The sequence below is a fragment of the Cheilinus undulatus genome, linkage group 2 (genome assembly GCF_018320785.1).
Source record: "Cheilinus undulatus linkage group 2, ASM1832078v1, whole genome shotgun sequence".
NCBI classification, from domain to species: Eukaryota; Metazoa; Chordata; class Actinopteri; order Labriformes; family Labridae; genus Cheilinus; species Cheilinus undulatus.
In genome coordinates, this window is record NC_054866.1 from 17,610,157 (window position 1) to 17,870,373 (window position 260,217).

General features: G+C 39.1%; 2 protein-coding genes across 20 annotated transcripts; one reads left to right on the forward strand and one right to left on the reverse strand.

Moving 5' to 3' along the window:
* Nucleotides 1-7,904: 7,904 nt before the first annotated feature.
* Nucleotides 7,905-160,689, forward strand: phldb1b (pleckstrin homology-like domain, family B, member 1b). 19 transcript variants are annotated; one of them, XM_041799904.1, is made up of 27 exons: nucleotides 7,905-8,140; nucleotides 37,924-38,028; nucleotides 48,871-48,994; nucleotides 50,255-50,425; nucleotides 79,693-79,818; nucleotides 94,267-95,756; nucleotides 119,843-120,160; nucleotides 122,873-123,019; nucleotides 123,174-123,311; nucleotides 126,333-126,461; nucleotides 129,434-129,589; nucleotides 129,938-130,048; nucleotides 130,464-130,553; nucleotides 132,108-132,242; nucleotides 134,023-134,139; nucleotides 137,344-137,505; nucleotides 138,347-138,487; nucleotides 141,217-141,333; nucleotides 141,435-141,537; nucleotides 142,248-142,292; nucleotides 143,721-144,063; nucleotides 145,806-145,896; nucleotides 149,474-149,620; nucleotides 150,007-150,226; nucleotides 152,863-152,948; nucleotides 153,118-153,144; nucleotides 155,569-160,689. In XM_041799904.1, exons 2-27 carry the CDS (start codon nucleotides 37,966-37,968, stop codon nucleotides 155,707-155,709), a joined length of 4,938 nt encoding a protein of 1,645 aa, XP_041655838.1. In that variant the 5' UTR covers nucleotides 7,905-8,140; nucleotides 37,924-37,965; the 3' UTR covers nucleotides 155,710-160,689. The 19 variants fall into 19 exon arrangements, with proteins under 19 accessions (XP_041655838.1, XP_041655793.1, XP_041655823.1 ...); XM_041799859.1 differs by lacking the exon at nucleotides 7,905-8,140 and adding an exon at nucleotides 16,269-16,365; XM_041799889.1 differs by lacking the exon at nucleotides 7,905-8,140 and adding an exon at nucleotides 16,269-16,365 and having other exon boundaries at nucleotides 119,843-120,103.
* On the reverse strand, nucleotides 160,555-217,898 carry LOC121522431 (alpha-2-macroglobulin-like protein 1). The gene is made up of 36 exons (XM_041806801.1): nucleotides 217,548-217,898; nucleotides 216,042-216,207; nucleotides 213,713-213,765; nucleotides 212,210-212,230; nucleotides 210,701-210,869; nucleotides 210,528-210,612; nucleotides 206,191-206,320; nucleotides 205,971-206,082; nucleotides 205,774-205,883; nucleotides 202,309-202,461; nucleotides 201,784-202,017; nucleotides 195,844-195,907; nucleotides 193,416-193,561; nucleotides 193,098-193,247; nucleotides 189,857-190,009; nucleotides 185,834-185,960; nucleotides 185,503-185,728; nucleotides 182,507-182,735; nucleotides 182,236-182,362; nucleotides 178,603-178,724; nucleotides 177,793-177,844; nucleotides 176,737-176,826; nucleotides 176,426-176,602; nucleotides 175,926-176,007; nucleotides 171,828-171,984; nucleotides 171,355-171,429; nucleotides 170,940-171,105; nucleotides 169,113-169,297; nucleotides 168,802-169,014; nucleotides 166,644-166,762; nucleotides 165,859-165,949; nucleotides 165,675-165,740; nucleotides 165,150-165,255; nucleotides 163,445-163,486; nucleotides 161,111-161,260; nucleotides 160,555-161,078 (listed from the first exon to the last, which is right to left on the reverse strand). The coding sequence occupies exons 1-36, from the start codon at nucleotides 217,713-217,715 to the stop codon at nucleotides 160,555-160,557; spliced, it is 5,040 nt and encodes a 1,679-aa protein (XP_041662735.1). The 5' UTR covers nucleotides 217,716-217,898.
* Between the last annotated feature and the right edge of the window lie 42,319 nt (nucleotides 217,899-260,217).

Consider the following 260,217-nt stretch of genomic DNA (forward strand, 5'->3'; position numbering starts at 1 on the left):
TCCGCCAAGAAGGTTATGTGATCGGGTGGGTTTTTTCATTTGTTCATTTGTTAGTTTGTCAGTTTGTTCATTTTTTAGCAACATAACTCAAAAAGTCATGGATGGATTTCCATGAAATTTTCAGGAAATGTCAGAAATGGCATAAGGAAGAACTGACTAGATTTTGGGACTGATCCGTCTGGATCCAGGAATTTTTAAAGGATTCTTTACTATTGGGAGATAGGGCTAATGGCAGAGGTCTGCGCTGTTACTACTTTACACCAGGAGATGACTGACATGAGTAACTTCAATCCCAGCAGCATTTTGGGTGTGTTTCTATTCAAAGTTTTGGAGTTTATAGAGTTTGAAAGACGCACGCCTGGTTGAGGAGACGAGTCGCAGCGTAACAGAGAGAAAGACAGCAAACTGTAGTGAGAATACTCACAATGCTGGGAGGAATAGAGGAATATTCACCCTCTGCCATGACTTTCAGTCATCCGGTGAGACCATGGGTGCTTCCCCATGACCAATGCTTTGCCTCACCATGTCTCCACCCCACCAGGGAGGGAGTAATTGGCTAATTAGATTTTGGGAGTGGTCCGGATCACCGTCTGGATCCAGGAATGTTTTTAAAGGATTCTTCACTATTGGGAGATAGGGCTAATGGTGGAGGTCTGCACTCTCTGAGTGCTTTTGTAGTTTTTTCTTTCAGCGAAGACATGTCATCAAGTTCTGATGAAACTGGCACTTTAGCAGCATCCACGCTAATCTCTTCAGCCATAATTGCACTGGTCTCTTGTTGCTGCTTGAATACGTCACGACTCCGCCACGCTAGAAAGTACTGCCCCTCGACGCTGATTGGTCCTGTCACTTTCTAACTGGGCACAAATGTGACTGAAGCCAGATAAAGTTCCTGCAAGTTGGCATTCCGGTGGTTGAGAAAAACGGATACAAAGACGTTTTCTTCAAAATGATAATTTTTCGTTTTTTCTCATTTTATGCAAGTCCAACATTTAAACTACTCATTCAATGAAAAAAGTAACACAAATGTGATATTTTAAAGCATTAATTTTGTGTTTTAAAATGCCCTATTCTTGCAGTTGCTGCAAGGAGATTGAGGGGAGGGGAAAGCGAACTGCGGGGTAATAATTGGCCGCTCAGCCTGCCATTATTCCCAGTTTCGCCCATTGAGATGGACAATAACAAACACCGCATGGCTCAAACTCCACCCCCCTCGGCACGTAATTACAGCTGTTTCTAGTTATCACCTTTAACAACAAGCCTCAAGATGCACCCTGCAGTGAAGAAAACTAGAAGAGACGATGAAGAAGCAGCAAGAATTATCAACAAACTCCGGACAACTTCAAGATCACTCGACAGTGAAAGTTTGATGAAGGCAGATTTCCTGTGGGAATATTTTGATGAGCGTCACCAGTCTGATTCAGAAGCTTGGTTTGGGTGGACTTTATATAAATGTGGCCCTGTTGTTCACGCCCATCTCTCGGCCTGTCTGAAGGTAGGAGAAGTCTTGAAACTTTGAGCCTGGTTTTCTCTGAACAAACAGGAACTAGAAGTTAACATTCAAATGAGCATATCTTTGTAAAAATATGCTCAGATTAAGGTGTATGATAGACCATTTGAAAGCTTGGAATCTACACTTTCATAATGTGTAAAAAACTCAAAAATGACCTCGGACGACTTGCAGGAGTTTTTACCAGCTTTGGTCACAAATGGTTCAGGCGACGCTTTGCAAGATTCGCCAGTGAGAAACACAGAAACGGGCGTATTCATCTGCTATGCAAGGTTACCTTTCCATCCCATTAGTGTTTATTTGTTGTGTACAATCAATTAAGTCTTGCTCTTAGTGATGAGAAATCTGTCTCTTTTTAGAGAGCCAGATCATTTGGCTCAGCTCAGTAGAGCTGGTTGTTTGGCTCCCAAACTGCTCTTCTTTTTAAATGTTGATTAAATAACGACAAATGATAGAGGAAAGAAAACTGGCACTCAGATGGGAGCATTATAGAGCCATGTTGTAGAACAGGCTTGATTGTGGACAGCATACCATTACCTCCTATGTACACATACACCGGCTGCGATGTAATCGTCTCACAAAGCACTTTTGGGCAAATTTTCCCATTCATAGTCAATCTTTGCAGTTTTCCTGCCGGTGCTTTGGTCCATCTTCTGCAAGTTCTACAAGCATCTCTCCACTCTAGCTTTGCTGGAAATACACAACAGGTCTGTTTTTAGCATCTGGCACCTTCAAACTGCCAACGTACAGCAGATGAGTCAAAAAAAACATGTAAAATATCTGGTTAACATCAAAGTACTACACAAAGCAAAGATTCCTGATTATATAATCACTATATCAACATTACATCTCAACTTGTGGCACAAGCAACACTTCAATGGTCGGTCAGTGGGTCACAGAGCTACTACCTCACCATTGACAAGGAAAAGTTAACTTTGAGTCAGAAACCACAGAATTATACATAAAATCACAGATCCTCTGAAGAAAACATAGACCTTACCTTCCAATATACTCACCCACAACTGAAGCAATGAAATCATAGAATCATGTCAAAATGAATGGCAAAGCATCCCCAGGAAGGAAAGTAATCTTCTAGTCACAAACTCTGACTGCAAACAACCTATACCTAACTACTGAATCAGTTAAGAGATATTATAGCGGGCAGAGGAAGACACATGCTAGACAAATTCTGATCTGTTTTCATGGTCAAACCTGAGAAAAATAACAATACCGTGGGAGTGTTACACCAAAAGAAGTTATAAAAAGCATTGGTATTGACCCAAATTTTCTCGCTTGTGTATCTCTACCATAACAGCCCAATGTCCAAAACCATGATTATTATTCCCAAACAATTAACAATTAGATTAATGAAGACCAGGCAACAGCTGACAACCTTCACTGACGAGTAAAACTTCAGAAAACACAGCAATGTCTTAAAACGAAACAAAAGCTGTGTTTAAAAATTAAGCTTTACAGAAATTTGGGAAATAAAGGCATGCAATCAATCTTGAGATAAGCTAGGCCTTGAAAGATGCTCTGGATCCATCCTTTATTGAGTGGGAACACATTTGTTGGCTGCATTAAGGAGCTTTTGTGATGTTATTGGCCTAGAAATGTGCATTTTGAAGGCTGCAGCTAATGAAATGTGATGAACTCATAGACCATGTGACAGGTGCAATCTCTGCACACATGATGAAACTGCTAAAATAATGTTTTATGTTCGCCAGTACATTCTTCTCTACTCTTGTGTTGATGGTGTGATCCTGTAGAAACAAACATGGCATCAATCAAAGGGCAAACATGCTTATAATGTGCTTCGTCTGCTACTTCCATGTCAGTCTTTTCACATCATATAACAGAAAAAAGTAGTACATCATGTGCTCCATACAAGGCCAGGATGTCCACAATGCATATAGAATTGGTAATTTTCAGTTGTAGCCAAACCAGGACATTGTCCTGCTTTGTGCATCTTTCTCCTGTATTGCTTCTGCACAGAGCTGAGACCTGAGAGAACACATTTTATCCACATAAGACTGATGAGGTAGGGGAAAGTTTTTAGGACTCTATAAAAAGAAGATATTTCAATGTTTAAAACAAAGAGAAGGCGCACTCTTATCCTTATTAAGTGTAATGGCTCCAGACGTCCCCATACATGTGGATGAAGTGTGGAGCTGCTAAAAGTCCTGGACTGATTCAATGTATGGTTATTCTGTATTGTGTACTCTATTTACAGATTATTACTTTTAAATTCGTTCAGAGGAAGAATTATTTTCCTGATCACTGGAAAGTTTGAGTGACATCACTTACTGTGCCTAATTCCACTTTGTGTGCTACTATCACTGCTGGTGTTCGGGAAACAGACACGGTTTGCAATGACTCTTACTTGTCTAGAAGATGGTCAGTTTTTCCCCAGTTGAATGTGGCTCAGTTTAACATGCACAAACAACACTGGCACACAGGGACACTGTTTATCAGGACTTTAGTGAACAGGCCCCGAGACTCTTGACTTTGATAAAGTACATGCATTTTTACTTCTTCTGCCAAATTACCACAGGCTTTAACACTGAGAACAGCACTGCTGTTGCATTGCTAAGCAGTTTAAAATGTGAGTAGGTGTTCATGCTGGGAGGTAGGGGTTGTTTCCAAAACTAAGAATGAGCAAAAGAGGGTGTAAAAGCCAGAAATCTCAGTAGTGATTATCAACCCACACTGATGTATGACAGCAGCTTTCCTCTCTGACTCTTCTTGCATCTGCAGAGATTTCCCACCAGTTGCCGCAGAATCTCACATGGTTAAATATGTCGCTCCTCGGCCTGTTTTTCTCCGCAGCAGTCCAGCTGTGTGATTTAAACTGACAGGAGAGTCTACTTCATATAAATCAGGATAAATCCCACCCAGCCGTACAGGAATCTGAGGCATGTGCAGAGTGTCATATAATTCAACATGAAGTTTCTCTAGATCAGGAGGTTCCAAACAGTGCAGACGCACTCGTGTGCATGCTGTGTTTTCAGCTGGGTTCAGTGGTATCACTGTGGAGAGAGGTTAGACACAAATAACACATTTAGAGTTTGTCAGTTTTTTTTTCTCTGCACACATAGAAAAACACAACTTATCTTTTTGTTTTTTTAATTTATCCTTAATTTGAGGAGACAGATCTCACTTAATCTGAAGTGGTGTGGGGGTAGCCTACAGAAAAATGATGACAGACAGAAAAGAAAAGTGCCGATAAAATAATTACAAATACAGTCCTGGTTAACAAGTCACAGTTTAAAGCAGCTCCAATCAGTTTCCTGAAATAGTTCATTGACTAGTTCTTTAAAAACACTGACTGATATCAGGGAGGGCAGCTTAGCCATAATTTGGAAGTTATTCAACTTAATAGGTGCAGCAGCAATTTAAACACTCTTATGTCATTCCCAAGCAGTTGCATGTGTATAGAGAGGGTCTCCAATGATCCAAAACGGGCACTTTGGTAACTTGAACCATGTATTTTAGTTTCTCATCCTGTAACAAGACTATTTGCTGTAAAGAAACCCTAGCTGATGCTGTATTTTCCAATTAAATCTCAATTGAGACACCCAGACAAACTGACATCAGTGAGTTCAAAGTTCTGTCCTGAGAAACCCTGTACAGTATTTGGATTTTGTGGGTTTCAGTATTCGTTTTAGACTAACCAGAGATCAAACATAATGATGATGTGAAATTATGCTTCAACCGTGAGAGAACTTTAATGTATAAAGGCACTTAAGCTTATAAAACTGTATCATTGGCATAAAGATTTTCTGTTGATCCAGTAATGTCATTAATATACAGTGGAAATAGAAGGGGTTCAAGGTGTTAATTACCATAAAGGAAGACTTCACATTATGAGTCCTGTTGGTTAAAGAGTGTTAATACCTCAGGGAAACTTGACAACATTTAAGCCTTAAATACAGTAGGTTCTGAGCATGTTGGTTTCTTAGGATGGAGGATTTAAAGGACTGAACCCAGACCCTTCCAGGTGCTATACAACTCAATACAACAACATCTTCATTTAATTGTTCTTGAATCTTTTTCTATGTGTAACAAATGTAGGTATGATGCTTAAATGTACATTTTTCCTCTTAAATGCACTTAATCCTTAGAGATCAGGTGATCTTTTGTGTAAATTGTTCCAGTATTAAAGGGGAAAATGCTGATATTCATCCAAAGAGAGCCCAGTTTAAAACCAGGCCTTTGCAAGTTGTATACTGAATCCAGGGGATGGTTATGGCTACCCTAAAATCTGACTGGCCACCCCAAAAGTCTAAACTGTGCTGTATCAATTTGTGCAGTGTGAAAGGCTAACCTTACACATTAATCCGTTTTTCACAGTGTGTTACATGGTGCTTGTAGATCTCTTTGCATGGCACATTTAATTTTGTTGGTGCTTGAAATTGTGAATTCTGACATCTTCCATTAAAAATGAAACTAAGAGAACGTACAGCATATGTTGACATTTTATTGTGCCAATTTTAAAGTTATCTATTGACTGACTTAGTTATTTTAGAGGGCAGTGCACATTAATGAACTTGTCAATGAGCATGTCAATGTGCTAGATTGGCTAATTTCCATCTGTAGTCCCCAGCAGGTTGATGGTGTGCATATAGAGGTGTACATCAGTCATGTACATAATAAAATAAAAGAATATACATAAAATCAGAAACCCTGCAGAGAACAAACAAGATAAACAGTGCAATATTATACAAAGATCTGCATATAATAATACAGAAGGTGAGTATGCTTAAGACTGACCATATAAACCTCCTGGTAGAGAAATGTTATTCATGTGAACATGTGAGTTATTCCAGGCCATCCCTGCATAAGTCACTGCCACAGTGGGGCCAACTCAGAACAGCTCTGGGTCTTTGCAGTCATGAGGCCTACCCACAGATTTGGCCAGACCCCCGACAAACCCAGACAATCGGCCCTCCTCAGTTGTGATTTATTAATAGTATTAATGCAGATGCATTGGATCAGTAGCAGTAGCATTGGCGCTAGCGTCCTGACTTACAGTTTCCTCATTTTGGAGGTGAAAAGTGTGCAAAACTTTTGGGTTCTGATGTTGAAATTATTCATTTGTGCCACTCTTTATCCACATTTAACAACGTTCAAGCCCGTTTATGCCTGTATCATTTCCCACTTTTTATCCACTTTGTGCAATTTTCAACAATTTTTGCCACTTTTTACCCATTTCCACCACTTTATATAAATCATTTGCAACTTTTTAACCTGTTTTCATCACTTTCTTTCTGCCAATTTTCACCACTATTTTTCTTACCCATTTTCTAACTATTAAAATCCATGATCACCACCTTTTCCACTCCTTTTTGCCACTTTAAAGCACATGCCCACTTTTTCATGCCATTTCACCGCCTTTTCTGCAAATTCTAGCAATTTTTTAGCAATTTTATCCTTTTGTACTCGCATTTCAACATCCTCTCTGCCCATTTTTGCCACTTTTTTACACTTTCTGCTTTTTGTTGATGGCGATGACCCATTTTTTTTTTGCCACTTTTTACCCGCCTTTGCTACTTGTAATCCTGTTTCACAATTTTTTTCTGCCATTTTCAGCCCCTTTAACTCCTTTTTACCACTTTAAACATGTTTAAACATGTACTTTTACATTCTCATTTCACCACCTTTTCTGCCCATTTTGCCACTTTAACCCATTCTAATCTTTTTTTTTTTTTTAAGAAGTGGGGGGTATATATTACTACATAAAAAATAGAAAGAAATTATTGCGTCTTTGATAAGAGTGGTTATTATTTAGGTAAAAATAAATAGGGTTATCACAGCTATGGAGCATGATTTTGCTGACCTCTATGGGCCCCAATAAAACTGGACACTAGAACCTCTCCCCTTTGGCCTTCCTCGTGGGCTGCCTTGGCAGTAGCCAGAAGTTTTAGAAAGTCTGGGGGGGATACTGAACATTCAGGTAGGGCTGTCTTCAGAATCTGTCTCATCAAGCTGTAACCAAGCTGTAAGACATGATAATCACTAAATGAAATATTTTCCAGTGTCTGAGCTGCTCACACGCCTTCTCAGAGCAGAGGTTGAACACATGGGAGCACAGTAACAGTAGCTCCAGTGTAAGAGTGAAAATCGTTCCCTTCGTTCACCTCCTTGTTTACCTATGAGTCCCCTGAAAGGTGGACGTTTCTGCAGCTTTTCATGAACAACACAGCATTTCTTCCCCTTAAAGAATGAGAGCCTTGTATCCGAGTGTTGGGGCGAGGCCGACCGGACAGGAGAGCCAGAGAAAGAGGGAGAGAGAGAGGGAGAGAGAGAGGGAAGGGGGTGAGCCAGGGGAGAGTGAGAGGGAGGGGAGCAGCAGCAGCAGCCAGACAGTGTGTCAGCAGCCACATGGCTTTAGCCCAGAGTGTGTAATGACAGCCAGGGACTAACAGTGTTGGACACCCTGATGATATATGCGGGATAGAGGACACACAAAGAGGAGCCTCCTGTTTGGATTCCTGCTTTTTGTCATTTTTGGTGTTTTGGACTTTTTTTTTTTTAACCTTGTGGGCAGGAGAAGGGTGTGTTTAGTCCTGTGGTGTAACTGGAGCATCCCAGCGAACAGTCACAGACACCAAACCCTCACCACATCAGGTAAAGTGAGCATCCTTATCTGAACATTAAAGGCTGATTGTTGTAGAAGCTTCTCTAATGTCTTCTTCTCTGTTTTGTGGTTAATTTAAATGCAGGAAAAGACCTGCCTTTCATGTTACAGTTTGAAATCAGAATATTTTAAAATGCAGACTTTAATTTAACTCCTTGTTGTCATGATAAACACACTTTTAAAAGAGTGAGAACAACACACAGTAAAAATCGCTTGATTTTAACCCTACTTGGAAGTTTTGATGTGGCGTTACAATATGCTGATGGTAATGCAGCAAATCAAAATACAACTTGATTTACTGTTTCATTGTCAAAAACAGATGAGCAAAAGTTTACAAAAAGGCTTGATTTTCATCTTTTTTTTTAAAAGAAGACACTTGTTCCACTCGTTATTGGCTTGATCTAACAGCACAGAAATGGTGGATGCTGAGTAGCAAGGAAGAACTGAATGACAAAGTTTTTGAGATTATGGAGGCTCCAGAGACTTTCTAATCTGTTTTGGAAGTATTGTGGCTTCCTGGTGTCACAAAATGAGAAAAGAGAAATGGCAAAGTCAAACAAAAACAAAATATGCAAAAGCTGCTACACTGTAATGATGAAGAACTCACACTTGATGAAGAATAGGAGTAACATAAGGAGCCACTTGGCAAATCCTCACCCTAAAGAACACAAATTTTTTAACATGTTGTAATATTTGAAATGCAGTTGTTGTTCAATAAATGCAGATGTCTTTTTTCCCCCCGAGTCTTTATTTAATGTTTTTTTTCTGATACCATATTAAATAGCTTGCTAGTGGCTACGTCACGTGTTTAGTTGCTCTGATTGGCCTGTAGAGATGTGATAGACTGAACGTTCAACCAATCATACTCCGAGGATTTTTCAAAGCCTCTGCCTTTTCTCAAACGTTTCCTATTAAAGCTTTCCCAGATGGATGTGACACACATCCATCTGGCGTGTCAGGTTATTTTATATCCATATGAGGAATAATAAAGAAATAATAAAGCAAAAATAATGACAATAACAACAAAAAAATAATAATCATAATAATGATAACAACAACAGTAATAATAATAATGAAAAAAATGAAATTAAAATAGAATTCATAAAAAAAGAATAAAGATAAGACAATAAAAAAATAAGAATAAAAAATGAATAGACCTAAATAAACAGCAACCATCATGTTCATCACTTTATGCATTTAGCAAAATCATAAACTTTTTATTTTATTTTAACCCTGTAACGTCCTCATTGGCTCCTCCTAATAACTTACAAAATGTGCTGCAATGTGACACATTATTAAAGTTCAAAACAAAACAACTAAACTGTACATTTGCTTGAGGGCCTGGAGCATTTTGCTGAAGGAGATTTGCAGCATTTTTCTCCTGCATAGGTTTCCTGTGTTTGTTCTTTTGACCTTGCATCGTTTGAGTGTTCACAGTGCACTAACTGTTTAGTTGGTTGACCAATCAGTGGCTTTGTTACACATCTACACCCACCAAAGGCTCTCTTACACATATATATCACTTCTGATCTCACAGAGCATTAGAATAGGGACATACTAAAGCCTGAGATATATATCTGCTGTTTTATCAGCATCCTGAGCATAATTAACAGGGATACCTCTAGAGCAGTGCTTCTCAGTTAGTCTAGCCTCAGGACCCAGCACCACCTCCTGAATGAATCTGTGACCCAGATTTCTGAAAATGTTCCACAACTCAAATTATTTTCTCATCAAGCCCCAGAGCAAACATTACATGGCTAATCAGAGTTTATGCATTATATTAGCACACTTAAGCTTTACTTTGTGCAGACTCCTTGAACATGATTACATTATAAATTAAACATGACTATACCTGCATTTCTATATAGCTCCTCCATTGCACCTCTGTGCATACTTTGTTCATTACCTCCACCAAGGAGGTTATGTGATCAGCAATGTTAGTTTGTTAGCAACATAAGTCAAAAAGTTGGGGACTGATTTTGATGACATTTTCAGGAAATGTCAGAAATGGCATAAGGAAGAACTGATAAGATTTTGGGAGTGATCTGGAGCACGGTCTGATCCAGGGATTTTTTGCTATTGGGAGATAAGGCTAATGGCGGAGGTCTGCACTCTCCGAGTGCTTTTCTAGTTATATGATGTATTTTATCCTTATATTAAATTTACATTATATCATGTGAGATTTATTTATGCTTTAATGTAAGTAAAACTTGTGAAAAATATGAATTTGTACACGATGCTTTGTGCAAAATCATTCACTTTAAATCGTCCTGGGATGGTGGGGGTCCCAGTCTTTAACAGGTTGAAAGGTTTGGGAACCCCTGGTTTAAATAGTGCATAATTTTAGAAGAGAACATGCATACATACATGTTAAACTCCATTTTCTCATACTAATCATGATTTCATGACAATAAATAAATCAAGAACTGGAGAAAAAAAACAAAATGTCCTCGTTATCATGACAAAGCTGAGTAAAGGAAAATGTATGGATCCATGTCGTCTTTGGGCTTCCATACATCATAGACTGTGAGACCCTGAAAACAGTTCCTGAACCCATTTTGGGTCCTGGCCCACCAACTCAGACTCATTGCTCTAGAGGGCACCCCAGAGAGCTCAGGCCTAAAACAGCCACCTGATGTATGAGATGTAAACTACAAGCATGATCATATAGGAGGTTGCTTTAATGTTAACTCTCATATCAGAATAGAGTGGTGCAGTCGTGACGTAATTTTGTAGGTAAACCCAGAAGTTCACATCGCATGGATTCCCTCGGCGTCGAGCCTATGGGATTTTTGAATGTGTTTTTATACTATTGCTGAAACTAAGCTCTGTCTCCAATAAAAGTTTATGAAACTCACACATTTTGTTCATAAAGATAATCTTCACAAATTGATAATATAAGCACCATATCTGGTTCATTAATCTAACTGACGAAAGTAAAAAGCTAACGTCATGCTATGCTGAACTACAACACAGTCAGCTGAATTTTACATCATCACCCGCAGATACAAGTGAACAGCAGGCTCAGTTGCTGCGCTTCAGATGATGACGTACAGTCTTCCCAACAGACGCTGTAGTCCTTGTTAGCTATCTTTTAGCAACTCCTTTATTAAGACGTGAACAGATACACAATTCAAAGGTGGGGCATGTTTCAGATGTATTTTATGTTGTAGGATAAAACGTTAAACTCTCTTGAGCTTGTGTTCACCACAGACTTTATTTCAGGCATTTAACCAAAAACTCTTTCAAAAATCCCATAGACTTTCAGACGAGGGAACGAGGGAAGTGCTAAAATGCTAACTCACTTCCGCATTTTAGGACTCATTCATGCACCACTCTATTAATTTAGCGGCAACATCAGTAATCAGATGTCAGCAGCTGTTGAACAAACACAGCAAGCACTTTTTATATTTGATATTTCACCATAATACTAAAATAAACTCTTCAGATATTAAGTAGAAAAACTAAAATGCTACAAACACAAAGTCACTAATTAACATGGTTACTCATTGAACTGATACACCATCCCATTTTTACATCAACCTATGAAACAGAACTTATCTGTCCCTGCTAGTTCAACAGACACGTTTGTGGCTGTGCAGTGACAAAGTCATATGTCACAGATATGTATATTTGTGGTCTGTCAGCTCTTCACAACTTTTTGTTTGTGTTCTCCTGCTATCACTCTGCCACAAACATCCTCTCTGCCTCTACCATTCATGTGCACACTGCAACACTATACTATCAAGTACACTCTCCAGCATCAACCCTCTGTCTCATATCAATGGTTTCATAACAGTGGAGCACACAAAATAACAAGTGGAGCACAAAATCTAAGAAATTCTGTGCGTTGTCATTTTTCACACAACTGTAAGGCATGAGGAGCTGCCTTACAAGATAAATGGCGATTTAATCTAATTTTAGGTTTTTTCTTGACATCTTGGCATGGAAATTCACTTGAAATGATGTCACTGGATGAGGTAATATACATAGGGAAACGAGAGGAAAAGCAACCAGACTCCTGGAGGGACTGGATATGACGTCAGTGATTATGAAAAGAGAGAGGTGGCATTCACTGCGTTACAACAAACCTCTCATTTCTCAGAATAACAGCTGACTCGTTACACAAGACATTTTATCCAGTTTGTATCTCATCTTTTTGGGATATGTAGAGGTTCTACTTTTGACTGACTTCCTTGGAAAGCTTTGAAAAGACTGAAAGTTTTTCCATACCTTTTCATTCAGCCTGAGAGAATCAATTTTTGTCAGTCTGGCTATCTTGCAGTGCCACTACAATGATCTTCAATATTGTATATTATAGTTTTAGAATAATGAGGACCCTTTGAGAATAGTGGCCTTTAAAATGAATGATGCAGCCTGTAAAGATTCCTTTTAATTTAAGATGGATGCATATTTATTTTGTTGCCTTTTGTATTAATGTAAAAGATATTAATCCACAGTAGCATGAATCTGATTCTGATGGCGCATCGAACTTTATGCTATAAAGGAGGAGGCTGGGGTGGAGGAGGTTAAGCTTTGTCAGCAGCAGCAGCAGCTGTGTGGTGCATCTGCATTAATACAAGCAGGGGAAGTCTTTGAATACATCGCTGTTTTGAGACAAAAATCTGTGGGAGCTGGGAGGTAGTAACTGGGATCAGCAACAGCTCTGCCATTAGCCTCCCAGTCCTCCCATTATGATGAAACACTTGCTGTTTTATTGACAGAGAGAGAGAGAGGAGAGAGAGACTCATACATGGTGTGTAGTCGTTGTTTGAACCTCCCGACCAAAGTGGAGCTAGGCCACATTTTTCGGTCGCTGGGCAGCGTCCTACAAAGTTCCCAGACTGCAGCAACTCTCCAGCTACTGATAATAAATCCTTTGTTTGGCTCATTCTGTTCAGGGTGTAATCAGGTCAGCACAGAGGCACTCTATCTACCCCCATCCTCCTCCTCTTCCCTTGACCCCAACACCAAACACTCATCTAGTCCTATTCTCTCCCATTATGAGTTTTTAAACCTTCCCTTGGTGCTGCACTTTGGATGTTGAGGAAACTGCTCGGCTTCTGGCACTTCTGCAACCGGCTTTGAAGAACTGCAGTTTCAGAAACTGATTCATCGCTGTCTTTAGAACCGATGGATTGTGTACTATTTGTGACAGGTGTGTTCAAAGGGGTGACGGGGGGGGGACATGGTTCCTTACGGAATTCTGATTGGCTGGCCAAAATCCTACACTATGATTAGCTGTTTTGACGTCTCAAAATCAACTATTTAGGTTGTGTTGCTATGGGTTTCTAGTTATGTTAAACTTAATGAAAGAAACAAAAACATCAGCATAACAAATTGTAAGTTCAAGAGCCCATGATTGTTTTTATGGTATGTCTCTGCATAATTCTCTCTTTTTGAAGGTAATAAAGAGCTGTATTTATCCTATCATGTCGGTTACACCTGGCATTTGGCTGCAGGGTGGTAGATTTTGGGCTATTATACACAGGGATGGGTGGTATAATCTGGAATAAGAGGATAAGATGTTTTATTTCCCAGCATATATACTGGACTAGCCCAGACTTAACTGTGGGTGTAAAGCAGGATTGCTCATTATAACCCCCAGTATAGTCTGGCTATGCTTTGGGTTGCAACATTGGACATCAGGGCAGCAGAGGTTATTGTAGGTCATATTAAAGCTCTCTCTCTCTGCTTTGTTATTCATACAAACAGCTGTACAGTCTTCAGCCTCTCCAACAGCTGCATATACAGCTCACACACATTGCAAGCTGGGCTATGACCTCTGCAGATCTCTCTCCCTTTCTTTCCTCCTGCCATCATTTCCTCTCTTCATTGTCTTTTGTCTATGCTGAGCTTCAAGGTCATCCCATACCAACAAAAATAATCCCTCTCAGACTCATTTCACCTCCATTATCTTGATAAAATTCCATCCTAATACTTACATTTTAAATAATAAAGTCTATCTGAAGTAATGCTGGCTTATTAAACTACAAAATAAAATAAACAAGCCACAGAAGGGACACAAGGAATCACAACAAACAAGAATGCTGTAAGCTGTGCTCTCCCTGAGGGGTAGCATAGTAACAAAGAATTTGGCACAGCAGCGGTGTGGTAGAGGATGATCTCATGGTGTTTTGGCTCACCTGGCCTATTTAGGCACAAACACTCTGGCTCTGTCTGGCTGTTTCAGTGGAAAAACTAGGAGCATGCTTACAGGGTGTGTCACTAACTGAACACAAACTTCAATTATTTAGAGAGGGGTGCTGCAAAGAAAGCAAGATACACCCAACTAAAAGAGGGATATAAATGGAGAACTTGGATGCTTTTATTGGGTAACAAAAGCCAGTGTGAAAGCATAGTGCCTCTAACTATTACTCCAGGAAGAAATGCATATGAGACAGAGAAGTCTTAAAGGTAAAGCTTGATATTTTGAAGCAGGGTTGTATGAGATATCCATCAAATATCAGTCAGTCAGTCACTCTATTTAGCTTTCAGCAAATCCTGCATACATTACAGCTAGTCCAATATCAACAGCCAGACTCCTCACCAAAACAAGAAAGAAAGACGATATCACTGCTATTTTAATTTGCTCCAAGTTGGAATTGGATGTATTGTGTAAAGCACTTTGTGCTACATTACATTGTATGAAAAGTGCTATATAAATAAAGATTGGTTGATTGATTGATTGATTTTGAATTTTCAATTATCAGTTTTAAAGCACTTAGTGGTCTTGCTCCCACATACACTCCTGGTCGTACCATGAGGTTCTTAGTCCAAGGGTCTCCTTAAAACTCCATTATCAAGGTTGAAGACCAAGGGAGACCGGGCCTTTACAGTCTGGGCCACCACTCTGTCGAATGATCCGTCTGAGGAGATCAGACTGGCACGCTGCCTGTCCTCTTTGAAATCTCTTTTAAAAACATATTTCTACAAGTGTGCATTCACTGGGTCTGAGTTTTACTCAAGTTTGTAGCTTTTTATTTTTTTCCATTTTTGGTAGGTTTAAGTTACAACTGAGTTTTACCTACAGTAGGTCTAACTAGTTGTAAACTTAGTTTTGATGTATTTTATTTAGGGCTGTCAAAAAATAAAACTTTTTAATCACAATTAATCCCAGGATTTCTGTAGTTAATCGTAATCAATCGCACCCTTTTTATCACATTCTAACATTAGACTATTTTGTGTTTAAAACTGTTTTTGTGTTATTTTTGATTTTTCACTGTCTTAGACTAATTCAATTCAATTCAGCTTTAATTATATGCTGATTTTAAACAACCACAAATGACCAAAATGCTTCACAGTATAAAAGCAGAACATGACACAAGAATACATCACAAATAGTAAAATAAATCAAAATAGTACTTCATACAATAATGGTAAGAGTAATAGTCAAACCTAAAATCTGTTGGGGTACAGAGTCCTTATATTAAACCAAGTAAACCAGCTTACCAAATACTAATGTTTGATTTGTCGCTAAAAAATCTTCTAAAAATGACCAAAAGGTGAAAGACTACAATGTTTAAATGTAACCTTTATCCTTACTGTAGAGTTTATATTGTTGATGGTAACATTATAAAATACTTTTACCTATATAAAATATGTCAAAGTGCATGTATTGTTGTCACAAACGCTTGAGTGTCAACCATGTACTTTCCTAATGAGAGAAGCTGCTGTGACACTATAGGACTGTGGGAACAGTAGTTTATTTTGACTGGGAATGCTAATTAGTCGTGTGTTCCAGTGGCTACTGAAAAATGCTTCATACAGCCTAATTTCAAAAATACAGAAATGTCCCTTTAAGAAGAAAATGATGTGACTGTCATAGTTAAGAGTGGTGATTGCAAACAATGTGAGCATTCATTGGTGATATTAAGCGTGTTTTCCACAGATTGAGCCATAAGGAAGCACAGTAAGTGTTTCCAGAGGCTGAATGTCTTCAGTGTGTAAAAAGGCTGAATGACAGGACAATACAAAGACACACAGAGGCCTGTTTAGTTGTCTGTGAACATGTCTGCTTCTTGGATCAGTTTCCATGACTCAAAGGGATGTCCCACGCTGCCCCCTTCAGTTTCCCTTCCTCCCAGAAACTCCCTTCATTCTTTCAAACTCTGACACCACAAGTGTCTATTCCTTAAACCTTGGTGTTTGGATGTACAAAAACATGGACTGAATGGAGTTTAAAGCCTGTTTTTTAATGAAAAGAGAGTCAAGGGTGAGTGAAACTGTACATATCTGTTTCCATGAGTAGATTTGTAGGCTAAAGTTAAAGCTCCTCCTTCAGGCTGGAGGAAACACGCTGTCATGTTTGTTTTGGTTACTAATATGAGCATGTTGGTCAGTTAGGAAAACTCTACCATGATTTACTCTCATCTTCTAGTTTTGAGTATGTAAACACCTTTTTCGTGTTATGCAGCTCAGGCTTTGTCTGATATGATTTAGTTTCATTATTTTGAATATGATGTTGAACTGCTCAGTGCTAGAATTAGCGGTGAAAACTAACTCTTGTAGTGTGTCCCCCACACTACAAGATAATCTGGCAGATTACCCACTTTCATTAAAGGAGGTCCTAATTTTTGATGCTTTTGAGATGATCTCTGATTTTCCTGTGGTTAAAGAGTGGCCAGATTGGCTTCAAAGGACATGGAGGAAAAATCTTATCATGTTGTGTCATATTTAATGCTGTCCTTTGGGACCATATGTCTGTCATGTGTTGTATATTGTTTCAAATTGTTTTGTATAGTCATTTGCCATGTCATGTTGTTCATTTGGTCACTGTATATGGAATCAACTAGGATCTCAATATGTTATATCATATTGTATTGTGCTGTGTTAGGTCATTTCATGTAGTCATACAGTGTTGTGTTAAATCATTGTGTCATATGTCTCAGATAATACTGTATTGTGAAATCTTATCGAGGTTAAGTGCTGACTAAAAATATGACAAAAACATCAACAGCCTTTTGAGGGAGAGGGGACTATGAAAAATAAAAAGCTAAGATGTCATCTTTGATAATACAAAAGTAAGTTCAGTTTTTGTTAAAGAGATGAAAGAGACCAAAATATCTTTGCTGGACTGCCAGACAATTAAAATCATTTGCATTCCTCCACTGTAGATATAATGTCTATCAATAAAGCATTGTGCTATACTGAAGGTTAGCTTGGGGACTTCTAGGTGAAGGAAAATAAAATATCATTATTATGTGCTAAAAACTCACATGAAGAAAATTATAATTCAGGTTTTGGAAAGAAGCTTTAATAAATGTTCATTTGGAAAGGATTTTTTACTATTTAAAAAGCATTTAGGAGTTTTTGAAAAACATTTTTTATCTCATCTTTCCACCACATTATAGAAAAACATGCATAGTATCGATAAAGACTTGGATCATTTAGGAGTATCAATACTTCTTAAAATGAACGATCCACCCCTGCTGTGAAAGTCCTTCATTAAAGGCCTGTCACTATTTTCATCAGTTTATTTGTATTTATATAGAATTTATGTAAGTGTTTGGATTCCAACTCTTTGGAATAATATACCTGAAGACTCAGACTTGAAGTTTCTCTTTCTTTTTTAAATACAGCTCTAAAAACATGTTTTTAGATTAGCCTTCACTTAACAATTTCTCTGCTTCTTAAAAGTTCTTTTCCTCATTTAAACTAATATTTTGATGTTTTTAGATTTTAATTTTATTTCAGCATGTTTTTTATTTATACTGTTTTTAATTATTTATATTTGAATATATGTATCTTTATTTCCTTAGTTGGACTTCTTGTGAAGCACTTTGTAACTGGAATTTTAAAATGATAATAATAATAATAATAATAATAATAATAATAAATGATGATGATGATTATTATATAACATAAGTAACATAGCTAATGTAGCTAATGTAGCTAATGTAGCTGAAGCTAACAAAGCTACACTCGCTGCATTATCTTATGCTAGATTTGCTAAAGCTCACTTAGCTACATTACCTATGTAGCTGATGTAGTTACCTTTGCTTTAGCTATGTTTGATAAATCTCAAGTTGAAGCTAAAGCCAACATAGCTTACCTATGTAGCTAATGTAGCTACCCCTGTAGCTATGTTTGATACATCTCAAGTTGAAGCCAAAGCCAACGTAGCTTACCTATGTAACTAATGTAGCTACCCCTGTAGCTATGTTTGATACATCTCAAGTTGAGGCCAAAGCCAACGTAGCTTACCTATGTAACTAATGTAGCTTCCCCTGTAGCTATGTTTGATAAAGCTCAGGTTAAAGCTAAAGCGAACATAGCTTACCTTTGTAGCTAATGTAGCTACCCCTGTAGCTATGTTTGATAAAGCTCAGGTTGAAGCCAAAGCCAACGTAGCTTACCTATGTAGCTAATGTAGCTACCCCTGTAGCTATGTTTGATAAAGCTCAGGTTGAAGCCAAAGCCAACGTAGCTTACCTATGTAGCTAATGTAGCTACCCCTGTAGCTATGTTTGATACATCTCAAGTTGAGGCCAAAGCCAACGTAGCTTACCTATGTAACTAATGTAGCTTCCCCTGTAGCTATGTTTGATACATCTCAGGTTGAAGCCAAAGCCAACGTAGCTTACCTATGTAGCTAATGTAGCTACCCCTGTAGCTATGTTTGATAAAGCTCAGGTTGAAGCTAAAGCGAACATAGCTTACCTTTGTAGCTAATGTAGCTACCCCTGTAGCTATGTTTGATAAAGCTCAGGTTGAAGCCAAAGCCAACGTAGCTTACCTATGTAGCTAATGTAGCTACCCCTGTAGCTATGTTTGATAAAGCTCAGGTTGAAGCCAAAGCCAACGTAGCTTACCTATGTAGCTAATGTAGCTACCCCTGTAGCTATGTTTGATAAAGCTCAGGTTAAAGCTAAAGCAAATGTAGCTGCTGGCTTCAGAGTAACATTGACTGCTAACAAAGCTAAAGCAAGCCACTGTTTGCCCAACTACTTCTAAATCTGGTTGATATATCACTTTATTCTTAAGCTTTTGAGTTTTTTCTGTTTATTTATAAAATTATTCTTGGTCTGTAATGTTTTGGTAATTTCATGAAGGTAAATGCCAGGCATTGTTTACGAAGTTGAACTAAAAAATGTATAAAATGTTGCATTGGAAAATTCTGTCACTTCCAGTCTGACAGAGGCAGCATCTCACAGGAGTGGTCAGTGAAAGGGGGTGTCTAAAATCTAGTCTGCAGCCAGACCCCTCTCTATTCTATCGAGTAGTGTCATGTTATATGAGTTAGTATCATATTATGTCATATTTTATTGTGTCATGCTGTATCATATTATGTTGTGTCATGTTAAACTGTGGGGTGTCATGTCTTACTGTATTGCGCTTTGTCCAGTATAGTATCACATCATCTCTTGTTGTGTTGTGCCATGTCTTGTTGTACTATGCCGTACAGCATTGTGTGTTCTCATTTGGTATTGTGTTGTGTCATTTGGCATCATATTGTGCATTGTATATGTTTGGGTAGCTTGAGGTATTTTGATATGATGTCAGCCCTCAGTTATTTGATGCAGCTCTAGTTTTTCTCTTTCCTGTGTTTAAGCTTTTTGAAGTTTGACATTCTGCATCAGATCTCTTTCGAAGAGCTTTCATCATCATCACATGGTCAGGTGTATGTAATATGATCAGGTGTGATCTGCCAACATGACAGTATAAAGCTGATATTTTCTCTCTCATCAGGATAGAAATATAACATAAGAAGCTACACATCTGAAATATACTCATAGTAATAGTCATTAGGACCCACATGTTCTGACTCCTGCATCTCTCTTGCTGTTGTCATGCAGTGTGAGTGAATCTGAGTGTGGGTGCTGTAGTCCAGTATGTGTAGTGTTCTCACTCCTCCTGCAGAGGATTACTGCTGTTGAAAGAGCCCCTTTGTCCCCGCAGGGCTGGAATGCCTGTCCAGCTCCACATCTTTGGGAAACACTGAACCAAAAGTCAACGAAACCAGTATGTAAAGAAATCCCAGTGGAATACCACAATCCCAGTGACCCACACCCAAAATGGTTGCCTTGTTCAATAATCCCACTGAAGGTGGATTTAACATGCCAGAGTTCTCCTCACTTCTCTATCCAGGTGATTTAACTTCATTTCTTTTATGACGTGCAAAGCAAAGTATTCATGCAATGGTTCCTGCTCTCTTTATAACACGTACATACTGAGAGAAAACATTTCTAAGCTGGTTCTGTTTCCAATCGCCTTCACTCTTATCATTTTACTATTGGTTCCTGGCTCTGAGCGAGTGTTGGCACAACAGCACACTCACCATTATTGTTAGTCTTGGACTGAGGCTTGGATTTTTCTTGTTGGATGGAGGGGCTTGAACACATTTAAGTTTGAGGAATGCACTCCTAGAAATCTTTAGTACAAAATACTGAGCCGCTTGAACATAAAAACTCAAAGTTTTGACTCAGAGTTAAATCTGGTTTTACACACACCTACTAAAAAGGTATGCCCTCTGCTTAGTATTTCACTTAGTTGTTATAATTAATAACTATAAAATGTGGAGGTCTTATTTGAACCAGAGTGTTAAAATGATGGTAGCATGTGAAGAAAAAGGGAAGCAGTGTTGGGTGCTGCAGGAAAACGATGCAAATTATGTAGAATAAGACAGGTGAAACGAGGTACTCTGAGCATGAGAATCATAAAAATGAAGAAGAAAATGCTCAAAACACCTTTAACTATCATGGCCAAATTCTTAATAAGCAAACTCACAAACTGAGGCTTGCATGCAGCAGCTCAGTTATGGAAACCCATTCCATGAAGCTTCCATTGCGCAGTTTCTGTGCATGCATCGATGCAGGTAGAAGGCCAGAACTCTTCAGCTATAGAGTCAGCAGAACCCTGTGATTTTACAAATTCGTCCGCTGGGTGGCTGATTTGCTGTTGTTCCTAAACGCTTCCACTTTTTGATAATATCACTTACAGTTGATTGTAGAATATCCAGCAGGGATGAAATTTCATAAACCTTCTTATTGCAAAGGTGGCATGCATCACGGTACCACACTTGAAGTCACTGAGCTCTTCAGAACAACTCAGTTTGTATCACAAATGTTTAAAAATGGGAACTGCATGGCTAGGTGCTTGATTTTATGCCTATGGCAGGGGGTCTGATTGAAAACACCTGAATTTAATCGTTAACAGGTGTGGCCAAATACTTTTGTCCATATAGTGTACATTGAGACAAATACTTAGGGATGCCTATCCTTTGCATTTGTGAGGCCCTATTTACATTTTGAGACTTTAGCTACTACTGTGTCTGTACGTTGCATCAACAATACATCCTCCGTGAAGATCTGATGTTAGAACTTAGCTGCCCACCTGTTATACAAACAGCAACCTATCTTACTGTGACTTTTTATTTCTACTGTGTGTGGTAAAGCCACTGATTACAAATGAAAGGGGTTGAATTACTCACAAGCTAAGAGGTTGGTGGTGTCTTTTTAACAGTTTTTCTCCCTCATGTTGTCATAAACATGTTTTTAAAGGACAAGGGCATTTAGCAAAGACATTCTGTAAGCTAATGGTTAAACTGAAATAGGAACTCAATTCAACATGTTATGACTGAGTTGAATGTGTCATTCATGGATGAATCCACTTGGTATCTAAATGCCCAAATTGTATTTGAATCCCAGATAAGTGAACTGTCAAAACAGGATATAAGATGAAGATGCCAGGACATTACTTTTCTCACCTTTGAATAAGAACCTGTTGGAAATGTATAGCCAACACTTGAAAAATATCCAAAGCTTTTCATCAAATAGAAAACATACCATTACACAAGGATGCACTGTAGCCCTGCATTGGCTTATAATTTGAGTATTTTTAGTGGGTAGAGCTTTTGCTGTCCAGTAGAAGCAACACAAATGGAAATGTTGAGCTAATGTGAAAAATGCGCTGCCCGTGTTTGCAGGGGCATGGCTATGAATCACGTGTTTTACTTGTTACTGTAACAAGCCGAGTTTTCCTTTTCAAAAAGTGAAAAAAAAAAAAAAAAAAGATTTATAACTGCTGGTACCTCAGAGTAAAAGCGGTCCAGAGAAACATTGAGTCATCTCTGCCTGTGGCTCAGTCTTAGTCAAAGTTACTGTTGAGCGTGTTGGATAACAGTGGTTTGGATACTGACAACACATATTCTTTCATACAGGCTTTGAGGTATAATTTCCAGTGTCACTGGAGACAACAATCAGATAATAACACTCCCTGATCCTCTGAAGCACTGAGCTACAATTTCACACATCATGTGTCTTTGGGTGATGATTTCACAGCTTTGAACATTTAGTCAGCCATGTTTTGTATTGTGTTATTTACTCAGTGTTACTATAAGCTGTAAAAAGTATCAGCAGTAACAGTCAGTGAGTGAGATGACAGGTATCGATTTACTTCTTTTCCTTACCGTGTCCAGGGCTTCACCAGTCATCTCTAGTGTTTACAGTTATAGTTAGATATAAACGCCTGTATTTTAAACACTTTATTGTCAGCACAGGACACACTGACAGTGCAGATGGTGTGTTTAGCTGCCGACTGATAATGGCCTCTCTCCAGTGCTCAGTGTTTGATGCCAGAATAATAAATCTGTGTTTACTTGTGCTATCAGGCTGTGAGGGATGCACTGGTATCTCACTGTGCATAGATTTACATTTTAATGAGCCATGCTTGGCTTATAGTCTTATCTGTGAAAAAATACAACACTGCATTGAGGCAGTCATTCAAAACAAACATGATTCATCATTCAAACCAACAGATTTCAATGACCTGTCTTTGGTTTAAATTCTGGCTTCATTCTTTATTTATGGGCCTTGAAGCATTTTTTCCACACATTTGATGTTAAAACAAAAGCCATTCACAGACCCACTGACTATATAAACATGGATGTAGACTCAGTGACATCAACCCTTATTATCTGAAGAGGTGCTCTGACACCAAACAATGGTGGCTGCCATACTGAAAATGTTGTGTCCAGAGAGGTGGAACCTATGAGAGCCTTAGGCCTGCCTGCAAACAGCCACAATGTTCCAGCCTGTCAGTCTGCTCTCTTACTATGCAAATGTATGCAGAACTCTGCCTTAATTTCATCAAAACAGATTAATTATAAAGAAGTTCAACCCAAATACTCAAATATGTTTTTGAGCCAGGTTGTAAACATGTTTATTTCTGCTATAAAATTAACATTTTCATCAGGATTCCTTGACTTCTGCTGCCCCCTCAAGTGAGCACTTCATCTACAGCAGTTTGTTTATCACACACTGGCTTCATTTGCAACATTAAAAACTGCCATTTGATAGGATGATTCTTTACAATACAAGATGATTCTATACAATACAACACCAAGGGCAATGACCTGCCTGTCTTTGTCTCAATTTAGCTAGGGGTTATTATTGACTTCATTGTTTGGTTGGGAAAATCAGTGTAAACCAATCAAGGTTAATATAGTTAACTAAAACTGACTAAACAACTAAAACTGAAAATCAAAAATCATTTTAGTTAACTGAAACTAAATAAAAACTAAACTAAACTAAACTCGTTAAACAAATAAAATGAAAAGTAAAGAGCAGCCTGTTTGAATATGTTTTAAAAATGTGTGATGTTCCCTCAGCCCTGACATCAATCCGAAAAAACTAAAACTAGAACTAATGAAAACGAAACTGAAACAAAGCAGTTTTGCAAAATAAATACAAAATAATAAATACAAAAGGACATTTTTTAAGGTTAACTAGATAGACAGTCATTTATTGTCATTGCATTGTAAAAACGCAACAAAATTACGTTTGGCAGTCCCCTCTGTAGCAGCAAACACAGTGGTCTAAGCGGTGGTTAGAAATCCACAGCCTCACGTCATCCATCCTGCTGGTGAGAGCGGGCATCCCGAGAAAGATGCTCAGCGCGACAGGTTTGTGTGGGGCTGCTCTTAGCCTAACCTGCAGTCTGGCTTGTTTGCCCTGCTTTTGCTTTCTCGCACAAGGCTGTCACTGCCTCCTCCCCACTGGTTGTAGGTCATGCTGCTCTTCTTCCTCCTCCTGTTGGTCTCTGAGCGCCCCGTTCTCCGGTTAATCTCCACAGGCACGCTGTCAGTTCTGGTGTAAGAGGAGGTCTGGTGTAAGAGGGGCCGCTGCGTTCATATGCGCCGCCCCATGCTACTTCAGTAGGTAGCATTGAATGGTCTCCTGTTGATCAGGCAGTGTTCCATGGCAGTTTCTGGCAGTTGTTGTTAGCTTTTAAGCCAGCCAGGAGTTGTAGTTCAGACTGAGGTCTTCTTTTCACTTTCTTTGAGTTTTCTTGATGGAAATTTCCTGCTCTTTCTCTCAAAGGTGTCCTGGACTGGACTGGTCTTCTTTGTTTTCACAGGTTTCAACAGTTGTCAACTAAATATGCAAGGAAAGTTTTCAACCCAGGTTATTTTCCCTTTGCTGGATATTTTGCAAAGAACAGAAATATTTAGGATATTTGGACTACAATGATGCACATGTTTTGCTGCACCTACAGCAGGATCAATAAAAAGAAACAATAAAAAAACACAATCAAAAGAACAGAGAAGAACAAATGTATATTTGAAACTTGACTGGAGCTGTTCCTGAGGCTCATGCCCCGCCATGAGAAAAAAAAGGAGAGTTTTTGGAGCAGCAAGAGGAAGTGTGTGACAGACAGAGGAAGAAGAAGACATGCAGTCTCATCCAGAAGTCGAGTGTCACTAAATGTAGATTTCCTGCACAGCCAGTCGAGCCGAGGAACATTTCCTGTTAGCTCCAGAGGCCGAGGTCAGGGCGAGGGAAAAACCTCAACTATGAACACAGCTGTTATTTTTAAAACTGCTCAGACGCCAAATTTTGGACTTTGTTGTTGTGATCGCAGCAAAGGTGAAATCTTGTATATCATAGAAATATACTGCCCAGAGACACGTCTCCAGATGTGGTGGTAATACTGCACGGTAGTTACATGATTGCAAAGACTCTCATTATGAGCTCATCTTTTCTTCTTTTTTAGTCATTCTGTTTTGGTTTGGGCATTCATTATGTAAATAATTTATATTTATATTAGAAAATAATGTAAGAAAGATAACTGTGCAATCTTTAAACATGAAGATGCAGGAATTATTTTGTTACATAGAGGACTCTTGTCACAGTCTTTTGAAAAACTATCTGTCAAAGCTCACAGTCAAGAAAGCTGCTGCTGGGGTTTTTGTCAAAGTCGTTTCACTTGAGATGAAATAATTCCTACAACCAACCAAAAGCATCCAGGATCAGCCGCTAACACTTGTAAATGCTATGTTTAGGTTTGAACGCCACCACTGGAATGAGGCTTTGCTGCAGTCTGATGTATATTATGTGGTGGAGTTGAAGGACTTTTTTTGCATGTTGGAACTTTTAAATTGAATTGTTACTTCTCCCATAAAAACATTACTGCCTCAAAGATGTTTATATCCAGTACAGACTTCACTACAAAAACCATAAAAAATACAAAAAACATAGGAAGGAGTGCTTCTTGGACTCAATAAAAGGTTTGTTTGGGATGCTCTTTGGAAAAGGTATTCATGGAGTTGTTGAATAAATAAGAAAAAATTCTAAAGCACTCTCTTCAAGCATTAAAATGCCTTTATTATCACGGCATGGTCATATGTAGACCTAAAAACATCCTGATGAAGATGATTATGACCTATAATAAGCACTATTAGCTAAGATTTTAAGGGAAATAAATAATTATTCTGTGACAAAAAAATCTTCAAAATATTCACATATTTACACAAAAAAGTCCTCCGCTTCTTTGTATTGGCTTTATTTTTGCCATTATTCAAAGCAGATCCTGTCTGCAGTGACACAGAGGGCCACGCCAGGAGCCCCCTGTCTCTCGTTCTCTCAATTATGAGCTATTCAGGCCGTTTCCACCAGGATCTGCACAGTCAGACATGTGCAGTTTTGACAAAGCGTGACACAATGATAGCACAGGCTGCCATTGGTTACCCAGGCCCGTTGCAAAGCTTGGTGGGAGAGGAAATGGCAGCTAGTATTAGCCACTAGCAGAGACGATCGAGAGTGGATTTAAAATGAATAACAAGACGTTCAGTGTCTGAATTTACTGGTGTGTATTTAATCTTTTGATACCCTGGAAAATAACTCAAGTTAGGCTCACTAGAGAAGCTTCTGTTAGGGCTAGGAAGGTACGTAGCATTGTTCAAACAGCACATAAGCCAGCTTTAAGAGGAACAAAGTAAATGGCTGTGACTAATGGTTCAAAAGTTAGTCAACTTTTAATAACCTGTGTTACTTCTTGTTGTATATGACAGTATTGCTCTCAAAGGGTAAACAGAAAGCACTTTATTAACAGCTGATTTATTAGTATGTTCTGAAGTCAGTCTTTGATTGATCTTAGTTGAGAGAAGTCATTCAATCAAACTCTCTGCTGTGCAAATCATTCACTTATCAATTCATCTGAGCATTATTCTTACAGTGAGTCATTATGTTACACTGTAATGATAGCTGTCCTCTGTTTGGTATGTCTACCCATAGATCTACACCAACAACCACTGGAGAGCACAGTTATTTCAGTTGCATTTAAAGAGACATGCACCAAAATCCAGAGGCTGTTTAGAGGTGGTTTACACAGGGTCAAAAATCTTCTCTGGTGCTTGATTCATATTATATTCTGACCATTGCATGGTCCAGAAATTTCATTTAGACCCCTGGGGACTGCTTTAAAAGGAGGGCAAGGGATGAGACGTATCACCTTTAAAAGCAGTCCCCATTCAAACAGACGACAAACTTTACTAACTTAAATGAATACACGCTTTAGATAACAACACATTCTGTTTTGAAACTGTGAGCATATTTCTTTATGCAGAAATGTTTTGGTGTCACTTACAGAAATATTTGTGACTTGATTTTGACAAGCCCAGCTATCCCACTGTAGACAGTGGAGGATTCAGTCCCCTGGCTGTAAGAGGATGAGGATGTTCTCGTTGTGAGTAGATGAAGATCCTCTGCTGGGTGTTGTCAGATTATGGTTTCACACAGACGTGTTGTCTGCGAGCCGCTCTGCCTCCTCAATGTGCCATAAATTCACTTTCAGCTTTGAACTTCATGTGTGTTCCCTTTGCAGACATGTTTAATTTATTTTGTGGAGTTTTAATGATCTTGCTGTTGTTGTGAAGTTGTGGAACACAAATCAGTTACATTACTTAACCACTTATCTCAGAGATTTTGCAGCTGGAATCAAGCTGTTTCTTCATCTCTCGGTTCATTTTCAGCATCACTTTAGATTTTTTCACTGTTAGGACTTACAGATTCATACACAGCATATTTTCAGATGGTTGTCTTGCCTGGAAAAGAGCATGAAGTGAATCCACCCTTCTTCCTACACAAATTTTTAGCATTTTTGTGGTTTTCATCTAAAATCAGAATGTGTTATTTAGCTTGGCTGCATTCAACAGAGAAAAACAAAGCCAAAAAGACACACAAAACAAACAAACACCAAAAAAACAAAAAACAAAATGAGAGACTTGTGTTGGAAACTTAAACTTTGGCAAATCTTCTTAAGTGTCTTTAACGACCCCTGTGAATGCTACTGACATCAAGACACATGCTGTAAACATTTCTGCGTTTATAATAGGCTGCAGAGAGTTTTGAGGTGTTCCTCAGCTTTTGGCGCCAGCCTCAAGTGGAAAAGGAACTGCAGGTTTATGCACGTCCATGTCGCCTTCAACTTTAAACACAGAAGGTTGCAGCTTGCTTGAGAAATGTCTCCATGCAAAATTCAATATTTTCAATTTCTCATCTTTTTGTGTAGCTACTATGCTCACGTTAGAGCAAAGAGTGAATTTGCAGCTGTGCATGCAGAGTAGAGGTCCGTATCTTGTAAAATGTGAATGGGAATGTGACTCAGTTTTCATAGATCCACCGGTGATACCCTCAAGGCAGGCTCCCAGTAACCCAAGGAGGATTTGGAGTGACTGAGACCCCTTGTTTCTGCTCAGAAGGCAGTAAGATATACATAAAACAGATAAAATAATAACATTAAAAATAAATTAAAAGAACATAAATAACACATCAGGTGTTAAAACTCAGATATTTTACCATTTCATAAAACAATTAGCTTGCTTTGAATTTGATGGATCTAACATGTCAATAAAGTAGGTACAGGGCCATGTTTACTGTTGTGTTGCATCCCCTTATCTCTTAATGACCAGTGTTGTGAGTGATGTGACCAGTTTCTAGATTTTTGGGGGATGAATGTTGTCCCATTTTTGTCTGATGTAGGATTGTAGCTGCTCAACATTTCTGGGTCTTCTTTGCTGGATTCTTTGTTTTATGATGCTCCAAATGGACTGGACTGGAAGCAGGCCAGTTCAGCACCTGGATTCTTCTACAGCAAAGCCATGCTGTTGTGGTGGAGGCGGTATGGTTTAGCATTGTCTTGCAGAAAAATGCAAGGCCTTCCCTGAAAGAGACGTCTTGATTGAAGCCGTTGCTTTGAAACCACTATATACTTTTCAGCATCGATAGTGCCTTTCCAGATGGCTACGCCGCCCACACCATAGGCACTAATGCAACCTCATACCACCAGAGATGAAGGCTGTGCACTGATACCAAGCTTGATGGTCCCTCTCCTCTTTAGTCCACAGGCGTCCAAGGTTTCCAAAATGGTCAGTAGTCAATCCTGCATTGGACTGGATATGAATGCATGAACCAGTTTTTCAGAATCAGATTGAGACATGAATGACCTGAGTTTAGAAATGTTTTTTAGGTGGTAAAAGGCTGTTTTGGTAATGGCGGTTATATGATCTTGGAAGTTTAGATTTTTGTCAATGATAACACCAAGAATTCTGACATACTCACTGGGCTTAAAAGGAAGTGACCCACAATCAGGATTTCTCTTTTGTCGTTAGGTTGGAGAAAGTTCTGGGACATCCAGTGGTTTCTTTCATCAAACCATTTAACAAGATTATTCATGGGAGTAAGATTATCAGGGAAAATTGAGACATACAGTTGAGTATCATCAGCATGTGAGTGGTAAGAGAGACATTGTGTTTTTGGATTATGGAACCAAAGGGGAAGCATGTAAAGACTGAATAAAATATGATCTCCTCTTTGCATGATTCAGCTTTAACTTTCATTTGTGGATGGTAAAGGGAACTGCATTGACAGAAGATGATTTCTGGAAGTTATCCTGAAGCCATGCAGGGATTTCCAGTACAAAATCATGCCTGTTTTTACTGCAGGGTTGCCTGAGGGCATGAAGATCGCAAGCATCCAATATTGACCTTTAACCTTGTCCCTTGCCCAGAGAGATCTTCAGATTCTCTTCATCTTTTGATGATGTTATGCACTGTAGATGGTGGGATATTTAATGTCTTTGCAATTTTAAATTGAGGAACATTTTCTGGAACTATTCTATAAATGTCAGATACAGCTCTTCCAAGATTGGTAAACCTCTTCTGATTCTGAGAGACTTTGCCTCTAAAATTCTCTTTTCATGACCAGTCATGTTACTGACCTGTTGCAAATTATCTAATTAGTTGCAAAACGGTCCTCCATTTTTTTTTTATTCTTACCGCTTACTTTTTCATCTTTTGTTGCCCTGTCCCTCCTTTTTTTTTAAATGCCTCCAGGCTTTATCAGAAGAATAAGCCAACATACAAAAACTAGGCTACATGTAGTATCTGGTTTAGTTTCAGACTCCAGAGCTCAGTGGTTATAAAGAGAGTTTCTTACCGGATAAAGACCAGACTGTTATTTCATGTTTCAGGCACTGTCTTTACTTGTCCCGTTGTGTGCTTTAACATTATTTGCTCACAAACCCTTGTCCGGTGGAGCTCCATAAAGCAGCCAGGTGTTTTTGCAAGGAGCTTTATGGCACACCTGAAAAGCCTCAATGCCTCTTTTTCCTATTTTACTTCTTTATAGGAGTTATCCTTACTTTAAGAAATAGAGACGGGAAAAAGCAGCTCTAGAATCTCTTTTGTAATATATGAAATAAATAAATTAGTGTAATAATATCCATGCCTATTGAGCCGAGTGAATCATAGTTGATAATCTGGTGAATATTTTCCTTTAAATGACCAGGTTCTCTGTGTCAGAGATGAGACTCATGGATATTAAACACTCTGGTGTTGAGCAACATATCTGCCTTTGGACTGAGTGTTTAGATGACTCTGCTGAGTTTTAATTTAAAGCTACTGTTTGTCCTTAATCCAAACTCCAGCTCATATTTCAACAACTGTTGTGTAAAAGTATGATCCCCAGAGGATTAGTCTTTAATGTTTTTGTAATGCTTCCATCCAGGCCATTTATTCCTCCAATAAACTCTCCAAAAATGTTGGGACATGGCCTAAAAGAATTCATTTTTGCTTTCAGGAAGATGAGCTGGTATTTCATCACTCCGTATTTATTCTTGATATTTAATCTTTAATCGCAAAGTTTTGACTTTACAAAAAAGTTTTGGTAACACTTCAGAATAACTGCACACTTTTAGCATGAATGAAGCGTTATTATTAATCTATATGTCATTTGACACTGAGCCATAAAATCTTTATTGATGCACTAGCGCCTTGGTCCTGGGATTTCGGGATTTCGGGGGGGGGGGGGCAAGGACCTGTCTGTTCTGAGGTTGTTAAAAGTTGGTTCACTCAAGCTATCTAAAATCATTATAAACTATATGAAAGATTCATACAGTGATCTGTTGGTAATAAGACTAGTGTTTTGGGCTCTTTTGGTCGGCTTTAAATGGTGAAAACAATTCAAATAGGGGTGTATTTTTGATAGCAATTTGTCACTTTTTTTCCGTGCGGGTCCTGGTGGGCCACAGCTATTCCTGGATATGTGAAAGGGGGGGCTCCATTGAAAAGGCTGGGAACCACTGTGCTAGTTTATCCATAGTAACCCCAACCCCTTTAATAATACCTAACTAATAATTCACTAATGAACCCAAAAAGCATTTTTAGCTTGGTTTGCAAGTGATACATGAATTTGTTGAAAATGTTTTATAAATGAAAAGTCAAGGATTTACTTGGGCTGTTTACATTAATTGGCAAAATTGAAGTTAATCAGCGAACTTTAGGAGCTGCAGATGGAAAATATGATGTGTTCAGGTAACCTTAGTAAATTAGACAACTGTATTCTGTGTTATGATGTGTTACATAAAAATGGGAAAATTTATTTTTTGATGAGAAACTTCAATAAATACAGTTTGAATATGTGTTTATATTGAGGGATATACAATTGATGTGACAGACTGAATCATAGCTTTTAACTCAAGCACTACTCAGCTAAGACCACTTGTAGTTTAAATATTTGCCCTTATTTTGTCTTTCCATCATATACAATAGCTTTCCAACTTAAACCTACTGTTAAAGTTCAGGGGTGTAGGTGGAAATAATTCACTCATGGCAGTATTTCATACTGTTTTCTGGTAAGTTAATACAACTTTTCTGAAATCATAGAAAGATCTTTTTACATTATTTTTACAGCAGATGCTACAACATGACCACAGTGGAAAAACAACCAGCCTACAGCTGCACTTCACCTTTTTCTAATATTTCTACCTTTGTTTTGTTCTGTTCCCATCCACATTTTTATGTACCATCTAGTTGGCAGCCTGTCCACATTTCTGCATTCCAGCTAAATGGAGGAGCCTCCCTCCCTCCTCTCATATCCCCATCAAAAATTCCCTCGTGTGATGAGATGCCTGCTCTGCAGGAAACAATGCCAGCCTTTCTGCCCTGGCATGAGAGGGAGAGAGAGAGACAGAGAGAGAGGGAGAGACAGAGAGAGAGGGAGAGACAGAAAGATTGAGAGCTCTTTGTGTGTTGAATTCAAGTTTCTGCTTCTGAGAGAAAAAAATATGCTGATGTCCTGAGAGAGGGAGCTTTGATGTTGTGGGAACCAACCATGGACTGTATAAAACATGGACATGGTCACAGTGATGTCACCTGTAGGCTTCTGTAGAAGCGTTTTGAAGCCTGGCCCAGATGGTCACCATATTGAAAATGCCATTACTATAACAGGTAAAGATGCAGGGCTGAGGGGCGTCATAAGTCCCCCGACTATCAGCCACAATATGTCTTAGACTAAACATCAACTGATTTATTATAAGACTCACCCCTTTACACTTGTACAAATAGATAAATAGATAAGCTCTTAAGACCAAAACTACCATTTTAACTAGGCTGTAAACTTTTTTTATTTCTGCAGTATAAACGACATATCAGAATGAGACCTAAAAAATATATAATGAAACGATAATATATCATACTGTTTTCTTAAACAGGGCACTAGCTGTGTAACTGTTACATTGCCCCATCTCCCTCCGTCTCTCTCTCTCTCTCTCTCTCTCTCTCTCTTCCTGATATCCTGTTTTTCCACTGTCGTCCCTTTCCATATTAAGGCAAAAAGTCCTAAAATAAATGAAAATTCATATTCTACATTCTTCAATATTTAAAGGGAAGGGAACTAAACTCCAGAGTTTTGGCTGAGATGCATCAACTTCGAAAGTCAGTGTATCAGCATATACAGGGTTTGGAGGGCAGCAACATCACGTCAAGATGAGAAGTTAGAAAAGTTCAGTTGTTTGCTGTTTTGTGGGAAGAACTTAAAAGCTGTGGTTTCTTCCTGTCATTTTTGCTCCAGTTGTATCAATCGCTGTCAAAATACCTTTTCTTGAAAGCCTCCTCTTTACTCAGGAAAAATTGCTCATGCTGTCCTCGATGCTGCAGATGCTTCAGTTTTTATCTAATTTGTTTATTTTGCAGCTTTCATTACTGAACACCTTCTCACAGAAGTCTCACTGAGGCCTCCTCTCTGTTTTGTCATAATCTCAAGTGGACACAATTGTTGGTAACCTTCTGTTAAAGAAAGAAAACCCACAATGGTCACTAAAATAACTTGAAACTTACAGAAGTAATAATAAATAAAAATGTAATGAAAATTAACTAATGAAAATCAGACATTGCTTTTAAATTGTGGTTTAACAGAATCAGTGTAAACACAAACTAATGAAATGGGCTAAAAAAGGCTATAAGACCATCTCCAAGCAGCTTGATGTCCCTGTGACTACAGTTGCACATGTTATTCAGAAGTTTAAGGTCCACGGGACTGTAGCCAATAGACTTGGCCTCAACAGGAAAATTGATAACAAATCCAAGAGACGAATGGAACCAAAGAGCCCAGGAAAACTTTTAAAGAGATTAGAGGTGAACTCCAAGGAGTCAGAACACACCAACCATCGGATTTAATGGAAGACGCCCAAGGCAGACTCCACTGTTGAAAGCAAATCATAAAAAAGCCAGACTGAAATTTGCCAAAATGCATATTGACAAGCCACAAAGCTTCTGGAAGAATGTCCTTTAGACTAGTAGTTCTCAAGTGGTCCAGCATCAGTACCCACAAGTCTGTCTTGCAACAAATAGCGACCCAAGTTTCCAAAACATTTTCAGCAGGGCATGTTTATTCAATTGAATATGTTGAAGTTTGTAGTATGATTGGACCAAAATGCATGACATGAGAAAGTGGCAGAATTGAAAAATTTTATACCCTCTTTCCCCATTATTATGTGATTTTTTTTTTTTTTTTTTTTTTTGCCAATTTTCCAGATATCTTGAGAAAAGTAGCTTTACAAAGTAGCTTTTTTTTGTTGCAAAAAGTAAGATAAATTAATTGAAATAATTATCAAACATTTAAATTTACCCTATTTCAAAGTGAAACAGGGTAAAATAAAAGGTATCAGTGCATGCCTAATAAGGGCTTCAGGACTTTTGCCACTATTTTTTTATAGACCCTCTGAAAACTGCCCTGTGACCCACTTTTGGGTCCTGATCCACCAGTTGAGAACTGCTGCTTTAGAGTGACTAGACAAAGCTGGAGCTTTCTGGCAAGTCACATATGCTCTATGTTCACGGCCACAAAAATGAAACACAGAAAGAAAAGATCACCGTACCTACTATGAAATGTTATGCACTAGGACTGCTTTGCTGCATCTGGCACAAGGTGTCTTGAATCTGTGCAGGGTACAACTAAGCGCCCTGATCTAAGTCCTATTGAACATCTGTGGAAGGAGCTGAAACATGCCGTCTGGAAGGCATATTTTATCAACAGCTAATTGTGGTGATCTGAACTGTGCAGAAACTTTTCTTCTTCTTCTTATCTGTATTTCTCACCTGTATGTTAATAAACCGCTGTAGTCATCACTCTGTCAGCCTCCTCTTCTCTTTATTCCTCCTCCTCTCTTTTGATCACAGCTTACACACTGAACCGCACACACACTGGCTTACACGCATGTCTCCCTGTTATCTGGGACTTCAGGGCAGCCTGCCAGTCAGGAATGTAGGTCTTAGTTTAGTGAAGCAAGCAGCAACAGGTCCAGACCGTGAGTGCTGGTTTGTTGAGGAAACTGCACCGCTGAGTTTGGACAAAAGATCAGGACAAAGACACAATCTGTGTTTGATGGAGAGACGCAGTGTGGAAGACAGAAATCAGTGATAGAGGTGTCCTCTTCAATCAGATTCACACTCAGCAGTCTGGAGCATTTACCTTCACCATGGAGGCTGTGCATTTACTGGACAACTGGAGAAAGGTAATGAAGACATTCAGAGACACGTAAACATTGAATTAAACTCACTTTGCATGAGGAAGGAAAAAGCCTGTAGTCATCTGCCTCCAAAAGAGCTTCTAATTGCAACATTTATGTTTATTTTCTGTTTAATTTACAGTTTGAGGCTACCTTTAGGGCCGATTCTGTCGGAAGTGTAAATATAATGATCTCTCAGCGGTGTTTTGTTATCCTGAGGCAGACTACATCAGAACCTGTGCTCAAAAACACTGAAAGCATGCAAATGAATCTGGGTGCACCTCTGATTCTCTGTAATGATGTGTTTTCTAACTTTACCCGGCGTTTTCCTCACAACCAACAGCTTCTCATGTCTCGTTTAATGACTCTAAAATCGTTTTCTCACTTATGCTGTTAAACACAACACCGTTATAGACAGGGAATATATTTATAGCTCTTTGTTCAATGCTGAGTCGGTGGAAAAACCCAAAAATAACTGAGTAAGAAGGCAGGAATTTTTTGTTTTCATAGACTGAGAGACAACAGTGCAGCCAAGGTGGATGACTTCCAGATAATGCGTCAACTACCAAGAGATTTAAACGTGTGCGTGTCAGTCTGTGTGTTACTTTCTCAGAGTGTGTGTCTAAAAGTTGATTACCATCTGCTGTGTGCTGACTGCATGAATCACACCTTTACATGTTGATGTCTAAGATTACTGAATAGGAGAATCCCGCCAAATATGTGGCAGTTTCACTGAGAATATTATTAAAAAGTTTGGAACATTTTATTGCTCTTACTCTTCATTGGTGTGTGTTTTTGGATCATTAAAGGGGGGACATGAATGTTACCTATAGAGGAAGTCTGTTTAAATGAAGCCAGAAGCAGCTGTGACATTACTCTCTTAACCTCCTTAGACCTCAACTTTTGTTTGGAATGCATTTTAAGTTTTTCCAATTATTTTGGATCAGTAGGACCTGAAAAGCCCTGGATCAGTTTTAGAGAATCTGTGTCGGCTAGGCTAACAGTTACTGGGGGTCAACCAGTCAAAAATGTTGTCTGTCAATGAAAGAGGGAAGGTGGAGTCTTTTTGATGATTGCCACAAGGTCTAGTTCAGGCCAAGCATCAACAAAATCAACAAAGAAAGCTCTGAATTTATTGGAAACTTTCCTTTTACAAAATCCACACAAATTCCCTAAAATTCTAAGAAATTAACTCAAATATTTGTGAAAATTCATACATAAATTTGTAAAATATCCTATAAAACTTTACCCTAATTTTATTAAAATATTCCCAAAATGTTTCAGTGAAACTTTATCATAGAGCCCAAACCCAGCCTTAAAAAAACTTCAGATTCTATGTGCATTCCCGATAATTTTCAAATACATTCCCTGATATTTTAAAGCAGATTTTTCCTCAGATTCCCATTAAACTCCCCAATTTTACAAATTCCTCTCAATTCTGTGGAAGTCATAGAAATGTCCTCTAGACTTCCAAATTTCCCCCAAAATGTCTGACGAAACTCAAAATATGCGAATATATCCTCAAAATTTGCACGTCATACTTTCCAAGCAAATTCCCCAAAATAGCTAAACAAATTCCGTAAAATTTCCATGAACTTCCTGAAATTTTCATAGTAAATTCCCTCAACATTTTCTACAAATTACTTAATCCCTACTGAACATTCTGGACAATTATCTAAAAAATCTAGTAGCAAAAGTTATAACTGTGTTGTACAAACACCAAGATGTAATGTCCTCATAAATTTAGGGTCTTAGGAAGTTAAGGCTACTGCAGCACAATAAAAAGCAGTAACTTCAGTCCAGAAAACAGCTTTTCTTTAATGACCTTGATCATTACGCTGTATTTTTGGTTCTTAATTCTTTTCTCTCTGATTGCTTTCCCTTGAAATTACAGTCAAAAATGCCCAAAGATGCATTTTGAAATAATATAATCTCCATAAAATAAAGCATCCATGTCTGCAGCAGCATCATATGTTTGTGCTGAAAGCATGAATCAAGCAGAGTACAGAGGCAGCGTGAGGGGAGTCCAGAATTATATGGTGACAATTTTCTCAAAAATACTGCCTAAAGAAAAAATGTATATATATACATTTTGTACAGCTTCTCTACTTTTATTCATTTTTCACGACTCACACAAGCAGAACATCAAATCAGAGCAGCAGAAGACTAGCAACCACTGTTTGCATTCTGGTCAAATCAAAAGTTTTATTATGTCAAAGGTCAGATATTTCCATGAAAGATCATGAATAGGCATGAAAACGTTTCCTACGGAACAACACCTTTTTGTCTAACAAACATAAGCCAGTGTTGAGTTGCTCTATTCGTAGCCACAAGACTGCACTGATGACAAAACAATGATTTCACCTTAAAAAAAACAGAGGTTGTTGGTCTGCCTCTACCTTAACCGGCCCATTTGTTTGTATTGCTGTACGGTTTTATTTATTCTGCTTGTCTGCTTTATTCTGCTACAAAAATATTGTTTTTGTAGCAACAACAGAGGGCAGACCAGTGATTCCTGTGCTCTTTGGGGTAAAAATTTTGTAATGAGTTTGAGCTAAATAAAGCTCTTATCAGTTTTCATGTTCGAAATACAAATTTACCTCAAAGAAAACAGGTTGTTGATTTGCCTCTTCCCTAAAAAGACAGTCTGTATTATTTTGTTTAATCTATTAGCATTAAATTATGATTTTGTAGCATGCAATAACCCAAACAGACCAAACCAGTTGGTCTGTAGCAGACCAGCAGCTCCTGTGCTCTTTAGGGTTAATAATGCTTGTCATTGGAGTCTGGTGGCTTTGGAGACAGTGACGTAATGACTATTTTTAATGTTTAATGAAAGATTGTAACCTTTAGAAAGGGTAATCTTGGCAGTCCTATGTAACTGCTGACACAAAACAATGAAGACACTGATGTAATCATTGTTTCTGGTCTACTTCTGTTGCAATCTTGAGCATTTGTGCTGACAGTATGAATAAATCTTAACAGTAGAGTACCAGCAGATTGTTTTTGGGGAAATCCCACTCACATTATGAAATTTTATTAGAAGTTATTGCAAAAATGTGTAGGCTTGAATCATGTTTATACCTCTAAAGTTATTCAGATGTATCCATATTAGACCATGAGAGGACAACAGACTGATGAAGTCACCAATGACGACTGTTGTTACTCATTTTGTGGCTGATAGCGATGTCCTCATTTCCTCCCTCAGGATCTTCATGTGTCTCAGACAGCTTTGGACAGCTCAGTGGACATGGACCGCCTAAACAGAAACATCATGCCAGAGTGTGGACGGCAAACACACCAGGTGTTACAGGTGAGTGTGTGTTTTTTCAGGTTTAGGGGATTTAAAAGCAGATGAAGAGGGAGGAAAAGGATTGAGAGGCCGATCTTTCTCTGCAGGAACTTTCCTTTGGAGTTTATTTCCATATCGAAGGAGCAGAGTGTAAATGAAGTTTCTGTCCTTGACTAAGAGAAAGCAGCTAGTAGAGTGTGGCTCACTCTGTTTTAACTTCCCTTCAGAGTATTTGCTTCAGCAAATTAAGGATACCTGTAAGAGAAGTGTTGCAGCTAAACTGCACGAAAGATACAGATAAGGCTTACTACACTGAAGCTGATAAATCACATTCCAACTGCAGCCATGTTCCTTTTACATCACACAATGTTATTATTTGAGCATGACGCAAAAACTTGTTTTCAAAGACAACAACTACGGAAAATTTCAGGAAAGTCTGACTAAAGACCACATATCTAAAACCACTCTTCAGGTAAAATACATGCTAAAACTTTCAAAATAGCATCAAATTAAACTTCAGGTAAGGTTTAAGGTAAGGGTTAGGATACCAAAAGTTAAAACACCTGACCTCAAAAACCTATTTACAAAACATTCCCTTGAGATTATCTATCTATCTATCTATCTATCTATCTATCTATCTATCTATCTATCTATCTAAGGCTACATTGCTATGTTTGCTATGTTACCTACATAGTTAATGTAGCAATGTAGTATGAGCTAAATTAGTTAAAACTCTTGTTGCTAAAGCTAAAGCTAATGCATTTAGCTACTGCATTTGTAGTTATGCCAACTGGGTTGCTAGCGTACACACGTTGGCTTTAGTTAAAGCTAACATAGCTAAGGTGAGCCACAGTTCTCTTAACTACTTCTAAACAACTCTATACATGATTTAATCCTGTATTAGACTTCTAACCTTTTCCACATTTTATTCATGAAATGTTGTTTAGTCTTTAATATTAGAAATGTGGTTATTTCATGACTGTAACTGCAAGACTTTATGAATGAAGTAATAGAAAAGGGACATATGTTGCACAAGCAAGTTATATCCCTGAGTCTGAGAGCTGCGGTGTGTAGCTAGACCCCTCTCAAAAATCCAGAGAGAGATTGGACCACATTTCAGGTTAAAAACATGCTTGATAATCCGTTAGCTACCATCAGATTCAAGCTAATATTAGCACTCATCCATTTCCAGGGTAATATTTTTAATTGAATATCATAGACATGCTTACTTTGCCCAAACAACCCATTGACGGTGTTTGAGAGAAACAAAACATGTCGTATTAGGCATTCATCCCCCTGGGGAATAAACTAGGTACCGTAAGCTCAACAGATATTGTTAGTTGTTTACTGTCAGTGGATTCAGTTGGTAAATTAAACTTTTACAGCATCAGGTGAAGAGCAAAAACATCTTTTCAACCAAAAAAGCTTCCAGCGCTGGTCATTTCTCTTCTTTTAATGAAAAAAATGTTGTTCAGTTATGATAAAACCACCACTATAGCTGCATCCATGCGACGGCTGCCATTGTTTAAAGGCTTGCAGCAGGTACCGTTTCTTTCTCCTCAAAGACGCAAAGTGGTCTGGTCACTAGTGATGCATCAGCTTGAAACTTTACAAGACGAGCTGCCTGCTCCATCAGCTTTTCAAGGTTAGAAGGGAAAAATCAGGAGACAGAGAGTAAGAAAAAACATGGACCAAACCAAATTTGTGACTGGTATGACTGGCAGAAACATGTAACTGTGGGAACACAGTCTAATGTTTTAACATGCTTTGATGGAATATGTTTAAATAGTGCACTCCAATTTAGTAGTCTGTTTGAATGAGTTTGTCTTTAACTGTAATTTTATTAGAGATAATATCTGAGATAAAGATCACCAAATCCTAGGTGTATAGGTTTATTTTTATTATTTTTGTTGTCCTGGTATTAAGACAGATGTTGATATAAATCATTGATTTTTACTGGTATCATAATGAAGTTCAAAATTCTGGCTTAATGACAGTCTTACTAAAGAGAGTCAGATGCCTCATTGTTCTTGACTTGGCAGCCACAACAGAAAACCAGAGTCATTAGCTGCGCCTGGGTGTATGTCAGTTTTGTTGCATGTTTCCAGCGGGGACCTTTTCACAAACAGAGAGCGCTCTCTTCTCCTGATAACTGTATCCACTGATGTTAAATGTCACCACTGCGGCTGCTCCGACACATTCTTGGCCCTGAAACTCTCCACAGATGATGGACGCAGGGTTTGAAGCTGAGCCGGTCAGGTCAGGACGCACAGCTGGGACACATCCTGACAGCATATGTTAGCATGCTGTAAAGCAGGAATCTTCACCAGAGTCAGTAATTAGACAGAGCTGGAGATTGGATGTCTGCAAGTCCCACCTGCTGGCTCTGACAATCCTATCAGGCATTAAAGGGAGGGTGTGTGTGTGTGCTGTTCTTTTTCCTTGTGCATGTTTGGGAGTTAAAAAGAACAAGAAATGGAGTCTAAAGAATGATGAGATTAAACTTTAATGGATCCTGTAGGGAAAAATGGGACAATGCTGCAAGTGCTGTGAGGAAATGGGAATATGAATGAGGAAAGAGCACATTTGAGGTTTTTAATGCAATTTATTCTTATTTTTAGAAATAATAAGAATATGTTTTACAAGGTTAAGACGGGAGAACAACAACTACAGCAAACCACATTTTATTTAATTCCAGCTCAAGCAACATGTATAACCAATGTTCGGGCTGTCTCCACAATTTATAACTATGGATTTTTTTTCCCAATTTGCAGTTAAAGGTCCAAAAATTATCACCAGTTCTTCCCTTCCCCTTATCCAACATGTTCATTTACAATACAGCTGCATTTGACTGCAAGAGATTTAGTCAGATCTCCAGTTCGAAATTCCACACATGGTAACAAATAATGACAAATATGTTGTGTGTGGTTTGCAAAAAGATTACAGTACACTCTTACAGTTGAATTTACCAACAACCTGAGCCTGGACTCTCAAAACAACACCTCAGATCAAGCCATAATCGCAAGGCACACCATATTTGTATCCATACAAAATAGACTTAAATATGTGGCAGTATCTTTAGTTGTTGTTGTTTAGTTGTTAGGTGTTTTACCAGCTTCATAAATGTGGATGTTTGCAATGCTCAGGGCTGGAAAGTAACTAATCACGTTTACTCAGATTACTTTAGCTGAGAAGCTTTATTGGCCACTTGTACTTCTTAAATATATTTTTTAATCAGTAATTTACTTCTTCTCGAGTATGTTTTAGCCAGAGTTACTGTACTTTTACATGAGTACAAAACTCAGAGGAGCACATATTTCAGGATTAAACATTTTGGGGTAGATGTAAACTCCCAAATTGTAATTTGAACTACATTCTGAGTGAAAGTTACAGTACATTCTAAAACCATCTTGTTGCATCGTGAATCTTTTCTCTGAACTGGGCTTTATAGAGGTTTGACTTTACCTTGTTGGAGATCTGGTCTCTTGTTGTTCTTGTCAATAGAAGAGGTCATATTTTACTGTATAACTCATCAGCTACTCAATACTTACAGTAAAGTTTTTTTGTGATCAATTTTTTTTATTATTATTTCAAGAAATTTCTCCACAAGAATCTATCTATCATCTGCTATCATTGAGCAGAAGGACATTTGGTGAGAATGGAATGGGTTTGACCAAAATGCGTGCTAAAATATTGCAAACTCCCCTGGGCACTCCCAAACCATATGTAGAAAAGTGCCAATAGATTTATCAGGACATTAACTGCAATTAGGAAATGAGTGCTTTCATTTTATAGAAAGTGTGAGGTGTGTAATATGTGTGATGAATAAAATCAAAGTGAATAACTTGGAGGTTAGGATTCCTGGAAGATAGGAAAGTGTTTTACCAATCGAATTCCAGTTAAGATTACAAATAGTAGATGGTAGGTCCCTCATCCAGAGGAAGCATTGAGTTTTAAAAATGTATTCGTGGGAGTACACTAATTTTAATTACAGCGAGAATTAAAAGAATAAGGACAATTATTCTACCTTTGTAGGTCCTTTTCAACCTCTAAAAATACTTTTGAGTATTCAAAAGACTGTATGAAAAACAGAGGAGCTGACAGTGATCCCCAAATATTTAAAGTTTTCAATGAATGAAATGTTTGGGTATGTTGGGTAGCGAGCCGTCTGTCAAGGGTGTTTAAAGGCAGTTGTGCTGATGTTTCCCAGTTGATTTTATATCCAGAGATCTGACTGAAATTATTGAAAATATTTAACAGGTGGGGAACAGGCTGAGATTTGTTTTGAATAAACAGCAAAATGTCACGGTGTTGTTTATAACAACAGGGTCATGGGAAACCGATTGTCAGATTGCCTGGGGCCATAGGCACTAAAGAAAGAGCGAAAAGCAGGGGGGGGGGAGTGGACAGCCCTGCCGGGAACTTCAAGAAACTTGAAAGTGTTTGGAGTAGGTGTTTCCTGTAAAAACTATGGTACCGTAAGCTCAACTTACAGCTGAAAATATTATAGAAGCCCATGACACATACAGCCCACAGGTAATACCGCTCAAGGCAATCAAATGCCTTCTTTGCAAAGACAGACTGGCATTAGATGAGTTTGTAATATTAGAAAATTCCATGATGTGGACAAGGCGATGAAACTTGTCATGTGCAAGGTGATTTCAATGAGTACTTGAAGTAAACTTTGAATTACTACACCAGTAATTTTACTTCTAAAGTAGATTTTAACCAGAGAAAGAGTACTTTTTTTTTTTACTTGAGTACAAGTTGTGTACTTTTCCACTTCTGGCAATGATGTTTGTGATCAAGACACTTTTTGGGATGAAGCTGATTTGTGTAGAAAGGTGTTAACTCACCCTGAAGTTCCTGCTTCATTGAATATGTACAAATAGTATCAGCACACTGAGACCCTGCTTGCTCTGTAGAACAGTTAGGGGAGCATTTATCAGAGCTCTTTGCATGTGCTTTAAGAGATAGAGTCTAACTTTTGAGTCCTTTTAGCAGGCACAAAAGCTGCACCATTCTTTAGTGATGTGTCTTTCTAACTTTGTTTAACCCAAGGCACACCTAATGTCAAGCCAAACCACAAGTCACATTATATTCATATACATGCAAAAGAGCCCCTTTAACATGTTTAACAGCAGCTTTAGTTGTTTTGTAGTTGTATGTGTAGGCTGTCGTTCATCCAGGTCATCCAAATCTTCATCAAGGGGGTCTGGACTTGATTGAGGTTCTCTGAGATATTTCACCTCTCCTCCAAAAGGCCTCTTTATTTCTTGATGATTTGGATAACCTTGAGCAGGACGAATGTGAACCTACACAGACATCCTGTCTTGCAAAGATACCCTTCGACTGGTACTTCATTCTTCTGCTTCCTGATTGGCTATCGCCCCATTAGTATGCTCAGCTGTCCTCAGTGACCAGAGACCCTGTGAGGGAAACTGGACTGAAACAGGATTTCTTATCTTAAATCATGAATGTTGAACATGTGTAATACATGATACAATACAATTTGAATTTAAATAGTCAATTTAATTTGAAGTGGGATGGCTCTTAGGTCTACGGAGCAGATCAGGGAGGGTAAAATCACTCTCAACACACCTCAACAGGAAAATCTGGTAAGATAATCTTTAGAACAGTCAGATAATCAGGCTTTACTTACTTTGGTGGAAAGGGGGAATTAGGTCCAAAATCTGCTAATTATCTTGTAGTGTGTCCCCTGCTGTAGTGGTTGGTATTCTGCTCTCTATATACTAAAGGGACAAAACTGTTAAAGCTCATTCCTAACTGTCATGTATGGGGTCTTACATTTTCAACAACTGTTAAGATTATCAAAATCTTTTAGTATGGGTCAGGCTTAAGTAAGAGCTGAAAAGATCAGTAACAGTAACGTACATGATGCAAAGCTATGATAATTCTCTAATAAGTAAAATGTGTAATGGAAACAAACAAAAAGGAGGACTTAGAGTAAGGTCAGAGCAGGATTACACTTAAAAATAACGAGAAACTATTTTGAATACACACAAAAGGCACACATAATCACCATGCATGCAGATTAATATGCATGCATGACATTACACTGCAGACACCACATGAGAGCAGCAGCAGCGCAGCAGAGAAAGCTGCCTGAATCTTGCAGTGTTTCATCGCTGGCCCCTCCCCTATTCTCCCAACACTCCCAGTTAACCTCCCAGCCGGTCTCTGTCTTTGAAATCCTCTTAGGCCTGACCCCACTCCACCGACAACGCCATCACAATCACATAATCCTATTAGCACACACACGGATAGCTAACTATCCAAGAGGCTGAGTCAATGAAGGCACACAGGATGTAAAAAAGATGGGCTCAAAAGTGGGGCAAAAAGATGCAGAGTGGCAGTGTATGTTAAGAAGCTAATTCATGCCAATTCATGTTTCAGCTTGCTTGGAGTCAGATGCAATTGATTTCATATTAGTCAAAAATACTTGTCAGTGTTTGCCAATCTAAGAAAACATGAGTAAGTCACAACCGTAACAACCCACAGACAGCACACATCCAGTAATAGTTCTTGCATCAGGCATCAAACTTATATGTGAACATTTACCAAAACATACCTTAACTCTGAATTTTAATACTCACTATGCTTAAGTTCAGAGGTATAAATCTCAGCAAGTGCAAATAAATGAGCAGTACAAACCACTTCAGAGACAGAGATTCATCCAGCTACTGTAATCTAGTTGCACTGGCAGCTATTTTCACCAATAAGTAACCCAGGCCTTTATTTTGCATTTAATACCCAAATCAAAATGTTGATCTGGACTTTTCAAGCAGCTTATAATTGTTATGATATATTTTTGACACAAAATTAGACAATAACTTTAAATTATGAGGTTTTTGCTGTGTTACAGTCTTTCTGGTCCCCCCAAATTAAAAAATGCTATTTTAGCATAAATGTTAATAGTAACACTTTATTTTAGTAAGATTTCTACCTAGTAATTTTATAGTAATAAGGCAGTCATTACCTTGTAAGAATTGTTTTTAACCCAGCAGTAAGATTTACCTAGTCATAATGCTTTAATTAAAAAGTAATTTCTTGTAACATTGGGGCAGTTCTCTGGTGATTAGGTGTTATTGTACCCTAACCTTAAATGCTACTTCAAAATTATTGAGGAAGGACTCACTTTAATTTAGAAATTACCTGGGAATTTTAAAGCAACTTTCATAGAATATCATCATCTTATTTCCAAAAAAATTACTTGGAAAATGCCACCTTAGATTAGGGGAAGAGAGTTAGGGTGAGAGTTAGGGTAAATTATCACCTAATTAGCTGAGAATTGTTATATTACAAGGGTTAGAAGATAGGGTAAGGGGGTTAGGGTAAAATACCACCTATTTGCCTGGGAATTGCCTCAATATTACAAGGAATTACTTGATAATGAATCAGTTATTACTGAATAAATACTTCCTTAATCTTATCAAGTTATTACATGGTAAATGCCCACTTAATACTTAATTTCTTATTACGTAATACATAATACCTGCCTCATTGTTGAGAAATTACTCATTAACACATTTTACTACATAATTACTAGGTCATTAGAGCCCACTAAAATGAAGTTACCAAGTTCTAAGTACCAATTATTTGTTGGTGCTTCGGTTCATATGTCCTCTCACTAACTTATATATGAGATATGATCATAACATAACTACAACTGACAGAAATGTTTTAGCATTATCCTCTCTGGTGCTGAACTGTAAAGTTAGCTGTGTTGAATTAAGTTCATTGTGTGTGTTGGAAAGAAATGTAGAAGCATAGGCTGTTGGAAATAAAAAACAAAAGTGCATTCAAAAGCTGCTATTCTATCTTGGTCACTTGATGATATAACCATTGCATCCTGATTCCTTTATGGTGAAGCTCTTGGACTCATAATACAGAAAAATGTATCATGTAGTGTTTACTAATGTCCCATTTATTTGTCATGGCCTTTGTAGCAGCTAAGTAGGATTTACTGATTGTTTTTGTATTGTTTAATAAGCTTGCCTACTGTGTTTTGTCAGATGTTTTGTCCTTGCAGTGTGAGGTTTCCTTCTATGTCTTGTTTCAGTTTTATATGGGCTACAGATAGAAATTAAGGACTCTAAATCTGGTGCATCCTTTTTAAAAATTTTTTTTCTCATGTATGAATGATCAATGCCATTGCACTTGATTAATAACCTGAAAATATAAAAAAGTGCTAATGTTAGCATTACCAGCAACTGTGGCATGACAGTCAGCAGCAGCTAGCTACTCCATGACCAATCCAAGATCACTGACATCCCCATCAGTAACTGTTTTCCAACACCAGGAGACTGAGATATTCCCCCCACATCCAAACATCCACTGCACGTGCTACCTTTGCTTCTTCAGATGAGATTAGCTTTATTAAGACAGATAAGCTCAAGGGAACATCTGAATCTGTCAAACTCAATATGTTCCCTCCTAGATTCAAGCTCAGTGCCAACTTCTGTAGTCTTTATATGGGTGAGATCACTACGCTGATTTTCTCTCCCTCCCACTCTGATCATAAATTAAGCAGGAAAACATAAAAGATCAAGGTGTCCTAAGACTAATGGAAGGGTAATTGAGGGGCTCTTGTTTTCTTCATTTAAAATAAAAAACACTGAAGCAGTACTTTGTTTTAGATTTCTGAACCATTTGTCTAATGAATTAAATCTTACTACCATGACAGCTAGACAAACACAGTGAGTTTAACAATGCCACAATATTACTTACTTCTTTTCTTTTAAATTGTTACCCAACATCACATCCTTGTGTTGAAAGAAAACTAAGAACTTGAACCATAACACCTGAAAAGCAGACTTGTCTCTGCACTGTGCTGAAACGTGCTCATCGCTTGTAATCTCACTGAACGCCCTCCAGGAGGTTCTTGTGTTTTTATTGCTGCCTTCTTTTTGCTGAGCGGAGGAGAGCACATGACGGGGCTTCAGGCAGAGCCTACGGAGGGGTTGGGGGGGTTGTAAAATACACAACACAGTTCTCTTGTTGTGTAGGGGAATATGAGCCACAGTGTTCATCTTCTCTTCTCACCTTTTTTAGGTCTGAAGCATTGGTGATGCTGATAAACAAAAACAACAACAACAAAAAAAAAAAAAAACTGGTGTCACCCCCCTGCTCTGATGCTACATTTTACACATTGTATGTGTCGCACACAACCACTTAGTTCAGCTAATGAACAGGAAGTGATTGCTGATTAGATCCTTTTTATCTGGTCCAGACATAGTTGTGCAGTGCATGTGACCGCTTTAAAAGCACTAGGGTAGATAGTTTTGAGTTAGGTTGTTTAGTTTGCTGCAAGTCTACAAACCTATGACTGACATTGTGGAGAATTTCATGTTTCATGTTACAATACAATACAATCTGGTTAACGCTGTTACGAGACAGTATGATTCAGTCGATACCAGTTGTTACAACGCTATATGATTTGTTATAATACAATTCAATTCGTTCCGATACGACACAATACAGTACACTATATGATACAATAAAATATGATATAGTACGGTACAATACAATACGGTATGATTCGATACGGTGCAATATGACAGCACAACCATCACAACACAGCAGGGCACAGCACAACACATGAAACAATATGATAAAATTGGTAAATGGACTCCAACCTGTGTGACACTTTTCTTGTCATCTGACTATTCAAAGCGCTTTCACAAAGCAGGTCACACCCTTTCACTTCACTGATGGTGGAGGTTGCCATGGAGAATTGGCCAGCAATATTAGCTAATCCCATTCATTCTCATCCATCCCTATTTACACACCATCAATGAAGTAGTAGGAGCAAACTGGGGTTTAAATATCTTTCCCAATGACACATCAACATGTCACTGCAGAAGCTGGGGATCAAACCCACAACCCTCCAATTGCTTCTGACCAACTCTACCTACTGAGCCACACTTGCCACGGGTCGCAACAAATTCAATTTTTTATGATTCAATACAAAACTATACGATACAATACCATACCATACAGCAAGGCGCCACATGACATGACCCAATACAATACGATACGGTACAATACGGTACAATACGATACAATACGATATGATATGATACAATACAGGCGGGATGCAATATGGTTTGGCACGTACGATATGTACAAATGATACCTCATGACATGGTGGGATTTGATACAATTAGATGTGGTATTATACAGTACCGCACCACACTGCACGCTACATATGATACATTAGGATAGGTTATATGTTACCATACTTTACGATATGTTTTGATATGTTACAAATAACGACACTCCGTGTCATGACAGGCTGTGTAACGATAGGCTGTGTTGCGATACGCTGTGTTGCGATACGTTGTGTTGTGATATGCTGTGTTACGATAAACTGTGTTATGATACGCTGTGTTAGGATACGCTGTGTTACAATAGGCTGTTACGATACGCTGTTACGATATGCTGTTACGATACGCTGTTTTATGATACACTGGGCTGTGTTACGCTGTGTTAGGATACGCTGTTACGATACGCTGTTACGATATGCTGTGTCACGATACAATACCCTGTGTTACAAAATGCTGTTACGATACGACACAATGCGATATAATTCAATATGTTATGATTTGATCGTACATACAAAGAGATACCATAAAATGGGATTCAGAATGAAAAATTTGATATGCTACAATACTATAAGATAGGACACAATTAAATACAACAGTCCAGTCCATGATATGATGGCATAGGATAGGAAACAATACATCACAATACAATATACTGTAATAAGATTTGATAAAATACTAGTAGATATGATTCAGTACAATACAATATTATATCAATCTTTGACCTCCATTTCAGAGCACGCCATTGGACCTGATTGAGACTGGAAAAGGGCTGAAGTTCCAGGCAGAGCGCCCTCACCTGGTCAGCCTTGGAAGTGGACGATTGAGTACAGCCATCACCTTGCTTCCACTATCTGAAGGTGAGACATCAGATGTTACACCAACACAGAAAATAAGAAGTTTATTCACTTGTTGTAAAATACATCTGTTTCTGTTGTGTCATTTCTGGTGTAGATTCTCCCTACTGACTGAATAGTTGCTTATCTATTGTTATTTAACTGTCTATTTTAATGGCTCTTATTACACTGATAACCACTTACAACCAGCAACATGATATCCCTGTTGACATGACCCTGTTAAACCTCCTTTACATCAGTGTTTCGTCCTTGTCTGTGATTTTGTGCAAGCTGCAGGCACTTCATGGTGTTTCTGTCTGGTGACCTTTGTACTGTCAGTCTGTCTGTCTGGCTTTCCTGTCTGTCTGTGCTTCTGCATGCTGGTATGCAGGGGGGTTCCTATCAGAGGTTGTGTCTTGTTAAGGGCAGAGTTAGTGACTCAGTTTGTGTGAATGTGCTTGTTTGTTACCACTGTCAGTGAGAGTTTGGCCCTGGCTAGGATAACCCCCACTCCTGTTAAGGAACAATAAAGGATAAACTTTATTGCCCCCTGAGGGAAATATGTCATTGACAACAGTGCTACATAGAGCTGCAATCAGAATCTGTACATCCTCTAAACAAGTAAGACAACTATCAAAAGGATACAAAGAAAAACACGAGATGAAGAGATGAAGACGACCACTTCCATGTTACAGCTTTTTTGCTGGCTAATAGTATCTTTATTCGATATTCATCCTGCACTGAAAAGCTGGATTGTTGCTCATATAAATTGTTGAGAAAGAAAATTCAATCCTAAGGCCAAAAATGTTTTGTTCTGCCTGTGTTACCTCCTGCCAGCACGGCTGAGTTCCTGGACAGTTCCAGAAAATGTAACATGAAATATGAAAAATGATCTACTGGCTGTTCTCCACATTCCTTCGAAAAAATAGAGCCCTTCTAGCCTCAACTGACAATTTACATTTAACTTGAGGAGTTAAAAAATATCTCATCCAGTGAAGCCAACAGAATTTCTTCTAAAGACCCAAGTCCACATTCTTTTTCCTATTTCAGTTTAACCTTGTTAGTTTCATGTGTCTTACTGGATTTAATTCTCAAGCGAGAGATGCCTGAAGTCCTTTCTTTTTTACTGATCAAATAAGATGATAACAGTGGAATACTTCTGATCAAATCCATCTTTTGTACTGTTTGTTATCAAGTAGATATCATCTTACATCTACATTAGAAAGGGTGACCCACACTTACTGCACCCTATCAGATATTTTCATTCCTCTTCTTTCTCCTCAGGCCGGACCACTCTGGGTCACGGTAACATGGACATCAACATCCAAGGCCCTGGGGTTGCTGCGCAGCACTGTTACATAGAGAACAAGTCAGGGATGATCACGCTGCACCCCTGTGGGAATCTCTGCTCAGTTGATGGGCTCCAGGTCACAAAGCCAGTCCGACTGTCACAAGGTAGGAACCAACTAAAAACCCATATCTACACTGCATTGGGGGATTCAGTAACACTTAGCATGAACATTGCCTCTAATTTGTTTAGAGTCCACTTTTCTTAGCTGTAGACCAAACATTACAGGAAACCAATAACCAGACGTGAAAGGATCTGTGCTTTCTGTATTACTCAGCTGTAATTTCACCTGTCGACTCGTGTTCTTTAAATCCATCAACTCTTAGGTCAATAAACGCAGCAAGGAGCCAGGAGGTGCATTGAATAAAATGCACAGTCTGTGCTTTCAGATGGCCATCGATTGTAGAACAGCCTGAGGTTTCTGGGTTAATGAGTTAACAGAGTGAGGTCTGCATTGCTCAGGCATGTAGGTATTGAAATCAGACGGAGAGAGGAATTGATTTTCAAACTGATGCAGCCTGGGCAGATCTTACATTAAATGCTGAGTGTTTTACTAAAATTACCTCTAGGGATTTTGTTTAAAGGTAAGGTAGTTTTTACAGGGAGCAAGTAGACAGACTCATTTGTCCACAAAGACCCCAAGGAGTAGGCCAGAAAATCCACTGAAAGTATGATCTTGTGATGCAAGGTGGTCTTTTGGTAAGATTGTTCTCATTTCTGTTAGTGTTATGAGTAGTTTTATGTACTTCAATTTAGTGGAATTTTATTTATTCTAAAAAATATTTTGAAGAGGCAAAGGGGGTTCAATATACACTGCTTTTATGCAATCCTGGTGCATAAGTGCAGCTAATAATCCCCTTTAAGATGTTGTAAGTCCTTTATTACTGACCATTAGCCACAGTGACAGCTATGAAAAGCTGACTGTCACTCAAAGAGGGTCCATCATGGTCACCCACTTGTCAATGGTGCTGTAGTAGCTCTGTGACCCACTAAGCGATAAGACCTGTTGATGACCTGTAGCTAATGCTACAGGATGGGATGTAATGTTGATATTAAGATATTTACTATTGGGAGTCTGTGCACTGTGTTGTATTTTGAAGTTGACCAGATGCTTTGCATGTTTTTCCTGCTGGATCAATGTGGTCTATGTGGATTGACCGCTGTGCACTTTGCAGGTGGATTGCTGTGTAGGTGTAGTATGTGGAATTTTAGGGTAACACTGCATATCAAGGGGTGCAGATGGCCTGGATGTTGGGTGACACCCCATTTATGGAGGCTGCCCTGGTCAGGGTCCAGCCTGTCGCTCTTTTACGGCATGTCCTTACCCATTTTCTCATCTTGGATTCCAGCTCGATCCACTGTCCGGTCTCTCAAATAAAGGCATAAAAGCCCAAAAAGTAAGTCTTAAAAAAAAACAAAAAACAAAAAACACTGCTAAACAAAACGTATTCTAATGTTGGGTTACATAATGTAAAACTATGTTACATTATACAAAGGGTGTCAAACTCATATTGAGTGTGGGGCCAGATTTGCTCTTATGAGAAGTCCTGAGAGCCAGACTGTTTAGGCCAAGATTAAGAAAGTCAATTGCAGATTCTGCAACATTTAAACATAAACTGTCAACTTCATTTTAACCATTAGTAAAATATGAAAATAGATAAATAACACTAATAATAAATCTAATAATAAATCATTCTGAGATTTAAAAAATTAAAAATTATAAGTTAAAAGTCAAAGTTATTAGTTCAAAAGGTCGAAACGTGAAATTTAAAGGGAAAAAAATGTTTTTAAAAGGCAAATAAATGAGATAGAAAGTCAAAATCACAAGTTTCAAAGGTAAAAATATGACTTAGAATTTCGAATGATGAATCTTGAAGTCCAAAACATGAAATAAGTCAAAATCATGAGTTTAAGTCAGAACTGTGAGATGACAAATTCAAAATATGAAATGACAAAATTAATTTATTTTTCCACCTCCCACTTTTTATCTAACTTTGTTTACTCTTTACTTTTTCAGATATTTTATAATTTAACAAAGATAATTTAAATCATCAAGGTTACGTTTACATGTTTATACTGGAAATCTACAGACTTCATACTGGTGGGCCAGTTATAATAGAGAGATCTTATGATCTTGTGGGTGCGATACAACTGCACAAAGGGAAGGATTTGGCACCCAGGCCTTGTGTTTGACACCTTTGCATTATGCCATGTTAGATAGTGCTACAAAATGTAATAGTATTAATGATCATACTTTGTATTTTAAGAAATGTTGTGTTATGTAACATATAACACAATGTAATGCAAGTTAAAGTTACATCGCATCATGTAACCCTCATACAATCTTATCTACGGACCAAAGGTTTTTATCTGAACACCAAACTTTATCCAACCATTTATGGCATTTTCTCTGAATATGTAATATACTGTGTGTTAAAACTTCAGATTCTCTATAACACCAACACTGACATCATAGCCGGTTAATATCAGCTTTATAACTTGAGGACAAATCAACAGTGAAAAATCAGTAAAATCCCACAGAAATGTCCATTTCTTTTGAGTGGAAATGTGCAAAAGTGGAATACAGAGGTGTGCAGATATGTAATAGCAGAGCAAGAAAGGGTATCAGATTATTATTTGCACTCAGTGTTGCATAAAGTGGCATGAAAATAGAAACTTTGCTGTTGCTATGTGCCTGTTGATGCCAGGACCACATTTTTTCTGAACATGAAGCAGGACCTTTTCCTGATTAATTCTTTCCAAACTTTGATGTTCAAAAACTTACTGATTTTATCATCAACCAGATCTTTGCACCACATTGTTTCTGTGTTGCTTGCAATTAAATTCATCCTTGTGAGTTTATAAAGCTGTCTTAGCTTAAGTTATTTGGGTTGCATCATGCTGCTTTTGGCCCGACGGAGATGTTTAATTTTGTGTCTTATTCTTGCACAGTGCTTTTTATAGTCAAGAAGTAAAACTGTAAAGCATGATTATTTTTAGTTAAATCATGGAAATTCATAAAAGTTGACATCAGAGCCTCAGAGGGACGCTTCTCATCATTACTCATAGTGCTCACTTCCCTCCACCTTACACACTCATCGTGGCAGTTTCCCCTAAATGCCAGTGATGTTTTTCCAAATGCTCTTTGCAGTCAGAATCCAGCGTCCTGCATGACTTTGTGATGCATGAATGTGTAGAGGAACATGTCACTCTGTCTCCATGTCTTTTGGTATTTCAACCTGGGTAACCTGAGCGGGGACACAGGGCTATTTTTACTGCCCTCTCTGCCCCAGACAGATCCGACTTTAGCCCCAGAGAGGGTCTCAGGTTGAAGAATGAGTGCAAGGGTAAACCGGAGTTCACTGTCAGGGTCCTGAAGAGCTGTCATGAACAGTGAGAAGCAGCTGATGTTGCCTCCTTTGGTGATAACATTGGCTGAACTCGTTTTACAGCAGGAAATGGATCAGACGCTGTCCATTGCACAACATTTACTCACCACTCCCTGCAGTTATGTACATAAAATGAGTAATACCACGTAGTATATGGGTGACTATTAAAGGGTCCAGAGAATGCATAAAGAACTAAAAGCTTTTTCATTTACTTCTGTATATAAATTGTCCAGTAAGCATTGCAGTTACCGGAAAATCAAGCAGCAACAAGCCAGCGTTGTCACAAAATGCAGAAGTGCTCAACAAGCGTTTAGAAGTAATCCGCTGGGATTTTAAATCAGGGGAGTCAGTAGAGGGAAATCCAGACAATAAAAGGGCATGCAGAAACTAAGCCAGTTTGTTCAAAGAGGCGAGATGAGCTGCTGTTTTAGAGGGATAAAGGTTTGTCCGCTCAATTCAGCCTATCAGAGGGAACATGAGGGGGAAAAAGGGGGTACGGATGTAAACCTCAATGTTAACAAAGACAGACACTAAGAAGAGCCAGTTTGTGGCTAAACATCTAAAGAGCTTCACTCTGTAAGAAGAGTAACAACTGATGATAGGGTTTAGTGTGTGGATCCTTAGGGCTGAAACTGGTGGGTTTGATAAAGTAGACACAAAAGGGTACCTTAATAGAGACCCAAAATGCTAACTCTAAACAAATACTGTTTGGGTGCTTTTGATAAGTAATGAAAGCTTAACTTAAAAGAACTGCTACAGAGAACTTACAGGAAAACTTAATGGGTATTAAAGGATAGACACTTTATTGCACCTTAAAACTGCTGCTAAAGTTACCTCTAAAGACCAAGTTAGTTAAGGTAACCTTTTTTACCTTGGACAAGGCATAAAAGATGAAATCAAATACTTTTAATAGAGCCACGAATGTTAACTCACAACGGACACTGTTTGGTAGTATTGTTACGCGAAGCGCGTCTTGAGTAATATAGGAAGTGTTTCCGTGAAGTGCGTACGGAGGCTTGTATCGTTTCAGGTGAGTGACGTCATTGGTGATGTCCGAAGCCTCGCTGCCCAACTGTACCACGTGACCAGTTTGGCAAATGGTTCAGATCTTTGCGCGAGGTTTGACAGCAGTATAAACCCCATGTGTTCCATTCAAAATGTGTGGTTATGACAGAGGAGATTTTTGCTTAGTTTTGAGTTTGTATATTTTGGATAGTTTGGAGAGTAAGACAGTTAAACCAATGCCATTTTCCAAAAGTGACACAGGACACGAATATTACCCCCACTGCCTTCAGTATATATTATATGATGCCACCCATGTTTATCATGATACATGCATATGATATAGCATAGTCATAATAAACTCACTAGAAAATACACTTTATTGATCCAAAAAAAATATGGTAATACATTTTTTCCGTTATTCAAAGTAATTCCCAAACAGCTGATACTGACATATAATACAGTGTATCACAGGACACGTGGTGAAGATCACAGCTGCCTGTTGAAATATACTACATGGACAAAAGTATTGGGTCAAACCTGTTAATTATTGAATCGAGGTGTTTCAATGAGACCTGTTCAAGTGGATAAAATCAAGCACCAAACCAGGCAGTCTCCGTTTTTCAAACATTTGTGATACAAAAAGGGGACACTGTAGAACTCAGTGGCGTCAAGCATGGTACCCTGAAGTGTGCCCCCTTTGCAAAGACGGTTCACGAAATTTCCTCACTGCTGGATAAGCCACAGTCAAGTGTAAGCAGCATTGGTAGAAAGTGGAGGAGTTTAGGAACAACAGCAACTCTGCCATGAAGCAGAGGTCTGTAAAATCAGAAAAAAGGGTCAACGACTGCTAAGGAGCATGAACTTCCACTGGTAATTAGAGTATAAAAACTGGGCTAAAGCTTAATGGAACAAGTTTCCACAGCTAAGCTTTACATCACCAAGTCCAATGCCAAGTGTCAGATGGAGCGCTGTGATGTCCTCTTTTCTCCAGTAAAAGGCAGTGCTTCAACATACCAAGGCATTTTGTACAATGCTATGCTTCCAACTGTGTGGCAAGTTTCGAGAAGGCCCTTATCATGCCCCAGTGCACAGAGCAAAGACTATAAAGACATGGTTTAGCAGATACTGAAATTTATGTAGCATACCTTTTAAATAATAAAACTTTATACAAGACAGAAAAAACAAACCTGTCAAGCATTTTTAAGACAGGAGAGAAATTTCAATAAAAATATCAAAAAAAGCAAATAGCCTAAATTGATGCCTTACACATTATACTGACCTATCTTGATTACTAACTTAGATGTGCACTTACAATGCTGCCTACTGCTTGGTAATGTTTATGATTTTACCTTTGATCTCTTAAGTGATAAAAATAGTCAAGAAACACGCATTGGCATGCTCTCTGCCAGTATCTTCAGTAATATGAAACACTCATTGATGTTGCCAAAACCGTGTAGAATTAATTCAGATCACAGAACATAATCAATAACTGAAGTGTAATGGATCGGTGAAGTAGCTTAGTTCAGCTACAGTCTTTGGAGACACTCCCATCCCTCTCTCTCTCTCTCTCTAGCTCGGGATCTCCACCTCCTACCTCCTCGTCGCTCCCTGACAGTCCCCCTCCCTCTCTCTCTCTCTCTCTCTCTCTGACTGTGTGAGCCAGCTGTTTTCCTCCAGCAGTATGAGATAGCGTCTTTCCTGCGTGAATAGCGGGGTGGTGGTGGTGGCACGGAGAGACAACAATGGACAACAATGACTGTAAACTCCCGCACTGGTTTGAATGAACCGGGATAGCCTATACCAAGCGACGCATGAGTCCGGGGGATGAAGCCGTGTTTTAACAAGTGGACAAGCTTCTCATTGTGAATATTCAAATATCAGCAGCATATATCAGAGACTATGGACTTTTAAGATTATCATAACAAAAGAGCGCCGAGACAAAAAAGCTATAAACGCTCCTGTTGTTCCTCCATAAGACTCAGAAAGGGAGAAAAACACGTGGTTTTATTTAAAGGAGCAGAGGCGATGAAAACAGCGGAGGAAGGGGAGAGGAGTTTCATTCATTGGAGTTAAAGTAAGTTGGTTTATCTTTCTGTTAAAGTAAGTAAAGTTGTTGGTTGTGGTCTTTAAAAGTGTGAGCCTGGAGGCTGTCATAAAAGTTGGGCAATCGTTGGAAACCAAGCATGCTAACTGCACCTAAGTGTTTCTGGTGAGATTTATTTTTTTTACCAGAGCTACCATGTTATTGACACAAGTTGCTAATGTGGAAAATACACACCCTTTTAGTGGTTTTCGTCGTTCTTTTCGGATTTCTTGGGCCGGGAAGCTCACCCCTACCAAACTCCCTTTCAAAATAAGGAAAATAAAACGTCACGCTTTCACTTACGTGAACTACAATTGATAGAACATTATCAACAACTTTAAACTAATCACTATGAAACTGTATGCAATTCGGCATACATTTAATAAATATTACTCTTAATCCTTTCTAATAAAAACTACTCCTGTCGTCTAGCTAACATTGTAACGTCTGCCCGTAGTTAGGTTATGCTAGCAGTGTTAACATTTCACCAAAGTTCTAATTTCTTTCGCATACTTAAGTTGTTTATGTTATTTTGTACGCCGAGTTATCTATAATAGTATTATTATATGATTAAGTTGATTCAGTAACACCAAACTAAAGTATATTTACTTAAACCTGAAATGTTTTTAACTGGTTAAGTTTTAAACGGGGTTTGGTTCGTCGCTCAGCCGTTACAACATGAACACCTGCTCTAACGTTGCTGTCTCCAGTAGCCACTCAGTTCTCTGTCCAAACTTTGCCCTGCCTCCATGTGAGCGCTGTTTATAGACTACAAACATATACAAGTCTGCCAGAACTGCAGATACCCCCATGCAAGCGGACATGACCAGACCCCTGCTGTTTCTGTCTACTGTTACACTGCTATTCCTGGATGCCAATGTGACCTAACCAGGACTGCTAACTGGAATAGAATAGAGCTCATGCTTATTCAGAGGCCTCTGGGTCCATCAGAAATCCACCTTACCACCGGGACCCTCCTCTCTTTATTTCAGAGCAAATTACAGGTCATTTTTTTCCTCTCCTTCACCCTTTCCCCTCTACATCAGTCATTTCTGACACATTGAGTTGACCTCTTGGTAAAGAAAAGGATGTGTGCAGCCCCCCTGCAAACAATCATCAAGGCTTCTGTGGATGTGAGGTGGGGTCCCAGTGGGCCCGGAGCGACAGGTCAGACATGTGTGAGGGGTGATGAGGGAAGTCTCGGTTCAGAGAGGGAGGAAAGAGGCTGGCAGCAGCTGGTGTGCATGCAGCAGCTCTGTGGGTTTTTTCTTGATGCTGTTGTTGACACAGTCTTTGACCGAACATCCTCTGACTACAGCGGGGTCAAGGCAGGGTGTCCAAATGAGACGTGGTTAAATAATGCAGATGTACCAGATTTGTGTTCACATTGCTGGACTTTGTATGCCTGTGTGGATCTATTGGCTCTTTTATCTCACACCTTAGTGTAAAAGGCCTTGAATTGTTCTTATTTTTAAAAGAAATACAAATACTCTGCTTTTTTTTGGTAAAATTTTCTTAAATTGACCAAAACATGAGCAGTTTTCCCATTTTTTAGGCAGTACTGATATTTTCACAAAAACGGATGCACTGATTCCTCTTAAAATCTTAAACTAAAGCAGCACTGTAAAACTGAACAATTTTAAAATCAAAATATTTGTCTTAACTGATTAATTGTCAGTTTTTAAACTAGTGGAAATAGATTTCTTGAGTGTGACTAAAGTTGAAATATTTACGTGTCTCATCAACTGCAATTTTTCCCTATCTTTCACAAAATTTAATCAAAATTCAGCTGATTTGACTGACAAGTAACAATTAACTAAGACTGAAAGCTATACTCTGACCCAGAAAGTGCTTTTCGACAGAGTTCAGTGCTTCATCCTTGCAATGCCGAAGTTGCTCCCTACAGGCAGGACTTCACTCATGGTGCAAAAGTGCAAAATGCCCAAGGGCATTCTGGGAAAGTATGGAGATTAAGGGATGATTGTCAAATAATTTGAGCACAATGACAAAATATACTTAGAGTGAAGCACTGTGTGTTTCAAACAAACAAAAAAAGTTCAATCAACTCATAAAGATAGAGCTAAAATAGCTGTTTTGGAGGTGAAAAGTACTGAGTAGTTCTTTAACACATCCCCCAAGGAATCCCATCAGACAGGAGGTAATTGGTCTCAGGAGGCAGGAAATAATATTAAAAAGCTGCAGGAAAATTTATTGTGTTTAGTTTACAATGTAAAAAGCAGTTTGGATGTCTGAACGTTTTCAGAAAAGTATCCATATTGGTTGTTCGTATGTGCACCTCACAGCGTGAGACCAGCCCTGTAAGACAGGAGTGGTCTGTGAACACAGCACATAAAGTAAACAGGACGCTGCAGAAGTGGAGGAAACAGCAGAGTCAGCTGTGCTATGATGAGACTTTTTTGCCTCTGTATCGATGCCACATGTAGCCTGACACAGCAACAATATCAACAGAAGAGCAGAGAGGAGTGTAGCGGAGCGGCTTCACAGACATCATTCTGGTCCAGTGCTACACTCTATGGTCTTGTGCCATGAAATAAACATCCTCATCCCCTCCTGCTAACCCATGGTGATTTTTCCAGAATATATCCTGCTGTTTCCACAAACCAGTTCACCCCAACTTCTTGCCAGAAATCTAGTAGGGAGCTTGTAGGAAAGCTCTTTGAAAAGTTTTGCCGAATAGTTGGCTGTTTGCAGTCAATTTACCCCAAATGTTTCAGGATATTTTCAGGATAGGTCATTCTGGTCTAATATGTTGTCACACGGGAGCTACTCCTTTATGGCGGTAAATATGAATTATGAAATTTATGCACTGTTATGTATCAATGTTTCCTTTCATTTCGCCTGATCAAGCATCTATTCTTGTACTGAAGGTAGGTTTTGAGCCCTTAAATGTAGGGTATATATATATATATATTTTGGATTCTAGAGGGACATGTTGCAAATATAGATCTGTACAAAATGAAAAAGCAGTGGTAGAGATGCACTGATTATGAAAATCAGGGCTGCTATACCTGCTACTGACATCAGTCTATGCTCAGGATTTTGCAGGTGGCTGATGTCTGACAAAAAAGCTGATACAGGCCAATACTGATGTTGCACTGATGCATTGGTGCATCCCTAACAGACAACAGTCAAAGAAAGCATGGGTTATGGCACTCTTTGATATTTGTTTTATTTATTACCATTCATGCATGACTGCTGGATTAAAAAATGTGAGCACGCCTGGTTTACATTTTGCACATCTTGCAACCAATTTCTGATTGTTAAATTTATGTTCTGAAAACAAACCACAAAAATTCCCAAAAGGGGGGCAAACAGTCTCAGCACCACAGTCCCACAGTGTAATTCATCTATTTTTATTCATGAAGGAATTGCAGTTTTCTTTACTGTGGTTGATGAAGGAAAATGATCCAAAATGTGTCTAAAAATCACAAGGAATCATGTGGGAGAAAACACACAAACCTTACTGCACAGAGACACTGACAGACCTGGAAAGAATCTGCTTGTTGTCACATGTAAAGGGGTAAAAAGTGCAACACGTCATCTCTGACCCACGTGTTGATCACACAGTTTAGTTTAATATTGATGGCTCCTCAGGCCTGCAGCCATCTGCCTCTGGGAGCGTGTTTAACAGCAGGAGAGTGGCTTCAGTTGTTCTTACAAAAGGAGGAAGGGGGAGAGAGAGGGAGGAGGGGGAAGTAACATCTGTTCAGAGTAGCGGTGACCAGCCTCTGACACGTTACTGTGATGAGCGGTTGACAGCCTGTGGGACGCTGCTTCAGGTCTGTGTGACGGTGATGCAAGGAGATGATGCTGACAGTGTTCTTAAAGGGAGAGTCTGCGATTTTTCTTTAAAGTTCAGGGGAAGCACTACTCAGACTGAAAACAGCTGTACAATGACTCCTGGGTCTCTGGAGGGAGCTTATTAAAAAATCCAGCCTGTTGCTTTACAGGAAATGTAGGATTGAGGGGGTTGAAAGCTTTAGCTGTACTGGGGGATGTTTCCCACATCAAAGTGAAGAGAGTTAGATGGTATTTTAAGGATATATTGCTTTCACTATGATCATTTCTTTTAAAACTCTTTCTTTTGTATGACTTAATGGAAGTACATTACAAAACTGCTGGAGTAGCAGTTTTACATTAAGAATTCTTCATCTGATTCCTAAAGAGGTGAGTAATATAAACAAATGTCACTCTATTTAGGTTCCAGCACTTTCAGTGCTTTCACACTTGTACAAAACTGATGCAAAATGCTGACATGTTTAGGGTGAGTGGCAAAAGGACATCTTTCTCTATGTGATTTTACTTGGACTTGCTCCTGCCAGCCCATCAAACTACATGCTGTATTGAAATAAAGGCGAGATTCTCATAACTTTTAATTCTGTTTCATTTGAGTAATTTTGTCTAAGGGCAGTATGATTTCACAAAACACCTATTCAGCTATCAGCCCAATAAGATGAAGAAAGCATGCTTTTATTTTGCATCATTCTGACATTTTCCAAAAGTTGTGTTAAATAACTTTTATCCTGAACTTCTTTGACCCACAATGACTTAAATTATCAACACAAAATAATTTCTAAATCATGAGCTTCTCAGGAGAAACCACCGCCTCCGTCATATTTGCCATCAAGGCTTTTCCCTGACGTCAGCCCCGGTCTGAACACATGATCACTCCTTCCAAATGTTTTTTTGTTCCCACATGACGGGACCCCCCTACCCCCCACCTCTTCAGTCTCATATCTTTGGTATGTGCGTGTGCGTTTGACGGCTTGCTGAAAGGCAGTCATTGATTAACTTGAGGGGTTTTGACTTCTTGGCCTTTGCGGAGGCTGTAAACCATCAGGTTTCCATGGCAGCCGTCAGCCATAGTTTTGGGCATCCTTTTGTCTGTTTTAGTGACGTATCCCGGCTGATTTCATGGCTATGTCTTTGTTTCTAAAGAAAAACAGTAAAAATAAAGTTCTTCCTCCTAGTTAAACACCTTGGCTTTCACTCATAGTATCTATTACTGCTTTCACACTTGCACAAACTCCTAAAAAACATCCTGAATTTTCGGGGTGAGATGTGTGTGTGAATGCAAACAGGTGAATTTTCTACTCTTTCTTACCTGGACTTTTCCTTCCTCCCCCCTGGCAATTAGGCTATTTCTTGTGAAGTTGTGGTGAGTTGATGTGTGGACATAGCAGAAAATATCAGGAAAATTCACAATAGGAGGGCGTGGTGATGTTTATATCCTGTGATTGGTGCATGACTACAGACTGCCTTGACTGGTCAGTCTTTATGTACATAATGAAACATGTTTTCTGTTTGCCTGCATGCTCTTCTCCTTTGGTTGATATTTTGACTCTGTCAAATTATACATAGAACTGATACAAAGGCAGATATCCCCACTCTAGCATTGCATTGTCAACTCTGTAGCTTTGTCTGCTTTTACATCATTCTTTTTACGTCACACCTCGTCTCCTGAGACCCCCCCCACCATCCCTCTTGGTAGCAGGGATACACTCCCAATGTGGGGTGCAAATTCCTGGAGTACATACTGTATGTAAATAGCTTATTTTTCCTGCCCTGTCATGAAAATTATTCTTTATCCTACCCACAAAGCTCTAATTGAGTGTTTTGTTATGCAATCATAGAAAACCGATATCAGTAAGGGCAACACCAGACCTGTCTGCTGAACCAAACAGAGACGAGGTTAGGAACCAACAACATTGCAATGATTTCTGCAGGCAGCTTTCCACGTTTGTGCTGGTGTTAAAAAAGCATGTAAATAGTAATCAAAAGAAAAATCAGACAATGATAATACTTTGCCAGTATATTAATAATGAAACTGACAGTGATTGCCAAAACTTGTGGCAAGCTGTTCCACAGTTGCTGACATACAAAGGTAACAGTCATCTTTTGTCTTGTGCCTTGACCGTGGAACAACTAACAGTATTTACCAGAGGACCTTAGAACCGGCTCATAAAAAGTTAATAGGTCAGCAGTGTAGCCAGGGGCAGGACCATTTTGTGCCTTAAAAGCAATCAGTAAAAGACAGAATGGAGATCTCTGAAGCAGGTATACAGTGAGTTGCAGTCATGTAAAGGACAAAATAAACACTTGAAAGACCTTTTGCAGATCGGTGTAGGAAGAAGGGACTTTATTCTTGTAATTATTTAGAACTGATCAAATGAACACCCCTCACCTGCTCATCCAAGGCCAGAGAACTGCTGGCACTACATTTGGCAACAAATCACCTTGCTCATGCTGGATTTAGACAATTCTATTTTTTTGTTATACTAGAAAAAGTGTTTTGACATTTAATGGCCTTCAGACATTTTTATTATGTCTTGGGACGATCCTGTTTGTACATCTGTGTGTCATCAGCATAGCTATTAAAAAGACATCATAACGTTGGCTTATGCTATCAAGAGTGGCTGCATGGTGGAACAGTGGTTAGATCTGTTGCCTCAGAGCAACAAGGTTCCTGGTTCAAAGCCCCACTCAGACGGGGACTTTCTGTGTAAAGTCTAAAGTTCTCCATGTGCAAGTGTGTATATATCCTACCTTCTTCCCACTTCTAAAGACATGCCTGTGAAATTAATTGGTGACTCTTGTCCATGGGTGTGACTGCTTGTTTATCTCTGTATGTCAGCCCTGTGATTGTCTGGTGACCAGTTTAGGATGTACCCCATCTCCTGCACTGGGATTGGCTCCAACCACCTATGATCCCAAAAATAGTAGAGGTAATGGATGGATGAATGGGGAGCCTGTATAATGAGCAGATAAGAGGACCAAGATTCAAGTCTAGGACTATCCCACAAGTTATTAGTTGTGGACGGTGATGAAATGTATTTACAGACAAGCAGAATTTTTCTTCTAGTGTTCCTCCTCAGAAATCAACAGTTTCATCATTTTTTAGGTGAAAGTTTTTAATAGCCTTTCTTGTTGCTAAAGTTTACTGTTTTTGAGATTGACAGCTGCCGTGACACAGTTAATACATTTGAGCTGAGTTACAAAATATCAAAGACAGCATTTTACAGACGTGTGCGCCAGAAATGTTTGTCAGATTTAAGAACCAAATTCATCAGGAGTTGTCATGTGCAAAGTGAACGTCAGCTGATGCCTGAATATCAGTTGTTGCCAATTCATAAATGATAATGACAGAAAAATGATAAAAGCAGAAAATCTGTGCCCTTTTATTCTCATTGACATCATAAGAGGATGGCTTTGCACTCCTGTCTATGCAAACTCACATCATGATAAGTGTATGAAACCCAGTGTACGAGTGAACTCAGACTGTAAGTATGTGAAGCTCCTCCGCTCTGACCACTTCTTCTCCGTCTGATCTAATCTTCTGGGAAATGTACTCGAGGTTAAGCCGACACACTGGAAAGATTTAATGTGGTCTGATGGGGAAAAAACACAGATGTTATTAGAGAAATGATGGAAGATTTCAGAGAGGTTGAGCACACTGCTAACCACTTCTCCTCTTAATGCCACAGCACCCCTGAGGGAATGTTTGGCCTTAGCGCGGTTTGTCCTGAGTGTTCCCAGAGGAGCTCACACATCACTTTACACTCATTTTGCTTGTCTCCTTTGGTATTAAGTATGGACTTTTAATAGATTTACCTAGATTTAAGCTCACTGTTTTATTGTACTGTACACATTATTGAGCACTGAGAACCTTAGATCTTTAGATACCCAAACCAGATGGAAGTTGACACTTTTAAGAGGTTTACGTTTTTAAAAGAAACCCAAATTACATAGCTGAAAAAATGCACTCTTCCAAATTGACTGAATTTTAAGTAGAATTCTTTTTTTTTTGTAAAATCATCCTTTCTTGCATTAAAAGGAACAAATATATGAATTTTTCTTTTTAAAAAATCTTTATTATATTAAAAGTTTTATTATATAGTGCTTAACAAATTTATTAGACCACCACCCAAAGTAAGGTTTATGCCACAGCTGCCCTAAATTAACAGCATTGGTAATTACCAAAATCTTTTTTTTATGTTTCTGCAATGGTTAATACACCAATATGTAGAAGCTCTTTAACCCAAATGATATTTTAATGCTAAAATATAATTATTATTGTTATCCATGAATTTTCAAATTTAATGATTTACAAAAAACCTGAAAAAATTGTAAAGCACATTATTATTTCTTGATTAATATGTCAAATTATAGTTATTTACTTGCATTCCTGAACAGGAAAATGAGTTTTAGTGGTTGAATGTTATGCTTGATTCATTTCTGACTTCTCAAAGAAGCCCAGTGAGCCGGCTCAAATTTGAGTATAAAAAGGTGAATTCTGTTTGAAATTCCTCATTCCTGTTCAAAATGGTAAAAAGTGGAGAGCTCAGTGAAAATGAAAGAGTCCGCATTAAAGCACTTAATGATGCTGGATGGTCTCTGAGACAAATATGACAGGTGGTCTAATAAATTTGTTAAGCACTGTAGTTGATTAAAATGTGTGCAGAAATTAAGCATGAAATGAATGAATACAATGTAGGTGATTTCTGGTATCAGAAAAAAAAACAGAAAAGATAAATGAGGTTCAATATTCAGGTGTAGTTTTGATGCATTTGAGCTAAAACCATCAGTCTGTTTATTGATTGGTTGATTGAAAGCTAATTAACCTCCAACAAACTGAAAATCATTCAATTCATTCATCAAGTGGAAAAGTGAAAGCTCCAATACCTGAATCTCTCATCTGTGTATGGATCAATAAATCAGTCAGTCACGATGCTGTAAATGGAACCTTATCAGGTTTTTTTGATGGTTGGTTATAGAAATCATCAGCATTGATTTGAAAAAACAAAAATGGACCTTTAAGGAAATGACTGTCTGACCAATAATGATGCAGCTCTTAGACCATGTTACCACAAAATGATGCCCTGAAAACAGAGTTGTTCTTCATTCAGTTGATATCATTTTGAGAACTGCCATGCACACAGATCAGGCATACATACTAGGCCAGTTTGCACAGTGACTTTGTAATTAACAATATGCACATGTATTAGTGTGAATGGATGATAAGGTGGGTTTGCTACTCCACCTGACCCTAGACAGCTAAGCCAGCAAATTTCAAGAAAATGTCAAGTGGTAGTGAGCAGCACAGACAGAACCAGGAGTCTGATTTTGTTGTCATCCACCAGCTATTGACTGGAACTGTAATGTGTACGTCAAGTTCAAATTAATTGCATATTGGCATTTTACATGCATTTACAATTATTTTACATTAATTTCAACTGACAGAGGAGTTGATCGTTTTCTCCTCAGTTTAATCGAAATGAATGAAATTCAGGGGCTTAATGTAAGAAAAAGCGTGAAACTATTTGGATGATTTTAATGAGTATGATTTCTAAAGCTGTACTACATGGATAAAGGTCTTGATACTTCTTAGTACTCCATGTTTTTAAATGATACCATCTCAGGCTCCGGTTTGGCTCAGTTAACTATTATCGTAATGATAGAGAGCATCAAAAGTGCCACCATCTGTTTCATAAGACAGCTGTATTGGAGAAGAAAGAATTCATCTCAAATTAAAAGCTGTGTAATTGCAAATCTATTAAGTTACCACATTTTTCAACATGTTTGTGCAATTTAGATGGTGTGCTGGAGTTTGCCTGCAAGTTTCTAACATTGAAAACAAGAATTGATCCACTATTTGGTGCATAGGGCTTCTTCTTTGTTGCTGTGTTATTGAAATAGGTATTGATACTGTTTGATTTATTACAAAGTTACAAAGTTTCAAATTCTGACAATTTTTTTATTCCTATGACTTAATTATTCTGTTTTTTGCTGTTCTTAAGTTCTTTGGCTGACAGGCAAGAAGCATCTATAGATTTTCACCTTGGCTTAATCTGTGTCAGTCTTTGTTTGCATTAAAGTGCATGCTTTTTAATCCACTTACTGCACTTCTATACTAGAATGGGGTTACACTGTCCTTGTAGAGATACTGTGATGACCTTAGAGCGCCCGTAGTGCTGAAGTGATACATGCAGAAAAAAGGATGAAAAGCCTGGCATGAAAGCAAGCCATGAGGCCTTAAATGAGCCCTTTTTGGGGAAGATTCCTGCGTTAAATTTGGTCGATTTTTAGTCAAAGTGGAGCATGGAGGCTGAAAGCTGCTGTTGTTGCAGTAATTCTCTGAGAGCACTCTGTGTGATTGGAGCTCTCATTCCTGCTGCGTTCAGGGGAAATTGTTCTCTCTGACAGCGGTCACAGTATCAATCTAACTGATTAACTGCAGTGATTTCACCTTCACTCGTCCTCCTCGTCCTCATGAAGCCAATCCCCCCCTCCCCAGCATTGCTGTGCTGTCCCGTGTGACTTCACTGTAATCATGAAAATGGCAGTGTGTCATATTTTCCTGTAGCAGAGCTGTCAGTTGAACAGATCTTTAGTTTTTGCTGAGCTCAGCCTCACAGAGAAATGATCCTGAACCGCTGCTGCTTCTTGGAAGAATCCTGAGGATTTTCTTAAAATCCTAGGTCAGTGGGTTCTTATGAAGAAAGGAAAAAGAGGAGAAGAAGAAGAAATAGTGGTTTGTTTTAAAAATCTATGTCTTCATTTCTCATCAAGCTGACTGAGAGAGAAATAAAAGGCATGCATATCTATGTAACCACAGAGACCTAAATTGTCATTTTAGTGTTGCATTGTCAAATAAAAAATATTTTGAAATCTGATTTTAATCTGCAGAAAACCCTGGAGAGAAATCCTGCAGAATCTTCAACATTTGTCCTTCATTACCCCAAAGCAGATTGATCACCTTCCCTCACTGATACCATTGTTCACAGGAAGCTGAATGTTTGGAAACCTATTTTCCCAAAGTCAGAGAGACCACCCTCCCTGCTGCTGGGAAAGTGATCCTAGAGTGCTTAACCTCCAGCACCCTAAGGTTCACCTCTCCTGACACCTCAGCAGATCAGCTCCAACGATGACTCCTTTTTGTAGAACTGTGACCCCTTGTTGACAAGGCTTCACATGTTTGACCCAGAGTTCATCCAGACCACCTACCTGGTTGATTTGTAAGGGTACAGGAGAGACTGTACATTTGTAGTTTTTGTATGGCATTCTCCCATCACTAAAACTTCCTGCTGATTAGTAAGGATTTGAATCATTAGAGCCTAACAATCCAACACGACCACAACATTCTGAACTCTGTTTTGACTGAAAATGTAAAAATTTTGCAACCTAATCAGCATGACTGGGGCAAAATATCAACACTGCAACATACCATAGTCCTGACGGTAACGGAATAGCTGCTGCCAAAGTGTTGGGAACTACATGTGGGAAAGTAGCCTAAGGCAGGATTGGAACCCCGGGTCACTTGCTGTAGGGCCAGCAGCCTCTGTATGGGGCACACTGACATAATCATGAGACTACTGGCTCTCCATTCCATATTTTAATAGGGAGAACAACGCTGCTCTAAATAGATTTTCTCACCAGTTTGACTCACTGCATCACTACTTCATGACTCATGAAGAATGGAAAAAGAAGGCAATGAGATAATATCTGACTGCAGGGTGAAGAAATTAGAAGACAAATGATAAGACCTGAAACTGACACTATATTTTAATGAATAATTGCTTTAATGCTATTGCTGTTATGGCAGCTTTGCTGTATTGTGATATGATCATTAATGTGCTGCATAACATATCATGAGATAATCTGCCATTTCCACCTCATTGCTGGGCCTTCCAATCTTGTATATAAAGCAGGTTATGTCCCCACAAGACCTTTCACACCATGTTTTTATCTAGTCTCAGATAGGATGACACGGACACTTTGCAAAAGGAGCGCACTCACTGTATGTTGCTGTTATTACACCATTGAACTTTGAGAGGAAAATATGCACATTTTACCTGATTATTGTGCTTCACTTTAATAACTCTAAAAAATTTTTTACAAATGCGGATGAGCAAGATCTCTAAACAACAGACGTGACTTTTGAGGACACTGCCCCCTAGCTTTTAGGAGATTATCGGTTCATGGGGAGGAGGAAGTTGGTGCTAGGTTTAAATATACCAGGTGTTTTGGCGTCATGATTCCACATATGCACTACCCTATTATGCATGCATTTAAACCAGAGATGAAAGTGTTATTAAGGTGGCTTTCACACTAGGGGCCTGTCCCGGATCCAAGTGTACTTGAGCCAGAAGTTCGGTTTGTTTTGGTTAGTGTGAATGCAAACAAAACGCACCCAGGCACCAGGCCCAGACCCACTCGGGGAGGTGGTCTCAGGCACGATTCCAGTGGACTCTGGCACGGTTCGGATGAGATGTGAATGCAACCGCACCAGGATATGGGACAGAGCGTCATATCAGCTATATGACGTCATCTTAAAAAATAAAGTTCTTTCCATGGTGCAGCAGTTTGTTCACATTTTTCCTCAATAAAAGGCAGAAATAGAATCAAGTCAGTAAACAGTCTGTGTGACTCACCTTATGGATGAGCACAAGTCTGAGTTAGTGAGTCTACATGCAAAGGCAATAAAAGTCTCCTGTCACCTCACAAACCACTGTATCTGCACAGTGCGAGCCCATTTAATCCTCTGAGCTGCACGTAGATGTGCAGATACGAAGAGCGAAGTTGCTGGCGTCTTAAAAAGTGATTTAAAATCCTCTGTTGCTGCTGGATGGACTTTTTTGCTGGGTTAAAACAAAAACAAACTTCACTCAGGTCATGACCTGAGTGGTTGCCATGGTAGCTTCTTCTTCTTTCTCCTCCTTGGCAGCTTTGTGAACCAGCTACTTGCATACTGCCACCTGTTGTTTCAGATTGAGTACATACGCAAGTGGGTCTGGGCACAGATCAATGATGCTAGTGTGAAAGCAAGCCAGTGGGGTAAGGGGGAGGGGGAGGAATCGTGCTGCGCTGCGGTTCAAAACAACTGGGCCTAATGTGAAAGCACCCTAAAATTCATCATGTGGCAGAAATTTTTACCAGTGGTGGCCTTCATACCAGTTCACTGTCTACCGCTACTAATGGTGGTGGTCATAACCAAGCTTACTCAAAATATTCACCAACTAACAGCTACAGTATTACTGGCAGAGTGAGCTCTGACGAATGTTGAGAGTACTACCAGAAAACCACACTTAATTCTAAAAATGCTTTATAATTTTTTTTTTTTTTTTTGCTTATGAAGTTGAAAAAATGGGTGCAAATTGCTGCACAGTACACAGAAAAATATTTTTTGATTTAAAATCACTTCCCTGGCTCAAATATCTAGTTGTGTTTTGTTTTACAGCCATAAATGAGTTGAGCAACATTCAGACCTGGCAGAAAAACATACTCATCCCAAAAATCTTTCACTTTAATCCCTTCCAGTCTAAATAAAAGTCTTTGTGGTTCGAGGTGCGGCTGATTTTCCTGCGTGGTTAAAGGTTCGACATCTTTTTAGGCTCATTAACCGCCCACACCCAGCAGTCTGATGAAGACAGCATGTCTGCTGCTATCTGTTTAGTGCTGGAGATAAGGTGGGAAAGACCCTCGTTGTTTGGGTGGAGATGGTCCTTTAAGATCAAAACCAGACGCTGTTTCTATAAACTGACAGTTAAGATAAGCTCTGATGAGCTTCTGTTCTCCCTTTTCTCCCAAGATCCTTTTACTTTGGGATCTGAAAACTGACAGACACTTGTTAAACATTTATTCAACCATTAAACCTCAAAAATGATTTAATTATTGTCATAATACAAAAATGCACAATCCGGAAAATATGAAACGAGGATTCACAAAGTGGTGGTCTTAAATCGTCCTATAGAGTAGTGTCGGTCTTGAGAGTGTGTTGTGAATTATTTCTTTTTTATCAGAAGCTAAATGTGGATTTTCCAAGTTCAGAGTAAACCCATATGACTTGAAGTATAAGGCAGTCAGTAAAGCAGAAATCCATTCATGATAAGCGAGACAGTCCTGCTCACCCTGTCAGGGCTCCTTCTTGCGATCGCAACCTGCTGACTATACACTATATCTAGAAGACCAACCAATTACTCTAATCAGTATTAAAGGTTTTTTTGAGCCTAGGTTTTGAGACTTAAATCAGCAGATCATATCACCATTAGTTAGGACAGACTAAAAACTGCTTCAACTGCACTTTTCCTACAATTAGGAGGGAAGTTTGAGCTGTTTCTGCAAATAGAGCTGAGTTTGTGCCAAAGTTTGCTATTGAGATATTTTAAGCTGTGGCATTTCAATGCGTCTGCCAACAAATCAGCGTCTCTGGCCTCGGACAGATTGTGACTTTTCTAATACAAGTTTATCGAGTTGCTTTTGAGTCAGCAGAAGAACAGGCTTGAATTTACAATAACCTTCAATTGATGCAAGTTTTTAACCCATTTCTGCTACTTTAAAAATCCGCTTTCAACACCTTTTCCACCCCTTTACCATAGCAAAATAAATAAAAATGTATTTGTCACTTCAGTAAGAGAGGTTACTATTTAGGTAAAAAAAAATCAACTATAGTTATCACAGCTTAATGCTTCAATGAACAGTGACCCCCCCCCCCATGGGTGGTCTTGATGGTAGGTGTCTTAAAACATTAGAAATGAGGTTGCTGTTCACTCATGAGTGTTTAAAATGAGACCTTAACTTTCTAGTTACTTTAATGTGGTTATGCAGGACACATCTTTTCATGCATCCAGCAAATCCACTCTATTGATGTAGCAGAACATCCATTAAATTACACTTCATTACCATAAATGCAACATGAAGCACAGCAATTTCTCTGTGTCAACACTGTGTGGGTGCTCTGTAATGACAAAATAAGATTAACGACTCTTCTTCCCTCCATCACTAAATATGATTCATGGTCGTTTTAGAGAATCTCCGTATTGCACTTGGATAAATCCTCCACGTCTCCCAGACTATAAATCTACACTTAGTTTGTGAGGATGTATTGTCAGACGCTCCCTGAAGTCTGTCTCCTTGCTGTAGGAGGATCCATCATAATAAGTAGCTGTGTGGGGTTGTAGAAGCTAAATTGATGAGTGCTAATTGGCATCGAGAGACTGCCAGTAATGGACTTTAACGACAGCGTCTTACTGAAAGATTAAACCAGATGGATGTGTTCTGCTACAGAGCATTTACTGATGACGGTAACATCTATTCACTCAATGATTTTGTAATAAATGAGATTTTTTGGGGGTAAAAAGAAAATCCGTAAAAGGTCACTTTCTCTGAATTTACAGCACGTTTACCTTGAAAATGTCACACGAGTTATTGTATAGTTCAAGGTAAAGGGTAAGCTTGTAAATGTTGATATAGCTAATAGACCATGTCAAAATAAGAAAATTAGGTACAATATCAAAAAATCAAAAACAAATACAATGCTTAATAATAGGGACGGGACCTGGTTTTGAATATTCACTGCTGTGAAGAAATGCATGATACATCTTTTTTCTTTTTTCAAAGATTTGTTTTTGGGTCTTTTTGTGCCTTTATTGGATAGACTCAGAAACAGGGACGAGAGTAGGGGAGAGACATGCGGCAAAGGGCCTTAGGCTGGATTCAAACCCGGGCTGCCCGCGTACATAGTGCGTGCCTTAACCACTCGACTACCAGCATGCCCCGATGCATCTTTTTTCTTTACATTACTGTGATGCAATTCCAAAACTGTTTGCCCATAAATGTCAATTTCTATTACAAAACATTCATCCAACTGTGAGAAATTCTAATATTCTTGCTATAATTGCCAGTGACTTTTGGAATTGTCATTTCCTTTTAAATGCTTTTCCCAAGTAAATAATCCTCAAGGTTTCAGTCTTGGCTGAATGCTTTTAATGAGAGGCAGCAGCACAATTGTCATTTTGCACTGGCTGCATATAGAGCACTTTCCTTTACCCAGTTGAGAATCACAGTATTTCAATGAATGCATGAATTTAATGGAAATGTGCATAGAATAACTCACCAATGTGATAATTTGAGAATTTTTATTTGACTTTATATTTCTGCATCTGTTTTGCCGACTCGTCATGTATTGCTCCTGTAGCTGAACCCACACTCGGGGCCCACAAGCTGCTGAGGTGGAGGCCCGGGCTCCCCAGGGGGACTTGCAGGGGACTTGGTCAGATTGAGTGTCAGCTGCCAGCAGCAGTTTGTGCTGAGAGAGCAGAGCGAGGAGGAGGAGGAGAAATGTCTTCTCTCATCCATCAGCCTGTAGCAGCCTCTGCACCGCTGCGGCCTGCGTGTCCAAACACCACATCACCACACAGAACAATGCTGTCTGTGCTGGGTGTGATTTACTCACAGCATACTCAGTGTCTGGTATCTGTTATTCAGTCTCTACATGAACCCACAAGAGCAACAATCACAGTGAGGTTCTCAGCTTGTAAGGCACGCTCCTGCATACACTGACATGTTATAAAGAAATGTGAATAAAAATAGAACCCATGAGGGAGACAGTCACAGCAGAATTTACAACTTGAAGCTTCTTAAACAAGATGTTTGAAATACAGTAAAATCAAAAAATCAAATTGAGCCCATTCAGTTTTTCAGTCTCAAAAATGGGATGTTATTTTGTCCTTTTAGGTGCACTGTAGTAAGGCTAATGAAGGGCAGCAGTTGGTCGCTGCTCACTGTAGCATTGTTCACCTCCCACAGTGATGGAAGAGAGCTGACCATTTGCAAAATAATGAAATTGCATTTTTTTTCCAATATTGCCATTGTGATTTAATATTTAATATTTAATATTCAATATTTAATAGTATGCATTATTCACCAAACACATGCAAGCCAGTCTATAGTATAACCAGTACAATATTAGATAAACTAAACTAGGGATGAACATTTTTGAAAACAGAATATAATTTCCATTGTTTTGGCTCATAGTGCAAATTTGATATGATTTGCTATATTGAAGGGGATGATCATTTTTTGTCTTTCATGTTCTGATTAAGAAAAAACAATAATAAAGACACTGAAATGTTTGCATAATATACAGAGCAGAAAATCTCTGCTGCTTTTTTAAATGGTATTTTGACACATTTCAGATTAAAGATTTGTTGCACTGTCTGTGATTTAGAATTTGCACCAGGCGTTATTATGATTTAATCCAATTTTCTTTAAATTGCCCTTCCCTAATGGAAAATAAGGACACAGCAATGTATTTGAATGTCTCATTATAGTTTTAAAAACTCCCATGGCAGTGGATTGGTCAAATCTTCACCTTGTGATGTCAAACTTTCCACTTTTTTCTGTTACCATTAGCTTTTAGTAGTTGACTTTTCTATTCGTAGTCAGTCCCTCTTACCATTGTCAAGCAAATGTTGGCTTGCGATCTCCCCAAAGTTTCTCATTTTCTTTCAAAATAAAACAATGTTTTTATTTAAAGAGGGTATAAAAACTCCTGTAGCTTAATGTAGTTCATGTTACAGAGTAAAAGCACAACAAAGAAGAGTTTCTTGCAAAACATCTGTTAGCTCGAGTGTTGGCCTTATCTGAGTAAGCAACTAAACTGGAACTCCTGAAATGTGCTAGTACTGTCGCTGGCCTTCATTGAGTGGTTTTGTACATGCCCTCCTACATGTTTCTTAATATGCAGCACTGTTGAACACTGTATTTCACAAAATAAGCACTTTGAAGCTGTCTTCTACCTCTACGTTTTGAGTTTCATGTCACGCTGATGTAGTACTTATTTAAACAAATCTACAAGTCAAGATCATAAAATACATCTCCATGCATTCATCTGATTCCCAAATCAAGGCATAGGCAAGAATTGCTTCACATCACAAATATGGACTTAAAAATTTGTTTGTTCAAAGCAAAACAGTTGAATTTCAAATGTAATGGAAAAATATTAATTGTGTTTGAAGATAGAAATTCAGCAAAACTGTAAAATCTAATGGATATAATTGAAACTAGTTGGATCAAGTATGATCCCGAAGACAGGCCCAAAACACCCCATTTTGTTGCAAAGTTTTTAAAATGGCTGATTTTCTGTTAAAGATAGAAACATGGTCTCAAAGCTGCACCTACACATCAAATGTCATAAATCTAGGTAAAATAAGTTTTTGACAGTGTTCCTTTAAAGCAGAAAGTTTTTGGTATGTGTCTATTTTCAGGCAAAACTGTGTGTGCCCAGAAAATGGGTGATGTACCTACCATTCCCCATAACTAAGCATTAAAGCAGTATGCAAGCATGCTTACAAGAACAATATTTACATGCTGGTCATGGTGAACAGTGTTCATTGGTTCATTAACCTAGAGTTCTGTCAGTTCTTCTTATGGTTTTCTTCAATCCCCCTAAAAAAGTCATTTTTGTGGGACAGAACTGCTGAGTAAAAATGACACAGTGTGCCACTGAGCCGTCACAAACCCCTCCAGATCTCAGAGTGAGAGAAGAGCTCGTCATGACACATACACGGCGCTTGAAGCTATGTTCTTTTAAGAGGCATTTTCATTGGAAGTGACTGAATTGATCTTAGCTGAGGAGATCATGTTAGTGCAAGTCTGTGTGCTGTGAATCAGGGAGGTGGAGGGGGCTGCTGACAGAATCCAGAAACAGGAGCTAGGTGAGGGAGTCGGATGACTGCTGAAGACATGGTGGCTGAGCTGACGTGGCTCTGCAGACCACAGTATTAACATCTTAATGAAGGCTTTCAAATATCCTATTCAGCATCTTTTTATTTTTCCCTTTCATGACCAAACTCATGGTTCCAGATATCTACAGGAACAACTTCAACTGTGGAAAAAGCTAACCAAAATTATGTTAAGGATGATGGTGTCGTAACCACCGAAGGGAACGCTGATGGAAATTTAAAAAAAAGCTGGCCTTTTAAATCCCACACAGATTCTGACAGTGAAAAAGAAATACTTATGCAAATAAGCACAGTGGTGCGCTCGGACAGCTTACGTCGGCTTGTGGCATTTATTGTACCAATATAAAGTATCAACTTAACTGGTATTTAGCACCACCACTGTTCCAGTCAGCAGTTCTTCACAAGCTGATGAAGTATGCAGAAACACTACTGCATGTGCAAATCAATTCAAGTGACTTTTATTACAGCAGCATAAATCATCGAATGCAATGTCTATGTACATTATAAATACAACAAACATAAAAGACAATTAAATATAAAATCAGGAGCACAGTTTTAAACTACAACAACCGTGACTCAATCCATACAACACACAGGTCAAAGAGGATGTGGAAAAACGAGTGAAAAGAGTGTAGATATCTATCAAAGATATTCATGAGGGGAGCATTAAGACCATGAATGTTAAATACCTACCAAGTGTTTGCTATTATACAGACATAAAGGAGACATATTTACTGTATTAAAGAAACAATCCAAAAAATCACTGACATATAAAATACATTATGTCTTCAGTGCGCTGGTCCTTATCCACTTAAAAATCAGGAATTAGGATAATGCGAAAAGGCAGAAAAAACTGCAGACTTGGCAAAGGCCAAAAATCCCTGTAGATTCTCATGTCAAACATGCTTAACTAGGCAGAAACAACCATTTTTAATAGCCAGGTATTAAAGTGATTCTGATCTCCGCATTGATTAACTATTTAATAGCAGCTAACAAAGGCTTTGATTTTATATAACTTCACAATAAGAGCAAACTGATGCTTTAAGTAACAGAACTTTGATCCAAAGATTGATCCAAAGAAGGCCACTTGACTTGGTTAAAGTTCTTGAAGACATTTTGCTTCTACTCCAAAGGCTTATTTGGTTCAGTTTAGCTCGGGACTGAAGACGTCTTTTGGAGGTGAGGCAAAGTCTAGTTAACCTCTTTGGATTAGGCTTTGAATAACCATGACCTGGATGAATAAGAATTTATAGAGACAACAGATTAGTTGTGATAGCTGCCTGTTAAATTGGCCACACAGTTCATGATTTTAATAGGGTTGTCCCGGTAAGTATTTTTGGCCTCCAATCCGATCCTAGTTTTTAAAGACCCTGAAAAGTGAAAATAAATCTGTATTTAGGTTAGTTGTATTACAGGTCACTGTGTTATGAACCCCTAAATCAAAGTTCAGTCAAATAAAACATCTCTAAGTTTATAAAATTAAGCTTCAAAATCATGAAAAAGGAGGCAGTAAAATCTGCTCCAGGATGGTGTGGGCGTGGCTTTTAAATGAGATGAAGCCACGCCCACTCAGGAGAAATAGGAATCTCACAAATTTAAAAAATACTGCAATCTGAATGGAGGATAACACTCACACCATTATCCTGCCCCCTTGACCTTTTGTTGACCTCAAAAGAAGAGACAAATCTTGTTTTCTGTCTCAAATCTCTGTTATGATGCTTTAAATTGTCCATACCACTGGGGGCTGATAGATTTGACAAATGTACCTCTCAATGAACCAAAAAACAGAATTTAACAGTTACCTTTCAGTAAAAACCGGTGACATCAGCTAACAACGGACTGCACTGTGATTAACTGCTCTGTGATTTTATATTGTAGTGTTAGAGGGGCGGGGTCATTCCCACTGAGGGCTAGTGACATCGTGAGCCCACATATTGGCCCTGCCCACAGTAAACCAAGGCAGGAAAGAGGTAAAAAACTTTCTTACATTCAGAATTTAGTCACATGCATATCTCAGTGTTTTCACATGTTTACAGCAACCATATTCCAACATATGTAGAGTGTTAAGACAAAAACTTTTGATTTCACTTTACAGGGTCTTTAATATTGTATCTTAATATTGAGTATCTACAGATTCCGTGTCACAATCCAATACTGATAGTTTTCCTAGATTAGAGTGAAGTCAATGACTTTTGTTTACAGAAACAACTTAAGTAAAAAGAATGACTACTTGATGTCTCAAGCTTATTCTATTGAACTTAGTACAGCTAACATTGTTGTAAAGTACTTAAAATCACATTTCTTCTCAGAATGATAAAAAGCTGTTTCACTTTAATAATTAGTGAAAGAATGCATTCATATTCACACAGTGCAGTGTTTGAATTAAATCAGACACTGTGAAATCATTAGAAGGCAGATGTGTGGTGGCACGGTCAAGACTCATCTAGAGTGTGTGTTTGAAGGATTTTAAGATGAAGAATTGTTTGAAACTGCCCTCATGTCTGCAGTCTCCCACGTTTCAGCAACCATTTATGATCTGAAAATCCTTTAGCGTGGCCAGCCTTAGGGTACATTTCTGTGACTTTAAATCACCAAACTACAGCTTTTTCTACACCCCTGCTCTTCAGGCTCTAAAAATCATATATTTAAAAACATGATGTAAAAGGTTTGTCAAAAATGTGTCAGATAGTCTTCATCTTACCAAACATCAGCTGGGATGGGCTTGAGAATTTGAAGGTATATATAATAGAAACTAGCGCTGAATGGTTTTGGAAAATAACCCAATTGCGATTTTTTTACCCCCAATATTGCGGTTGCGATTTCATATGCGATTATTCCTCAACTTTCTTTTATTCCTAAACAAGGACTGAACAATTCTATAAAAATACTGAATTCTGATTATTTTGACTTGTATTGCAAATTGGATATTAATTGTTGCATTGACGGGTTTGTTTCACTCAAATTTAAAAAGGAAAAAATTTTCAAAAAATAATAAAGTAGGTTTTAGGTAGTAGGTAGTCTATTCTTTAAAAAATAGCACTTGAATGATTGAATGATATGTCATGCATAACATCTCTTCTGCAAAAAAAGTTTAAAACTGGTATTTTGACACAAATTTCAGGTGAAAGAAATATTGCACTTCTGATTTGAAAATTGCAGCAGGCCACATTGTGATTTAAACTAATTTTCGAATTGCCCAGCCCTAATAGAAACACTATGTTAAGGTGTTTTAGAAATGTTATTATATTCATATTGATATAAAAGCTAAAATAGAAAACAAAGCTGTCTGAAAGGCTTTGTCACAGCTCCTGTCTTACTTAGGCTATTTTTCATTTTTCACCCCTCAGTTGTGTCCTTCCCTGCAGCTCCAGATTAAACTGGATGGTTTCTTTCCAGCCTGGCAGTGTGTATCTCCAAAACAAAAGCTTGTCTGGCTTTGATACACAACGTCACAGCTTGTTGTGTAATGGAGAACTTTCCATATATACACCTTAGTCATAGAGTTCTCGCCTGATGACAGACACAGGATCTTATCTCCGCTCAGGCTGGAAGATCTGTCCCTCGTAATCTCAGCAGGACAATGGTTCAATATTGAGAAAGCAATAAACACCAGATTGCTTATCTGTTACCTGGCTTGTGGCACAGAAAGGGGCTGAATTAGCAACGTCCATGATGTGCTTTGACATTTCAAACCAGGATGATAAGTGGATGTGACTGATAGCACCATGGAGACGCAGTGTTTGGATCACCTCAGACATATAAAGAGTTATGGGCTCTATTTGACGGCTAAATTTACCCACATGAACATCTAACAAACTGAAGATTAAAGTGCGCCATATTTTTGTTTACTGTGCAGATTAAATACTAGCAAAAAAAGCTTTTTAGAGCATCTTATCTCTGTAATGAGATGTGCTTCCTGTAAAGGATGTGAGGGCAAGGCACGTTAGATGGTTTGATATCCAAACCTGTGGGATTTCATTCAGGGAAACAAGACAGACTTTTGATGTAGAGGGCATTTTATAAATTAAATTTTAATTAACACTTCAGATGAAGCCTCCTGCCTCCTAGTATGAAAAAAGAAACTGGATCTTGAAATGCAAATGTGTGTTTTTGTGGAAATTATAAATATTCCATGACAGTAAAAGGATTTTCTTCATCTTTGTTTATCAGCTGAGAATGTCACTCTTTTTACTTTTTTAGTGAAGTAGGCTGAAAGAGCATATTTAACTATTTTAGAATGGATACTGGGCAAATTTAACTAGTGCACCACCAATGAATCTCATAAATGTGCTTAACTTCTTCAATGTCTGTGTTCCACAAAGCTCATTAACACATTTTTTCGGTCTGTTTTCCAGGCTGCATGCTGTGTTTTGGCCAGTCAGCCTTCTTTCGCTTTAACCACCCTGAAGAAGCCATCAGGATGAAGAGCATGATGCCGCATGGAGGAAGCATCTCCACCGGGGACTACAGACTTTGTGCAGGTAATGTCAGATGTGTTTAGTGTTGTTATTGTATTTTCAGCTTTTTTTCACACAGCAGTGAAACCCTGAACACCACATCAGGATTTTTCTCTGCCACAAATGTGGCTTCAGTGTGAATAAAAACACTCTGACCTTTTGTTCCATGAATAGTAAAAACCCCCAAAAAGACTATTTCCCCTCTAGAGTTACAGCTACACCTCAGTTTGTGTGAATGAAAGGGCTGGATTGTTACAGACCAGTAGTGAGGTGAAACAGCAGGTCGTCTGTTTTACAGGTGGATGTTTACACAGCAGTAAATCCACGACATTCTTGCCTCTTTTTACTGCCTGGCAGGGGTAGAGGACTGTTGTGGTAAACCTAGAACAGTGTATTATTGTGATGTACAATACTGGGCTGTAAAATTATCTGATTGTCTTGGTGTCTTTTATTTTCTTCCTAATCTTGCTTTATAGTCTTTAGCTATTTTAACTATAGTGTTGCCAACCCACCAAAAGTATGCTTAAATTTATGGCTTGTTAACTTTGACAAAGGAAAACTTTGTGGAAGAATTGACGTTTAAGGCAACAGAATGCAGGGCTGTATCTGGACATTTTTGCCCTGGGTATTCCTGACTCATACAGGGGGTCGCTTCAAAGTACCGGAAAAAAAAACCTTGATGAAGCATCAAATTTGACATCAATTCAAGACAAATAACATATTCTCAAGTTTTGAGTAGAGATGTTTTAAATGAGGAAATCTGTCACCGAAAAAGGTTAAACTAAATGAACAAAAGTGTTCAGCCACTTGACCACTACTTCAACAGGTACTGTAATGATATTTTATTCAAATTAGGGCTTTCAAATTGACGCGTTAATGGGGATTAATCCATCATCATGATTAATCTGATTAAAAATTGTATTTTATTTTATTTATTTATTTATTTTTTCTAATTTATTGAGTGATGCCAAAAAAAAAGAACATAACAAGTGAGGGACAACATATTTGCAATTTAAACAATACAAACAGTTTAAACTGATTAAGAATTTTAACACAATTAACCCATCTACAAAATGATTCAAAATCCCTGAAACCTTTCTGGCAATGCATTTCGGGCAGTTTGTCCAAGTAGGGTTACCGTCGAGCATGCCGCCGCGCATGTGCAAATGGGCCGTTGATCCAGTAGTGACCAACCAACTCGATATGGAAGACACTAAACAGCACGTTGGCTCTCTCAATGGGAAATTTGAGTACAAAAAAACAAGACGGAACAGTTGACTGACATAAACTATTATGCACATTCTGCAGGAAAGAGTTTTTTTTTTTTTCACCGAAGCACTTCCAGCTTAAAATACCACATTAACGCGAAGCATACGTTCATTGGGGATTCTGCTAGTACTTTGGCTAATGCGTCGCCAAGCTTGCAACAAACCACCCTCATGGAACGCCGGGGTCTCAGTAAGATTAAAATAGATTAAAAATGAATGATTTTTAATCATGATTAATTGAAATTAATCCACAGCAACCCTGTGATTAATCTGATTAAAAATTTTAATTGTTTGACAGCACTAATTAAAATACATAAATAGAGTTGGGCCCTCTGCAGCTATAACAGTTTCCACTCTTCTACGAAGGCTTTCCACAAGATTTTGGAGTGTTTTTAAGGTGAATTTGTGCCCATTCATTCTGTAGAGCAATGTTGAGGAGAGGTTTTAATATTGGACAAGAAGGCCTACCTCAGAGTTTCCATACTAAGGTGCTCCGTTGGGTTGAGGTCAGGGCTCTGTTCAGGTCAGTCAAGTTCTTCCAAACCAGACTCATCAAACCATGTCTTAATAGTCCTTGCTTTGTGCACTGGGGCACAACCATGTTGGGAAAAAAAAGGGCCTCCCCCAAAGTGTTGCCACAGAGTTGGAAGCGTTGTCCATAATGTCCATAAAGATTGATCTTCACTGGAGATAAGGGACCTAGCCTCTGCATTGTGCCAAACTGCACAGTTGGCACAATGCAGTCAGGCAGGTAACGTTTTCCCGCCATCCGCCAAAACCAGAATTGCCCATCTGACTGCAAAACTGAGAATCGCAATTTGTCACTCCACAGAACACATTTCCACTGCTCCACAGTCCAGCGTCGCACCACTTCATCTGACGCTTGGCATTGTACTGGGTGATGTGAGGCTTGCATGTAGATGCTTGGCCATGGAAATCCACTCCATGAAGCTCCTGCTGCACAGGTTTTGTGCTTACATTAATGCCAGTGGGGGTTCAGAACTCTTCAGTTATCAAATCAGAAGAGTGTTGTCAACTCTTACACACAATGTACCTTTGCAGTCATTGACCCCGCTCTGTGATTTTACATGGTCTTCTGCTTTGTGGCTGACTGGCTGTTGTACCTAAACACTTCGGTTTCTATTAATATCACTTACAGTTGAATGTGGAATATCCAGCAGGGAAGAAATTTCATGAACCGTCTTATTGCAAAGGTGGCATCCATCACAGTACCACACCTGAAGTCACTGAGCTCTTCAGAACGACCTTTTTTGTATCAAAAATGTTTGCAAATGGAGACTGCAAGGCTAGGTGTCCTTGTAGTGTATGTTAAGTAATGTCTACATTGGTTTCATTTTTTAGCTCCAGAGTTTGCTGCTTGGTCGCAACATTGCAGCAAAAAGTTGTTCCCACCTCTAAACAGGTAAACGGTCAATCATAGTTTGTTTGCCACCCATGCTGGAATGCTTATATATCACCATAACAACATGAAATAAAAGAATACAGTCTCTTTATTCCTGTTTACAGCTCAATTACAGACTTTTGTTGACGGTAGCAGCCTTTAAAATGCAGCACCCGTTGAACCCTGCAGCCTGAATAGGGCCCAGCTGGGACCTGGTGCTGGAGTTCACACCATGCATGTTTTATGAGCATCTCATTCCTCTGCGTCTCCAGGCAAAGTTTTCAGCTGCTTGTGTACGTGTGAGTTTATATGTGTGTGTTCTGCTCCTGGCAACCACACAACTGTAAGCGTACCTCTTCTTGGCTGTCTCTACGACCATGAATGTGTCATAGCATCTTGTTATTTCCCTCCTCTTACTGTTGACGCTGGTCTGCCTACTTTGCCTGCCCGCCTCTGAGGGATAAGTTTAGCACACGGGCACGCTGGCTACTGTTGACTTCCTGATCCAGTAATGAAAGCTTTCCGTTGTTTAGAAACATGCCATTTTCCTCAATTATGCATTCCTGGGTTGAATTCAAATAAAACCTCATTATACCACTCCCATGATAATCTGTGTGTTTCTATCAGCTCGGAAACACTTTACATTACATTTGTTATCTGTTTATGCATTCAAAGCCTGGAGCTATCATGAAGGGGAAACCCAGCAATTGACCTACTTCTTTTTAATGAGGGTACACATTTTGGACATGTTCCCCTAAATAAAGCAATAGTATCTTTTATACATCATGGCAGATATTTGCTGAAATATTATGTTCTAACTGTATTTTGTTTTAAGAAAATAAAATCTAATTACCCTCTTGAGTTGGCTGAGCTAAGAGTTGCATTTTTCAAGTGTGAGTCTCTAACTATTACCAGAGTTTGGGCTGAATTATATTCAATTATTCTCTCCTGACAGTCAGAGGAGAGGTGTTGGACCTTGGTGTGGGGGTCTTACAGTCCAGAATTAAACCAGAAAGGTTTGCACACTCTCTCAGGCCACTAATCAGCCCAGTCTGATTCGATTTGGTTTGATTCTGAGAAAGTCGAAACTGAGAAACAAGGGGGATGGAGGCGCGACTTAAAAGTTGTCTTTGATTTTATCTATAAGAGACGAAATCTCAGGCCAGACAATTAGTTGGGGGAAGGAATATTTAAACAAGTTTTCACTGACAGATACATCTATGCTCTTCTCTACTTTTAATCTCGCTGGTTTTATTGATCATGGTAACAGTAAAAAAATATATTTAATTAAATTTGCTGAAGAAGCACAAATTAAAGCCGTTTTAACAATCAGAAGAGATTTGGATAGACGGTGACAGAGTTTTCTGTGTCTGCTATGCTTGAGGAAAGTAATGAGCTAAAGATAATAATAAGAAAAGGTAAAACAAAATACATACATTTTCCTTTCTTCAAAAACCAATGGATGATAGTTATATCTCTGCTCTGAAGGAGAGGTGTTTTTATCTCAGTTTAGTAAATACTGAGGGGTTAATAACCCTGAACCACTGACATCAGTAACTTCACCTGATTGAATGTTGATTGTTTCTTCTATAATCAAGACAAATATTCTACCTCTGATGACTGAAATTTCTGTTAAAAATCCTGAAATATTCTGGAGCAATGATGATGACAGGATGGAATGGTTGTTTACTTTTAATATTTATAAGTTAGCCCCTTTTGTTGCAAAAGCCTGGAAGAAGCGTCAGGATGGTTTGTTTAACTAGTCTACTATATTATTATTGCGCATCTACTAGAGCCCAACCGATTGATCAGCAGGCCGATAAATTGGGCCGATTATAGCATATCACATTAATCAACATCGGCCAATATGTTATCCCTTAGTGCTCATGTGGCATGGATACTTGTGGCAGGCACATTCCTTTAAAAATCACTGTCAGTCGTTGACGGCACCAACATTTTCTAGTGAGCCTGGAACTTGGCTGACTTTCTGGAGTCTCTGAGGACAGTGTTGTCCTATACAACAAGACGTGACACAGTTTATAAAAACATTGATCAATTTTGAAACATTGATAACTTTTGAACCCTAAGTCATAGAAACTTACTCTTTTTTTCCTCTGAAAGCTGACCATTTTGCCTAGGGTTTACTACTATTGATGTCTCTGTAGCTCTAAAGGACGCTGTTGTAGTGAGCCCGGAACTTTGGTGACTTTTCAGGGTCTTTGGAGATTAAATCCACATTGTTACATCCGATAATAAGCGTCTTTTTAATCCATTTTCAATCCATTTTCGATCATGTACTTTGACTTTCTTCACTGGGCGGCCATATTTGTTTGACATGCAAAGCATTGTGGGAGTCGTAGTTGACCAGTTGCATCTCTACTGCTTAGAGGAGTAGATGAAGGAGTAGAGAATAAACAATGATAAATGCAACTGTTAATTCCCATGTCCACCATTATCTAATATAAGACTATTATACAGCGTTTTAACGTTGTATAAGTTGCATCTTTGTGAAATAAACAAAGATGATATAAAAATAAGAACTTGTGTTCATATACAGTATATATCCTGTGTATATCAATGTTCTTATTTCATATATTGGCTGATACATCGGATATATATTGGATATCAGTATTGGCATTGGCCCCAAAAATCCCTTATCGGTCAGGCTCTAGCATCTACTTTTGGTTTCTGGTCTAATTGTAAAGATAGTGGTGTCTTGTAAGCCTATTTGGGCTGGACATATTGTTTATGCATGACACAATAATAAAATTTAATCAATCAGTCAAAAAAATCTATTTTTTGTGGATTATAAAGTTAGGCTTTTTAAGCACCAGCATACAACACATACCATATTTATATAAGCAGCAGGCTGCAGTGTCAGTGTCAAAAAGAAACGCAACTATTGATCAGCTAAACTTGTATCATCAATACCTTGAATCAACCTAAATGTGTTCACTTCTGCAGTTATAATCTACGTTCATTTCGAAACAGGCCTTCCTGTACAATAAATGTCCAAATATCTTAATAATTATGAGTAACTTTTTCAGATACTTCAGGCTAAAATGTCAAACATTTGTCTGTCTTAGAATTTTAGATAAAAAATTGAGCTTTCTTTTGTCTTTTTGTACATTTTAATGTGTTTGAGTAGTCAACTGTTTGCCAAAATAAGCAATTTGAAGGCATGATTTTGGTCACTAGGCTATTTTCATTCACAGTTTTCTGATATTTTATAGACTGAAAACATTAATTAAACTATTGGAAGAATTATCAGTAGATTATTCAAAACCAAATGTAATGAAACCTTGCAGTACTGCTGTGTCATTGTGATGCGAGTCACATTCACTGTTCTGTTCAGTTCTTAATTTCGGGGTTGGTCCACTGACCAGCTGTCTTCAGCCAGCACTCTGTCAGCTCACTCCTCTTCACCGATTGGATATTTCCTGTTCCTCTCTGCCCGGCCAGCAGACGGCTTTGTGGCTCCGAGCTGCTAACTCAAAGCAGCCGCTGGCTGGAGTTACAGTATCTTTTTCAGAGACTATTTATAAAGCTCTGGTTCCATTCTGCTGTCTGCCACCTCTGCACCCTCCCTCTCTCTGTGTGGGCTTCCCCTCCTGGTCCCATCCTGCACCCACCGACCCACTGTCCTCTGTGCTCAATGAAAGGCCTTTATCTGCCTGTGATTTGGCTGCTCTGTCCATCACTGGCTGTCTGACAGTCTGTAAAAAGCCAAACCATTTGCAGGGCTGAGTGCTTAGGATACAGTTGTTATCTTGGTTGCAGCTTGACAGCACCACATGTTGATTCTCTGATGATCAAAATGTTTAATATCATTTAACGATCAAACTAAGCTTCCACCAATACAGAGAAATCTTTTAACCATTGTACACAGTCAGCACCTTTTTTCTTTCCATGTCTATGCTATTAAAAACCCACATTTCCATTCCTGTGGAAAAGCCCTTTCCCCCTTTAATATCACATCAATGAGGCCTTCAGTCAGCAGGGCTCCAGATTCATCTTTTCACCCCACAATCCCGCAACCATCACAGCAAACAATGTTAACTGTCCTCAAACCAATCTGTTGTTTCTTCTGCATATAATATCCAACTATGACATTGTTTGTGACATAACAGAAACACTATGAAAGTACTGAGGAATTCAGAGTCAGACTATACTTGAGTTTAAAACTATTTATTTAAATGTAGAAAAACAGAAGATAAAACAACAGCTCCTGTGTGCTCCCAGTGCAGGGGTTTAAGTCTATGAGGTGGGTGAGTCAGGGTCCTGCCTGTCCTAGCAGATTATAAAATGCAAAGATTTGATTGGTCTTTGTGCATTGATTAATCAGCACAGCCTCAGTTGACATGCATATTATCAGTAAACCACAGCCTTTAGCAGAAATAACGACCATGTTGCTCTTGTGAACAGACCTAGTCACAAAAAGCTACGTAAAAACAGTCAGTATCCATTAAAATGAAGCCACAAAATAATTCCCAACGCATAAAGCCACAAATACTCAGCCATTTGTTTAGTTTTTCACTCCTCAGTCAAGTCTAAAAACTCACAAAATCCACATAAAAGTGACAATAAGAACGACAGACCATGAAATTAACTGCTTTGACTCTTTAAAATTGCGGTGAAATCTCGCAGTGGTTCACATCACCCCGGAAAGGGAGAGCTACGTCAAGTTAGCTCACGCACTGGAAGTTAACAGGACTGGCTATCAAAATTAAATAAGATTTACATTCAGTGTATGAAAAATGATCAAAACACATCTACTAAAACATAGCAGTTGGGTTATATCCTGAATGTATGCATTTTATATCATTGTTTTGACGTTTTTATGATTTGAATTTAGCAAGCAGCGGCTTTCTCTCAGGGGTTAAAGTTAAATGAGTTTTTTATTCTGAAAGTCTTGACCGGAAAAGCACAGTTATAGTTGCACTAACTTGACACCAGTGGTATGGTAGGCAGCAGCGGTGCCTAGCACCCCAACCCCCGGCTGAAATATCACCTCGGCGGTGAATCTCCATATCTCCCTTGGTTTGTGAGGAGCCAGGCGCTGGAGGGCTCCGTCACACCCGGTCGGTAGCCGGTGTCCGAAGGATGTGGGCTCCAGTGTATGACACATAGCAGGTGAAACTGACCGGGTCGCAGTTTTATTCCTTCATGTGAGTAACATCTGCTGCTGAACGCCTGGGCTTTGGGCGAGAAGTGTCACACGCCAAACCCCATTTGAAAAAACGTCGTTTTAAAGATGTTTTGCATTTTTTGTGAAATTGGATAAGTGGAGGCGTTTATTAAATACTTGACACGATTTGTCGTAATGTAGTTTCACATTCCGCCAAAAAATACTCAACAAATAAGCCACATATATGTAGAAATGACACATTTTTGTGCTTTCAGTCGTGAGTATCAGCTCTGAGATGAGAGGAAATTTAGGCAATGACAGATGGACCGAGCTTATGTTTAAGCAACAAGACCTTATTGACGCTTGAATCGATGCCGAATAGAAAACTCCACACGTGCAATTAAATGACTGAGGTCGTATCATGTCATTGAAGCAGATTTACCGGCAGCCAAGTCAACACTAAATAGCTAGATTTTTAACTGAAGTTTGGCATAGCGTATCCAAGGCTAGGGGATAGTCTTCATCCAATGACATCATTGCATGGGCTTTCTCTCAGCAAACGGGTGCTTTTATTTTTGTCACCCCACCCCCCTCGATTTTGACTCTGCACATCGCAATCAAACTGGTGTGCTTCTATGGAGATACGATGTGACATTGACTTTAAGGAGGTGCTATAAGGATATCATGCATTATAGTGACGGTTTGGAGGCTTACACGCATGGAAATGGTTCAAGATTTGATTGTGGCCAGACTGTCATGAAGGCAGAGTCTTTACAGGGGAGCAGGCAGGAAGCTGCTCCCATCTCTGTTGAACAAGCTAATGCATTATTTGTGAAGCTTCTATATTTTAGTGCAGTTTTGCTAGTGGGACATCTCTCCGACAACATCCTTCAGTTATTTTTCATGACCCCTAATGTTATTACATCACCCATGTACATTACAGCTCCATTTCTCTGTTGTTTTCAATTTCCTCTCAAAGATGATGATGCCTCCTTGTTTCCATTCAGACACAAACTCCATTTAAACAGGTTTAATTCAGCATTTGTAGCCTCTGATCTATGCTCTGATCCCTGCCTCAGGGCCATGCTGGTGACTCTCCCACGTGGCCCAGTGTTTCGGTTGTAATAATCTACTATGCTGCTGACAGTAGAGAGAGACGGTTAGGATTAGATTACCAGGCTTGTGTCCTCTGTTGCTTTCGGGCCACACAGTAATTGGGTTATGTAGGCACATTTTCTCCTGATCCCTATCCAAAGCATAGGCCTGCTTGTCTCTCTGTTCATCTCCTCGGCTGTATCCTTCCTTGTAGGGCTGGGTGATATGGCCTACAAAATAAAATTGTCTTTTTTTTTTTTTTTTTCACCAAAGTCAAATGTAATATTTGACTTTTTTTCCTTCTAAAAAATTCTTGCATTTTATCCAGGAATACACTTTTTTTCCTGGTATGTTATTGGTAGCAGCAGATGTTAGCTTAAAAGGTGAATCATCAGTACCAGTGGATATGGAAATTTCTGCTGATATTTACAGCAGATATTTTGGCAATTAAAAAATCTGGAAATATTGGCAGAACTACTTTATGCAGTCTTTTTCTCTATTCACCATCATTTCTTAAACTTTAAAGTGTGTATTAAGGGCTGAAAATTGTTAATATGTTCATCCTTAGACTTTAGATTGTGTGTTTTAAGGACTGAAGTTTTAAGTCTTAATATCACTATCGATATCAGTATTGGATTAAATTATTTTGTATAGATATCTGCAAAAATCCATGATTGTGCATCCTTTATTTTATAAATGTAATGAGCCAATGGAATTTACCTTTTGTTGGTTGTAAACTTGTAAACTCTGTAAAAGTGCACAATGTAGTTCCAAGGGCGGGGTGTTGATATTATTAACAGGGTATAACTCAGGGTATAAATTCTTTACATAGGGAGATTTTTTAATGAAGGGGAATATTTTGGGACACTTAGACATTTTACATTTCTGTCTGGTTATGAAACAGATTGAAATTAACATCGATTTGTCTGTGTGACCAATAAATCAAACAAGATCATCTGGGAAATATTGTTACCTCCGCCAAGGAGGTTACGTGATCGGGTGGGTTTGTTTGTTTGTTCGTTTGTTTGTTAGCAACATAACTCAAAAAAGTCATGGACAGATTTTGCTGAAATTTTCAGGAAATGTCAGAAGTGGCATAAGGAAGAACTGATTAGATTTTGGGACAGCTCCAGATCACATCTGGATCCAGGAATTTTTTAAAGGATTCTTTACTATTGGGAGATAGGGCGGAGATGGCGGACATGAGTAACTTATTCAAAGTTTTGGAGTTTGTAGAGTTTGAAAGACACACCCCGGTTGAGGAGACGAGTCGGAGTGAACAGAGAGAAAGACAGTGAATTGTAGCGAGAATACTCACAATGCTGGGAGGAATAGAGGAATATTCACCCTCAACCACAATATGACTTTCAGTCGTCCGGTGAGACCATTGCTGCTTCCGCCACGACAGTCCACATGTAGCAAAGCCAATGCTTTGCCTCACCGTGTCTCCATCCCACCGGGGAGGGCGTAATCAGCAAATTAGATTTTCGGAGTCATCGGGATCACCGTCTGGATCCAGGAATGTTTTTAAAGGATTCTTCACTATTGGGAGATAGGGTTGATGGCAGAGGTCTGTGCTCTCTGAGTGCTTTTCTAGTTTATTTTTGTATTTGTACTCAAATGTTTGTCATCAATGCCACTGGGTCAATCTTGGACAAAGAATGTATGGACTTTAAGCCAAGGGAGCATTCAATTTCTGTCAAAATAGTTAGAAGTGAGTGATGTTATTGAAGTGATTGGCTATTATAAGTTAGCAAGTTGTTTAGAATGTTTATTTTTCAGCCTGAGAAAACTGGTAGGTTAAAAGATGAATAATTTTGTTCATAGGGGTTGTCAGAATAAACACAAGCTTCTAACAGTAGCTGTTTTTTGTTGTATTATCAGTCAACTAACCCCTCCACCTTCATTTTTCTCTCTTCTCCAAACTAGCATCATAGATTACCTGTACTCTATGTATATCTAATTTCTGGTTCAGTCAGTCTGATGCTTTCTGTTCACTAAGGCTACATTCATAATGCAGTTAAGAGTTTTAGATTGACTGGAGACATTCTGCTATGCTACTCATTTCCCAATTTTGAGAGTTTACCACCGTCTTCGGAGACATTAGAGTTTGTTGGGCCACAAAGTACATTTACAGAGATGAATAATAGAAAAGAAAATTTAAGTGACTTTTCAGATGCCTTATCAAAAGAAATGGCAGTGGCTTATTAATTGTACTTTGTGACCTCACAGACTTTTTCTGAGTAACCTTAATGTATCTGAAAGCCAAGCATTTGTTCAAATTCCGTGTTATGAAATAGAAATATTGGAAATAAAAGGCAAATATTTGAGTCTCATGCTATGGTTATGCAGGGGTTTTTAGTGAGCCCCAGACTGTTTTCTTTCAAAAATCACAGAAAAATTGGTATCTGATCAACTCCTCAAGTATGTGGAAAAGTATAACATTTTTGACAAATTTTGGTCTGGTTTTCATAAAAAGCATAGCACAGAGTTAGCTTTGCTATGAGTAACCAATGATATTTTAATGCAGGCAGACAATGGCCAATATTCAGTTTGAATTCTTTTAGACTTAACAGCAGCATTTGACACCATTGATCATGCTACCCTGTTGGACAGGTTAAACAAGTGGGTTGGTATATCTGGCACGGCCTTAAACTGGTTTCATTCTTATTTGAATAATAGATATTTCAAAGTCTGTATAGGTCATAATGTTTCTTCCTTGGCTCCTCTGTTATGTGGAGTTCCCCGGGGTTCGGTCCTTGGACCAATCCTGTTCTCCCTCTATATGTTGCCGTTGGGCAGTCTCTTTAGCCAGTTTGAGGATGTGTCTTATTGCTATGCTGATGATACTCAGATTTACTTTTCTGTTAATCCACATTCCCTCAATCATCTCTCCTCTCTCCATAACTGCTTGGCCGCTATCAAAAACTGGATGTCCTTAAATTTCCTCAATCTCAACCCCGACAAATCTGGAATATTTGTGATTGGACCCGATCACTTCACGGCATCAGTTGAACAGTCTATTGGCCCGTATCATGCTAACATTAAATCCATAGCTAAAAACCTTTGAATCACCTTTGATCAACACCTGTCATTTGGACACCATATTACGAAGCTTGTACAGACCTGTTTTTTACATTTACATAACATTGCAAAGATCAGACAAATGCTCTCCCCTTCAGACTTGGAACTTCTCATACACACCTTCATTTTTTCCCGCATTGACTACTGTAATTGTCTATACTCATGCCTGATGCAGTCTTCCATAAACCGCTGCAAAACCAAAATGCTGCAGCCAGACTTCTAACCAGATCCAGCCACTGGTCCCACATCACATCCATTCTTCCATCTCTCCATTGGCTTCCAGTAAAATTCAGAATCAACTACAAAATCCTGTTACTCACATATAAAACACTGCATGGCCTTTCTCCTAGTTACATTTCTGACCTCCTTGTCCCATACATCCCCCCTCGCCTGCTCAGATCATCTAACCTCGGCCTTCTTTACATCCCTTCTTCCAATTTCCAAACTAAAGGTGATCGAGCCTTCTCTGTGCTAGCTTCCACCCTGTGGAATAAACTCCTGCACTCTGTCAGATCAGCAGTCGCTGGAATGTTTCAGGAATTTAAAAACTCACTTGTTTAGACAGGCTTTCTTTTGATCTGTAATTTGAAGCTTCTCCTAATTGTTGTGTATAATTACTATGTTTTGTTTGATTATGTACGATATGATGTGATTTATTTTTGTCCTTGTTGGATTATCAGTTTTATTTATTTTTTTTCCTTTTGTGAAGCACTTTGCGACTGAATGTTTTAAAAGTGCTATATAAATAAAGTTTTACTTACTTACTTTTCAGTACTTGAATTGAGCTGTAGAATACTTAAGTTTGGGAAGGGCTGGTATAGCATGTTAGAAATATCCAAAAACATAGTTGGATGCAAGGCACTTGTGTCAGGGAATACTGCAATGTTCACGCAAAAAGTAAAAAGAAGAATAGATTTTCCACTAGTTTATCAATCCCAAAGGTGATCTTATGTGGATAGATGGTTGGGTTGCCCAAGAAAAGTCTGTGAGTGAAACAGTTCTTTGTCAGGGAATCACCACGTTCTTCACTGCACAGCTGCTCAAGTGCATGCATGTATTTACTCGTAGGATGGGGAGCAGGAGAAAAAGCAAGCTGGTGCACACAACATCCAATGTAGCTCTTTCTGACAAGGCACTTCTGACCAGTCTGGACTGTTAGAAACTGTGCCACTCTTGAGGGAGGTAGTGCAGGAAGTTCAAGAGAAATTTTAGATTTTTATTTATTAAAATCAACCACAAATATGAATGTATCGATAAGTGATCAGTAGGAATGCATAATGTTATTGGTCTGGTATCGGCAGATATTAGCTTACAAAGGCAAATGTCAGTATCGGCAGATATCCAAATTTCTGCCAGTATTTACATCTGGTATTTCGCCTGTGTAATTCAGCATACATTGACTGTAAATTTTGTCCATATATACCAATAAATTAGTGGAGTTTTAGGCTAAACCAACAGACCTATGTCAGTTGAAGTCTTTTTCTTTAATTATCCTCATTCTTTAAACTTTAAAGTGTTTTTTAAGGACTAAAGTTTGTTTACTTGGCCATCCTCAAACCTTAAAGCCTGTCCAAAAGGACTGACATTTCTTGTTCATAAAGCATTTTTAAATACTGGTATCGATATGAGTATTGGCTTAAATTAATCTGTAAATATCGTATATCGGATATCAGCGAAAATTAAGTATTGTGATCAGTAATTGATTCAACCCTCACTCCTACTTCCTTCTTTATCACTAATTTTTTCTTTGCTCCTGTGCTTCTTCCTCTTACACTGCTTCATAGGGATATAAGACATGAAGTTGATTGTTTTTATCATCCATTATTTACTAGTGACAAGGTTATAAATAGATAGTTGATAATATGGAAATGGGTAATTATGCTTGAGGGACTATGGATTTTTTAGTTTCATCACAAAAACGAGAGCTATCGTTTGGTTTGACCCCTCAAATGTGACCTTTTAATTAAGGAAAGAAAGAAAACTTGCTCTCACAAAAACATGTAAAATGTGGTAAAATATCCTGATAATAAAGGCAAAAATACTTCTGTAGACAATATGAAAAGGAACCGATATGGAATAGAAACTTTTAATGGACAAGGGCTTAAAAGTAATCACAATTCTATCATAGCACATAATGTACCAATCTGGCTTCCCAATCACAGGAGACTGAGTTTTTGCTAACCACAAATTGTGTCAGATAGATGCTGTTGTGCAACTGAGATGTCTTGGCCCACACATCACTTTCTTCAGACTTATTAAGAACAAATCTCAGCCCTAAGCAGATCCCTGCAAAACCACACAACATCCTTAAAATACATCTCAAAATATATTTATATAAAAACACATATCAGAAATTGTCTGCCAATAAAGCAATATTTTTGACCTTCCCATATACTGATCTTCAAATCAACACAATGATCAAACTGTATTTTGCGTTTTTTGTATTTTGTTTCTTAAGTCAAACCTTTACAATGATGGTCTTTTTTTGTCTGCAGACACGGAGAGCTTGGTCAATGGGAATCACCAGGCTGGTCCAGCCCAGTCTCCCCCAGCTCATGGAGAAAAGGTCCAGTCTGAGCACAGCGCCATTGTCAGCTCCATTGAGAAGGACCTCCAGGATATCATGGACTCTCTAGTCATGGACGACCCACAGCCGTCCTCCTCAGAGGGCAAAAAGCCTCAAGGAGGACAACCAGTCCCCCACTCCCCCCTCTCCCCCATGGTAAATGGAGGGGGCCGCTATCTTCTCTCCCCTCCAACCAGCCCGGGAGCCATGTCTGTGGGGTCCAGCTATGAGAATACCTCCCCTCCTTTCTCCCCCCTTTCCTCCCCCTCAGCGGCCAGCAGTGGGAGCTTCACCAGCCCCTCTCCGAGTGGACCCCAGGACCAGAGTTCCTCTCTGCCACCAGTGCCTGTCCGCTCATCTAGCTACAACTTCACCACCCAGCCTCCACCCATACCGCAGCCACGGACCATACTGCCCAACTTCAGCGGTGGTGGGTTGAAGGTTCAGGAAAGCCCCCGGCTACAGAGGAAAGTCCTGACAGAGGCTCCTCCGAGCCCCAAGCCAAGCCGCCGAGGATTAAGCCAAGATGGGTCAGAGAGCCCCAGACAAACCCCTCTCCTGTCCTCCAGTGAATCTCTCAGTGGAAGAAACGCCGTGCCAAGTAGTCCCAGGCTCACTCCCAAATTCCCCTCCTGTCCTTCTCCATCCCCTTCCAGTCCCAGGACCAAGACCACCACAGTGCTCCAGGAGAGACCTGCCAGCCCATTCAGGGAGCAGACCGGCCTAGCTGATTGCCTGCTGTCCTCCAGCCCATCCAGGCAGCTGTCCCAGCCCACCAGAGCCTTCCAGCCCCCCCTTGACCCCATCGTCCACATTATCCAAGGGTCCCCGCTCCAACAGCATCCACGGTCTCTTCAGCCCCCTGAGAGCCCTCGCCTGGCCAGGAGGAATCTGGAACTAAACGGCAGCAATGGAGGGGGCAGCAGTATGAGAGAACTGCCTCCTCTTAGCCCCTCCCTGGCACGGAGGGGGGTCCCAGTACTACCAGGTGCTCTCCCAGGGACAATACCCACCTTGAGGACACCTGATAGCCCCTCAGGTTTGAGCAAGTTTGTTCCAGAGAGTCCAAGGCTTAGGCGCAAGTCTGGATCCACATCTGAGGAGCCGATGTGCAGCAGGGGGATCCGGGCCCGCAGCCCCTCGCCAACCTCCATGCTGATGGAGGGTGGGAGCAGTAGTGCAGGGGTCAGAAAGGCTAGCTTTGGGAATGCTTTATCACCTGCTTACAGTCTGGGCTCCTTGCCCGGCTCCTCCCCAGTGTCCAGTCCCAGAACTCACAGGAAGATGTCGGCAGGGAGACCCCAGATGAGGGAGAGGAAGAACAGCATCTCAGAAATCAGTGACAATGAGGACGAACTGCTGGAGTACCACAGGCGGCAGAGAGAGGAGCGGCTCCGAGAGCAGGAGATGGAGAGACTGGTGAGTCAGACCCTCATTTCATCCATCCTTGTATCTGAGCATTTCCAATATTGCGACCATCATTGTTGAGCTTCATAATGTTACATAATGTTAGGGGTTTGCATCTCAAGTGAAAGTCTTATTCAAAGAAAAGCCAAATGATCTTAGGTGGAGTTAACTAACACTTGAGGTAAGTCTCCAGTAAATGACAAAATAAGCTGAGCTGAAAGAGGAGCATAGAAGTAGACAGTCTGGCAGGCATTTTACATTTGGAGGTATACTTAAAAATTTTCAGGGATCACAGTGGGCCCTCTTGATTTACCATTTTATTGATTATATAAATGAATCAATATCATTTGTCTTTTTTGACAAAAAATGCTTTTATGTCAAAGTTAAAACAGATTTCTACAAGATAATGTAAATTAAATTAAAAGGTGTAAGGAGAAATAAATGACTGCATAAATATTCACCCCCTTTAAAGTGACTGACCTAATTCAACAGAGGTCTAGCCAACTGGTGCAAGTAGTCTCACAATTAGGGAAATGGGGATCACCTGAATGCAGTGAATGTGTGTGAAGTGATTGTAGTATAAAGACACCTTTGACTGGAAGGTCCAGTCACTTTATAATCAGTATTCCTTGCTACCATTACACCATGAAGACAAAACAACACTCCAAGCAACTCAGTGAAAATGTTATTGAAAGTCAGGGAATTTATATTAAAAATGTCCAAGGCACTGAACAGCCCCCAAGTTCATTTAAATCCATCATCAAGAAATGGAAGGAATATGGCACATGTGCCATATTGCCCTCCCAACTGAGTGACTATCCAATAAGGAGACTAGTGAAAAAGGCCACGAAGACACCTCTGGCTACTCTGAAAGGGTTACAATCTTCAGCAGCTGAGATGGGAGAGACTCTGCATACAACAAGTGTTGCCCAGGTTCTCCATCATTCAAAGCTTTATGGAGGAGTAGCAAAGAGAAAGCCACCGTTGAAGAAAACTCATCAACTTCGACTGGAGTTCACCAAAAGGAATGTGGGAGACCCCATGGTCAAATGGAAGAAAGTTCTTTGGTCTGATGAGACCAAAATGGTACTTTTTGGCTATCAGACAAGATGCTATGTTTGGTGGACACCAACCACTGCATATCACCACAAACACCCTATCCCCACTGTGAAGCATGGTGGTGGCAGCATCATGCTGTGGGGATGCTTCTTGGCAGCCGGACCTGGAAAGCTTCTAAAGGTAAAGGGTAAAATATTGGAAAATCCTGGAGGGCGATCTCATTAAGTCTGCAAGAGAACTATGACTTGGGAGAGGATTTAATTTCCAGCCGACAATGACTTGAAGCATACAGTGAAAGCTACACAGAAGTGGTTTCAAGACAAATAGGTGAATGCTCTAGAGGTGCTGTGTCAAAGCTCAGATCTCAATCCAATAGAGTATTTGTGGCTGGACTTGAAAAGGGCTGATTATACCCAATCCCAGTGCAAATTGACAGAGTTTTAGCTGATTTGCTACAGATTGCAGTGTCCAGATGTGCGAGCCTGATTAAACCCTATCCACACAGACTCAGTGCTGTGATTGCAGCCAAAGCGGCATCTACTAAATACTAGCTTGAAAGGGGTGAATATTTTTGCAGTCACTTTTTTTACATTACATTCTTTTATTTAATTGACAATAATTTATAGAATATGTTGTCACTTTGACATTAAAGAGGTGCTTTGTCTTTTTTTGTCGAAAAAATATATTGCGCATAATAATTGATTTATAAAAACAATAAAATGGTGAAACATCCAAGGGGGTGGTACTTTTTAAGGCATGTATTAACTAAGGGTTTGTATGCTACTTGTAAAGTTGAACCGAATTTAAAACTCAGTTGTGTAGGAGTCTAGACCACCAATTGAAGGGACCTTTATAGAAGGGGATATTCATGCATGAATTTCTGTTCTCACTGACACCCAATTTTTTATTTTAAGGTGTTTTTATGGCTGCTGATTAGATAGAGTCTTTCTGAAAGAGGAGCCTCCAACAGAGGACACAGTTTATGTTACAGTTAGGGTTAACATTGATAATTAAAATGCAACAAAAATGAATCATAGTCTGATGAATGTAATCTCTTCCCTCTGCACATTTCAGTTCTTTTACCAGCTAAGATTTGTGCACTGAACTCCTGACAGGGATGAGAGGATTTTAAAGAAGTGATTAAATTAGCAGCATCTTGCTGAATTGAGGCACACTGAATATAATGTTACTGATGAGCTTTGGATTATGCTGTACAAGTGACTTGATAAATGCTATCTTCTTAAAATGAGCCTCTTGAAATGAGGCTAATACTGATTCTCTTTAAAAATATAAGCTTTCATGTGTTTAATATTTAGTTTGCCTAAGAATATGTGAGGCAGGAAGATTTTATTGAGGATCTGAAGGAATGTCAGAAACGTGCCTCCAGCTCCTTCTAACCCATCTTAAAGAGCTTCATTAGTTTGATTATCACGAGAACTGAGATGTAAAATTGCAGAAAAAAACTCTTGCTGAGGTTTGCTCTAAGTTTAGCTCATGTGACGTCCTGGACGAGGGAAGAGTGATGATTGCAGTATCTCTGTTTTAGTTTGTCAAAGGAGGAGTAACCCAGCCCTTCTCAGTGAGCTGTCTGTAACTTGGCCCACTAAACTGCTGCTGTCATGCTGTCTCGGGGTACCCAGATGATCCCATAGCAACCGCATTGTTTGTTGTTTCCTAAACTGAGCAGAGCGGCGGGAGGGAGCTGTGTTAGACATCTTGAACTTGTCTGCTGGTCTGAATGAAACTGCTGAGACTAAGTCCTCTAAAAAGGCCTCTTTATGTGTTTGTGCCTGTGTGAGAAGGCGTTAGTTCACCCTGCGTGTAATTACAAACGGGGTGTGTTTTTTTTTTTTTTGTAAGGAGTATGAGGCTGAGTGAAGCAGCTCAGACTTAAATGGACGTGCCCTCTGTCTCTGTGCACCAGGTCCTGCTCTGGGACCTCCTGTAGAGACATGGCAGTTTAACAATATGTCTGTAGAGCCAGATCCAAACAGAGGCTGTGTTTACCCTGAACTGTGAAGTGAACACTAGGGCTGTCAAATGTTCAATACTTTCTGTTGCCTTTTGCATTGTAAATTGTCACAATATCAGTCATTTTAGCCATTGATGATATCAAAGGTATCAAAGATTAATAAAAAAAAAAAAACTTAGTATCTTCATCACATTTTCAAACAAAGCAACTGTGAGTGAAAGAGAGAGAAAGAAATGACAAACGGAAGTAGAATTCCAACGCAAACACAGTTTTCAAGGGCACAACAGCATCTTTATTTCCTAAGGAAACTGGGGTTGTTTTAATATTGACAGCACCATGCTGAAGAGTTAAGCCTTTTTTTTCGATGTTATCCATAAATAGTAAGAACGGTCTGAGAGTATGAGCTCTTAACTTTAAGGTGCAGGTACAGAATGCCCTGAATGAGGAAAAAAAAAAAGGCAGCACATCTTTTGTACTGTGGAGGACTCATCTATGTCACTAGATCTTAAAAGTCAGGATTAATGTAGCACTTATACAAGATAAGGGCAAGACTTCTCAAAATCATTCTTGAGACGTGATTGGACGAACATTCTGTCTGTCAAATTCATTACTGGCCAAGATAGACAAGTGCTGTTGTAGTTTATGAACGCTGGAGCTTATTGGTGGATAAAACTTATGCCGAGACCAGCCGGGAGAAGTGCAAAAAAATCTTGTCTGCCAAGAGAAGCTTTCAGTGTGGCACTTTGCTCTTGTTTTGATAAAGAAACATGGCCTAGTGCTTATAAAACTGACACTATACTACAGCTACATCTGAGCTAATCACTACAGCGATATTGTATATACCGGCTCACAGTAAAACTCATTCATTATCAGAGAGCAATGTCTGACAGCACAAATATCGATACTGGCAACATTTCAGCACCAAAAAACTGCCAACATTTATGTGCATTTGGGAAAGTGTAGAGGTGTTTGTCAGCAACCTTTTGTTGCAGTGGTACTGAAGCAAGTATGAATATCCAGATTTTACTTGGACTGTTTTTATATTTAGAATTATTAGGGATGTTTAGCTGACTTTTTTATCTGGTTAAATTTAATTTTCTATTAAGACTAAGGATGCACAAAAATACCAGCGTGATATCGGTATTTGTGCATTTTTCAAAAAGTCTGAAGTGGGCAGAGTTAGTGCTGAGCTGGGGTTGTACTTACACTTTAAAACGTTTAATATTGGTATTGGCAAATATCGCTATAGTTCTGTAAATATTTAAATCCACATATCTATATAGTTCTGCCGATTTTTAAAGCATTATATAATGTAATTCTGCTGATATTTAAAGCCATAAACCATACAATTCTGCCAATGTGCAATGCCATATACGGTGCAATTCTTCCAATATTTGAATACATATTAAAGCCATATATGATATGATTCAGGCAATATTCAAAGACAAATATTATTATAATTCTTCAGACTGATGTATAAAGCCATATATCAATATAATTCTGCAGATCTGTAAAGCAGTATATCGATGTAATTCCACCTGTCTATAAAGCCATGTAGCGTTTCTATTCTCCTGATGTATAAAGCCATATACAATATATTTCTGCCGATCTTTACTGCAGATATTGGCCGTCCACATTGGCAGTAGAAATAATATTTGGCAGAATGCTCAGATGTACCATAATGTATAGGTGGTTGGCTAGGGGAGTCACCATGAGCTCTGAACATTTTGAATGAGGTCCCAAACATAAAACAACTACCAGACTTAAACATCCCTGCTCCTCTCTCAGTCCTGCTCGACTCAGCCTTTCTAATAAAATCCCAAGCAAAAACAAAGATAAGGATTAACAAACCTCTTAAAAAACACCAAATTTTATTGATTTTTTTAAAAGATTGAATTCATGTAAAAATAAAAAATCAGACCTCTTCAGCCTTTCATAAACTCAGCTTACCTCAACCAGTTAAAGCATGCATCTTTCATTACTTTTTGGAGCTTGTTTGCCACAACAACCTTTGGACTAGAACAACTTGAATACACAGAGAATATTGACATGAGATATTGCAAACATCCCCAGCACAAAGGGTCAAGACCACATTAATGTTAAGTAAATAAAGGCGTACAGGGACACACGTTGTCTGCCTGAGACACAGCTTCTCAACTCCTCTGCAGCCTGGGATGTGATTATGTTTTTCGGAGGCAGAAACTCTTAGCAGCTCTGAGAGGAGGAGGCAGGGCGTGGAGCTGCAGGGCCTGTAATTAGTCACAGTTGACTCACTGCCATGACAGATTTTTCTTGCCCCACAGCGTCTGCATTCAAAGCATTTCACACACAGCCTGCTACTCATTCACACAACTGATTACCTAAAAACAAAGTTGTGTGAACAGTGATGCTCGGAGAAGTTTATTCAGGAAAAAGACTTTTATTGTGAAATCAACAGGGGTACACAGCTCAGAGGCTGCTGGGAGATAACAGTTACACTCCTACACTGAAATACTGAGTTTGAGTGGGAGTTGGTCTGTTCTTGTTGTTTAAATGCAGATTAATTTTACCATAGGGTTCATATAATTATCTGATGCTTCACCTGAAATATCCAGCTTTTCCAGCTTAACAAGAGGGAAATCTATGGTAATGATGAGTAGGTAAGAGACAGGTAAAGACAAATAAGTAGAGAAATAACAATGAGTTTTATTTATTTATGGCTCTCTTATAAATCCATCTTAAACTTATTTTCTTATATGTAGCAATGATGTCAGAAATAACAGTAACATTGTAATTTGCATTGATAACTTATGATGAAGAGTGAACATTCTGTTGTTGGCATGGGCAACTACGATGATAATGAAATAGAGAGGACTGATATTGGTGATTATAGCAGTTGAAGTTGAGACTTTCTGTTATTTGTGATTTATATATTACCTGTGTGGGCAACATGTTCGTCCTTAAGCCAAAAATAATCTTAAAAAACACTTAGAGCCATTACATTAGTGCCAGTTTATCTAAGTGGTAGCTAACAGCTTATCTGAGCTTCATCTGACTGCATCGAAATTATCACAGTGATTTATTATTTGCAATTAATTTTGTTTTTCACAACATTGCATAATCATTGCTTCTCTTTTACTTTTATTGTTTTTTTTTTAATTCATGAAAACTTAATATATAGGCCTAAGGACTAAGTCAGCATTGATCCTGTATGGCACAGAAGGGATTTAAATAGTAGGAGTGATTTAAGATATTTTTAAGCAGTAAAATGTCAGTTTCTTATGTATTTTGTAAGATCAGCAAATACTTGTATTTAAATTTATGATTCACCTCAGAACACATTGCAGTGTTCACCACCATGAGACATAGGAACAGAAATTTGACTAAAAGAAATGATCTTATTTAAGATCCATGAACAAGATATTAACTTTGTCCAGATTTTTCAACTGCAATTTACAGTTTGACTTCTTTGTTTGCCATTAGATGTACTGAAGACTTTGAGGTTTGGATTAAAGGTCGACAGATACTGGTTTTTCAGGCCAAATTTTGATAGTGATAATTAGTAATGCATTTGTTATGACAAACCAAATGTACACAATTTGGCAAAAGTGAAACTGCATGTGTTCCAAAAAAACCCTGAAGAAAAACAAAACAAAAAAGTAATTCATAAAAAGGAGCAAAAACTTTCCAGGAGAATTTTTAGATGACTCAAATAATGAAATGGTAAACGAAAAACGTACTGTAACTGTAATTTTCTCTGAGATTAGAAAGTCACACATATAGGAGAAACGTCTACCCTATGATGTTATCTACCCTGGATCATATCTACAGTTAAGAAGTTAAGAATCCAAGAAATACTTCAATAGAGACCCAAAGAAGTAGCAAGCCAATTGCTTGTGTTTTTTATGTAAGCATGTACACCCTTCAGGTTAACAACTTTACACTGGTCTTACATCAGCCAGAGGAAGTTATGATAAAAAAATTCATGCATACAAGTTAGGTAATACCAGAGTCAAATGATGAGGAAACCTCTTAAACATTTAAATCTGTCACTTTATACTCCAAAGCATGGAGGTGTACCCTCTGTAATGACCAGTCTGTTTCCTGTGATCCCAGCTGTCCACCCTGGCACGGTCCGGTCCACATGGCCGTCTGAATGACACGCTGACTTGGCAAACACACTTGGCGTATAAGTCGAGTCTCGGCGTGCTTCGTCTGTGGCAAACAAACACACATACACACACACTGGTATTATTTCCACTTTAAACCTAATCTTTCCTCTGATGCTTACAGCGCTGCTTTAATGGGCAAACTACAACTTTTCTGCCATTGTTAGCTGTATGTTTTCTATGACTGTTACTTGCGTACTTGCAAAAAAAAAAAAATCTCTGAAGATCCTTTCCTTTGTAATTACTGTTTTTTGAAACTTTGTGTTCTTAAATATTTGGTTTTGTGATAGTTTGTGTCATTGTTGAGTAGTTCTGTTTGACTTAAACTAAAATTAACTTGTGTGAAGTCACATGGAGCTGCAGATCCAGTGTTTTATGCTCCTGGTTGATGCTGGAGGTCTTTAATAAAGTCCTGCATAAAGCTTTGTTTTTGCAGACATTCTACTCTTTGGGGACATTTTTATGTCGCACTACCCTTCAGATATCAGCGTTATGGGTAATGGTTTAATATTACTCCATCAGGCATTAAGTTGTTTGAAAACAAGCTTTACTTCATCATTTACACACATCATGCTGCAACCTTAGCACTTTTAGACATGTGACATTGAACATCAAAGCAAACACACCCCTATCAATATTCTGGATTGTAGATATCTGAAATTGAGTTGTCTGAAGAATAATTGTACTGCTAAATATCCAAAATGTTTTTTTCTGTATAGAAAGTATAAAGATGTAGGAATTTGAAATTCATAGCCTAAAACTAGAATGTGAAAATCAAGTCTGAAACCAATGCTTCAAATAAAATCCTGCTTAAAGTTTAGCTGATTGTAATACCAATGATTTTTCATGGCTTCCTTGTTTTTCTTTTCTGTTTCTCAAATGAGCTTTGAGATCTTTTAAGTATTCAGTTTTAAGATTTATTTTTGAGCTATTGCTTTTATTTGGACAGGACAGTGGATGAAGTAGTACATGAGTGAGAGAGAATGGAGACTGACTTAGGAGAGGAGTGACAGACTGCCAGCTTGGAGGACTGTAACTTCTGTACACAAGGCATATACTGAAGTTATATTTGTGGAAGAGTCGGCTTTTTCCTCACAGATGCAGCACGAGGCTGGATTGTCAATAAGCTACATAAAAAAATATTTTGGTTCAATTTATATATAGCCGTTTAAAATATTTAGTCTTTCTCAGCCAATAACTGTCCTTATCATCAGCTATACTACATCTAGCCACCAGGGAGATATTTTGGCTAAATATTGCTGCAGCTGTCATGTTACCCCTCTCTCAACGAGCCTGAAGTAGATGGTTGACAAGAAAAACTGGAACTTTAATCAAGATAGGATGTAAAATATTTGTTTATTAAGCCAGGTCATGGAGATGTAATACCTGTGTGTCTTTTTTTTAAAGCCTTTTTTTTCTTTATAGGACAGGACAGTTGAGGAGAGACAGGAAACATGGGGAGAGAGAATAGGGGAAGACATGCACTAAACATGCACCAAGACCAGGAATCGATCCTGCAACCAAAAGTTTGAGGACTATAGCCTTGGTGTATTGTGCCTGCTCTACCATTTGAGCTAAACCCAGGCTCTATGTGCCTCTTTTTTTTCACTGATATGTTTTTTGTGTTGAAGGTTATTTAACATTTATTTAGAAAATGAACAACTTCAACACAATCTTTTACATTAACTTCCAGTTTTTCCTCATTCTTATACTATACATACTATTATACCGTATACACAGTGTGATTTTGGGATTTTCCAGACAGATGACCAATCATGGTGATATCTCTGGTCTCAGCTCAAAAACGGTCGTCCTATGTCGCACAGTGAGACAGGTTGACAAGACGACAGGTCGTGGTTTTGAGACCAAAGATAGCCTGAGATAATATTCTGACAGTGTCAGAACTTTAGGATGACCATCTCACAATGTGACTGCTGCTACGACCTTTGTCAGCTAACCAACCAATAGCAATGCAGAAAGAAATGACATAAGGATAAACCCAGTGATGGCACGAAAAAAAAAACAAGTTAATATTAGAATGGAGACAATGCCAAAAAAGCAGAAGTTTGTAGGATTCCACCAAGGAGGAAAATCTTGATCTCAGATGTTTTTTTTTTGTTTGTTTCTTTGCTTCATTATTTACCAAAGCACTGGCGTCATAGATGGATAACACATGCACACTGGTAACATTTATTTCTTCCATATTAGCATATGTTGTAGCCTGTGATTCAGCAGGCTTTAGTGGGAGTTGCCATCACACAGTCTGCACACATCAAACTTTATACCGTATGAGATTGATGTTGCACTGTGTAGCGTGCAGGAAACTTATGATATTGCTAAAAATGCACAGTGTGTAGGAGGCATTAGTTGTAGACTGTGTCATTCAAAATTTCAGTATAATTCAAGAGTTTGTTTCAGCTTTCATGATCCAGGCTACTGGTGCACAACCAGTGCAGAAAGTGGAGCTTTTTTTCAGAGCAGCGGTGGGTTCTCCTGGCTGAATATTCACTTACAAAAGCAGGCAGGTGGATTTCTATATTGATCAAACATTAAGTCTTTCCTGGTAAAATTATTTCAATCTCAGATGTTTTTGAAGTGACTTTTATTGCTACAGGGATTTAAAAATGCACAACACCGTTTTATTTCCTTCTCACATTTTCCAAATTTGAATATACTCAGGGGGCTGGAGGGGAAGCTGTGGGACTGGAAGTAGTCTTGGGCCATCAGAGCACTAAATGAGCTTTGAGATTTGATGCATTTAAATCGTTGCTCATAGTCCCTCTTAAAATACAAATGGAATATGTCTTGCCAACTGCATGTTTCTGTTATATTTCTGAGACGTGACATATACACATGATCTACTGTCATCAAAGCATGTGTCCATCCAATCCCAATATGCATACATTAATTTTAATTTTATTTAGAATTATTTATCCAGGAAAACATCATTGAGATTAAAAATCTCATTTACAGTATCCTGGCTAAAACAGGCAGCAGCACAATTAACAAAGACACTGATATGTAAACCAGAGCAGTTACAATCCAAAAAAAAACAAACCCTCAGTCACAGAGCATAAAGTCTTCAGTCAAAACATCTATAACCTGATGTGTCCTCTTCTTATGCCTTTAATCTACTGACCAATGACAGTGAAATGGCAAAAAATGCATATTTTATTCCTGAAAAAATGTCATTGAGGACATCTTAGCGTTTTGATTAGGAATAACTGATCTCGAATATCTGATGTTAAATCCACTTGCCGTGTTCTTTGTTGTTCCCACTTTTTTGTCTTCTAAGTCTGTCCTAATCTCCATTGCATGTGACTCAGAGAAAAGTCTCCATAAGCTTGAAACAATCTAAAAAAGAACACCACGTATATCCTCCAGCATCTTAGAGTGCCTTTGCCTTATCAGATAGACTGAGTGATACAGAGCCCCACTCTGCCCACTGAAGTGGCCAAATCTAACCTGCTCTTTTGCTGCAAAAACACACTTAGAAGTGAGTGTCACTTTTGAAGGAATGAACTAACTTTTCTGTTATTTTCTCCTGCAGATAAACGTACACCAAAAAAATGTTTAGACTGCAGACTTAACCTGCTCATTTTCATGTTTTTTCTCATTGCTTCTACTCATCAGGGCACGGATTACTATGATTTCTTCTGTTTATTGAGGTGAAAAAACTAAGCAGTGTCAAACAGATAAGACGGTCCAGTCCACTCTTCTCAGAATCTTTTATCTGGGACAGGGATAAATCTGTTCCTCTCTCCATCCGAAGGAAAGCTGCAGTAATCCAGTCTTGTGAGAGCAGCAACAAATGTGCCACGTGTGGATTTTCTCCTCTGAAAACAAGGACGAAGCACGATCACTTGATGCTCTGCTGCTTTGATTGATTCTCCCTGTAGTGTTTCAAGTTGACTGCAGAAGAGGCAGCTGTTTGAAGCTTAAGATGCATGCTTTCACTTTTTTTTCATATTAAGAAACTGAAGAAATGCAGCCTGTTGGTTTGTGAGTTCTCCACTAGAGGGGGCTATATCACTGTTAAGTGTAACAGTGGAACTTCACCTTAACTCCCAACTGCAAGTGTTTCACACATAGTGAGGTGTAAAGTTTATTAAGATAAGAAATATGACACTTAACATAAAGTTAAATAGCAATGATATTTAAGTATTTGCTGGTAAAGCTTTTGAAACATGCACTTTTGTAGCACTAAAATAATTAACACAATATTCTTCATTCTATTGTCACCAGACCTTTTTTCCTGGTGAGGCCAGCTGAGGAGACTCAGCATTCAGAAGGACTGGTATAAGGTTTGTTAGCACAAAGATTGATGAACAAAAAATCTTTCAATTATATGAATTTACCTTAAGACCTTTATAAATGTCTGTACTTTCGGATCATCTAGTTTCACAACTTTCCTAAAGCTTAAAAGTATATTTTGAAAAACGTTCCATATCATTGTTTAATATGTTTGTGTTTCGTACATTTGATTTGATTGAACTGATTTAATTCTATTAATGTGCCATATTAATTGATATTATTAATATTCCCAGCCCAACACAGGCTGACAAGACACCACCATTAATAAAAGGCATGGATGCCCAGATTGATCAGGAACCATTCATTTTTAGACAATATTTCTAGAAAATACATGTTAAGCTTTGGACTGAATGCTTCTCGTCACTGCTTCCCATAATCGATCACCTGTGGTAAATACTTTGCGACAGAGAGATACTCTGTGTGCAGTGTAGTGTAATTAAATAGGCAAATTGAATTACCAGCTAGTAAGTAAGTTTTACTCACATCAGCACTGTGAAACAAATTGAATCTGAAATGCAGCAACTTTAGTGGCCACCTTGAAACATCTCCTACATCTGTCTTCTGATGCAGCCGCTGTGGGTCAATCATCCTCAGAGACTAGAAATAGCCTCAGTAAGACCCCCCCAAACTTTGTAGGTAGTCCCACTGGTTAAAAATTATTTATCCAATCCAGGAATCTCTGCATTCTTAAATATTAAGCTACTTTGGTGTCCCGAAAGAAATCACAAATTCAGGCAATAATTAAAAAAAAGCTTAAAAACTCATGGTGAAATGGCGGCAACAGTAATTTAAAAAAGCCTCTGTCTTGCACAGTGGTTTTTCACAACACTCATGTATGGTCTGTTTCCACAGATCAGTCCAGTTCAGTTCAGTACAGTTTTGTCATAGTTTGGCACACTAAACTCTGATCTCACCCATGTTTCCTCAGTCGAAGTTTGTATCACCGACCTCCAGCCTCGCTTATTGTGAGAGGAAATCTGTCTCTTTTGAGAGAACCAGATCATTTGGCTCATCTTAGTAGAGCTGGTTGTTTGGCTCCAGTATGACTCTTCATTTGGTAACGGGGTGGCTTTTTAAAATGTGGACTATATGACAACAAAGGATGGAGGAAAGGAAACTGGCACTCAAACAGGAGCTAACTACCATATATTTTATGTTACTAGCTAACATTAAAGAGCACGGGCTCATTCATGAACCGCACATCATCACTTCGTCGCTCACCTCACGAGGGTTTATTTGGTTGATAGTATATAGTAGATGATGCTAGATACTAGGAGGCCTGAACGGACTGAGCATTTATGATATTGATCGCCTCCACGCCAGGTAAATCTGTTCAGCTGTGGTTAAAAGCAACTTTTTTGTGAAGTTTAGAGATCATATTTTATGTACGTATGTCGAAATGTTCTGATGCTAATTGCAGCAAAGAGATCCATTTAGATCTGTAAATTACTGACTTTCCTTCATTCCCGTTCATTTTTATGGCTGTCCCCCACTTCCTCACAGATGATCCATATCGCCCACAAAAACCTGATCAGAGCATCTTTAATGGACCAGAAACCAAGAGCACCCAACAATGATGAAAAAAACCCATACCAATGCTTATCTCAGGCCTCAAAGAGAAAAGAGGCCACCTTATAAACTTAAAAGGTTGGCAGCATCAACCAGCTGAAACAGAAGTCATTGAACCTTTTGCCTACATTAAATTTATCCTCCTATTTTGAGTAAAGCCCAGTCAGTGCTTACAGCGTAAAGTTCTACTTATAAACTTAGCCCCTTCACATTTCTTAGAAAGCCTCCTCCCACAAGAGGAAGTCGCCACACATTATGATCTATATCTCCACCCCTTCAACCACAGAATCCTCACCTCCTCTCACAAGACCTGGGTATGGGGTGGAGGGTGAGGGGAGGCAGGCTGCTCTCCATCCGTCCCAAAGTAGTGCAGCCAGTTGTGGAATCACTTTACAGTACGGAGGGAACTGTGCAGCAGCTACATCTTTAAGAGCCTCACAAGCTGTAGACTTGAGATTTTTAGTGTGAATGTGTGAATGAGTAAATGTGTCATGGACCGATACCGTGAGCTGTGGGGCAGCCGGACTGTCCCGGCGCTGAAGCGGGGTCAGAGCAGGGAGCAGGCCGTGCTGTACCTGCTTGCTCTGGCTCAGGAGAAACCGGTGTGTCTTAACAGCGTGGCAGCGCTCATGAAGGTAACTGAAGCTGCTGCTAATATTATCAAAGCTCTGTTGCTCTATGACTGGATTTAAATAGACCTGGATGTCCTGTGACAGGCTCTTAGGTTTGGACTTTGATAATATGTGCAGTGTTTGGGAAGCTCCATGTCTTACATGTGATGCTGTGGCGTAGAGATTCTACTGGCTCAGTCTTCAACAAAGAGAGCTTTCAGGCCTGAAGATCTAATTTTTTACTGGAAAGCTTATAAGCCGAGCTGGATGTAAAACAGGAAGGTAGAAACCTACTGTGTAGGTACTTTTTGAAATGACAGATGAAGCATTGCAGTTCTGCAGTATGTATAAGAAGCAAAAGCAATCAATTGAGAGATATAAAGCTGCATTTTTCCACTGGTAATTGTCCTATCTGTGTGTTTTTGGGGGAGAATTTTTAAGATTTTTTTTTCTTAAATTCCATAAAATTTTTGCACATAATAGGTCTGAGCAATATTGGAAAAAATAGCATTGTGGTAGTTTTTTCCAATTAAAGGCAATTAAACCAGATAATGTACTGCCTTTTTATGTAAATTTATTAAGTTAAAATCAACAAATATATATATACAAATATATATTAGTTTCTCATTTGGATCTTAAAGCCATTATCAGATTTCAAATTTGTTCCTCTACAGATTAAAGTCAAAGCTGTAAACTTGTCTTAAATTGCTCAATGGGGGGCTATTTACATTAACACTTAGTCTCTGAAATGTTAATGTCTGCTTAAGAAGCAGACTGAAAGTAATGCTGACATCTCTCCATGATCTATACAAGTAAACAAGACAAACAACAAACCATCAGAAGAATGCTGTTTATTTCTTTATTTGTATGTGATTGCTTTTCATCTCTTTCAAAGATTCAGTTTCAAATAAAAATTCTACCATGCAGACCAAAAATAAATTTCATTTTTATATCTACAAAATGATTCAGAGTGAGAATGTGATAGAATATATGTTTCTTGAGTTTAATAACACTGCTAACACATTAGCAACATGTAAGTAAAAGATGTAACGTTTTGTTGACTGGGTTGCCAGATCTAACATAAAACTAAAGTTTCTGGCAGTGTTTTTTTACATTTGGTATTATTGCATTGAAGTGTAAGAGAAAATCCTGATTTTTAATTTTCTAGAACTCGAAGTCAAAACCCAATTTATAGATTAAATTCATTAGATACAAAAGTGTAGGATGAGGTGCTGCTAATAGCGGGAGTCCACTTGACTAGGATTAGCTGTGCGTAATAGTGTCTGCCTGGAGGATCACGCCAGTGTATCTGTGATGGCAGCAGCATCCCCTTTGGCCTGAACAGGCATGCAGCCTGACTTAAATGCAGGTTGGTCACAGAAATGAGGAAAGTCATGGTGTAGGTTTCCAACACAGAGGATGCGCTTCAGATCACATGACTAAAAAGTCACATCTTGTGATGTAACTATTGCGCATGCGAACATTGCCATTGTGGTTGTAAAATATATTGTTCAGCCTGTGTACAGACAGTCATATTCTGTCTTATTAGATTGAAAAAATGGTGGTTGGGAACAGTGGTTCCATTATAAGTTCCAGTAGTTTGATTTTTGACCAAGTATCTGCAAAATTTAGCTATAACATTACCATCAACCTTGACTAATCTATTAAGTTCTTATAATGAAATGTCAGCATGCTTAAAGACCAAACCAACACATTGATTATGGGCACCTGTGATCTAATTGTTTGGAAAATTGAATGGAATTTTAAGTGATTTATGAAGTTATTTATTTACTTTGTGTTCATTGTCTAAATGATGGACTGAATGCATTTAATGCTGCATGAGGTTGTGCATTATTATTAGCTGACTATCTGTAGCTATTGTATCTAATTAACCTGCAGTATAATTTACACTGAGCTCTTGGCGTCCCTGTGCATCCTCCATTTGACAGATGGTTCCCTGTTTGCTTGCTGCTGCTGTTTACTTTGGCTGCCATGCTCTTTAAATCTCCTCTGGCTAAACAGTCACACAAACAGTCAGAGCAGCAGTGCCCTACTGTACCAACCAGCTGCTGTTGACTAACAGTTTCTGGGCGGGTATTGATATTTAATCTCATAATGTCTTACGCACGGCAAATTGTTTCACTTCACAAAGCTGATGCAACTGAGTGCAGCTCTTGCAGACTTGGTCTTATCTCTATCCTTAAACAATGATGGAGCCCTAAGCCTGCTTATTATCATCAGCAGTGTTTAAAGAATTAAAAAAAAGAGACTCCCATCCAGCCTCCTATCAGTGTATGTAGTCTTTGATGTTGTCATCTTTTTGCTGGGAGTGTTTGTGGTGATAACTGGAGCCCGGTCCTCACTTTGAGAGATGCCTCTGGGGGCTTGGCTCTCAGTTGAAGAGGGAGCTTGAGCGGTTTAAATGCCAGCCGCCCCCACCAGGAGCAACGACTCCTCAGCTTCACATTGAGATCAGTGCCAGTGACATCAACACAGAGGACCACCGATGTGATATCCAAAGAGGATGGCTTCTTATTCCCACTGCCTGCCTCCCTGTCTTTGATGCTTTTGTGTACCACAGGGGGTGGAAAAATAGGCAGCAGCAGCAAATAAAGCAGAATTCTCTTGTTAAGATCATGTGTTTGTTCCTCCTCTGGGACCCCGGTGAACCCTCCGAGGATCAGAGTCTGATCATGAATGGGGTTTGTTTTGCAGACTGTTACCAAGCGCTCGCAGATATATGTAGAGATTAAGGCTTTGTTGAACTGGTGTCGTCTCCAATACTACACACTACAAATTTCTGTTTACGCCTGTGACGTATAGGTGAACAAGGCGAGGAAGAATCCAGCTGCACACTAATAAAGTAACTGCTCTGATCAAAAGGTACACAGGCGGGGAACAACCCCGAGGCTCCAGAGAGGAGGAGGGGGAACATTAAAGGGCACAAGAGAAAACAGGAGACGCTGGCTCTCCTGGGAGAAAGGGAGACATGAGGAAGAGATGCTGACTGCTGCGAGGAAGTAAAGGAAAGTAAAGAGTAAAATGAGGAGACCATGGTGAATAAAGGAGGAAAAACAGACAGAGTGAGATGTAGGATGTCACTGTAGATGATAAAGGAGAATGCATCACCGGGGTTCTTCCTAATTGCTGCACATTTATTGTTGAAAATGTTGGGTTTACAGAAACAACATTGAAACACTACAAAGAACAGACAGCAGTGGTATAAATAACACTCCATAATGAGTGTAAAGCTGCATGATGTAACTTTTTAAAGATGAAACAGTACAGTCTTTGTCTTACAAATTAGATGTTGAATTCAAAAGCAATTAAAAGCACCTCTAAATAAAACCTGTGGTTTTCTCACTACAGCTTAATTGGGCTTTAATAACCAGCAGCTAGCATAAGCTAATTTTGGAAAATTTCACATCATACATTTTGTGCGGCTTGCCTTTGTTAGGCTGATAAATCCCTTTTTTCTTGGACTTCTGTTAAGCTTTGTTTAAGCAAGCAACAAAGGAATGTTTTTACTCAGGGATGCCCTGATTGATAGGGAAACAATCATTAGTTGTTGGTTATTAATATTAATACATGCTCAGTACATTGGAATTGAAGCTCATAAATCACCTGTGTTTAATTCTCTGGTGTTTGCAGCTTTTAGAAGTTCTGTGTGTGCATTATAGTGTAATTAGATAAGCTTATTCAATCGCCAGCCAGTTTGTTTTAATCACATCACCACTTATAATCAAATTTAACTGAAATGAAGCACCTTTAACTGTCATCTTGAAAAATAAATCAGTTCGGCTGCTGCTTCTGTAGAGCTGTTTACCCCCAGCACTTCGCTGGATGTAAACATGAGAATCTAAGCAGTTAGCATGTAGTAGGGACAGTGCGGTATGACAGTTTTTTTTTTTTTGTTTTTTTTTTAATTAGAAAATGGAAATAAGGTGGTATGTAGGCTGTGATGGGTCACATATAACTACGGTGTGAAAAGAGACAACATATCAAAGCACGGTATTAATCTGCAAAGAGGAACAAAGTATGAGAGTATACCAGGTTCACATCATACCCGCTGACACAATGACCCTGTGATGAATTTGACTGTTTATATTTTTTACTCTTTAGACAGCAGAGTGATATGTGACAGACAACAGCTCAGTCTGAGTCCGGTCCTGTTTCTTTCCAAAACTAAAAATCAGTTAGGTAACAAACCAAACGTCACCTGTTTGTGTCAGTGGTACTGTAGTGAAGTACAGCAATGAGGGAAATCATGTGTTCTCTCCTACTAAGTCTGATGTTTGTAAAAACAGCAGTGTAGTGAGTGTTCCCAGTATGCATAGCATCCTTTTTGGCCTGTCTGGGGGTTTAATGCAAGCTGGGAGCTGCAATAGATTAACTCGGTTCGTCTTAAGCCCAGCCCTGCAGCAGTTTGTTCAATAATGACTTTAACATCTCTTTAAAGTTGTGTTTTAACTCGTGACTCATTTGCCCAATACGCCCACATCAGGAAATGAGGTATTGTCAGTAGCAGTTTGACACACCTCAGCTGGAGAGAAAGGAAACTTGAAACTATAGGTGTTGTTACAAAGACGTGAACACAGAGATACTTATAAAGTAATTTCTCTGTAGTCTTATCCTCAGACATAAGTTGAATCCAGCTTTTTACATTGTCATTTCATCTGCCGCTGCTTTTGTTATCATCTGTACCTCTGCACTCTAGGATAATGGTTGGTTTCTCAGTCTTATCAACATTAAGCCTCCATAAACCAACAAAGACTACATGGTGGGTGGGAAGACCTCCTCTGCCATCCTGCTTCTATTGGAAACACCGGTGTCAGTGTCTTCTGGTCTCACTCGTAGATGATCAGTAATGGCATTAGCAGCTACCAGATTTTCTTAGGTATCCCTATTTTTGTCATAGCAGTAAAACAAGACTTTAACTAGAGTAGTTAGATATTAGTTTTCTTTCAATAAGCAATTCTAAGATTTATTCTCACATTTATTCTCACACTGACAAGTCATGAATCTATAATTGTATATCCTGATTTGAGTCTCCCACCTTGACTCTGGTTAGTTAGCTTGTAGCACGGAGTTGCCACATTTTCAGCAGCAGCGGCTTTGCCCTCAGTAAGTATTTAAATCAGAGCCAGTTGTCATGAGAGCCTCCCACCAGCTGAGACGTGGAGGGAGTGAGGAATGTGTGAACCGGTGTCAGGGCGGATGGATGCAGGCTGGAGCTCTGAGATCTCTGGGAACTGAGCATTCCTCCACAAGCTCTCAGTTGTCTGGAAGTATCACCCCTCCCTGTGAGACTTAGAGTCTATGGGACTTTAACCCCGCTGTAAGGCTTTTCATGAAAACTCACGTGTGTGGGATTTACACCAGCTGTAATGTAACCTACCCACTGTAAGGCCTCTGCACTTTACTTAAAAGCTCCTGGGGGGAACTTTGGGATGTATTGATTTTTGTGGCCCCAGTGGACAATCTGGAATGATTTATTTCATCCTGCACTGGTTAAATTTGGTATTTCTGACAATAAGATCTCATCCGTCTTTAATCAGAATTATCAAACGTGTAACTCAAGATGGATCATTGATGTCATGATATTAAAAGCCTCTTTTTTTTACTTCTGATAAGCCTTACTCTCAAGGGAACTATGCTTGTTTTTCCCCTTGTATAAAAAGGACATTTAGCACTTTTATGTTGAATGCAGAGAAGTGATGTTCTGTTTCGTATTGGCAAGCCTCTTGCAGCTGTGAGACTCACAGTTTTACCTCTGTGTTGACACAAGCCATAGTACAACATTTCAAACACAGATTTGAAAATGATAAATTTACCACTATTTCAACTTTGTGAGACAAGCTAGCAAGTTCTGTTGAGAGAGGAAAGTGGAAGTAATCATGGAAATCTTCTTGCCTGGCATTCCTGGTTCCTTGTCATCTACCTCTTTCCATGTTCTATGTTCCATGTCCTTGACTAACAGAAAGGAAAATAGGAACAGGGAGATGAGAGAACAACATTATGTTTCTGGGGTTGTGTATGGTTGTTATTTCTCTGATACTGATGTTCAATCTATGTATTTTTTATGGTACTGGTGTGGAAATGTTGCACAAATCAATACTTTTGAGTGAAAAAGAGTGTGTTAAAAGTCAGCAGGAGAACAAAAACTGTCTGGGTATATTAAATGGTTTGCAGAAATTTCTTTATATGATGCCAGTCAAACATGGGATAAGAAAAGGAAACTGGTGTACTTAACACATAAATCACACAAATTCCATAAGGTATTTCTCTCCTTTCATTTGAGGTGGCAGGGGGTCGCATTGGGTGGCGGGATATTAAAAAGATGTGTTGTAATTCGGTAACAGGTGTGTTGGTATCAGTGCCATGTCAGTATTGGATTTCGATACCCATCCCTATGTGTCATGCTATATAGCACTGTGTTGCTCATGGGCTGTCAGGATGCTGCTAGGATTGCATGATATTGCATTTTTGCTAATCCCTGATACGCTGATATTTACAAATTGATCTAAAATACCAGTGTCAACACTGATATTTAAATGTCGTTCAGCCCTTAAATTTCAGTCCTTAAAACATACAATTTAAAGAGTAAGAGTAAAGACATTGACAAACTAAAGTCCTTAAAACACATTTTAAAACGTAAGGAACAAAGATGAATAAAGAAGACTTCAGCTGGTCTGGTTGTCCAGCCTAAAGCTCTACCAACTTATTTGTTCATACAGCCAATATTTACAGCTGATCTAGGCTGATTTTTATAGCTAACGACTGTAAATACCGGCATAAATTTTCATATCTGCTGATACGATAACTCACTTTTGTGCAAATATCTGCTGATACTGATATAATGCCCACAATAATGTGCATATCTAGATGCTACAATATAAATATCTTTAATCAAGGTGATTTTGTCACTTACATTCCTCATGTTGCACACTGTTAGGCAAGTGAGGCCCACTGCTGAAGTTACACAGTGCTAAAAGCAGGTGACTAGGGCTCTCTGTGGTTACAGGGTGGTTGCTGAAAGCTGTTTTACTCTTAAGTTTACTTTGAAATTTCTGTTTTGCAGTGTAGAAGATATCTATTGTTGCTTAAAAGGCAGACGAAGAAAAAACAACCTTCAGAATTTAAGGTCTTTAAAGAACAGACTGTTGTTTCAAATGTAGCAGTAACAGTAAAGAGTTACCAGATAAATGGGTGATTTCTTAAAATACATATTAGGTCTGCACAACATGAGATAACATGCAGTTGTATCAAATTGTTCAATTCTGCAATACCAACATGAAAAGGATTAATACACCAATATTAGCACCAACTCTCCCAAGTTTTATCCCTGCTGAAGCTTGTTTTTTAATCCAAAATCCAAAAAGTCTTTCTTTTCATCACTATGTTGGCACAAACTATTCTTTGGGAAGCTGATAGTTAGCTTTAGCTTTATTAGACTGCATCATAATTGCAGTTGGCCCAGACCTTAATCCATCTGGCAATGTACTGAGTGAGAAAGAATAGCTTGTTTAAATCCTCTTATATGTTGCATTCAGTCCAGTTTTCAGCAATGCTTACATCACGAATCTTACACTTTTTTCACAAGAAACTGATTTACCGTGCAGCTGTAGGATATATGTATCAAAAACTCTGTTTAAAAAAAGTTACCTTGTAAGAAAATAAAGAAGTTTGCATTGAAAATGTGTTTAGAATATGGCGTGGGTTGTAATTGATGAGTTAGGAGTGTCTTAAAAAGCTGATGACTGAATGTTGCTGTGGAGCTCTGTTCCTGTCCCCCTTCTCCTCTCATAGGATGGGGGTTTGTTGTTTTTTGGGTGTGTTTTATGGAGTAGGGAGGTGTGACTAGCTTGTAAAGACCAGTATTTGTTCATCTGTCTCTACGTCAAGGTGACGGTGTGCTTCTCTGAACGGTTACAGTGTCCATCATGAGAGTGAGTAAACCCAGATTTGCATTCTTTATTCCAGGGTAGAACTGAATTTTTTTTTATCAGATTTTGTCTGATTGTATTTGAAATCTGTTTTTATCGGCTGATTTATTTTAGGAAATAATTTTCAGTAATATTTTACGAATATTAGAAAGGCCTTTGTTTGCGTTGACTCATTGAACCGTTGTGGAATTCTGTCATCACGCCAAAGCTGCTTTGTTTCCGACTGAGCTATAGGAGCTTGGCATCTGTTAAAAAATCTGGATTAACACACTGACCTGCTGTGCCACCTTGTTCCTTTCCAGGCAGCTCTTAGAAACGTTAAGGAACCTGATGATTTAATCTTCATAGAGGAAAAAACCCTGTAAACTAAGGGATTATTTTGTGCCTAGACAGCAACAACCAAAAATATATTCATATGCATTCTTCTAACATTTCAAGACGACTCACAAAATATAGACTTCATGCAAATCAGTCAACATGCATTTGATAAGGAGCGTAATTTGAACAAATTTTATGCTGCGTCAAGTTGATTTACGTCTATGGCAGACATGTTTAGTGGTTTGAAACGAGTCAGTGATCCCTCTCCCCATCCATCTTGCAGGTTTTGTCGCCTGAAGGCTGTCTGGCAGTTAACACGAGACAATCATAGTGCTGGTTTTCAATCTTGAGAAAATGAGACAGGCATCAGAGCTGAGTGGTCTAATCAGAGTGTGTGTTCAAGCAGATGTTGAGTGGGAGGACTCCTGAGTAGTTGCCACTTAATGTTTGAAGTTAGACTCCTTCTCTTGTAAATATACAGCTCTGTTCAACAGCCCAAAGGGGTCTTTTTACTCCCACCCACTCTGTTAAAAACGAGCTGTTTCCAGATTAGGGGTTGAAACTAATGGTGGGGCTGCAGCTCCTAATCAAGCAGATGCTTCCTCAGTGGGAAAGCTCAGTCTGAGGGAGGAGATGCACCCAAGTATTTCTGTGTGGGTGAGAACAATTTAGCTGCCAAGTGTTCCCACACGACAAGAGAGCATCAAGTGACACAGTGCTTATTTGACTCGAAAACATGGTCCTGATGTCAACCTGCAGAATGTTATTACAGAGAAGCCTTTCTGATGAGCTGTAATTTCTGTTTTTTAAAGCTAGCTCTAAAGTTTGTAGTTGTGTTGCAAAGCAAGTTTCAAAACTGTGCTAATGTTGAATTTATTTTGGGGTGATTGATGTTGCTCAATGGTAAGCACTTTGTGAAATAAAATTGTGAGTAAAGTTATCATTACTATGGTTGTTAAAAAATTCAATACTTAAATACTGTCAGTACCATGAATTAAGATAGTACAATCTCTGCGATTTTATCTATTGACTATTAAAACACAATGAAGCCAAGAAAAAATTAATGACCTTGTGTCATCTGTCATCTTTTAAATGTCTTAAATTTTTTGGTACCAAAATGTTGTCAGTTTATATGAAATGGTGCATAAGAGGCAGAAAGAAGTGTGAAGGCCGATTTTCACACTTCTTTCTGAATTCGACACCTAAACACATTATTATATGTAATGTAAATTGTGTTAAAGCTCAAAGTGCTGTGTCACTGTGCAGACGCTCTGTCTGCAGCAGCAGCAGACAGCAGCTGACATTTAGAATCCAGAGGCCACCCTGCTGGCACAGTCTGCCCAGACCCCTATAGGTAGGCTGACCCCTCACAGTGACAGCTGGACAACCAGTCGCAGAGTCTGATAGTCTTACTGAACCCGTGGGAGAAGAGCGTATCAGCTGCTGTGTTGATTCAGGGGTGATGGAAATCATGACTGCGGCTCTCACTGATGCTGAGTCTTGCTGGCAAAAAATGTTGTCATGATACCAGATTTTAAAACTTTGATATGATTGTAGTTAAAAAAAAAAAAAAATACTGCAGGGACAACATATTACTGTTGGCCAACGGGAAGCTGTCATTGTGCACATTCCAAAAAGTCCCTTGTGTATAATAGGCTTTCTTCTTAGTGTAACCGACATTTTCTTCCAAATGTAATGCATAGTTTGAGTCCGTGTAGTTTGGGCACAAAATGTGCGCTAGTAAATGGGTCTTCATCAGGGGTGTCAAACTCATATTGAGTCTGGGGCCAGATTTGCTCTGATGAGAAGTCCTAAGAGCCGGACTCTTTAGGCCAGTTACATCACGGAAAAAATTGTTAAAATCTGTGAAGTTTATTACAACCGGAGCTTATTTCATTCATCCAACTGAAAGCTCTTTCAGAAGTGCTATAGACTTTGATGATTAAACTGTTAAAATGTTGATTGAGTTCCAGGTTTTAGGACTCTTTAATGCTGCACTCTACATCGATACCTGTATCGATACCAAAATAGAAGCCCTAAGCTAGTGGTATTATGGAAATTCTTGTGTATAATTACCACAAACTGCAGCCAAGCTTCCTTAAATGGCAGCTCTATTTCAAAGATTTTGATGTGATATCCTTCTTTATGTATTTTTCTACAGGAGAGACAGCGGCTGGAGACCATCCTGAATCTCTGTGCTGAGTACAACAAAGGAGAGAGCAGCAGCCTGGACCCTCTGGGCTCAGCAAGGTCTGGTTTCCCTGGTGGGTTGACGGATGGCTTAGTGCGTAGACCGTCCCTTGAAAACGTCCTAGGTGGAACGCCGTCCCCGGCCCTGCTCCGCCTTGCACAGAGACAGAGAGAGAGCGACGAGGAGAACCTGAAGGAGGAATGTAGTAGCACAGAGAGCACCCATCAGGAGGTGAGGACGTCTCCTGCTCCCAGCACAGCCTCAGCACTGCACAATGGCGACAGACAGGTCAGAGGGAACGCGGGTTCCCAGCAAAGACGCCGTTTGCTGTTTGCATGCCACTGTGGAACCAGCATGTGCATTCGGTGTGCATGGCTTTGCTTTATATGGTGGTTCTTTAAGGTGGTTCTTCCACACAATGCTAATAAAAATCAATTATTACCCGTAACAATAGTACAGCCACAAAAAAGCCTCCTGAACCACACCTTTTAGGGGACAGGTGTGGTTGTCACCTGTTTGTTTGCATCAGACACTGATGTTTACTTGTACACCTAAATGTGATTCTAAAGGGACTTAAAAATGTTTTTTACTGATCAGTGAATTTAACTGTTACCAGACAGAGCAGGGAGACAATGACGGCTCATCTTAGACATAAAACAAGAGCAAACTACACAAAGATGCCAAACTTCAAAGAAGTGTTGGTGCTTGGTGCTGTAGAAACGGGACCTTTAGATGGAGAAAATAGTGGAGGAAATGAGTGGGATTCATGCTGCTATTTCCTGCTCTAACCCTTGTGTCTTGATTCATCATGGTGTTTTGAATAGAAATAACTTTATTACTCCGGTTGTCGGTTTGTTCACTTATATTATGTATGTCTCGATTTTGTCATGAAAAGGCTAGTAAATACTTATTTGCTATCAATGCTGCATGTGGTTTTAACACACAGCATCCCTAAGTGATAATATCAAGAGGTGCAATATGTTCCAGTGTAAGTTTCATGCTCTAATACAGGCCGTATTTCATTTTAATTTTCTAATTTGCTGATTAAAGCAAACCATGGGCCACAGTTGGCACCCCTGCTATAAACATTAACACAATGTGTGAAAGGTATCATAAAGTCCTTTTAAACAAGGTGGTTTTTGGAAACATTTAAGAGATGTGTGTATGCTTGCATGACAGCTCATGCCAGTCACTAGCACTTTGTCCATAAGGTAATGTCATGAGAAACAGGGTTACTGTCCAGAATAATATTTACCAGTAAAGGTGTAGGTTAGGTTGTCCAGGCTGTGTGCGCACTCTAAATCAGGGATGCTGCAGGATTAGAAAAAACAAAGTAGGACAGCAGTTGAAGGTCTTTGAATTCAGTCAAATGGCAAGAAGATATCTCCCAAACAGAATGTCCCAAACAGGGACGTGCATGACTCCATCATATGTTCATTTCACATTTAATATTTCTTTGTAGCTGAGCTACACTGAGCTGCACTCAGCTGATTTCACCACTTTTCCTTCTTTTCTTTTACTTCCCATCTGTTGACTTGCCATGCTGTGGGAAAAGTCTTTTTCATCAACTCCTGCATGATTCCTATGTATCAAGCACTTGGCCCCCTTATTTACTCCCTCACACATATTTCAGAGATTCTTGTTGATTGTTTTATTAAGGCAGGACCTCCAAACTTGGATTTAATTTTCCAATAAACATAAATCTGCAATTCTCTAGAGTATAATGAAGTATTTATTTATTTATTTTACCCCAAAAATAGGTTTGTCTTTTCACAAAACAATTAACCCTAGCATTTAATTGCTGAATCTTGATATCTTATTTTGTTTCATCACAATTAAAATTCCATGTTAAAACTTCTGTTATTTTGCATTTCAAAACTAAATTGTAAGTCCTTATTGATAATGTGGAACAAATCCTACCAGTGCCTTGATTTGCATACCAAATAGATGCAAAGAATTGTACTTTTTGATCTTGACTATAACATTGATTATTTAAATGATGTGTCACTAAAACACCAGTGTTGTTTGGGACCATGAAAAATAAGTTAAAGGTAGGAGACTGACTCAAAGTAATTATTCTGTAAAACACTGTGTTTAATACTTGTAATGAATGAAGAAAAATGGACAAGTGCATGTATAAAATGATGCACTGATGTTTATTTTCTTTATTTTTGCCCAGCTAAGGTTAGCATTTAAGCTAAGAGATTCTCAAACTGCTCTTTATTATGCTTTCACTTCTGCAGGTTGGTAGTGTTTTAAACTAAGGTCCCTTGCTTCCTTCTCAGATAAAAACCTTCTTTTCAACTGAAAGAAAATAAGAAACTTCTTTGGACAGAGAGTACCAAAATTAGCTTAGCTATGGAATAAATGAACTAGCTACTGAAGGAAAAGTAAATGAAAATAATGAAAAGGTAACAGTAAAAAGATGGAAACGTTTGATATAACAAGGTGTAGATTACTTTGACTTGTCCATTAATCAATCAACCTTTATTTATACCTGCGATGCCATTGAGGAGCACCCTCATTTACGATGATGTTGAGTCAATTACAAAAGAAATTCAGAGAATACCAACAAACAGAGGAGAGACTGACAAAAAGGCATTAAATCATCAGACTGGTTTGATGAAAATGACTATAAAGGTCACACTTACAAAAGTCAATTACAGACATAAGGTTGGAGGTTTAAAATAACATTTCTAAAAAAGCTGTCTAATACAGTTGATAAGTTTTCTGAAATAAATCCATCCAAATTTTGTGTAAATGTATGAGAAAGACACTGTATTGCAAGTCAAAATAAATTCTCATTTATAATGTTTGTACCTTACTCTTAGCTTTAATCCAGTTTCATAATTCATTGGCTTTAACGGCAGGAAAGTTATTATACCCTTGTTAGAACATTAAATCACCAAATAACTGGTTGACTATATTGCCTGTCTCTACCTCCCTCTCCTGTCCTCAGTTCCTTTCTTAAAAGCCTGACACTTAGTCCTTTCTCTGCAGCATGAGGACTCCTCCAGTTCAGGCAGCGCTAGTCGCCTGGAGCTTGGCTACCTGGAAGACGAGCGGGTTCGCGTTCTTGCACGGATTGATGAGCTCAAAACCCGGCTTACAGAGCTGGAGCAGCAGCTGCAGGAGTCCAAACAAGAGGTAGAACACTGGAAATATCACATGATATGAAACATATACACAAAGCTCCCTGCCACATCATGATTTTACAGTTCTTTGACTCCTCAGAGCCCTGAGGCTCAGTTTGATATTTGCCTCAAAGCTCACTGTGACTATTCCTGGTTTGATCTTCCAGGCAGAGATGGAGCGTGCGTTGCTGCAGGGCGAGAGGCAGGCGGAGCTCGATCAGATCGAGGCTGAAACGGACATCATCGCTCAGCTGCAGCACAAGCTAGACGAGCTGGAGAGCGCCATCCAGAGGGAGAAAGACAAGGTAAACAGAAGCTCTGATTTTAGATTGATTTTGATGTTCAGTACAAACTTAATAAGTCAAGAAGAGTCAAAACACACACATAGATTCATTGCCTGCGCTTTTAAGGTCACCTAAATACTTCCTTCTGTTTTGTCCCTCTTGGGGTCTGTACCAAGCTTTCACCGCTTGGACAATTGAATTAATTGCACAAATAATGAAACAAATCAAAACAAGGACTAGATAAAACTCTCTGGGGTTTTTTTGTGCATGTTTTCCACCTTAGTGGTTTGCCCTCTCCTCAGCCCTCTCATCTGTTTTCTTATTAGCTGGTCTTTGCTAAATAACCCACCTACATTAACCCCTAACCCTCTTTCTGCTTCTTCAGCACTCACACTTACTGTATCTCTGACCCTATGGACTCGCCTGTGTATTCTCTGTCCGCATGTCAGATCTGGTGGTGACAGAAATAATATGCCTTCCAGTGGCTGGTTGGGATCTGTAGTCCTTTGTTCTTGTAGTGCATGGGTCTGACAAAGACCTAGGATAAGGTGACTCTGTATTGTGAAGGGGAAACTTCTAGCATGTTCTCTGTAGTGGTTTTAGGTGTTCTTTTTTTCTTTTTATTCACACATTGCACATTTTAACTTTAGTAAGGAAGAAGAGAATATACATCACAGTTTGGTTGTTAAAATATCTTAATAGTTTTGTCTGTATATTTTATAAAGGTTATAGCCTTTGTGTTTTTTAGCATGAATAGATAAATTATTGTTCAGATAACAGCAGTATTGATCCATCTGAGAAAACAAAAAGGCTTAAATTTTTCATCTAGTTTTTCACTCGAGATATTCATATGTCTATATATTCAAGTTTTGTCTTTTGAGTCCCTGAACTGGTTTTTGTTTGTTCCCATAGCAAAACAGAAAGAGACAGCTTGCCAGGTTGTGGACTTAAGACTAAAGCTTTGTGTTTTCATCCTTCATGAAGTTTTTTATCCAGGGCTGAATCATCTGCACGGGCGTCCTTTCATCCAGACTCACTGGGAAAAAAAAAGTAAATCAATGGGCTTCATTCAACAATATTCTTAAAATTTTTCCAGATTTGTTCTGGACAATAATTCTAAGAGAAGTCTTTGACAGACTGATGAAGCTGCGCTTGAACGGCTGAATTGTCTCCATGAATCTTTTTATGCCGTGTATAGGGTGCAATTAGTTAGCCTGTAAATAGGAAAGAGAGAGACGTCAGTAATGCTTTAATTGAAATCTAAAAACAATCATGCATTAGATGTAAAGGAAGAGAAATGCTTTTGTAGTTCTGGTTGAATGAACCCAAACAAGCTGATTTGATTATAATAAAAGGAGCAAAGGTAGTGGAACCCAGTTATACACCACAGACAGAAATACTGTTTTTGTTTTCCTTTGTTTTGACAGCTCTGTCTTCAGTAATGACACATCAGGCTGTAATCAGAACAGGATCCTCACAAGATAAAGAGAAATCTGAAGAAAAAATATAGCTGGAAGCAAAGGGAGAAACAGAGAAGTTTGTTATAGAAGCTGGTGCTGGATAAGGAAGGAACATGTGACTGAAATGTTGTTATATATTAGTGTGTAGGAACTTTTTTTTTTATATTTAGTATTGGGGGTGAAAACATAGCATGTTCCCAAATCCTTCAGCTCTGGTATATCAATACTCAAATATGCATAAAAGTGCTCTGGAGTAATTGTTGATTTTGCTCTTAGCTGAGAAAAAAACCACTGATAAGAAAACTGGTGAAAAATTCCCTCCTAAGGATGGTTGATGAATGAAGCCCAATGTCTCTCCAAATCTACAGACATTAAAAGTGGCTGCATGAATTTTAGCCCAGTTTGTTTCTCCAACCCCTTGAGATGCTGTCTTCCAAAGACTTAAGTCCTTCATCGTAGTCTAGGATAATTTCAAACACAGATGTGAAAGGACTCCATAAGTACCCTACCTTGTACCTCAGGATGAAGCTCTTTAAAGAGTAGCCATAAGCTGAAACACTAAAGCCCTCTTTGTGCTAACATGGCCAACATCTGCAGAGTTACCACTAAACTGAAAAGTAAACTGAAACTATACCTCAGAGGCTAAAAGCCTCTCTACTTTGATTAGAGAGGAACTGAGACCATCTCACAGCTGAAACCTATTAGTCAATATTACTACACGTGGAGTGTCCTGGGGTCAATAAAAGTCAAGATATTTATGAGTTAATTTTCTCATAGTTCATTGGAGTTTGTTGGATTTATAATTGTCTGAAGACTGATGTTTAGGCTCTGGCAGGATGTAGCACAAAGAAGATTTCAGCAAGTTCCTAGGCACTCAAATGACTGTGTGCTTATAAAGGTATTTATGTTACAATGAAAGGTGGAAGGTTTTTACTGGCAATTAAAACCTGGGCTTTAACTTAACATATTAGTGAATTTGATTATTATTAGGGGGAAAAAGTTGAATTGTGGCATCCAGCTGCAAAATGACAAACAAACTTATTGATGGTAGCTTTGAAGAGCATTTAGTAACTGTTAATAATTTTATAAAGGTTTGGAATCTTTTACCTTAAGGCAAACTTCTGTAGGTTTTCAGTTTGATGCTGAACTTGTTTTTGAGTGCAGCTGTTCTGTTGTAAAACACAATAATCTACATTTGTTGACAATCAGAGGGTGGTCAGCCAGCAAAGATGTTGAAGGCAAAATTATTAAAGCAGTTTTAAATTTTTAAAGCTGCTGCAGTTAAGGTGATGATAAACAAGGCACGATCTATAATAATAATTAATAGAGATAGATAATAGAGAATTCACCTTTGAGACTGTAGCGTGACTGTAACGTCAATGATTCTTCAACAGCCGGTCATATCTTTATGTGCCATGCCAAGCCCTAAAAAATCAGAGTTGACATGTCTGTGCCTAACTCCTCACAGCTTTTTGATTTGCATGGCGTGGATTTTCAGCAGTGTGTTTCTCTCCCTCTCTCTCTCTCTCTCTCTTTACCCTCATCCTTCCATCCTGTGTGTGGGTGTGTTGTGTCTTTCTAGGAGAGGGCTAATGTTGAGGCCGAGCGGCGGGCCCTGCAGAGCCTCCAGGAGGGCTACGCTGAGCTGAAGAACCAGCTTCATAACTGTCCCGAGTCGCTGCGGGAACAGTTACAGGAACAGCTCAAAAGGGTGGGTCTTCAGTCAAACAGAAGCACCTAGACCCCCTTTACCCCAACCATCTCCACCCAAGGACTTTCATTTTGTCATAGTATTTCGTCTTGAAACTACAGAAACAGTGTCAATACATCACTACACATATCTTCACTGAAATCTCTGCCACCATGCACCCACCACCACTCATAGAGTAGCAAAAACCTACGTGGCTCCTTCAAGTAGAATTTGAGAATAATTTGAAATTTTTATAGTGTTCTATTGAGAATCACATTTATTGACACTTGTTTTGATGTCACTGCAACAAAAAATAGATGTCCTAAGCACCCAGAATTGAGTATTTTGTTATTTAAATCAAAAAATTTCTAAATTAGACCAAAAAGTTACGAATGTATGTGTGTAATTTAGTTAACTTCTTCCTCCACCACATCTCACCAACACACCACTGACCCATGACCTCCTAGTCCACTGTCCACTCAGGAGCACAAACGCGGCTCCTTGTTCCTTCAACTGCCAGTGATTCATTTTGGTCAAATGTGTGTGATATGACATGGTCACGCTGCCCTGCATGTGTGAATCTCATCTGCATCTCTCTTTTGATTTGTCACGGCTCGCATAATTTGTATAACTGCTCACTAATCAATTAACATAGGCCCTGACTAGATCCATGCACTATCTGCTCCTAATCATCTTTTGACCTCCCTCTTATGTTGATAACTGCTGCTGTTTGGTTTGCAATTCAGATGGAAAAAATGATGAGTCACTATGAAATGTTGACTTATTGTCATGATAGGCTACATGTTTTTATTTACAGTAATGTTTTGGGATTAGAATCTATCTGATCTGCTGACAAGATGAAAAGGAAAGAGATCCGGGTAGTCACTGCAGTGAAAACTAAAGTTTTTATTCAAAATGATAAAGCAATAATGAGCTTTAACATGTAAGCAGATTAGTTCGAGAAGGTTTTACATTGTTTAAGATGCCAAGTGCTCATTTTTTGGTGATATCTATTTATGTTAAGAGAAACTGAAGTTTTGTTTTGGTCAAGGTTACTTGTTATTTTATATGATAGAGTACAAGGGGCAACATTTAAAGTTCCTGTAAAGTGAAATCCAAACTTTGCATCTTAACACACGAGATATGTTGGAATAATGTTGCTGTAAACATGTGAAAACACTGACATCTATGTGTGACTGAATGTTGGATTTAAACCTGGCTTGATATAAAATTGTTGAGCAGTTCATTTCATCACATTCTGTTGTTAGCTGATGTCCCTGCCTTCATTGAAAATTAACAGCCTGATACATGCAGGGGTTTTGTGTATTGTGAGTAAATTTCTCAAATCTATTAGCCACAGTGGCATATAGGTCATTAAAATCATCATAATGGAGAGATTTGTGCCAGAAAACAGTAAATTTAATCCCCTACTCTTACCTCCCTGCTCATTTTTGAAAATGTAAGAGGATTGTATTTCTTGTTAGTGGGCGTGGCTTCAGCTAGTTTAACAGACACACCCTCACCATCCTAGAGCAGATATTACTGCCTCATTTACATGATTTTGAAGATTAATTTTATAAACATAGAGATGTTTTCATGACTGTAATGTGGCCTAGTGGTAACACAGTGGCCTGCCATACCGCAAACGTAAAACAGCGATTTTTTTTCTCCCTTTACAGGGACTTTTAGATCCAAACCATATGCTGAGAGTTGAATATTATGAGATCGCAGTTGCAATTTAGGAGAAAAAAAAATAATTAGAGGCTTTCATTAGCTAATATGCCACATTGATGGTAATATCGGAAGAGCAGGCAGCTGACTGTGCTAGAATCAGGAACATGGAGAATCATCTGTAGTAAATATTACAACTACCTTTCATATGCTGATATCTATGTCTGACTTTGTTCTGCTGATACTACCACTCAGTTCTTGAAATTTTATTTTTCACCAGTAAAAATCAAATGATATTGATAGCTGTTTTTACTGTAGCAAAAGAAATGACGTGAAAGGCAGGTGCCAAATATTGGGTCGTTTTCTGGTTTTTGTTATCAAAAAAATCCAGGCAAATCCTGCAAACTGTCTAAATGTTCCAATTCAGATAATCTTAGGTCTTTACCTGCAGGTTTCTGTACTTTTCAATACTATTGATCATTAAAATAATTCATAATTTTTAAAAGTAACAACAATTTTAACAGCTTAAATATTCAGTGTTTATAGCTATAGTTTATATTTGGTTGATTCTACAACTTTAAGCAAAGTAGGCTCAAAATTGTGGTTTCATAATGCAGGTTTTTATGATGAATAGGGGTTTAAGGCACTGAAGCACTCATCAGTATACATAGAACAATGCCTAAACATAGAGCAAAAGTTCAACTTAAACACTCCTATGTTTGACATTTCAAAGTTTTTCCACTTGCAGAAATGAGTCATTCTGATCTCAGATTGTGCTTCAGGGAGCTGACAGTACAGTACAGTGTCAGATCTTTCAGAAGTGCTACAGAGACTCTCGAGAGGGGTCAGGCAGAACACTCAACATCCTGAAGTGCTTTAAAACTTTAAACTTATCTGCAACTTTATAGTCATTAAGCAGCAGCAAGAAGGACAGGCTGATAGTGGACATACACCAAAAGAAAAAGACAAGAATCAAAAGGTTAAAAATCTTCTAGTACAAAATTGTTTTTCAATACCTGTCCAGTGTCTCTTGTGTGTTTGAGTTTATATTGGTACACACCCATAGCTGTGCTGCAGTAAAAGCATGTTCTTCATAGCTGGCTGCTTGACTGAGCACGGTTTGTTTATAGCTGCCCTAAAAAAGGCTGCTGGCAAAAATGCCCCTTATTATTTTTGATGCAAGTCAAGGAGTTTTTTGCCTTTCTGTCAGCACAATAGTCTGAGAAAAGTGGCTGGCTTTAAAGTGAGCAGTGTTTAAACTAAAAGTTTTTTAGTTAATAGTTTATCATCTGATTGTTGACAATGTGTGCATGCACCATCAGGACGGAGAGGCGCTGGAAGCAGGCACCAAAAAGTTTGAGGACCTGGAGTTTCAGCAGCTGGAGAGGGAGAGCAGTCTGGAGGAGGAGCGAGAAACCATGAGCCAGCAGCTGCTGCAGGAAAGAGCCGAGTATCATAGCAGTGTGGCTAAAAGAAAGGTGAGGAAACCCCAGAAAGAATATGCTTCGTGTGATTTTTGCTTTTGACTCAAAGGAGACATTATTTCACAATTTAAGCACTGTAGAGCCTCAGAGTTGTGTATGGAGGAAATGAAGTGTTCATTATAAACAAATAACCCTCAGCCGCCTGTAGAGAGGGACAACATTAGTGCAGGAAATCAATATTTCTTCACAGCAGCTGTTTGCATGAACAAAATACAAAATCAGATTGCTTATGACTATCTGAATACAGAGCTGCATTTACTGTAGTCATTTATATGTGATACTTATATGTTCCATTACAAATCTGCTTTTGAGATTTTAACTTCTCCGTGTGGTCTTCTTCAGGAGAAGGTGTCTGCTCTGGAGAACCAGGCCAATCAGCTCAGTCTGCAGGCGACTCAGGAGTGTGAGCGGTTGGCCAAAGACAGGACCCTCACAGTGCAAATGCTCCAGAAGGTACAATTAAATTTAAGGTTATATCTTTTATCAAGCATTCACATTTGATTAGTATAACAGCAGTATAAAGATAAGCAGGAGTAGATCTGGATCAGCAGTGTCTTGGTTCGATGATTAATCTTTCCTGCCAGTGTTGCTGACAACACTGCATGCTAATATTGCTAGAATGGGTAGAGTACTTATTAGAGGTGTAACAAGACACTTGGTTCACAAGATGAGATTTTACACTGTTTTTTTTTTTTTTTTAACTTTGTTAACAGAATATATGACTGAACATTTTTTCTTTCATCCAAGTTGAAGACTTAAAATATAAAAATTTCAGGTCCATTTTAAATGTGTCTTGTCTAGCAATGGCTCAAACATGCATTTCAACAATAAAATATACAGACATAAAGTACATCTTGTTGTGATGCAGGAGAAGGAGAGGCTGTCTGCCTTGGAGAAGAGATACCACAGTCTCACGGGTGGAAAAAGCTTCCCGAAGTCCTCCTCTGCCATGAGAGAGGTAAATGAACTGCTGAGGGGCTGCGTGATAAACACAATATCTGATTCACACTTAAAACAAACCGTAGCTTTCATTCCTCACCATGTTTACAGTGTTTCCTGACAGTGTTTTGTTGCTGTGCAGACCTTGTTATAACTCAGTTTAACCACTCAACACATGTAGTCTAATAAGAATAATCTACAGATTAATTGTGGTTATGTGGTTCTAATGTTGAGATCTTTGTTGTTTAGACTACAGACCAAACTAACATGCACTGCTTTCTTCTTTATTGGTCCATCTTAATCTATGTCTTGACAACCACATCTTTATTTAAAAACAGCATTTTACACAGTCAAGAACCTCTGCCTAGACAGCTGTTTCAGCTGCATTTTAGAACTAATGGCCATTCTTGTAAACGTGCCTGTAGACAACTGCATTACACAACCATTTACATGCATTTAGAAGGTGCCACTGTAAACAGGTGCACACAAATAGCAGCACTGTTACAGTGCACATAACACCGCTGCACATGGGAGATCAGTTGACTACTGGCTCATATATACTCCTTTTATAAATGAAAACTGATGCATATTTTTTAATGATACAATCTGGACTGTCCATGTACTCCCATACATTACTCACACAGCCTCATATAGATCTTCACGTCTTCTTCCCCGTCCTCCCTGCTGGTTCATTTTTACTCGTCCGCCTGGGTGCCTGGGCGATCAGCATAGATAAGTTTTTAAGTTCCTGACCAAGTCATGCAATCTTTACTCAAAAAGTTCTGCTATTTTCAAAATATTCTTCTTCGTCCATACATATGCGTACCAAAAGTAGAGCATAAATGAGCCTTAATATTTTATCTTCTGCACATAAACTATATGACCGCTTGGGGTGGAAAATGCTAGATAATGTTCTTTTCCATAGGAAATATCTGGTCCCATGCAATGATGTAAAATAAATGTATGGTACAATGTTTAAATAATTGCCCCTGGATAATTAAAACATTCTGATATAGCGATTCTCCATTCATTGTAATATTGAAAGACAATCATACAATGAAATCTAATTAGATGAAGAATAACCAATATTGAAGAATAAGATAAACTGTAGGATTAATGTATTTGATGTATTTATTTCAATTTAGTGTCACTTCCAGCTCTCACCATCCTTCATCCTTCAATGTTTTTTCACCACATTCTCACATTTTCTCTGCATTAAATATCAGAACTGGCACCAGCTGTTCAAAAAAAGTTGTATCCAACAGTCAGGATGACAGTATAGTGCTAGATCTACTTTCCCCACCTCTTCTAAATTTTATAATACAGGGGCTTAACAAATCAGGGGAAGACAGCATTATATTAGAAGTCTCTGCTTTTGAGGCTGTTAATACTGGAAGAGTTTCAAAGGTAGGTACAAACATATCAAAAGCTGAAATAAAGGGGCAATAAAACATAGAAAGCTTGTTTCACACATTCATTTTATATTATTTTTATGGAAACAAGGACTAGGATTTAGTGCTCTGTATATTCTCTGTTGGCATTAAAGGCACTTATTCCTGAATTGTTAAAACAGGGAGTGCTCCATATCAGCGAGGTCGACCTATTGTTTGAGGATGTCCACTCCTCCCAGCATTCCCTCTGTCGAGCCTCTCCTTCCTACTTACATCCCTCCCCTACCTGTCAGTTGTACCCCAGCAGCCCTACGGAGGTAACCAGACTAATGTTCCCTGCATGAAGCCCGCTGCTTCTCCCTTTGCTGTCTGTGTCTAACCCACCCCAAAGGTTAATCACTGTTCTATCTGTGTCACAGTCACACCTGGAGGCTGATTGCACCTGCCACTCTCTATGCCTGGTTCTGTTGCCTCTGCAGATATAACCATAGTTTTCTGGAACTATGTGAAAAGAGGAGCAGGCACAGGAGCTTTGAGCTCAATTTTTTTGACTGTTTCAAGCCCAGAGATGTAGTTGAAGACATACCAAAAAAAGTGATGCAACTTATTTTTATTCTGGGTCCTATAATTATATTCAGGCTGATATGACTAAGAAACAAAAGACTAACCACCTGGTCGCTGGAAAAACATTGTAATGGATATAGCATGGTCAGTCATTGTGTGCAAATGCTCCTCTTCAGAGCGTGAAAAAAATGCTTGTTTTTCTCACTTAAAGGATCAGACTGGTTTTCTAAGTTTCTGACAAAATCACTAAAGGATCCCTGCAGAAACAGACCGCTTTGTCGTGAAGTCAGTTCACTGTTACTTCACTGTCTTCAGTCACCCTAAGACAAAGCAACAACTTCCAATGTTGAAAATTACAGCCAATGCTGATGTGCAAAAAAACCCTTCAGTTCCTTAAGTGTCCACTTGAAGACAGCTGCAGAATCCCAGGAAGTCATATACTGTGTATACCCATCAAAGTACCTGTTTTTACAGCGGAAATAAACAAGTTTACAGCCTGGTTCAAATAACAAATTTGGCCTGAGTGGCTCTTATGTAGACCAAACACACTGTCTGAATTTCTTTATAACTCACCCCCTTTCATCTTCTGAAGGATGAGAGTATTTCATAATAAGGTGTATTGTTGACCTGACCGACATGCCGGTGCAGTACAGCTGGTTGTCAGGAGGTTTAAGACCTATTTTAGCTCCACATCTTTATCTGGTGTGACGCTGACTGAAAGTGAGGCTGTGTCAGCATTTCCTATATTGCAACCTCCTTCAGTAGGCTTCATAAGCCCCCTCTAGTTACCATATGAGTCACATCACCAGGACTTGGTGTATTTTTTATAGTCTATGCCACAAGACACCACTATAGCAAACACATCAGTGGTGTTCAATAAATGACTACATTTTGTAATGCAGTCTTGTGGCCCTAAAAAGAGAGATGAAAAGGCTGTTTCTGGTTTATAAAGTCTTAACTGAACAAAAAAAGGGAGTTCTGGCTCTGTAGGGATCTTGTCTTTAATTGATTCAGGAACTTACAATCATATCTGAGCGTGGTAGAGATGAGCGTTTGAAGTTTTGGTGCAAAGAATATTGCATGCTGCATCCATCACAGCCAGTTTTGTGGCTAAAGCAATCTACTGTAGTAACTTATACCTTTCATCACCTCCTATTGAATAAGCCGTTAGAATATCCAAAAGTAGGTCCCAACTTGTGGTGTATAAGAATTTCCTAGCATTTTCTCTTTTCCCTCTACATCTCTGGTTGTAGTTAAAGCCGTGACACGTTTTAGTGTGTTTGTCAGCCAGCTGTGATGCTGAAGTGACGCTCCTCGTTGTTTGGTGTGTCTCTGTTTGTCTGTCGTCATACACATTGTGCACCTTTTGGTTGCAATAACAGCACTTAAATGTTAAATTCAGGCCTGCTATTTTACCTAACACATAATCCCTGTTAGTTGTTTGTGAGTGTTTATGCACCGTGCAAACGGCAGAGTGTTGTCCTCATGGCTGCTCGTCCTGCCTGACCGTTATTGTTGTTGGCTGGTGCTCAGGAGTACATGAAGCTATCGGATGTCTATAAGATGAACGGCAGCAGCGGACGCCGTGACAGCAGCACGCCTTCCTCTCACAGCTGCTCAATTGCTGTAGATGCTGCGTTAGCTGGCGAGGTACCATCACTTCCTGTCTGTTCATTTCCTGATTCCTCTTTGTCTTTACTTTCTGCTTCCCTCTCTCTCTTTTATCAGACCTCTGTTTTCATGCTATGTTGCTCCCTCTGCTGGTGTGCTTTAAATCAAAATGACTGCTGGCTGTATTCTGTCCCTGTGGAGCTGCACTTTGGATTTGTGGCTGAATCATGTCTGCAGTACAGAGACTTTAGAGTTGGACTGGTGAATACAAGCCAAAAGCTGCACTTACAAAACAAAATCAGCAGTTAGTCCTTCATGAAATTGCATGCTGAAGTATCATTTTTCCCATTATTATAAACCATATCTTGTTTTTATGCATTCAAAAAGTTATAATTAAACTACAGAAAGGCATTTTTAAATATATAACAATATATTACAGGTTGTAAAAACCTTTAATATGGATAATTTAGTGACACTGAAATTGGTTTACAATTATGTTCTTTGCCTTACACTTGGGATGCTTCTACAAAGTGACATTTTTGACAAATTTCAAAAAAGTTTCACCCAAATATTAAACTCCAAAGCTTTCAGCCTAACTTTATCAGTATTTTTTTGAAAGGGCCAGCTCATTTTACTCCATTTCTTTTTCTGAAAAGCCAAACTTTTCTGTAAACCTCCAAGGCTGGATTTATTTCATTCTTGTTAATCTGTGAAGTTCAAGTTGTATTGACCAGTTACACATTGGCAGGCCAAACAAGAACTTCTGTTAAAGCCAGTAAGCACTTAGATTTCCTGACTACCTGAAACGCATCCGCTATTATTAATCAGAAATTAAGTTAGTAAGTAAATCATGAGAAAATCAACTTTTTCTCCAAGCTCAGACCATTTTAGTGCATCAGCTGCCACATAACTTACATTTTCTGTTGAACTGAGACTGAACAAATGAGCAGGGGCCATTCTGAGATATGATTGACAAAAAAATGTCAGCATATATGCTGCAGATGTTACCCCTGCATGGTCAGGAGGTCTTACCTGGAAATCGTTTAACACTACTGCTGACTTCACAAGAATTACAAAGAAATTAACATCTGTTCCCAGAAGTACACAGTAAACTACAGTAAAGTCATTTTATTCAAATTAACCTACAATCAGTACCCCATACTGGCGAAGTGAGAGCAGATTTATTAAAAAATGAAACCAGAAATGTCACATTGATATAAGTATTCAAACCATTTGCAACAACACTTGAGATTTAACTAGGTGCCTTTCATTTCCCTGGATCTTTGCTGAGATGTTTCTTCACCTTGATTGGAGTCCACTGGGGATAAATTAAATTGATGATTTGGAAAGACACAACTCTCTACAGAAGGCCTCACAACTGACAATGCATATCAGAGCTATACAAAAGGACTTGCCTTCAGAGCTCAGAGATGAGATTGTTGCAAGGCACAGATCTGGGAAAGGCTACAAATGAAAAAATCTGCTGCACTGATGGTTCCCAAGAGCATAATAGCCTCCATACTTCTCAAACGGACGAAGTTTGGCACAACCAAGACTCGTCCTGCCAAACTGAGCAATCAGTGGAGAGAGGACAATAGTAAGAGTGGTGACTGAGAAGCCAGTCATGACTCTGACTGAGCTTGAGAGATCCTTTTTTGGAGATGGCTGACTCTCCTCTTCAATGTCACATGGAAGACTGGGAAAGTACCTGTGGAGTGGCAGATCAGGGTGGTGGTTCCCGTTTTTTAAAAAGGGGGACCAGAGGATGTGCCCAAATTATCAGGGTATCATAGTACTCAGCCACCCAGGGAAAGTCCACTCTAGATGAGCAAACAGTGTGGTTCTGTTGGCTTCTTCAGATTGTTGGGACCTCCAGTAGGCACTGAAGCTGTTTGTAGCAATGTGCAAAGCAGTTGGAATGAGGGTCAGCACCTCCAAGTCTGAGGCCATGGTTCTCTGCCAGAAAATGGTACATTGCTCCTTTTAGGTGGGGAGAGTGTCTTTGGGCCAAGTGACATTTAGCTATCTTGGGGTCTTGTTCACAAGTGAAGGTGGATTGGACCAAGAGATTGACAGGCGGATTAGTGCAGCATCAGCAGTATTGTAGACATTGTACTGCACTCTCATAGTGAAGAGGGAGCTGAGCCCGAAGGAAAAACCTCAATTTACTGGCTGATCTTTGCTCCAACCCCTCACCTGTGGTCATGAGCGAAAGAATGAGATCACAGGTTCAAATGGTTGGAGTGAGAATCCTCAAGAGGTTGGCTGGGCTCAGCCTTAGAGATATAGGGATGAGCTCAGATATCCGGAGGGATCTCAATGTAGAGCCACTGCTTCGCCTCAAAAGGGCATGTGATCAGGATGCCTCCTGGTCGCCTCCCTGTGGAGGTCTTCCTGGGCACATCTAACTGGGAAGAGTCCCCGGGGTAAACCTAGAACTCGCTGGAGGGATTTTTTATCTCATGTAGCCTGGAAACGCCCAGGAGTCCCCCAGGAAGAGCTGGAAAATCGCGCTTGAGAGAGGAAGCCTGCTGCAACAGCAGCCTAGCTCTGGATAAGAGGAAGAAAATGGATGAAGAACAGGTGAACTCCAGTCGAGGTGTATAATCATCTCATCAAAGATAAAGAGAAATAGGAGGGACCTGAGCTCAATTTCAATTCATTTTCAATGTATAAATCTGAAATTCTGTTTTCACTTTGTCAAGATTAGATACTGAGTCTAGATTAATGAGAAAAAAATAGGATATTTTGACTGAAGCATCTGGGTGCAACACTACAAATTTGGAAAAAGTGAAGGGGGTCAGTAGACTTTCTGAATGCACTTTATATTGTAAATAGACAATGATTGCAAAAGGGCTGAGAAGTTATTCTTTAGTTTTAGTGATAGTGTTAAAAAAACAGCCATAAAAGATCCTACACTTATTATGCTATAGCTCTGAAGATTGTAGATGTGATTTAAATGTGTATTATTATCTCCAAGTGCTAAAATCTAAATGTATGAAAGAGATTTATGATGGATAAGTATGATAGAATGAGAGGTCTTTGTTGGCTCCATGAATCAGTCAAACTTTAATGTGTGTTATGTGAATTTTGTTGTATGTAGTGTGTTCAATGTTTCCTGTCGGACTTCTTCTCCCCTCACAGCTTTATGATACATTTACCTGAAAGCTTCCCTCTTTTCACCATGTTTACTCTCTCTGTACTCCTCTCTCCCCTTTGTGTGTGTGCGTTACATCTATAAAGGAGTATGTGACAGTGGGACAGTTAAATCAGATGTACGGGATGCCAAAAGTGGAGTCGTCCCCTACTTCACCACTTCGCCAGCCCCTGCAGCCTGGAGCAGTAGACCCCGCCTTCTCCTGCCTCCCCTCTCCTCATGGCTCCTCCCCCTCTCTCTCTATGGAGGTGTGTGCTGTCTCCCTCCCTTCTGCCTTTCCTTCCTTCCCTTCCACACAAAAACTAATATCACTAAATGATGTTTGATAGGCCTATAATCCTTTAAATGTTCAGGCTTTTTATAACACTGTAGCTACAGAAGCCAATAAAGACTTAAATCCTTGTGATATCGCTGTCAGAGTCTGGAGCTCGTACTGTCTGTTGTACTAAAGCTTTGCCTCAAGTCACAGACTGCCATTGTTTCCAGACACTCAGGCTCAGAGTCAAACTGCTGATTTTACTCACATAATCCATCATTTCTGTTATCAGATTTACTGTCTCTGCCTCTGTCTCTTCAGTTTGGATCGTTGGGTCAAAGCTTGATTTTATAAATGACTTTTATGATGGTAAAATTGGATGTAAGATCTAGAAAGACAACAGAAAGTGTTGCTTGTTTCTTCAAAACTGAAAAATGGGAATAAATGTTGCACTGCAGAGCTAGCGCATGCAGGCTCTACAGATGCTCAAATTAAAGTAAAACATAAAATGAGATGAAAACTTAAACATTCTTGTGAGAAACTGGGTCATTGCAGCAGCAACATAGAATTAGAAACGAGACATGTAAAATAGGGATATAGCTGCTGGAGGCAATGAGGCATAATAGAGCTGACAACAGGAATGTGTTAGAGGTATTTAAGAATAATTTTACAAGTATAAAAAACCTTTAATCACAGCTTTTGAGGGTGGATCAAACAAACGTTTCTACCGTCTTCCTGCTGTCTTTGAATGCCTTCTAACCTTCACTTATCTTCTGCCCTCTTGTTTCATTTCTGTCTCCTTTCTCCTTGCTTCACCTCGGTGTGCTCTTCAGTACCAGCCTGAGTGCAGCAGGTCTCACCTGCCTAAGCTAGATTTAGAGCAGTGGTACCAGGAGCTGATGGCTGGCTCAAGCTCGCTCTGTCCTCCCCCACTGCCAGCCAAGTCTCAGTCGGCTCGCCGGCCTGTGCTGCAGGTATTCAGGGCCTTTTCTCCTTTCTCCTCATGTCTTTCACCTCATCCTTCTGCTGTTTGCCTGTGCTGTTTTACTCCATTCAGCTCATATGTAAGGAGCTCTGAAGCCTAAAGGTGTTCACATTGTGAAGACTCAATCCTAGGTAGAAATAAAGTTCAGCTCTGCATCATCAGGTAAAGATTAAACATCTTAATGTCAGTCTAAAAAAAAAAAAAAAAAAAAACTAGGACACAGCTGCATGCTCGACCTTGTTTTGTTAAATCCAGATGTCTAGACTTTATCGGTGCTGCAGATGCACAGATAATGTCTGCATGTTTCCAGGGTGCCTGTGGATACCACTGAACGTCTTTCCTCATAATTCACCTGGTCTACCTAGAAGATAAGCAGATTTAGAGTGAGTCAGTCTGATGGATATTTCCTAAATTAAAAAAAAGTGGGTTATTCCAAAAAGAAAATTAATTTAAAGTTTTAATATTTATAGCTTTGTTATCAACTGCCTTCAAATAACCTCATTAACAAAGCACCCCAGAGACAGAAACACTCTTACCAAGTGTATTTAAGCCACATTCACCTGAAAAGTCCAGTAGAAGGGCTTATTTCAGTATATAAAATGCATAAATTAAGTAGAGATGCATGATATTATTGTCAGTATATCGGTGTCGGCCAATAATAAAATTTATGCCGATCTGTAGGGCCGACAATGTGACGTCATAATTAAGCGCATGTGACGCCGGATGTGCGCTTAATTATGAACAACGACGAATTATGAACAACGAACTCAACATGTCGCCTATGCAATTATTTTATACGTTTCTCATATTTCTTAACAAACACAATGTTATATATAGGCCTATATGTAAGGATGAAATTAGATATAGCATGAATTAATATGAATTATTACTACTACTAACTATGAATACTTTTTTTATCAGCTTAAATCTCAGTGAAAAGTACAAACAAATAAAGAAAATAAGATTTTTTGCACACTGTTCCAGAAAAAATGTACGCCTTTTCAGGTCAAAGAAATACTGTACCTTCTGGGATTTGAAAATTGCTGCTGGCCATATTGCTATTTAATATAATGGCCCAGCCTGTATCATCTGTATGCACAAATAATTTTGTTGAGTTTTAGGCAGGACCAACAGTCCTCAGCTGAAGTTTCTTTTTTCATCTTTAAAATCTAAAAGTGTTTTTTAAGGACTAAAGTTTAAGGGTGTGTTATTTCAGGACACTCAAGTATATATTTTCTAGCCATGTTGATTGATAATTTTTTGTTTTTTAATGCAAGCAATTCAAGTCTTAATTTTGCTACTGATATCTTGAAAAAGTGTTGATCTTGACTTTTAGGATAAATATAAGAAGTGAAATAAGATATGATATAAATTAGACAAATATGCTTTTTTAGATAAATATATATATATATTTTTTTCTAGCAGTGTCTATCTGCCTCATTTGGCCCATTAGGCCATGACCTCCAATCTCCAAAATCAACACTTTTTGTGGAATTTAAAAACAAGATGTATTCTTTCAAATAATTTAACACTGAATAGTCATAGTCATTGTCCTTTTTACACTTTTTTTTGGTTTAAATTTTGTAAAACCCACTGACAGATTTGAAGGGTGCCCAATAGACCAATTTATGAAAAAATACATGAAAATAATGAGGTGGAGATAGAACGTAAAGGCCTGTTGCCAGCGATATACAGCTTCACAATTTTGTGCACTCACAGACTTAACATGAGGACCATAAACATATCAGCAGGTCAGTTTGGCACAATTTTTCAGTTGAATTAAAATTTAACCTGTGTTAGGTTACTATAGAAGGATACTATTAAAAGGCGCCAGTGCCTTATAAATACTTACAACCCTTAGTCATATTTTTAGCAGTTAACTGCTGCTAGTAAAAGGAGTGGGGGCTGTCCAAATAAAACAAATATGTAGACAATTTTTAGGTGCAAAATTGGTGTAATTTTGTAGTTAAGAAAGAACAAGAGTTAGACAAAAGCAGTGAATTATCCAAACTGGATGCAGGACTTCTATTTTTGCCATGATATTGATAAAAGTACTGTTATTTCTTGATTCATAGGAGAATCTTATCAAATTTTAAAAACCTGGGATAGTACCAACCCTATCACAGAGAGCAAAGGATTGTGTTCCTCGAAGGCTCTGTCAGAAACTTCAGAGTGGACGTTTAGATTCAGCCTTCAAACTTGAGTTTGCTTTGGTGTAAAACACAAAGTCAGTTTTTGTGTTAAGTTAGGACTTAGACTTCAATCATTGCTAAAATGGAGTTAGAATGTGTGAACACTTTCAAGTCATTACTTTGAACATCACACACAGAAACTCCCACGGTGCCTGAATGCAGCATTAACTTAAGGTGGCCTGATCAAAGAGCTCCTCAATGAAAGGGATGAGTCGGCTGTTCCAGGTGTGTCTGTGCACTAAGCTGAAGCCTGACTCATGTATTTCTGTTGGCTCTTTGATATTTTTGTCAGTCTTTGATTTTTGAGATCTGTGCGCCTCATTGAAGCATGATTGCAGCATTTTGTTTAAACATCCATGCTCTACAGCGCTTACATCATAACGCCTAATCACGCTCTGACATTTGTTTTCTAGCAGGTGTTGGTCTCCATTAAGGATTTAATTTAACATCCTCTCTAAACCATCTGTCAGGTGTTTTTAATGTGTATCATCAGCACTCTCTCATCTTTGTGTGCTTCCTCCCTCAGGTGTTTCGCTCTAAACTGGACAGCGACCCGGGTCTGTCCCTCCATCAGCCAAAATCCGGCTCTTCCTCCCCCCTGCAGCACGGAGCAGCAACACTAGGGCGAAACACAAGCTCCAAGGTAGTTAAATTTTAACATGCCAACCCACAATTTATTGTCTATTCCCTAAATCCGAATACTTATTTTAACCCCAAATAAACCTGCTCCCTGTGACCCTGCAGAGCCCCCTTCTGGCGGCCAACAGCACCGGCAGTCTGCCGAGGAACCTGGCAGCAACGCTGCAGGACATCGAGACCAAGAGACAGCTTGCTCTTCAGCAGAAAGGTATTGATTTTGTTTTACTCAAGACTACAGTAAATTGTCCAATGTGCTTTAAAAGATCATTCCTCATCTGTGTTTCCAAAGCTGTGGGTTATGACACTAAGGGATTGAAAGAGAAAATCCGAGGTGTTGCAAGAAGTTTGAAGCTGTTCAGGGATATCATTCACTCAGCTCCTCTTTCCGTAGAAACAAGCTTTTTTTTTTTTTGTTTTTTGTTTCGGTCATCATTTACTTGCAAGTTTGACCAATGTTAAGGCCTTGAACTAGCCCACATACTACTGAAATGTTTTGGTTCTGTAAATATCATAAGGATTGATTCTCTACAGAAAAGGGAAAGACACACGTAGTCAGCTGTCAAAGTATACATTTCAATCCCTCTTCATTTAACATCCCCTTTCGCTTACCTGTACAGGGGTGGTTTCTGCTACTAAACAGTTTCCATCTTCAAAAGTAATCTGAGTTTGCTCATTTAGTGACATCCTCTGTCCAAAGGAACAGCTCTTTTCTGAATCAAATGTATGCCAGGTACACTGGCTTTCTAACTTTAAATGGATGTGCCACAACAGATACGCATCAACAGGGCTAATGATATAGCTCAGAGGAAAGCAGGCTGGTGTTATGTCCTTGGCTAACTTCAACCTGAGTACATTTACATTCAGGGTACAGATATTCTTTATGTTCATGTCCAATTGTCTGTCTGTGCTGCACTGCAGAGCCCATGACCTGCACACAGAACACCAGAGAGGCAAGATCAGCAGGTAGATGAATTGCTGTGTCAAGGAGCTGATGACTTCCTTTAGTTTCCTGGTTTTGATGGGCTGGGTTCATCCTGTTTGATTGTCTACTGTCCCTCCCTTCATAGGTCACAAACTTTGTCTGTCTGTCTTCTCCGCCAAGGGTCAACAGAAAAACAAACATCTTCTTACTTGTGTTATCAGTGCTTATCAGACTCACCCAGAACCGTTTAATCTGAAGAAATGCAGGTAATTAGATCACAACAGAGAGTACGACAGGCAGGAATCTGTTTGAAAGCTTCAACATGAAGACCAAAGACTGTCAGTACCTAAAAAATTCAACACCTATCAAAACCTTATGGCAGTCTGGCAGGTTGCTGTTATTGATTCATCCATCAAAGGCAACGTTTACCAGATTTTGGCACTTGGCGGCGGTTAATTTCAGACCCTGTCTTCTCCTAACTCTTCTCTCTTCATCCTTCTCTCTGGAGTGTCATTAACTCCCCCACCCCAGAAGATTTCCTTTCATCTTTTGTCTGTAATATCTAGCAGCCTTTTCTTTTTTCCATCAATCTTCCATGAATGTTTCTGCTGCTTGTGGAGAATAAATTTTGCATGTTCAGCGTTCATTGAGCTCCTCCTTTGGTGTTATTGACCTGGGCGCTACTTTACAGATGTGGATTCTGCACATGATCAGGTGCACGGAAGCAAAGATTTGATCCCTGAAAAGTTGGTTTGATGCTGAACTTTGTGGTGATGGGACTTTTTGCGGTGATCCTGTGAGAGAGCACATACTTACATGTGTGGTGCATGGTGTTTGCTGCTGGGGTTTTTGGGCCTGTGCTGGTGATGGTGTTGCATTTAGTGTTGTTTTTTTTTTTGTCAGTTTTAGATGTTCTAAGGCAAGCATGTTGCTTTAAGTAAGGACTGGGCAATAAACTTTTGTTCTTACTGATCATTATGAATGGATCCCAGGGGAAATAAAACCCACTGCTCTGAAGGTTTTAATCCAAATTGATCATAAGATAAACACTGAATTTACCTCAAAATGTCTTTATTTTGTATGTCCAGGTTTATTGTTTTGTCTCAAAAGATTAATCAAAATGTTTAGTTGGAACTTTCATGCGTTTCAGTAAACTAAGATATAAAACATACTATATGAGCTATCTGGTTGCCTCAGGCTCATGGGGATTTGAAGTTAATCAACAAACTAGCAACATAATAAAGTTATAGATTGTGATTAAGTGCCACTGTTGGTCAATGCAGACAACATATCCTGATCATGATTTTGCCCAGTCCTTGTTTAAATATGGTGATTTCCTAGTGGGTTACAGGAAACTTAGCTACTTCTAGATCCAGTGGGTTGCAGGTTGCGAATTCACTGTTTTAGCTCATTTTGAATCAGAATGTATCCACTGATGAACCCCTCCCTCTTCCACCGTCCTCTCTCAGGTCAGCAGGTCATTGAGGAGCAGCGTCGTCGTCTGGCTGAGCTCAAACAGCGAGCGGCGGCAGAGGCTCAGTGTCAGTGGGAGGCGCTACACGGCTCTCAGACCCACCTCATGACTTCTTCCTCCTCGTCGCCCTCTTACTCCCCAATCATGTCCTACAGCCCCGCACTGAGTCACAGCTCAGTTGGACCTCTGCCACTGGTTCACCACTCCATCCTGCACCACCAGCCCCCGTCAGCTGGAGAGCAGCCGTATGACACGCTGAGCCTGGAGAGCTCTGACAGTATGGACACCAGCGTGTCGACAGGGAACAACTCTGCCTGCTCGCCAGATAACATGTCTAGGTATGATGAAGTGTACACACAGTCATTACTGATCTGTCAAGGGTTAGTCCAGGTCTTATTCATTATTCAAAAACACTCTGTAATTTAAAGATATATGTTTGGGCTTTTTAAGTCATTATTTATAGAGGAGGACAGGGGATAGAGTGAGAAACAGAGATGAGAGAGTCGGGGAGGGACATGTGGGAAGGGAGCTGGACAGACTGGACTTAGGTTCACCTGTGGTTGGCCCGTGTACCTGGGGCATACCTTAACCACTAGGCCATCTGTGCCCTGTCTACTGTGTAATTTAAGGATTTAGGATTTATGACATACGGTATGCACTTCTGAAAATTTCTAGAAAATGCCTGACCCTGAATGTACCTGAGATGGTTGTTCACACCTCCTTCACGACAGGAAGTTTTTCCCATGAGACAGGAGGGACATTAGTTTCAGGGGACAAGACATGTTGTAAACAAAACACTGTGGAAATTGAGGTTGGCAGACAAAGGGGCGAAGTTCCACACTATAATGACTGTCCTTTTGCCTTTTTTATCATTGCTATGTGTAATAAGACATATTCTTTCCATGAACTAAGGGGGAAATGATGTGCTGCAAATGTGCTGTAAACTATGTGAAATTGTCCACATCAAGCAACTTGAAACTGTATAAACTAAAAAAAGACACACAGAGGAAAAACACCCAGAAGACACACACAAACTGCTCTGCTGCTCCCACCTGCTCTCATTTGTCTGTCTAATTAGTAGACCATATGTCAACATTACCACGCTGTGATCGGTACCACAACCCAACATGTTCTCTGCTGCACCTGTTGCTCTAACACCTTACAAGCTCTCAGGGAGTCCAGTTCTGAAAGTCTCAGTAACGGGTTTTTGAGATTAATTTAATGGGATTTTTTCCTTAACGAAGAGCACACAGTGGGAATAAGAGACAGGACATTTATGAGCCAAGTTTTTGTCAAGACACCAGCTGATAGGACAAGACTTTACAACATGAGCCAGTGAGGACGGGGATGATGTAATGTTATTCACACTTTCCATCACAATAGGTGGAGAAATATACCTCCAAAATAATTTATGAAGATAAATATGACATGTGGAACCAGAGTAGCTTTATGTTTGTATCAATCACAATAAGAGCTTACATGATGTTTCTTAATGCATGGATCATAATGGCTCAAAGAATATTATACGTCTCATACATCGAAACTCCTGATTTTCTCTTTTTTTCATTTGCTATAACTAAAAGATATTTGTTTTTTCGAGTGACATACGACAACATTTTGGCACTTCAAGAATTTTGAGAAAATTGGATGGACAAATTTGACTATTCTGACATTTAATGGACAGATTCATCAATAAGTTGACTAAAACTAGATGAAAATAAGTTAAAATTGATTGAAAATAATAAGTAGCTGTACTTGTCAAATATAAAGTCAATGCATTTCTAGATGTTTGTTACCATTATGTCTGCTGGTATTTCATAAAGACTTTCAGTGTTTGCTCAGGCGCTGGTCTACGTCTGGAGAAAACAGTGAGCAGCCAGACTTCCCTTAGATCTGTTGGGAAATTACATTACAAACATAGTCTGCAAATTTGCCCTGCAGATATTTTTGAACCCTGCTTTGAAGTAAAAGGTTAACTGAGCTGATGTGCAGTTATGTATCAGTAAAAATGGAGGATATGTTTGTGTGTTCATGTTGTTTATCTGATGAAGTAACCCTCTGTTTTTGTGGTTAACCACAGTGCCGGAGGAGTAGATGCGCTGAAGATCGAAGAGATGGAGAAGATGCTGAAGGAGGCGCAGCTGGAGAAAGCCAGACTTATTGAGTCGAGGGTAAGACACGATCTGAAAAGCGAGTAACAGAGTGTGAAAACTTGATTTATCAGAATCCATACCAGGTGATGGATGAGAGGTCCTGCAGTTCTCCTCTCGATATCTTTACATTGATCATGGATTTGAAATATGATGGTTCACAGCAGCAACCTGAGGCTTTCATTCATTTTTATTGACCTTCATGTTTCAAAGGTCTTCATGCCTTTGTGTCATGATGATGAAGCTCAAGCTAAAAGATGAAAACCAATAAAGATGATCAGATGTTTTTTCAGCTCTCAAGCATTCACTCCAACATTTCTCTTGTAAGGTTTAGCTTCAGCACTGAAAATCTCTCTGAAACATTAAGGTGTAGGAAGCAGCTCATTTATGAAGACAGGCAGATACAACTATATTAATTTGAACTTATCATCAAAAATGTAATAATAAAAAAACCTCCTTTTATTCATGTGTGACTTGTAGGGATGTGACGGTATTATAATCTCAATACCTCACCAACAAGTCCACTGTACAGTTTTTATTATAGTATCAAAACAACCCTCAAAACAACAAATGAAGACTTGGAAAATAAGTGACGTTGGCATTCATTAAACAACAATTGCATTTTAAATGTTTACAATATGTGTAAAAAAGTGCTGTAGACGTGCATTAGGTCTGAAGATATACACTTATATTTTTGCTCCACTGTGTTTTTCCAACCTTCATAAATCTTTGTTTTCCACCACTGAAAATAGCTGTAGATCTTTAGTGATATATTCACTGATACACTTTGACCTGTTGAGTCTTCGTGCTCTTGTGAGGAAGTGGGATTGTGACCGCTTCCTTAAGAATTTTTCCGTCTTGCTGGATCTGCTCTTTGCATCTTCAGGAATCTTTTCGGCATGATGAATTTCCCAGTAACTCCTTCTGTTACTTGTATGATTGTTACGCAAGGGCCAATGGTAACTGTAGTTCCCACTTCCCTTTGCTCTGCTCCTCTAAAAAAAATTACAGTTCTTGCCCTGATGACCTACCATTTGAAACCACGACATGTGAATGACGGTATTGAGATGCAATAACTGCAATATCGCCAAATTAACAATACTGTTCGTCTTGTTTTTCTGTAAAAACTGAGATATAGAAATGATTTGCCCTTCAACATTTCTAGCCTAGAATGTCAAAATTTATTAATAAATACATTAAAAGAAATATTGTAGATACTTCTATGACTGATGAATCAATTCTGCAGTTTTATGAAGTGATACCAGTGGTACCAGCTTTTTTTTGAACACTAAGGTTTTTTGATACCTTCCCAAATCTTATAAGTTAAACAATAAATCTATTAAAGACACAAATAATTCAGGTTATTTTTTCTTAAATGTGTACTTTCAGTTAAATATGGGCTAATGAAAGATTCCTTTCATTATTCTCATCATGAAATAATAACTAACAAACGGTATGCAAATACAAATGCAAAAAGAAATAATAAATATCCCATTATCAGTAGGATTAACTTATTAGTAGCAAAGCAGAAAGTTCTAGATTTATTTTTTTTTAAAAACAGAATAATGCAGCTTCAATAAAAAAATTGACTAGGGCTAAGATAAACAATAAAAATGCCTCAATTGTGATTGATCTCAGAATTTCTATGATTTATTGTGATCAATCGTACAAATTCCTCTACTTAGCACAAAAACCTGTTTTTGTTTCAGTTTGGATTGTTTTACTGTCTTAACTTAGCTTGCTGTTTGGAAACAGACCTATTTTTATTTTGAAAAGAAAAGAATAACATACTCCTGGTAGATTGAAGATTATAACATGAACTTAATTATGGAAAAAGGGACTTGTTATGAATTGAAAAGGATATAAGTGAACAGTAATAACGTAAATCTTGGATAGCACATGATTTTTGGCTTGTCCTCTGAGCTCTCAGTGAGTTTTTAAAGTGAAATGAAACATTAAGGAGCAGTAGTGGACTTATTTTACATCACTGTGGCTGCAGGGAGACTCTGCATTGGCTCAGGAAAAGAGTGCTTGAAAGAGGTGATAAAGCATGTAAATGTGATTAAAAATATTTATGCTCTCATTTTAGACCTTTATTGCATCCTGATAACTACTTTACTGCTGACAGCTCTATTTTTATGTTATGAGGGACCATAAAGAGATAATTTTAATATGTCTGTAATAACAGATGAGAATGTTTACCACCTAATTTTTGGGGTGCCTGATTTTAAAAACATGGAAGACTTCAGTCATGGACAGTTTCAACTGATTTTTAACTTTATTATCCCCCAAACACACACAGAATTCAACCAGACCTCTCACAAATGTGGAGGATGGTCAGCATCGTCAGCTGGCTGCCCCGGTGTGTGTTCTGTGTTGTAGAGAAAAACCACTGGTCTTCCTCAGTATTCCACTTGGCTTGAGACATAGCTGAGCTTATGTTCACTGTTATGCTTGTGAGTTGTAAAAGTATGCAACATTTAGCTGGTGACACTTCCCTGTCTTCTTGCTCTTTTTGCAGGTATTCAGTTGGAGGCAGCCTAACATGTTTGAAATTGACAATATGAGATCAGAGAGGCTCTGACTTAACTGTGAGCTGTTACATAAATAGCATAATCATGTGAATGAGGAAATTTGGACGAGTAACCGGCTGCAACAGGCCTCAAATAGTGCTCCCCAGCCCAGTATTTGAAACTAGGGCAAGCCCGCCAAAATCAAGCAACAATTGTCTGATGTCTAGCCAGCCTTGGACACGGCACCTCAACTGAAATCAGCTGATTTAGACGATCAGAAACAGACATATAAAGGATGCCTACATTCTTTGAAACTGTTTAACTTCAAGCTTCCTCTGCACTTTTTGCTTCTTTCTTATTAAGTTAGTAAGGGAAAGATTAATGAAGTTACAAAGATTACATTTCTTCTGAGTTCACCACTGATCAGAATATACTGATCAGCCTCAGTCTAAAAAAACATTGTCAAAGTGAGTGTCAGAGCAGGATACTTTGTTTGGGTAACCATAAGGCCTCAGAAAAAGCACAGAAAGGAGCAACCTCCAAACAAAAAAACTTATTTAAAGTGCCCGACAAAAAGACTTACTAAGAAAGGAGAAGTGTCAGCACTCAAAATGTCCTTTTTTGGTAGTTTTATTCAAGGCAGCAAGGCACAATGGATGCATTTCGACTTAGTCTTCCTCAGCGCTGAGGAAGACTAAGTTGAAACTAAGTCTGGACATTTTGAGTGCTGACACTTCTCCTTTCTAACTATAAGGCCTCAACTTGTGAAACAGGCCTCCTACCTTTTCAGACTCCCTCATGTTCACCTTTTTTGTCTCTTGAGACCTCTGCTGCTCTTTCATGTGAAAAAGTACTGTAGATATGAGTGTGTTTTGCTCCACAGACTCCACCAAACAGCTTAAAGCTGTCTGTGTAAAGACTCCATCATGGTGGTGTAGCTCCAGCTGAGAATAAAAATGTTCATAAATGTATGAGGCTCAAGCTGTTTTCTGGGTATTAAAAAAATAGAGATATTTTTCAGTGCAGCACCCATCCATAGATCAAAAAAATATTTAATGAAAGTGCTCTTCTCTCCTCTCCTCCAGGAGCGAGAGAGCCTGGCTCGCCGTCAGATGCTGGAAGAGGAGAGGAGGAGGAGGGAGGAGGCTGAGAAGAGACTACAGGATGAAACTTTCCACCGGCAGCAGCTTGTGGAGAAGGAGGTCAAGATGAGGGCCAAGAACTTTTCTCAGGTCAGTGAAATGAGACATAATTGAGTCTGCATGGTGGAAAAGTGGAAAATTAGTCTCCCAGTCTGCGTAAAATATGGCAGGGTTCATGGATATGAGCTTCTGAGTGTGGAAGGATTGATTTTTAAGTGTTCAGTATCATTAAATTCAACACATTTCAGACCGAAACAACTGTATTTTTAACTGTTATGGGAGAGTTTACACCAAAAGACACCAGATTTCCTCATGGACAAGATGAGGATTCATAAAGTAAAACAACCTCACACATATTTAAAGGTTGATTGAATTATTGGGTTGTCATAAACTTTAATTATATAAAATGTTATTTCTCAACAAGTTCTGTCCTGTTAATTCATCTCTGATTGGCCGTTTTTTCCTTTCCTGTCCAGGCCCGTCCAATGACTCGCTACCTGCCCATCCGTAAGGAGGAATTCGACCTGCGCTCCCATGTGGAGTCGTCGGGTCACAGCGTGGACACCTGCTACCACGTCATCCTCACAGAGAAGATGTGTAAGGGCTACCTGGTGAAGATGGGAGGAAAAATCAAGTCCTGGAAGAAACGCTGGTTCGTCTTTGACCGCCTTAAGAGGACCTTCTCCTACTATGTTGGTAAGAAGGAGACAGTCATTTTCTGATTTCATCTGAAGGTTATTTAAATACAATATTGGTCCAAATATAAGATGTGATGATTTGGTGTGCAGCTTCCACACTGCAGAGGACTTGTTGTCAGGTCAGGTCAGGTCAGGTGAGGGAGCATATGCTTGTTCAGCACTTTGCCAGAAAAGTGTAATGTCAATGAGGGAAATGGAACAAACACTTAATGCCTTAAAATTCAGGTGAAGTTCTTTACAAGACCAAAGAGCAATCTGATAGCTGTATAGTTGTGCAGTTTTATTCTACGTGTATTTGGGGTGTTTGACAGATGCTTTGGTTAGAAAATAAAACAAGAGGAGACTCAGAAAATATTATGCAAAAACTCAAATCTTAGGCAGAGTATTTGTCCTTTTTCTACTTAAAACATTCAACAAACATGTTTTCTGCACCTAATAAGGGCAGAAAAAATCTCATCTAAAGATATTAGAAGCAAAACATGAGTAATTTCTTGTAATGAATAAAAACAGGATTGCAGCCCACCCACAATTCATTTTACCACTTCAGGAACAGCTGCTTACCTCAAAAATCACTTAAGGATTTTTCTTAAAGTATATTTTGGGGCTTTTAATGCCATTATTTTAGAGAGGAGGACAGTGGATAGAGTCACAAATAGGTATGAGTGAGTGGGGGTTAGACATGCAGGAAAGAGGCCACAGCCAGACTCAACCCCCGGGCTGCCCGCATGTGACCTAACCACTAGACCATCTACACTCAAATATATTTTTAAATTCATTAATTTGCATGTTTAATGCTCTTTTTTTGGGTCAGAAATTGGAAATAATCAGCCAGTTTTCATATTGTAGTGCTTAGTCAGATACAAAAGGATACCTGCCAGTACCAAGGTTATTAGGAGTCAGAAAGCTCATTAACATTTAAAGCCACAGAAACAGCTCGTTCTGAGCAGGAGTGAAACAGAGGAGTTTTTAGACATGCAAGAATCCAATACTGGAGTGTTTTTTCAGCACCAAAGTTCACAGGCATGTTCTAGAGACCTGTGAGACCAATATGTAAACTTGTCTTAAAGGGGTACAATGTATGACCTTTAACGTCTCATTTGACTTAAAAAAAACTTACAGACATCTCAGTGGACAAGTTGAAAACCATCTGCATCAAATGCTATCAATTTTTAACCTGTTCACTATGCCCTTATTTTCTTTTCAAGTTCTTCATTGGTTACGTTTATGTCACATCTTCAATTTATCTATAAAAGTAAGTCTGTATTTGAAAAGGAAGTCAGCAGTCCTTAGTTCAAGACAGTAGAAATATCCAAAATGACACAATTACAATTTTAAATGCAAAATAAATATTTTCGAATGCAATGAATAGGGTGCAATTAATTGTGATTAACTACAGAAACCCTTGGATTAATCTTGATTAAAAATTTTAATCTTTTCACAGTCCTAATAAATACTGAGTTAATAGTCAAGTACAATACTAGTCATCAGTTAAATGATACCAACTGCCTTTATAAATCTGTTTGTCTTTGAATCTCTGAACAAACTCATGAACTCTGTTCAGTATCTGTGTCAGGAGGGATATTTTAATGAGTGGTCCAAAACAAAGATTAGGAACATCACACTGGGTGTGTGAAATGTCAGCAGTTTCAGTAGTGAACTAGCTGCCATAAGCTTAAACACTTTACATGTAAAGTGGGTGAAATTTCCTGGCGTGGATGAGTGACAGACAGAACCTGCGTCCTCAGGACCTTGAGCAGCGGCAGCGATGGTACATGCAGTGTGAGGCGTTCACGGCCGTGTAATTTGCTCTGGCGCTGCGAGCTCTGGGACACTTGTTCGCTGTCAGGGCCTTTGAAGTCCTTCACAAGGTTCTGCTTAAAGCTGCTTAAAGCGTTACCTTGTTGAAAGTGAGCCCGGGTGAGGGGGTGTGCTGAGATTACTTTGGCACTAGTTAAAATGCGCTTGGTGCTGCACTCTCCAAGGAGACTGATTGAGATGCATCGCATGCCCTTGTCTCTTGACCTTGGAAGAATGAAAATGGGAGGTGACGGGCGTAAAGTCATGAGTGCTGCCAATTTGCAACAAGCTTTTGTGATTTAGATGCAGGGGAAATGAGATGCAAATTCAGGGCTATTTGAATGCTAAAGAGGTCATTAGCAGATAATAGCTGCGTGTTAAAAGGAAAAGTGTTATTCCTCGAAATGAAGCGCAGCGTTTCTACCTACTACTCTTTAAGTTGGCTTGTGGAGTGTTTGTGCCTGGAGGTAGAGAGGGGCGTTGAGTTCCCCACCGGTTCCTCACTGCGGTTCTGCAGAGGCTGATGAAACAAACTGCAATGATGTACAAGAGTAGCGTAAGAATGCAGTCAAGTGTGAAAATACAATGAGAGCCCCATTGGTTTTAAAAACAGAGAGAAAAAGTGCTGTGCTTGTCTTTTTCCATCCATCATCACAAACTATAAATTGGTCATGATCAAAGTTTGATTTCTTCTGTTTTTAACGGCCGTATCATGAATCCTCCTGTCGTTATTCTAGGTGACAGGAAGCAATGAGCATTGATTTCTCAAGCCAAAACAAAGTCTGCAGTTGTCACTTTAGTCTTTGACCAAACCTACGTTGTTTTTCCTCCCCACAGACAAACATGAGACCAAGCTGAAGGGTGTGATTTACTTCCAGGCGATAGAAGAGGTCTATTATGATCACCTCCGCAGTGCCACGAAGGTATGCTGCGACTCCAAACTCATTTTCTCTCATTTATTTCACAATCTGTTTATTTCCACCTTTCATTTCAAACATCCTGCACATTCTGTTGCTTCTTTTCTCCTTGTTTTTTCTTTTTTTTTTCTTTTTTTTTTTTCTTTTTTTTTGCTTTGGCCGGCCGCTGTCACAGAAGGGATTTTTCAACTTGAATATCAGTGTATGTATCTATGCTTTTTTTTTCACCCTTCTTACCCCTCTGAACTCTGTGTGTACTCACAGCTGAGTGTGTGGTAATAGTTGATAGTTTAAAGCTGAGAGGCTGATGATGATGATGATGATGCATGCTCTAGACTATTGTTTAATGATCTTAGAGTGTTTGATGTTTGTGAGTTTGTCATTCAGATCTTGTTTGATCCCTCTGTCCATCCCAGTGTTCCCAGTGTAAACCAGTCAACTGCTTAGAAAATGAAAATCTACTTATTTTAATTTCTTTAAACAGAGGAAATACACTTAATTAAATCCTCTCTAAGAACAAGAAAACACAATAAAGCAAGAGAAATGTAGAGTATGGGTATAAGTCTAGTTGACGTATACAGTCTCATATAGGTACCCATTTTGCACCAGCACACCATTTATTCTTATAACAGATGCCTGCTAGGTCTCTGTAATAATAAAAACTAAAAAAAAAAAGCATGTGAACAGCATAATGCAGACTGGCCAAAATATGTAACATGTGAAGAAATTGTCATATGTACTTGATAACAACAGAAGATTATTAGGTCTCCAAAAGCCATCCTTGTAGTTCCACAAGTGCATAAACAGATATAAATAATTCAGCCAACTGTTAATTTACAAGCTTCACCACAGATATCAGTAGTGCAGCTAAGAGTTAAGCTAGCAAAACATAACAATGCTATGATTACTCATTAACTAAATGTTACCATCACAGAAATGTTGGTAATTGTTTTGGAGATCCAAACTAACATGCCATCTGAATAAATTGTGCTTCAGTTTAACATCTCCCAATAGACTTTTGTAAGAATTTTAGCCACTGATAAGGTCCGCCATGCAAACACTACAGCAGGGTTAGCCTGTAGCACTGGAGCCGCGCATGTATGCTACCTTATTTTGTCTTGTCACTCTGATTGGCCTGCTATGAATGTGATGGACATCTTCCTACATTTTTTAAAGGTCCTGCCCTACCCAAACACTTTGTATGAGGTTTCCCAGATAAATGTGAAATATATCCATGCATGGAGATATGAAACAGTCTACCTGGCATGTCAGGGTATAAAACAGAGCTAACAAGGTAGTGCTGGAATGTTGGACATTTAAAACCCATGATATTTCCTCAATGTTCCTTTTAGCTTTGTCATTATTTATCACTGTATTTTAAATCAATAAAGGTTTTGATAGTGCATTAATATGTATTAATAATATTAATGTTCCAAAAATGCTGATTAAATTAGTTCAAAGAGAATAAACACTGTGACTTGACGACTGAAATGTAAGGACTCTTTATGACTAAATCTGGACTAAAATGTATTGAATTTTTAATTGGATTTTTAATCCAAAGGCTAATAGTAAATTTAAAAAAGCTGCCAAAATGAAGTCTGAAAATGAATGTGTTTAAGTCTAATGTAAGAAAACAAGATAGAGAAGTTACTCTACAAAAATAAACAGAGAAAAAGAACAATGACAACAAGCTTTTGTATGCATTTATAATTATTCATATTTTTGTATCTTTCCTTTATTATTTTGATACCTTTCAACTAATTTAATGTGCCTATTATGCATGTTATACGTCTGCTGTTAAAGTGCAGTATTTAGGTGTCATGAAGCGTGTGTTTTAGGCTGTTTAAGGCTTTAGAATGGTTTCTTACTGAGTTTTTGATTGTAAAGCAGTTTAAGAAGCAGACATTTTACCAAACTGGACCTTTTCTTATGAAGAAGGGTTGAATTAAAGTCTTCATTTGTAGATTTGTAAAATTGAATTTTTGCTGACTGATTGATAGTTTGATGAAGCACTCCTATGTTTTTTAAAGTTCATTAACTGTGTCTGGAAAATTAATAACTACAAAAATAACCAACAATGATTAATATAAGGGAAGCAGAGATATCACTGTCAGCCTTGATTCTCTTCATCGCTAATCAGCAAAAGATGTTATCAAAAACCAAGGATATCTACTATCAGTGAACCTACACATATCTTCAGACAAGTGCAGTGGGATGAACTAAATCTATTAGACAAAAAATTAAGGTTTAATCTGCAGGAAAACATGCTTTAATTAAGTAACTTCTGCACTGACTTCAGTTGTCATCACCAGAGGTTTCTGCTTTGACCTACTGATACTGTTAAAACAACAATAATTAATAACATCTCTAATACTGTCAAGAATACTTATAAAACACCTCTTTTTTTCTAAGACAGAATCTGGTGATAGGGAAGAATCAATGCAAGCAATTTGAGACTGCAGATAAATTCAAATTTAATGAGATTTTTAAATTAAACCATATGTGATCAATATTTCAATGTTTTGGACAGTGAGAGCACAAGAAGTCCATGTAGTCATTAAGACATGAAGTTGAATTAATTACCAAACCTGACAAACTTTATTTGTGTATTTTTTTCCTCCTCCAGAGTCCAAACCCCTCTCTGACCTTCTGTGTAAAGACCCACGACCGGCTCTACTACATGGTGGCTCCGTCAGCGGAGGCCATGAGAATCTGGATGGATGTGATCGTCACAGGAGCGGAGGGATACACACAGTTCATGAACTGAGAGACACGCAGACAGAACGGCGCAGGTGATGAGCAGATAGTTTCGGCAGGGACTCTCTCTCCTCACAGACTCTACAGGCCACCTCCTGTTTCCAGTCCACAGCGGACACAACGCCTTCTTTGTTACTTTTTAATCTCACTCCTTGATTTTGTAGATGTTTTCACCTCCACGTTTTCTACCTGGTTCTGTTCGGATTAAAAAAGGGAGCCCAAGGAGGACACACACTTACATACACCTGTATATAAACCAAAATGTATACCTGTCAAAGACGGTAAAAGAAGCCTTTCTATATTGCCAAATGGAGATCTTGTAGTTACTGTTTATTGAAACTTTTGTATTATTTTTCTTTCTTCTTTTTTTTCTTTTTTTTTTTTTTAACTTTTAGAGAAAATTGCCAAATGATGATATGCCAATGTTTTGTTTGTGTTTCACCATGATCAGTTAAGACAGAGAAGTCTTCAATCAAAGGGTGTGATCTTTAGGAAATATATCTGAAAGAATATGTTTAAACATACTTGAGTCAATGAGAAATAACAAGTTAGTAAACAGGGACTGGAGATATTTAAGATTTCAGCGCGCTTGTTTTTAGCAGTGAAACATCACTTCATCTTATTTCACAGGTCACTTCACCACTGTGCTGCTCTGAGAATAAACACTAAAACAAGTGTAGCATTTACAGCACATAGAGGCACCCAGAGCTGTGTGCTCATCATATCACTTCACACAGGCTTACCAAAGTATTTGGAGGTATTTTGTCGAGGCTTTGATCCACCTTAGCTCAGGAGTCCACTTTGCAGGTCTCACTATGGTTCGACCACTACAGGCTTTGTAAAGAAAGTTCTCATTCTAGTGTTCGAGCTGCTAACAAATTTGGATGTTTCCTCAATTTAATGAAACACAAATGGCTAAATCATTTTGGATGTAAAAATCAGCCCCACTCTTAAATTTTTATAAACCAGATCCAATTCTTTAAAAGTGATCTGATGAGATTAAAGCTATCAGATTAGATCAAATCCTTCAGTTAAGTTGTAAAACAAGTACGAAATCTGGGGGGGGTTATCCAGTTTTGTGCTTCAAAATCTCGATTTAAAAAAAATATATATTATTATTATGATCCTGTGATTAATTTTGTGGATTTCATCTTTAATTTTGATTAAAAGATTAATCCATAACATTAGCAGGAAGTCTATCTGAATGACATCCAACAAGCAAAAGTGAAGCCTGTTTATTGGTCTAATCATAGCTGCAGTGCCCTAATTGTATGTGTGAAAATGTCAAACCCTGTCTTTGTGACGCCTTCATGTTGCCAGCTAAAGGTGCAAAGAAAAAAAAAGCAAAGACAAAAAGCTCACCTTTTTGCCAAGTAGCCTTTAGTTTACTTGATGATGCTACAACAGCTGGAGAGCAGCCATCATCACTGCCAGCCTTTAAAAAAAAAAAAAAAAAAAACACTAGAGGGCGCTACAGAGACCACACCCACACAGGACCTCACAGGAGGGGAAAAAACAGACTAATGCAATTCAGAACTGTGCCTTGACTAAGTGTTGTTATTGATGCCGTGTCTGTGAGTCCAGCACAGGCTCACTGAAGGCTACAAATGGTATGAATGCATTTATGTGTTCCTGAGCTCTAATGCTGTGTGTGGTCAGATTTGCATGAGGTTTTGGAACACATTAAAGGGACATTTGCCTTTAGTATCATTACAGGCAGAGATTCAAAGGCACTGAGCACAGTGGGGATCAGCTAGTTTACTTTTAATGTTTGGGGTAAAAAATATTGTGTAAAAATAAGTATGTTATTGAAAAACAACTTTTTAGAAATCCTGAAGCTCTGGAGGATCTGATAGTGTCAGAGGGCATAACTTTTAGGTAGAGTTGTATGATAAGGACTCAAAAGATTAATTTAAACTTTGTCCATAGCACCTCAGTTTTTAGTTTTATTTTGTGCATTGTTTCAGCAATGTTATCTGCCCATGTCTTTGCAACACTGACATTATTTTTGTTGTGACAAACACATTTAACAGTGGCTTGCTCTAGCTCAGGCAACCGAGAAACTACTATTTCCATAAATAAAGGAGACTTTTATTGAGAATATACTCCTTGTTTTTGGCCAGTGCTTGAAAAAGCCATCATTTCCAAGGGGAACCTGAATGTTACTGAGAGTTTTGATGGCAGATCAGAGGAGCTTATAAAATTGTGCAATTCTGAAATTATTAGGAAAAGAGAAAATATTAAATCCTATTGAAAACATGAAATTAAAATAATACACACGATCTTGCAACCAGTGCATCAATGACTATAGCCTCTGTATATGGGCGCCTGCCCTACTTGTGTTATTCAAATAAGTGCTGCACTGCCACATTAATGTAATTTGAGACAATGACTTATAAGTAGGAGAGAAATTCAAAGTGAATCATCTGTGAAATAGATATAGAAATTTGCAGGAGTGCATGTACAAAATGACTCACCACCATCCAGCTAGTATTTGTTATGCTTTTACTTTTTTTAATTTCTGCCATCTTAAACTATTTTCTTCCTGTATGGATTAAAGCCCTTATGAAATAAAATAAGCAAGCTTTGGTAGATTGTAAGTAACAACATTGGCTTAACCTAAGGAAACAAAAAGAACTCGCTACAGATAGAAAAGTAAAAGAAGTAGCTAGAAGGAATGGCCATTGCTTGAAATGTTTGAAATCCAAGGCTTAGATTAATTTTGACTTAAAGGTTACATATTATGTAAAATACACTTTTTCAGGCTTTTCTAACAAAAATATGTGCCCCTGGCCTGTCCACAATCCCCCCAAGAATCAGAAAAATGTGACAGACATGTGTATAGCTTGACCCCCACCCCTCAGCCCTGGGTTTTGGTCATGAATCCTTAGCAGAATTTTTCATATATCACATCCTCCAGGGCTTCATTTCTGACTTTTTGTTGACCAGAATTTGCAATATTTTAATTCTTGGGATGTACCTTTAAATCTCTAGCATTTTGATAATCAGAGGACTGAATAAATTCTCTTAAAGTCAAACCTAGAAGCAGATTATGCAAGCTGAAAAGGCTTAAACTCTGAGAACAATCCCTTGTAATTTGTACCTTTAATGATGAAGACTTCACTTTGTCATGTCTTGGTTTGCTAACGCCTGTTTGCAAAAGATTTGCTTTACCAAATTAAGAAATATTGTGATGTCCTGCTGTGATTGAAATCCCCACTGTGATCTGAGGCCTGCATGCATGAGAACAGATAAAGATATTTTCTGCACTAACAGACTTTATCTGACCGGGCTCTCTTGGCCTCTTTATCGTGAAGTATTGATCATCATCACATTGTGAATCTATTGATCGGTATGTAGGTAACAGATGCAGGATGCTGTTTCTGTGTTTTGTTTTGTAGGAGCAGAGGAGGAGTTACGCTGTGATTTTTGGAGCATGTGGAACTGTTGTTTAGTTTCATGTGTTGGTACAGTGATGATGATAATTTATGGTTGTGGTGCCTGAGATCGTGACACGTTTACTTCTTAAAAAAGAAAAAAAAAGAAGACAACTAGTGAAAGACCTTAATATATTCTGTCTCCTTGCCTTTATTTCTCTGCACAGTGTGCAAACCAAACTATTCAACACTGGCAAGGCTGTTAAATCATGTCTGTTGATAGTAGGTGGTGTATACATTACTGTTATTATCTATGTTAAAAAGAAAGGAAACTTAATATACTGTAAAAAGGATGCCTGAATGAAAAAATATTACTATTGAAATCAAACAGTATTGTATGAAAAGAAATACAGTTTTTACTTATTTTTGTCATTTTAGAAATTTTATTGTCAGCCAGTTACAAATTGTACAGTAGTCATGTCAATCTACCTTTTTTTTTTACTGGTACAGCAGAACACAGATTTGCACACACAGAATATCTCACACAGCACTCATCAAACTTTGATTTTTTCTAGAAAGTAGATCCTGATTCACGCAAACACGTTCACATCAATACTCGGACCATACTGTGTTATTGGTACCCTGTGTGTCTCATGTGTTACACATATGAATGACATAGATTTTGTTGAATCTATTAAAAATCAACTGTAACAAGATGTTGGCTTTTTTTTTCAATCTGCAGGTTTTAATTTGAAAGTTCCAGTGTAAAGAAGAGACAGCATTTATTTCTGAATGTCCACTGATTATTGACGAACATTCACATGTGGATAGATTAAATCAAGAACAATCAACAGTTGAGACCCCATCCTAACAGAAGTTGTCATGTAAACCAGTGGTTCTTAACTGGTGGGTCACGACCCAAATATGGGTTGCGGAGCAGTTTTCAGTTGGTCACAAATGTGTCTGGAAAAAATGGTGGCAAAAGTCTGAAGAAGAACATGCAACCATACTGGTTATTTTACTCTGTTTTATTGTGATCATGGGTAAATGCAAATGTTTCATCAGTATTTCAACTCATTTATCTCCTTTTCTTGTGAGAAAAGAGGGGCTTTTACCATGTTAATGAAGTACCTTCTCAAGATCTCTGCAAAATTGGCTCAAATTTACACATCATCATGGGTAAAGGGGAGTATAAAACATGCCAGTTTTGTCCTGCCTCATGTTCCTGTCATAAATTCTGTTCCATCCAAGACCAAGTGCAACATTTTTATATACTAAATGTGCATTGTTAAAATTTTTTGGAGTTTTGGGTCGTGATTTGTCATCATAGGTATTGGTGGGTCCTGAAGCTAGACCAGCTGAGAAACACTGATGTGAACAACAGAGAGAGACGTAATGAAACAGCCAGACACAACATCTGACTGGAGGAAATATCCATCTGTGATTCAAATAATCATGAAGTAAAGTCAGAGGCATCATCAGGAGGGGGTGGAGGAGAGCTTTAAAGTGGAGGAGGTGGAGGTGGAGGAGTAGTTGTACGTCGAGGTGGAGGCGGAGGAGGAGGAGTAGTTGTACGTGGAGGTGGAGGAGGAGGTGTAGTTGTAAGTGGAGGTGGGGGAGTAGTTGTACGTGGAGGTGGAGGTGGGGGAGTAGTTGTACGTGGAGGTGGAGGAGGAGTAGTTGTACGTGGAGGTGGAGGAGGAGGAGTAGTTGTAAGTGGAGGTGGGGGGGTAGTTGTACGTGGAGGAGGAGGAGTAGTTGTACGTGGAGGTGGAGGTGGAGGAGTAGTTGTACGTGGAGGTGGAGGAGGAGTAGTAGTTGTAAGTGGAGGTGGGGGAGTAGTTGTACGTGGAGGTGGAGGAGGAGGAGTAGTTGTAAGTGGAGGTGGGGGAGTAGTTGTACGTGGAGGTGGAGGAGGAGGAGTAGTTGTAAGTGGAGGTGGGGGAGTAGTTGTACGAGGAGGAGGAGGAGTAGTTGTACGTGGAGGTGGAGGTGGAGGAGTAGTTGTAAGTGGAGGTGGGGGAGTAGTTGTACGTGGAGGTGGAGGAGGAGGAGTAGTTGTACGTGGAGGTGGAGGAGGAGGAGTAGTTGTACGTGGAGGTGGAGGTGAAAATGGAGGCCAAGTGATAGGTGGGGGTGGAGGAGTAGTTGTTCGTGGAGGTCGAGGTGACAGGCCTTGGCCACCTGGAGAGCAGATATTGAATTAATTTCCTGTCATGGACAAAGATTAATTTTCTTTGACATAAACAGATTTAAAGACTTTTTTGCTCCGATTTGAGCAGTTCTAGGAGAAATAGATTAGAAGCACTTTGACTGTAAACTGTAAGTTAAATCTGAGATTGTTTTCTGTTTTGTGTCTTTACAGTTTTCCACAATAACTAAGACATTTCTCAAACTCTTCCTCCCTTTTCTCTTAACGATGACCTCAAATTCCAGTTTCCAAGCTACTTTCACAAAATCCTTAATTCTGTGGTCAAAATCAAACAATCACACCAAAACAGTCTCGACTGCTCTCAGAATGAAACTCTGCTCAGACATTGTAAACAGCAGTCAAAAGTCAAACACAGCAGTGCAAAATAGAAAACACTGTGGTCAGTGGTCTACAGGTAAAAGTTCATTTTTGAGACAGTAGTAAGACAGTGTATGTGAGGTATGGCTTTTCAATAATACGATTACACTTACGAGAATAAAACCACATCATGAACAGTCCCACTGAGTGTTTTATATTAAATGCTGGGTATTCACAAACAACTGCTGTTCAGTTTCCAATAAGTGATGGCCAAAGTTATAATAGATTTGGATTTTTCATTAGTTTTGATTTTTATTTAGTTTTTACCTTTTGTTTTACATTATTTTTCCCCATGATTTATTCCAGAGTTAAATTTCTATGTTCCAGAATTATTTCATACAAAGTAAAAAAATTCAAGACTTTTTGTTTCAATGTTGACAATTACAGCTCATGAAAATAAAAATCCACTATCTTAAAATATTACAATATTGGGGAAAAGTTCAGTTTGCAAAGGGTTTCTGAGATTTTATTCTCTCACTCTGGTTCAGAAGACAAAACTGCAATCATGGGGAAGACTGCTGACTTGACAAATGTCCAGAAGGCAATAATTTGCCACTCTTCAGAAGGAGGGTAAGCCACATAAGGTCACAGCTGAAAGAGCAGTGCTGTTCTTAGAGTGCTGCATCAAATCATATTTATAGAAAGATCACTGAAGGAGAAAGTGTGGTAAGAAAAGGTGCACAAGTAATGGGGATGAGCTCAGCCTTCATAGGACTGTCAAACAAAGCAGATTCAAGGACTTAGGGGAGCTTCAAGAGGAGTGGACTGAGGCTGGAGTCAGTGGAGTTGGAATCTGTGTGTGGTGGCTCTTCATCCACCACACACAGAAGGGTCAAGGAAATGGGCTACAAGTGTTGTGTTCTCATTGTCAGGTCACTCCTGAACTACAGACAACATCATCAATATAGGAGTGGCTCAGATGACAGTAAATTTTCCCTTTCATTTATAAATCAAGGTCCCAGAGTCTAGAGGAAGATCTGAGAGGTGCTTGAAGCCCACTTCTGAGTTTCCACAGGTTTGAGGAGCCATATTATGTGCTGCTGGTCCCCTGTGCTTTATCAAGTCCAGAGTCAACGCTGTCAGCTTCCCACAAGGAGACTTTTGAGCACTTTATGCTTCCCTTTGTTGAGAATTTTAATGATTTCCTTTTCCAGCAGGACTTTGCACCTGCTCTCAGTAAAGCCAAAACCACCAGAAACTAGTTTTCTGGCCATGGTATTGGTGTGTTTGACTTCAACCCCAAAGAGGAGCTCTGGGGGAAATGTCAAGAGGAAGATAAGAGACACCAGACTTGTTGATAAAGACGGGCTGAAGGCTTCTATCAGAGCAACCAGGGCTTAATAACACCCCGGCAGTGCCACAGACTGGCTCCATACCATGTCACATAGATGCAGTAATCATCAAAGTTAAACAAAATAAAAGTCTTGAATTATTTCACTTTGCATTGATGAATGGATATATTCAAGTTTCACTTCTTTAATTAAATGAAAACAAAAATAAAAATTATGATATTCTGATTTTATGAGATGCACTTGTACAATCCACAGTATACAGTATCCCCTCAATGTAACTGATTTCCCTACCAGAAAACTTCATGACTCTATTAATTCTGTGAGAATTTCTTCACAAGGAGCAACTCTTTGGAGATAGGAAGCTTAATGAGTTTGGCCCCAGAACATAAAGTCATGTAATAATTTGACTGAATAACTTTCCTTTGTATAGGAAGAATATCTGAACAGGACTTTGACTCAAGTATTGAGATTGTGTACTCTGTCCACCACTGCTGAGCTGTTACTTACCGTCTTTGCAAGGGGAGGTGTAGTAAGTGAACGCCTCATCAGCTGAGAACAGAAAAAAAACAAAACAAATCATACTCAGTATGCCAGAAAAAAATGTCTACCATTTGTCATGTTTAGTGTAGTGTTTGAGAAATATTTACTGGTTTGACATGCCACAAATTGAGTGTTTATTGTCAGTTCAGGCAGGTCACAGAGTCAAGCACTGCCATATACTTGAGATCAGCTGATCTCATGCAAGCCTACATCAGGTTACCTGCTCTCAGCACTCATGCTGCCATATTTAAACTGCTATAGTCCGGCTAAGCCTCGCTGCTGCTTTGCAAGCTGCTTTTGCAACCTGCCTCCACCCCAGCTCCTCCTTTATTCTGCTTCTGACTAAATGCCATCCTGTTGTCATTGATGCAGCAGCTGACAGTCAGCTGATTGACTCTAAGCAGGGTATTGTCTAATCACTCTCATACTGCCATATTTGAACTGCTCTAGCCTGTCAGTGCTTCGCTGCTTCCTCTGCAAGCTGCTTTTGCAACCCTCCTCCACCCCAGCTCCTCCTTTATTCTGCTTCTGAATTAATGTCACTCTGTTGTCTCTAGGGTTTTTTTTTTTCGCTTCTCTCCCTTCCTCAGGCTTTCCTAGTAGGGACAGGAAAGACAGGGAGGTGTGCTGTTTTTGCTTGATGCTTTCCACATAGGCTCATGGATAGGCAGGGGGATCCAGCTATATTGCCTAGTTTAAATAATAATTTGCAATAGTTTGCAATAAGTGGAATCTAGTAATTGCTAACAGAAATCATATCCGCAAATCATGTGTATTTTTTTAACAAACTGGTCCTGATGGAACTAAGAGGCTGCAATTCATTTCACTGTGATATTAAAAATTATGTAATCATGGGCAACTTAATGTTACCTTGGGCACCTGAGCTACCTGCATTATGGAAGCCCCCTTCCCATGAAAAATAAAAGGTTACCCTTACTGAGCTCCAGAGATCCTGTGTGGAGATGGGACAAAGTTTCAGAGGGACAACCATCACTGCAGCCCTCCATCGATCTGGATTTTATAGCGGAGAGGTTAAATGAAGCCGCTCCTCAGTGCAAAACACATGAAAAAAAAAAAAAACGCTCGGAGTTTGCCATAAAGCCCAGACCAGTGGAGGGCTGCAGTGATGCTCTTTCTTCTAGAACTTTGTCCCTGAATATTTATTTAACAGGGATTTATCAGTTTCTTATTTTTCTCAAATTTGCTAAATTTTCTAAAATTCTATTGTCACTTGGTCATGATGGGTGACTGAGTGTAGATCAATGAGAATAAAATGATTTTTTTTTTTTTATACCATAACAGGATGAAAAAAAAAAAAACTAAAAAAGTTACGGGGGCCTGTCTACTTTCTGAAAGTGCAGTATAGTGGCTCCACTATTGCTAGTCACATAAAAGTGCAAGATGGTAGCCATTTTTCCAGAACTAAAGGAGATAGAGGGATTTTGTCATCTAAACAGTCAAATGTTTAAATAACTTCCCCCTTTAAAAGTAAACTATCCATCAAAAGGTAAAAGTGGGTTTTGTAAATCAATTTTATAGCACACACATGATATAATCAAAGTTGTTTCATTCACTATCACAAATAATATTTATTTTCTTTGGGTGAAAAATAAAAGAAAAGTGAAAAATTAAAGGAAAGCAAAAGGTATCAGCGAGAGGGTGTGAGTCTTACTTGGAAGGTAATAATCGTAGACTTTGATCACAGCTGGTTTCAGGTCATTGACATGCTGATCTTCTATAAATGTTAAAATGATGGGTTGGCTCTTCTTGTTCAATAACTGTAAAATGTAGCAAGAGACATTAATCTTATTTACATCTTGATTCATATCCACATTAATCTTATTTACATCTTGATTCATATCCACAGGGAGGAATACTGAGATCCACCAATGATGAAAAAACCTCCCATTCTGTGAGCTTGATTAGAAAAATAAACGGATTTATTCTCAGATTGTTTGGCTTTCTTATGGACAGTTGTTAAATTTTTATGGTTACATTAATTTATTTTCAATGGTTTTCATGACCATGTGTCCAAACTCACCAAACCAAGAAGCTGAAATGCAAACTGTAACCCTCAAGAAATTCTAAAAGCGGCTTCAGTATCTGATGATGAATATGAATAGTCTAGCAAACAGTAGTGCGTAATGAGCACTATGCCACTGCTCACTATGACGTGTTTGAAGCCACTTCTTCTCACCTCCTCCAGGTAGATGTTGATGTATTCACCCTCCACCTCCACACGCCTCACCATGTTACCCTCGAGCTGTAAAATTACAGACTGTCAAAACTCAGACATCCTGGTACAGTATGAGGAATGAGCTGCACTGGTCTGCTATTATTTTTGAGAAAACTACAATACTGCTCATCTGTGAAGGACTGACCGACGGTACAGTGTCCTCATCCAGAATGTATCCTGACAGGATTTTGATGTTGACGATCACCATGTTTGTTTCCTTTCTCTGGCCTTGGAACCTGCAAGCGCACAGACAGACACCATGCAGTTTTTACCTTTACAAGTGACTTTATGTGATGAGACTGTCAGCTGCTTAGACAGTTTCAGAGGTGCAGGTAGACAAGATTTCCACCAAATTTACATTATTTCAAATTTAGGCCCTTATATATAGAAATGCCTACTTACAGGCATGCACACTATTTACTTGTCTGTGTTTAGAATAATCTTGCAATATCTACATGTTGCATTTGTTTTTTTTAATATGTTCTCTGTTTCAACTACTTGCTGTACAGCACTTTGATTTAAACTTTATAACTAAAGTTGACCTTGAATCATAACAATAACTGGAAAATTAGGAAACTCACTGATGTACACAGAAACTCTATAGCTATGGTAAGTAACCAACCTTTTTAAAGATCTACTATAAGGTTAAGAGATAATGTGATCTACCCACACAAATCTGCCAAGAAAAAAAATCAAGGTTAAAATGTATGCAGGCCAAGCCCCTGAAAAACCCAGTGAATGGACCCTCAAGCAGGAGAGGACGTGGGCGTATAGGGGGGTCCCGTGGAGGCCGTCCAGTTCCAGAGTGTGAATGGCATGACAGTGACTGGAGGCATTTTTATTTATTTTACAACAAAATAACATTAGTAATACAATCTGTGAAACAATTTATATTTGCAGCAAACAACATTCCAAAAACACGCAGATTACCTGACTTCTAGGGTGAGGTGGAATTTAGGCGGGTCCAGGTTGCAATCTCCCAAAGTGTCCACAAAGAGACCAAAGGCAGAAGAGTCAGGGGGAGGGGGGATGTTGTAAAACATCGAGATCTGGAGAGTGATGATGAATTTGGATTAAAAAATACGATAAAAAAAATCTTCTACTGTTAGAAGCTGTCTAACTGAAGGTAAAAGAATTGTCATTCTATTCTTGGAGCAGTCAGGGGCCCTCTCTGATGCATCATCATTCAGACTTTTCTTTCTTAAAAAAACGAGACAATAATCAACTGTGGAAGATCCATGAATATAACAAGGTAGTAAAACACAGTGAAATGTTATAGTAGATTAACTGTTTTCAAACAGATTGAAAGTTACTGATTTTTAAACACCTGTTTGTCAATAGGAAATGTATATGACATGTTAATGAACAGAGTGTCACTGCCCTCAGTGTTAACTGCTGGGCAGGGTTTTTCAAAAGCTGTTCAAACTGCAAAATACCATGTCTTATTTTTTTCAGTGACCGGTGCCTGCTCATGCAATGCTCACATGGTTGAGTTTAGCGAGGGGGCTACACTACAATCAAAACACATCCCAGATCAGCTGGTGAACCCAGGTCGAAAAAACTAGACAGAAAGCCAATGAGTTACAATTTATTTTAAGGGGCCCTAAATTACCTGGTAATTTATAGTAATATCTGTGACTATCTAGTAATTTCTCAACGATAAAGTGGTAATTAAATTGCAATAAGTTGGCATTTTCCCAAGTTAAACTCTGAAATATGGTAAATAAATGAAGTATTTATCTAGTAATAATGTATTCATTAGCAAGTAATTCCTTGTGGTGCTGTGGCAATTCCTGTGGGTAGTTAGGTAATCTTTTACCCTAATCTCCCAACCCTAAAAATTATTTTAATCTAGTGGGCCCAAATAAAGAAATGACCTTGGAATAATCACGTAACTTGTATTGAAAATTATAATTTTATGTCTATATGAGCTCAGCATTCGCCCTTTAGCTTAATCTTGACACCAAAAGTCTTTTGACTTGCTGGAACAGTGGAAGGAAGAGTAATGGCCTATCCTCTACTCAGTTCTGGACCTAGTTGAACCCCAGACTCTAATCACACTCTGTGATCACAAGCAAGAGGCGTTCATCTGGGCAGGAATAGCTGCAGGAAGCATTTTATTTGCATTCATTAAATGTACATTTGTTGTCTCGCTGTCTTTGCCTATTTGTAGAGGATTAGCTGTGCCGTGTTCATTTATATCCAGTACAGTGTCTACACCCACAAGAACATCAGTAAAAGTGCTCAACTTAAAGACCGTACTGAGTTTTTAGACTCCTTAACATGAGCTTTTCTTTGTTCTCAGCCCACTCTCTAAAGTCTCAAGTGAAGCTAAATGTGTTTTGACCATACTGTCTTTTTTGTTCTAGTCAGCCATTTTTTAAAATGACAGCTATCTTCTCTCCCTCACTTTCTCTCTTTCTTACACATTCACAAACTCACACACAGTCATCTCCCTTTGCTTTGTATTGTAATTTAGTTCTGTAATGATGAAGTTTTTTTATGTCATTGAGTCTGACTGATTTTGCTTTGTTAAATAACTACTACTACACATTTAAAGAAAGTTGTCTGTGATTTCTGTGCTCATGCTCAATCTTACATCTCCTATTTATTTAAATACAAATATTAATTAGGTGATGATAATAATAATAATACTATCTAAATCTTCGTTCTGAAACAGATTTCTGTTCATTTTGGTTGTTGTTCCATGCCTTCAGAGTGGTTCCCTGCTATTTATCAAACTAAATTGAATTTATTCATATCAATTATTATTTAAATATTTATTAATAATTAAACAATAACCCAAATCTATTAAAATCTATCATTAAAACCCCAACACATATTCACTGTTTATATCTAAATTTAAGTTTTGACAGAGGAGAAGTAATGTGTTTTCATACACTCTGCTCATCATGTCAGTGTTCATACCTTTACAGCAAAACATCAAATAAATTCCTTTAATGTGCAAACTTACTTGGCATAAACCTAATTCTGATTTATTTCTTCTTTCCCCTTGAATTGCCTTGGTTTGTCATTTGTTGTGCTTCTGCTTTTTTGTCTTTTCTGGCTCACCCTGTTGTTGACTTACCTGTACCAGCACACAGCCATTTCCCTCTGCCGTCACCGTGTACTTTCCAGGCCCCTCACTTAGCGTCTCCTGCTGGTACAGCAGCCTGTTGCTCTCATCCACTGAGAAGTGTATCGTCTCTTTATTCCCTTTCACTGTCATTTTAACGTTAATGTTCTTGGTGTAGATGGCAGAGGCATACACAGCCAAAGCTTGTAGGGCCACCACAGTGTCCTGAGGAGCACAGAGAGGAAGTGTGTCACTATTAACACTTTGGGGGAGGAGGAGGGGGTAAAAATGTTCCACACTGGGCCTATGTGTGTCAGCTCTACCTGTGTGGAGGAGAAGCCACCAAATGGATTCTGTTGTTTGACAAGCCAGCTGACGACACTGGCAGCATATCTCATGTCGAAGCTTTTCAGAGTGGGACCGGAGAGCACAGCCAGCAGAAAGTAAGAGGTCATCTCCACCTCCAGGGAGTCCCTTGCCCCAAGTCCAGGCAAGTATCGTTTACCGTCTATGACAGAAAAAGAAAGGTGTCATGAGGCTAGCAGTGACCAACTCTTCAGGACTTGATTTACATATCTGTTTCAGAATTTGACAAAAACAAAACATTTTTAACAGCTTTTTTAAGAGGAAGAAAAGACCAAAATTATACTTTATTAAAGGAAATTTATTTTTTTCTCCATGCGGCTGAAGATGATATACACTCAAAAGCCAGGAATACACACATGCATAAAAAATAAACTATGAACATGACCTGATGGAGAGATGTCACAGTGAATGGGCTTGCGTTATCTACATTATTTTAGTTATGTTTGCTTTAGCTAAGTTAGGTTAAGCTACATAGTTAAAGCTCATGAACATTATATACGTAGACACCATATCAACTGGCTGGCTGTCCATCAGCGTTGCCGCCATATTGCTGAAGGCAGGTCTGCTATGTAAGGCAATACAACTGGGCAAGGAGTATTTAAGTTTTGAGAATTAATATTTAGATCTTGTGAGATCTTTTGCTTACTGTTGTGTCAATGTTTTTATTTCCAGACCTCAAATTTGGACGCAAATCAGCACAGCTTGGCTTGGCTCAGCACGACCAAAAGCCATAGTGGAAAAGCCCCAATACAAGTTAAATCCGGTGTCTAGACCAGCCCACCAGGCTCTGGGAACCCAGTATGTAGTGCACTTGATCATGTTCCGGGAAAGCGCACCAGATTCCCATAAAAGTGCAGCTACTGTATCCGTATTGAGCAGCTGACCCTTCCACACTCTGTAACATCAGCACATCAGCATTAGACACAAAGGAGTCCAGTTAACGCCTCGGGATGTCAGTTGACCTCAAGGCCTCACAAGAGAATAGTAAGACTGGAAGGACTGACTTTAATCCATGTGCTCAGATAATGGGAATGCCACACTGTCTTACTCAGCGAACCCACTGCCCCATGCTGAAGTCCAAGTCTGTGGTTGATCTCAGCCTGTCATCTAGGCACCCCAGAATGCCTAGATCTTTGTCGAGGCCCAAGAGACGTGCATTCCCAACGCTTTGGCCTCCTCACTCAGCAAGAGCCCCCACAAGGACTTCTTGAGTTAAGCATCACAACTTCATCAGCAAAGTCCAGATCAGTGATATGTACATCGCAAAACAACACTCCACAGTTCAGTGCCCTGTTACCTGTCCCCTTATCCAGTCCATACAGGTACTGAAGAGTGTATGGGCTAAGATGCACGCCTGCCACACCCCAGAATCAGCTGGGAAGAAGTCAGAGGTGGAGCCACCACACTTCACAGCACTTTATGTACCAGACATTGCTGGATGACTAAATATGGGGTACCGCGGAGCTCCAGAATCCTCCAGAGGGCATCGTTACTCACAGAGTCACGTTACGGAAGTTGTGTTGTGGTCTCATGCCAAGGCCACAGCTCGCAGTAGACACTTTAAGTTGTCAAGCTTTAATGCTAACATGGTTAAGCTAATGTTCACATCTCTATGATGTTGAATTCATCATGTCTCACTTTGATTTTTCTTTGTTAAATACAAGTTTTGAGAGCTTCTCTCCACAATGTAGTTTTTTTGTAGCTTTTTCAGTTTTATCTCTGTCCTTATGAAGCTCAATCATGAAAACAGGGAAGTGCAGAAGTCACATTACAGTTTGTCTTACCCTCAGTTTTGGATTTTTTGTCCAGCTCTTTCATTAATTTCTTTCTCATTTTTGGGTCATTAGCCAAAGTGAAAGTATAGGACATCAGGGCAGTGGTGTACAGGTTGTTGATAGGGCCTTTCAGGGCATTTTTTAAACAGCGAAGACCGTTCTGCACTGTGGCATCCTAAAATACACAGACAGAGAAATGGGACAATGTATAGAAGAATATGCAGCTATCTACCCCCATTGCCAGTATAAAAGATAAAAGGGAGGGGTGTCGAATACAAGAACTGAGGAGGAGAGGATAGTCAGATTTGACTTAATGGGCATACAGGAAGAGGTGTGGTTCTGCCCTGGAAACTCTAAATCAGAGTGTGATATAAGAAAACAAGTGACTGGAAGGAACATGGCGTTCTAAGTAAATCAAACTCACCTTGTTGTTATTGTCTATCTCCAGCATAGCAGCAACAATGTAAGCCGTCAGAGTCACATCGTCACTCACTCCACCCTGATGGATTTGTTACAATCAGAAAGGATATCAGTGGTTTTGGTTACAGTATGTTGTAAAATGCACATGAATATTCCAGACATGGCAGATTTATACTCACTGTATAATGTTATAATTTATAATGTTTAATGCACTTTATGTTCTGACAAATGCTGCACCATGTAACAGGTCTTGTTAAGTCAAACAAAGAGCTCTATGGTATGTCTGGTACACCATCTACATTCTGCTGACTTAACAGTACACGATCTAGGAATAAAGGCACTGGATTGACCATACAAAGGTGTTTCAACATCTGCATGAAGCAGCATGATAGGGCCCATCGTGTACATGACAGATCACAAACAGAACACAAACACAACAACACTGTAAAATGTCAACACTCAAACCGGTGTATTTACCTTCATGCGGTTGTGGAACAGTTTCCCCACAGATCTGAAGCAGCCGTCAGGGCGCTGCAAGTTGGACAGCCAACCCTTAGCTTGTGTAATGTACACTTCGTTTATAGAGATGTATTTTTTGACTTTCTCAAATGACTTCAGGACAAAAGTGGTCAACCTGAAAGGTCACATACACAAAAAGACAAACCTCAACATACTCTCCACTCCATAAGTACTGGAACAGTGAGGCCAATTCCTTTATTTTTGCTGTAGACTGAAAACATTTGGGTCTGACATCAGAAGATGAATACGAGACGAGAGATCAACATTTCAGCTTTATTTTCCAGATTTTTACATCTGGATCTGATACAGAGCTTAGAAGATGACACCTTTTGTTTGAACCCACCCATTTTTCATATGAGCAAAAGTATTGGGACATGTGACTGATAGGTGTGTTTTTTTTTGCCCAGGTCTGTCCTGTTATATTGATTATTTGAAAAATTAATAGCGCTGAATCGCTACACTGAGTTTCAGATTTGGGTTTTGCCTTTGGAGACTGCACTTATAGTGAGAGGTGAAAGTACAGAGACGAGATCAGGTGTTCTTAAGGTGGTATAGCCGTTAGCCATGGTACAATTTTGTACAGATGGTTTGGTGGGTTCCTTCAAGCATATGTATTGGGACTGTGGAGCTGTAAAAAGTTTTTGGTGTGTGGTATTTTGTTAGAGCATCTGGGTTTTAATGTTCAATGCTGTTACTTTTAAATGACACAGTAAGCTGTATGAATAGACAATATGGTTGATAGGTACCACTGCTGCCAAAAAGATGCTAGCTAAAGCGCTGGAAGCGCCTGCATGCACTTAAAAAGAGACCATTTTCTAAATACATTCATTAATGTCATTAGTCTGAAATTATCCGCTGCAAGGATGCACCAAGCTCCAGCTGAAACTGTTTCAGCAAGGCAGCTGATTTTGTTACTGTAATTTTGTTCTTTTATCATCATGGTACCCATCATATATGTTTTTTGATCACATCCCCACCAAAAACAAACAAAAAAAAATCACTCTGCCACAACACAAGTCAGTCAGGCAATCTCACATAGTTGAAGTCAGTCACACACTCGGTTTTAACCTAGTCTTGTTTCATATCATACTTGTACTTATCTGATATGATATGTGTATTTTTTTCTGCACATAAACAAAGGCTACTCAACAAAAAAATGACCACAAAAAAGTACAGAGATGAGCCTCAGAAATTCCTGGGACAAAGTTTTATGGACTAATGAGACAAAGATGAACCTTTACCAAAGCGATGGAAAGACTAAAGTTTGTAGAAAGAAAGGATCTACTCATGATCCCAAACATACAAGCTCATCTGTGAAACACAGTGGAGGTAATGTCAGGGCTTGGGCTTGCATGTCTTCTCGGGGACGGGCTCATTAATCTACACTGATGATGTAACACATCATGGTAGCTAAAATGAACTCTTACAAGTCAACAGAAACATTTTGTCTGTAAGGGGAAAAAGATAAAACTAAACTGATTGTGAGATTCTGCATCATGCAGCAAGATAATGACCCAAAACACACTGCCAAAACAAGAAAAGAGTTCATAAAGGGGCAAGAAGTGCAAGGTTTTAGACTGGCCAAGTCAGTCTCAAGACTTAAACCCTATAGAGCATGTGTTTTACCTGATAAAGAGAAGAATGAAGTGGTACGTACAGGTTTTGGAGCAACAGCTGTCTTTTAAAAGGAACCCTGCATGATTGGACAAGTTCATCTTGTTGGATAGATATTTGTTTCTCTCAAATGTATATTGAATTAAAAATCTCCTTAAATACCCCACATATCTGCATTTTGAGTAAATATGAGCTCATAAACTCACCAGGAGACCGCCATGGTTTGGTCTGCACTGGCAGTGTGACGTCACAGTTCCGCAGCGCTCCCTATGAGCTCCTCACCGTTGCTAAGCAGTAACTGTTTTTCAGACGGTTTTGCTGCTTGCAGCTGTTGCTGACATGAGTTTGCTGTGGGTTGGTTTTGTCTCCCTGCTGTCAAAACTCTGACTTTCCTCCTACTTTTTACCACAGTAAAACTACAAGAGACTGGATTCAGTGTATAGTGGAAGCGTGCTGGAAGATTTTCAAAATAAAAGCAGTATGTACATACAAACAGAGTTTCTCCAAAGAAATGCTAAAGTGGACTTTTACTTTGAAAGGCGCAAACCGGAAGTGCTTTCGTACTATGTTTCTCTTTACCTGAACCATGTGGAAACAGAAAGCCCCATAAAGAGTAGAAGTTCTGGAACAACTTCATTAGACAGAAGCATTTTAGCTTGTGGCCTTCATCTGGTTCATCAAGAAACTGATTTCAAACATATTCTACCGATGTGGATTTAAATATTTGATACAAGGTAAATATGGCTCTGTATTTATCATTTTCCTGTCTAGATGGACAAATGACCGCTCGTGGTGCAAATATAAAACAGAAAAGACCTCAAATTTTAAAATTCTCCGTGCGTGAGACGTGCTGCGTGTCTGCAATGCAGCCCTAACACTGGCTACAAGACTGAAACAGGTTACTGCATAGGAATGGTGAGGAGCGCTGCTGAACTGTGATGTCACAGTGCCAGCGCGGACCAAAACATGGCGGCCTCCTGGTGAGTTTATAGACCCAAATAACTCAAAATGCAGATATCTAGTGGGGTTTTTTAGTACAATATACATACTAGTGATACAAATATCTATCCAACAAGATGAACTTGTCTGATCATGCAGGGTTCCTTTTAAGGGATGCCATTGTTTCAACAGGACAATGCTATGTCACATGAGATACAACAGCATGGTTTCACAGTTAAGAGTGAAAGTGCTAGACTGCCCTGCATATATAATTCTTTCTTTTAAATTTTTAATATTACTTCTGCACTCCAGACCTGTTTCCCATTTCAAATTGGAACTGAAAAAACAGCACTTTCTGTGCTGTTAAAAGAAAATATGAGTTAAAACAGTGGTTTTATTATTTTATTAGAACATGCTGCAGGTATAAAAAACAGAATTTGTGTATATTCCCACGACAGTTCATCGGTGTAAACATTAACTGTCTTGTGTTTGTGCTGTATTTGATTAAATATAGTTTGAAAAGGATTTGCAAATCATTGTATTGCAGCGTACCAACTTCCTTTGGATTGGGGTTTGGACTATATTTTATCAGTTCCACTTTAAATGAACTTCATAGAACTACTCAGACTTTATGTGTAGGCCTTGTTCCAGATTCAGAGTGTTTTAATAGATTCAGACAACCCAGTGCCATTTCCTGTCTGATATTTGGTGCCTCCTCAACACAAACACAACACCCCCACACACACTCACCACCTGCCAAACTGCCCAGCACCCTTTTGAACAGAATTCCCCTGAGGCTCTGAGCTTTAAGCCCATTAAATTCAAATATTTATATTTTCTGGCAGGTTTCTCTACATAGTAAATTATTAGGATGCTTGCTGGTGCCAAACACCTCCCACTGTGTTTGCGTGTCATTTTTGATTTTCTCATGGAGTCAAGTGTGAGATTAAAGCTGCATGTTTACAAAAAGCATTAGATAAAATGTTTGTAATGTTCCCTGACCACTGATGCAACAAAACACATTGTGGGTTATATAACTGTGAACCTTTCTCTGGCATTATTATAAAAACTTTAACCGTAACTCTTATTGACTGGTGAGTAAATAACATTTACACATAGTAGGTGGTTGTTACTTCCACATCAGACTGAATCATTTAAGCCCATGTTTTAAAAGTTAGTTGGCCTTTTCACATCTAAAAATAAATGTATATGCCAACAATTGTTACACTAATCTCATTAAAAATGTGTTAAAAAAGTGCCTGCTTAGTAAGGGATGAGCATCCTATTAGAACTGATAGAGATGAAGTCTTTCTCTATTTGAGGATATTTGTCAGTAATGCAGCCCATCAAAACTCTTGGAGATGGATGAAACTCTGACCTCTGCCATCTATCGAACCAGGTATTCAATTCAATATGTGTTTTAATCAGTGAAAAATCTTCATGTCTTATTATCCATGTGTTTATCCATTTATTCCACTTTTATTGATTCTAAAGGGTACTGACCAGGTGTTTCCAGACTTATCTCTTGATCCAAAGGCACTGTAGGAACCATCAGGATGCTTGTATCTAAGCTCCCTTTGATATCCTGCAACAAGAACGTGAACAAAGTTCAGAGATTAAGGCACCTTTACAGTGAGTAGTAACTTTGAAGATAGAGTTTACTTTCCATTGTAAGACTTTTGCGTCACTTATTAATGTTTGAAAGATTTGACATTTAGATTTTTATGCTCTCCTTACACAATTCAAAGACAAAGACCAAGGCTGACCCTGGCCAAAGTGAGGCTTTAAGCAGACTCTTGGAGGAGACCTTTAAACAGAGTAGATCAGATTGAACTAATCTCTGAAAATAAATAACTTGAGTGTTAATTTACTAAGGTGGCCTGGAAGTGCAATAGTAGAATCATCTCTCTTTGCCAGACTGGCAGCTTCTTCTGAGTTTATTGGGGTTTAATTATTGCACATCAATGCTTCTTTTCCCACACAGAGAGGACAGAACAACTCACCACTTTCCAGAAATTGTTTGCCTTTTTTCAGAGTCTCCTCAGTCAGCTGATGTGTGCTGTCTAGATAGTCAAGGATAAAAATGTTGGGAACAAATCTCAACATGTTCTGCTCCCCACAGCCAGACGGCATCCTCAGAAGCTTTTCTATGTTGTTTAAAGCCGAACCCATCAGGTCACCTAAAGGTGAGACAGCAAAAACAGTGCAAAGATACTCACTGCAAAAAGTGTTAATACAGAGCAGGTTTGGTCAGTTTTAACTAGTCCACTGGGTGCTTTTTCTGTGTATTTACTGTTAAAATGATGTTATTTACCCACAACAGTCACAGAAGCCTTGACTGAACCCTCCACAAATTCCTTGGGCAACACAAGAGACATCGTCTCCTGCACAGGCCTCCCTGGAGCTATAGATATCGAAGAGAAGGACACATTAATCACAAAAGGAGCAGTCCCATATTTTGGGGAATAAACAGATTCATGACGTTGCTGGGGGTTCAAAACCTCTCATTTCTGTTTGTTTTGGTTTTCATCATAAAATCCACTGAAAACACAAAACGACAATGACAATTTTATGTGGTTCCATAGTCTGGCTGAATCATTAAGGGGATTATATTGTTTAAAAAATCAGTTTCCTTGTGTCTGTGCCTCCCATATTTTAAAAATCAGTTAAGATTTGAAAATCATCTAGTGTGTGACCAGTGTTAGAAAAACACTGTTTTCATCTTCATGCCAACAAAGTTAAGCTAACAGTGTCATTGCTTTTTCACAAGAACCATCAGTGTTGTAAGATTTTATCTAAAAACCAACAAACCCTTTTTTTTTTTTTTTGTCTTCATGTTGTAATGGTAGCCAGGAATACTGATTACCAGTGACTGGACCTTCCAAACACAGGTGTCTTTATACTACAGTCACTCAAGACCCATTCACTGCACTTAGGTGATCTTCATTTCACTAATAATGAGACCACTAGCCCCAGCTGGCTGGACCTCTGCTGAGGAAGAAAGAGGGTTTTTAATTTTTGGTCAATAAAGCCAAATGGTATTGACCATGATCGAGTTATGGAATTAATTAAAAGGTAAAACATCAATTTCTGTATAGGGACCTTACAGAAAAGGGCCCTGACAACGTGACCCTGCCAACCTGATATTTTTCTGTATGGGGCCCTTTGAGAAAAAAAGTTAGGACACCTCTGGGATGCAAATATACTTCCCTCAGGACAGTGAACCACTGTGAAACAGGCTTTCATGGAAAAATGACATTTTAGATGGCTTTATCAAGTGTCCCATTTCTTATCTCTTCTAAATAAGATCAGGAAAGCTATTCAGTCTGAGGCTGTCCCATCACAGACACTTGGAAGTGCAAATGCTCACTTGTAGGACACAGGAGATTGTTGAGACTGACCATCTGTGGCGTTCCTTCAGCCTGGAGAAGCGAGACAGACAAAAATTTAAAACAAAACAAAACAATAAAACTCCTTTAAGTTTTTTTTTCTGTCTTCATCTATTAAATCACACTGCTGAGCCAAAGTGTTGCTCCCTTTGACACACCCAAACCCTGTAAATTATTTTGTGTCAATCTCAGGCACACATAAAAGGTGGCTAAGAGTGCTCTAGTGCCTGCCCTTTTGCCCTTGGCATTTAAAGTATCTCTTATTTATTTATTCTTATTAATGTATTTCATTTTATTTTGAAGAGACAGGTATACAGGCCTTCTTTTTGACCAGATCAAGGAAAACATGAGAGTAATTATGCATGGATTGTTAACACAGATGATGGTTACATGTTGTGCTTAAAATAACAATTCGGCTGATAGCCGATTATGATGTGATTTTTTTATTTTCTGCCCAATAATAAATCTCTTCTCTAAATCGGCTTTTAAGTGTGCTAAATGCCTGCATTAAATTGACAAGACACATTAGAAAAACATCGGCTACTTACACTGGTTCACGCCAATTTTTATTTGCTGATGGGTAATGTTTGTAAAAGGCCTGCTGATACCAATACATCTGTGCATCACTGATATATCTGAGTGAATCTCTTTCCAATCCATTTTCTATTTTCTGTTTTGACCTGAGCACATTATTACTTAGTAATTTACAATGAAAGAAGGTTTGCTTAATATACAAAACAATAAATGAAAGTTCACTTAATTTACAAAACAATAAATGAAGGTTCACTGACCTCCACTAGCAGCTCCCTGATCACCGTGTCGATTCGGCCCTTGTCTGGGACAGTAGTAGGTTTGTTTGCACACAGCTTTCCGCTCGTCAGGGCCTCTGCGCTGACCTTCACTTTCACCTTATCTGTGTGAAAACATGGTTTTATTTTAGTGCAGAGCTGTATATTGATCACCTCTAACTGTGACAGTTTGTACACCAAGGTCTTAACTCGTTATCCTCCCTGCCCTCTTCCTCCCTCTTGTTTCCGATCATATTCTTCCTCATTAATCCCGATGTGTTGCCCTGTTATCCCTCATTCTACACCATCTCCACCCCTCCTCTTCCTCCCTTCACAGCCCACAATCCCTCACTCTGAGGACAAGTACAGATCACCCCCTGAGGGAGAGCTTTCTGAGTGTTTCGTCAGAGATACTACCTGACTTGTTAGTACAAGTGATTGTCAGCATTCCTCTAAGGGGGAGTTAGATGAGCGTAATTTGACATTCATCAGAGCGTTGTCTCTATCCCTGCTGATGGAGGCTGATAGAAATCCTCTGCTTTCAGGGCCAGGCAGCAGTACAAACACAGCCCGCTGTCTTTGCTTCCAGCAGTGAAAACACAACAGCTGTCAGTGCCCTTAATGCAGATTAATTAGCTGCTTTTGTCTCATTTTTGTCACTGAGACTGTTTGTTTGTAATTGAACAGAACAAATGAAAACAACATCAGAAATTAATTATGAAGACGTAAGGATTGCAATAGATCATTAGTGACAGTAATAACAGGCAGGCAGAGCAGACCTGTGACTGGTTAGCATGGTTTCAGAAAGTGGAACAGCTTTTACATGACATAGATCTGCTTTTGATGATGTGATTCTGTTGGCTTCTTCAGCCAGGGACCTCCAGCAGCACTGGGGCGGTTTGTAGCTGAGTGCAAAGCAGTCAGGATGAGGGTCAGCACCTCCAGGAGCAAGGCCATGGAAAACGATGGATTGCTCCTTTGTGGTCAGGATGGTGTCTTTGGTGCAAGAGAAGGAGTTCAAATGTCTCAAGGTCTTGTTCATGAGTGTGGGTAGAATGGAGGATTGGTGCAGCGTCGGCAGTATGGCAAACATTCTACCGTACTGTCGTGGTGAAGAGGGAGCTGAGCTGGAAGGCAAAGATTTCAATTTACTAGTGAATCTTCCCTCTAATCCTCACCCATGGTCATGAACTCTGGGTGATGACCAAAAGAACAAAATCATGGGTTCCAGTGGTCAAAATGAGATTCTTCAGGAGAGTCTCTGAGCTCAGCCTTAGAGATAGGGTGAGGAGTTTGGACAACCAGAATGATCTTGAAGCAGAGCCACTGCTCCTTTGTCTTGAAAGGAGCCAGCTGAGGTTGTTTAGGCATCTGATCAGGATGCCTCCTGGTTGCTTCCCTGTGGAGGTCTCCAGTTCAACTGGAAGGACACCACAAGATAGTCCCAGGACTCGCCAGGGGGATTATATACCTCACCTGGTCTGGGGACGCCTCGAAATCCCCAGGGAAGAGCTGGGAAATGTTGCTGGTTAGGGGGATATCTGGGTGGACTTGCATAGCCTGCAGCCACTGCGACCCAGCCACAGATAAGTGGAGGAAATTGGACAGATGGGTGATCCACTATTTCAGACATAAACCTTTTGAGGTGCTGGTATAGCACTTTTAACCCTTTACAAGGCAAGGAAGCATATATGGTCACTTTAGTCAACCTCCTTCATGCCCCTACTCCATGATCCAGCAGAACCAGTATGATTTCTCTTAGCCATTCAGTGGAGATCAGTTAATGTCACAGACAGAGACATCACAATTAATCTGATTAAAAATGTAACGCACTAATTATGGACCTTACTTGCATCAAAATTAATTCACTAAAACTGACGGTCCTACTTTTTAGTGGACCCACCTTGCAGAGTGTGATTTTTTAAAATTTTATTTCATCTATCTCATTTATTGTCCACAATTCAGAAGTAGTGAGCTGTGAAGGTGTTTGGAGCAGAGCGTCCCAATTCTACTTGACCTGGAAATACCCAGTGGGCCTAAGCGCTATAGTGTTGGGGATGGGTGGGTAGAACTTCACATTACTAGGGGCGAGCTTTGGCAGTTGAACTTGCAGCTGATCTTGAGAATATTCATAGTTCCTCACAAGCAAGCAGCACAAAACATGAATGAGATGGAGAAACAGAACAGCAGTTTCCTAATGTAATAGAGGTTTGTGTAAAAATAGCTTGAAATACGTGAGGTCATGTAAGTAATTAACTAATAAACATATATAACAAAGATGCTTTACTAATGTGATGTTCAGGCTCACGTGTGTGATAAAAAAGTATAATCTTTACCACAGATAAGGAAATGTAAAAAGTCAAGCCCTGCCACATCAGCAGTCATTCAGAATTCCTTGCTTACAACATTAGCAACAAAATAAAGAAAGAGCACATTTCTAAATCTGTGTACATCTTTCACTTAAATCTTTGGCATCATTCTTGTCTGCATTTTTCCACATCTACTTTTTGGCTTTCCCCTTTTTTTCTCTGTTTTTGTTGTTTTTTGGCACCTTTTGCCCTTCTGCTTGTTTCGCAATAATTCATTTTCCTGAACTGTTAAGCACTTTGAAATGCATTTTTGTTTCAGCTGTAAAAATGAAATGCATCATTTGTATCATTAATTGGCAAAGAGTAAGTTATACACGATCTGGACAAAACCATTGGGCCATCTGACCACTACACCTACTGGGCCTGTAAATGCGTTGTATTGAAAAACAGAGGTTGTGAAGTTGGCCCCCTTTTGCAGATGTAACAGCCTCCCCTCTTCTTGGAAGGCTTTCCACATGATTTTGGAGTGTTTCTGTGGGAATTTATGTCCACTCATTCTGTAGAGCATTTATGGAGTCAGGCACTGATGTTGGACGAAAAGACCTGCCTTGCACCCTCCCTTCTAGTTCATCCCAAAGGTGGGATTGAGGGTTGAGGTCAGGGCTCTGTGCAGGCCTGTCAAGTTCTTCCACACCTACCTCATCAAGCGATGTCTTTATAGTCCTTGCTCTGTACACTGCGGCATGCTCATGTTGGAATAGAAAAGGACCTTCCCAAAAGTGTTGCCACAAATTTGGAAGCATAGCTTTGTCCAAAATGTGTTGCTATGCTAAAGCATTAAGATTGGCCTTTAATTTGGCAATGGGTCTGACTGAAACACCTGAATTAAAAAAAGAACAGGTGTGGCCAAATGCTTTTGTACAGACAGTGTATTTGGGCTGCATGGTGGCACAGGGGTTAGTGCTGTTGCCTCACAGCAAGAAGGTTCCTGGTTTGCCTCCCAGCCTTTCTTTCTTACTCTCTGTGCTGAGTTTGCATGTTCACTCCAGGTACTCTGGCTTCCTCCCACCACCAAAAACATGCTCATTAGGTTAATTGGTGACTCTAAATTGGCTGTAGGTGTGAATGTGAGCGTGCCTTGTTGTCTGTCTCTAAATGTCAGCTGTGCGATTGACTGGCGATCAGTTCAGGGTGTATCCTGCCTCTCGCCAAATGACAGCTGGGATAGGCTCCAGCCTGCCTGCGACACCCCAACGGGCCAAGCGGTATAAAAAATGGATGGATGAATGGACAGACAGTGTATTTCTGTTCAGTTGTGTATTGATACCTAGGGCAGTTGGAGTTACAATCCATGAGAAGCTCATACTCTCTTCACCACACAGACAGACGCTGTACTGACAGCCAAAACATTTCTTGTAGGTGAATTGGTTGGAGTCAGCCAACGTGATTTTCATCTGCACACAGAAACACATACAGAGTCAGACACACAGAAATATTTAAAACATACCTGTGAAAACAGTCAAATGTCCAGTCTACTGACATTCTTCACTGTGATCCTGTTAAATCTGTTTCAATCAAACTCATCTGTGAATATTTACCCTGATGCATTTGGACTCGTAGTTGAAGACGGTGGCTTTGAGCGTAAACGATTCCCCTCGGATGACAGAGTAAGGCAACGTGAGACTGACGAAAAATGGCTTGAAGGTGGTCAGTCCAATGTTAGGTGATACGCCGAAGCCCACAGCCTGAGAGACACAGAAAGCTCCAGCCACCCATTTAGTGATGGTGTCAGGGACGGTCTTCTCCATCGATACAGTACCGTCATCTCTGTGCAGACACATAAGCAAAATCAAGACATCAATCAGAATAGATTTTAGAACTGCACCATGAATATGCTGGGAATATTCAGTAACCAACTGCGTTCACATCTGTGGAGATCTGAGTGAACAATTTTAAAACAGTAACATTTTCTTTTGTATTTTAATGGATTTTTCAACCCAGATTAATTTCATTTTAGGTAAAATCACACAAAACTAATTAATAATAACAATAGAGTGTATATGAGAGGAAAACAATGATGCGATGAAAAAGAGTAAAATTATCTTGACTATTTGAATCGGTAAAATGCAAATCTCTACAAAGTTAAAGTACTGGGTTAAGTTTTATTTTCTTAAATAAAACTTCTCCACCCCCTCATTGTTAGCCTATCATTTCACTGCTGCCCCTTCCAAATGTGGCTTTCTCCTCCATCAGTTCATTCATGGCGTGGTTCCCAGCGACCCTCCACCTCCCCATCACCGCCAATTCTACAAGTCATTATATATGATTCATCATCACGTATGTAAAGTAAAATGTTATCTTTAAAAAAGTCACTGGCCTCTCCTGATTGAAATGTGTGCGATGGCGAAAACTCAAAAATTTGACCAAAGATGGTTTGTTGTTCGGTTCCTGTACATTTTAGAGGATGGTCATAATGTAATTTTTTGTTTGTCTGATCATGATACATATGTGTACCGGTTTTCATGCATGTAGGTCTTACTCACGGGCCTTTCTGACTTCTGCAACGGATTTGCATGGTTCCACCAAAATACGAAAATTTTACTTGGGGCTGAATTTTGTGGAAAGTTTGGGGAGTTTCTGAGCATGTTAAAGGCCCCATATTAGCGATTCTTTGGATGGAATAATAATGATAATGGCTACAATTTCAATAGGGTCCTCACTGACCCTAGGTCGGTGCTCAGGCTCTAAAAATTCATTTATTATTACTTTAATAAGAGTGGTTCATAATCAGGTTAAATTTAAAATATGGTTGTCACTGCTTAACTTTATAATGAACCACGATTTTCCTGACCTCCATGGGTCCGTGGCCCATTTGGCTTGGCCCCCAAAAGCTCTCCCCTTTATCCCCCCCTTATGAGCAGCCTTGATTGGAAGAAAGATATGGAGTGCATGCTGGTTAGTCTAGTACCTGCACTTTTTAAGTAGGGATATCCCTGAAAAAGACATAATCTGAATAGAAGCATATTTTGATACAAAACCTGTTTGTATGTCTCTGCCCTAATAGATGTGCAGGTTACCCATGCCATAAGCACAATTACATCTTCACACTATTACAGTTGCTGGCTTTTGAACTTTGTATTAACAACAATGGGGTTGATCCTTTTCTCCTAAATCCTGGAGGACTCAGCAGCCATTACTGCCATAGCAATAAAAAATCTGGACTCATCAGGCCACAGCACACATTTACTAACTTAAGATCAGTCCATCTCAAAATAGCTTGGGTCCAGAGAAGTCGTCCTTCTTTCTGGATGTTGTTAATGTATGGCTTCTGTTTTAAATGGTAGAGTTTTAACTTGCATTTTTAGATACAGAGACATACTGTGTTAAGTGACGGTGCTTTTGAGTTGCGCCAAAGCCTATGTTGTAGAAGGTCACTGGCATTTAATGTTGGATTCCTGTTGTCTGATTATATGCAGATATTTCTCAATCTTATGGACTGTGGATGGAACTGTGATGGAAAATCTCTAAATTCCTTGCAATTGTACATTGAGGAACATTGTTCATAAACTAACTGACTAATTGTCCACCCAACTGTCCATGAAAAGGTTTTACAAACTGCTGTAACAGCTGTGTTCTGCTTTTATTCCCATTTTACAAATGCCCTGTATTTTTTAGAACTGGGGTTTGAACTTTCTTTCAAAGATCTGTGAACTGTACAGTCATGGACGAAAATGTTGGCACCCCTGGAATTTTTCCAGAAAATACACCATTTCTCCCAGAAATTGTTGCAGTTACAAATGTTTTTGGCATACACATGTTTATTGCCTTTATGTGCATTAGAGCAATAAAAAAAAAATTCGAAGAAAAAAGCCAAAATTCACATAATTTTACACAAAACTGAAAAAATGGGCTGGACAAAATTGTTGGCACCCTTTTAAAACTGTGGGTAAATCATTTTATTTCCAGCATGTGATGCGCCAAGCAGGATGTGCAACCAAATATTAAGTTGAGGGTGCCAACAATTTTGTCCAGCCCATTTTTTGAGTTTTGTGTGAAATTATGTCAATGTTGCTTTTTTCCTTCGTATTTTTGTGTTGCTTCAATGCACATGAAGGCAATAAACACATGTATACCAAAACATTTGTTGATTGCAACAATTTCTGGGAGAAATTATGTATTTTCTGGAAAAATTCCAGGGCTGCCAACATTTTCGTCCATGACTGTATATACTTATTGTGGAGCATTCAATTAACAAACCATAACCAGTAACAGTGTAATACTTTCACTGATTTCAATTTTAATGAAGACTTGAAACTATAACTTTTGCATGAAAATGTTTACTGAGGTTATTAAAAAGAGACTTGTGCAGTCATTTTATCTTGAGTCTGTTGTACTTCAAACTTTAGTTTGCAACAGGTGGGGCTTTTCGATGCTGGTCATAGCAAGAAAAAATAAAAGATATTTCACACCTGCTTCAGATGTACAACTGGACCTGTCATATAGTCTATGATTTTCTTCACCCAAGAAATAGTTTTACCGTTAAAGATATAAAGTACAATTCAGTGATCCTTCAAACAGGAGATTTGATTATTACCCAACAACAGTCAACATCCATATCCAAGTATCAGGGAAGATCTTCCTGATGATTTTCTTCTTTTTATCTTCTCCCTTTTGAGGAAGAACTTGTGGGACAGTGGTTGGCATATTCATGGAAGTTGAAGGAAAGGAGGTTGTAGTCGGGAAGGTTGAAGGCATGGTCACGAAGGATGTAGTTGCAAGGATTGGAAAGGACGTGGTCGTGAAGAATGTTGTGAAAAAGTCTGAGAAAACATGAATAAAGTAAATCCAATTATGGATGTAATTTTACCACAAAGAAACCAGATTTCAAATCCAGATCTCACAGGATTAAAATCCATAAAACATACCATTATTAGTACCAAAATTAGGTGTAGCAGGAAGACTTGTCATTCTTGTTGTAGTTGTTGGCGGAGGAGTAGTGCAGGGAAGAGGTTTTCTGACGTCCATGTTGGTCGACAATTTGATTCCAATTTTCTAGAAGGAAGACAAAGAACTTGATAAGTAAACACTAAATGATTTCTTCATCACTGATTTTTAAAAATTTCTTTATTTTTCAATTCTGAAAGGCAGACATAAATTTACTGTTTTCACATGGATATTTTGAATATATACATTAAGTACCACGGGAGAGGTAAAGTGTGCACACAAAATCAGCCTAAACATATAAGGAATAGACTTAAGAGGGGTAAAATATGGTGGCCGGTAAGGGCAAACGGTCTGCAAAAGCCAGAATGAAACAAAAAAAGTTTGTCTGGCTTTTGCAGTCCTTACCGGCCAACGTGGTAAAAGTAAAGCAAAACTATTATAACGATGTAGTTTGCTAAGATTAGATAGCGCCTCAAGGTCTTTGGATGGTCACCCCCACAAAATTTGTCTGAATAGGTTTTACATGTGACTCAGTTGGTCCAAAAGCATCTTTCTGTAGACATAAAAAAGTAATCCTTTCCATAACATGAACCTAATTTACAATATCAATCCACTTCTGTATTGTGAGGGTTCAGGAAGTAATCACTGTCTATTAACAGCTTTTTTTCAAACAGGCAGAAGCCAATATGCCAAACTGCATCATTGCTTCTTATCTGAAAATCTACATTTCCTTGTAATAATGTGGTAAACTGCAGAGGTAGGGAGATTTTAATAATAGCATTTAGGACTTCCTCATTGATCCTAACAGCCTTAGAAATATCTGTTTGACATATCTAAAGTTAACTCCTTAAAAATACAATGACAGGCTAGTTTTTATTTCCACTAGGTCATCTGTGACTAGCTTCTAGCTTTTTTGACAAACTGCGACTATATCTTCATGGGATTGTTAATACACTTATTTTGAAAATCTGTTGAGGTAAGATTCCTTTGCTTAGAGGATAAACACAATTTTTGCTTGTATTTTAAACATGGCAGCACATCCTTTATATTACTTTTTACAACATGGAAAAAGTGTGTTGAGGAAATAATGTCACTGAGCTGCTGAATGACTTTTATACTGCAGAATGAATTTGCTCACTTGTGCATTTATTATATTATGTACTCTTTTTAAGACCATAGTTTTTGTTGCTGCTATTTTGGAAAATAACTAGTGCTGTGAAACTATCAAAATTTTTAATAAGATTAATCACAGGGTTGCTGTGGATTAATTTTGATTAATCATGATTAAATATTCATTTTTAATCTATATTAACCGATTTCATTTTGAATAAGCAAACAAACTCAAGAAAGAAGGGAATATATATGCCAGGGCTCTTCAATTACAAATTCAACTGGGCTAAATTTTTAAATCAAGAAATGTAGACATGTTTGGCACCCAGTAAGTAGCTGCTAATGTCAAATTTCGAAACAACACAGATCAATTTGATCAAAAATATTCACTTTTATTCATAGTCTCCCTTTTAAATTTAGCAGCAAAATGTGACAAAAGCACATCAAAAAGTGCATAAAAACACAACAACAGAGGCAGTAGAATTTTTTTCACCTGAATAAAAATAAAATAAATAGAAATAGAATGAAAAAATAAAATGAAGTTCTGTAAATAATAATTTTGGTCACATTTTACCCAGGCATATCTCAAAGTGCATAGAAACTAAATTTAGACAGCTGTAGCTATAGTTGAAATGGACATGTTTAATACTCGCTACTTCTGTCAGCATCACTAGCCACACCTCAGAATAAAACAGCAGGTAGATTGTCGCTAGGCTACAGGGAGTGTTACATTCACGGTCTGAAATATGGCTGGAAGTGCTTCAGTGAAAAGAAAACTCCTTCCTGAAGATGTGCATAATACTTTAAGTCGGTCGACTGTTCTATCTTGTATTGGTTGATCACTACCACTTCAATGGCCCATTTACTCATATGCGGTGGCATGCTCGACGGTAACCCTACTTGGACAAACTGCCCGAAATGTTGCCAGAGATGTTTCAGGGATTTGGAGTCATTCTGCGCTGTAGATGGGTTAATTGCATAAATATTTTTAATAAGATTAATCAAAATGACGGATTAATCCGCATTAACGCGTCAATTTTGACAGCCCTAAAAATAACCCAAAACCCCTAAAATTCTCAATAGGCAGTTTTTAACTTTAAGCCGGGGGTATGCAGTGCAATTTTAAGCCAACTCCATGTTAGATGTGATAATATCAAAAACATGTGAAAGATCCAGTAGGGATCAACTATTGTCAGGCAGTGGTCAGTCACTGTGCCCCCCTGTACACTGCACACCAAATGATGCCTGATCCAACTGAAAGTTGGCGCAACTTCCAAGTGAGTCTGCGACTCAAAATTCATGTCCCAATCGGACAAAATTCGCACAGTGTATGCCCAGCTTTACAAAGACCACAAACTAGGAACTAACCCACCAAGGGTGTCAAACTCACATTGAGTCCAGGGCCAGATTTGCTCTAATGAGATGTCCTGAGGGCCGGACTGAGGGCCAGGAGTGTCATAGTCAATTACGGATTCTGAATTTAGGCCTAACCTAAGAGCCTAGCAAGGTCAATATTTAACCAATAACTGTCAAACTCATTTTCACCAGAAGTGAAATACGAATAAAAACATAAATAAATAAATAAAACTAATAATAAATCATTCTGAGATGAAAAAAGTCAAAATGATAAGTTTAAAGGCTCAGAGTCTGAGACAAAAAGTCAAACTTATTAGTTCAAAAGGTCAAAACACTAAATTTAAAGGCAAAATAATGCTTTAAAACAGGAAATATATGAGATAGAAAGTCAAATCACAAGTTTAAAAAGTAAAAATATGACATGTAATTTTAAATTGTAAATCTTGAAGGTTAGAATATGATATGAAAAGGTCAAAACATTAAAAAGTCAAAATGATAAGTTTAGGTCAGAATTGTGAGTTGCAAAATTGAAAATATGAAATGACAACATTCTTTTCCCAACTTCCTTACTTTTTGTCTAATTATTTTTACTCTTAACTTTTTCAGGATATTAAGGATATTTTAAACCCTTAAGGTTAAGTTTATATTTTTATACTGGTGGAAATCTGCAGACCTCATACAGGTGGTCCAGTTATAATAGAAAGACTGTATTATCCTGTGGGCCGGATACAACTCCACCTCCCTCAGCAAACATTTACAATATCTCCCTGCATCCACAGTGATGTTAAAATAACCAAATAAATGTCATTTTTCAGTTTAATAAATCAGTCATCAGCAAAAACAAAGGAATTGGACCCACTGTTCCAATACTTTTGGTGAGGAGTGTATGTATGTATGGTTACATAGACGCTTCAACTGGAGGTCCATTCATTCTTGTGTGAATCTGTGCTTTCCAAAGTGCCTCCAGAACTCTCAGTAATATTTTCTTCCACAATGTGAAAAGTTTAGTATAAGAGGCAGTATGTGCTAGCTTAGCGAACAAGCTGCTAACTATCTAACAGGGTACTACAAGTATATTTATCGGCTTCAAATGAAATATAGTCACATTCATTTGTTTGTTTGGTTTGGTAAAATCTTGGTGGTTTGAAATGTATTTAACGTACTCCCTCTAATAAAGACTGGGAGTCAAACTGCAGCCAGGCCCCATATTACAGCTGGGGTTGTGGTCTGCAGGAACAAATAAGGGCCAGCCCTCTTTTAATGGCTGGGGTATAAGGATTAACATCTTTAAGACGGTGTGTTTTGATTTGACACAGTGCTGTTTTTAATGCTTTCAAACAGGAGTTGATTTAAAGGATTGCAGCTTTGCTTGACTTTATGGTTGAGCTTGTCATACCTCATGTTACTCAGCGGTGGGGCAGTAGACACTTATATACAGTACATCTTTAGAACCTGATTATGTATTTTATTTATGACTGTATTACGTATGAAAACCCCTGGTAAATATTACTGAACCGACTGTAAAGGACAATTTATACCTTGAAGATGCTGTAAATGTCATCGTTTTTCTGAGGCCAAGGTCTTATGACAGAGGTTGACTTTGACCCCATAGGCTGGCAGGAAGAGAACTCAAGGTCTTCAGCTCTGTAATCATATCCCATTAGCTTCTTCCAAGGCAGTTGGTCGTACATCTGCACAAAGAACGGATAAATGATTAATGAATTTAAGTCATCAGTATAGGTGCAGGAACAACCAATGGCATAATGTAGAGCCACTTTAGTTGTACCTACATTAGGACCATTGTTTCACTCATTCTGTGTTGAAATCTTTGAATTCAACAGTATTTTCTGAAGATTTTTTACCAAGAAAAAATAAAACAGTATCTGCCTTTGCCTCCTCCTCCACCGACCGCGGTGCAGATCTCTTCCCTGTTCAAACCTCAGCAGACAGTTTAGGATGCTGTCTTTTGAGCTCATCAAAAATGTTTGCCAACTTTGTGCAGATTGTGCAAATAACTGTTTTTTGCAATCTGATCATTTAGAAAACCCCGACACAAATCAGTATAGGGCAGTTGTAAATCTTCTTAAGTGCTATGTCTTAAATTTCACTTTCCTTTCCGTTGTAAATCCCAGCTGTGTCTGGAAGCAGAAGGGGAGGGGACAATGGAGCAGAAGGCTAGCAGTAATAGAGGCGATTCTACAATAAAACAGCTTCAGCAGATCTCTAGATCTAAGATTATCCTATCATGCACCCCTACTCTCCATCCAGAGTTTACTGAACACTGTTTTAAAGGCCTATCTCAACTTTGCCAAGATAATTGGAAAAACAACCCAGAGTAGATGAGCTGAATGGATATCAGCACTCAGAATAAGTTCAGGGCAGCTGTTGAAGCGTGAAGTGTGTGAAACTGAGCTGAGATGAATAACCAAAGACCTGCTCATTGCTGTACTGTGTCAGTTGTAGAATACACTATTGTATTTTTAGTATTCCTCTGTATCCGAGTCATATTCCAGTTGTTAGTCTTTTCATACCAACACCATCTGCCAATGGTATCTTCAAATTCCAAGACCACATGTAATGTGATATAATCTTTTCAATTACTACCTAAATTAAAAAACACACAATGTAGGCTCTTGTAACCAGTGTTTTGTACTGCTTTGGCTCTGTGACCTAAATAGCTGGTCAAAGGATAATGATGTAGTGAGGGGGAAGAACACGTAGCCTATTTGTCACAATGTAAAACACAGAGGCTTTCTGAAGGAACTTAAAACACATCTGATTTTTTCTGTATAGCATATATACATACAGTGCTTAACAAATTTATTAGACCACCCTAACCCTAACCAAAGTAAGGTTAATGCCACAGCTGCCCTAAATTAACAGCATTGGTAATTACCAAAATCATTTTTTATGTTTCTGCAATGGTTAATGCACCAATATGTAGAAGCTCTTTAACCCAAATGATATTTTAAATGCTTAAATATCATTATTATTGTTATCCATAAATTTTCAAATTCACTGATTTACAAACAAACTGAAAAAACAGTAAAGCACATTATTATTTCTTGATTATTATGTCAAATTATAGTTATTTACTAGCATTCCTGCACAGGAAAAATGAGTTTTAGTGGTTGAATGTTATGCTTGATTCATTTCTGACTTCTCAGAGAAGCCCAGTGAGCCGGCTCAAATTTGGGTGAATTCAGTTTGAAATCCCTCATTCCTGTTCAAAATGGTAAAACGTGGAGAGCTCACTGAAAATGAAAGAATCCACATTAAAGCACTTCATGATGCTGGATGATCTCTGAGACATATATGACAGGTGGTCTAATAAATTTGTTAAGCACTGTACATACATACATTCATACCCCTTGAACTTTTCTACATTTCTTCACATTACAACCACAAACATAAATCTATTTGTTGGGGTTTTGCATGATAGACAAACACAAAGTGACACATAATTTTGAAGTGGAAGGAACATAATACATGGTTTTCAATTTTTTTTTACAAATGAAAATCTAATCTGAGTATTAATACAGCTGTTCTGTGAAGGCCTCAGGTGTATGTAAGAGATCCACAGAGAACCTGTCCACAGGACAACTACTGGTCGTGCACTCCACAAATCTGGCCTCTATGGAGGAGTAGAGAGAAGAAGCCATTGTTGAAAAAAAGCCATACGGAGTCTCATTTGAGGTTTGCCAGAAGCCATGTTAGGGACACACCAAACATGTGGGAGATGGTGCTTTGGTCAGATAGGATCAAAATCGAACTTTTGGCCTAAAGTCAAGATGCTATGTGTGGAGGAAAACTAACACTGCACACCACCCTGAACACACCAGCCCCACCGTGAAACATGGTGGTGGCAGCATCATGCTGTGGGGATGCTTTTCTTCAGCTGGCACAGGAAAGATTGATGGCAAGATGGATGGAGCCAAATACAGGGCAATCTTGGAGGAAAACCTGTTAGGATCAGCAAAAGACTTGAGACTGAGGCAGGGGTTCACCTTCCAGCAGGACAACGTGCCTAAACATACAGCCATGGTTTAGATTGAAGCATATTCATGTGTTAGAATGGCCCAGTCAAAGTCCGGACCTGAATCCTATTGGGAATCTGTGGTGAGACTTGCAAATTGCTGCTCACAGATGCTCTGCATCAAATCTGACTGAGCTTGAGCTATTTTGCAAAGAGGAAAAGTTGGTAGAGACATACCCCAAAAGACCTGCAGCTGTAATTGCAGTGAAAGGTGGCTCAACAATGTATTGACTCCAGGGGGCTGAATATTTTTGCACACCACACTTTTCAGATTTTTATTTGTAAAAAAAAGTTGAAAGCCATGTTAAATTTTCCTTTCACTTCACAGTTCTGCATCACTTTATATTGATCTATCACGCAAAATCCTAATAAAATATATTTACGTTTGTGGTTGTAACGTGAAGAAATTTGGAAAAGTTCAAGGGTAATGAATACTATTGCAAACCACTGTGTAAGCCAGTATTCATTTTTAGCACATTTAGAGCTAAAGTTGGACTAAATTATGCAGCACTTCGTAGCCTAACTTCCTTGCCAGTGGCCTCAGCTCTCTCCCCTTAAAAATACCATTCAGACTGAAATTTCTAGTGATTACATTCCTACTATTACTAAGTACCTCAAACAGCTCTACTTCAGAAAAAAACCCCAAAGTATCCCTTTTTTTTTTTCTAATTCAGTGAGCTAAAGCCAATATTTATCAAATGTTTTCTTGTTACACCACTTAGTGCCAAAGATTCCCCCCTTACATCGGCTGCAGTGAGTTCTGGACCCTGCTGCAGCAGGAGAACACTGAGGTCGATTGCTCTGATGGAGCACAAAGAGCCGGGCTCAGCTCGGACACTGAGTGTGGTGTTCTCTCCTGGGTAATGCTGGAGGTGGGAGAACTGCAGGGACACCTGTACAGGAGACATCCAGGTCATTTCAGAGCTGATATGAAGACATCAGATCACAAATACTACATCTAAAATTCACATCTCTCCATGCCTTTCAGTACATGTGAGTGAAGATTTGACTCATGCTTTGCATCTTTACACTGACAAAAATCCTACTCTTGTTTGCGGTACCTTGTTATTAAAGCAGAGTTGAACAGGGAAGTTCCTGCTGTCGGCCACAACCTCCCCACTGGGCAACATAGTGTAAACTATCACCTGAGCATATGGTGCCAGGTTTGTGGTTTCACTGAGTTTCATAGAAAATTTTCCTTTGTTGACTGAGACACAAAACACAAGAGAGACAAAGATGATAAATAAGTAACTATAGATATTCATTAAAAGTTACCAAACCCTCAGATAATTTCTTCTGCAGAAAATCAATGTATTTGGGTATGTATGGGGCTTTTCTATTGTATCGAATAGCTTGGCTCTACTTGGTTTGACTCGGCACAGCAGGCTAGCACAGTAGGGCCCGTTTAATTCAAGGGCATGTCTAGCTAACAATGCCAACTTCTTTGATGTCACTGTGGCATGCTTTGAGGTGGGGCAGGCTCATTTGGGCCCTGTTCCACCTCAAAGCACCATTCTCTGCACAGCATAGCCCAACACTGCCAAACTGGTAATGGAAAAGTAAATCAGCACAGCCTAGTTTGGATCAGAGCAGCCAAAAGCCTCAGTTGTTGAACTGTTGACCATTTAGAGTTCAGTTCTTCAGAGATATGCATAGTGATGGCCCTCTAGAGGTTGAAACAAAGGCAAATTACAGAATTTTTCTATTGGCTGTTCTTGGGGCAGATGATGTATATTGTGATTGTGTAGCTGATGAAGACCGTATCGTTTTCTTCTGCACTGTACATGTGTTGAGAGAGTATTTCTTCATGAAACTGCTTGTCAAAATCCTGAAATACTGCACAGTAATGAGGAAATCTCAAATGACTGTTCAAATTTAATGTGCTAAGACTTGCTAATGTCTGGAAAGCATGTAAAGAAGATAAGCTAGTCTGTTTGAACAATATTTAGTTCATCTTCACTATCCTTTTTTTTGTCCTGAGACAACAAAATTACCTACTCGTCCTCTGTTCTTGGATATGTTATTACATATTATGCAAAAATCACTTTTTCAGGCTTTTATAACAAAAATATGTACCCCAGGCCTGTCCACAATCCCCAATGGATCAGAACCCCCCCCCCCCCCCAAACTCTCAGCCATTCTCAGGCCATTCTCAGCTGGCAGCTGAGAGGAGGATCAGGAGAGCCACATCCATTTCCCGAGAAGGGAAGAGTCAGGGGCGGAATCAGACAGCTTGCTAACATTTAAAGCCACAGAAACAGCTTGTGCTGAGCAGAGGGGTTTTTTAGACATTAGAAAATCAGATAGTGGAGTGTTTTTCAGAATCAGATTTCACAGGCATGTTTTGGGAACCTCTGACACCAATCTAAATTTTCCTTAAAAAGGGTAAAATATGTCCCCTTTAAATTCGTGGTGTCATGTAGGCCCATACAGGCTGAGCCTATGATTGTATGCATGCCACTACAATAAACTAAAATTTCAGGTTCTCTAAAGTGAGTGGGTATGACTTCTTTCTCCTCTTCTTTCTGAGACTCGAGGGTAGATTTACCTCAGCTGGAACTCTAGGGCAGGGGTCATAAACTCCATTCACACAAGGGACAGCTTTTTCTTGATAGACACTGTGGGCCGCTGGACTTGAAATAAACTAAACTAAAATTCATAATTTGGTCAAATTAAAATATTCTTGTAAAATTATGATTTCTATTAAAAATCAATGGAACTTTACCATTTATCAATATACTTATCACCTATTCTGAAGCCAGCCACAAGAGGGTGAATGAGCTATTTTATCTACAGATTTCCTGAGCCCTAGGTCGTTTCCACCAAGCGGTCTGGCTCAGTTCGGCGCAGAACGGCACGCATTTTTTTGCGTTTCCATAGAGCAAAAGTTGGAAAGGGTCCCAAAAAACGGAGCTTCCAAACCATACCAAACCGAACTGAATCAAACCGGACCCCCTGATGGAAACACGGCTTTAATGTCTATTACTGAGTTTGATACTAATAAGTTGTGCTGTGATTGGTCAAGTACATATGCATAAACAACTCTTTTGTGTGATTCTCAGAGAGAAAACTGCACTCTGAAAGAGCCTTAAAATGCAATTTAATCAAGACAGTATTTATTTACCATGCCATATTATAGAAATACAATACCTATTTGCTTTTTGTTTGAAAAGTTGCTAAGTTTAAGGTTTTACTTAAACTTTAAGGAAAAAAGTTAAACAATAGCATGCCATATTTTTTCCTTTTCAAATTTTTTAAATCTAATTATCCTCTGGGGGCCAGATGGAAAGCCATGGTGAGCCTGATGTGGCTTCCAGTTTATGATCACTGCTCTAGGGTTTAGTTACTGTTTAAAAAAACAAAATAAATAAATACTTCCTTTGTTGAAAATCTCATCCTTTGTGCACAGATTCTACATTATGTTATGTAAAAGCTGTTAAAGTATATTGGTGACATGATAGTTCACAAATATGACCAAATATTTCTTACCAACTCCATATTGTAAAGACACATAATCAGAACTCTGCTGTCTAATTTCTCCTCTGGCCATCACCTAAAAAGAAAGAGAAAACACATACTTGAAGTATGCTTATCAAACAAAAATGTAAAGAAATCTGAATTCCTATTTTGACATTGAGTGCATCAAGATCTGCAGGAGAGAAGGGAAACAGCACAAAAGTAAATACAGTATACAGCGTATTCAGAAAGTATTCAGAGACCCTTCACTTTTTTTCAATTTTGTTATGTTGCAATCTGATGATGCAGTCGAAAAAAAAGGCAATTTTTATTTTCATTAATCTACACTCAGTACCCCATCATAACAAAGTGATAACAAATGTCAGAATTTTTTACGAATGTATGAAAAACTAGGGCTGCACGAAGCACTGGAGGGATCTTGCACCCTGGCGCATGTCAGGGTTTGTCGCACCACAGGTAAGTGGGACTTGTTTGGTATTAGCAAACCTGTGCAGTTTGCTGCAGCATGGCAGAGGGATCATGTAGACCCTCCCAGGAATATGAAGAAGAAATAATTAAAGTCTAAATTCTGTGGCTGGTCATTAAGTTAAAAAAAGCACAGTGCACTTTGTGTTTGAGGTAGTACTGCCCTTCAAGAATAGGTGGCAGAATGGCAACGCAAGATGCTGATATGTAGAAGTGATCAGGGCAGGACTATTTATCATGTCCAGTAAAAAGATAGGACCCATTATCTAAGATGTAAAATTGGTATCTTACAGTATGTGGTGCTACAGCAAAGCCATGGATTAAACACTTAAATCTGTAGAGGGACAGACCCTGATCATACATTAAAAATCTAAAGCAATTCAGATGTTTAATTTTTAGCCTACTTCCTTTGCAAGATGTCGGGTAATCGAAATGGCCGCCACTGGCAGTAAGGCATCCTTTAATATGGCATGTCAGAGTGGTTGACAACTATTGAGGCCTCTCTATCAAAATCTGAGCTTGAATGGAATACAGAAAAAACCCTAATTGTGTAAATTCCTGTTGCCAGTAGGGGAGAGCAAAATGATAAATTAAACCTTTAAATGTGCCGAGGGACAGACCTGGATCATACATGTGAAATTTGGATGAAATCGGGTGTTTTACATGGGAGTTTCACAGACTTCCTCTTTTAGATGGCGAGATATAAAATGGCTGCCATGGCCACTGAGGCATCCTTTAATGGAACATGTCAATGTTGGGACCAACATTCAGGACTTCAGGTGAAAAAACTGATCAGTTCAGCAAATTAAGAGGAATACACAGATGGCTTATTTGTGTCACCTTCTGCTGGCAGTAAAGGTCGCTATGATGACATGTTTGCATGTTGGCGTGTTACTGTTGTGTTGCCATTAAACTCTGAAGACCATGGAATGATCTCCCCCAAAGTTACATCAGTATTCAGTAAATAAGCTTTCAAAGACAGTCATTCATTTTTTGGAATTCCTTTGGAGTTATTGGACTTCCTGTTGGGACTTCGGCATTGGTCCAAGAGGCTTTTTTGTAGGTGTGGTCATGACACTGTGTATGTCAAAAATCATATGGCTTAGAGCAGAGCAGGGCTGGAGGTTTTACATTTTTTTAGGAAAAAAATATACAATTGAGAATTCTACTGCCACATATTGTGTTTTGGATTTATCTCTAATTATGATTTTGTACTACTGATGAATGTATTTGTTTTGTAAGGACCCCCTTGAAAATGAGATGATGCATCTCAAGGGGCTATCCTTGAAATAAATAAACAAACATGGGGGTGCTGTGAAAAAGAAGGGAGTCAGAGGCATGGATGTAATCAGGATGAACTTCTGATGAAATGTTCCCTGTGAAATTTGCTTCTGATTGATGAAAGCACTAAGAGTTAAAGGAAGTCCTTTGTCTAAAAAAAAAAAAACAGAAAAAAAAATTGGAAAAAAATGTCTCTGAAGTTTGGCCCCTAACTATGGGGAAAACTCAAAAGTAACACGAGCTGAGATCTCCAACTTGTCTTGTTTGAAGAAAAAAAACATTCTAGAGTCAATCAGACAAATCCTCTTGGACTAGTTTTTTTTAAAGAGGGGGTATTATACTTTTCCGATTTTTAAAACATTAATACAAAGTCACAATGTTGGGTGTCCATACTTCACGTATGCAAATTTTCAAACCGCAAGATAAACGTATGTGGCAGAAATTTTGGAATTAGACTGTAAACTGATGAAAACGGTTCGTTGGGAAACCGAGATCTTCCCGAGACAAGATTTTGATGGAGTGAATTGATGAGGTCATCGCAATAGGATCTCCTGACTGGTTCGTCCGTGCTGCCGGCAAAGTAGAACAGACCGCCCCCACAAGATGAACAGAGATGAATAAATACACCGCTAAATGCGGTGAGGGATAAGTCCACCATTATCAAAGCCATTTAGTAACACAGTAATTAGGGATGGGTACTGAATTCGGTATTTTTATAGGCGCCAACTGAATTCCATCGGTACTACCAAGTACCGACTCACGTAAAATCAAACGGTACCATGTTTCGTTACCTGAACGCATCCTTGTAAATGCAAGAGAGTGGAAGAGTGGTCAATTTTCCATGCCGGACGCGAACGCAACATTGCACGCACGTGAGTAATGACGTCGGTAGCAGCTAACTGAATCAACAAAACAAGAATGGCTGATTGGTTCACGCTGTTTCCTGCTCATTCGCCTCCCTCCCTCTTGCTCTGTCGTAGCGAATCCTCACTTTAAACACTGTGATTTGTCTGTCTATCATGTGGATATCAACCATGGAAATATACTAGATAAAGGGATACGTTTGTTTGCTCAGTCACCTTACACTAAAGTAAGGCACGGTACAGACTGCCTAGTGTGACTGCATCTTACAAGCTGCTCTCCATCTCTCTAACTTGGCGCAGCTCTGTCGCTCTGTCAGGATGGATTCAGAGTGATTTTGAAGGAGTGACAGAGCCACAGGCTCATCCTTGCTGCTTATTTTATCGCAGAATGCCACTTTCTGTTAACTTTTTGTAGTATACAAATATAACGTAACAGACCCTGTGTGTGACATTTATGCTTCTGCGTGGACGGTCACATGATTGATTGATGAGTGTGGAACATAGACTGCGATCGTGGTACAAAAAAATTCACCCCCCTGTACAGTGGGAGTACAATAAGACACTAGCTAATGAGACATGTTTGGTGTTTTGAACCAGGCTGTAAACCAGTTTATTTTGTGTGTCAAAACCGGCTGTTTAACCTGTGTGCAGACGGAACTTCTGGTGTTCCTGCAGCCAGCCTCAAGAGGACACTCACGGTATAGCAATTTTTGCACTTCCGCATTGGCTTCCTTTTTTAGGACCTGAGGTTGCTGCTTGGTGTGGAGCAGACTCTGCTGACTTCTTTGTTTTGTTGGAAAAAGAACTGCATGAGGAAAGAAGATGTGCAGTGCATGTTCATGGTAGAGGAAGTAGTTTGTTTACTTTCATTTGTAATACTTTAATCGGTAAAATTTTGTAGCGTTTGTTTATCTATTTAGTTATTTTAACTCCATACTCTATTGTTCATTTGTTTTAAACTTATTCTCCCTCCATGGACCCCAACGCAAGTTTTTCCAAGAGGGGGAATTAGAGGAATAGGAGATTGTGGGCTGGGTTTTTATTTGCGCAATATAAGAAAAAAACACTGGGTAGTTATAGTAGTTTAGGTTTTTCATGTTGGAGTATTTTTTAAAAACACTTTTTTAAACAATGATATTTGATAGTGTTTTGATATTGAAAATTCAGAAGTTTTGAGGTTATATAACATGTGTTATTGCATATTATTCACAATCAAAAGTACCGAAAATGGGTACCGTTGTGTACTGGTATCGGTTCACAGGTATTGGGAATTGGTACCGTACCGGTTCAAATGCAAAAAGTACCCATCCCTGGTGATGTACTTGCAAAATTCCACCACCAGATGGCTGTTTCCACAGGGGGACAATGTTTGGGAAAGTTTGGTGATTGGGGGCATATTAAGGCCTTGAAAATAGGCTGCAAATGGCCAAAACAAACAAACAAACAAAAAAATGCCTACAGACACAATAGGCCCCATTGGTGCCGGGGCCCTAACAAAGAATTGAAATATCACATTGATGTAAGTAGGGGCAGAAACATTTCAGCAAAGATTGTGAGAAATGGGAAGAACCTGAGCTACAATTCAAGTGTTGCTAAGGTGAATACACATGTCAATGTGGTATTTCAGTTTTTTTCATGAGTTTACTAAAATCTCTCAAATTTTGTTATCACTTTGTCATCATGGGATAGTGAGTGTAGATTAATCAGGATAACATTTTAATTTTTTGACTGTATAATCAGGCTACAACATAACACAATTTTAAAATAATGAAGAGGGTCTGAATACTTTTTGAATGCTCTCTATACCACACAGGAGGGGGAAATCAGGGATGCCCATTACAGTGAAAGGACTCTACCCTGATTTGATCTCTCGTCATTTACATTGGTGCTCTTGCTAACTTCAGTTTTCTTTTGGAGCTCTGTCATGAGAAACAACACAGAGCAACACTGCAGCAGCAGAAAACAGGAAGTGATGTGTCAGTGACATCCGGGCCTCAGAGCTGAGTGGCTGGTAATTGCTAGACATCCAACCAGTTAGCTCAGAGCAGTGCAACATCACAATGTCGTTAACAACACTATTAAAAGCCTTTTTTTTTGCTCCATGTCTTAACAATCAAAAAGCCATAAGGCATGTTTTATTATTCTGAAATGATAGCAGTGTCAAAGAAGAGTTCTGTGTCTTTTGGCTGAAACTAGAAAGGAGTAAAGAAGGCAAGAGGTCTTAATGACTTCAAGCTGGCAATCGCTCTGTGACAGCAGGAGTTGTAGTCGGTCTGCCTGTTAACAGCCTTTTCACACATTCACTAACCACATTCAAGTGTTAAGATCTAACACACATAAGGGATGAGATGTTGGTTTATGACATCTACAGTCACAAGATGGGACTCTTTGTCCAGTTTAATGGAGGGAGCCTGAACACACCTTCATGTACATCTATGATTTTGTTTATTTCATATTGTGTGATGCAAGTATATTTTCATAAATGGCCTACATTATATGTTTTTCTTGCTGGCCATTAGATTTTTGCCTCCAATAACCTTTTATACGGTCTTCATATTTTTAGCTTTATAATCCCTAATGACTCGAACTTTCCCATTGTCTGCCATTTGTTTTTAAGAAATAATTTACCCTTGAAAGAGGCGGGGCTGGCATCATTTGGGAAAAGTACCCAGATGGGATGCTCTGGTCTGTAGTTCTGTGGGCAGGGCATTAGGTGAGACTTTAGAGCAGGGCTATTCACTCACAAATTCAACTGGGCTAAATTTTAAAATCAAGAAATATTGCTGGGCCGGACATGTTTGGCACCCAGTAAGCAGCTGGTAATGTCAAATTTGAAACCAATACAGATCAATTTGATGAAAAATATGCACTTTTTATTCATAGTCTCCCTTTTAAATTTGGCAGCATGACAAAAGCACATCAAAAAGGCATAAAAACACAACAACAGACCTATTTTTGAACATAACCTGGGGTAGGAGAAATGTTTTTTTTTTACTTGAATAAATATAAAATAAATAGAATGAAAAAATAAAACGAAATTCTGTAAATAATCGTTTTGGTCACATCTTAACCCAGGCATATCTTAAAGTGCATAAAAACTAAATTTGCACAGTCATAGCTACAGTTGAAAAGCACATAATTTATACTTTTGGGGCTACTTTTGACAGCATCGCTATCTAAACTAATACGTGTTCTAGGTATCTATCTATTGAGATATCAGAGTTTGTAATCTAGCAGTCAAAATGACCAATCTCAGCCTTTCTGTTAAGTATAAATTTCTGACCCTTCTGGTGTTGAACAGCAGCCCTTAAGCCTTACCTCTTAAAAGAATTTTGACTCTTACCATGTAGTAAAAGGTGAGGGTGTCTTGGTAATTCTTCAGCTCCTTTCCCTGGATGATGTACTGAGCACTTAAGGAAACATCTTGGCCACAAGGGATGCTTCCATCAATCAGCTGAATCTGCACAAAGCTTTTACTCGGGGAGTATAATTCGAGGACAGTAAATTGGCGTGTTAGGTAGATTGGTCTTGATGGCGAGGGTACATCCAGAAAAAGCCTTGTCGATTCAGGCTGAGCCTGCAGATACAACAGCACAAGTATTATTTTCATTTGAAAAAGGTTGCCAGCTCAGAAGACTAGCATCTGTGTATGGGGCAAGACCTAACCAACCCTCACTCACAACCTAAATTTAAGATTTAATTTTTCACCATAAATTAATCATTAAGAAACTTGGAAATATGAAAAGAGTTTAGGTCTGTGCGACTCACCAACCTACAATTTTTAGATTTATTATTGGTTTAATAAACATAAAGTTGAGTTTGAGTGACCAAATAGAGAAGAGCTTTATATACAGTAGGTGTCACAAACCCTCAGTATAATGTTGCCTTTCCAGAGGGTTGTCTCAAGGGAAAATGAAGCCTTGCCGTTCTTCTCTGTCTTGAGCCTTAATGTTTTGTGAACAGTAGAAAGAATCACCACTGCATTGGGGACAGGTTTTCCATCTGCACCAGTTACTTTGACCTGCAAACAATTCAAAGGGCAAAAGGTTACCAACAGCAACTTTTAAAATGCTATGCTTTCACCAGTACCAGATCTTTTTTTAACTCCAGCAGTGGGAATTTATACAAAATTAGAAGATTTGGGGGTCATTTTCAGGCAATGGCACAATTCTTTTACATACCTTTGAAACTTAATGAATTAAAGGAGGCAAACATGAGGAATATGTAGGAGAGTATGCACATGGGCAGCATGAACTCCTTTAGTGAGGAAGAAAAGGTAAACTTCTGTTTTTACCCTGAACTGTATAAAATCTTTTCGCCTTTTTAGAAAAAATGACTTAAATGTCAGAAAAACTTAGCAGAATTTTGTCTTTGGACTAGAGGTATGCACCCTGGTCATCAAGTATAAAAAATACTTAGGTTGCTTAAAAGTAGATGTGATGCAGCTTGAAATGAAACACAAATGTTCCAAGACAGTATGGCTGCAGCCCGTTCATTTCTGAAGGCCACTCTCACCACCATTCATCTGAGATGCAGTATACAGTCCCCTCCAAAAGTATTGGAGCGTGGAACGTGGGCCTAATTCCTTTATTTTTCCTGTAGACTAAAAACATTTGTAACCTTGCAAAGCAGATGGATATGCCTGTTTCCACATTTCTCATTCAAGAATCAATCTTGCAAAGCTCCCATCTGAACCATTTGGGCTGAGGTTAGACAGTGACAGGACCAATCAGCGACAAGCTCGCAGTACTTTTGGGCACGGCAGAGCCGTGACATACGCAGGGAACAACAACAAGAGCATCTGGCATGCCAGGTTAAAACATTTGGGTTTGACACGAAAAGATGGATATGTGACAAGAGGTCAACATTTCAGCTTTTATTTCCATGTATTCATATCTGGATCAGATAAACATTTTAGAAGATAGCTTTATTTGTAACAGAACAACAAAATTTTAGTTGAGCAAAACAATTGGAACACAGAGACTTAAAACAGATTAAAGTGAATAATACTTAATATTTAGTTGGAAATCCTTTTCTTGCAACACCTGCATCAAGTCTGTGATCCACTGACCAAACTTAAGTATTCTTCTATTGTGATGCTTTTCCAGTCATTCACCGCAGCCTCTTTTAGTTATTGTTTTTTTTATGGGGTTACTCCCTTCAATCTTCTCTTTAGTAGGTTAAATGCATGATCTATAGGGCTCAAGTCGGAGGTTGACTTGGCCAGACTAAAACCTTCCACTTCTTGCCTCTGATGAACTCCTTTGTTGTTTTACCAGTGTGTTTTGGGTCATTATCTTGCTGCAAGATGAAGGATCTCCCAATCGGTTTGGTTGCATCTTTCTTTAAATTACACAAAATGTTTCTGTAGACTTCTGAGTTCATTTCTGCTACCATGATGTGCTACATTTTCAAGCAAGATTAATGAGCGCCTCCCAGAAGTAGCCATGCAAGCCCAAGCCATGAAATGACCTCCACAAATGAGCTTGTATGTTTGGGATCATGAGCAGATCCCTTCTTTCTACAAACTTTAGTCTTTCCATCACTTTGGTAAAGGTTCATCTCTGTCTCATCAGTCCATAAAACTTTGTCCCAGAACTTTTGAGGCCCATCTCTGTACTTTTTGGCAAGTTCCAGCCTGGTCTTCCTGTTCTTCTTACTAATGAGTGGTTTGCATCTTCTGGTGTAGCCTCTGTACTTTTGTTCATGAAGTCTTCTGGGAACAGTAGATGGTGATACCTTCACTCCTGCCTCTGGAGGTTGTTGCTGATGTCACTAACAGTTTTATTAGTGTCTTTTTTTAAAGCTCTCACAATTTTTCTGTCATCAACTGCTGCTGTTTTCCTTGGTCTACCCGTTCAACATCTGTTCCTGAGTACGCCAGGGGTTTCTTTCTTCTTCAGGACATTCCAAAATGGTTGTGCTGGCTATGGCCAATATTTGTGCAATGGCTTTGGTTGATTTTAACTATAAATACAGTCTCCAAAGGCAAAACCCAAATCTGAAACTGAGTGTAGACATTCAGCACTATTTATCATTTGAATAATCAATGTAATAGGACACACCTGGGCAACAAAACACACCTGTGTGTCATATGTTCCAATACTTTTGCTCACATGAAAATGTGGTGTTTTCAAACAAAGTGTGCATTCTTCAAAGTGGTGTATTGGATCCAGATATAAATACCTGGAAATAAAAGCTGAAATGTTGATCTCATATTCATCTTTTGACGTCAAACCCAAATGTTTTTAGTCTACAGAAAAAATAAAGGAATTGGGCTCACCGTTCCAATACTGTTGGAGGGGATTGTATCTCCGAACGGAAATACACGTTAATATTTTCAAATAAAATCTGATAAAACTTCCATTTAGGGGGCTTCCATTTAGAGTATGGGTTAGGATACCAAAAGTTAAAATCTTGACCTGCAAAACCTGACAACAAAATGTTTAATAAAAAAGAGAAAACATTCTGCTTACAGGAAACTCTTTCTCATTTTTAAGCTTAGCTTATATAGTTCTGTTAGCTATTTAAACAATGTAGATAAGGTAGCTAACTTGGCTAAAGAGAAGCTCATAAAGCAGCTACATAGGCTCCTTATCTAGTTATCTGCGTAGCTAAGTTAGCTTTAGCCATGTTCGCTTAATCTTATGTTGCTGAAGCAAACTTAGCTATAGATAACGGTGTCATGTAGCTGACGTACACAGCTAAAGCTAAGATCCCAAAGAGTGATGTAAGCTACTTAAGTACATTATCAACATAGCTATGTTAGCTTTGGCTAAAGCTTATGTTGCTTAAGGTAACTTAGATTCATTGGCTTATGTAGTAATGTTTATTTTGTAGCAGGCATAGCTATATCAGCTTATTCTAAAGCTAACAAAGCTAAAGCTGACAGCTGAAGTAAGCCACTGTTTGTGTAACTACTTCTAAAACTGATCTATGCATAATTTAAGCCCAGATTTCACCTCTGACCTTTTTCTGTTTTATTTATCCCTCTCAGATGGGCAGATTAAATGAAATAAAATATAACACACACGGTGAAGATAAAATATATATTTCTTTCAAATTAAGAGCAATACTTGGAGGATGTTGGTAATGAGGGGCTAACGAGTCTAGGGATGATACTGCCACTCTTAAACACTGCAGTCACTTTTTTTTAGGGGAAAAAAAAGATAATACAAAATAAACTATCTTTTGTCCAAGTTTTACTTCTAAAACTATCTGTTGCAGATCCTGTACCTGCAAGATTTCAAATCAAGACTTCATTGAACATTATTCAGACTGAAATTTATATATAAAAAGTGTCTGTTCTGAGAATGTTAGTGTCAGTGATCACCTTTCCTTCATATGGAAGTCCGTGCTTGTATGTTGCAGCTGTATCCTCAATGGTTACCCTTCTCACTTGTCTTGGGACTCTGATATCCCCAGATTCTGTCAGTTTGACCCCTGGTTGGTAGTCAACATTCAGATCACAGCTTAGATCAGTCGGTTTTGATAACTTGCCAAAAACTGTACGTTAACCATCCCGTCTACCTGTGTTTTTCTCCTTCAGGTCAGCAGTCACTCCAAAGCCGGTGACGACATAGTCTGTGGTGAAAAACTCCTTCACGTTCACAATTACTGTGCCACATCCGCTCTGTTCCGTCTAGAGGGGTAATCACGAGTCAATATCAACTTAAAAACAGTTTACAGGAGTTTCAAAAAGGAAACTTGTTGACAGAAAATCATTTGAATTTTCATATGGAATACTCACTTTCACAGTAAAAGTCTTGCAAGGATCCATTTGTCCACCTCTATTGCGCCTATACCAATAGTAATAGCGATAGCCCTTTCTACATATAACTACTGTGACTATACCATGAACTGGTTTTCCATAGGTGTATCTGCAAGACACAAGATTTAAATAATACTTTTAACGCATGCCATTTTAGATCAATGGCAAATAAAAACAAACAGGTAGAGTAAAAGGTCTGAATACTTATGTCAATGTGATATTGAAGTTTTATAAATTTTTAATACATTTGTAGAATTAGCAATTTCTAAAATGCTGTGTTCACCTTCCCACTAGACTCCAATCAAGATGTGGAAACATCTCGGCAATGACCAAGATGAATGGGAGGCACCTGAAATACTTTGAAGTTTTGTTTTTTTTTTTTGTTAGTTTTTTTGCTAAGGGTGTGAATACTTAAGTAAATGTGATATTTCAATTTATGATTTTTAACAAACAACAGATTCTGGCCACATTCATATGTGGTACGAAATCAGATACATGTCTGATCTTTTGGCATTTGATGGCAGTATAAACGGCCAAACAAAAAAATCAGATTCTAGCAAAAGATCAGATGGAGGCCTGCTGGGTGTAAGTGGCCTCACTAGTGCTCTATGTGGAAATAGTTCTATGCATCACATTTAAATCAGGGTCTGTCCACACAGGGATAAATTTAGGAATATCCGCTAAAGTTATCAACACGGAGCAGGCTTTTTAGGAGCCAAAAAATGCAGTTTTTTAGACTGGGTCCCAGAGTAAACAAATACGCTTACGCCACCCTTGCATCTCTGTGTATACAACCAAGTGAATCTTTTCTGAATCAATCACACCATAGCCCCCTCAACCTGCATACTGACCCTTCCAACAACAGCAGCAATAGTGGATTACAGGATTGTGTTCATGCTGCAGAACCTACTGAGCTTATTATGGCTCTGAGAGCAAAATCCTCTGCTCCTCCACAAACACTGTGAGCAACAAATGTTGAAATGGTGAAAAGAAAAACAGTATGCCCCATGTTCTAAGATCCAATGCGGAGTGCAACCAGAAGGGCAGCTATAGGAGAAAGTTAGGGTTAAGAGAAAGGTTTTGGGTTGCGCAAGCTCCACAATTTTCTTCTCTGTTTTTAGTGCATTTCTGTGGCAGGGCTACAGCCTGATATATACTAAAGCCTGGCATATACAGTGGGTACGGAAAGTATTCAAACCTGCTTAAATTTTTCACTTTGTTAATTTGCAGCCATTTGTTAAAATCATTTAAGTTGATTGTTTTTCTCATTAATGTACACACAGCAGCCCATTTTGACAGAAAAACACAGAATTGTAGACATTTTTGCAAATTTATTAAAAAAAAAACACTTAAATATCACATATCTCAAGTTTTCAGATCCTTTGCTCAGTATTGAATAGAAGCACAGTTTTGAGCTAATACAGCCATGAGTCTTCTTGAGATGATGCAACAGGTTTCTGACACCTGGATTTGGGGATCCTCTGTCATTTCTCCTTGCAGATCCTCCCCAGTTCTGTCAGGCTGGATGGTGAACGTTGATGGACCGCCATGGATGCTCAATTGGGTTTAAGTCAGAGCTCTGGCTGGGCCATTCAAGAACAGTCATGGAGTTGTTTATAGGCCACTCCTTTGTTATTTTAGCTATGTGCTTAGAGTCATTGTCTTGTTGAAAGGTGAACCTTCGGCCCAGTCTGAGATCCTGAGCACTCTGGAAAAGGTTTTCTTCCAGGATATCTCTGTACTTGGCTGCATTCATCTTTCCTTCAGTTGCAACCAGTCGTCCTGTCCCTGCAGCTGAAAACACCCCCACATCGTGATGCTGCCACCACCGTGTTTCATTGTTGGGAATGTTTTGGGCAGTTGATGAGAGGTGCCTGGTTTTCTCCACAAATACCGCTCAGAATTAAGGCCAAAAACTTCAATCTTGGTCTCATCAGACCAGAGAATCTTATTTCTCATAGTCTGGGAGTCCTTTGTGTGTTTTTCGGCAGACTCGTGTGCAGACTGTCATGTGTCTTGCACTGAGGAGAGACTTCTGTGGGGCCATTTTGCCATAAAGCCCCGATTGGTGGAGGGCTGCAGTGATGGTTGACTTTCTGGAACTTTCTCCCATCTCCCCACTGCATCTCTGGAGCTCAGCCACAGCGACCTTTGGGTTCTTCTTTACCTCTCTCACCAAGGCTCTTCTCCCCTGATTGCTCAGTTTGACCAGACAGCCAAATCTAGGAAGAGTTCTGGTCGTCCCAAACTTCTTTCATTTAAGGATTATGGAGGCCACTGTGCTCTTAGAAACCTTAAGTGTAGCAGAAATTCTTTTGTAACCTTGGCCAGATCTGTGCCTTGCCACAATTCTGTTTCTGAGCACTTCGGGCAGTTGCTTCGACCTCATGATTCTCATTTGCTCTGACATGTACTGTGAGCTGTGAGGTCTTATATAGACAGGTGTGTGTCTTTCCTAATTAAGTCCAGTCAGTTTAATTAGGAACACAGCTGGACTCCAGTAAAGGTGTAGAACCATCTTAAGGATGATCAGGAGGAATGGACAGCACCTGAGTTAAATATATGAGTGTCACAGCAAAGGGTCAGAATACTTATGGCAATGTGATATTTCAGTTTTTCCCTTTTAATAAATTTGCAAAAATGTCTACAATTCTGTGTTTTTTGTCAAAATGGGCTGTTGTGTGTACACTGATGAGGAAAAAAAACAAAACAAATATGATTTTAACAAATGGCTGCAAATTAACAAAGTGAAAAATTTATGGGGGTCTGAATACTTTCCATACCCTCTGTATATTACAGCATTTTCAGTTGCTTTTGATGGTCTCATAACCTTGCAAAGCAAATGGATATGCCCGTTTCCATGTTTCTCACTGGTGAATCCATCTTGCAAAGCTCCCATCTGAACCGTTACAAAATACATTTTGGCTGTTTTCTCAAGATTTTGACTTACTTATCTTCTTTTCTCAGGAAAACAATGCTGGTTTTCCTGAAATAATCAGGTAATTTCTCAAGAAATTACTAAAACCTTTGGGAAGAACCAGAATGAGCTAGAGGGATTACAGTATATATTCTGCCTGGTCTGGAAACGCCTTAGGGTCCCCCAAACCAGTGGTTCTCAAAGGGGGCAAAGAAAGGCAAGGGTAAGCGACACCAGCTAATATCTTCAGTACAGCAGAAGAGGAGCAGCTCATTGATGTCACCTCAAATTTGACAATGTGATTGCAGTCAAGTCCAAGACATTGGTTGCATTTCGATTGGAGTAGAAAAAGAGTACCTTCTGCTAGCCAGGATAACCCTGGCAACACTCTTTCCTTTTGTAACATCCTACATGTGTGAGACAGTATTTTTGCTGTTGCCTCAAACAAGACAAAAAACAAATAAAAAATTATCTGAGAGAAACTATCTCACAGTTGCACCCAAGACTTGAGATGATCTGTAGCACCAAATAAGCCTATTGTTGTCACTTAAATTGTTGCAGGACTAGGAGTATGAATCATTCCCGTATCAGGCAGCTGACCTTTTGTATCCTAGCTCTCCTGAGCACGTCAGCATTAGACATGCAGTCTTGCCAACAATAACCAAAGATGTGTCAAGAGAACTTGTCACAAAGGGTTCCAGTCAGCGCCTCTGGCCATCAGTCAGCATCCAGGCCTCACATAAGTGTAGTATGACGAGAAGAATTAAGGACTGAAAGACTTTTGTCTGCATGCTCAGATACTAAAAACACTGTCCTTTCAGGGTTTCTGTAATAATGCACTTGTCAAACATGATTGTATTGTCCTGTCCCTTTGTTCAGTCACATTTGTTTCAGCTAGGCTCCAAAATGTGACAGTTTATATTAAATACATTTGACTGGTTAAATATTCCTGGAAATGTTTCAGTCACAGTTTCTCATAAGGGAGTGGTGGTGGGTGCTGAGGCTCGACCAGTTAAGAAACAATGTCCTGTGTATGACAATGAATGATGGGTAATGTTACTTTACCTATTGGACTGTCTCTCTTACATGTATACTGAACAAAAACACACTACATTTCCAATAGGTAAAGTAGAGAACTACAGTGCTAAGAATGCAAACCTTAGCTGTTGACCTCTTGTTTTGAACCGATTGCTATGTTCAATAAAAAATAGGTCCTCATACAGTTTATTTACCAATCTGTAAACCAATGTTTGGGTTTGATTGATGACTTTCTCTCATTATGAGGGAGAAAAGCTATCAAATTTGAATGCTTTGCAGTGCAAACCAGGCAGGCCACATTTGTGAAAGTCATACAGGAAACCAAAACGGTTTACCCTCCATGACTTGACTGGTCACTTACTTTCCACAAATCTTTATTGTTGCCTTTTCATCGAAGACGGTAATCACACTGGGTAGTTGAAGCTGAACATCATACTTGGGCAAAACTAAGGCAAAGGAGAAGGAATCAGAATTTTACCGTTAGAAAATGTGCACATCAAGTCCATCAGGAAATTGGTAAATGACTCTTCTTACCATATTCCTCAATCTTAAAGCTGTAGCGTATTTCTTCCTTTTTCTCTGATGTGGCAATGATATGATAGGTTCCTTTCTCAGAGTCACGATTCGTTGAGAAGTAAAGGTCAAGGATGCCACGATCATTAGACATGTTCAGCCACTGGCCAATGCGGTTGGACAATGGATCCTAGATTAAAACAGCAGCTTTCAGAGGTCATTGTTGTTTGTTGCAGGTGAACATCATACATGTCCTAATATCAAACAGGAACAAAAAATAAATCCATACTGTACTACAAACTGACAAATGTGCCAAGCTTGGAAAGCAGATGTAGCACAGATTGTTATTTTTTTTTTTTTTTTTTTTTTTTAGTCTGTCAGACAAATTTGTAATTGAGGATTAAATTTATGACAGGCTGAATAAACCCCACCGGGTCACCTTTGGCTTTAAAGCTATCCATTTCCATTGAAAATCTGCCTTCCATATGTGCATCCCAAGCTCCTTGACCTCACCCAAATTCATCCATTCAATTCAGACACACAACCTTTGAAACCAGCACAACAGGGCATCAAAACTAAATCTCTAAAATTCTCTGCAAGAAAGATGTCAGCGATTGCTGGACAACTAACTCAGCAGGATTTTAAGGGTAGTCCTTTTGAAAGTTAGAGGTAGGCAGATTTACACATGTGTCATATTCCCTCCATTTCTTGATAATGACATTTAACTGAATTCCTGGGGATGTTGGGTGACTTGGAATTGTTTTTAATCCATTTGCTGACTTTTACTTTACAATAACCTTTTCTCTGAATTTCTTGGAGTGTTCCTTTGTCTTCATGATGTCATAGTAGCCGAGAATACCAATTAATCAGTAACTGGACCTTCCAGACACAGCTGTCTGTATACTACAATCACTTCAGGCACATTCACAGCACTCAGATGATCCCCATTTCACTACTAGTGAGACGACTTGCACCAGTTGGCTGGGCCTCTGTTGAATTAGGTCAGTCACTTTAAAGGGCTGAATATGTATGCAGGCACTTACTTTTTTATTTGTAGAAGTATGGTGTTTTTCTCATTTGTAAAAAGTTGATGTTCTAACAATTTGACATACAACCCGTAAGCTTGATAACAGGAAGAGATTCTGTTAAGTCAGTAACTTGCTGAAAGTGGACATCCCCACCTACCAAAGGGGAGTCAGACAATCTCCCATCAATAAATCAGTGCTTTGCATGCATATATATACTGGGACAAGGAAAGTAATCCAGTCATATTGCATAACCATGCTGTAACCATAACTCAACTTTATGTATGCAAGTGTGCTATGTGATTTTGTAAGATACATTTTAGGGAGCCTCAGACCATATATGAACATGGATTGCCTCCTTCCAGGACAACAGCCTATGAACTGTATATGGGGAGCAGGGACATAACCACTAGGCTACTGGTTCCCATACTGCATAGATTAAAGCAGCGTATCAGTTGTCAGGAGAGAGTCAGTCTCTTGTATCATCCCTGTGTGTGATTCTTACCTGGATCTCCACAATCGGGTACTGAAAAAGACAAAGAGAGGTATTGTGTAAGGATGTATCAGGTACACATCAAATATATGCTTTTCACAGAAATGTTAAGCATCCAAATTCATTGGTATTTTGACACAGTCGCTGATAAAAACAGTGTTGAGTTTAACCCTTAGAGCTCACAGCTATTTTTTTCACCATCATATCTGGACTTTTTTGTCTTAAAAAGCTTATAAAACATCAACCCTGTGGTGCACAGTCAAGCTCTATACATCCTTTTTTTCAGGACAACCTGGGCTTTAAGAATATATCTACTACAGTAATGTCACTTAAATTTTGAAAAAGTTATTTTACTCTAAAGGCAAAAGAAAAATACAAATCAGAATTTTAAACTCAGAGATTTTTATTTATAACACACAGAAAACATTAGTGACTGAGCATTTTCTTTGCAGAGACTTGTTCTCCCATCTGTTAGGGCACAATGGTGAAAAAAACAAACATTTTGTGATAAACGGTTTTCAAAATATCTACATATATACAAAGAAAAGTCCAAGCGCTTTTTTGCAGTTAGATTCATTTGTCCCATTCCTCAAAGCAGTAGAGACGCAACTGTAAGACTACAACTCCCACAATACATTGCGGTAAACAACATGGCGATGCCCTGGGCAAAAAGCTGAAATGATTGAAAATGGATTAAAAATGGATTAAACGTTTCTTATTATCAGATCTAACAATGTGGATTCAATCTGTAAAGATGTAAGACGATTTCCTTTAGGGCTACAGAGACATCAAGGGTAGCAAACAAGAAAGTCAGCTTTCAGAAGGAAAAAAGAGTAAGACTCTGTGACTTATGGTTAAAAACTATTAACGTTTTTCCAAATGGTGTCCCTTCTTGTTATTTATGACAACACCGTCCTCAGAGACCCCGGAAAATCAGCCAAGTTCAGGGCTCACAAGAAACTGTTCTGTAAGGGCTACGAATACATGGAGAACATAATCAGAAAGGCACAACAGAGAGCTTTCAGATAAAGAAAACAATGAAGTGTCAACGACCTATGGTTCAAACATGACCAAGTGATCTATAAAGGGATGCCGCGTGAGCTCTAAGGGTTGAGCAATATTTGCCTGGAGCATCTCAAACTTCAACAGACTAGACACAATCAAAAAAACAATCTTAATCAACTTTTTTGTCACACAACAGACATAAAAACAGAAAAAAGTAATCTCGTAAAGTTTGAATGAAGATCCCTCATTTCAGAAGTTGCTAACAGAACAACTTTTAGGCTAACATTTGTATGTGATGGTATTAAACTCATGCAGAATAACTCATAGCTGAAGCCACCCTTAAATGTTTCTAAGCCCCCCCCTCCCCCAAATGTTTAAAAACATTTTGGCACACGCATAGTGTGCACATTACCTGCAACCCTTGGGGCTAAGGCCCCCTGTCTTTCAATCCTTGTGACATCCCTGACATCAGGTAATATCACAGAAGGAAAAAACAGAAATTTAACCTACCATTTGTGGCACAGGGATGAAATTAGTATCCAATGAGACCAGTCGAATTCCCACTTTCATAAAAAAGAAAAAAACAGACATGTCAGTTCATTCATTCATTTAACATTACAAAAGTCCATGGTAGTTATTTAGACTGCTTCCATATTTTTAATATGTATGACTTTACTGAATTAAAGGTTATAATGGTGCTGGCCCCTCGAGTTCCCTGCATGCCTTTTGGCAAACTTTAATTAAGATTTAAGAAGAGTTTCTTCAATGGTGTCTTCCTCTTTTCCACTCTCCCATAAAGCTTTGATTGTTGAAGAATTTTGGCAACAGTTGTTGTATGCAGAGTCTCTCCCATCTCAGCTGCTGAAGCTTGTAACTCCTTCAGAGTAGTCATAGGTCTTGGTGGTCTCTCTCACTATTCTCCTTCTTGCACGGTCACTCAGTTTGTGAGGACGGCCTGATGTAGGCAGATTTACACCTGTGCCATATTCCTTCCATTTCTTGACACTGGATTAAAGTGAACTCCGTGGGATGTTCACTGCCTTTTTTAACCATCCCCTGACTTATATAATAACTGATAATAACATTTTCTCTGTGTTGCTTGGGGTGTTCTTTTCTCGTCAAACCAGGTATTCAATTGGCACTAATTCTCATGCCCCCTCTCCCTCACCTGTTTCTCTTCTTTCCACCTCAGTCAGTCATTACTGTACATCACAAAATAAACTTTTTATTAACACTAATGCACTTTGGTACCAGTAGGAACTCAGCACAGGGCACTTCAGAAAAAAAAATATTTAAAAATGAAATGTGTTATTAGCTCTATTGTCATGTGTGACTCTCATCTCCTATCAGAAAGAAATACATTATTTTATTTGGAAAAAATAAAATAAAAAAGAGAGCTGAAGTGTTTGAGGAGTAGTGGTGAATTTGAAATATTATTAATTTTACAGTACGTGATCAAACTATCATACATATTTATATAATATTGTACACCTTTAAATAAACCAGTTCATACAGAGGATACAGGCAGGCTCACGTCTTTACACTGTTCTTAGAGAAAAGTTTATCTGAATGTGACATAAATAGCTGTCCATTTACTGAAGTTATTAAACTGAGTGCTTCTGTACAAAGAAATCACTAACAGTAAATGTTGAAACAAAATATAAAACACTTTGGTGTCTACCATTTTTAACTTAAAATATTGAATAACAGCTCAGCCCAAATACTTGTTTTAATATAAGGAATATTAATGAATCCTGAGTAAATCAGATTACAGCCTGTGAATGAGGATCTGAATCAAGTCTTCCTGAAAAGGAGTGATTTACACCCCTGCTATTAAGTGCCACTTATATCATATATTGCTTACAATTTTGCTTAACCATTGTACTGACTTTTTGTAGGAAATATGGCAAAGATATAATAACTTTGAAATACCATTTTGCTTTTTCAGAAATAGACCATGAATAGATAGGCGTTAGAATAAAAAAAAAGTAAAAATTACATGTTTTGCTTTTACTGTGATGTGATGTTATTTTTAAATCATTATGCACACGCTCCGAGAATGTTTGGCAAAGCAGCATTTTTTTTCTTGCTAAATTAAAGCATTACTCTGACAGTCAAGTCTTAGAACAGCAGTATGCAAATACTATAATTTAGTCTAAAATGATGCTTGTGGAATGGGGGATGGATGACGAGTATTTCTGCAGCATTTCTTCCACACAGCAGGAGGCATTTTTAACACCTTCAATGCCCATTTAATGAGCATGAAGACCATATGTGACGTTATGTGCAGGCTTTCTGAGTCTAGGGCCACCCACTTGCCCGTTTGGCACACCCTAAACAAACGGGATAACAGACTTTCCTTGCTTAAACTTTAGTTTTTATTATATTGCTATTTCAATGCTATTTAACATCTAAATACAGTTTTCCCTTTAAAGAATGTAAACATCATAATTACGCTGCTATCCTGTATGAAGTCGTGGCCAGATCATGTTACGCCGCCCAGCCTTGTATAAATTTTACTGGTGCACTCAAGCTCTCTCTCTACAGCTACATGTGAGGGAGGGAGAATGAAGTCTCAACAGGTAAAAGTCAGAACATTTCTAAAGGTTTTATCACTGCCTTTTCCTCATCAGTCTCATCCAGTGACTGACACTGTGTCTGGTTTCTAAAGCAGAGGTTGAATTGCGTTCAAAATTGATTTATTTTTCTAGCATAGCCGAAAATGAACAGGACCATACTTTTTCCACCGGGCAGTAAGAACTGCATGTTTTATCTAGGACTCATGAACGGTTGGCATTAAACTATTTAGTCTAAAGGTTTAAAACATCTCCAAACTCACCTTTCTGTCCAGGTTTGTAGAATTTTTTGTCAGTCTGGACCGCATGAAGGACTTCTTGAGGCACGATGAGAACTTTTGTCTTCTTATGAATTGGGTCTACATTGCGTTTCTCACTCTCAATAAGAACGCTTATATTTGCCACCGTTTTGGTGCTTACTTGAGGAACCTGCAACATCAGAAAACATACATCTGTCAGGGGAAAAAATAAGACTTTACACATGAACTGACACTTTTTACACTGCAGATATACAAACAGGCCAATAAGAGAAACACAAAAATGCTAGAGTATATTGCCAACATAGAAGATAATGTACCATACCCAGATGTTAAACTACATAACTCTTGATTTTTGCTTGTATACAGCGACAAAAGGACTGTAGTCGCTTTAACAGCTAATCAGGCACAAGCCATGTAGTAGGTGCTCAACTTGCAGCAATTTTTGCATTTTTATACCTAATTAAATTGACCGTGATTGATTTTTAAAATCAATAAAAGGGTTAACTTCCAAGAGGGTAAATACTCTTTATAGGCAGTGTATGTGCTGTCCATGGTTGTTTATTTCTGGCACAAACTAAATAAAATGTCTATATCAGTGAACTGACTCATACATATTGTCATGTCTACAGGTTTTATTTAGTATCTTATTTTAGAATTCATTCATCCTTGCGTTTCTTGTCTCGTGCTTCCTGTTTTATTTTGTGATACTGACCTTGGCTGTGTCCGAAATCACTCCCTATTCACTATATAGTGCACTATATAGTGAACAAGCCATTTTGTAGTGGTGTCTGAATTCTGAGTGAGCATTGTTATTCACTATATAGTGCAATCATTCTATCCCACAATGCATTGTGAAAAGTAGTGAACAACCAATGGTCACTGGCCCAGCAATATTTGCCATCATGCATCGCAGTTGCTGCTCTCAAACATGACAGATGAACGAGATGAGCACAGGAACATATATAAAAACATTTTTAAATGCTTTTTTGTTTGTTGGTTTTACCAAATCTGTAAGAAAATACTAAGGATTCAAAACAGAGTAACTTGTTCCCCCTATGATGATTACAGGAGGAGACACCATCATCTTTTAGCAAAAATAAGGGACAATACACACAAAACATGTATATTATTTTGTCCCTATAGAGACAACTTTTTTATCTGTTAGTATAATTATTTTTTTGTGAAAACATGTTAACTTTTGTAGCAGTTTTCATTGAAATTCTAACGTTAATTTCGAATCTCAGCCGTTGTCAATGAAATTTATGAGCCGTTGCTGCAAAATGTTTTAATTGTGAGACGGCGATGACGCCATTGCCCGAGGCCAGAGTAGTGTCTGAAATCATTTTTGTGTTTTGCAGTTGAGTCTACTATATAGTCCACTATATGCTGCTCACTATAGAGTGGATAGGGAGTAGGGAACGACTGTGTGGTTTCGGACACAGCCCTTGTGTCTCTTTTCAGATTGCCACTTCCTGCCCATCCCTACCTGTCTCCCGCATCTGTGCTCACCTCCTGTGTTTCACCTGTGTGAAATTGTCTCCCTTCCCCCAGAGTACTTGGTCTTCTCCAGTCCTTTTCTTCCCCGCCAGTTTTTCTTTTCCTCAGTGTTAGCTTACTTGCATTCCTCGTGTTTCTAAGGTCTTGTACACACGTACCCGGGTATCTGGGGAACCACATGTATTTTTTATACTTTTAGGCCTGTCATCCACACGAAACCGCAGTTTTACGTCACTAAAAACGATCTTTTCTTAAAACTCCGGCCAAAGTGGAGATTTTGGAAAACTCAGTTTTCGTGGTTAACGGGAAACGGAGTTTTGGTTCTCAAACATCACAGCTTACGCCGTGTTTGAGAAGGGTCTAGCTGCAGCCGCTGCCGCTCCGTACAAAACACGCCTACCCCAATGAGCTACCCCTAAACCTAACCAGTCAAGTGGGCGTGTTTTGTAGGGGGCGTGTTTTGTACGGTGGCCGCGGCTGCAGATGGATATTATTGCCGTGTTTGAATCTCTGGCGGAAGAGACAGAATGACGGAAGTTTATTCTGATTGGCTGGCACGGGTTTCACGTCTGAAAAACACTGCCACCTGTGGGTTTGGCATGCTTAGAGCAGCATTTAACGGCGGATTTGCCGATTACGTGTGGACGAGGTTTTTTTTGTAAACGATCAGGTGTGGATGAAAGTATTTTTAAAAACGAATGAAGGGGGATATTCGTTTTAGAAAATACTCAACTACGTGTGTACAAGGCCTAAGTTAGATCCTGACCCAGTTTGTGTTTTTTGACCTATAGACTGCCGATTTGGATACCTTTGCCTGTTCTTCTGGATTTTTGTGTGCTGAGCTTTGCCTGATTAAACAGACTTTGAATTTGCCTCTGTTCTCTGAGTCTTGCATGTGAGTCCTTTTGTTTGGTTCAGTGTAACACATATAACCAAATCCAGATAGGTGGCCAACACATTAAGCAATATTACCACTTCAAAAATGCATTTATAGCCAAATCGGTGGCTAGGTTGACACTGAAGTTGCAGAAAGATACCAAAAGGCAGATATGACTTTTAAAGTCTTTTTTTTTCTTAACTGAAACATGAACATATTCTGAGTCAGACCGTGATTTCATAGCAGTGGTAAAAGTCTCGTGTGATCGTCTTCTCCAGGAAGACTCTTCTCCTTCTACCAGTTGGCATTAAGAGGGCCATGGTCAGACAAATGTGCTCTCTGGGGCTTGGAATGTGGACACAAAGTTTTTCTTCATGGCCACTTATGAACTGGGAGCTGAATGTCACTGCAAAATGGCTGCATAAAGAAAAAAAGAAAACATTACATTAGTTGGACAACAGAACAGTCACCTCGGCCTCTAAAATCATCGAGCACTCACCCAGACATGAGCATGAAGTCAAACAGAGCAGTGAATGCTGGGACAGCACTTTATCCAGAATTAAAAGCAGGTGCCAAAAGCATGTTAGATGGATTCATTTTTTGTTTTTTGTCCACTGAGTGTTAGACAGTAGTACTTGTAGATATATAGTTTATATTGACAACATGATTTGAAAAATAGATGCACAGCAGTTAAAAGATTGTTTTACAGTTAGAAGAACCACTAACACTGACCACAGGATAAACTTGACACAGCGTTTATTTCTCAAGTCTTGTATTTTATTTTAGAAGCTTTATTTTTTATTTTCACAAACAAGTAGTCTTAGTTCATATTTCATGTTGAAGTTAACCTAATGCAACTGGCTGTTAATTGAAGAGCCTGGCATTTGGACCATATGAATTTGACGTCCAACTAACTTTGTTTTTGTTATTTCTTCACAAAAGAAAAAAAAGGTACATATCAGGGAACATATCATTTGCCCCCTCTCTGATTCTGGATTTTTTTTCTACATTTATCACACTTAAATGTTTTGGGTCATCAAACCAATTTTTATATTTCATAAAAACATCCCAAAAATACTAAATGCAGTGTCTGAATGATTATTACATTTTTTAAGGAGGGGAAAAAAATCCAAACCTATCTGGCCCTTTGTGAAAAAGTGATTCCCCCCAATCTAATACCTGGTTGTGCCACCCTTGGCAGCAATAACTGAAATCAAGCATTTGCTAAAACTGGTGATGAGTCTTTCACATTTCTGTGGAAGAATGTTGTCCCACTCTTCTTCACATAATTGATTTAACTCAGCCATATTGGAGGGTTTTGCAGCTTGAACCTTCCATTTAAGGTCACACCACAGCATCTCAGTTGGATTTAAGTCTGGACTTTGACTTGGCCACTCCAAAACCTTAATTTGGTTTTCTTTGAGTCATTCAGAGGTGGACTTGCTGGTATATTTTGGTTCGTTGTCCTGATGCATAACCCAAGAGCGCTTGAGCTTGAGGGCACATACTGATGGCCGGACGTTCGCCTTCAGGATTTTCTGGTAGACAGCAGAATTCATTGTTCCATCAATCACAGCAAGTGGTCCAGGTCCTGAAGCAGCAAAGCAGCCCCAGACCATCACACTGACACCACCATGTTTGACTGTGATGTTCTTTTATCAAATGCTGTGTTATTTTTACGCCAGATGTAACGGGCTGCACACCTTCCAAAAAGTTCAACTTTTGTCTCGTCAGTCCATCAGGAAATTTTTTGGAAAATGTGAGATGAGCCTTAGTGCTAATTTTTGTCGGCAGTGTGTTTGGCCTTGGAACTCTCCCATGATGCCATTTTTGCCCAGTGTCTTTCTTATGGTTGAGTCATGAACTCTGACCTTTATTGAGGCCAGTGAGGCCTGCAGGTCTTTGGATTTCGTTCTAGGTTCTTTTGTGACCTCCTGGATGAGTTGTCGTTGCACTCTTGGAGTCATTTTGGTTGGCCGACCACTCCTGGGAAGGTTCACCACTGTTCCCAGTTTTCTCCATTTGTGGATAATGGCTCTGACCGTGATTCGCTGGAGTTGGCTTTGTAACCTTTTCCAGACTGATAGATTTCAATTACTTTGTTTCTCATTTGTTCTTGAATTTCTTTGGATCATCGGGGTAGAGAATCAAAGAGAGTGAATCAGAGGTACAACAGAGGTGCTCAATGTGACACAAGCAGTCTTTTTCTCTGACAAGAAGATAATAAACAAATAAACAATAATGGACACTTCCCATTGCACCAAGAGGAGGACAATATGGACTGGCGGTCTTTAAACACATAAACCTCAGGAAGGGACAAAAAGTAGGGGCTTGTATACCACTGCTAGTAGGAGTCAGGATTCATGTCGATCAGGGTGTCAAACTAGACGACCATCCAAGAAAAATTTTGACATGGTAGTCGATTTGTGGAGCGTCTAGGACATCTCACCACATTATTGCCATTGAATGAAGGGGGCATCCAGATTTGGGGACTTCTTGATCTGCAGTCAAATGTGCTATCAAATGAGCTATCACCCCACACACCACAGAAAACTTATCAGATGTAGATGTGAGAAAGCTATTTTGTTACTTTTAATCTTTAATATGATTGAAGAAGCCTAATGAGCTCATGAAAAGCTGTGAGTGTGCACCTTGGTGATATCATGTGTATATAACCTTTATATCCATCTCCCTCTTTTTATTTGACAAACACAGACAAAGGTGGTTGTTTAAAGAGCAAGTAAATAAAGACTGACGTAAGACTGAAGAAGACGTACTTAAGAAATACACAGGTGGGACAAAATAACTCCGTAGGCCTGGGAATGGAGGCACTTATAAAACTATGTCCAGTCACAAAATACACAAAACTACCCAGAGAAAACAGTTCTAACAATAAACCCTTTCCTTTACTTGAGTGATCCAAAGATTGCAAGTGGTCGCTGAGACTTTATCTAATTTTATCAGGCTGCTCAATATGTTTACTTTGTGAACCCTCAAGACTTTGTTGTTATGGTGATATGAAAGTGAGTGCTGTTTAATATATTAATTACTTTTTTAAAATACATGCAAAGTTTTTTAAATTTACAAACTGAAAGAATCAACATCTCTTTCTCAACTTTTTTTTCCAGATCAAAATTCCTTTAATATAACTCATTTTTGTTACTACCAAAGAATGTCAACGTTGGTTTAGGTAAAATAATAATGTTAACCCTAAAAAATGTCTTTAAATTTTATATTTACTATACATTCACCTTTGTTCTTCTTGGAAATATTTTCATTTTTCTCGTGTGTACTCTGTTAATGTGAGCTTTATTGTTTTAATACCTCTTTTATTTCACTTACATGCACAATTGTTCTTTATACCTGAAGTTTTGTCAACAGATATTCTCAAATAAAGTTATTTTAAAAACTTTTTTCTGTCTTATTTTACACAATGATGCATGCATTTAGTGTGACGCATGATCTGATCATTTGCATACAATATGAATGCAGAAGATCCTTGTTTTACTTACATGTCAAAAGGTTCGTGACAGGATGTTGGAGTTGGCAGCAGCACCGCTGCGATGATGAGAGTGATTGTCTGGAGCACAGGCGTCATGCCTGCAGAGCAGCGGAGCGGACTGCACCAGAGGAGGACGCACTTCCACCCTGCAGCGTGTTGACTCAGACAGAGACAGATGCTCAGAGCACTGATGATCACAGAGAACAGTGGCACTGTTTATAGGCAAACCACCACAACTCCCGCCCTTGGTATCTCCTCAGGCTACCTGACCTTTACAGCCTCCTCCCTCCTCCACAAGTTGAATCACACCGCCCTGCCTGCTGCCAACATGATGCCTCTTCACGACACTGAGGCGCCAACAGTCCTGAGTACAGCATCATGTTTGAGAATAAAGACGTCAGACCTCTTTTAAGCCTTTTGTGGCTCCGAGGAGGCCTCTGCATTTAGTTCTCTTACATGAAGACAGACATAATATAGAAAGAGATATAGGATCTTAAGTCAATCCTAGGCAACCCTGTCCACATGAACCATTAACTGTAACTGTGAAAATTAAGAGTGCCATTTGTTCCCAATCTCATACTAAAACTAAATAGAACAAAAAACAAAAGATGTTGAAACTGAGGCGTTTTACCATTTCAGGAAAAACATTTACTCAATACGTATTGATGGTGGTAACGCATTTCAAAAAGTAGGGACAGGGCCATGTACAGCATCCCCTATTCTTCTAACAACAGTCTGTAAATGTCTGCAAAGTGAGGACAACATTTGCTTGAGTTTCTGGAGAGGAATGTTGTCCTATTCTTGTCTGATGTAGGATTCTAGCTGCTCAATAGCCCTTGGTCTTCCTCTTCTTCCCCTTTTAAGTGTGCAGGACTTTCAAAAAAAGCATTTCAAATTTGTTTTAATCTGACCACAGAACAGTTATCCATTTTGCCTCAGTCCACTTGAATTACATGAATTACTTCAATAATTTTTTATACATTTATCTTTACAGATGGCTGTCAGCATGAGTGGATCTGCTCAAGATTCCTGTCTCTTAAAGGGAAGGTTTTTCTCGCCACTGTTAAGATGCTATAAATGCTGCCAATTCTGAGTTCATGATGATTAGCATTGGATCTTTGCAATAACAGAGTTCTATCTAGACCAGCACTCTTGGTGAAATTTCTTGAGATTATTTTGGTTATGAATTGGTGCTACACATACAGAGACTGACTAATCATTCATTTGATATTTGCCCTTTTAAGTGTAAGTGTATGCTGCCCAAACAGCCTTTATTTACTGATTCCACTGAATTGATTCATGCTGAGTGATGAGTTCAAAGGAAGCAGGATGGAGTGCTGGTTTGGCTCAGTTATTGGAGTAGGTGTTTTTTTTATGAGGCGGCTGTGATCTTTGCCACACTGGTTACAGGATCTGATCCAGATCCTGGCACTGTTTGGTGCATGTTTTCCCCCACTATTGCTCCATGTGTTTCTTTCACAATAAAGGTGGAAAATACTAATAATAACGATCTTGAAAAAGGATACATTCATATACTTTTGTACACATTTTTAGCAAAGCAATAAAATGTATGACTTCAACAAAAAGCAAAAGGTCAAGTATGGGGGGGATATGCACATTTGGCACTTCGTTGGGTCAAATTAGGAACAAAGGTTGCAACTGGGGAACACGAAAATCTTTTTATTCCAGATGGATTTGTTTTACACATCCATCAAGTAAACCACTCACAGACAGCATTGGGGAAAGGGCAGAGCCTTTGAAAAAAACTTGGTGGGTGATTGGATGAACGTTCTGTCTGTCACATCTTTACAGGCCGATCAGAGCAACAAACACGTGATGTCGTAGCTGCATACTGAGGTGAACCCCTACCGACCAGTGAACTCCATAGATAGCTAATGCCAACCATGGCAACTGTAGACATGTCAGTATGACTTTTGTTGCTTTTGAAAAGAAAACAACTCAAAGCTGTTCTTTGTTCTTTTAACAAAGAAATGTTGTCAAGTTCTGATAATAATGATAAAAAATATATTTTATAAGTTTATTTTATATAGCACCTTTCAAGAACAGCAAAGTCACAAAGTGCTTTACAAAGAGATAAAAGAAACACAGGCAATGATGCAAAGGTACAATGAAATACACAGTTCACAAAAACAGATTAAGTAAAGGCCAGACCAAACAAGTAGGTAAGTAGCTGCAAAGAGTTGGAGCAATGACCCTAAACGCATTGTCTCCTTTAGTTTAAGCCTGAAGTGTGGAACAACCAACAGACCCTGATCGGACTGAAGAGTCCTGCTAGGATTGTAAGGTTGTAAACGATCAGACAGGTATACTGGTGCTTGACCATGCAGGGCTTTAAAAGTAAACATAAGAATCTTGAAATGTATTCTGAAATGTATGGGAAGCCAGTGGAGAGAATACAGAACTGGTGTAATGTGTGACCTTTTTGAAGACTTGGTAAGTAGTCTGCAGCGTTTTGAACTTATTGTAGACGATTTACAGATGTTTTACTGAGCCAGGTGAAAAGTGAGTTATAGTAGTCAAAACAGGAGGAAATGAATGTGTGAATAACCAACTCCATCTGAGCTGTAGAAACAATTTGTCTTAGTTGAGCGAAATTTCTGAGTTGAAAAAAACAAGAACAAACCAGATTATTGACATGCTGGTCTAGAGACAAAGAGTGGCTAAATAAAACACCAAGATTGCATAGAACCGGTTTTACACAAGTGGACAGGGTACCAAGTTTCTCTAGTATACGTGGCACTAAGGCCGACACAAGGACCTCTGTTTTGTCAGCGTTTAGCTGAAGAAAATGATCTGTCAACCAAACTTTTATGGTACTCAAACAATGGAGTAGTACTGACACTTTAGGGTTATTCTGAAGTGTGAAAGATATACTGTATGTAGCTGGATGTCATCCACATAACAGTGATAGGATATCTCTTTAAGGCTGGTGATTAAGTGGCTGAGTAGGAGCAGGTTCAAAGAAAATAATATTGGGCCAAGGACCGAACCTTGCGGAACTCCAGAAACCAGGGAGGAATTAGTAGAGGTGTGGCTGTTAACAGTGACAGAGAAAGTTCTGTCTAACAGGTAGGAGGAGAACTAGTCAATGGCTGAGCCAGAAATACCCACCCACTGCTTTAGCCTATTAACTAAAATAACATGATCCACAGTGTCAAAGGCTGCTGAGATCCAATAAAACCAACACAGAACATTTCCTTCATCACTGCTAAGCAAGAGGTCATTAAAAACTCTAAGATGTGCTGATTCTGTTGAATGCAACTGAGGAAAACCAGACTGAAACTTATCCAGGATGTTATGAGTGTCCAAGGCAGCTGTAAGTTGTTTGGTAACCACTTTTTCTAGAATTTTAGAAATAAGGGGTAATTTTGAAATAGGCTTATAGTTTTGGGGCATAGAGGGGTCCTCCCATGAACTCCATCCTTGTTTAATGTTTTACTTATTGTAGATTTTTCAACACAAATGTTTGCATGTACCAGAGATTTCTGTAAGTCTTTAGCTGACACTCTAGGATTCTTCTTCACCTCATTGAGCATTCTGCGCTGTGCTCTTGCAGTCATCTTTACAGGACAACCACACCTAGGGTGAGTAGCAACAGTGCTGAACCTTCTCCATTTGTAGACAGTCTGTCTTACCGTGGACACATGAACATCAAGACTTTTAGAGATACTTTTGTAAACCTTTCCAGCTTCATGCAAGTCAACAATTCTTGATCATAGGTCTTCTGAGAGCTCTTTTGTGCCAGGCATGGTTCACATCAGGCAATGCTTCTTGAGAACAGCAAATTCAAAACTGATGTATGTTTTTTATAGGGCGGGACAACTTTAACCAACACATCCAATCTCATCACATTGATTGGACTCCAGGTTGGCTGACTCCTGGCTCCAAATAGCTCTTGGAGAAGTCATTAGCCTAGGGGTTCACATACTTTTTCCACCCTGCACTGTGAATGTTTACATGTTTTGTTCAATAAAAACATGAAAACATATCTTTTTTTTTTTTGTGCAGTATTAGTTTAAGCAGACTGTGTTTGTCTATTGTTGTGATCGGAACACATTTGAGGACCAATTTATGCAGAAATCCAAGAAATCTCAAAGGGTTCACATACTTTTTCTAGCGACTGTAGTTAGCTCTGGCACCCTTAACAATAGGCTACTATTAAATTCAGTTAAAACCTCTTTTAGATGCTGATGGTAGACATGAAGACGGGTGGATTTCCACAAATGCTCCACTGTACAGCATGTTTGCTTAAAAGAGTGGATACTATCATTTAACTGGGGGGGGGGGCAGTCTGGATTTTAAAGGAGCAATTCCATCCAAAATGGAAAGACAGTGCTCATTAAAAGACTTTACTTGTGTGTCAACATCACCATTTAAAGACAAATGGCAGGGATGAAAGGAAGTAGAAACGTTTTCTGCAGTGGGATGGTTAAGGATGTGAGATTTGATTTCACGACCACAGGGCAGAGTGTCTAAGTTAAAGGAGAGGTCAAATAGAAAATTATTATGATCACAAATAAAAAGCTCCTCAGAAACAACAGAGTCAACTTTCAAGCTAAATATAAAGACAAGGTCTAGCGCAGTGAACCCCCAAATGGTGGCCCACGGGCCACTTCCAGCCCGCCAGCAGGTGACATCTGGCCTGTGAGACATTTGGGAAAAAAGATGGAAATTTTAAAAAATATATTAATTGTAATTTTTACCCTCTTAGGCTTTTAAAATACAAACTTTCACTCATTTATCATGATCTTTCTATAATTATAGCAAGGAAAGGTCGTACTACTATGCAATAAATGAGTTAGATATGGTACGATGAACTCTCTTTAGAGCGGGGAGGAGCATCGCAAAAAAATGCAAGGCAGACTGCAAATGACAGAGGTTGTTGACAGAGGCCTTGTTAAACCAAACTTCTATCCCTGTGGGGGATTAAAACAGCTGCTCTCAGGATAGCAAACACTTTCCCTGCGTAACAGTCTATCAGCCCCAAACGCAGACATATATCTCGCTTTGGTGATTCAGTTCATTGTCAGCCTGATTTAATCCCTCATTATAAAGAATGTGTAATGCCAAACTAATATCAACTACATTTATTTACATACTATTTAATTTTATGTCAACAAGGCATGCAACTATGGTCTTGATCATTAACGTTTAAATGGGACATCGTTTATAAATCCTACGCGTATTTAACTCCAGGTCCTGTCAAAAAATGTTAAAAACTACTCTCATAATGATAAAACAAATTGTTTATAACTGAAAATGTATTCCTAATCTGGACACAGGCTGTCCTATGAAATTAGAGATCGGCATTTTTGGTCTTGGTGCAGCGCTCACAGACAAAAATGCGCATGGAGATGCGTCACTTCATGACGCGCACAGGGATGTCAGGGGGACTCAGAGAAAACGGACATGCATAAGAACGACTGTTGTGGCTCAAAAATGTAATTATAAGTCAAGTTTTCTCTCAGTAGGTGAGCAGAGGTGTCAAAATGATGGTTAAGACCTGTAGATGAATGTTAATGGGGCAAAATAGAGATAAGAAATTATTTTATTTTCCTAAAAAGTCCCTAAGATAAAGCCAGGCTTCTTAAAGCCCACAAAATGTCTATCAAACAAACGATAGTGAGGCTGATCCCTATAAACATGCTGAAACCGTGAACTGATGGATAACTGTTTTAAAACTGAGTGCATATGAATGAATGATTGTGGCTAAAGAATGGATTTGGACCAATACTGACAGTATGTTTGTAATTTTCTAACTTCCACCATGGCTTACAGACATGTTCAGATTTTACAGTGTGGTGAGTTTAAGTCCTGATGCTCCTCTAGGAGTGAATAGTTTGGGTATTTGAGTATTTATATTTCAGATCTCTGGCTTTGTTGCCTGAAAGGAGATGCTTCAAAATAATTTCAGTATGAGTGCTTTTAGCTGAACGGGCCAGAGCCTTACATCAGTGCTTGTCAGGGGCCTCTGAACGACTAAACCCCCCGCCTCATCACTATAAGATCAGCAGTGAGGATTTCCTTGTTTTTACACCTGCCAGTGTAAGTTCTTATTATTTATCACAGGTTTTTACATTTTATACAATCACATTTCATGGTGAGCTTTGTGAGGTTGCACTTGTTTGTTTGTAGTTTAACAGACAAAATGAAGAAAACAGGAAAATGAGGAGAGTAGTTGAAGGGAGAAGGCCTTATATGGGGGGATAAAGTGGGAATAAGGGGGATAATGGAGGGGGTTCATGTGTGATGAGGATGATTCAAACATGGAAGTGACTGAACATAAGGCCAGATAAAATGATGAGAAGTGAGACTTTCAGTGAAAGAACTAGGCTGATATTGTGTTCTGATAATCAGACTTATTTACACTTTAATGCAGTGTGTTATTATTTATCCGCCATGTTGTTTATTTTCAGTGCATTCTTTGGAATCTTCAGATCAAAGTGAACAGAGCCACTATGACGTCACATTCTAGAACCCTCCTGCTCTGATCTGAGGTAAGCATTAATTCTGCCTTCAGTTCATCTCAGACTTCGGTTTAGTGTAGCAGCATTATTTCATCAGCACGAGCACTTTGAAATAGTCGACGCAAACTTCAGTCCAGTTCCATTTTTGGAAACACATTTCAACCATGGTTTTCGGTTTTTGGAAGGTGTGCTCCTCTTTCTGTGTTTTAGACATTTTCCACCATGTTTAAAGCTCTCTGCATTTACAGGAAAATTGTTGTCACATTTATCTAATGTCAGTGAAAAAAATCCTCATTTTTATAGTCACTCATATATTTTTTTAACCTTTTCCTACCCAGAAAAATCGAGTTACTCCTCTAATAGTTGAGGAAGCTCAGGGCAGTGAGTCCAGCTTTAATAATGAAGGGTAAGACAGTCACTCACAAACACACACACATCCTGACACAGCAGGGCTCATTTGGTCTGGTCAACAACAGGACTCATGTATTTTAGAGTTTGGTCTGGGTGAACTACTCTTCATCACATTTAAGGAAGTCCTAAATGTTCTGATCTATATCTCTGATGTGTTGAATCGGCTTCAACCAAAGGGATAAACATTGTTAAAAAAGATCTAAAAACTTTTCATAAATAAATCCCAATTTTTTGGTTTAAATATCATAACTTCAACATTTAATCTCATAATTTAGAATTTCTGATCATGTAAATCTGACTATCACACAATTATGACTTTTATCTCATAAATTAGTTTTAATTTAGACTTTTTATCTGATAATGATGACTTTCAATCTACTCATGGTGCCTTTCGTTTCATAATTTTGAATTTTAGTTCGTAATTTAAATTTTTCATCTCATCATTTTGACTTAAGGTATCATTACAATGAATTTATGCTAAAATATTGACTTTTGATATAGTTGTCAGAGATCTTGATCTTGTAAATATGACTTTTTACATGATAATTCTGAGTTTAACCTCAGATAAGTGTCTTTTTTAATTTTTTATAATCTCATTGCTTTATTTCTTAATTGTTATCAATTTCATAATTTTGAATAACCTCATAATAATGTTTTTTTTATCTCATAATTTTATTTTTTATCTCATGATTATGACTTTGGACCCCATAAATGTATCTTTTTAATCAGATCATGATTTTATATATCTAAAAATAATTCTGTCTCATGGTTTTGACTCATCTGATAATTTTGACTGTTGATCTCAGAATTTTAAATTTTATCTAACAATTTAGACTCTGTATGCCATAATTATAACTTTGTACCGATTAATTTTGACTCTAAACATCATTGACCAGTCAGTCTCTCCCCAACAAACACACTGAATTCAGTCTATTTTTTATTTTTATTTTTTTATTTATTGTTGTTTCTACTATTTTTTATTATTATTACTTTATCTTATAATCAGATTATTTTCATTACACTGATTATTCGTGGAATTACTTAATATGCAAATTTATATTATGTGTAAATGTTTAATGCATTTTTATACTTTACACTGCTTTGGCAGCAACTAATCTGTTCATGCCAATAAAGCAATTTGAATTGAAAAAAAATGTACTTTTCATAATAAATATATGATGTTATTATTTCACAATAATTCTATTTCACAATTATGGCTTTATATCTTATAATAGTGACTTTTAACCCCTTAAATGTTTTTTTTTTATTTATAGAAAATATAATTTAATCTATTTCATCTTAATCTTATCTCAGAGTTATGATTTTTAATCTAATAATTAAGATTTTTTATTGGACAATTATGACATTTAATCTTATTCTATCACCCCCACATGATTAAGATTTTTAATCTCATAATTTAAACTTTCAAGATTATCATTTTGACTTTAATGTCATACTTATGAATTTGTTACATTTTGAAAACATAATTTTGACTCATCTCATTGTTCTTTCCCTTAATAAATGACTTTAACCACATAAATTTAGCTTTTTATCTCATAATTTTGGTTTTGATAATGACAATAATCTCATATAACTGTGAGGCAGAAATGAGCTTCCATACATGATAGAAACTGCTCAGAATCATTCAAATCAGAGCTGACTCTGATCCTTAAGACATGATTTAAACTCTATGAGAAGAGGAAGTTTGAAGGAATTGATTGGATTTAAAAAGTTCTCTTGAGTGATTGGTTGAGTTGATCCGTGTTTCTGTGAATCACCAGAGCTGACGCCAAGACTCCTTCAAAGACGTTCAAGTGGGCTAATTGGTTGAACAGAGTGTTTGGTCGACCAAAGGTATGTTTAACAAAAAGCTTTTCTCATCATCATCACAGAAGTTTGGATCATTTCTATTTGGACTCTAGAGATGCTTTTAGCTGTAGATTCTCATCCTTATATATTTGTCGTTCCTACAGAGCAAAGATGAAATTGCTTCCCAGACCGAGGAAGAGAGCAGCTGCAAGCAGCAGAAGTAAGAATATCTCTCCTACATCCATGAGCGTTTAGCATCAAATCAGAACTAAAGTGACCTAATGAATGTCATTCAACCACTGCAGACTCTTCAGCACAGTCCAGACTTAGTGGACAGTAAAATAACCAGCTCTCTCTGTGTTTGTCTGCAGATTCTCCTCCTCACACGGCCCAAAGAAGAGGACAGGTTGCTGGACCCTGGAATGCAGCGGCTCTGTGGCCAACTTGAAGGTCACTCCAGTGTCGCTGTTCAGGGTCAAAGAGGAGGAACGTCCAGAGGACCAGGAGGAGACGAACATTGAGGCTGTGAGTCCTCAGCAGACCCCCTCTCCCTCCACTGTCAAAGACCCTGTGGACGAGGCCGTGTCCAAGAAAGTGGCAAAACTCAACTTCTTTAATGGGTAAGTAAAGAAAAAGTACTTTTTTGAGAATATTTAGAAATCACTACGTTGACTTTTACTTTGGGGGAATTGTTGTATTTCATTAGATTTTAAAAAGCACCAATTACTGAGTAAAAAACTAAAAGTCAAAGGAGGAGGTTCTGGCTTTCTGACAACAACAGGAAAATGTCAGGTAGTTTGGCTTTGACTATACCTGAAGGTCAGGAGTGCAAAGTGAGAGAAAGATCCCACATCACAAAAACAGCTGTTGCATTGGACTTTAAATTTGACTTGAGTATAAAAATAGATCAGGAACATGACTTCTAGTCCAGTGAGTGTTAACCAAAGTAACTTTTCCTGGAGTTTAATACTCTTGCACTTGTTCCACCGCTGCATACCTCAACCTTACAATCCTCATCTTCATTTAATCATGGTTTCTGTTGTGTGTTCACACATTAACAACTTTCTGCCAACCATTTGTTTGTGTTCCTGCAGCCCCAAAAGAAGACACTTAAACAGCCGTGACTTCAGAAAGTTTGAGGAGCTTTTGCAGCACCTTAGGGTGGAGCAGATCTTCCAGCTTGGGTGAGTAAATCAGAGTTTAAATGCAGCTAATTTACAGATCATTGTGATGAGCTCCAGTTTGGGTTTCTTCATTCAGAATCATGATGTTGATGTGTGATGTGACGTGTTGTTTTCTTGTGTCAGGTTTCCAAACCCGGCCCAGGTCTGTTACATGAACTCCAGCCTCCAGAGTCTGCTCACACTGGGCCAGTTCATGACAGACGTGGAGAAGCAGAAGGAGGTTTATAGTCTACTCCCAGAGGCTGAACTGATGAGGTACAGTAATAAAATGCACCACATTAATACATCCAAGTACATCACTTTCACCCTGGAGAACACTCAGAGTCACTGTTTGAATAGAAATGTGTTCCTCTACACTGAATCAGAGCTATTTACTGCTACAACTGTGAACGTTAGCCTCCTAAAAAGCCATCCTGATAGAAAAGATATTTATTTATGTGTCTGTTTGGACATTTTCACTGCTCTACTAGTACCTCCTTACATTTAAACCCTCATAGAGCCCCACCATAGCTGCGTTTTTTTTCATCAGTTAAACACAAAACTCAGAATCAAACTGGCCAATGTTGCACCAGGATCAAATGCAGGAACAAAAATATCAGTGTCTCAGCAAATATATAGTGTCTTTCATGGTTGTATAAAGTTCAATATAAGAAGGCAGGCCGGCACACTGAATTTTTTTTTCTTTTTGCCACAGTTAATAATTTTTTCCTTTGTTGCAGTTTTTTTGGACATTTTTGTTACTTTTGACCAATTATTGGCAATTCTTCTTGGTCATTTTCCCCATATTATACCTTCTTTTTGCCAGTTTTGCCACTAAAACACACTTTTGTCACTTTTCACCTGTATTTTTCTTTTTTATGATTATTCATTTATTTTCCCTTAATGCTGCCTGAGTTAAATTTCAAACATCCTGACCTTTGAGCACATTATGGCCTAGCTATGAAGTCTGACCTGATGGTTTAGTTTAGTGTGCTCATCCACATTGTTAACATTACCAATAAAAAGGTAATTTTGTTGTAAGAAGAATAGTTTACATTTATAATTTCATTGTTTAAAACCAGTCAACAACTCCCCACAGGAACTTTATGTGCAGTGAAATGACACCTTTCTGACCCTCTCTGCAGCCATTTCATGAACATCGCGAGGCTCCGTGACCAGAAGGACCCCAGCCTCAAACTCCAGGCCCTCAACATTTTCAAGAAGGTTCTGTCCTTCCAGGCTCCTGAGTTTATGGACACTCAGCAGAAGGTGAGTATTGCTCTTTTAGCATGTTTATTATTTGAAGCCTGCTGGTTTCGTCTCTGCTCATCCAATCAAATCTGTGTTTCTGCACATTCAGGACGCCCATGAGTTCCTGACTGAGGTCTTAAACCAGATCAGGAGCCTGGCGACGCCCCTGCAGAAAGCCGCAGAGGTCATCAAGAGAACATACAGGTGTCCTGTGGAGAGAAACCTGATGTTCAAAATGCGAAACACCAGGAGATGCATGAGGTAAATTCACACAAAGAAACATACAGCAATTCAGGGAAGGACAAATATCCCCCCAGATTTCAACAGCTTCACTCATTGCATATGAAAATAGTCAAGTAAAGTCAGATCTGTACAAAAATATCTTATTTTTAAATCATGCAAGTACTAAAAAGTGCAAAGAACTGCCTCAGAAACTGTATTTGACTCTCTGAAATCTATAAAACTGAAACTATGGTGTTATTTGAAAAATCAGCAGCTTAATATTTGTGATTTTTGTGCTGTTAACCTCTTTATTTGATTAGTAAGTAATTTTATATTTATTCATGTGTGGTACATGATAAAGCAGACAGTTCATGTCTGTGAGGATGTCTTTGCAGCCTTTCCTCATACGTGGTTCTTTTTAATGCTCAGGTGTGGTTCTGGATCGTTTGGGGTGGAGGAGTTCACCAACCTCTCTGTGGACCTGTATCCTGGAGACTCAGTGGGCAAAATGCTTTATGATTACCAGAAGGTAAGGGGGTCCTGTTTCCATTTATTAACATCAACACTGACTGACAAGACGCCGCTCAGATAAATCATGTTGAAGGTGATTTTTGCGTTGTTTATTACACACTGCATAACCGTTATCACATTGTCCCTGCAGGAGAGACAGGTTAAGTATAGGTGTGAGTGTGGCTGCACCACATCCAGCCTGAGGACCACCTTCCTGACTCTGCCAAGGTGAGCAACATCAAATCCATCACAAACTCCTCTCACTGTTTTTCCATGCAATGACTGTTTCCTGTTTATTTATCCATCTTCTTCTTTAGTTCTCTGACTGTTCATTTTCTCTCACCACTGCTGTTGTCCTTTCTGTCCTCAGATTTCTCATGATCCACCTGAAGCGCTTCAAGATCAATGCATTTCATTATCTGGTGAAGCTGCACAACCCTGTGAACCTCTTCCCAGAGCTGATGGTGACCTCCAGCCAGGTAAAACAAACCTGAGATTAAACAGAGAGTGAACATGTGGACAGTGTTGTTAGTATGGAGGACCCAAGCGGACACTGAGTTTAATTGATTTCTATGATTGCAAGAACTTTTTAGGCATTTTCTGAACTAATTTTTCTTTTATGTCAGAGTTGCAAAAGCTAAACTATGAAACCACTAAGAGTTAAATTTTATTCAAAGCTAATTTTCAGTTCTGCCTGACTTTGTTTTGAGAAAATCCATCCATGCATTTTCTATACTGCTTATCCTGTTGGGGGTTGCAGGGGGGCTGGAGCCTATCCCAGCTGTCATAGGGTGAGAAGTGGGGTACACGCTGGACTGGTCATCAGTCAATCACATGGCTGACATATAGACACAGACAACCAGACACGCTCACACCTACGGGCAATTTAGAGTGATCAGTTAACCTAACAAGCATGTCTTTGGTGGTGGGAGGAAGCTGGACACGTGCACAGGGAGAACATGCAAACTCCACACAGAAAGGCCGTGACTGGAAAGCGATCCAGGAACCTTCTTGCAGTGAGGCAGCAGTGCTAACCCCTGTGCCACCGTGTAGCCCTGTTTTGATAAAATAGACTGAAAAAAAAGATCTCCATATAACAACTGCATGCATGTCTGCTGTGGGCTTCTGTGGATTTAAGAGTGTGTGTGTGTTGCGCTAACTCTTGTTTTGTGTGTTTGCTCTCAGGTTAGAGGCCATTACAGCCTCATTAGCATCATCAGCCATTTAGGCAGAGGAGGAGACAGCGGTAAGATATTCACACAATAAAGCATGGACCTTTTCCTCTATGTAGTCCTCTACTAGGTCCTCACATGTAAAGATAACTGCCAATTAGAGTTGTACATATTTACAGTCACATGAAAAGTCCATGTAGTCGTCTAACTTTGGCAGTAAGTGTTGATAACCAAAGCAAGAGCATTTAAAAGTATTAGAAGTCAGTTTCAAAACTCAAATGTTTCTGTAAATATTACTGTTTTGATCTGAGAGAAGTTCAGCCTGATATTTGATCACTTTTAAACTCCAAAATCATATAAAGGCAACAACCACCACATAGCAGATATTCTGGTGCTACATCCATGAGGATTACACCTGTTGTCTCTTCTCTATGGGATTTTAGTAAAGCATTTAATGACAAATTTAACAGGTAGAGAAGGCGCCCATGTAGAGGCTATAGTCCACCATGGCTGGTCCCAGGTCTGATCAAAAAAAGCTCCAAATATAATCTAATAATCTGGTTTTCCTCCTGTTAGGACACTACATAAGTGATGGACTGCTCCCAGGAGAAGACGCTGGCACCTCTGTGGACAACTGGCTAAATTATGATGACTCCGAGGTCAACATCACGACAGGGGAGAGTGTGTGCAAGCGCCGTCAAGAGAGCGCTTACGTCCTGTTCTACCAGAGAAGGGTAAGAGGAGAACACTAAGACAGCCTGTTAGAGTGAAACACACATTTATGAACACTAATGCTGCTTAAATGAGCTTTGTGAGCTAACTTACTTTGTTTTTCTTTATCAGGAGTAGGCCAGCCAGGCAACAAAGGGGGGGGGGCTGCGTGTGCTGTAAATGGTAAATGGACTAGAGCTTGTAGAGCGCCTTGTATAGCCATCACACCCATTTATTCACTGATGGCAGAGGTTGCCATGGAGAAGCAACCAGTCTTAACCAATCTAATTCACATGCCTCCATACCCATTTACACATCACTGATGCAGCAGTGGGAGCAAGGTTAAGTATCTTGCCCAAGGACACCACAACATGCAAAAAGAGGAGGTGCTCCAGGAACTACACAGTGCCAGATCTACCCAGCCTGTCTGGTCGCCACGTCTGGTCCATGCATTTAAAACATGGACTCACTCCGACATGTTACTGCAGGAGCTGGGGATCAAACCCATAACCTTCCATTCACGTGACGACACTACCTACAAAGCCACTGTCGCCAAGCTGTGTAACTGAACCAGACTAGATGGAAGTCTGTAGTCCACAGAACCTGCAGCTCTGGGGCCACATGCAGCTCTTTAGGCACTGCAGTGTCTCTTTGCGGCTGTGCCCAAAAATGTAAAATAAAGAAGAGCTTTTATTTGTACATCAAATAAAATTTTTCTAATGTTATTTTAAGATTCTTCTGCATTCTTTAACAATAAAGTGTAGACCTGATCATTCAAATATTATGTTATTTTGAAGACATTTGTAAACTTCAACTTCATGTCATGCATCTATGGAGCGGCACATGTTGGTGCTTTCCTGTCTCGGAAACAGAGGTCAAGACACAGTCACATCATGTGGTGAAACCTGAAGCAGGAGTTTTGTACACATCATGTGAACTACTAGAGTTCACTGTATTTTCAATACTCACGAATCATAATTACAGTTAAAAAACATCACACCCAGGGCTACCAGTAGCCCGCTATGGCATTTCTTTTAACACTTTATTTATAAACAAGTTTCGTATAACATGACATTGACAAGTACGCATGAAATAAAAATTAAGGACAAACCGTCCAATTTTCAGGAAAAAACGTCAAGGATAGAAAACAAAACGTACAGATAACATTCAGACAAATCCTCACACAGGAGGAAACAAAATAGCAGGGAAATAGTACACTCTTTTTAATGTTTTTAAATGTTCAATGCTAATAGGACAGATCACCTGTAGCAATGCAAGTTCACAGTTTCAGACCAGGTAAATTCCTAATATAGTTCATGAATGGGTCCCAGGTTTTGAAGAATTTGTTAGTAGATCCATTTGGGGTGCATCTGATTTTTTCCAGTCTGATATTCTGCATCACATCTTTGATCTACTGGTTGTGTGAAAAATTGCATCTTTCCATTTAAACAGAATAGAACGTCTAACAATTAAAGGAGAAAAAGCAACAACCTTCTGAAAGTAAGGAGGAAAGTCCACTCCTGCTGGAGCTGAGACAACACCAAAGATACCAACATTAAAACTGGTTACAACCATGCAGCCATAGGACTTTGAGATGGTGTCAAAAAATGATGACCAGAAAGTTTTGAACATGACCAGAACATATGATATACAGCAGCAGGAGTCTGTTTACACCTGTCACATATTGGGCTTAAGTTAGGAAATATTCTTGCAAGTTTGACTTTTGAAAAATGCAGCCGATGTGGCACTTTAAATTGTATTAAGGCACATCTTGCACGGTGTAGCTGGGTTCCTGCATTGCCTGGGTTCCTATCGTTTTATGGTACTTGATGACTGTTTCTCGCCTGCATCCTGATGATGTTCATGATACCTTAGTTGTGCAGTATGGTTTCATGTCTGCACTCTGATTGATGTCTGTGATGTCTTAGTTTGCACGGCATCACATGGCGTCTAGGTTTTGATGTTTATTGATGTTGATGAATTATTATCTCATCCATATTTTTGGCTAGTTTCTTTAAATGTTTGGACTCTGCTGATGTCGTCTGCATGTCACGTTCTGTCTTCTTGTCTTCTGTCTGGGTTTGTTGCTTTGTTTTCCTGCTTGCTTCTGCACATGTCAAAGCACTTTGTAAACCCCTGTTTGTAAAAGTGCGAGTGAGTCCGACTCCTCATTTGACAGAGAGACCCCAGCATCATTTTACCATTGTTACCGAATATGAGATATAGACAGATACTCATCCATTATGCAGGTGTATATCATTGACACCCTGCCCTTGCTTAGAAAGTCAGAGGCAAACTTATCAAGAGACATCATCAATGTAAAATCACCAAAAAGTTAAAAACCTTGAAAGTTTTAAGGTAGAGGGTAAAAAATAACTGAAATCTGTTAATAAGCAACTATTTGGGCCAGATGGGCAGTAGACTACAATGGCATTAAAGCGGTTAGAATGACCAATTTTGATCATCTGAACATCAAAGGAAGAAAAGGACCCAGTGTTTATTGAACGGCAAGAAAAAATATTTTTTAACACAGTGTGGTGTTGCTGTGGTGGAGGACAGCAACACCACGGCCTGCCCTTTAGAAGCAACCACGTTAACGCCTTCCCCCATAATTCTTACCGGCCTCTTGTCACTGCTTGCATACGTCACGACTCTGCCGTTCAAAAGTACTGCCCCTCGAGGCTGATTGGTCTAGTCATTTTCTAACTGGGCTCAAAAAGTTCAGATGGGAGCCTTGCAAGATGGATTTGCCAGTGAGAAACATGGAAACGGGTGAATCCATCTGCTTTGCAAGGTTAGGGGGTCAGGATTCAATCCAGAATCCATTTTCTGTTCAAATTGAATCCCGATTCACAACATACTCTATTTCGTATACATAGATCATTTCTGCATTTGCCCCACGCTGCTGTGCATCAAGGGCCTGTAAATTATTATTTGAAATTATAAAACTTAATAAAACATTGTCAAAATAGTGCTTTATTAGCATATATGTAGCATTTTTTAAAATCAACTAATTTTAATTAAAAAGAAAAGTCATTTGTGCTTTGATTGCTAAATATTTTAATTTAATAAAATGTGGGCTCATTGCAAAGTGAGGCTGTTATTTTTAAATACGTTTTTCCAGATCCCTATTCTAAAAGTAGCCAGAGGAAATAAGCTGAGGGGATGAGCCTGCCATTCTTTAAAAATCACTCTGGATCCATCCATCCTCACATCGATATCTGACACCAGCTTGTACGTCACAGCTGTGCCAAGTTGGAGAGATGGAGAGTAACGTTTGATTCACTCTTTGTAGGTGGATGTAAAAACAAACCATTATATTTCCTTGGTTGATATCCACACAATCACTTGGAATGATGAAAAAAATTGCATAAAGTTACACCTTTTCCAAATAGAAATAATGATGCACGAAAGTTTGGCATTAGTGTGCAAACATGATTAGAACAACATGACATATATCTTTTTGTGACATGCAAAAAATCCAGAGGAAAAAAAACAGACTTAGTGTGCAAGGCCCATTAGTGTCAGTGGATGTCATAGTTACAACATTGCTTTAATGCTAAACATTTTCTGTCATGTCTGATAAAAAGATATGAATTGAATTAGAAACTAATGGTGGGTGGGGGCTCAAAGTTTTTAATATCCTTTCGTTTCCCGTATGCATTCAACGTGAAGTCACTAGTTAACAAGGTCACCCATTAAACCGTAACACCATCTTTGATGTGAAACATTGACGATAGATCTGCCAGTCAGCAGTTTGCTGATTTTCATTTCTAGTGAAAGTGTATGTATGATGTGAATTCAGACAAATGACTTCCTAATGTAAGCTACATTATTTTAGTTTAGTGCAGTAAGCATTGGGTTAGGCTTCCTCTTACCTGGGATTTTAGCATCCACATTGAGTCCTAAAACTTGTCTTCAGGAAAACAGGACAGGCTGAGCAACGTGTGCCTCCATAGACAGTGCAAGCAGTACATAAGTGTGTCAGAGACAGCATTAACATGACAAACACAAAAAGTTGGCGCCGCTAATGCTTACAGTGCAGCTGAGCCATATATTTCCTGTAGCATCTGTGTCTAAGATGCCACAAGGAGGAAATACATTAAAAAATGTCAAATCTTGGAATTTTCCAATCGATTCAGCATTGTAGTAAGAGATTCTGACATGAATTGATTGATTTCCAGCACCTCTAATAGTTACTGTAAAAAGATCGTACAGGCTACAGTCATGAGATGTGGGTGCTAGCACTCACTGCTTAGGCAGCATTCACCCTCAAAACTTTCTTCTCTCTTTCTGCATCTCCCTGTCCATGTCAGTCTGGCTGGAAACGTAAACCTTGTTTCTGCAATTACACTTGTTCCTTAAAAATGGTTCATTTCTCCGACCCAAAAACATCAACATGATAAAAAACAGAAAAAAAAGACAATTAAAGGAGAAGAGGTGGTGCTGACAAAGAGAGTTAAAAAATCAAAGCTTTAGAAGCAGATTCAGCCAAAAGCACTAAACTAAAAATTTTTTTTTTAATTATAAGCTCACAGCTCAATGTAAAGGCACCAGGCAGAGATGACAGGTAAGCTGGCAGTGCCAGATGTGCAACTAAAAACAATATATAACTGGCAAACCACTTTCCGAGTTACGAATGAAGTTAGTCAATTATGTGATTTTATCTAACCTAATATATACGATATGAACGAGTTCAAAGGAAATACAGTCATGTATGAAAATATTAGCACGCCTGGAATTTTTCCAGAAAATACATAATTTCTCCCAGAAATGGTTACAATCAACAAATGTTTTTGGTATACATGTGTTTATTGCCTTTATGTGCATTGGAACAACACAAAAATCCGAAGAAAAAAGACAAAATTGACATAATTTTACACAAAACTCAAAAAATGGGCCAGACAAAATTATTGACACCCTCAACTCAATATTTGGTTGCACAACCTCGGAAAAAAATAACTGAAACCAATCGCTTCCTATAACCATCAACAGGCTTCTTAAGCCCTTTTCACACCGCCGCACGGTAACTACCCTGAAAACCGCCTCCCTGCCGGAGGAGTCCCTTGAAATTCCTGGCGTTTTTTAAAGTGGCTGCTGCCACCGCAGTACAAGGCAGCAATGACGTAGAGGTGCTTCAGTGAACGTCACAGCAGAGCCCACCCACAAGTCCATCACACACCCCTCCCCAAAAACACGGTAGAGTACCTCACAATCTCTGTATATCAACATGTATAATGTACTATAAAACTAGGGGAAAAATCCGGTTCCGTCACCAAATTAATTCCCCCTAGGGAATATGTTTCAGCAGTTGGTTCCACAATTTTTCTTCTAGTTGTCTTATATATGAAGGTAGATCCGTGTTGTAGAACTCAGGATATTCAGGATACACCAACATTATGAGCTCCTCCATTGTTTGCTTGGACCCACAAAGACTGCTTTTTCTGGGTTCTCTCCCTCCTTCGAAGTGATTCGCTGCTGCCAGGTGGCTGCTGCCAGAAAGTTCAACATGCCGAACTCCGAGAGGCAGGGCAAAATCTGTGCACGTTCATGTGGGCAGCAACCCATTCTGGGTCCTACCGCCGTGGTTAAAACCACTTTCTGTCTGCCACCCGTCGCTCATTAAAATGACGGATGGAGGAGGCGAGTTGCCGCGCGGCGGTGTGAAAAGGGCTTTACACCTCTCAACTGGAATTTTGGACCACTCTTCTTTTGCAAACTGTTCCAGGTCTCTCAGATTTGAAGGGTGCTTTTTGCAACAGCAGTTTTGAGATCCCTCCATAGGTGTTCAATGGGATTTAGATCCAGACTCATTGCTGGCCACTCCAGAACTCTCCAGCGCTCCGTCTCCAACCATTTCTTGGTGCTTTTTGAGGTATGTTTGGGGTCATTGTCCTGCTGGAACACCCATGACCTCTGACACAGACCCAGCTTTCTGACTCTAGGCCCTACATTGCAGCCCAAAATTTTTTGATAGTCTCAGATTTCATGATTCCTTGCACACAGTCAAGGCACCCAGTGCTAGAGGTAGCAAAACAACCCCAAAACATCTTTGAACCTCCATGTTTGGCTGTAGGTACTGTGTTTTTTTCTTTGTAGGTCTCATTCCATTTTCTGTAAACAGTAGAATGACCTGCTTTTCCAAAAAGCTCTACCTCAGTCTCATCTGTCCACAAAATGTTCTCCCAGAAGGATTGAGGCTTACTCAGGTACATTTTTGCAAACTCCAGTCTGGCTTTTTTATGTCTCTTTGTCAGCAGCGGGGTTCTCCACGGTCTCCTGCCATAGCCCTTCATCTCATTCAGATGACGATGTATGGTCCGAGCCGACAATTGTCAATTTTTCTCTTCCATCCACGTCCAGGGAGATTAGCCACAGTGCCATGGGTTATAAACTTCTTGATTACTTTACGCACAGTGGACAAAGGAATTTAATGATCTCTGGAGGTGGTCTTGAAACCTTGAGATTGTTCATATTTCTCCACAATTTTGCTTCTTAAGTCCTCAGACAATTCTGGGCTCTTCTTTCTCTTCTCCATGCTTGGTGTGACACACAGGCACACAACACAAAGGCTGAGTCAACTTTTATACATTCTAACAGACTTCAGGTGTGATTTTTATATTGCCAGCACCTGTTACTGCCACAGGTGAGTTTAAATGACCATCACATGCTTGAAATAAAATGATTTACTCAGTTTTAAAAGAATGCCAATAATTTTGTTCGGCCCATTTTTTGAGTTTTGTGTAAAATTATGTCAACTTTGTCTTTTTTTCTTCAGATTTTTTTGTGCAGGCAGCAGCTTTAAATTCACCCCCTGTCCTTTTTCGAGATTGTCTTGTTTCCTTGTGTGCATTACTTTCGAGCCTTATTTTCTGATAGATTCCCTGTGATTTAGACCCAGTTTGTTATTAGATTCCTCATGTTACTGCCTACTGATGTGGATACCTCTGCCCGTGTGATTGATCTCCTGTTTACCGAACCTTGATTGTATTAAACGGACTTGAACTTTTTGAGTGTGTCTGCCTTTGAATCCTTTGCCTGGCATTTCGTGATAGTATGATCTCGCCACTAATGGATTCAGCAGACACAGACCCTCTACGTCGTGCTCTCCGAGCGCAGGGTCAGTGCCTGGCTCAACAAGAAGCACAGATCAGAGAGCTCAGACAGTTTCTGCAGCAGATGGCTGGATGCCAAGAGGTGGTCACAGCGGACTTCAGAGCCCAGCTCAGTACCATCACTCAGCTGGTCCAGGGATGAATCCCGCCATCCGGTGAGGAAGAGACCACCTCCCTGCCTCTCCCTGAGTCCTCCACTCTGCACCCTCGGGCAGCTCCTCCTCCTCCTGCTCCACAGCTCTCCAGGCCTGACAGATTCTCCGGCGAATCAGGTGACTGCAGACCTTTCCTGACACAATGTGAGCTGTACTTCGAGCTCAATCCTGCTGCTTTCCCCTCGGACCAGGTGAAGATCACGTTCCTCATCTCCCATCTCTCCGGAAAAGCCGAGTCTTGGGCCACTGCCAAATGAAGCAGGAGATCAGATGTCTGCACGTCCCTGGCTGCATTCACTAAAGCCTTCACCCAGGTATTTCAACACACTCAGCCAGGCAGAGAAGCAGCTATGGTGCTAGTTAAAATCAAGCAGGGGTGTAGAAAGGTCTCAGACTATATCATTGAATTCAGGACTTTAGCTGCTGAGAGTAACTGGAACTCAACTGCCCTGCTAGATGCATTTTTTGAAGGTCTTTCTGAAGATTTAAAGGACCACTTAGTTTCACGAGACTTACCTGAAGATTTGGACTCTCTTATTGTCTTAGCCATAAAGATTGATAAGAGACTATGTGAAAGAGAGAAGGATAGAGGCAGGAGGACAACTGGGTCACCTAACCAACTGCTCCCTCAGACTGAAGCCCCCCAGACAAAAGACTGTGGTGAGTCGAAACCTCATTTTGAATAATCCTGTTCGGGCTGTGCCAGAAGTCTCTGTTGAGATAAATGGAACTATACAAACTGTTGCTGTCTTTATTGATTCAGATGCTAACCTGATGAACTCTCTCCTCGTTAGGAGACTCAGTCTCTCGACTCACCACCAGAACCACCTTGGAGGTCTGTGCGGTTAATAGCAGTGTTATGGGCAGTATTACTCACCGCACTCAGCCTGTGACTCTTGACTCCTGACTTCCACTCTGAACTGATTGGTTCTCATGTGTTTAACTCTCTTAATCACAAGATAATATTGGGGCATCCCTGGTTAAAGGCTCATAATCCCAAGATAGACTGGGTTACCGGGAAGGTAAATAACTGGGGGCAAAAATGCCCACTGACTTGTTTTTCCAAGAACGTCCGTTATCATCATCAGCAGGCGCTGGGGTTCTTCTTCGTTGATAACAAAGATAAGACTCTTTGCCCATGCATTGATTATAGAGGCCTCAACAACATCACCATAAAGAACACGTACCCCCTCCCTTTAATCTCCTCAGCCTTTGAACAATTAAGAGAAGCTAAAGTATTTACCAAGCTTGACCTGCGTAATGCCTATCATTTGGTGAGAATAAGGGAGGGGGACAAATGAGAGACAGCTTTCAATACCCCTACAGGTCATTATGAATATCTGCCTTTTGGGTTAACTAATGCACCTGCTGTTTTCCAGGCCCTAGTTAATGACGTGCTACGGTAGATGCTTAATGACTTTGTGTTTGTGTACCTGGATGATATTCTCATTTTTTCCCATGACGAGTAAACTCACATCCGCCATGTCAGGAAGGTCCTGGATTTTCTTCTGCAGAATCAGCTCTATGTTAAAGCTGTAAAGTGTGAGTTTCACCGCCCTTCAGTAACTTTCCTGGGCTTCATCATTTCTGAAGGAGAAATTAAAATGGACCCAAAAAAGGTTAGTGCCATTAAAGATTGGCCTATTCCTTCCTCCCGCAAGGACCTGCAGAGATTTCTGGGTTTTGCTAACTCTTACAGGACGTTTATTAGAAACTTCAGTATTGTAGCTTCACCTCTTCATGACCTAACCTTATCCAAGAAGCCTTTTGTTTGGGACTCTGCTGCCAGTGCAGCTTTTGTTAAGTTGAAAAGGTGTTTCACATCTGCTCCTGTCTTAATCCAACCAGACTCTAATAACCAGTTTGTTGTCGAGGTGGATGCTTCTGATGTTGGTATAGGAGCCGTTTTGTCCCAACGTTCCCCCAAAGATAACTGCCTTCATCCCTGTGCCTTCCTGTCACACAAACTCTCCCAGGTGGAGCGAAACTATGATGTGGGTAACCAGGAGCTGCTCGCTCTGAAGGTGGCACTGGAGGAGTGGCGCCATTGGCTGGAGGGGGCTCCCCAGCCGTTCTTGGTTTGGACGGATCACAAGAACTTGGAATATCTACAGACTGCTAAAAGACTGAATTCCAGACAAGCCAGGTGGGCCTCATTCTTTAATCGCTTCGATTTCACTCTGTCTTATCACCCTGGAAATAAGAATATGAAGCCTGATGTCCTGTCTAGATAACAATAACAATAACTCTGAACCTAAGCCTGAACCTGATCTAATCCTTCCTCCCACCTGTTTTGTAGTCAATATTGTTTGGGAGATCGAGAAAAAAGTCCAGGAAGCAATTCGTAACATTAACCCCCCCTGAAAACTGCCCAGCTGGCTGTCTGTCTGTTGTCCCTGAGCTCCATTCGCAGGTGATTCACTGGGCTCACTCTTCCTGTTTCTCCTGCCACCCTGGAGTAAATCGCACCCTGGCACTCCTAAGAGAATGTTTCTGGTGGCCCGCTATGGAAAGAGAAGCCTCTGACTACGTCTCAGCCTGTCCCACCTGTGCTTCTAACAAGTCTTCTCATCAGCATCCACTGCTCCAGCCACTACCGATCCCTAAGAGGCCCTGGTCCGACATATCTATGGGCTTTGTCACTGGACTTCCTATCTCAGAAGGTACACCACCATACCTATGGTGGTGGATAGATTCTCTAAAATGGCACACTTTATTCTCCTAACCAAGTTACCCTCAGCCAAAGAAACGGCAGAGGCCATGTTGTCCCATGTGTTCTGTTTACATGGCTTTCCTAGGGATGTGGTGTCAGACCGGGGTCCCCATTTCATCTCAAGGTTTTTGAAGGAGTTCTGTTCTCTTATTGGTGCCAGCGTCAGCCTCTTGTCTTGTTATCACCCTCAATCTAACGGACAGACTGAATGAATGAACCAGGAAATGGAGACTGGCCTCTGCATCCTCGCCTTGCAGAACCCATCCTCATGGTCCAGTCAACTTGTGTGGGTAGAATATGCTCATAACTCCCTTGTTAATTCATCTATTGGCATGTCTCCATTTCAGTGTGTGTACGGCAATCAACCCCCTCTCCCTGCTTTAGATAAAGAAGTCACTGGTCCCTCTGCCTGGACCTTGGTTCGATGCTGTCGCCGGACCTGGGAGCGAGCCAGACAAGCCCTTCTTTGCTCTTCTGCCGAATACAAAGCAGCCGCAAATTGCAAAAATGTCCGAGGCCCCCAGATATCGCAATGGTGACAAAGTTTGGCTCTCCACTAAGAACCTGCCCCTTCGCTCGGACTCCAAGAAGCTTGCTCCCAGGTTCGTTGGCCCATTCCCTATTTCCAAAATTATTAATCCTGTCACTGCTGGACTCAAGCTCCCCAGGACTATGACAGTCCACCCAGCCTTCCATGTCGCTCAACTCAAACCCGCCAAGACTAGTCCTCTGGTTCCCGCCTCCAAACCCCCTCCTCCCCCCCCGGTTCATCGATGGAGAAAGAGTCTATACAGTCAAGAAACTGCTCACTGCTAGGAGAAGAGTTCAGGGTCTTCAGTATCTGATTGACTGGGAAGGTTATTGCCCCGAAGAATGTTTCTGGGTTCCTGGGAGGGACATCATTTTTATTTTGGTTACTTACCTTGTCTCTCTTTTCCAGATCACTCCTTCCTGCCCATCCCTACCTGTTTTCCCACGTCCTGATCATCCTCATGTGTCTCACCTGTGTTGATTGTCTGAGTGGCTGCACCTGGTGATCCCCGGCTGATTGTCGTCCTCCCTGTGTGTTTAGTTCATTCACCCCCTGTCCTCTGTGCGAGATCGTCTTGTTTCCTTGTGTGCATTACTTTTGAGCCTTATTTTCTGATAGATTCCCTGTGATTTAGACCCAGTTTGTTATTAGATTCCTCATGTTACTGCCTACTGATGTGGATACCTCTGCCCGTGTGATTGATCTCCTGTTTACCGAACCTTGATTGTATTAAACGGACTTGAACTTTTTGAGTGTGTCTGCCTTTGAATCCTTTGCCTGGCATTTCAGGATACCTGCAGCCCCTCATCCAGTTTACTGCTGAGAGTGAGGAAGAGTCACCATCACGGCCAAGCACAAACCATGTGGGCAGGAAGGATTTATTAGTTGTTTATAAAGAGTACAGTCTACACTACTATATTTGAAAATTGTAGGGGGGAAAAAACAAGTAACGATGCCGTGCTGTATAAATGAGACTGGCCTGGATTAAAGATAATAAAAACAATGAAACACATTCATAAAGAGGGAAGTCTTGTAAAACCAGCCTACTTAAGACTAGTGATACCTGAAAACCTGTTATTTCTTAACAGTAATCAGATTGTCATAACTATGAGAAAGTCATCATTGTCACACTACTTTAATGCTCGGGTTTGTGTCAGTGCTGTAGCAGGGCTCAGTAGCATGCCCAGTTAATGTCAGTAACACACAAGGTCAAGGTGAGCTGTTGTCCTAGTATGTGAACAACTACATATGACAAAACTAGTTATCCAAAAGTTATATTTTTGTTTTTTTTTTTTCAATAATTTTCACAATAGTACTGCAATAAACATACTAGATCCCATTAAATACATCTCTATTAATGGTTGTGAACTGGTGGGCTAGTCTGAGCTGTGAAACTCCAGGGCTGAAAATGTAATCCTTTAATAAAATTCTTGATTTTTAAGATTAGTGTGATGTCAGAGCATTTTGGTGGTTCTTGTTTTTCAGCTTGCCATGTTAGACAATGGCACAGTTTAACAGGACCTGAGTGTTTACACGGATGATCTGCTTCAGGAAAGAGATGGTTGTAAGCTGCCAAGTTCCACATCAGAGGGTGTTATGTAAATTGGTCCTATGTGTATGCTTACTTATCAGTCATTTCTGTAGGGCAATGCTTGGGCAAAATTTCAAAAGCAAATATCAGAATTATTTACACAAATAAAGCACTTCGGGAACACCCATTAGACACATGGTAGGTCAAAGCAGAAACATGACACCAATTATCTGACTAAGGTGTGTTACTACCAGTGGTGGCTGGTGCTAAACCTTAGCAGGGTGTTTGGCCTGTCTCATGTTAAATAAGGAGTGTTTTTAAAACACAAACAAGAAACGGAACAAAGTTAAGCAGACAGAAAGAAGAAACACAACACAGCTTTGTAATGCTGTCTACTCATTGGCCAGTGACAGTACTTAAACATACATTTTTCCTTCTGTCCTACAAAGTTCTCTATAACTTTCAGGTTAAAGTCAGTCATCTCTGTCACCAGTCTTCTCCATTGACAGCAGGGTCAAAGCACTGTCTTTCCTGGATCATGGTGTTTCTAAGAAAAGTTTTAATTCTTTCTAGAGTTTAAAAGTATGGAAGCACATAGTGCTCAAAATTAAAATGAAAAGTCTAATTTGAAAAATTCAAAGGCAATTACAAATGCTTTTTCATTTTCAAAATATGTGTGCATTTTTTGACTCATAAATAAAATTCAATTTAAGTTTTTCAATTTTCATTTTACTTTTCATCTTGTCTGATTTCATCTTGTTTCTACTGAAACAACATCTGTTAGTTCCAGTCCTCCTCAACTCGGTAAGTATTGAAGTACGAAAAATATTGTGTGCACAATTGGCTATTCCAGCCTGCTGTAATATTGATATTGGTTTGAAATTCACTTTTTTTTACAAGGTGAGGATCCATGTAAGGCCTCTCCATAACTCATTTTCCTATTTAATTACTTAAAATAAATAACACCATTACACTCGACAGAGTAATTGATCTGTACATCTTTGATATTCTTACTTAGTTTTAAGTAAAGAAAATAAAAGACTAAGGTTGTAAAAGTTGGGGTATTATGCCTTTTTTCAAGGCTTTACACCATCTCGCTGATACCCACGTAGCAGCTTCACATGGTTTACAGCTCACAAAACTCCTCATGTTTCTCACACTGGCGTCCTGAAAAACCCTTATTTTAACTTCCGTCTGAAACACTTTGTTTACGCTGCTGTCTCTTAAACCCCCCCCACTCCATGGACCTGCTTTCCTCCGATTGGCCGATTTTCTGGAGGCTGGCCGGTGACAGAACTCAATGACGAATTTTGATATATGTCTGTACGTGTCAGACCTGGAGTCTGACCCTGATAGTTTGGAGAGAGAGGGGGAAGAAAACCAGTGGCAGCAAAGGATAGAGCAGGACGTATCTGTTTAGTAAGTGTTTAATTACTGTGTTGCTAAATGGCTAAATGGCTAAAAGGCCTTGTGGGGGCGATCTGTTCTGCTTTGCTGGCAGCAAAGACGAACCACGAACCAGTCAGGGGAGCCTATTGCGATGACCTCATCAGTTTGCTCCATCAAAATCTCGTCTCTGGAGAATCTCATAGAGATTTTCAAGGAACCGTTTTCATAAGATTACACGCTAATTCCAAGATTACTGCCGCACACGTTTATCTTGCGGTTTGAAAATTTGCATACATGGAGTATGGACACCTAACATTGTGACTTTATATTTATGTTTTAAAAATCGGAAAAATATAATACCCCCTCTTTAAACATTTGCACTTCTGCAGTTTATGTCCCTGATTGTACCATGATCAAAATGCTAAATGACTGATTTCTATTAGATGCAATGCACTCACCTCCTGTGCCGTCCTCTTAAGTTCCTCTGGACTGAGTGCCTGGCGCCTCTTTGCCAGCTGAAGGCCACCGCTTTGCTCAAATATGTAATGGAGAGAATTTCTGTGGACAACAACAATTTAAAGCAAGTTAAAAAAAAAAAGAGTTATACAGTGCGTCCCAAATTATTATGAAAATTGGATTTTAGGGTCAAAAACATTTATTTTCTGTTTTTCAATGAAATTCATAGATGGTATTGTGTCTCAGGGCTCTTTGGATCACTGAAATCAATCTCAGACACCTGTGATAATTAGTTTGCCAGGTGAGCCCAATTAAAGGAAAACCACTGAAGAAGCCTGCTCCACATTATTAAGCAGGCCACAGGTTTCAGCAATATGGAAAAGAAAAAAGATCTCTCTGCTACTGAAAAGCGTCAAAGAATGCAATGCCTTGGACAAGGTATGAAAAGATTTGATATTTCACCAAAACTTAAGCATGATCATTGTACTGTGAAGAAATTTATGGCTGATTCAGAGCACAGATGGGTTTGTGCAGATAAAGACATAATGAGGAAAGTTTTTGCCAGACAAGTTCATCGGATTAAGAGAGCAGATGCTAAAATGCCATTAAAAAGCAGCAAACAGGTATTTGAAGCTGCTGGTGCCTCTGGAGTCCCATGAACTTCAAGGTGTAGGATCCTCCAGAGGCTTGCAGTCTTGCATAAACCTACTATTAGGCCACATCTAATCAATGCTGACAAGCAGGAACGGTTGCACTGGGCCCAGAAATACATGAAGACTCATTTTCAAACAGTCTTGTTTACTAATGAGTGCCATGCAACCCTGGATGGTCTACATGGAGGAGTAGTGGATGGTTGGTGGATGGCCACCATGCCCCAACAAGGCTGCGACATCAGCAAGGAGGGGGCGGAGTCATGTTTCGGGCCAGAATCATGGGGAGAGAGCTGGTAGGCCCCTTTAGGATCCTTTGACGTGTGAAAATGACCTCGGCAAAGTATATAGAGTTTCTGAATGTCCACTTTCTTCCTAACCTTGCAAAGGAGATGGATACACCCGTTTCCGTGTTTCTCACTGGTGAATTCATCTTTAAAAGCTCATGTCTGAACTGTTTGGGCCCAGTTAGAAAGTGACAGGACCAATCAGCAATGAGGGGCAGTACTTTCAGGCACCAACAAGGCTGCGACATCAGCAAGGAGCAACAAGAGGCCTGTGCAGATATGGCGGAAGACATTAGGGTGGATGCTGCTAAAGCGCCAGTTTATCAGAACTTGATGACATTTCTTTGTTAAAAGAAAAAAAAAGAACAGCATTGAGTTGTTTTCTTTTCAAAAACAACAAAAGTCACGTACTGACATGTCTATAGTTGCCATGGTTTGCGTTATGCAGTTTTCTATAGAGATTACTCCTTGGCAGCAGCTACGTCACATGTTTTGTTGCTCTGATTGGCCCGTAAAGATGTGACAGACAGAATGTTAATCCAATCACCCTCTAAGTTTTTTTTTTTTCAAAGCCTCTGCCCTTTCCCAAACGCTGTCTGTTAGTGGTTTACCAGATGAATGTGTGAAACAAATCCATCTGGCTTGCCAGGTCATAGTCTCCTGTTCCTCCTCTCGGATTTTAAACCTCGGTAGACTTGAGTTTAAAAAGCAGTCAAAGGTTTCTAGTGCCCCGAAAAACACTTTAGCACTCCACAAACAATACACAGCATCCATACGCATTAGGTGGAGTTTGTGTGCACAGCAGTGTGCATAAAATGCTTTGTAACAGCTCTCCTAGACTCTGTCCTGACATCGCTCTTGCTCCATCATAATGTATGCTTGCCACCTCATGTCAGTAACATTAAGAGCAAGGTCCTTCATGAGCACATTTATCAGAAGGTCATAAAATGACTCGGCACTGCCATCGGACAGTTCCTAAAATTTGACACAGCGTTCAATGCTCTTGCCTGTTTCAGTGATGTATCTCAGTAACAGAAGAATTGATCCATTCTTGTCATATTGACAATTACCCAATTTGAACCTGAGAGATGCATTGTTATGGGACTTCTGTGCTCACCAATACCACTTTCAAATTTAAATGCTTAAAGTTTAAATGGTTAATTTAATCAGATGTTCCTCACTCCTCCTCTTGACAGTTTAGCAGTGCATAGTTAGTGGCATTTTCTGTTGTTGTCATCCTCATTTATGTTACAAGAACACCACACTGCAGATATGGCTCCCTAGCTTACCTAATGAGATGCTAACATGCTGCAAAGCACTTTGAGAACAGTACTTCATGACTCACACCAGCTGACTTTAGTTCACAACCTTTTATTGGAGATATGTAATTGAGGATAAAGACTATTATTTATTATAAAATTTCTCATGGTTAATCATTTGAAAAAGTATAATAGGTCACTCTAACTATTTGGGTAAACACGACTCACAATATGCAAATTAATTTAATCATTTGTATGCCGTGTATGTTTGCTCTAGCACACTGTGACAGCTTTCATACCTGGCATATGCTGTATGTACTACATGTTGGCCGCATCTCCCTGCTGCCAAAGCCCTGCAGTTGTACAAAAGTTTTACCTCAGTAAACCTCACTAAAGGTGACTTGATTCAGAAAATAGAGGAACTTTGGCAGGAAGAACTGAAAAAAAGCATTCTGTACAAACAGAGGGAGTTTTTTCCAAGTTTGGCTTTTACTTTAGAAAGTACGAACTGCACTACTGAATTTTTCTTTCCTGTGACACGTTGTACTGATGTGGAAACAGAAATTGTAAGTTATAGTAGAAGCTTAAAGAAAAACATAGACACTTTTTTTAAACTCGCCTTCATCAGGGTCATCAAGAACTAGATTGCAAACATATTGTAGGAGTTGTAACTTTGCAAGTTACTGTGTCTTGAGGCTGTGGGTTAGCAAAGAGCACGGGGACAACTTCTGTATTTCTTCTTGAACACTTTAATGGCTCCTTTTGCTTAGCATAACAAACCTTTTCTCTCTTGTCCACCGGAACAGCCACTTCTCATCATTACACGTCTTAAAGCTGTATCACTCTGCTAGCTGTTACCAGGAGCAACCTTAAAGGGAAAGTGTACCATATAAACTAGTACCCTTTTACATGTAGTTTTAAGCTCACACAATGAATATAATTCAAATTAACCCTTACATCAATTGCTATTAATTACCTTACATGGTAATAAGAAAAACTTCATAAAATAAAACTTAGCCAAAAATAAATCTCATCTTACAATATTATACTGCTGTTGGTGTCAATATTTGCTACAGCAAGGTAAATATCGCTCTCTATCACTCATTTTCCTGTCAAATTTGGCCAAGAACTGCAAGCAGCGCATGGAAAAACTAGGCGAGACCTCTGTTCTCTGGATTCTCCATGCGTGAGATACAGTGCTCCTACAGCAGTCTGAAAGCTGTGACTTGCTAACATGCAAGCAAAATGAAAATCCAGCTGTGTCACGGCTAAGATGTGCCTCTCATGCACACAGTCCAAAACGGCCGTAAGTTACTTACACCCAATGTAACTGCTGCAAAATAATCAGAAAATAACATTCTATGTTACTGCTGTGTTTGTTTTTCTCTCTCTCCCTGGATTGATCCTCTGTCATTCCCTCTGCTGTGGGTTCCTGTTTCTCTCTCCACACCCCCTCTGCCCATGATTGTTTGATTTGTTTGGATGAGAGCTCATCAACCAACCAACGACTCAAAGGTGTCAGCCTGGTATGTGCAATTGTAATCTGTATACAATGACAGAAATCTATTTACCTACGTCAATAAAGAACTTAATAGCTTTTGCCTTACAAAAGTAAGGCCTTTCAGAGCAAACATCTCTGCAATGACTGTTTGACGTCATTGAAAACGTAATTGTAGGTAAACAGGAGGCACTTTGGCACAGCAGCCCTGTTGGAGGTGTGTGGACCTGATGTGTGTGTGTTCAGGCAGGAGAGGGCAGCAGACGTTCGGTCTGAGAGCAGGCTGTTTGTTTCATGTCTCTCATCTCCAAATCCAGGGAGGAGTTCATTAAGTCTGGCTCCCCGTCTCTGCCTGATGAATTCTTTATCAAAACGATATGTTTACCATGAGCCCCTACAAAGATATCATATTAAAGTTCAATTAACTGGAGCTTGTTGATCTCAATGAGATGATCTTTTACAGCTTAAAGCTCCCTCTGCATGGTCAGCTGGAGCCTTTCCAGAGAGATGGCACACACAGAAACACAGGGAAGGAACATCCACCAGTGAATAACAAAGAAAAGTCAAACGCTGCACAGGGATTTAGATGTTCAAAAGAGCAACTTCCACCTCTGGGCTATACAGGGCCCCTCTTGAGTCAGAGAATGAATTCTGTTGTTTGAAAAGCCTTTATTGAAATCCACACTTCTACCAAAATGTTGAAGATTAGGGACAAACAGTAAGCCACAGAGGTGGTTCAAGAGCCAGCGATGAGCTGTCAGCGAGGACATACCAGACTAAGATTTCCACAGTGTATGAGTGTTTGGTGTAAAGAGCTCAGGTGGGGATATGTTGGGAGTCAAGTGGTGGCGAGTAGAGAGCTCGATGTCTTTGGTTTGTTGTTTTTGGATGTTGAGCCAACAAAGACTGTAGCCTTAGCTTTATTTTAAAACCAAGTGTGCTGCAAACATTTAAAGAAACTCTTCATGATAAAACGAGCTCATTTTATTGTATCTTTTAGATACCATTTAGATAACAAATGGATCTAAAAAAAAATTAGAATATCATGAAAGCTTTTTTTCCCTATTATTTACAACAGGCAAACATTTCAAGACTTGGTTTGTTTTAATATTACTGTATTTTCTCGACTATAAGTCGCTCCGGAGTATAAGTCGCATCAGTCAAAAAGTGTGTCATGAAGAGGAAAAAACATATACAAGTCACACTGGACTATAATTTGCATTTATTTTGAAACTGACACACCGTTGTCCGTGCTCTGATAGAGGCGGGTGCGCTGCGTGAAGCAGGAACACCAAGGCACAAATCTCTCTGTTATGATACCTTTAATGACCCGTATTCATTGGCTGATAGATGTGGGTAATTTACCTCACAATGAACAAAATCCCAGCATGTAACTGGCTGTTAACTGTTAATAAATGCAGTGAAATCAGCTAACAACAGACTGTACTGAGATGAACTGCTGGGTGATTTTATATTGTTGTAGCAGTAAGGGGGTCAGGATTATTCCCCATAGCAACTGTTGATGTCGTAGGCAGTGTTGCCAGATACAGCTGATAGTTTCCAGCCCAAAACTTGTCCAAATACTGCCAGAATGCACAAAAAAAAGGCCCAATAATCAATATTTAGTGTTTTCTTTTTACAAACGTACAAAACTCCATAACAGTACAGTGACAGCTTAAGTACACCAAAAATAACTCCTATAATGACAAGCAACAACAGTCAACCATCACAACATACTGATTTCAGGTGCATGACCTCCACCTGCATCACTATTCCTCAAAAAACAGCAGATCTTACAAAGCTCAACAAAATAACAGAATTAATCAGTATATTTCATATCATCGATACAGCAACTGGTTAGGGTTATACACACACTCCTCCTTCAGAGAGATAAATAGACTTATCACAGTTATTATAATTAACAGGTGACAGAGATGATTGTATTATCTCATCTTCAGATGCTGGGGGTTGCTCCTTTAACACACGAAACATCTGATCATAACAGCTGTCTACATCAGCATATGTGGCGGCTGGGTGTGCATTACAATAACATTTATCAATTAAATTTGATTATGGGTTGAAAAGTATGCAAACCACTTTGTTGTTTTACTGATTTACACAGCATTCCTGCTATTTTTGAATTTGGGTTTACATTTTGTTGTCTTCATAAAATCTTTTCCCCCTTAAGACTTATACATTGTTATTTGATGCACTTTTAATGACTATATCTTGAAGCTTTTAGACATGATACCCTAGACCAGCCTTTCTCAACCTTGGGGTCCCAATCACAGTGGGGGTCGCGAGATGATTTCTGGAGGTCGCCAAAACATTTTGGAAAAATATAAATGCACATAATGAATATTAAATTACATAATTTCAGTCAGGGAGTGGTTTTATTTGTTTTCTGCTTCATTATTTGTCCAAAATTCATTGTATCAACTGAGTTTGTATGATCTGAACTGTGTGCATGAGATTCTGTTCAGTGACACACAGCAGGAAAAAGAAACAAAGAAAAAATCTTGCACGTTGTGGCTTTAGCTGAAGCTGCAGTAAGTTTCCTAGCTACCTGATGATGAAAAATGGAGCGATGGCTTCACAGATGAAGTGTTCCAGCTCAGACTTGGGTCAGCAGCAGCAGCAGGGTTCTCAAGGTCAGTCACCAGAACGCCTAACAGCAGCTCCCCCATCTGAGAAACGTAAGCACCAGGGCCGACACCGGCTGGTATCAGAGCTTCCAGGCTCTGTAAAAATCAGCCCGACTTTTTGAAATATAGCTTTTCATGCACGACCAAACACAACACGGAATTACTGCAGTGTGTTTTCATGTTGTTTTTTTTTAATGAAAAAGAAACATAAAGTTTGTGTTATTTTTTTACATGTTAACTGGCTCTACTACCAGCATAATGATGTGATGTAGCGACCACTGTTGTCTGTTGGTCACGTTAAAGAGTTATTGTGATGCTGCTATATGTTTTTAATAAATCCAGAAGCCATTTTCCAAAAATAAGATGTTATTGTGCCTTTGGGCAAGACCTGTGTCTCAATAAGAAACTGATAGCTTAAGTGTGAGCTTAAGTGCTTGATTTGTAAATCAGACACAGATAGTATGCTGTATTGGTTGGGCATGTAAGTGACAAAAAGGACTTTAAAATATTAGAAGTTATGAATTTAGACAGAATGTCATGACAAAACAAGTATCTATAGAGATTTATTGTACATGTTATTCATACAGAAATATCCCTCAATATCTTTAGAGGAGGCTCGTCCCCAGAGACAAAGCTGCTGCTGTTCTCTCTCTCCAAAATATTTTCTCTTTCACAATTGTTGACGATTTTCACTTAGTTGTGTTTCCACTATCTTTGATTTCTCCACTGAGGGAAATTAGAGCCAGAGTTTTATTGACAACCAATAAAGGGAGTGGAATAAGAACTCAAAGTACATTTATACCTGCACCGTTTTTTGTTTCAGCACCGCGGACAGCTCTTTATCCATTCACACCGAGATGGATGGGCGGGGGGCTTTGGGGGGTCACAGACACCAGTGCATGTTAAATTGGGGGTCGGGACTCAAAAGGTTGTGAACCACTGCCCTAGACAACTGTTTACTTTTGGTAAAACCCCCTATGAATGAACGAATAAGTCAGTGGTTTTCAAAATTTTTTTGTCCAAGACACAACGAGGATCAAGCCAAAATCTCAAGGCACACCATATTCATTAATGCAAAACACCCATTTCAGCATGTGCCACTGTATCTTCAGTGATGCATAATATTGTTTTTTTTAATGTCCAATATGTCAATTTATTACAGATTTATTTTAGCCAATATTATATTAAAATGGTTTGGATGTGAAACTTCAGTCCTTATAACACACTTTAAGTTTAAGATGAACAAAAACAAATACTTTGGCTGATGCTCGTCTTGGCTAAAACTCCACAAACTAACTTGGGCATACAGTTACTATTTACAGCTGATAAAGGCAGATGTGTACAGTCAGGATCAGGCGATATTTACAGCCAAATATGACAAAAATGTATAGCTGATAATGGCCAAAATACACATGTGAAATAGGTCGATATTTTTAGCAGCAACAGTCATGTATGAAAATATTGGCACCCCTGGAATTTTTCTATAAAATACATAATTTCTCCCAGAAATGGTTGCAATCAACAAATGTTTTTGGTATACATGTGTTTATTGCCTTTATGTGCATTGGAACAACACAAAAAATCCAAAGAAAAAAGACAAAATTGACATAATTTTACACAAAACTCAAAAAATGGGCCAGACAAAATTATTGGCACCCTTAACTCAATATTTGGTTGCACAACCTCGGAAAAAAATAACTGAAACCAATCGCTTCCTATAACCATCAACAGGCTTCTTAAGCCCTTTTCACACCGCCGCACGGTAACTACCCTGAAAACCGCCTCCCTGCCGGAGGAGTCCCCTGAAATTCCTGGCGTTTTTTAAAGTGGCTGCTGCCACCGCAGTACAAGGCAGCAATGACGTAGAGGTGCTTCAGTGAACGTCACAGCAGAGCCCACCCACAAGTCCATCACACACCCCTCCCCAAAAACACGGTAGAGTACCTCACAATCTCTGTATATCAACATGTATAATGTACTATAAAACTAGGGGAAAAATTTGGTTCCGTCATCAAAATAATTCCCCCTAGGGAATATGTTCCAGCAGTTGGTTCCACCATTTTTCTTCTAGTTGTCTTATATATGAAGGTAGATCCATGTTGTAGAACTCAGGATATTCAGGATACACCAACATTATGAGCTCCTCCATTGTTTGCTTGGACCCACGAAGACTGCTTTTTCTGGGTTCTCTCCCTCCTTCGAAGTGATTAGCTGCTGCCAGGCGGCTGCTGCCAGAGAGTTCAACACGCCGAACTCCGAGTGACAGGGCAAAATCTGTGCACGTTCATGTGGGCGGCAACCGCTTCTGGGTCCTACCGCCGCGGTTAAAACCGCTTCCTGTCTGCCACCCGTCGCTCATTAAAATGACTGGAGGCGGCGAGTTGCCGCACGGTGGTGTGAAAAGGGCTTTACACCTCTCAACTGGAATTTTGGACCACTCTTCTTTTGCAAACTGCTCCAGGTCTCTCAGATTTGAAGGGTGCTTTTTGCAACAGCAGTTTTGAGATCCCTCCACAGGTGTTCAATGGGATTTAGATCCAGACTCATTGCTGGCCACTCCAGAACTCTCCAGCGCTCCGTCTCCAACCATTTCTTGGTGCTTTTTGAGGTATGTTTGGGGTCATTGTCCTGCTGGAACACCCATGACCTCTGACACAGACCCACCTTTCTGACACTAGGCCCTACATTGTGGCCCAAAATTTTTTGATAGTCTCAGATTTCATGATTCCTTGCACACAGTCAAGGCACCCTGTGCCAGAGGCAGGAAAATAACCCCAAAAACATCCTTGAACCTCCACCATGTTTGACTGTAGGTGCTGTGTTCTTTTCTTTGTAGGCCTCATTCCATTTTCTGTAAACAGTAGAATGACCTGCTTTTCCAAAAAGCTCTACCTTAGTCACATCTGTCCTCAAAATGTTCTCCCAGAATGATTGAGGCTTACTCAGGTACATTTTGCAAACTCCAGTCTGGCTTTTTTATGTCTCTTTGTCAGCAGTGGGGTTCTCCTTGGTCTTCTGCCATGGCGTTTCATCTCATTCAGATTACAACGTATGGTCCCGGCTGACACTTTTGCACCCTGAGTCTGCAGGACAGCCTGAATTTGATTGGAAGTTGACTGAGGATGTTTATCCACCATTCCAACTATCCTGCGTTGCATTCATTTGTCAATTTTTCTCTTCCATCCACGTCCAGGGAGATTAGCCACAGTGCCATGGGTTATAAACTTCTTGATTATATTACACACAGTGGACAAAAGAATTTCAAGATCTCTGGAAATGGTCTTGAAACCTTGAGATTGTTCATATTTTCCCACTTTTGCTTCTTAAGTCCTCAGACAATTCTGGGCTCCTCTTTCTCTTCTCTATGCTTGGTGTGACACACACAGGCACACAACACAAAGGTTGAGTCAACTTTTATACATTCTAACTGGCTTCAGGTGTGATTTCTAGATTGCCAGCACCTGTTACTGCCACAGGTGAGTTTAAATGAGCATCACGTGCTTGAAATAAAATGATTTACCCACAGTTTAAAAAGGGTGTCAATCACTTTGTCCGGCCCATTTTTTGAGTTTTGTGTAAAATTATGTCAATTTTGTCTTTTTTCTTCAGATTTTTTGTGTTATTCCAATGCACATGAAGGGAATAAACGTGTATATCAAAACCATTTGTAATTGCAACAATTTCTGGGAGAAATGGTGCATTTTCTGGAAAAATCCCCGGGGTGCCAATATTTTTGTCCATGACTATATATGCCAGTTTTGACAGTTTGACAGCCAATTTTTAGGCCAATATTTGCAGTTAACACAGGGATACAGCCTTTATTAGATAATATTGACAGCCAATATACAAAGGCCACTATTTAGAGCAGATACAGGTCAATATTTAAGATAAATCCAGCCGATATTCACAGCCAATATAGGTCTGCATTGAAAGCCAATATAGACCAATATTTAGAGGCAATATTGACCAATATTTACAAATCATACAGACCAATATTTTAATAAGATATAGACTGATATTTACAGCCAATAAAGGCAGATATTCAAAACCAATAAGGGCCAATATTTGCTGCTGATATTCCTAACCTTTTGTGTAGTTTTTGTATTGACATATGGCTTTACAATTTCCCACAGCACACGTAACCTTGCCTCAAAGACCAACAGTGTGCCCTGCCACACCATTTGAAAAACCCTGGATTAAGTAATGAAAAGGTAAAAATTACATACTGAGCTGTTCAAACTATTCACAGGGGGCACAAACTGGGTGACTAATGAAATAGTGACATTAAACTACCACATACAGTATAATGATCAAATGAAAGCAATCAGTATGTAAT

Bases quoted from the DNA above. Each gene is read 5' to 3' on its own strand.
- phldb1b (XM_041799859.1), top strand. From the start codon at position 16,324: ATGGAGTTTAAAGCCTGTTTTTTAATGAAAAGAGAGTCAAGG. The intron at 144,064-145,805 runs GTATGATGAAGT...GGTTAACCACAG, and splicing joins TCGCCAGATAACATGTCTAG to TGCCGGAGGAGTAGATGCGC. The intron at 149,621-150,006 runs GTCAGTGAAATG...TTTCCTGTCCAG, and splicing joins GGGCCAAGAACTTTTCTCAG to GCCCGTCCAATGACTCGCTA.
- LOC121522431 (XM_041806801.1), bottom strand. From the start codon at position 217,715: ATGTGGTTCCCCAGATACCCGGGTACGTGTGTACAAGACCTTAGAAAC. The intron at 213,766-216,041 runs GTGAGTTTGGAG...TTTTTATGAAAG, and splicing joins CTACAAACCTGGACAGAAAG to TGGGAATTCGACTGGTCTCA. The intron at 165,741-165,858 runs GTCAGTCCTTCA...GTAATTTTACAG, and splicing joins ATGAGGACACTGTACCGTCG to CTCGAGGGTAACATGGTGAG.